Source organism: Panthera leo, chromosome E1 (genome assembly GCF_018350215.1).
Source record: "Panthera leo isolate Ple1 chromosome E1, P.leo_Ple1_pat1.1, whole genome shotgun sequence".
NCBI lineage: Eukaryota > Metazoa > Chordata > Mammalia > Carnivora > Felidae > Panthera > Panthera leo.
In genome coordinates, this window is record NC_056692.1 from 46,356,542 (window position 1) to 46,597,541 (window position 241,000).

Here is a 241,000-nt window from a genome sequence, read left to right on the forward strand (position 1 = left end):
AATCTGCAACTTGGGAAAGAGAGATCAAGATAAACAAAAATTACTCAAAACGATATACAGATGATACAGGGGACTGAAGAACTACCCCCCCCCCATGTCCAATTAGTATCCTGAAATACTAATTTTCCCTTAAGAAAGGGTCAAGGATCCAGAGCCCTTGGAATTTAAAAATTATTGCTGAGGGGCAGGCACATGGGTGGCTCAGTTGGGTGGTTCAGTTGGTTGAGCAGCCGACTTCAGCTCAGGTCACTATCTCATGGTTCGTGAGTTCAAGCCCCGCCTCAGGATCTGGGCTGACAGCTTGGAGCCTGGAGCCTGCTTCGGATTCTGTGTCTCCCACTCTCTCTGCCCCTTTACCACTTGCTTGTGTGCACTCTCTCTCTCTCTCAAAAATAAATAAGCATTAAAAAAAATTAAAAAATAAATAAAAATTATTGCTGAAACTAAGAAAAGTGTTCCAGAAGGAATAAAATCAACAAATGTCATATAAGAAATAAACCATAATCGACACCAAGGATCAAACCCAGAGTTCTAACATTCTACTGTTGAAACTCCCAGAAAATAAAAACAGAGAAAATGGAGGGGAGCCAATTATTTAAAAATTGGACAAGTCAACCTTTCTTGAGGTTTGAAAGAACTCGCCAGTGTCCAGCACAATGGAAGAAGTCCCACATGCAGACACGCCTTTAGGGACAAGCAATAACGAGATCCTCCCCAAAGTTTCCATAGAACACACTCTACGGGGGGCCAGTGGTGGGTGCAGGGGGTCTCTGACTGCGGGCTTGGCCACGTTTCTTCAGGGAGCTGGTAGCTTAAGGAAACCAGGTGATGAACCCTTGCTCACTCTGCTGTAGTAAGAGAATCCACCGGAAATCTGATGACCACAGCTATTTCTCAGCCCCAGGGACTGGCTTGTGGAAAGTAGGATTTTTAAAAAGTATACATGATATCATTCAAGTTTGGATTTAAAAACTGATACACATTTATTTTTAATAGGTGAGAGATATGCCAAAGCATTGACCGTATGTCTTGGGAGCTTCCTTTTTGCAATAAGCACTATGGCCTAGATCAATGGTGCTCAAACTCTGGGGTATGCCAGAATCACCTGGAAATCAAAGAATGCAGAGCTACGGGCTTGTTGAAGCAGGATAGGACCGGGCCTGTGTAAATTTCCTGTTTCCCACACTATGACTCTGATATGATCAAGGTTCAAAAAACACTGACCTAGCTAAAAATCCTAAGACCTACAGACAACAGCAGTGTGTTGAGTTATCCTGGTTATAGCAAATCCTACCTGAGAGGGCTTCCTTTCCAACCAACGTGTTCTCCACTCCGTCTGCCCTCCCACTCCCTGTGATGGCCACCTGACCACTTAGAGTGACAAAACATGGCACACATGTTGGAAGGGGAAAAAGCAGTATTTGCTAAGCAATAGCTGTTGTGGTGTTATTTTTTTTTTTTAATTTTTAAAAAATGTTTATTTATTTTTGAGAGAGTGTGAGTGAGGGAGGGGCAGAGAGAGGGAGACACAGAATCCAAAGCAGGCTCCAGGCTCCGAGCTGTCGGCACAGAGCCGTATGTGGGGCTTGAACCCACGAACCGTGAGATCATGACCTGAAGCCAGACGCTCAACTGACTGAGCCACCCAGGCACCCGAGTTTTCTCTTCATTATTGTCTGTGTCTATCCCTCAGTTTCCTCCCTTTGCAGCATAAGAGCAAGAAGGTGGGCTTCTGAGCCTTCCGGAATGGAGGTCAGACCCTCAGCTTCATGCTGCCTGGGGCCTAACATAAATGGTCCACCTTCTGCCCCTCAGTCCCCGCCTCCCTCCCCCTAAAATTGTTCTGGGGAGGTGGGTGCTAATGAGAGGAACGCTCCTTCCCAGCTTCACCCTCCTCTAGTTCCGCCAACCCAGACCTCCCAAGCCCTGGGAGAGATCACTATGGAGCCAGCAGGCCCTGTGGGGCCAAGGGAAGAGTGTGTGTGTGTGTGTGTGTGTGTGCATGTGTGTGTGTGTGTTGGGGGTGGGGGGTGCTATGGCCCTGCCCCTCCCACCTTCCCTTGCTGAGTTCAGCCACTTCTCAACAGGGGTGACCTTGAGCACAGCTAACCGCCAAGCCATCATGTTACCGCGGGTAACCATAGAAACCGAACAGGGTATTCAGGATGGGGGTAGGGGAGGTGGATGAAAAAGCAGCAGGAGGAGGATCCCTCTTCTCTGACCCCTCAGATTGTCAACAGTACGACTTCCTTAGCTGGCTAAAAGCACAAATGGCTTGGCATTGACCTTTAACTTTCAGGTGAAGCGTAGCAGCCTTTCTCCTGGATACTTTCCACCTAAAGTTTTAGTCAAGATGGGCTCAGCTGGGCTGTGGTAACTAACCCAGCCCGTCTGGGCGGCTTAACACAAGGGTTTGTTGTTTGTTTGTTTATTTATTTTACTGATAAGAAGTTTATTCCAAGTCAGGAGACTTTTCAGGACAGCTGTGTTCCGTGTGGTGACTGCATGATTCAGGTTGCTTCCATTTTGTGTCCTTTCAATATGTAGACCCCACGATTGGCCCGTCACTGTGTCAAAGGAAGACAGAGCTGGAGGGTTGTGCCCCAGCTCTTAAATGCTTTGAGACTCAAAAATGCCACATTTTACTTCCACTCCGCCCTCCCTGCCCACCCCGCCCCCCCCATTGGCCAGAGTTAGTCACACACCCCAACCTAACTTCAGAGGAGGCTGGGAATGTTGTCTTCCTAGGAATCCAGAAAGAGGAAAATAAAATAAGATTTGTTAAAAACATTATTATGTCAGGGGCGCCTGGGTGGCTCAGTCGGTTAAGCGGCCGACTTCGGCTCAGGTCATGATCTCATGGTCCGTGAGTTCAAGCCCCCGCGTCGGGCTCTGTGCTGCCAGCTCAGAGCCTGGAGCCTGCTTCGGATTCTGTGTCTCCCTCTCTCTGATCCTCCCCTATTCATGCTCTGTCTCTCCCTGTCTCAAAAATAAATTAAAAAAATGTTAAAAAAAAAAAAACAAAAAAAACCATTATTATCTCTGCCACTCCAAACATGCTTTAAAAAAAAAAAAAATTGAGGGCAGTAATTCGAGATATATATATGTACCTTCTCAGAGAATATCTTGTTAGTACATGGTGTGTTTTTTTTTGTTTTTTTTTTTTTAAGTAGGCTCCACACCCAATGTGGGGCTTGAACTCACAACCCTAAGATCAAAAGTCATACGCTCCACTGACTTAGCCAGCCAAGGCGCCCCTCTGTTAGTATATGAAAAGCCTCTGAATAGTACTGCAGTAAATATGAAAACCGTCTTCAATCCATCATTTCCCAAGTTTATTTGGTCATAGAACCTTTTTTCCCTAAGTGTAATATTCCTTAGAACTGGTATTCTGAGGTGCAAACTTGTCCTAAATGAGTCAACTGTGGCCCTTGGTTTTTCTACCTTGTATAACCACTCTCAGGGCACCCATGTCTGGAATACCACATAGCCCTGGCAGAATCCTGGAGAACACCACCCCACCCCCCTCCAATTGTCAACAGTTCTCCTGCAGGCCTCCACTCCCTGCTTCCTGTGATTCATACCCGGTCAGGCAGTGTTTTCCAGAAGCTCATCACTGCAAGAGGTGGGTCTTAGTCACAGATGCTTATTTGGAAGGGACCAGAGTCCAGCCCGTGACCCAAGGAAGAATTTCTTCCTAATCTGTTCAGGATGAGGCCTTTCCCTTCTGCTGGATCCCTCCAGAGACCCAGCGCTCACTCACTTGCCAAGCCTCCTTTGGCACCGTTGGGCAGCTCAACATCCCGTCCGGACCATGCTCCCCACTGGGCTAGCTTAAACCCTCCGGGACAAGACTGCAAAGCCAGTTTCTCATCACGTGACAGATGTCTGAGGCCACGACAGCTCTTGTTTCAAGTGTCTGTGACAGTTTCCAAGCTCCTCAGGGCTCTGCTCTCCTCCCCCAACCCCATTGTAATGTCAAGGCAGGGCTTCCCATCATCCTTGGGGTTTGGGCTTGGCATTCCAGTTTCTCGAGATCTTCTGGAATCTTGACTGGGCCCTGAATTGCGTTGGGTGATTCGTCACTCTTTCCAGGTTTGTGTTGCCAGCAGGCAAACCCAATGAGCACACTGCAGTGGCTTCACCCAAAACACTGAGCAGGCCTGGGACGGAGAAGGTGAATTTGGAGAGGCATAGGTTGGGGAGGGCGGGAAAGAACACCTCCTGGATTCACCTGCCAACCCTCTCAGAGGCCAAGTTCACTCAGGTCTGTCCTTCCGGCCCAGCCCCTCCTGTTTCTGGAAACTGCTCCCTCTGCTGCCTGATATCTTTGAATATGGTTTCCCAGAGGCTGCCAGGTTCTTACCAGCCCTACTATCTCTGCCCACAGCTAACTGGTCCAGATACAAGCTCATCACCGGACCTTTGGCCTTGGCAAAGGGTCTGGTCAGTCTCTCACTAAAGTCAAAGATGTATGTTTTTGATCTTAAAGGAAATGTTGGTCTGCAGGGGGAGAGAAGAAGGCCAACGTGTGATCAGGGCACAGGATGCCCCAGCAGTGCCTGGCCCAGTGGGAAGGGCAGGCGGGTGGGGCTGTTACTTGGCTCTTCATGAGCTCTCCTAGCTATGGCATGCATCCAGCATAAATGATGAAGGGGACAAATAATGGAGTACAAGCGGGTGCCTTTGCTGATGAAATACCGTTGTGTGTATATACACATTTACCTCATGAAATGTATCAAACGCTCAGAAAAAAGTACCCTTTTTCACAGCCCAACATTGACTCAGCATGCAAAACAGCAAGCCCTGCCTCGGTGGCCCAGAACCATGGCCCTGGCCATGCCAGTGTCCCAACTACCTGCTGGCCTTCCTCCTGAGGACCCGCACCTCTCTCACTGCTCTCAGAGCCAGCTAAGGCTGCAGCCAGTTGTCTGCCTCCCTGGCCTGGGCCAATTCAACATGTGGCCCCTGCCCTGGCTTAGCAGCTCCGTGGGGAACCCAAGAGCGGTCTGTGCTGTTGCATCAGATGGTAGGAGGCAGCGGGCAGGCGTCCACGGCATCCCGCAGCCCCCTCACACTTCCTGGGATTTGTCCACATCCAAGACCCAGAGCTTCGGAGGGAGGGTGTGTCCACGGTTCTCGGGGATGGTCCTGGGGTCCCACTGAGGCCGGGGGATGGGACGGTGGCAGGCAGAGCAGAAGAAGCCAGTCCCAGTGCATTGTGAGCGGTCCCTTTCCATGATGCAAGAGAAAGAGGAGCCTCCTCCGCTTTCACCAGACGGGATGGGGGGAGGAAAGCAGGAAGCACGCTGGCAGGATCCAAAATTCCAACCAGACTGGCCACTGGGCTCGTTCCCTGGCGTGTGGGTGGACGGATTACGTGCGCCTGACACGCTCAGATCATGGCTTTCCCAGCACTGTGCTGGCCGTGACTGCAGTGGCTTTAATCCCTTCACGGGCTTTTCGGTCCAGTACCCCATTCACTGTACACACACCCCAAACTTGCCATGGGGCAGTTTGGTCCCAGCCTGGCCAGCTTCCTGGAATTCAGCCCAAACCAATACTTTTGGGGACTCCCTGCAGGGTTTCAAAGAACGTTTTCCCACAGCCTCCAAGGAGGACGTTCCAGCCCCCCGGACCCTGCCGTGGATGCCGGCGGGCAACCGCGTCCCCCTACCCGCTGAGTCAGCCGCTCGCCTTCACCACCCAGACATCACACCCAGGAAGAGAGCTGGGAGTGACCCCTTGCCTGAAGGTGAGGGTCAAGGTCAAGTCTTTAAGAAGATGAAATCAACTTCCGGATCTAAAACTACCTTTATTTGTCATTGGCGCAACATGAGACGCCATCATGAATCAGCAGAATTATAAAACTGTACAGGAGGTACAAAAATAGGCTGTTTAACTTAGATAATTACCCTCACATCAAGCTTTAAAAATACACATAAAAATTGTACAATCTGGCAGTTTATAAAATATAAAGCTAAAAAGAGGATTGTAGGTTCACAAAGAGGATTCTATCACACAATTAACACATACCCATTAAACAACCGTCCACAGAGAAGACACAATGGCACAGAATTTTCTTTAAAAAAAATCACTTAAAAATGAAAATTTTTACCCTGACCAAATCATTCACCCTTTAATGACAAAACCACTGTGAGGCATCCATTCCGTGGAAGGATACAGTAGAACTTTTCCAGTTTTAAAATGGTCAGGGGTGTGTTGTCCAAAACAAATCTGATGTGCTTTCAAAGCAAGTGCAATTGTAACCGGGTATACGTCAGAGTAAAAATTAAATAAATATAAATAGGTTAAATAAATAGGTCATTGCAAAAGGAACACTACGTAAGGTCTGCATCTGAGAATGCCGCATGTCTGACTGGTAATGCTTTCTAGGTAAGTGGGGACTCCCCCGTCACAGCTTTTGGGATACTGAAAAGAAATACTGTACCCGCCGAACACACAGAGAGCACAGGGTGAAGCGAGCGGGGTGCGGGCTTTGGCCAGAAGCGTTAAGGCTGCTCCAGTGGTAGGCTCGTCGCAGATGCTTTCTTTGTGGTTGTCCAATGAAAACAGAAAGGGTTTACGCGCTGATACAAGAAACGGGAACCTGGGTTACTCACGGGAAATCACTGTTTCATAAAAGAAACAAAGTATGGGAAGAAGGGACACTTTGATTTAAAAGGTAATGGTCCAACCTTGGAAGGCGGAATTTGGGCCCATCCGTATGGGACACCTGGTGACTCTCTCCTAGGAAAGACCAATGCCAAGCCAAACTCAACTGAAAGGACTGCTCCGGGATGGTGAAGGCATCAGCAAGGAAAAGACACTGACACGTACAAAGAAAAGGGATTTCAGGAACTAAACGAGCAGAGAGAAAGCTAAAGAGAACTTAGAGACTCTTTACAGGTGTGCTGCGTGCTTCCTCATCCAGCTCTTGGGGGGCAAAAAACCAGTCTACCCTCTGTGAGGACTTCAAGGCCAAGGATGCAATGAACAGGGCTGGAGAATGAAAGCAGTCTCGGGACATCCAGGCCTGGCCAGAGCGCGGCTTCTGAAGAGACAGCAGCTGAGAGGAGAAAGGCCTATAGGCCAGAGGCCCCCTACAAGCGCGAGGGGGGCAGCCGGTTCATCTTTCACGGCAGTGAGAGAAACTGCAACGGGAAACAAGTCACATTCGCACAAAACCTCACCAAAGTTGACTCTGAGATAAACACCTTTCCTCTAGAGTTGGCAGAAAGAAAATACTTCGCTGGACCCGCTAACCTGTGGATCCTCTAATATGTGCCAGAGTGAGGTCTCACCGGAAAGAACCGAGGAGGACTATGGCATGGAGAGGGAGAGGGAGGGAGAGCCTGCCGCGCCCCGGGTTTTATGTCGGCCACTAGATGATTCGGTGACTTACCAAGGACACCAGTGATTCCCCAAAAGTGCAAGTGCTCTGATACCTAGTGACATGTGAGCTCTTTATATGCTGAAGTCAAAAAGACTCAAGAAGCAACAGGAGAAATTCTGGCAGGCGCACCGAAGACCGATTCAACGCGAGGTTCAAGACAAGATTTAATGAGAGTGTCCCTGGGGTTCCTAACAGATGCGACTAAATTCTGTCGGAAAAAAATGCAAGTAGCGTACTTCTAAAAAGTTAAACAGCCTTCTAGAAATCACACTAAAGATCAAGTAGCTCAGCTGCTACGCGACGCACACGGCTGAAAAACCCTGTTCTAGCAAAAGACACCTTCCCGCTACGCTGAGCACAACAGGAAACCAGAATTCTACAGATTAGAACAAGATATAGCAGATGATGCCCAAGGTGTTTCCACGACAAGTGCCCACACGAGAGACCTCTTCAAACCACCCGAGGGACTGATGAGTGACCAGATTCTGAAAAGCGACGGACAGAAGGCCAACGGAGCAGACTTGACCAGATCAGACGGGTTCTGGGTCACAGGCAGCTTTAAGAAAGAAGAAATGTGAACAGCAAATGAATGCCCTTGCCCACCCTCTGGCTTTTCCGGGAGTACTGGTGCTTACTTTCTGCTTACTTGCTTACTTTCTCTCTCACTCCACGCTCTTTAAAAAGCAGAGGTTTTGCCTATCTTGTTTACCTCTGCATCCCCAGCACCCAGGATCCTGCCTGCTCACACAGTGACTACTCAAAATAAAATACATCGAATACAGGAGTTTGAGAAAGGGGGGTGGTTAGAAATGAAGGGGATAAAGAGAAAAGGCATTTAAAAAACAGCCATCCTGGAGACAAGGTGGGCCCAGATAGGGAGAGGACACAAACCCTGGGCAGCCAGAAGTGACCTGACTACTCCCCCCAGGACACCGTTCAGCCATGAGACCAAAGCAGGCCAGGTGCCGGCAGCACAGAGGGCCGACGGCCCTGTTCGTCCCCTGTGGCACCTTCTCCGCCTGACTGCCTGGCAGGCCATCACCACTCAGGCCCGGCTGTGAAGTGACCAACCACAGAGCCATACAGACAATGGTGCGGGTGCATCAGAGCAGGGAGAGGAGAGGCGTCTGGCTGTGTTCCTGAAAAACGGGAAGTATGGCAGAAGATCCCACGATGTCAGCCAAAAACGCCAGGGTTCCAAGGTATCAATGAGGTAACTGATGAGGTTTAAAGACGCAGGATAATGCTAATTTAAGAAAAAAAGTGACTTCAGGCATTATGAAAGGGAACTGAATTCTACGAAGGCAGAAGGCCCTCGTACAAATCAGCAAGCACGTCACAGAAGAAACAGTGAGTTCTCGGCCCGTCAGTACACCCTCGCTCCTGAGTGGAGTCTCGGAGGTCGGTCGCCAGCACTGAAGGCAGCGTGATGATGTGCTCACCCGGCTGGACAAAGGACACGGGAGACATCTCCTTACTTCGTACCCTGATCTCACTTAACTGCTAAGGCTCTCGGTAGAGGAAAGACAGAGGAATTTTTGACTGAAACCAAAGTTAAAAATTAAACTAGTTTTAGCAAAAAAGATGGTACTGACATAATGTAGAGAATATCACTTCGAAGCTGTTTCATGGATGTATATAGCCTTGCTCTAATGTTTTACTCCTCAGCAGTAGAGCACGTTCTGAACACGAACGCTCTTTCTGGAGGGGGTGGAGACTTTTGGTGCCACACAAAAGAGAAAGTGTACTATAGATCTTGCATTTAGCTTCTTCACAAGTAAACTTCAAGTTCAGCTTACCTATGCTAACGCAGCATTCTACAGTATGTTCAAAAGAGAAAGTTATTAAAATCTGCCAGGAGAAACATAAAAACCTGCCCACGAAGCAAGTGGTGACCCTGGCCTTGGCTCCGCCCCCCTGGCCCGTCCTGCCGGGTCCAGGGATGGGGGAACCTCATTGTCCACCTGCTGGCCCAGGGCTCTCCCAGGGTGGCTGAGAGGGTCCTATTTGGCCTGCTCTCGCCTGGGTGCTGCTCTTCGTGATGGGGAACTTACCACCCCTCGCCCCCAAATGCTCCTAAGCACCCCCTTAAATCCACCGAAGGCCACCGGGCATGTGGTGCTGATCTGTCCCAATGCCACGCCCCACACTCCAGACTCTTCGCTGCCCCCAGGGAACACTGGTTATAGTGACCTGGGAGGCTTTGGGCACGTTCATGATGAGTGAGGCATCTGTGATCCCCGGGGAACGACACCCTCTGAACGTCTTCCTCCTCCTTAGCGCCGCTCACCTCTGGAGCCCCACTCCGAGCAGAGGCTGCACTGAGTGCGTCTCAGCCTAGCTGGTCGAGGAGAGAGATGCTCCTGGTCCTGCCTGTAGGCAAAACGTAGCACTCCCTCCTCTCTCTTCCTCATAGGCCGACATCAAACAGGAAGTTTACAAACAAGTGTAAGTCTGAAGCACGTGTGTCCACGAGGAGGTGGAGGATGCCTCCTTCGCTGCCTCTGCGACGGGCCCTCCTCAGCAGAGGACCCCCGAACGTAAAGCTCTCATGGCCAACAGCTTCCCAGCATCCTACAGGCCAAGGCGGGGGGGTCGTGTTCCCCACTTCCTGGGGTGAGCATCATCTTCTGCTGGCTGTAGAGCGGGCTCAAGGCACTTGGTTTGGGGGCCTGGTCTCCCTGCTAAGCCGGGAGGCATCAGGCTCGGGCTGGTAGAGACCAGGCCCTCAGTCACAGCTGGGGCCACCAGAACGGCGGCCACCCCGGCTCAAAGGGCGTCTGGAGTCACGGGGGGCCGGAGCTCTGGGGGCTCGTGGCAGTAGTAAGGCTGGAAGAGCCTCTCGTGGCTGCAGGGCTCCATGGCCCGGTAGGTGTGGGGGAGGAGGTGGGGGAAGCGGGACGTGAAGTAGCGCACAAAGTCGTCGGGGAGAGAGCCCAGCGTCTCCCGCACCTCCGCGGGGAGCTCCCGGTAGTGGTGCTTCTGCAAACAGGGCGGACACACAGACACGGCGGTTAGCAGCTGGGAAGCTGGGAAACACCGCTAAAAGACCCTCTTACTATCCAAGGAAGACAGGATGTTAGCTGGTTTTCTGAAAGGAGAAAAGGCTTAGGGACCCACAGTCCATCTGTTTATCTTACTTGCTTCCCCTCCCTCAGGAGGGGGCCTCAGAGCTGGGCCTGGCCCAGTGCTGTGAAGGCGGGAGGGAGCTTCCCTACCAGAGTGGCCCGCGGACCAGGCCTGCGTGGGAAGGTCTCCATTAAGGGAGTTTATACGGCGGCGCTGTATCAGGCAGGCACAGGGCATACAAAAGTCACCACAGACAACAGCAGCATCAGAGAGCCTGCTTCCCAGAGCGGAACTCCTCACAACGTCCCTGAAGAGAAAACCCGTCCAAGGCAACACAGAAGAGCCTCCGCGAGGTCAGGATTCTAGTATGAATGGAAGGCCCCAGAGGACAGAAAGGAGGAGGAGGGTGGTTGTACCCCGGCTGCTGGTCTCATCTGGGGTTCACCCCCCTTACCTTGTTTCTCATGGCTCGGAGAAGGTCGCGGACAGAGCCACCTTTATAGGTTCTGAATTTACGCAGATCTAGGGAAAAAAACAAGGACTACAATGTAACAAACACATTTCCAAAGAAAAGGACTGCTGGGGTTCCCCGGGATTAAGCGATCAGACTGAGACACGACATAACTCTGCCATACTTGTGACTGACAGGAGTGTGCCCCCCAGAGTGAACCCGAGGGCAGTGGCAGTCTGAATTCTGCCTCCTGGTTGCACCCACAACCAGGAATAACCAGTGAGGGCAGGGCAGCCATCACTCACCTGTCACTCTAAGGGACGCACACGAAACCCACGTCAGTGTAAAGGTCTGATTTGTGCCCAAACCCCAGAGGACACGCCCACAAAAGCCTCAACCCTGCGAGGGGGATTTGGAGCCCAAACAGCCTGGAGTTGCCAATTCCACGTTCACTTCCTAGAAACGGCCGCTGCTCTTGGAACGCGTCTGCCAACATCTGCTGTCAGGGCCTCGGCACGGTCACCTGTCTGCAGGGGGACGGTGATGTTCTCTCTCCAGTCCGTCTTTACCACGGCTCTCCCGCCTCGCTCCAGCTGCTTCACTATCGGGCCGTCCAGGGATTCCTTTTCTATTCGGTCACTCACGTCCTATGAGGGTGACAAGGGCAGCAGGTGACGGTCAGTGTGCAGAGAAGCAGAAGCTGGAGGAGTGAAACACCAGGTCACGGAACGGTCACTGCCCCGCAAGCCGCAGGCCCAGACTGAAGTCTGCCTCAGAACCGGCAGCGAGCGTCCTGTCTCTGTCCCCTCACGATCCATTCACTTCTCCCCCGTGAGCAGCCGTGTCTGGGGTTCACAGGGGAGGGGCCCACACGGACATCTCCGTGACAGAGATGTGCCACACCTCTCCACAAACCCTAACGCCTCACCCACGTGTCACCCATGTGCACACGTACGACGTGCCACACGGAGCCCCTGTGTGCAACCCGTGTTCATCAACGGACAACAAGCACCACCACCACCACCAGAGCTCAATTTTGATTTGCATCTTGCGCTTTTCCACCACCCAGGGCAACGGGACAAGCGCAAATCTAGGCCTGGCCATCAGTCCTCATGCAAACAATTAGAGAAGACAGATGAAGCCCTCTTGTAGAGGGAGAGAGCTGCTGACAAGAGTGTGGGCTGCAGAGGGCCTGGACCGTGTTTGAGGGACACAGCTTGGGCACGAGCTCCAACAGCCGAGGAAACGGGAGCGGCGAGCCCCACACACGTTAACGCCGCACAGCCTCACCGGCCACGGTCTCTTCCTTCTCTGATGAAGATGGAGCCTGGCTGGCCGACTCTCGGACTTGTACCCGCCATGGGCAAGCCTTGGAGGGACAACTTCTGCAAAGCGGGTATAGCTGGTCGATACAACGGAAGCCTGGTGTGTTCACAAGACACGGGACTTGGCAAAACTTAAGAGTTTTAATCCTAACCCACAGAGGGGTGGAGGTCCCTTTCTGTGAGCTCTATTCCTGCCCTACATCTGATCATCATCAAAGGAACCTGGCTAGTTTTCAGAAGTCCCTGCAGGACAAGTGACCTCAGAACTCGAAGGTTATGACCTGTGCAACACAGAGAACGAGCCTGATGTTATCCACACTCACTGCTGCCATGGAGAAGGGCACGAAACCCTCCCCTTCCCAATCCATCCAAACAGTGACTAAGCATCTGCCATGTGCCAGGCTATGTCCTGGGCAGTGGGGACACAGCAACGAATCCAGAAACCAACCACTCCTGCCCTCAAGGCGCTTACATGTTGGGAGTTACACCAGAACCAAAGCTCTAGTCAGACTCCAGGACACTTTGATGATCACTCCTAAACCCAAGTTCCCCTCCGATCCAGGCCCAGGAGGAAAAGCACTGCCCGCGTGTGCCTGCTTCTCAGAGCTGGTGTGTCTGGATTGAGCCATGCTGATCTGACCCCAGAAGGCTCGACTACAAAGCCTTCACACAGCCAAACCACTGAAGGAGCTCACAGCTACTGATCCTACAATTTAACATCTCAGAATCCACCTCAAGCAAAGAGACATCTGGGCAAAGACTGAGTTAAAAAGGATAGAAAGAGCCCAATGTGAGTAAACGTTTAGATTTATGAGACCTGAATGAAATACGATGCCTATGATTTGCTTCGAAGTAATCGGGTGGAGAGCGGTGGAGAGAGAGCAGAGGTTCAGGTAGTAATTGCTGGAGCTGGCTGATGGGTAAACGGGAGTTCATTATAGTATTCCCTCCACTTCTGTATTTGAAAGTTCCCAGAATATAGCATATGACAGAGCACTAGTCATTAAAGTTTTAGAACTTTAACATGGAGAAAGATTATGTTAAAATTCTACATTAAACACCATATTAATACAGTACTATTAATACTGTAATAAAATACTATATTAAAATATTATGTACTGTAAAAAAAAAAAAAGGATACAAAATTGTATATATGGTTTGATCCTAATCACATTTTTATCTATATGAAAAAGGTATTTTAAAATGTCGACCATGGTTATCTCTTGGTTATGGGATTAGGAGCCATTTGTTTTTTGATATTTTATTTTTTAATTTTATTTTATTATTTTATTTTATTTTATTTTATTTTTTTATTTTATTTTTTTTATTTTTATTTTATTTTATTTTATTTTATTTTATTTTATTATTTTATTTTATTTTATTTTTGCTTTTTGCTGTACTTTCAAAATCTGGAAGAAGTTAAATGAAGACTTTTGATAACAAACAAACCACAAACAAGAGATGTACCTGGAAGAACTGGAGCTGCTTTTCCAGGCTCCAGAAGAACGGGTGCTTCAGCACATGCTTCGCAGAGGGGCGTTTCTGAGGATCCATTGCGATCATCTTCTCTATTAATTCCCGGGCAATGACGTCTTCTACAGAGGAGGAAAATAAACAAGTAACTGATTATCACCGGCCCACAGCCGCCATGAAATACTCAAACCTTAACGGTGCATGTGCCTTTTGATTCAAGATTCTACTGACACAACCTCACTCCAATAGCATAATTAAGAACTTGCACAAGCTTCAGCTGATAAGGGGAGTCCTCACCACACAGTCTGTGAAAAGAAGTAACTGGAAATACCCACTGTCGGAGGCTTTGGTAACACTGCCTCCACGTACTGGGCTGTGCTATTAGAACGATGCCCTGGTAAGGGGTATCTGGGTGGCTCAGTCGGTTGAGGGTCTGACTTCGGCTCAGGTCACGATCTCATGGTTCATGAGTTTGAGCCCCGTGTCAGGCTCTGTGCTGACAGCTCAGAGCCTGAAGCCTGCTTCGGATTCTCTGTCTCCCGCTCTCTCTCAAAAATAAATAAACAATAAAAAAAAAAAAAATGTTAAAAAAAAACGATGCCCTGGTGAAATACCTATCAACTTGGAGAGATATTCAAGATGATGTTAAAAAACAAGCATGCCAACTATCAACAATAGCCAAAGTATGGAAAGAGCCCAAATGTCCATCGATGGGTGGATGGATAAAGAAGATGTGGTATATATATACACAATGGAGTTATTACTCGGCAATCAAAAAGCATCAAAGCTTTCCATTTGCAACCACGTGGATGGAACTAGAAGGTATCATGCTAAGCGAAATAGAGAAAAACAAATATCATATAACTTCACTTATACGAGGAGTTTAAGACACAGAACAGATGAACACAAGGGAGGGGAAGCAAAAATAATACAAAAACAGGGAGGGGGACAAAACATAAGAGACTCTTAAATATGGAGAACAAACAGAGGGTTACTGGAGGGGTTGTGGGAGGGGGGATGGGCTGAATGAGTAAGGGGCATTAAGGAATCTACCCCTGAAATCATTGTTGCACCATATGCTAACTTGGATGTAAACTAAAAATAAATCAATAAATTAAAAAATAACAATTACCCATAAAAAAGAACAAAATAAAAATAAAGGCATGTAAGAAAAAAAAGCATGCCAAAAAAGAGTATGTACTATTTATTTATTTTACAAAAGTACGCATATCTAACTAAATACATGATTGGAATAAGATATACAAAAGTATTAATAGCAGGAATTCATCACTGTGTAATGGGATTATGGATCTTTTTTGCTAATCTTCTTCTACAAGGAATAATAAAAATTAATCTAAAACAGTAGGTTAGTTTTACATTTTTTAAAAAGGTGGCACTGGGTGTCATGGGCCAATTTTAACACAGGAAACGCTGAAGTCAGGAAAAAGACCTGTCTCCCCTGCACCCAGAGAGCAAGACCCAGGTGTCTGCCCCCCCGCCCAGCCACACCCCCTGATCACCGGCCTGCACACGAGTTTATGGAGCACGGACGACTGTCCTGAATGTCAGCGCAGGAAGGGACTATTAAATGCTCACAAGCCACAAGCTGGAAAATAGAGGTCCTTGCCCGGGTCACACAGGTAACTGGGGGACCTGAAGGAACCTCAGAGCTGTGTGCCTTCAGGAGGAGATGCTCCAAAGACAACCCAACCTTCTACCAGCTTTGGAGTGAGTCAGCGATGCACTGAGGCCCACAGGGCCAGCGGTTGGAAAGAAGGGCCTCTGGAAGCACAGGGCTGGCGCCCTCCCAGGGCTCAGGGGCCACGTGGTCAGCCGGAGCGGCTCCCGACCGTCCCCTGCCGCCCACTCACCATGCTTCTCCGGGTGTAAGCAGTCGAGGCTGTAGGCGCCCAGGAGGATGTTGGCCTGCCGCTGCAGGGACTTGCCAAAAGGGTGGCTGCCCTCAGATATCACGTAGTAAAAGACACAGCCCGCAGAGAAGATGTCCACTGTGTAGGTCTGAAAAGAGAGACGCAGGGTGTGAGAGGCTTCTGGAAAATTCTCATCCTCACTGAGAAGCAGCAAGGACAGGAGTGCTGCTGTTGCTTCTACCACCTTGAAGGGTCCCGGGAGACTGGACTAGCACACCGGAAGTGCCCAGAGCAGCGCTGGCACCCGCAGGGGCTGCATGAGGGTCGGTGTTCGCAGTGGAACGTGGGCTCTAGAGCCAACTGGCTGGGGTTGGAAGTGACTGAAAAGTAGGGGGGAGACACGGACAACTGCCCACACTACTACGGGAGCTGCCCCTTTCACTTGTCTGAACACGAGACCACATGGAAAACGCCAGCAGCATGCTATTCACACAGAAGCTCTTTGATAAAGAACTGTCATGTTCCAGCTACGTGCGCCGCAGCCCCCAAGTCTTGAATGCGGAGGCTCTCGTCCCCGAAGATGCGAGAGGCTGGCAGTTTTCCCCAGAGCTGCTCCCACTACTCACGGGATTGTCCTTACAGTCCTCGCTCAGCATCTCCGGAGCGATCCAGCCTTCTGTGCCAGGCACTCCTGAGCGGCGGCTGAAACTGTGCCTGCCCACAGCCAGCTTCTTGCAGAGGCCGAAGTCAGAGATCATGGCCTTGATCCTGCCATGTGCGTTGGGCATGGACAGGAGAATGTTGTGGGGTTTCAGGTCTCTGTGAACTAATAGAAAACTCCAGATCAGTCTGGTATTTACCAGTGGCGTCGGGCCTCCTCCTGCGGCAGGGAGTGCACTCTTCACGGACTCCCAGCGGGCCCACCAGACCTCTAAGGGTTTTCTGGTTTGCAGCTGTGAAAGATTCCTCCTCAAATTCTTATTCTCAAAAGGCCACCTAAAAACCCCACAGGCACACCAGCGAGGACGCTGAGATTCTCAGCAGAGGCAAGGACCCCCTCCCCAGCAAGGGAGCTCCCCACCGGGCCGCGGCTGGTAAATACAGGGGAAGCTTCTCACCAATGTTGAGGGAGTGCAAATGGGCCAGGCCCGAGGTGGTCTGCTGCAGCAAGGTGATGGGCTCCAGGCCGAGGTGGGCGAAGTCCTTCTGCTCCACGTACTGCATGAGACACACGACAGCCAGGTCACGCACACAGCCCTTGGGGACGGGCCCCTCCACACAGCACTTTTTTTCTCTAAGTGATTCAATTGTATTCAGGAAAGTCCTGCCTGCAACTTTTGGCCTTAATTAATGTTTGGGATTAGGTTGGCTCATTTTCTCTGATCCTGTTTTAAGAAAGAAACGGGAAGCTGTACTGACCACACTCTGTCCAAATGCACATTTGCTCACGGACTTTCTCCGGCAGCCGTAGGCGAACTTAAAAGTTCCAGCTGGCTCGTGTGCGGTGAGAAAGGTAAGAGGGCAAGGAACTCAAGTTCACTGCCTCCTACAGGCAAACCTGCAGGTGTCTGATACTGACATAGTGTCACGTGAGCCTGGAGACTGAGCAAAAGGAGTTCGCTGGATGGTCTCAATGACCTGACTCCTCAACCAGCATCCTCCAAGCCCAGAGCAGCCCTAACCCACCGGGAGAACAACTGCCAGGTTTTCTGGAGGCGGAGGGACAGAGATACTAACTGTAACCAAAGACCATCCCACCCAACTGAAGCTGAGGTGATAAAAATACCCTCCAACCGGATTGTTTGTGGTTACGTGGGTGTGAGCCCCGTCACATGCACCAAATGTTCATCTACGTGAGTGTGCTGTGTTGTAACTTCAGTAAAGTGAATACAGAGAAATAAAGGGAAAAGAAATGACAGTCTCTCGTGCCACCTGCCTCCAGGAGCAGGGAGGCCGCAGGACGAAGGCAAAGTGGCCCCGGGGGCACCCACCTCCTGTAGGGTGGCCGCACACAGCTCGATGGCAATGTACTGGAACTGCCGGTCCCTCTCCGTGCAGAAGTAACGAATCACGTTGGGGTGCTCGTCTGATTCCCGAAGCAGCTGGACCTCACGGTCCGCGAAACTGAAACACTCGGGGAGGATCCTCTTGACGGCCACATCGCGGTTGTCGAACATGCCCCTGAGGACAAGGACCACAGGTTGGTTTGGGGGGGGGCGAGCCAGGCTGCGGAAACGGGAGACCCGCAGACCCACGGTGCTCCTTCTGCGATGCGGCAGCCACCCTGGGAGCCTCGTAGCCCGTGACCGACCACCACGCGGCCAGCACTTCCTCCCCGGAGGTGAAGTCCTCCGTCTTGGCCACCACCGTGACCCTGCGGCACCCCCCAGCCTGGCGTGCCACCTGCAGGCCGACAGACCTGGACGTGAGGGCAAGTCACAGAGCTCTCCAATCCACTCACCGGTACACAATCGTGCCCTCAGCTCCGTGGCCCAGCACGTCCTTGGGACAGAATGAGATCTTCCCAACAATCACCATGCTGGTTTCCTCATCTGGGACAAAACAGGAAGAAGTTGTTTTAAGCAAACCTAACCTGAAACACCTTGAGGCCAGAACGGTAGCAGCGTCCTGAGCTCAGGTTCAGAGATGGGATCTCACAGGCTCTAGGTTCCCAGCCCCCCCCGGTAACAAGCGCCCGCAGGGCATCGACACCCAGGGCTGCCACCTCCCCCGCCTCCTGCCCTCTGTTCCTGCCTTTACATTATTGTCAGAAGACAGGGCTTCTCCACAGACCCGCCTACGATTTGAGCCTGGAGCCTCCAGGCAGTGGATGTGCAATGAAGAGACCAGGGGTGGCCTGGTCTGGGGCTCAGGTCTCGTACACTAGCCCTGTACCCATCCCCTCAGAACATCGGCCCTGACAACCGGCCCGAACCCACTTCCCAGAGGGACCGGGATCAGCAGTCACACTTGGCCACGGACTGGCTGCAGGAACTCCCCCAAGCCAGATGCCCAGTGCACCTCTGGTCAGCAGCAACTGCCAGCCCTTATGGGGCAAGATGGCAGGAGGACAAGGTAGACCCCAAAAGGCCCCCCGAGTGGGAGAGGCCCGGATGGCATGCAAGCCTGGCCCCCAGAGGGAAAGGGACCTACATGAGAACACGGTGAGCCCTCAGAAACGACACTTCACAGTCCCACGGAGACTCCCCCGAAGAACATGCCTCTCGGGTTGTGTTCAAATGAAAGAGAAAACAGCACCAAAATGGCAACCCGCTTTACCTTCATCGTCCTGCTCCAGGAAGGGGCTGGTACCAGCCCTGGAGGCAGAGCCACTGGAGTGGAGCGAGTGGTTGGAGGCTCTGGGGGATGTGCTGGGGCTGCTGGTGCCCGAGCTCTCTGAGTACAGGCCGGACGAGTCCAGGAGCTCAGCATCCTGAGCCACGTCTCCAGGGGGATGGAAGGGCAGCTGCTGCTGTTGCAGGAGCTGGATTTTCTCTAGTTCCTTCTGGAACTGCTGGTGCTGGAGCTGCTGCTGCTGATGCATGCTCTGGGGAGAGAAACGCACATCCAGACACGTGCAGCCCGCTCCCCCGGGGACAGAGGGAGGCTGGAAGGGTGAGGCTCCCTGTGGCAGAGGAAGCAGGTACACTGCCCAAGGGGTGGGGGTGGGAGGAGACCAGTGAGAAGGCACAGGAGGGGGGATAGGGTGGTTGGAAGACTCGAGTGCTTCTCGCCAGTTAGGAGTTCCCAGGACAGCCCACGCCCCCTGCTGGACGGGCCCGACAGGGGCGGGAGGGGGGACTGAGCTGTAGGTGGAGGCTGGGCCAGATGAAGGGGGCTCCACTTAAGTCTAAAATCCTGGGACTTTCACGGAAGTCTGGGAGTGGTTGCAAAAATGAAACCAAAGAGGAAGAATGGTTATGCCACGTAGCTTGGAGCATGGTGGACACAGGCAGCTCCAGGCTTGCCGTCCACTACGGCTGTGCACTTGACAGAGGGGAGTGCACAGACGGCCACCGACCAGGCAGAGGAAGCAGCGGGGGCTCGGAACCTTGCTGCCATCTTCCCACGGCCACACAGCCAGAATGTGGCTGAAATGTGGCGCCTGGCCAAGGCCCCACTCCAGCCCCATCTCATCAAGCTGCCCTCCCCATACCCCACACTCTTCTCTCTGTTCTGAGAAATTCTTTGTCATAATTTGAAGCAGCAGTGAGCCATGATTGTACCGCCTGTGTGGGAAGGGGACCGAAGGGATGGGTGTGTAGCCAACACCCCCTGGGAGTTTTCTGGTTCTCGTGTACACCCCCCGACACACACACTCTCTCTCTCTCTCTCTCTCTCTCTCTCTCTGAACTTGGGTTCAAATCCATCACCGGCTGACTAACCCTGGGAAAGTTATTTAACTTCCCAGAGCCCGGCTTCTTCATTTGTGGGCAGGGCACAGTAATAATGACCTCGCAGGACTGTGTGAGGTAAAATAGAAAACAGTGCACGTGGAGTGGACCCATCTGTACCAATGGAAGGGTCTGTCATCGCCATTCCTGCAGGGGACATGAGCTTCCTGGGCACTAGTATTCCCAGGTGATGCCACTTCAATGCTCTGAGCAACTCGAATATGGAGTATTCTTCTACAAGGTTTTATCCAACCCACAACATATTCAACCATGTAAATTTAGCTCGCTCATTTCCAACTAGAAAGTGCAACGGGGGCCGCCGTTTTCACTCGTGCCAGTGTCTCTAAGAGGCAGTTTGTAAGGGAGGAAAGTTAAGTGGAAATAGTTAACTTTGGATGGCTCAGTCGGTTAAGCGTCCCAACTCTTGGTTTCGACTCAGGTCACAATCTCACGGATTCATGAGTTTGAACCCCACATCAGGCTCTGTGCGGACAGTGAGGAGCCTGCTTGGGATTCTTTCTCTCCTCCTCTCTCTCTCTGCTCCTCTCCTGCTCACGCTGTCTCTGTCTCTCTCAAAGATAAATAAATAAACTTTAAGAAGGACTTCCTTCTCTTAAAACAAAAATAAAAACAAACAAAAAACCCTAAAATGATCTGCAAGCAAGGTTTACAGATCAGCTTTTACAATGAGTTAACTCTAAGACATAGGTAAAAAAATTTCCTGAGAAGCTAGTGTCTCTTTGATTACAATGTTTCTGAAGAGAAGCACATACTTACTCTTAAATGTGAAAGGAAACATATCTGCTCGTTTGTCATGCACATCAGGTGACCAGCACAGTTCAAAAACATACAGGAAGGCAAAGGGAAGGGGCCGAGCTTTACCAAGGGGTAGGTGATGATGAAGGCCACCCAGCCGATGAGCAGGAAGGTGCTCAGGATGATGGTGGCTATGTCCTTCAGCACAGAGTCCACGGGGGCCTCGGGCTTAGCGGGGGCATGCTCGAACTTCTCCTCCACCTCCTGTGAAACGGCGGTGGGCGCGTTTTCTGAAGTCTGCTCGACCAGGTTGATAACCTTGTGTGGGACAGAGGGACTATGTCACTGCAGAATTTCTAGCCAGATACGAAATGGCCAGTCAAGAGTAGTCATGACTATTTACCAGGAATGACCCCCACTGTAAAATGTGTTTTTTTTAAAGCTCATCAAAGATCACAAAGCCAAACAATCGCTGCCTTTATCAAAGTGACTGCCCTGAGAGGCCATGCTTTATTGTAGCGATTGTATCAGTACTGAGAAACAGTTCTAACAGCAGTACTTTGGGAAATGGCTTCAGATCCCATATTCTTTTGAAAAGCCTTACTGAAGGCAGAGACCTCCTCCTTTGATGGTAGATTTGGTAACTGGGAAAACTCTGAAATCATCTGTAACAAAGTCTGGTAAAAATGTTGGTGGTCATTAATACCATGTCACATTAAAAAGGTGGCTCAGTGGATTAAGCGTCAGACTCTTGATTTTGGCTCAAGTCATGACCTCAGTTTGTGGGATCGAGCCCAGTGTCAGACTCCACACTGACGGTGCAGAGCCTGCTTGGGATTCTCTCTCTCCCCGACTCTCTGCCCCTCTTCCACTCGTGTGCACACATGTGCCCTTTCTCTCAAAATAAATAAATAAATTTAAAAAATAAAAAGGAAAACAATGTGTGTGCTCACACACGCGGCTGAAGAGTAATGAAGCAGCTTGCTTCTGTGGCTTATAAACTTTTGGTGCAACTCCAAAAACAAAATCATTTTCTCGAGTATTCCACTCTGTTTCAAAGTTTCAGAAAAACATCAGAATCTTTTGTTAAAAAAACTTTTACTTGGGAAGCCCAGAATGAAATCAGATAAAAGTGGACCTTCCGTCTGAACTTCTTGGAGGCTCTAGGACTTCAAGAACAGTTTATAGAACACGTCGATTCATTCTCGAACATCCAGGGTTCCAGGAGTGCCATTACCGCTTGTCCAATGAAGTGACTGCACGGCCTCTGGGCAAGTGCAGAGGGTTTGGCATCCCCCCCAACACCGACCCCACGCACCCACCTCTCCCGTCCGATTCCTGCCTAGGGCTCTCTCCCAGCAGCTGCCCCACCCCTACAGTGCATGGGACTGGGTGGGACGGCTGGTGTGGAGCCGGCAGCTCAGGAATGTCTGCTGAGCACGTGACCAGGAGCAACCCTCCTTTGGTTAGATTCTGTTCAAACGCGTTTGTTAAAGAAGGTGCCTTACTGCCATATCGATGTACTTCAGAGTATTTTAATGGAGTTTTAGAAAACTCTGTTCAAGTTTGGATGATTATTAAAATCCTAACTGTGGCTACCTCTGGGTGTTACATTAAGGGTACTGTCCTCTTTCTTCTCTATACTTTTATTTTCTAAGCGTTCCAGGATGGATAGGAGTCACTTTGATAAGATCAAAATCAGATGGAGACTTTAGGGCACCAATGCTTTCCAAAATCACTGTCCTAGGACTCCATGTATTTTCCCAACTGGCTACCTCTAGAGTAACAGGCAACTCAAGATATCTTGCTCTAGAATCTTCAACAGGCACATGCTTTTCCTTCCTTTCTCTCTGGATAAAATCTGGACCCCTACAGTGAACTTGCCGTGATCGTGGTCCCCCCGCAAGCCAGCCCCTCTCGTCTTCCTTGGACCTTGTCCCTTCTCAGGCCCCTTCTCGGGCCTGGGGTCTCCATGGCAAGGATGCCAAGACTCGTCAAGTCCAAATGGACCTTCGGACCCGCCCCCACCTCACTGGCCATGCTGGACGCCTGCCTGCAGAGCCACCCTCCTGCCTTCTCCACCTGCTCTGTGCCACCTACGGGCATAGCAGTGGTCTCCCAGCCCCCTGGCTTCTGACTGGGACACCAGCAGATGGGCCAGAGGAAGGAGAATGAGGTCCAGTTCCGTGGGGTTGCTGAACATGTCAACTGAACCTCTAGGCTCCTGGCCTGGGGCCCTTTCCACTCCCTCCCCCCAACTTTGGGCTAAAGGATGCTAAGAGAAGCCCTGGGACTGTCCACATCTGTGTGAACAATCTCTTCATTACACTGCCCTCCGATCGTCCTAATCTGAGTGGCCGCTGGTGTCCAGCTGAGACCCTGACTGGCACCCTGCCTCCCCAGGGCTGCAGGAGGGCAGCCCAGGTCAGAGGCTCATGGCAGCTACCGCTTGGGTGGGCCTCCCCACTGCCCAAAGCTCCATCCCGTGGGCACCCTGGGTCCCCACCAGACCGAGCAGCCACGCAGGCTGCTTCCAAAGGGCCACTCCTGGCTTCGTGAAGCTTCAGGTCTCCCACGTCCTCTTTTCATCAACCCTTTGCTCCACTGCCACGTGCCAGAGAACCTTGGTAACATGGTTCCTCTGTAGGACACGGCCCCACTTCTCACGACTCCCCCCCGGTGGCCTCGGAGTAGGTATCGGCCCCAGAGGTGCCCAGGCAAGGTCAGTCCCACCTCCAGGCCCTCATCTCTGCTGCTCTCTTCCCTCCAGTGCCCTCTGCCTCTCTCCCACCGAGCCAGACCCCCCCCCCCCATCCCTCCACCCTTCTTACAGCCGTCACTAAGCCCTTAGCACCAACCCCCCAGCAGTCTGTCATGGGGTGATGCGTGCTACGGATTCCCGAGCATCCCTCTCCCCTCCCGAGTTCACCGTAAGCTCTAAAGCCAAGGGCAAATGCCTTAGCCCCCAACACCTCACATGAGGAGCCAGGAACTAACTGTTTACGCCCCCACTCACTTCCTCAAAGCTCTTCTTCTCTGAATCGGCAGGAATCACATTTTCTCGATGTTTGGGCAGATTATTGGGGAATCTCTCCAGCATCTTGGTAGACGCAGACAGGGGGGTTTCATGGTGTCCTATGAGAGGAAACAAGCCTTCCATGAGAGCAGCCCCCCCACACGGTGAAAGCCCCCCATGCTAAGCTTAGCCTACAGTGGCTCCCCGCTGAGGGGCCCACAGCGCAAACACCCACATTTGTAAAGTGAGAGAAAACGACAGGCAATTACCAGAAAAATCTCATCGAGACAGAAATTTGATTACTCGGTGGCACGTATACAGTATTCTGAATCTCATAATGAGGGACAAAGAAGTGTCCTTGTCATGAGAAGAATCAGGACCTTCGAGACGTGTTCAGAGTAAGACTTGTGTGGGTAATTCCTACTTTAGGCTGTATGCTGCCCAAGCATCATGAAGCTTCATTAAAAATTCACGCAGTTCTCCCCAGTTACCTTGTAATATCCCTCTACTAAGCGTCTCACGTTCCCCCCTTGATATTTAAATTGCTCAGGCGGAGTTCTATTCCGATGATCTGCATGCATACTTCCATCCTGGGAAGTGGTGAATTATGCATAAAAGAGAAACACGATGGATTTGCTGGGGAGCAGAGGGTCACGGCTCTCTCAGCGCCCACTCCCTGTTCTCCACACTATCTAGTACATGTTACACACTGAATGAGCGCCTACTGTGTGCATTTCACTGTAAGAGAGACAAAGTTGAATATAAAATAAGCAACTGGGACTTGATCTGGCAGGAAAGTCTGTTTAGCTCTAACATTAAATGACTCCTGTACTAACTACCCAGAAGAACCAGTTCACTCTCACGCTGGGCTGTCAGCCCCCTGACATACTTTCTTTTTTGTTCTTTCACTGTGATTCGGGTCTCACCCTATGGATCCCTCCACTGTTCTCTCAAACCTATCAAAGATTTTATGATCTGTATTTCCAAGACAAAAATAAGCAAGAACTAGTCCAAGCTGTGTACATTCCTTGATCTGGAAAAAACCTTTATCTTTAGGTCAGTTCTCTATCTACAAGAGAAGACTGCTCTTTAAGGGAAACCTTGTTTTGTTTTAAACCATCGCCAGGTGAGGACCGTGAGACATGCTTTGCCGTGAAGCAGGGTGTCCTCAGGTGGGGTCCACCTACCTCAGCCCTGAGATCAGACTTGCTGATGGGGCCCGGGGATCTGAATGTGAGTTTCTCCCGGTGCCTCTGAGGTTCACTAATGAGAAACCTTCGCTCTAGGGGAAAGCAGGGTGCCTTCCACGTGCCGCCTTGTGCTGCGGGGGCCTCCCCCAACCCTGCAACGCCCCCCACAACAGACCACTGCAGCCCTGATTAGCCCGCAGCCCGCTTCCTCCAGGGCTACTTCTCCTGAACAGGTTTCTCCCGAGTCTGGGCCTTTAGGAATCTCATTCTGCACACTCCGAACCAGCGGCTCCACAAGGCCAATCATGAGATCCTCAAACGTGTACAAACAGTACCTGGTCTTAGTGGTTTATCTGTCCCCATCACCATGTCTGGGCTCCAGAGCAAAAAGCACAGGCCCTGCCCCAGACCTACTGAATTGGGATCTGCAGGGGTCACACGTGCTTCTGTGACAGAGCCCCCAGGAGAAGCCAAGGGCAGTCCGGGTTAGGGCCACTGCTCGGGGGAAACCCTAAGGCTGTGCCACTCAAGGTGAATGGACTCAGTTTATTTTCCAGACCAGTGGGAAAGAGGGACGATCCTTAATGTCCTCCACAAACACCAAATCAAAGGACAAGGCGGGACGTAAAAGAGCGCATGTTATTGTACCTGTGGCCCTGAGTCTATGCGGAGATGGTCAAGTCGTTCCACTGCCTTATTTAAAAATGACTGGCTCTGGAGCTCCTCAAGGGGACTTCAGAGGTGTGAGAGGATCCCCTAATTACTTCTTTATACTTTGTTGAGTTTCTCAGTTGTCTTACTTGGACAACCTTTACATCTTAAAAGGGTATCTTTCTGCGGCGCCTGGGTGGCTCAGTTAAGCGTCTGACTTCAGCTCGGGTCATGATCTCACAGTTTGTGGGTTCGAGCCCTGCATCGGGCTCTGTGTTGACAGCTCAGAGCCTGGAGCCTGCTTCGGATTCTGTGTCTCCCTCTCTCTCTGCCCCTCCCCCACTCATGTTCCGTCTCTCTCTCAAAAATAAACATTAAAAAAAAAAATTTTTTTTTTAAAAAGGGTATCTTTTTGCAACCTAGCCATGAAGACTTTCTCCCCATGTTTTTTATACTCTTACATACACATTTCCTTAGTTTCCAACAGTTTGTTCACTTCGTGACCACTGGTGGGCAATTTATGTATCCCTTAACTGGTACATAAAACTAAGTGACCTTGTGATTTTAATAGCCTCCACTCATCAGCTATTTTTTTTTTTCACCTGGGTCCACTCACACATGCTCTTGAAACTACTTTTGTTCAAAAAAAAGGTAGAATTACTTTGTTATCTCCTTTGCCCATTATTCTGTAAAAATAACCAGAAGAAAGTGGCTACAGGGAGTCAGGAAGAACAAAGAAGAACAGGACCGGGACAACCACGAAGGGAGCGATCGGGACTCCAGGACGCTCAGGCTCCTGTCTGCAACACCCAGTTACACACCCCCGTCCGGATGCCGCTGCGGGACAGATCCTGCGGCCTCCTGGGCCCACACGCCTCCACGCCACTCTATGTGCCTTCCCTGTGCCTCTGGCACTGCCCTCTCTCTCCTCCATTCCAGTCAGCTGCTAGTAGGGGGGCGGGGGGAGAGAAAGGGGTAGTGGGGGTAGGTGGGGGGACCTCATCAACCCGTGTGCTCTGGCACCCCCCGCCTCCTCTCTCCTCCCACAAGGCTACATCCTCACCTCTCACCACCTCTGGGGCTGACAGTCAGCAGATTTGGGGGAGACAGGGCACAGGAAGGCAAATCAGATCCAAGAAAACGCTGTCCTGCTCTAATTGCTTGGGACACTTGCCAGAGACACAGCTCCTCTCACGTGACTGCCTTCATCTGTCACACTCACTGCCTTCGGGTGTCATCTCAACTTATCTCTGTGGCTCACAGGACCCCCAATTCAACCCAAGGGCCGTTAGCAAGGACAGCAACAAATGGAAGAGAAAGGAAAAGGGACCACCTCCCCACCCCCATCCCCACCCCCCCCCCCACACACCAGGGACTTGTGCCGTGGCTCCCTGACTCAAGTCTAGCCTTGAACCAGACTCCTCACCCCACCCAATCCTTCCCGGGTCTCCAACCCTCTCCTCCCCCAGCCCTGGCTCCCACACCAACCCCAAGGGAATTCTTCCATAGGAGCTGCCCTGGTTCCCCATAAGTGGAAATGCCAAGAGGGTCTACCTCACAAGGGGCCGCTGTGAGAAATAAGGAGACGGGTTCTAAAGTGCTTACTGCCAATGCCCGACATGGAAGACGTTCAGCGTGCCAGATAACTGCACGAATTTTATGTTAGTCGGTACTTGAGTTCTGTAACATTAAGCAATTTTTGAGAAGTGACTTGGTAACACAGCTACTCTATTTATTTTCCTTGGGGGTAAAACTGTTCCCAGGTCTGAAAAGACTAATTTGGACCTGAACTGAGCACAGCGCATTAACCACAGTAACTAGCACGGAGGGCTTTTGTCCACCAGGGGGCAGCACGCCATTGCCTGAGGAGCCGAGAGACCCACTCTTACCTATCAGAAGCCAGTAGTTCCTCAAGTAGTTGAGCTTGCTCTTCCCTTTGAGCCCAGGGTCAAACTTTAGGTCTGTGCTGGGCGTGATCACACACTCCCCTTTGTCCCCAATGGTGACCCCGTCAGTCTGGGGGCCTTCCAGCAAAGGAAGTGTGCTGCCCCGGGGCTGTGAAGACAGAACAGGAGTGAGGCCTGTGGCAGCCCTTGCGGACGAGCACCCAAGGGACGGCCACCCTCCAGGGAAGGGATTTCTGTGTGGGGCTGGTCCAGGACAGTCGGAACAAGACACAAAGGCCCTAAGACGGCAGAGGCCCCTCCTTCGACATGTGACAAGGCCGTGTTGACATCTTTATCACGGACGTCTTTTTTTTTTTTTTTTTTTCAATGTTTATTTTTTGGAGAGACTGAGTGTGCGCGGGGGAGGGGCAGAGAGAGACGGAGACACAGAATCCGAAGCAGGCTCCAGGCTCTGAGCTGTCAGCACAGAGCCTGACACAGGGCTCCAACTCCCAAACCATGAGATCATGACCTGAGCCGAAGCCAGACGTTTAACTGACCGAGCTACTCAGGCGCCCTATATCGTGGCCATCTTTTTAAATTCTTAGGTCTGGGAACCAGGCAGAAGGCGTGTGGAATTCCCAGAGGCTCCTGTGAGGAGCAGAGGGAAGTGAAGGAGTCCGCAGGCTGACACTGACCAGGGTAGAACAAGTTCCAGCCAGGAGCCGGGTGCAGGCGCTGCCCTGCTCACAGGAGCGGCCGACAGTCTAACCGAGAAGACAAGAGATGCCGACCAGACAGCTCCAGTGCTGGAAGGACCCGACCAGCGGCCACGATCATCACGCCTCGAACGTGCAGAGACAGAGCAGTCTGAAGAGGCCGGCGAGGTCTGAGGAGACCTCGACAGGTCACAAAAGGTTGGGAAGGCTTCGGACAGGAGAAAGGAAAGGAGAGCGTTTGAAGCGCGAGGCGCCGCCTGAACAAAGGTGGAGAAAGGCGAACAGGAAACTTCTGGAAACGGGGAGAAGATGGACCATCCGACTCTCCCAGAGACGCCAGCAGTGTGGCCGAAGGGCCCTGCGTGACTGGACTGAGGAAGGCGTGAACACCAGCCTGGGGACTCTAGACTTGAACATGAAAGCAAAGTGGCACGACCAGGGCTCTTGTCACGCATCTTTCCTCACAAAGTAGAACGCGGTACGGGCAGGGATTGTCTCTGAGGATTTGAGACCTGTGTCTTGATGCTTTACCCACAGGATGTCCACTTATAACTCAGAGTCATCTTTGCTAAATGGAACAGGAGCAGTTAGGAGGAGGCTGCATCTGTGAGCCCCCCAAAGTAGACTTACCACAACGGCGACCCCCTCGTGCACCATGGAGGGGGAGGCATACAGGCTGGTAGAGTATTTCCCGACATACAGGGTGGGCCTAGGAGACAAACAGACACACACATTCCACAGCCATTTAATTCCTGCATCCCGCAAAAGGGGCCTTTCTGGAGAGAAGTATCCCAGCCCCAAATGCCACTCAGAAGAATAACCAGATTAACCCCTAGCCTTCCGAGCGGTGGGGATGTAAAGGCCGAGCTACTGTCCTGGGAACCCGGACTGCAGGCCCCCGCTGTCACTCACTGCCTACAAACAAAGATGTGCACAAGTCACCTAAGTGCAAGCCTGGGTTTCCTCCTCTGCAAATGGCAGGGCCACACTACGGCATGCCCACGATGTCCGCAGAAAGAACCATGTGCGGTGATCATCCGGGAAGGACCGAATGTTTGCAACCGTCGCAAAGCCTCTAAGATAAGATGGTCCCGGCCACAGCACGCTCCAGCAACCAAGCTGCCATTCTCTCTCCAGATTCTCAAGGAGTCTAGAGGTTCTACAGAAGCCCTAAGAGACAGTCAACTGCTCTAATCAGGATGGCTAGAGCCAAGGGATACACGGAAAGTTCCAACCGGGTAAGACTTCCATTCCCCGGGGTGGGTGGGCTTGGGCTTTGGCTGTGGTGTCGGCGTGAAGGTGTCGGGGTGGCACCTCCAGACCCTTCTGGTTTCTGTCAACAGCCACTTTGGGGTTGGTCGTCCACTGAATTCTTGAAACTTCTCTCAACAAATATTTTACGTTTCAAAGGTGTACAACTCAGAGAACACTTTCCAGTCCCCTTTGCTCTTTTCTGCAGCTCTGTAAGGTGGGGACTGGGAGGCAGTGAGTCCAAGGGACCTTGTTTCAGGTTGTTAACAGGCAGGGATGGCGAACACAAGCCTGGGGCATCTTAGACGTACACACCGTAACACTCTTCCCGATTTTTACAATGTTTCCATAACAGCAAAAATCCAGAAACCACAGTTAAAAAACAAATACACCTCCCGTGTTCCCGCCAGCTGAGACATATCCAAATTGTACTGTAGCTATATACTGGCAGTGTCTTTCTTATCCCTGCTCATGATTTTAATTTATTTAATATTCAAAAGTTCTGAAGCATCAAGGGATGCCCCGGTTCTTATACGTATTATGAGCTTTCTGAGTAAGCCCGTCTTGGCTCTTTATACACCCCACGGCTTCAGAGATGTGTGCCTCGAGCCCTGGCACGCTACGCTACAGCAGGACTGGGACGTCTGGGTCGCAGCTGCCCTCTTCTGCCCCCGAGTTAACCCAGACTCACGTCAGCTTGCTCTTGGCCTCCGTCTCCTTGGGGAACGGGTACTTCCACTTGGTGATGCGGCCCACCTCCCCAGACATGAAGGTCAGATAGCGCAGCGTCTCCACTGCGACGTTGATGTGCATCACCTTCCGCAGACCCTCCCGCTGCCAGACATAAAAGGCCACCACAGGGGAAGCGTAGTTTTGGATCCACAGGACGTCGCCAGATTCACTGTCTACGGTCACCACCAGCCCATCGCCGTTGGACACAAAGTGGGACATCTCTGTACAGATCAAATAAACAAAGCATGCGGTCTCACCCCACCTTGTGACCACATCCTCTCTCTCTCCTGGCAAGTGGCAGTCACTCAGCTAGAGGAAACAAGACTTCTGGAGTATTCTCAGATATCCTCCCGACAATTTCGCTGGTTTCCAATGAACCCGTGCAGGCTCTATGACACGATGCAGACAGTGAGAGCTGCCTGCTCTTTAAACATAAAAGAGGATCACTCCCTGGAAGGCTATTTACTTGGGGGAGATTCTTCAGCACTCTGTTCAATTAGTGAGAGTAAATATGGAGGAGAAAAGAGCCAGAGGAGGGGCCTATGGTTCTGATATTGTAGAGCAATCATTTTGAACGGACTGATCAGGCTGAAAGTCAAAGCTGACCACCGACACTGCCCACGTCTGCCCACAGAGGAGATTTCTGGCAGACTTTCAGGTATCGGTGTTCAGATGGCAAAACCTTTTTTTAGCGTCCACTTGAGCTGGGGGAGTGTTTGCGAGAGAAACGGGGTGGGCTGTCGATGTCACAGCTGACGCTTAATTCTGCCTCCCATGGGCTTCTGGTGCATTCCTTCTGTGACACGGAGGGACTCTCCAAAGCGCACCCCTCCCTCCTCTCAGGCTAAACTCCCCACCTGTTGCACTGAGGTTTCCCTCCACACTTCTCACCCCGGCCCCGGCCTTCAACACTGTCAAATTATTTACCAGAAGCCCAGAAGCTGGCGATCGAGAGTGCCTTAAGAGAAAACCCAGCGTCCAGGAGAGACTGCTTCCTCATGGGTCACAAATACCCAGCCAACCTCGCACAGCCGCCAGGGAGCACTTACTGTAGTCCCCGTCGTCCTCCGGCAGTGAGGCCGCGTAGTCGAAGTAGGTGGCATTCCACCGGAGCTCGCGGGTTTTGGTGTCGTACATGGTGATTGTATACTCTGGAGAACACACACCAGCCTGTTACCTGGAGGGGCCACGGCTCCCGCTGAGGTGCTGCCCGTATCTAAACTACAGCAGACAAGGGGCGCCTGGGTGGCTCAGTCGGTTAAGTGCTCGACTCCTGGTTTCAGCTCAGGTCTCGATCTCACGGTTTCGTGAGATCGAGCTCCACGTAGGGCTCCATGCTGGTTGGGATTCTCTCTCCCACCCTCTCTCAAAATACATAAATACGCTTTAAGATAAATAAATTACTACAGACACATCCTCTCTAAATTGTGTGTAAAATGTCCAGGCCATCCATGTAGAAAGAGAAAGGCCACGTAGATGAGAACTGAAGTCCCAGACACGAGTGAACCCGGCCGATGGCATGTGGGGCGGGAATAAGCCAGTCACACTGCACCCTTGAACTCATGACTCACCGAATCAATATCATGGTGGTGTTGGTGTTTTGTTTTCTTTTTTTAATTGCACATCACTTTTTTTTTTATCATGGTTTTTTTTTTTTTTTAAACCACCTGTTATGGGGTACTTTGTTATACAGCAATAGATAGCTGATCCTAGAGAAGGGTACCTAGAAGTGGGGTAGGGCCATAACAAAAAAAACGAAGCATGTAGCATTGACCGGGACAAGGTGGCAGCTGGAGGCTGGCAGGTCACCGTGGAGACTGAAAGAGCAGTAAGGAAATGCTACCGGAAGCTGCAAAGGGATGGCCCAGGTTACACAGTGGTCACACTATTAGGAAGACCAGTGCTTGCAGTCACTTGGAAAAGTGCAAGAAAGCACCTTGGGAACTTTGTGGATCTGGTGGAGGTAACCCGACCCCGGGCACCCCGAGTAGTTTCTTGAATATAATGCAGGACAGAGAAGCTGAAGAAGAAACCATTCAGTTTTCAAGTGAATACAGAGAAAATACAGAGGGTTCAGAACCGATGCCCCAGCTGAGCTGGAAAAGATTTTCACTGCAAAAAAAGGCCTCAAGGTCAAGATCAAATCAGGGCAAAAATGTGCATACCTGGCGGAGAGGGACCCGCTACTGAACATCTTTAAAAATAGCACTGCTTCTTCTGGGAACTGCTTGGGAAATGTTTGAGCGAGGGAAACACAGCCAAGGCAGGCAGGGGACAAAAGGGGAAGTCAGTGGAGGCTTTGCAGGCTGCGGTGGTTTGGGCTAATCCCTCAGGCAATGGGGAGCCATTGTGGGGTCTTCTAAAGGGGAACAATGTGGAAAAATCCGCATTTGGAGAAAACAGATCTGGAGACCTTCTAGAGAATGAAGCCCCGGGCAAAGGCTACTTCGGGTTCTTTTTTGGAAAGAGGCAGCTGGTAGGTAATAAAAGGTTCCTTCTTACCTGTTCGCCCGAGATACAGCAGAGAGGTTGATGGGCAGAGACTGTCTGCAAAGGCCGATGACAAAGTCTGCTGCTTCTCCCCGGTCAGAAGATCAATAACATACCAAATGTCCTGCTTTTTACCTGAAAGGTCACGAGGACACGCTGTGGTTTACGCTCATCCAATATGAGAAAAAAATGTATCTCTGCCAAAACGTTCTCTGTGCCGAGAGGCCTGAAGTGCTTGTGATGTTGAAGACATTCCCGTGATGCTCCAAGGGTGACAAGGTAAGTGGAAATGAGATAATAAAACTTGTGGAGCCGCTGGGTCTTATAATAACTTAATAACCTAATGATGGTTTAAAAATTTCTTCAAACCTACTAACCTAATAACTCATAGATTTTATTGCTTTGATTAGTGGCCTTAAATATAAAAAGGCCTCGGGGCGGGGGTGGGGGGCGCTGGGTGGCTCAATCGGTTAAGCATCCGAGTCTTGACTTTTGGCTCCGGTTCGTGAGATCCGGCTGCGTGCGGACAGCACGGGGCGTGCTTGGGATTTTCTCTCTCTCCCTCTCTCTCTGCTCTTCCCCCGCTCGCTCTCCCTCTCAAAATAAATAAACTTAAAAAATATATATGAAAAGCCTGGCCTATAAAGGACAATCCTTTTCCCATAGACTAGGATCTATATATAGAAAGGCACCCAAGGGTTCATCTCTCTGGTAACCCTTATTCATAGATCTCCGCATCCCTACTAACGAGCCCACATGTTAAGAGGATCTACCGTCACTGTTTATCTCTCTCATTAGCTGATACCTCTGACCGGGCAGTAGTCGGTTGCAACCTGGTGCTAATGAGGCTGAACTTTTCTCAGCCCCTGACGCCAGCCAGCAAGTTATTTGCCAGCCACACACTACACCCTACTCCTCGGTCAGCTGATTAAAAGGTATGAACAGGCAGACAGCACAGCCAAACAACACTCCTGGGGAATCTCAAAGCATATGCATCTACGATCTACGGAACATACACCAGAACATCATCCCGGTGATAGTGAGCCCGTCGCGTGGGCCTCTCATCTGAAAGTCAACGCATTCACCGTAATGTGTGCATTTCCGTTTTGTAAGGCATGGCCTTACGTGGTCACTTGTATCTTCCTAACTTATTGGCCGAGGTTCCTCTTTCAAGGGAAACGTGGAAGCAGAGTACAGGGATGTCAGGAAGATCACAGGTCGTCAGAATTTGCTAAAGCTACACTTAGTTCTAACAGATGTAATGTATATGCCTAGTCTACATATGTGAAACTTGTTGATAACTTTCTGTTCTCAACAACAAAATCTTAATATGAAAAAGATCTGCAGATAGAGTGAAAACATCACCCAACAGCTGTGACCATGAGCCCTTTCCATCTGGCATGGCACCCTTACTTCAAGAACCATTACAGTCTGCGTAACTCAGTTACCTCTTTAATGATGGATGGGGCAATTGCCACAATTTTAAATATGTTTAATGAACCACTTAAGAGGGTACCACACGAAGATGATGGAAACACACTATCCTAAATGCATCATAAGGGATGAGCTGCTGGCAAAAGCTAGAAGACTAGACAGAAAACAGGGACACAGATGGTCAGATGGGCCCAGAGCGAGGCCCAGGGAAGAAAGAAAGCCTCTGTTGGTCACTTCCTCTGAATTTCAAGGCTTGGGACTTCCTCTTTCTGAAGGTGTGCGAGAAAGCAACAGCTCCAGCGTCCCTGGCAAAAACTTAAAAATCCAGCCTGCACTTAATGCCCAGAAACACACATAAAGCTCCCGAGGCATGAATAGGCAATAAGAACTTTCAGTTCCTCAGAAGGAAAGCTGCTGTATAAATACAGGATATTATTACTACTATGATTTCAAGATAAACACAGCTCTCCTTTGTATTACAAATGCATTTTTATTGACATTTTGGCAGCAACATGGTAAAAGAAAAGAGGCGATCTGATGCTTTGAAAGAGGTGACCCCCATAGGTATGAAGGCAGCTTATCTAGCCAAGCTGTTAAGTGCTGTTTTATCCAATATTCTGATAGCAGGAAATACTAAGAAAGTCCTATAATTAATAGGCAGAACCTGGCTTCCCTTTCTTGGCTCAGAGTCTTGTGTTCACTTTAAATTTCATCCAATTGCTTCTGGGTATGTTGCAATCTTTAAATCACAGGGGTAAGTCAACACAGCAGCTAAAAAGCTTGTTAAATGAGTAACCATATTAATGTGTCAAGTCTGCTCCCAAGTGGGGGGAACCTTTCCTTAATTGGTCAGCTGATCCTGGCGTGAACAAGCACAACCAAGGCAAGAAAGACCTTTCCCAGAAGGGTTGGTGGGGACTGACTGCACACCTCTCTCTCAGACACACCATTGTCCCAGAACCTGGGACTCGTTTCCAAAGAGATCAAAGTTTCGGTGTTGAAAACAGGAACTCTTACCCATGTAGAGAATTCCATCTGAACTTCGGCATGGGGATGCCTGTACGAGCTCTGGGATGGTAAAGGGAAGTTTCTTTAAAAAAAAAAAAAAAAAAAAAAAAGGAAAGGAAAAAATAAGTTAACCAAGTCTTGTGCAATTATTATAATTTTACTGTAGTCTTTCTGTTACCCAATTCTGCGAAAAAGAGAGAAGCAGTGTTGATGGTAGATGGGAGTTTTCCTGACTGGAAACCCAAGAACAAGGGGGGCCTAGATGCCCTAGGCTTCCATATCCACTGTGGACAAGACTCCAGCCGCCGGGTCCCCTCCAGGAGCCCCTCAGAGTGTCTTGTCCAGAGCACTTCTGGGGAAGACACAAACCTTTGCTGAAAACACTTACACAAATATGGAGAGTGACAGAATCTTTGAAATTTGGGGCGGGGGGGGGGGGGGGGGGGGCGGGGGGAGGGGTGGACAGAAAGAATTCTCTTGTCTTGGAAAACTGACCCAGAGCCAGCGAGGCTGAGTGGAATGACATGTTTTCAGAGTGTGTGCGAGCCAAGAGATTCATTCTGAAGAGAAGCGACCCCAGCACCCAGCTGAAGCTTGAAGGGAAAGGAGAAGTCAGCATTATGTGGGTGACCCAGGAGCTTGGGGTGGAAAAAGAAGTTCTGATGTTTGCTTCAGAAAATAATTCTCTACTGCAAAACACAGAAAATTAAGCCTTTTTCAGTATTAGAAAGAAATTATGGTAGGCGCCAGGAAAAGAAACTCAAAGGAATCCACATGTTTCAACTGCATTTCATCAGAAAACTGACTCTTCTGAGTCCACACAGCTGACATCTGAGGGGTTCTTCTGGTTAACATTCGTTTCAGTATACTTTATTTTTGGAACATTCTGTGTTCTTGAAACTATTCTATACATATGCCTGCTTCTACCACACTGTCATCTTTTTCTCCAAAAAAGAAAAAGATTTCTCTCTAGCTTTAACAAACAGAACTTTAAATAATCAATCGTTTGGATTTTCCCATTATCCCAACACTTAAATGAAGCCTTAGAAAAGGACAAATGCCAGAGAGAGGCTGTCGTGACTGACTGGATTTTTGTCAGGTGTTTTGGAGAATCAGAAAGTCATCGCAAGGCTTCCAGTCTGGAATCCTGTAGCGTCTGCTAAACAGCTCTACAGGACTCCCTGGCCCAAGGGGGAAACACACCCCTCGCTCCTGCTCCCGGAACACAGGAAGGTGTGAAGGGTGGTGGTCAAAGCATCCTTTGGAGGTTAGAGCTCAAGGCCGGTTCCAACACTTGAAGCTTTGGCCTTGGGCACATTCCTTCACTTCTGTGGGTGAGGTTTCCACACGTCTTATATGGGATAACACCTGTATCCCAGAGGGCTGCTGAAACAGGAGACAACTTCTACAGATAGTCCCACACAGGGTCTAGCAAAAAGTGCTTCGGAAACAGGCTCCGGAATGTGGAGAGAGATGCTCGAGGTGAGACACACACACACCTCTCCACAAGGTTTGCCCTCCTCCCATCTGTTCCAGTCACAGGCCTTCATAAAACAATGTCAGAATATGCCAATCAGAGTTCACAGCCACTTATAGTCTAGACCGCTGCTTCTCGGCCTTAGCTGCACGTCAGAGTCACTTGGAGGCTTTTGAAAAAATATTTCCTATCGAAGCAGAACATACAAACAGCACACTGAGTGCACAGCTCAGCTAAGTTTTGCAAAGTGAACCAGCCCATGTAACCAGCATCCACATGAAGCAGCAAAACATTTCCAGCGCTCCGAAAGCCCTCGCCTTCTCTTCCAATCATCCCCTCCCAGGGCCATCATTATCCTGACTTCAAAACAGCATAGGCTGGTTTTTCCTGTCTCTGAGCTTTACATAAATGAATCATTCAGCGTGTAGCCTTTCTGGTTTATCATCTTTTGTCCAACCTCCCGTTGGTGAGGTTTATCCATGCTCCTGGGTAGTGTCACAGGCCGTTGGTCCTCACTGGTGGAGACCACTGAAGGTGTATCACTATCCCATAATTTATTTATCCTGTCCACTATTGATGCTGTTTGGACAGTTTTCACTTTTTGGTTATTCTGCATCATGCTGTGGGACATCTGGTACCTGCCTTTGGGGAACACAGACACAGACACTTCTGTGGGTACACGCTGACCCAGGAAGGATTAACTGGGTCATAAGGCTTTAGAGATTTTGCCAGTTTCCAAACCGGATATACCAAGTTGCACTTTCACCAGCAGCGTCCAAGAGTTCTATGAATCTTTTGTTGGAGTCATATGTGTACTTCAAGTACATTGTGGCCTGCCTCTCTTAATGGTGTCTCTTAACAAAGAAAAATTCTTAATTGTAATATAGTCCAATATATCTATTTTTTTTCCTTTCTCATTAGTGGGGGGGGGGGGGGGGTTCTGTTTTGTTTTGTTTATCTCATCCAAGAAATTTTTTCCTACTCTAAGGTCGTGCAGATGTTCCATTACTTTCTTTTTTTTTCTTAAAGTTTTGTTTTTACGTTTCACACTTAGACACGCAATCTCTCTGGAACGGAGTTGTGTGTGTCTGGTGTCAGGCAAGAGCTCAGCTTCTTTTTCCACGTGGATATCCCAGGTGACTCACCACTTACTGAAAGACCACCCTTCCCCACTGCACTGCAGCCACACCTCTGTCAGAAATCAGGTGCCCGTCTATGTGGGCCTGTTTCTAAATTCTCTTATCTAGGGAGCTTTTAAAAATTCCTGATGACCTAGATCAATTAAACGGAAGCTTTTGGGATTGGGACTCAGACTCAGTCTTTTTTTGTTTGGTTTAGAGCTCTCCAGGTTATTACAATGTGTACCTAAGGTTGAGAACCACTGGTCTAGATTCTCAGATAAAGTTGGGAATGGAACATCACCTGCCCCCCTACCTCGTAAAGGGATGTCTGCTCGGGTGGAGGTGGGCAGGGCTGCAAACTACCCTCCACCCCCAATTTGAAATCACTAGTCGGAGCAAGCCCTGCTGTTAAAGGGAGTATCGTACCCCTCTAGCGTGTTGGCTGGGCCTTGAGAACCTGCTGGTCTAGATCAATGCTGCTGAATTCTGGCTGCCAGTTAAAAGCTCATTTAGGAAGCTGTAAAAAAGATATTGATGCCCAGGTCTCACAGCAGACCTCCTGAATTAGGATCTCCGGGAATTTTTTTTAAGCTCTCAGGTGATCTCGGTGTGCGACAGTTGAGGACCACTGGTCTGGAACCTCTGAAGAACACAAAGAAGCTAAATGCACTCACCGTCAGGCCTTCATTATTCTTGCCCCCAAGTGTATACAGGCTGCCATCATTGGGATCTGGGAGGAAGGCAGGCCTAGAGATTAAGCAATGAGTATCAATAATAAATTACAGCCCAGGGCACAAAACAAAATATCAAAGCCATGCAAAGCCATGATTGGGAGGAGGGGGAGGATGTGTGCGTATAAGACAATTCCACCCACGGCTCTTTCACTTTTAGCCACAAATAAAATATCCCTATGGTGACAGGCTATGTTTGAGCAGAAAAAAGCAACCTGCAAAAAAAAAAAAAAGCGAAAAACCACAGAAGAGTAAACTGTCTTTTGGTCAAAGCATCCTGGATGATGATAAATAAGTGAAAAGGACCCAGTAAGTCTGCTTTCCAGTTTCCAAGTCAATTGTGTACAGAACTTTAATAATCAATATTTAATAGCATGGAACAGTACATAAACAGGTAGGACAAATCTACCTTCAGTGTTCAACAAACATTTATTTTTAAACTGGAGGCAATAAAAGCAGACTCTGAAAGCCTGACATCGGACAGGACCTGCCAAGGAGATGGATGGTGTCCAGTACATGGCTCCTCACGAAGCAGATACAACGTGGTCTTTGGTCACGTTAAGCTTCTGAAGTCTGCGCTCTGACTAGTCACTCAGAAACCTGTTGCTGAATCTTTTCTGTACTTAGGATGTCCCATCATGTGAGCTCCTGCTGGGGCCATAACGCACAAGCAGGTCACGTCCATGTTTCCCCTCCATGGTGCGACACAGTGAAGAGGGAGAGATCTAAACCCTCTGGCAGGACTTTGGCAGCTTAAGCTCAAAACTCAACTTGACTTTCATCAGACTTTTTAATATCCCTGCCTCTGCCACCCACCCCAGCAGCTGACCACCCTTTCCTGATCATAGAACCTGTAAGACTTCCTGTCTCCAGCACTCTCATTATACTTTACCTTTATGCACATAATGTACTCCCAACAGCTAGCTTCCTAAATATTAATTGACTAGTTTAGAAAATGAATTAAAGGGAAGTGCTTAAGCAAATCAGAAGACTTACTCTTCCACATGCGTTGGAACCTGCAGAACCGGATCTGTGCAAAAGAACAACAAAGGCATCGTCAGACAGACTCTAAAATATCGGGATTCCGAGAGAGCCCCCAGGACTCACTCACGAGTGACACCAATAACTTAAATTTACCTACATGAGATAATGTACGTGAAGGTACTTTAGGAAACACACACCCAAAGACACAGACGTAGGCTCTTATGATGGTCTCCGAGGCTGGATAGAGAACAGAGTAGAAGAAAACTGCTGTCAAGGAACATGCACACAGGGGCAGCTGGGTGGCTCAGTTGGTTAAGCACTGGACTCTTGATTTCAGCTTAAGGTCATGATCTTGCACAGTCTTGAGACCGAGCCCCACGTCAGACTCCACACTCAGTGTGGAGCCTGTTAGGGATTTCCTCCTCTCTCTCCCTCTCCCTCTGCCCCTCCTCTGCTCCTGCTAGCTCTCTAAACAAACAAACAAACAAACAAACAAACAAACATTAAAAAAAAAAGGGGGGGTGGTGCCTGAGTGGCTCAGTTGGTTAAGTCCAATTTCAGCTCAGGTCCTGATCTCATGGTTTGTGATTTCGAGCTCCATGTCTGGCTCTGTGCTGACAGCTCAGAGCCCGGAGCCTGCTTTGGACTCTGGATCTTCCTTTCTCTCTGCCCCTCCCCCATTCACACTCGGTCTTCCTCTCTCTCAAAAATAAACATTAAAAAAAAATTTTTTTAAAAGAAATGTGCACATAACTTGGGGGATGGACATTGAAGGAAGAACCAGTCACAACCCATGGTGGACAATGGGTCACACGTCACTATCTGACATATCAAGGACTTTTAAAACCTAAATGATCACCCTGTCAGATATCTGGCGTGGTACTAGGTACTCCCATTAGGAAAATCAAAACGATGACTTAAGAATAAACTTTCCTGTTGATGAGAATTTTGTTGAATGGTAAATGAATGCCCCTTTGGGGCAGCAACAGGGCAATCTTAGAGCCTCCAAGGGCTTGTTTCCCTTGATTCCCTTTGATCCATTTCTATAAAATCTAGTTTGAAAGCAACACAAAATAGGAGGCACCTGGTGGCTCAGTCAGTTGAGCATCCGGCTCTTGATTTCTGCTCAGTTAAGGACTGGCCACTTGGCAGAAAATCAAAGCTTCTAGAAGGCCTTATAAAATTTTTTAAAAAAGGTACAAATCTTTATATTATGATGTTCAAGAGAAAAGATAACATTACACATAGAGTATTAATGCAACTGGGGAGAAAATCTTCAATGCACAGAAAAAAACAGAAAGGCAGAAAATGCTAATTGTGAATTATATTTGTTGGAAGTATACATGACCCCCTCTTTTTTTTTTTTATTTCCCAAAACTTGTATAACAACAGGCAGTACTTTTTACACTGGAAAAAAAAGGGTTTTCCCAAAGTCAATTTTCTATCTGCAGTAGTCAAAAACAGCATTATCTCTCTCTCCTGATTCTCCCAGGCACGAATCAAGAGGACGCTCCTGGTTCCTTGGGGTCAATGGCGGCATGAGAACACAGTGACACGACCAGGGCTAAAGTCCACAGGCATGAGGCAGCTCAGTCGTGAGGGGGTTCCCAGCAACCAAAGCCCCACGGGCTACACAGACCCACCGTCCGCCACTTCAAAGCTGGGGGTAAGGAGGGCTAATATTGGGACAGGATTTTTGGATACAGGGTTCCGGGCTCCACCGGCTGTGCATGTGGTGACAGACGGCTGCCTGACTCCCCCAGTCACCTGGGACTCTCAGATGAAGAAAACGCTTTCAAGCCTTATCATCTGTTGACTCTGCTTTACAAGCCCAGCTCTGACATGAAAGCATACGGTGTTCACAGTGACAGAAGCCACACAGACCGCACAGAACATGTGGTCTGTGGGCGGCAAACAAACAATTCATTAAACCAAAAACATTTTAGGAAACAGGAGGAACTTTCAGTTAGTAAGCCTGCGTTTATCGTTCCCATTAATCGCTTCTCGGTACAAACAGACTGATGCAAGAGACAGGAAATACGGACACGCGCCGTTCACCCCACCGAAAAAAGTCAAGGTGCAATTATAACCCGCTACTTCTACACAGCCCTGGCGCCACACAAGCCAGGAAAAGCAGGAATGCCACATTCCAAAGAAAACACGGCAGTCGGGAGGCATCTTTGTTGTCCGTTTCAGCTGCTTCAAGGCGTCACAGACACACACACAGAGGAAGAGGAGACACTGCCAGATTCTAGCACTTTCACCAGAAATGAGACACGGAGACTGACAGGATTTCGAGTCCTGTTCGCAGGCTTATCTTTGCCGTACGGGCACCGGCTCACTCTCAGGGTCTTGCCTTCAGCTGCGGATTTTCCTGGTTTTCGAGAGGTCGTCCACGGGTCACCTGACACTGAGGCCTCAAGTCCCCAAACGTGTCCTGCACCAGACAGGTTCAGTGTCCAGTGAAGGCACAGGCCCTCGGCGGGAGCTGACCAGTGGGACAGCTACGCGGCTGTTGAGGATCTGTGCTTTCTCTGGGCTTAAGAGGAGAGGAAGGTCGGCTTAGCATTCCCACCCACTCGGTAAAATAAGGTCCCTGGGAGGAACATGCGTGGAGTCGTGGGCCAGGTAACAGCACCACCATTAATTAATTACATCAGCTCTGACAGGCGAGCAAGCGCTGCTTGGCTTCTGAGGGACGGCAGTGACCTAGGCCCTAGGGTTTTTGTTTGTTTGTTTTTAACGTTTATTTACTTTTGAGACAGAGAGAGACAGAGCATGAACGGGGGAGGGGCAGAGAGAGAGGGAGACACAGAATCGGAAGCAGGCTCCAGGCTCTGAGCCATCAGCCCAGAGCCCGACGCGGGGCTCGAACTCGCGGACCACGAGATCGTGACCTGAGCTGAAGTCGGACGCTTAACCGACTGAGCCACCCAGGCGCCCCATTTGTTTGTTTGTTTCTTGAAGAATTGCTTGAATCTGAGATTTGCTTTAAAATACTACAGAAAAAAAAAAACCCACATGAGGAGTGGGGAGGGCAGATACAACAAAAACTGGCCGCCTGCTGGTAACTGTTACAGACAAATGTGGGACTGGTGGGGAGTCGCTTGGCTATTCCTTCTACCGACGCTCGAAATTTCCCATAACGTGAAAGGTTAAAGATAAAAATATTTGGAAAGCCAGCAAAATAAAAGCAAGCGGCGTCATCTGAAAATGTGCAACGAAAGCCCAACGTGAAAAAGTGGTTGTTTTTGTTTAATAACGAGAATGTGTATCAGGCAAGATTCTTGCTTTAAAAAAAAAAAAAAAGTAAACAAACAATTCAGCCATGTGAACAGAAACCTGGCCTAACTATAAGGCTATAAACAAACACTGCTCCAGAATAAACCGCTCTATCTATATGGAGACTGATAAGGATAAAAGCCATCTCATAAAGCTGTTTTACTTTCAGAAGGAAAAAAAAAGCAGGGGGTGGGGGTGGGAGAGGAGGTTACTTCACAAGCACGAAAACAGGTGTAACTCAAGGTAAAGGCAAGGATCTCAGAGGAGGAACTGACTTGGGCAGGAAGAAACCTCCTCACTGCTCCCCAGGGAACAAACGCTGGACGGGACCCGATTTCCTAGTGGCTCCAGCTCGAGCCCGAAACGGCCCAGTCTTCACACCCAGAGAAACGTGGGTGAGGTTATGTGACAACTCATTGCTACTGCTGTGCTAATTGAATCCTCCTTTTTAACCCGGGACAGAAATGGCTCAAAACAGATGTTTACACCCTTCCTTTTGCCCAAGTTCCTAAGGACATTTTTATTTCCAAAAGATGTGAATTTTCGTCGTTCCACGAATACCTCTTTCACCTTCGTTCTCCATTCCGTCCTGTCTGGGACCTCATGCCCTCTCCCTCGGGACTGGGCCACACGTGGACTCGACTCCGCTCCCCTCCTGAGCTACGGGCCTTCGTGGCTCCATCCAGCACCACCAACGGCCCCACCCACCCTTTCTGCCGCTTCTCGACCATTTGGGCAATCCCACGTGCCCACTGCCCCGGACCACGCAGTCGGAGGCAGCCCCTCCACTGCCACTTCCCACTCTGTGGCTCGCCCCGCCCCTCGGGTATCCCGCCCTTCAGCCTCTGTGGCCCTGCACAGCCTGATTTCTGGGCCCCCCCTCTTGGCGCCCTCTTTCTCTACTCCCAACAGGGAGGAACATTTCCGGGTGCTCCCCTGAGTTCTCTCAGAGAACACACCCATCTCCGTAACTTCAGCCTACGTGGGGAGAGTCCAGGGCCCCCATTTCCTGAGCTCTTCTTTCTGGATCAACTGGACACTTCCACTATTTCCTACCAGAACTCAGCTACCACCTGCCCAAAGTCATGTCCTCCGTCTTTTACCTCAGATCAACTTCTACTCTTGATTACCCTATTTTGTTAACGGCCCACTATTCTCTTGGAAGGCAGACAGGCTCCAATGACTCTGCTGACACTCATTTCTCCCCAATACATCTCATCGGTCGCCAAACTTGAGGGTCTATTTCTATAATAATCATCACTTTGTTTCCTACACCCAATATCCCTCCAACATCATCAAAGCCCCTTCCCTCTCAAGGAGTCTAGTCTATGTGGCCTTTGGATTCAGCCGAGTCTATGCTTAAATCCTAGCTCTGCCAGTTACCAGCCGAGTGACCTCAGCAAAATTATCTAATCTCTCTGGGCCTGAATTTCTTCATCAATAAAGGAAAAACCCCAGAGAGATAATAATACCAACCTCATGAGGCATCTCTAGGTGGATTAAATAGGATTAAATGTTTGTCAAGACTTTAAGTCTGTGCCTTGACACAGAGAACAGCGATCCTTTTAAGGACAGAAGTCAGAGTACTCTCTACTCAAAACCTTTGGTGGTCCCCATCTCACTCAAAAAGTCAATGGCCACAGGGTGGCCTGCAAATCCTACACAATTCCACTCTCCCACCCTCTAACGCTCTCCCACTATTTCCTCCTTGCTTATTCCAGCCGAGCTGGCCTCCTTGTATTCCTCAAATACCGTCTAGCCTGTCCCTGCCTCAGGGCCTTTGCATTTGCTGCCCCCTCTGCCCACATCTTTGATTAAATATCACCATCTCAGAGAGGTCTTCAATGACCACCTCTTACCCCCCCCCCCCCACCAAGGATTCCCTACCCCTCTTCCCTACTTGATTTTTCTCCACAACACTTACCACCTCTGAAGTACAGTACATTACTTACTCTGTCTGACTCTGGGGAGCCTGGGTGCCTCAGTTGGTTAAGTGTCCAACTCTTGATTTCCGCTCAGGTCATGATCTCACGAGCTCCGTGTTGGGTGCTGTGCTGACGGTGCAGAGGCTGCCTGGGATTCTCTCTCTCCCTCTCCCCACCTCTTACCTGCTTATGCTCACTTTCTCTCTCAAAGTAAATAAATAAACTTAAAAAATAAATAAATGCCTGACTCTAGCTACTATTAACTACATAAGGGCTGGGATTTATCTTTTGTTGTCTGCCATATTCTGAACACCTAAAACAGTGCCTGGCACAGAGGGGTGCTCAATATATTGACTGAACGGAGCAATCACTACATGTTAGTTTATTTCCTACTTCTATTCGTGCCCAGCCTAGACATCCATTACCAATTACTTTTTTTTTTTTTTTAACGTTTATTTTTGAGAGAGAGACAGACAGACAGAGTGCGAGCAGGGGAGGGGCAGAGAGAGAGAGAGGAAGACACAGGATCTGAAGACGACTCCAGGCTCTGAGCTGTCAGCACAGAGCCCGACGCGGGGCTCAAACTCACGGACCGCGAAATCTTGACCTGAGCCGAAGTCGGAAGCTTAACCCCAGGTGCCCCCATCATTAATTACTTTTAATAATCCAGCAGATATGCTCTACCATCCGTCACCCCAAAATCTACTGTGCAATCCCCTTTCCTCCACTCAGGCTCTGAGTTGTGCTGAAGAAAACACTACAGTCACTCTTGGAAAAACCATTCTACATCTATGGCCCACTGGGCCCCATGCTGTAGGAGACACACTTGTCTATTTCCTGGTTGGCCTCTTTCAAACTTGCACTCCTTGCCTCAAGGCCTCCTTCCCTCCACACCCGATTCTGCCTTCTGTGGCACAGGAGGAATAAGAGGGGACAGAGTGAGCTCTCCCAAAATTCCTACCTTTCTCCTCAAGTTTGCCCAATCCCACTCTTCACTTCTCCATACAGAGACAATGCGTCCACCTCCATATTCATAGATACTGCCCAGCCCCCAGGTGGTACCATGTCTCCAAGGACCCACAGGTCCTCCTCTGCCTGGCTAACTCCTTCCCCTCAGCCCACAAACACACTAAACCTCTGGGCTCCCCTTCTCTTTGGCACACGCTCTCCTTTCTCTCCTAAGGCAGCCACTTTAAGGGTACGATTCAACGAGTCTTGAGAAACATACACATCCACGTAACCACCCTTACACTCTAGAACATTCCCATCACTCCAAAGCATCTTCTCACGCACCAACTCTCACCCCCACATAACCACTTACAGGTTCGTTGTGTTTGTTCTAAAATTGCACAAACCCAGTTCATACGTTAGGTTCTCTTGGGTGTCTGGCTTCCTTCTTTGCATCATGTTTTTGAGATTCATCTACATCGTCACATGTATCATGGTCTGTCCTTTTATATTGCTAAACAGTGTTCCACTGTGTGGATATGCTATAATTTATCTGCTGAGGGACACTTTCCAGTTTGGGGCTGGAAAATGAGACTAAAGCAGCTATGAACATTTATGGTACAAGTTTTCGCTGGGACCTACGTTTTCATTTCTGTTGGGAAAATACCTGGAACGTGGAGCCATATTGTTTACATGGGACTCGACAAGGAGCTGCCACACGGCGCTTCAAAATGGTCGTGCTAGGGGCGCCTGGGTGGCTCAGTTGGTTGAGCGTCCGACTTCGGCTCAGGTCACGATCTCGTGGTCCGTGAGTTCGAGCCCCGCATCAGGCTCTGGGCTGATGGCTCAGAGCCTGGAGCCTGCTTCCGATTCTGTGTCTCCCTCTCTCTCTGCCCCTCCCCCGTTCATGCTCTGTCTCTCTCTGTCTCAAAAATAAATAAATGTTAAAAACAAAACAAAACAAAACAAAACAAAATGGTCGTGCTATTTTAGGTGTCCACCAGCAGAGGATAAGTTTCCCTATGGTTTTTTAAATGTCGGTTCCTGGGTCCTTCCCCCAGGAAGCTGATTCTGTGGGTAAGGCCAGGGAATTTGAGTTCTTAACTAGGAAACCATTATCCTGGATCTTATTTCACCTTCTCGCCTTCTGTGTCTTTCTCATCTCACGGCTCTCTGGCCCCTACCCTCGGAGTAAGACCAGAACTGCCACTGTCCAGTTCCAGTAACCAAATCTAACACTTGCAAATCCTTATTATTAGGTTTCCACATGGCATCTGACGATGTCTTCCCGTGGAATCCATGACTCAGCCCCACTTCGAGCTGCTTACAGTGTATCTCAACCCTGAGGTCACACCCCCCCGAAACCTGATCCTCCTTTACATTCCCAGATTGGCTGGCCAGCCCCACTCCTGCCCTGTCACACAATCCGGAAACACAGAGCTGTCCTCGACTCTCCCCTTAATTCTAACCCGCTCCCATTCAACTAGATGCTGAGTCATGTAAGATTCGACCCAGCACACATTTCTCAAAACCTACATCCTCCTTTACCACTGCCAAAACTAGGCAGCCATCATCTCACTGGGTCTACCTAGCAGTCTCCTAACCAGCTTCCTGTCTCAGATCTTGGCATCTTGGGCTTTTGGACATGCATTCTACCTACTGTCTGCAAGGGCCTGACACAGGCAAATCTGTTCACGTCTTTCCTCCACATAAACCCCTACAATGGTTCCTTCCTCCCTCTGCCTACGGAATACCTTCCATCTCTGTGGCTCAAGTCAGAGGTTCCCAAACTTTCTTGGTTCACAACACCCTTCGTGTGTCAGTAAATTCTTCATAGGGCCTTGGGCAAAAAAGAAATGCCTAACAGTTCCATTTATTAAGCAGTTAGTTCCAAATGGCCTAAGTATGTAGGGACTAGCAACTTCAAAGCCACTTGAAACAAAGGAATACATGTAAATGGAAAGAAAACTATTTCATTCTTAACCATAACTACTTACTAATGGGATGTGTCCCTGCTGGGTGCCACACATATTCCAAACCTTATAATCGGATTAGACACTGCCACCCTCATTACCATTCCGCATTGCTTTTCATGTGGTGTTTGAATTTTATTACAGCAACCACCAAAAATTCAGCCTTGCAAAGATACGTCGTTGAAAGGAAAGCAGCACAAGCTGATGTTGAAACCCCAAACTATCTCGAACAGGGTGTCTGACATTTGTTTGTTGAGTACTGCTATGCTTCTCTCAAAAGTTGAAAACAAGTTGCAGTGCCTCGGTGAGTTTACCGTGGCCCCCAGGGCCCCTCGGGATGGTTTGGGAGTCACAGGCCTATGCGCTCAAGGCTGTGCAAAACGCAGGCCCGATTCTTCTCCATGACTCTCTTTCAATCCAGTCTCTTCCCAGAACACCCCTGTGCTTTCATGCTGGTCTCTGTGCTCATCACTGCCTGTTCCTCTTTAGCTATCTAAATCTGCTTGTTCATCAGGGCCAGTTCAAATGCCCTCCTCCTCCAGGAAATCAGACAGTGACCACCCACCGCACTGGGTATGTTCTTAGGATGCATTGATCACGCTTCTCCAGGGCTGGTGTGTTGGTGCAGGTGGCCTTTCAAATATCTGGGGGCTGGACTGAAGTTTAAGCATGTTGAAGGACAGGGACCATCTACATCACGTACATAAAAAGTGAAATATACACAGAAAAGTACATAAAGCTTATGTACGGTTTAATGAGTAATCAGAGAGTGAACTCTGGGGTAGCTGCCGTCCAGGTCTCTGCTCCCCTCATATTTAGTAGACAATACTCTCTGCAGAATGAAAGGAAATCCGTGATTTAAGATATTCAGTCCTGTATGTCATAGTGTCATTCCGACAAGTTTTTTCTAACGAAAAGGACTTTTCCACAGAGAAACCTATGTGATAAAAGCTAAAGAGAGCTGCCAGGCACAGTTTGGTGTGTTCACTCACATTTAAAAATTGTTTAAATGTATGGGGGGGGGGAATGATATGGTATTTGCTTCAGAATAATGAAGGAGATGAGGAAGGGGACTGCCTGCCACATGTTGATCACTACTGAACCTGGGTGCTGGTTGCATGAGGGTTTCACGATACTATTCTACACTTTTGCATGTGTTGGAAGTTTTTCTAAAATGATAAATTTTTTAAAAAGAGAGAAGCCAAGAAAAAGAAGTCATTCAAGCAAGGAAAGTCTTTCCAATATGTTCAGAAGAAAGGCCTGTTTCTCCTGCATTCACTTGAATTATAAACCTTCACTTTTTTTTTTTTTTTTAGTAATCTCTACACCCAACGTGGGGCTCAAACTCATGAACCTGAGACCAAGAGTCACATGCTCTACTGACCGAGTCAGCCAGGCACCCTAAACCTTCACTTTCTGAAGTGAAGTCCGATCCTACAATGTCACAGGGTTTGAAGGGACTGGAGGGAAACCCACTCAGAGAGCAAGAAAGATCTTGTCAGCACTGCCACAGGCCTCCCTAACGTGCTTAGCAAAACTGGTGAGGATGTGGGAAGACAGGGGGGTGAGAAGTCAGCAAAACAGAAAAATGTCTCTGACGAAGTCAACCAAAATTTAAGTAGGTCTTTCAAAACAGAGCCCACATTTAATGGCCTCTCCATGGAGGTAGCTCTGGGCAGACTTTCTTCCACGTGGGAGGGAGTAGATTCCTTTGATTACAGAAGCCACAAGAACAGGTTGCCCATCTGACTGGAGCTCAAGGAACCTTACAAGATCATTCTCTTCTCTTCCTCAGATAAGCACTGATATTTCTGGAACACACTGCTTCTCTGGCGGAATCTAGACGAGCACTGGCTTTTCTGCCCTGCCCCACCTCACTCTCCTTTCCAAAGCACAACCACCTGGCTGACCCCTACACCCCTTGCATTTAAAACCCGCTTCCTCTCTGAGTAGAGGACTTCTCTAGGTACATCTCAGATGTCACAAAATATTTGAAATTCTCCATACCAGCCCCTTCTAAGTACACCTCTAGCAATGATTTGAACACTTCTGGGCTGGCCCTTCTAAAAGGTATTTATGGACCAAAGAAACCCAGGAACGAAGCCTCCTCATATACCAAATATTCAAGAGCCTTGTCCTTCCCTCTCTCCCGTTCTCTCTGAGGAAGAGTATGACAACCCCACTCTCAGTAATTATCTGTTGAGATTTACCACACACGTCTCAAGAGCAAAGACAGAGCGTCTGCTATTAGCTTGATTCTCTGCTCCACGCTGTGTGGGATAAAGAAAGGAGTCGGTACAGCCGATGTGCACGAACGGTATCTGATGAACTGCCGAAGCATGTGGCACACACCACAGGACTTCCCAGGTGAGGGAAGTCGCTGAGGGCTTGTGTACTCGGGGAAGAAAGACTTCGTAACGAAGGCTGGCTCAGAGGGTGGCGAGGACCTGACAGCATGAGTGAAGAAGCATCACCCTATCTGTGGCAACGAGGACACAGCCTTGGCGAATACGAAGTGTTCCTTCTGAGAAGCAGTGACACTAAGGCTGGACAGGAGGCAGCGAGGCCATGGAGGAGAATGCTGTGACAACACTGACATGGTGGGTGCTAACCAGGGGCCGACTGGAGGCTTCCGAGCAAAAGAGAGACGGGATCGGAGTCCTCCGAAGGCAGGTCAGATGGGCAGGCGTCAGGGCACAAAGTGAACAAGACAGGGAAGGAGTCAAAAAGCGCAGTGAGGGGGGCGCCTGGGTGGCACAGTCGGTTGAGCGTCCGACTTCAGCCAGGTCACGATCTCGCGGTCCGTGAGTTCGAGCCCCGCGTCAGGCTCTGGGCTGATGGCTCGGAGCCTGGAGCCTGTTTCCGATTCTGTGTCTCCCTCTCTCTCTGCCCCTCCCCCGTTCATGCTCTGTCTCTCTCTGTCCCAAAAATAAATAAAAAACGTTGAAAAAAAAAAATTAAAAAAAAAAAAAAAAAAAAAAAAGCGCAGTGAGGGAGGCGATGGCGGCCTGCACCGGTGCTGGGGAGGGGGAGGAAGGGCGGCAGGAGGAGGGGGAACGTATCAAGAGAACTTAGTTCTGATGAAAAAAACGCAGGGGACAAAAAGGACCTCAGGAGGACATGGGGATTTTAATCCTAGAAGACAGTGAAGCTAGACTGGCTGGTCTGAATGCAACGAACCACTGGCATCTCCTCAAGAAAATGCTTATGGTTCTAATACTCTTTTCTTACAGAAATCATTCGTAAAACAAGGCCGTCCACCCTCCCTGAACTCAAAAGGTAAGCTTCCCCAAATATGTTCCGCGCACTCAAGTGAATCTGTTAGGGAATGTTTCTCCCCAGCGGCAGCTCACTTCCTCCCCCAAAGGAAAGGTGCTTCTGCAATCTGAACCTCAAGTTCCCGTTGAAGTTGCGAGGTCCAACGTGTAAGGTAGCAAGTCTCCAACGTTTCTCAAAGTTCAGCTTTGATAAGGAGAGCATTTTAAAGCGGACATCTCACCAAAAGCTAACCCTCGAATTCCAGGTCTCACCTGAACTGGGACAGGACGTAACAAGTCTTCTCTGCGAGTCACCAGATGTCACGCTCAACAGAGAGCATCATGGGGACGTGCCAAAGAACCTGAAAAAGCTCCCACTCCAGAGGCAGTTGGATTCTACCATGTTCTTACTCACCTTCACCCTGACAGAAGTCACTCAGACCTAAACACACACACTATAATCACCAGTGAAAGAATTAAACGGGGGAGGGCAAGACAATTCAATGCTATGGCCTGAGCCCAAACGCCTCTCAAGACGTCAGAGCTTCACAGAATCCGTTCGTGAGTAACCAGAGTGCCATCAAACCTTGTACGGTCAGGCCAAGATGAAAAGACAGGTAACAAAGTTACAGCCAAAAAAGGATTTTATTCACGTGCTTCAACATTCACAGCTGGATCTCGACACAGACCTAGTAAGAGTGCAAAGAATACCCACTGGAGTGGAAATCTATGCCACCAAGCATAGTGACAGCTGTTTGAGAGACCTCACAACGAGAGACGTGTCACTCTGAGGTAAAGCCCAAGCTTGAGGGAGGACGCCAGAGGGGGTACAGAGGAGACTGAGCACGAGCTGGTTCTCACAGAAGCTAAATGAGGAGGACATGAGGGTTTGTACCTCTCATTGTCTCTAAGTTTGCGTATGTTTAGAATCTTCCATGATAAAAAGGAAAACACGACAAAGAAAACACATTTTCAAGATATTCAAAACAGGCCCCTCTCATATCCTCTCTCACAACTTAATTTTCAGTCCTCCCAAACAATGGAAAGCAAATAAACACTTTTCTTGTGCTTAAGCAATGAGGTAGAAAGGGAGTAATGCATATCTTAAGCCTAGAAAATTCAGTAAGAGAAGACAGATTAGAACCATGAACGAAATACCGCCCCTTCTCACACTTCCCTGCTCATGTTTCCGTCACACCCCTGAAGGCAGATCTCTCTTTCAGAGGAACGTGCTCGCTGCCGGAGGGACAGGAGAGAAAAACCGACAGCAAAAAGTCACAAAGAGCCATACGAAATTCCAGATCAGAAACTGGAACTGGAACCTGCCGTGACAGTGGTCCAGGTGACAGATAATGCATCCCAAGGGGGCAGAGTCCAGGCTCATCTGTTTCTCAGGGTTCCCCAAAGACATCTAGTCAGAGGGTTCTGGGACCCGAGTCAGCATCAGGTGCCTGAGACATCTACTGAGCATCCCTGGCTGTCTACGGAGCCCAACCTCAAGAAATTAGAATTCAGGGGCGCCTGGGTGGCTCAGTCGGTTAAGCGTCTGACTTCAGCTCAGGTCATGATCTCTGTGAGTTCAAGCCCCACATCACGCTCTGTGCTGGCAGATCACAGCCTGGAGCCTGCTACAGATTCTGTGTCTCCCTCTCTCTCTCTCTGCCCCTACCCTGCTTGTGCTCTGTCTCTCAAAAAAAAATAAACGTTAAAAAAATTTTTTTTTTCTATAGAAAATAATAAAGAAATTAGAATTCAGTGGGAAGACAAATGCAAACAAAGTTTCACAACACAAGCACAAAGTGCCCCGAATCCAGATGAGGAAAGGAGCTCACCCTGCTTGAGGGGTCAAGAAGGTGACCGGTGAAGGGGATCTTAACAGATCTATAAGGAGCCTGTCCAACGCTGCAGGCTGCCGGTGGGGAGGGCACATGAGCGAAGGCCCCATGTTGCTGAGGCCTAGAGATGGGGTGAGGGCCAGATGGTGAAGGACCTCGCATGCATGCGAAGGGGCTTAGACTTCACTCTGTGGACTGGGGCCTTCTCTGTGGCGAGGGACCAGTTACTGAAAATTCTAACCCAGCACGGATGACTCTTAGGATCCCTTCTGTACTTCTCGTGGACAGGTAACACAGGTGGGCAGACCACACTTAGGGCACTGCCTTAGACAGCACCAAGGCTATCTCGCCAGAGGTGCAGCCTGGTCCGTGGTCTCATTAGAGGGCAGGTCTGACAGCAGTGTGATGGGTGAAGGACAAGAGAGATGGCAGGCAGCCAGGAAGCTGTTCTCTTGACCTAGGAAATGAGTCTGGCTGAGATACTGGCTAGAAGGACTGGGTAGCTCAGTCGGTTGAGCGTCCAGCTCCTGGTTTAGGCTCATGTCATGATCTCACAGTTCATGAGTTCGAGCCCCGCGTCGGGCTCTGCGCTGACGGTGCGGCGCCTGTTTGGAATTCTCGCTTTCGTCCTTCTCTCTGCCCATCCCCCACTCTCTCTCAAAACAAATAAATAAAAACTGAAAAGAAAAAAAAAAAAAAGGAGCCACATTGAAGAGACACTACTTCAGTCTACATGACAGAACTCAGTGATCAAGTAGCAGAGCATCACCGTACTCTCCAGACTGGGGGTGCCGTGGCTGTCGGCACCAGGAGGAACTACGGGAAGAGGCACACGTAAGAAAGGTGAACTCAGGCGGGAAGATTTTCTTCCAATTTCACGTAACTTTATTCTTGTATTCTATTCTATCTAGTTTATTCTTTATTATTCTTCCAAATAATCCTAGTTAGCTCGTTAACTTTAGTCAAATGGTATCTCAAAGTGAATGCAAGAAGCCTTAAACCAGCCCAGGCAATACCAAAAGAAAGTCCTTTCAACCCCACCAAGCCAAAGCAAGCTTTAGAAAACCAATCTAACGCCAAACAGGGCAGCAGTGTTTTCTGTTTGCATCTGGGCTGAAAGTGCAGAAAAGAAACACACACTCAACTATCTCCCACTGGTGAAATTTCAGACAAAGCCAGACAGTGTTGTTGCTACAGTCACAAAATCACAGCCTAGAAAGATTGCACCTCGCGTGGTGTCAGAACTCGTTAGTTTCTGAAAGCAAATAAAACTCGTTTTCTGTACTAGGTGCAGTTCGCTGCTGTGGTGTAAGAAATGTTCATTTCTGGGAACGGCAACACATGTTTGGGTGAGGAACAAAAGCACCTGCCAAAACCACTCTGTGGAAAGAAAAAAGAAAACAAAACTCTCACAGTCTGTTGGCCCTTGAAACAAGTAAACAGTCAGGAAACCATGAAATGGAGTAACAGGTAGATACTGTGCATAGCCCCGGCTTGATGAGTTAAAGGGGTCTGTTTGCATCTGCAAGTTTCTTCCATTTGCTTCTGATCCCCCACTGCCTCTCAGGCCCAGGCCCACGGCCTCCCTTGCCTGGACTGGTGCGGCAGCTTCCGCCTGGTCTCCAGCTTCCTCCTGGCCTCATCAGTTCAGTCTCAACATGGCACCTGCTAACCCTGTAAAGTGGAGGCCAGGTGTCTTAGCCAGCTCAGGCTGCCTTAACAAAATCCCACAGTCTACGTGGCTTAAACAACAGACATTTACCTCTCACTGTTCTGGAGGCTACAAGCCCAAGATCAGGCTGTCCGCATGGCTAGGTTCTGGTGAGAGCCCTGTTTCTGGCTTGCTGACGGCAGCCTTCTCACTGTGTTGTCATATGGTGGGAGAGAGCAAAGGCTCTGGGCTTTTCCTCTTCCCAAAAGGGCCGCTAATCCCATCATGGGGGTCCCTCCCTCATGACCTCATCTCAGCTAAATCCCACAGGCTCCACCTCCAAATACCACCACATCGTGGGGGAGGGCTTCAACATGAATTCTGGAAGGACACAAACATCAGTCTGCAATACCAGGGCAAGTCGCTCCCCTGCTCAGATGTCTCCGGTGGTGGCTTCAAAAAGGCCAACAGCCTCACACCAGCCACCAGGCCCTACACCTCTACGGGGAGGCTATACCTCTATGGGGAGGGCACAGCTTGCCAGGCAGCACTCAGGAAATCTGTGAGGGGCATTTCTTGGCGGTCACAGAGACTGGTGGGAGCTGTGGGGGGGCGGGCACTGCACAGCCAAAGATCACGTCAAATCTGTACACCGTCAGACACTCCCACAGGCCAAAAACCTTTGATAACTCCCTGGAGCCTACAACCTCACTTATGTAAAAGCACAAAAGTACTTTTTGCATAATTTTATACAAGTAATCTTTCCAGACTTTAACTACTGTATGAAGCAGGCGAGGTCGCACTTCTGACGTGTGGAGCGTTACCAAGAATTGCTCGCCATTTTGGAGATGCGGGCACCGCTAAATGTCCTGGTGTTTTTATCAGTCTGCATTGGCGGGCACCACATTCACTCACGGCGGAGTGTCACCGTGTAGGAGGGTATTTACATGTTAAATTACATATAGGTGAGTAAGAATTACTTTTCTATTAGTCCATTGTTAGATTACCAGCTGCACAATACGTGTATTTCTTTCTGAAATTGTGTGTGTGTGTGGGGGGGGGGGTTGGTTACTGTCTATAGATTTCACTCCAGGACAGTAGGGGGGCATTTCTGTAATAAATATTGTATGGAGAGAGCATGGCATCCCCGCAGGACTGGCGCTCTCATCTCCTACTCCTCTTCCTCTCCTTTACTCCCTGCGCCCCCTGCAGCCACTCTCATACTCCAAGTCCTCCACCACGGAGGACTCTCCCCCCTCGCCCCTACTATGCCTTCTGCCTAAAGGCTCCCCTGCCTCCTTGAGTTCTTGCTCAAATGGCGCCTTCTCTGTGGGGCCTTCACTGTTGAAAGTTGCAGCCCCCACCCCCACCTCCACCCCTGGCCCTCTCTATTCCACTCCCCTGCTTTATTTTTCTTCAATAAAGTCATAGCTTTTATCACCACTACGTAATTTATTTCCTTGTTTCCTGCCAGAATGAAAGCTCTAGGGGGGAGAGGATTTTGTCTGTTTCTTTCATTTGCTGTACCCACAGGGCCTGGAACAGTATCTGGATACCATTATAGGCGATTTACAGATTAATGGTTTAGAAATATCAATTTTGAAATCTTTAGTCATAATTGCAAGATCAAAACTAAGTCAAAAACTCAGGGTCTCTATGCATTATCACCCTTAACCTTTGTGTAGAAATACATAGATATACTGTAATATACACAGTGTTTACATCTAGTGTAGAAATATAGATAGTGACTGGTATCCAGGGCTGAATTTAACTTTAAAAAGCCAATCTAGGGGCGCCTGGGTGGCTCAGTCGGTTAAGCATCTGACTTCAGCTCAGGTCATGATCTCGCAGTCCGTGAGTTCAAGCCCCATGTCGGTCTCTGTGCTGACAACTCAAAGCCTGGAGCCTGTTTCAGATTCTGTCTCCCTCTCTCTCTGACCCTCCCCCATTCATGCTCTGTCTCTCTCTGTCTCAAAAATAAATAAATGTTAAAAAAAATAATAAAATAAATAAATAAAAAGCCAGTCTATTCTCAGAAAAACAGTGAGACTTAGAACATAATGAATATCACTTGAAATTATCAGACCTTACTGAGATTTCTCAAATTCTCCCTTTAAGTGTCTCTTAACACCTCCCTGCTCTGCCTCCCTAATCTGTTCCTGGATTCCACTGATTTGTATTTCTGTCCCGCCTCTCATCCTTCCCACCTCTTCCCATCCCCCCGCTCCCCTTTTCAGGTCTGCCCCACAGCTCTGGCCTGTCACTGGCCCACACTCCCACACTGCACTGCAGGATTAGTGTTGAGTCACTCACTCTCAGTCATATTAATGGTCCCAGCTTCCTGTTCGTCCGGGTACAAAAGCCAGGATGCTACCGTAGGGCTCAACATGCCCTCTGCTTCTCTCCCTCCACCTCTACTCCCTAAGCTCCTCCCAAACAGGACCTAGACCTGCTGCCTCCTTTGCAGGCCTCACTCCCGACAGAAATTCACAAGGCTCAGCTCACCACAGCTTCAGAAATCTTTCCTGCTCTCAGCTGGCCAAGCTCAGAGCAGTTCCTACCACCTCCCAGAGGCCCTTAGAAAACCGTGGCCCAGCCCTAACATTCAATGGTAAAAAGTGTTTCTCTCAAACCTTTTGTTGAGGATTTATTGATTTCACCTTTGGACAAAATCAGACACTGTGAAATTTAAAGGACTCTACTTTTGTTTTAGAAACATTAGAAGGCTTAAACATGAAGGAGAGACGGTACAGATAACATTCCGGGAGGCTGTAATACAATGCTGAAAGCCTACAGTCTTCTTGTGGCCACTCACTCCTGAGAAAGCTGGTCGTTCCGGCTGCCTGAGGTTCTTGCTGATCCAAGCAGGGACCCAATCAGACAGGTGAGGCAGGGTGGTCTGTGATGCCCCAGCTGCCGCCATCTATGGACCGTAACCAGGTTTGCTGTTGGCTTGATACAATGATGTGTCACCTTACGATATATGCCAATATTTTTCCATTCAAAACACTGTTTTGAGAACATTTTATTAGCAAAGGAAACACACTTGCTGTGCTCATGTAAATAATGAGTCACAGATCAGTGACGAAAGAGAGTATGCTGGTCAGACTCTAATCTAGGGCCAAATCAGAATTATTACTGGACTCTGAAAGCCCCAAATCCTTGGATTTGCATAGCTTTATCCAGGACGATTGCTTTGGAAATCAAATACAATTTCCCAGCTGTAGGACTCTACCGTGCTAACTATCACCAGCAAGACAAGATCATAAAACGGAGGCAGAGTAGATTAAATGAGAAACAAGTTCAGCGTTTCACTTCCTTCAACGTAAAGACCCAATAAAGCGGCTAACTTGGATGAATGTCAAACTTTACAGCCCTCAAGTAGTTCAGCCTCTGTAAAAACAAACGAGTAATTTGAGGTTACAGAAGATAGTTCTTATAATTATGATTATAAGATTCTAATCATTAGCTAGAACTTAAAAAAAAATTTAATGCAGCATGTCTTTGTAAAAGACCTACCAGACAGAACTATTAATAGAAAAGCCTAGAGCCATTTAAACATGAAATCTGGAAAGAAAAAAAAAAAAAAAAAGATAAAGCTTCCTCTTCAACTGATGCACTTTGTGAATAATCACAATTCAAGCTGTAAACATACCCTCTGAGTATAATTCCCTCTCTTCTCCTTGCCTCCATTATCCTTTTTAATTTTATTAAAATGTATAACTGTTTTTCTGGAATATGTTTCCTGGGAAGTAGCTGAGCAAATGCCCAGGTCAATCAAGGACCATATCCAAATTACCTTCTTTTAAAGTCCATTTGATTGAGCCCGTCCTCTTACTGACAGCATGCAAGCTTCCATCCAGGGTTGACACAAACAACAAGGTTTCAGGAAGTGTCACTGTGCTGGGACTTCCAAAAATCTGCAATGAGATGTTCATGTTCAATAGTAATCTTCATCTTGGGCACGTACAACCACAGACTCCCCACCCCACCGCCGCCCCACCCCACTCCAAAAGTTATCCTTCTAAAATCTGCCACCTCACAGATGAAGACGCTGAGGTTAGAGAGCCCGCATCCAAGGCACATGTCTAGACAACAGTTGAGTCAGGACTAGATCCTAGTTGCTTTATTCTCCCTAAGCAGCAATCCTTCCCGCAGACAGACAGGCTTATCACCTGACACAACAATGACAGGGATTCTGAAATAATCCACGGGCAGCTCCACTGAAACAGAGGAAGAAAGTATGCTCAGCTTTCTAACGGACTTCCTTCTCTGGGTTATACTGCACCTTCTAAAACTTGGTCATCCTGCAAGACTCACTGGGAAAGAAGAACGCCAGCATACCCACACTTGCCCACGTGCACTTACGGAATTTTAAAAAGGCAAAGAGCTAGGAAAAAGTGTTTAAAGCAAAATAGGAAAAGCAGCTCTCATTACATAAAAAGTTCATACAATGGGGCGCCTGCTGGTTCAATCAGTCAAGTGTCTGCATGATCTCATGGTTTTTGAGTTCGAGCCCCGTATCATCCTGTCAGCACAGAGCCTGCTTTGGATTCTCTCTCTCTCTCCCTCTCCCTCCTTGGCTTATGCACTCTCAAAATAAGTTAAAAAAAAAAAAGAGAGAAAAAGAAAAGTTCATAGAACAATAAAACACCAAGATTTCAAAAGAGACAGGTTATAAAAGAAAATATATGAAAAATATAACGCAAATTGTTCTTCACTTATAGTCAAAATGTAATTTACATAAAATTTTTTATGCTTAATTTGTTAACACACACACACACACACACACACACACACACACACACACACACTCTTTACAGAAAGCAGCCAAAGGTGGTGAAATTCACTCTCTCATCCATTGTTGGTGCCAATAAAAATTATAAGTCAGTGCAATCTTTCCGGAAAGTATAAAAATGCTCAGATTTTTGATCCTATAATTCCCATTCTGTATCCTAAAGAAATAGTTCCAGAAACAGAAAAAGGTGTGTGCACAATGATGCTTATCATATCCCATTTCCCATTTACAAACACAGAAACTAGAAAGATCTGGATTTCCAATAACATCTAAATGACTGAAATAAACTATAAACACCCAATGGAATATTATGTAATCATTAAAATAGCACTTGGGTAAAGTTACAGCAACATAGAAAAATGCTTCTATACATTTTCACGTGAAAAATACAGAATCCAAATTTTAATGTACACCGTGGTGATAATTATACTGGACAAATTTTCTTTGTCTGCCTATCCTCCAGTTTTGCTAAGAACTGTACCCTCATCTGCAGTTGCCATGGGAACAGCTGTGTGTGGGGGCTCATGCATACGCACAGGCAATACATCCATGTGCAGGTGATAGCTGGTAAGGTTTCCTGAGACAACACCCTTTTGAGGTGTTCAATTCCAGCTTGCTTTTTTAAATGTTTGTTTATCTTGAGAGAGAGCATTTGTGCAAGTGGACGAGGGGCAGAGAGAGCAAGGGAGAGAAAGAATCCCGAGCAGAGCCTGATGCGGGGCTCGATCCCACAAACTGTAAGATCATGACCTGAGCTGAAAGCAAGAGTGGGACACTCAACCAATGGAACCACCCAGGCGCCCCCAGCAATGCCAACCCTGTAATAAGACTTTCTCTTTGTCACCATACTGTCCCATAAGCCACCTGGTTCCTGTGGGTCTTAAATTAAAACTAGGCCAACGCAACTTGCTTATGCTGTGAGAGTTTGGATTTTGGCACAAAAATTTTTAAATATAGGAGTATGGCTGGCTTGTAGCACTAAACAGGAAAGACTGGGGCTTTATGTGTGCAAGGCAGCCTAACCCTAAAATAATACCTGCCCACTCTCGGTAAGAACCAGGATGGCACCCAGCTAATACCTTAATAAGGAAAGCCCGATGGCTCTTTCCAAAGCAGCCTGAGATGGCAGGACAGACACCCCAGTCCCTGCATTCCTGTGGAGACCCACTGGCAGAGGGGGCGAAGCAGCTGCCAGAGCCTGACTCATCTCCGCTCTTGTCTGGTTCCGGCCTAGAGGTGAAGAAGTTCCACCCTTTACCTTGCCCAGAGCCCCTGGGGCCCACTCACCTGGAATGGAAGAAACAAGAGCAAGCTTTATCACTGCCTGCGGAGTCTATTCTCAGTGTAAAGCCCCAAATCACAGGAAGACTTTTAACTCTATCTTGGGAACTAGGAAATTAGTCTGGGTACGACCTGGCTAGGAAAACAGAAGCCTCAAGGTGGTGCCTGCCCTAGCTGGGAATCCAGAGGTCGTGCATACCAAGTGTTTTAGGGATAGGATTATTTTAGCCTGCAGATTAAAGACCACTGTTGAGACTCATCTGAACCTGTTCGCACCTGAATTGGAGAAACGGACATTGCCCGGAGCACATGGGCCTGCAGAACAGTGGCCCTGGGACAAGACTGCTAAGGCCTGTTGCTGAAGGACACTTAAGGCTATCCCCCACTGAGAAGGTGATGGGTTTGCAGCAGGACGTGAGATCACATCAGCTGGGGGCAGTCTAGAGCTGGAATGAATGAAAAGGGAAGAGTGCCTGCATACCCGGGGACCGGTAGGTGGAAAGGCCTGCCGAGGCCCCTCCACCTGTCGTTTTGTACAACAGGTCTCGGGATCACACGAGAATTGTGAACTCTCTGGTCGCTCAACTGGTAAGAAATTAAAACTCGAGAGATTTCTGTGGATGTTTGCTGGATGTGAGAGAGACAAAGATTGAAACAGAGAAAGAAGCCTGAGAAGAAACAGCTGAAAGACGGACAGAGTGCCCTGGCTTCTACTGTTCCTCAGGCCAACAACTTCCTGTCATTGGGCTCAGACACACACCATCCCTTACAAGAAACTCCTCCTCTTTGCTTACATTTGTTGGAACTAGATTTCTGTCAGTCGCAATCCCAAACAGTCCTAAAACACACACACACACACACACACACACACACACACACACGCACCATTAAAAATATATATGGAGAGAAGGGCACCTGGGTAGCTCAGTTGGTTAAACATCTGACTCGACTTCAGCTCAGGTCATGATCTCACAGTTCGTGAGATTGAGCCCCACATTGGGCTCTATACTGACATTGCAGAGCCTGCTTGGGATTCTGTCTCTCCCTCTCTCTCTCTCTGTCCTTCCCCCATGCTCTCTGTCTCTCCCTCAAAATAAACATGAATACATATATATATATATATATATATATATACACACACATATATATGTATACATATATATGCATGTTTATTATATTATATATATTCATGTTTATTATATTACATATATTCATGTTTATTTTGTATTTCTATGTATGTATATATATACATATATACACACACACACACAGAAAAAAGATGAAAGAAATATTACAAAACTATGGCAACAGTTTTTTTTCCTCCTGTATTTTCTAAATTTTCTATGATATGATCATGTAATCTGCGATGAATTTTTTATAAAACGGAAAGAAGATGGACAAGTTAGCAGGTGGGACAGAAGCTCAAAGTTAGAAGAGCTTCAGCAAGCCCCTCAGCATATTAGGCAACTCAACCACCTTTGATCATTAATATCCAACAAACAGAAATAAAAGTTTAGAAACAAAGAGGTCCCTCAGTAAGACAGTGTGCATCCAGGAATAGATGAGTTTTGTCATTGCTATTAAAGCCTACAGTACAATGATAATGAACTAAATGCCCCCAAATATAGCTTATCATGGTATTAGTATTAAAAAGGGTCAATATTTACTAAAACATATCAGTGCTGCTTCATTACTAGTGTGGAAACAAAAGCCACCTGCCTCGTCTGATCATCCTGGAAACCACAGGAAGAGCAATTGTCTATGGTTGGTTGGTGAATCGAAATAAAACACTAATCACATAACTAACACAGTCTTATGAAAATCTTAAAAATACCAGGTTTGGCTAGAAGTTGAATTTAGCAACTGAGAGTGCCAACAGTTAATCACAGTGTCCATACGGACGTCACAAACCCTGTCACAAGCTTCTCTCCTCTTTAAAGGCTCTTGACAAATTCCAATTAGAATGTCTGGGGAGACACTCTGAATGGTGTAATTCTTTCACATGGCAAATTAATATGACAAAATTTCTCACCTTTCCCCCGGCATTTCTGAAAGCTGCCTGCCCTCAGATACAGTTGCTATCACTAATGTGAATTAAATAAGCTTCTAGATGCCTTTTGGGATACTGAGCACAGCTGAGAACCATTTGTACCTGAACATCTAAAAATGCTGCTTCACAGTAATGAACTTGCACATTACCTCACCCAGCCATTTCAGCCATTAGGGCTCTCTTCTCTCTATGATGGATGAAATGGCCATAGGTGTGTGTTATACACACTCGTTTCCGGACAGCCTGAAACTGGAAAAAAAAAAAAACCCTGATTCTGCAGATCTGCTTCGAGTTGACTCCCTGGAATCTGACTCATTTTTGCAACTAGTGGGATATGTACTCCTGGCTTGGATGATGACTTCTAGCAAGTAATCCCAGTAACGCTATGGAGGGTGAAAATGCTAGTGGCAGGTAACCTACTCTAACCTAAAACTAAACACCCATTAGCCAGCTGGTCCTCATGGAAGTCTGGCCACGCACGCTCTCTCCCAGGAGGTGACCCTGAGGTAGCAATCCCAGAAACACCCAGCCTGAGGACTATGAAGGAAGCCTGGTAATTCAGGGCAGATGATGCAGGACAAACGTTGCTACTAAAACCAACTTATTTCATGTAGGTTCGTTCAGTGGTAAAACAGCCCTCACCGAAGCCCTGCTCAGTCTGGACTTCAGCAAGAATCTCCCTCCCATGAAAAGAAACGCAGGACAGGGACTGTGTCCTTGTGTTCAGTGTTCCGATGGTAAAGCAAAGTGCAGCACCCACACCATTTCATAAAATGCAACACTCACTTTAGCTTTACTACAAAGACCCGGAAGCAACTACCGACAGCTTATACAGAGATGATTAAGAGGTGAGCCACCAACAATTTCACCCTAATATTCTAAAGTCAGCTAATTGTTAGTTGCTCTTGCATTAATTAACTCAGCACCTGGTATTTCAGGTAAGAAAAAAATCTTTTCTAAAATGAGTTTTGGGGGGCGCCTGGGCGGCTCAGTTAGTTAAGCGTCTGGCTTTGGCTCAGGTCATGATCTCGTGGGTTCCTAGCCCCACCTCGGGCCCTGTGCTGACAGCTGAGAGCCTGGAGTCTGCTTCGGATTCTGTGTCTCCCTCTCTCTGCCCCTCCCTGGCTCGCTCTCTCTCTCTCTCTCAAAAATAAATATTTAAAAACTTAAAAAAATAAAATGAGTTCTAGGGAGGTCTGGCTGGCTCAGTAGGTAGACTCGGTCAGTAGAGGATGCAACGCTTGACCTCAGGGTGGTGAGTTCGAGCCCCACACTGGGCGTGGAACCTACTTTAAACAAACTGTTAAATGAGTTAAGTAACTTTGTTTAGAGAATGTCTTCAGTAAAGAGAATATGGACACACGAGATAGGTATGTGTTTAAGCAGCACGAAACAAATGAAACTGCCTCTCTTAAAAACCCACCTGTTTTGGAACTAGTACTTAGCACTGGTCAGGCAAGGAGGCAGCTCACAAGTACCTGGAGAGCCCAAGGCTTGGTTTCAGCTGCTATGTCTATCACGGAGGTGGCTGCTCCTTCCTACTCACCCTCTGCTCCCAGCCCCAGGAAGAACAGCAGGCAAGCATATTGTAAGCGCCTCCAAGATTGAGAACAGAGGAAAACCCAAGGCTCTTCATCAGGGTTTCCAGAAATGCTGCATCTTCCCAAGAAATACAATGCGTAAGTTTCAGACACACATTTCAAGAAATAGTCCGCACACACATTAACTGACTACCTAATAACAAGGGTCATAAATAAGTTAATAAAAATAGCACAGGCTTTTCATCTTGAAGTCAGGGGGAGGAAGTGGTGCCATGCACACATCTCACACCCAGCTCTCCAAAGTGATCTACGCTTGATAAGCGTTGTAGTGCTGGTTCTATTTACAACAATGGGGCGTCCCACCCCCACAAAAAAGGTGCACGCACACATCCAGAAGACCCCCCACCGTGAACGAGAAAGCCATACACTTCTCAGGTGGCGTGCAAATCAATCAAGTCAAACCCAACTGCACATCTCCAAAAGTTAAATTTAAATGGCAACACTGTAGCACTGGCTTAGTCTGATAAGCAGAAGCAGTAAAAATAGTTAAAATCTTTTGTGACTCTTCTCTACTTCCCACCTCCACTTTAACAGACCACAGTATTCCTAATAATATTCAAGTACAATAACGTGGCTAATAACAAAATGATTTTTTTTTCTTTTAGGAGTACCACACCAATTTCCAGGATATATTCAAAGGCTATTGGTTTGTTTTGTTTTTACTAATTTTTCCTCTATGTTCATTGGACTACCGTTATACTGCATAATCCAAACTTTAGTTTTATTTATTTAAAGCTACGTAAACCAGGGGCGCCGGGGTGGCTCAGTCGGTTGAGCGTCCGAGTACGGCTCAGGTCATGATCTCGCGGTCTGTGAGTTCGAGCCCCGGATCGGGCTCTGTGCCAACAGCTCAGAGCCTGGAGCCTGCTTCCGATTCTGTGTCTCCCTCTCTCTCTTCCCCTCCCCCACTCATACTCTGTCTCTCTCAAAAATAATTAAACATTAAAAAAAAATTTAATGCTAAGAAAACCATTCCTCTGAACTAAAAGTACAATGCTTGTATAACTCTAGCAAGGATACTGGCATGTTTCCAATAAAATATTATTACACAGCATAGTGAGCACCTAAATTCCTGGAAAACTACAACCTGCCATCAACAACCAGTCTGCCTTATGCAGTGCAGCGGCTCCTTGCCAGGGCTCAAACCCATTGGATGGCTGGCCACAGAGGTAAAGTGAAGGTAAAGTGACTTACAAGTTCATTTTGGTTAGTTAATATGTACACATTATGGTTTTACAGGTAAGGCATAAAACAAAGTCCCCAAGTGAGGGAAGGATTACATAAGAAAGATTTCCACGTTCTTTTGTTTTACTACTTAAGGACACATGCAATCTTTAAAAAAAATTTTTTTAAATTATTTTAGAGAGAGAGAGAGTGTGTGAGCAGGGGAGAGGGGGAGTGGGACAGAGGGAGAGAGGGAGTGGGACAGAGGGAGAGAGGGGAAGAGGGGGAGAGGAAAAGGGGGAGAGTGGGAGACAGGGAGAGGGGGAGAGAGAGAGAATCCCAAGCAGGCTCCAAGCTCAGCATAGAGCGAGGCAGGGCTCAATTCCAAAACCCTGGGATCACGACCTGAGCCAAAATGAAGAGTGAGATGCTCAACCTACTGAGCCACCCAGGCACCCCGGACACATGCAATCTTGAGACCAGTTAAAGCTGCGTGTCACCAAATGCAGAATAGATTCTGAATGGATTAGAATATGCTAAAGAATGAGAGCTTCTAACTATTAACCTTAGCAATGATGCCCAGAGGGGAGAAGGGCATTCTCTGTGGGGGATGTACAATGCCACAGGAGGGAAGACAGTGTGTGTGCATGTGTGGATGTGGTAGAGGAGGTAGTGTCTGATGGATAAGAAGGTAAAGGTGAGGGGTAACGGCAGACAGACTGGATTATTCTCCTGTTCATAGTTAGCAGAAAGCTACAGGATGGATGAGCTGAGTTTAAGAGAGATCAATAAGCCACTTCTGGCATGCCATAATAGGATACCAGCCCTACAGGGCTTTACACATGTGTGCACGTGCACACACACACACACATACACACACGTCAACCTGCGCAGTTAATAGGCCAATTCAGCAAGAAGTACCTTAAAATAGCATTCTGTAACATAGTCCCCAGGTAGGCACAATACTGAAGAAAAGGACATCTTGTGTCTATAATTCTATTTATAGCAATATTATCTACCTCAGACCATAAACTTCAACAAAGCCTGGCTATTTGCAATTCTGGTTGCTTTACAAAGTACTCAATGGAGTACTGGTGTAATATCATTTGATCCCATTGTACAAAAATGATGGCCAAAAAAAATCATCAAGAATGACCAAAGCAGCATAGGACACAAATCAGTGCCCAGTAAATGCCTGCACACACCCATTAAAGATCTCTTGATGAGAAAAAAACAAAAACAAAACAAGAACAAACAAACAAACAAAAACATGAGTTTAAGCCTCTCACTGATCAGGAAGGGGGGGCTAAGCCAGCAGCTTTTCCCAAAAGCCTACCGGGTATTTTATGGTATCTTATGGAAAAGCCTGATTAGAGAGATACAATAAAGATTTTTATTCTAATCCAACTCTCCTCTCCAACTCCCATCTCATTTACATGTCTGATCCAACAGTAAAGTACCTGCTCACAAACAAGGAGAGTTCTATATGGCCATCTGTACAAGGTGATAACACAAAACTCATTGTGTTTAGTCTCCTGTCTGCTGACTTGGGATAAAGATTAAGAACAGAACAAAAACATTAGTGTATTGTATTAAGAGACTTTCTTGTTTAATTGTGTCTGTTTTCATGATCTCAGTCTACTACAAATTCATTCCAAACTCTATTATACTTTGTTCACCTGCAGGTAGGTCAGTAATAATCCATCAACCACATAGTTCCTTCTAACAGACTATTGGCTGTTATGTTTCCTGATATTAAAGTCAATAAAGGTAACCATGACATTTGCTTTGGATGGGAGTCAAATGTCTGGATGGGATGCTAAAAAGGGCAAGGTCTAACTGAACAGCCATGTGTGGTTTCCAAACTAAGCAACGGAGAGAGTTAAACTTGCATTTGTGGCAATTCTTGTGTGTGGTGTAATTAACCACCACCCAAGACAGTTACAATTCTTCAGTTTAGGCTACTCCTCTAATGGTTCTGATAAAAGGTTCCTCCTAAATCCACTTTATTCCTGAGTGTGAAGAGATGTTAATTTCACAACAGGTGATTCTATTTCCCCCAAACTGGCTTTGGGGCCCCAGGCTAAGTGTCTAAGTTCAAGCAGCTGGCAGTTCTGTTTGTCTTCATGGTCCCTCTGCCATCAACTTATATTGACACCATGGGAGGAGGAAATACAATTGGGCATGAAAGGTTCTACGTGAAACCCTTTAGCACACTGTGGCCAAGGAAACAAGCCCTTATTGTTTCAGGTGGTATCAAATCCCTGAGGTCCTGAGGCATTTATGGACATGAAAACTAAAACCCAAGGTTTCACAATCATTTAGAGGCTGAGATTTAGAACGCAGGTATTGCCGCTATTCCTTCGTTGCATTCACTAAAGAGAAACAGCGCAGTTGACATCTTGTAAAATTTGAGAAACCTGGGAGGCTCACTTACCTTAATGGAGCTGCATCGTAAACAAACTCAACTAATAAAGGTCTGACTTAAACTGTAAATGCAGTAGGGGACTACCAGCCTCCAAAAAAAAAAAAAAAAAAAAAAAAAAAAAAAAGCCGGATTTGATCTACTTGAGTATGCATACTCATCTGCAGTTAAACATATTATGAGGAAGTCCTCCTACGAAAATTTCAACGGAAAAAAAAAAAAAAAAAAGGACTCAATGAGATACCAAATTTTTCAGTCGGAACAACTGCAACTAATTTGAAACTGTCAATTGTTTCTACCTGAACAATTGCAACTAATTTGAAACTGTCAATTGTTTACTCTATACTGGTTAGAGATTGCTTTTGCCGGGAGGGGAACGAATGGGATCAAGTAGAAAGTGGATAAATAAATGCTCTAGTTAAATAAAAATTATCTGCAAAAAGCTGTGTTTATGACATAATTGCCACCCAAGCTTCCCAGATGTTGCCAAGTTTTATAATAGAAGTTAAACATTATGAAATGCACCTCTAGTTGAGATAGATACCTGGCCAGCCTGACTTCCCCTAGACAGAATCCCCACTGTTCCCAGCACATTTGAGGATTCTCTACTGGCCCGTGCACCACACCCCGTTCTTCTCTCCATTTAGCTGGACAGTCACTGAAACCCATATGGCTCCGCACAACACAGATCAAACAGCAGGGACCGTTTACAGCTTCCAGGATAGGCCATCTTAGAGATGAAAAAGAGAGAGGAAGTCAAGGCCCAGAGGGGTAAAGTGACTTGCCCAAGGCACCAGAGACAGTTAACCATAGACACGGGACTAGAACCAAGGCATCCGCCTCTCCGTCTGGCCCTTTGCCCACTACACCACACTATAATTTTACTACTTTAAATCACGGTTCTCCGAGAACCATAAGCTTAAATTACTTCAGGCATGGAGCTCCCCTTTGAATTTTGCTGGGGCAGATGAAGATCTGCAAGCACCCTGCTCTGATAAGGGGGCAGGAGCTTTTAGAGGAGACCAAAATATAATTTGTGGATTCTACATAGACACCCAATATACCAAAAGGCACTGAAAATTATACAGGGTGGGGTCTTTAAAAAACTTTCTGGATATAAATTCCTGAGATCCCACTGTAGATCTAAGAGGGTGGGAATAACACCAGAAAAAGGTTGGCCACCATAAAAAATTCCTGCAATACACATTTACCCAGCCCAGTCCCACTGGCTTAAAAAAAAAAAAAAAAGAAAAGAAAAAAGCTCTTTGATGATGATGATGATGATGATATAGTGACCACTGCCAACTCCTTTGATGAAGCGAATCATTCTTTTCATGCCAGTGTCAAGGAAACACACATTACTGATTAGCACAGGACAACTCCCTTGAACAGCAAGAACCATTTTAATAACCAAACACACACTGATGAGCCTCACGTAGTTAAGCCAGGACTGCTACACCTAGCAAGAATAAGATGCTCACAAAAAAGGGAAGCAAACACAGATCTGAATATTGACTTTTTCATGTGAAAAAACCCATAAGCCACCAGATTTCCATCATTTCAGCCAGGCTTCCTGTGTTCTAGGCTCCTCTGAGAGGCAAATGTAAACATCCCTATGCAATTCTCACACATTGGACAGAGCCAGAAACGCAAAAGAGACTGCTCAGAAGATTGTGTTGGCACAACCAAGTCCACAGAGTTGTGGTGTGAAAACCAAAGGCTGAGAAACAAGAGTGAAGCCAGAGGACTGGTCCCGATGGAACAAGGCTGCTTCCTCCAGCTTACTGAGCAGTGGGCAGAGAACAGACACAGCACAGCATTACCAGCAAGCAGCTACAAAGCCTTTGGGGTCGAGGAAGAAGCCCTTCCAGACACTAAGGAGAACAGAACTCCCTCCTAAAAAAGGAAAAATGACCGTCCAGGGCAGGGATGGGGGGGGGGGGGGGGGAGTCACTCTGTTGCCAACAGGCTCCACATTCCCAGGGACCTCTCTTCCTAAAAAGTCACCATGTTGATCAACCTGCTGCCTCACCTGGAGGTCATCCAATCCTACTGCCGATTTCTCCGAGCCACAAAAGTGGCTTATGTGGGGATCTGCATTGTGGAGCAAGGTGGCTAAGCTTTCAAATGTTTTTTCTTTTGAAAACTGAGGGACAGCGACCTCTCTTTAAATGCCAAGAAAGCAAAATAAATGTTAAGAATGTCAAAGACAAGAGTTATGTAAATATTAGGGAAGATAGTTTTATTTAAGAAATTGGTGGGGGCCAAAGATGCCATCAGAAAGTTAAACAAACTCAAAACCTGAATATCTACCCTGTCTCACAAGCTCAACTGCTCCCTACGTATCCTCCTGGGCAGACAGCAAGCATACAGTAGCTGTACTGACAATCTGGAATCATTAAGAAAAGGCTAAAATATGTTCGGTTTGTGGTGTTTAAGCCGGAAGAAGACTATAACTGGTGAAAAGATTTTCACCAAACAGCACGTTTCAAGTTCTGGGGCTGTATCTGAATTATCTGGAAACTCACTCACGTAGTACCTCCTATTTTCTGATGATGCTTAATAATTCAACTCCCATTTGTTAAGCTTTAATGCAGTGCCTGGCAGGACACTGTGGCAGCTGGAAGGGCAGACTCTGGAGCCAGACCATCCTGGCAGTCACTTAGCTCTCTGTGCCTTGGTTTTCTTGCCCGTAAAATGGGCACGGTAATCATACCTACTTCAAAGGGCTGTTGGGAGATTTAGATGAGTCAATGTATGTGAAGTTCTTAGAAGAGTGCCTCATATACAGTGAGCACCATGTGTGTGTCGGCTGTTATTAGTATGATTAACCAAGAACTACCTAAGGCAATAGGATCTAATCATAACAGATCTATTCCCGCCCTTGTGGAGTTTATGGTCTAATCAGGGACTGCATTAGTCAAATAATCACACAACAGAATGACAAATTACAGCAAGTGCTATGAAAAGGGCATACAGGGAACCATGAGAGCCTAACAGGAGAAGCTGCTTTGGTCTTGTGACGGGGGTGCACAAGATCACAGTGTCGAAGGATGTCCTGAAGGAGTGATATCTGAATCAAGATCTATAGGAAGGGCGGGGAAGGAAGGGAAGAATTGCCTGGGCAGAAGGAACAGCCTGTGCAAAGGCCCTGAGACTAAAGGTAAGTTACTGTGTGTGAAGACCTGTGGGCCTGTGCAGCTGGAGAGGGCAGAGCAGGGAACGGGCCGAGGTGGGGCTGGGGAAGCAGACAGGAGCCCGAGCGTGCACTCATGCAGAGTGGGCCACAAAATCAGAACCTTCTTCACACGCTCGTCTGTCACCCTTGCAGCTGATGGAAAGAAGAGGAAGGTGTGCTATTCTGATTGGTGTGAAGCAAATCTGGAAGGAGAAAACCCTCCCCGCTAAGGTGCAGTATTTGATATGCCACACAGTCTGTGCTCACACCCCAGGCGAGTCTCCTCTGGTGTTTTGACTTCTACTGATGTTAGACTAATGTTTCTTAGCTGCGTTGACAGCTGAGTATGAGCACAGCGCACCCAAACCGCATGGGCGGGTTTAATAACTAAGACTGTTGTGACGAAACACGGCTACAGAACAAACCCCGGTACAAGGTCTCTTGCTTGCTGAGACCCCCTCATCGGAGGGACCTCTCTGCAGCCACCGCACATGGGATCAGAAGCTCCCTCTGAAGCCCCAGGAGTAAGACAGGCCCCCTGCTCTCTTTTGCATCTCCCGGGGGGCTCCATCCCTCCCCCAGGCCTCTCGATCAGTGCCAGGGCCATTTTTGCTCCTGCAGGCAGATTCCAGGGGGTTCTATCATAAAATGAGGGAAGTCGCCGGATCACAGTCACACATTACTCAAGAAGGCTGGCAAGGATATGAAGTATGTATCAATCTCTTCCAGGCACTCCCGGCTTCACAACTCTTCCTGTCAGCTGACTCTTCTATGTCCATTTTACTTGCTAGTTCACCCGTTCCAACCCCACCCCCAGGCTGGGCTCTTTTTTTTTTTTTTTAAATTTTTTTTTTTTTTTTTTTTTTTTAACGTTTATGAGACAGAAAGAGACAGAACATGAACGGGAGAGGGTCAGAGAGAGAGGGAGACACAGAATCCGAAGCAGGCTCCAGGCTCTGAGCTGGCAGCACAGAGCCGGACGCGGGGCTCAAACTCACGGACCGCGAGATCATGACCTGAGCCGAAGTCGGCCGCTTAACCGACTGAGCCACCCAGGCGCCCCCAGGCTGGGCTCTTTTATCCTCCAGATACATAGAAAGAGGGGTCCTGTCATGCATAAGGCACTGGAGCCCCAAGGCCTGCGAAGCTTCTGCCTCCCAGGAGTGTACCATCCATCGGAGAAGCAGTACCTTACAAGGGAAAAGACGGGAACCCCACAACTGTATCTCCTGGCAGCACCTGGCAGTGCCCTCAGGCCCTGCCCAGAGCAGCTCCCTCAGATTCCAAGCCCACGCTTCCCTGCTCAGGCCTTCGCACTCTGCAGCCTAAGCCTGCGTTCCTGTAACTCCAAAGCCCGCTCATCATCCTCTCAAAACTCCAAGTTAAAAAAACTTGACATGCTCAACATTCGCTTTTGGGTGAGGAAAGCTGAAAGGAAATGAGATGGGGCACGGGGGCACGTGTCGTGGTTTGGGCTCCGGGCATCAGTTTCCGATTCTACAAAGTAAGAAGACCGGGTTGAAGCTGCCATTTGTCTCAGAAATGGGACAAGTCCATGCTTTACCAGGCCCTCGTCCATCCTCAGGCTTTACTGAAGATTCTTCTAGCTCCAACCAATCAAAACTCGCCCAAAACCCATGAAAGAATTTGAGAGAGTTTAAAAGTCTTGATGTCTTTCAACATCCCGCTGTCTCCACTTATCTCGAAACATTTCAACATTGGAAATTAGTAATAATCTGATTCACTTAAGCTTCAGGGTGGGGAAAAGAAATACCGTAGAAATCAACTAATGTTATATGGGAGGAAGTGGGTGACTCCCAAGCACACATTCTTGCTCTAGATGCTAAAAGCAACCACCTCCTAAACTGAAAGGGAGATCTCGGTCTTCTCCAAACCACAAATCAGATAAGTGATTGAACTTTACCCAGGCACCGAAAGCCCTAAAGATTTCCAAGTACTGAACCGTCAGATCAAGATGATTTAGGATTGCTTTTCGAAGCAACTGTGGTTTGGTTCCCAGTCAGCTGAGTGCCAGAACTACAGATAAACTTGTACTTAATCTCTACGCATAAAGGAAACCGTTTTCTGCTCTGCAAAAACAGAACACAGCAAGTGGAAAGTGAACCCTAACACAACTAAAGGATGAGGTCACTGGATTTGTTCAAAGAAAGGTGGTGCCTTTGAGGTCACAGATTCCCCAAGCTGGCTTTACATCTTTCTTGCAGTATCTGAATTTATCTGGAGAGCTTATAGATACTTCTACAATGGGAAAAAAAAAAAAAAAAAAAGACTTAATTTTGTTTGTAAAAAAAAAAAAATATACAAATATATATGTATATATACACACACATAGACATACATACAAGCACATGTACATTTGGGAACAGAACCATCACAAAAATCAAAGACTTGCTGGCTCTGTTGTCTGAGTTGTGGGGGTTTCTGAGATTTCCTTGATAGAATTTTAAACTTTCTCTTATGTTGTCATTAAAAATTGGCAAGTTACACTCAGTACCTCATAGTTGCTCAGGAGTTTCCAATGTACAGGAGCCATCAATACCAGTCCTTCAGATGATTAGATGTGAAACAAACTAGAATCTAAACCTGTATATTAACCCCAACACTGTGAGATGTGATGCCACTCAGAGTACAGGAAGGGCTCCTGTCTGGGAGAGGACAGTGGTTAGGGAGGGACCCACAGGGCAGGAGAGTGTAACCTGATGAAACCACAGCCCACTGCTGGGGCAACTCCCAGGCCCTCATCTCCCTTGCTCTGCTCTGTTTTCTTTCCTTCTGTAGAATTGTATCACTTTCCCACAAATATATTTATGGATTTATCACGCTATTGTGTCTTGACTCTCTCCACCAAGTAGAAGTTTCACGAGGGCACAGGTCTTTGTTTTCTTCATTAATGTGCCCCAAGCACCTCAAACAGTGCCTGGCAAATAATATATACTCAACAAAACTGGTGGATGGATGAATGAATGAACACATGGAATCCACTACATTCGGGAGCTAGGAAAGTTGGAAGGCTCAAACAAAGTAGCCCTCTCGTCTCTGACCACCTAGGTAGGAGTGAATGTGAAGCTGTATGGTGGGGGCACTAGTCACTTTAACCTGAATTGTGTTCCTAATTTGGGAAGACATTCAGGAATAGGCCAGCTTAGAGTTTCTAGTTTCATGCCTTGTTTTTTTTTTTTTCTTTTTCCTAAATGTTTGAGAAAGAGAGAGAGAGAGAGAGAGAGAGAGAGAGCGAGCATGCGTGTGAGCGTGCGAGTGGGGGAGGAGCAGAGAGAGAGGGAGACAGAGAATTCCAAACAAGCTCCATGCTGTCTGACACGGGGCTCAATCTCACGAACCATGAGATCAAGACCTGAGCCAGTATCAAGAGTCAGACGCTTAACCAACTGAGTCACCCAGGCCCCCCCCATGCCTTGTTCTATGGATGAGGAAACAGAGAGGAACTAACTCATTTGTCCAAAGTCTTCTAGCCGGCTAGCACCAACCCCTCCCTCAACTCCCAACTCCCGTTCACTGAAAAAATACATGTGTATCATATGGGTCAAAACACACATGAAAACATAAAACTATGCCTATAAGCTACACTTCAAAACAGCTAAAATGACAAAGTACACCTACCTATCTACTTGAGGAGAACAGAATGGGGATTTCCTTTCGGCATGAAGTTCAGTCTGGAAAACACAGCCCCTGTCCCGGGGTTCACCCAACTCTGTTAGGTCAGATGCCCAGCCCCATGCAGAAGCTGTCATCAAAGACTGACTTCCCAATCCTACTGACGTTTGTCACCACTGTTCCAGCAGCATTTTAGATCTGGTCCAGCTCGGTCAATGTGACACTTAGAAGAGAGTCCCCCTTGCTTCTAAACCACCTGTTCAGATTGCTGGGGTCACAACGGATGCGAGACCAGTCCCTAAAAGGACACGTTGGCCAGCTCCCTGCGTTCTACAGTCAGGCCCTCTACCCGTGCACCTGCTGTAAAATCCCTGAGGGCTGTGAGGCTGACGAAAAAGCAATTTCAGTAGCTAGTACTCAAAAAAAAAAAGCCCTTTGGAATTACCTGTTCTTTAAAAGTTGGGAAATACAATGTATTAGAAAAAACAATGCTAAATTCTCCATTACCAGGTCTGCCACTAACTGGCAGAACGTATCAGTTCCAACTTCTCTACAAAATGAGCCAAACCTGTCTCCGGTCTGGTCCGGTGCTGTGATATTCCAGGGCACAGGGAAACACACTTGCTCTGTCCAGGATTCAGACACGGGAATTACTTGACAGCCTCAACCTGGCTGCGTAGTAGAGTCCTCTGGGGCTTCTGATGTCATCAATAGTGTTTCTACAGAGGGAGAGGGGTTTCTGGAATCCTTGCGCGGGTGGCCATGAACCAGTGTGTGGTGTCCTCTCGATGGGCTCCTCATGTCAGTAACGAGATTAATTTTTCCATTGTCAGACCCCGTGAGATAAATGGTTGGTAATCATTCAAGTCAGTTTCATTTTTCACTCAGCATGATGTTTCATTGGTGAAAATTTTTTTTTTAATGTTTGTTTATTTTTGAAGGAGAGAGACATGCAGCACGAGTGGGGGAACAGCAGAGAGCGAGGGAGACGGAATCCGAAGCAGGCTCCAGGCTCCGAGCCGTCAGCACATAGCCTGATGCGGGGCCTGAACTCACGAACTGTGACATCATGACCTGAGCTGAAGTCGGACACTTAACTGACTGAGCCACCCAGGCGCCCCTGATGTTTCATTGTTAAAAAACGAACCTTGATCCAGGGCTGTCTTCTTATGTATAAAACATATTTAAAAAATTAAAGTTATATGTATACAATTATTATATTTTATTTAAAAGAAAGGATGCTGGGCTCCCTTCCTAGAGATTCTGATTTCAGTCACCTTGGGTGGCACCTCAGGGTTTTTAATGAGCTCCCCAGGTGACCCTAGATGACTAATTCGGCCAGGGCTGAGAGGCATTGCCTCAACTTCACACATTCCTGGTTGCAGATGTGGCCTCCTAGACAGGTGTTTCTCTCACTCTTAGACGCTCCTCAGGAGTCATGGGTCGTTTAATTTAAAAGAGATCTGACTCAGTTTGGTCAACAAACACCTGTGACCCAACTGTAGGTCAATGACAATATCAGGATCTAAGGATTCTGACAGCACTGTTTGTTCAGAAAATGTATGAAAAAATTCAGTTTCCATGGCAAACACTTCTGCAACCCAGACGAACAGTTATTCCCTCATCTGAAATAGAGGGGGGAAAATAATCCACTGGAGAATGGGGTGGTTTTGAATTATAATTAGAAATTAGTCTACTAACTAGGGAAATCATGTTTTATACATAAAAGGACAGCCCTAGATCAAGGTTCGTTTTTTAACAATGAAACATCATGCTGAGTGAAAAATGAAACTGACTTGAATGATTACCAACCATTTATCTCACGGGGTCTGACAATGGAAAAATTAATCTCGTTACTGACATGAGGAGCCCATCAAGAGGACACCACACACTGTGGTTCATGGCCACCCGTGCAAGGATTCCAGAAACCTCTCTCCCTCTGTAGAAACACTATTGATGAGATCCCATTAAAGGACACAGGAACATCTTCCTCCCGCTCCTTCCCCCTATGAAACCCACAACCCACATGCCTGATGATAAAACAGCCCCTTGTTTTTATTGGTCTTAAAAAACTTCAAAAAGGAATACTCAATCATTATCTGCTGAGTGCTCCCTACAGTGGGTATGGCCAACTCACCGTGCTAAATGCCACAGAGGATGCAGATAAGCAAGACAGGGTCCCTGCCTTCTATGTCAAGAGAAGTGATACCCCTCTCTCCCTGGAGCACCTTCCTGGTGCCCTCCTTTCTCCCTCATTACTCTCCTGAAATCCACCTAAACTAACCTTCGTCCCTCCACTGTGGTCCAAGGGCCAAGGCCACTCTCTCTCCTGTCACCACAGACCCACTTCCTGGTGCCAGAACTGGCTGGGAGGCAGGGGCCTCTGCAAGGGCAAACCAGGCCAAGACTGATGATTAGAAGGTTTGATCTTTTCAGGATTCTGTACCAAAGACTGACTGCACCAAGGAAGAGCAACTCTGGTTTAAAGGCTTCTAAGATATGAACTTTCAGTTTTGCTATTTCAGAAACATTTCTGGGTAAGATCTTACTGAAACACATGCACCTGCTTGGATATTATTAGATCTGAGTATAGAAACAAGCTTCAACTATGAAATAGGCTTAGGGCCCCTGAATCTCCTCTATCCATGATCATTGGACTCGGCTCCAGAGTTAAAAATGGTCCTTCTTGCTGATGGAGAGTCTCGGGCGAAGGCAGTGTTTCCCCCTCAAAGCTGCATCTTTCGAGTACTGGAACAAAGGGTATGAGGCCACAATCCTAAGGGGATGAACAAAAGCATTATCTGAGCATGTTCCTGAAGCTTACTAGAAAGTCTGCTTTCTTCTCTTCCCAGTCCTTCTCCACACCCAATCTCTCATTGCAGCAAGGTCACTGAAGCATGACCTTGAACAGGTCACTAGCCCTCTCTGGCCTCAGCTTCCTCATCTGTCTGCTCTGGGGAAAAGGGCAGAGAGCATTTGTTCAATTTGGGAGGGGAGGGAATGGCATATGCCCCAAATGTACTCCCACTGTTACTGATGGATATGCATTCTATTCCTAACGTGAGGTGGGGAAAATACTGAGGCTCACTGGACTAGATCCACAAGACTCCTTCTAGCAGTCTAAGACACCCTGACTCTAACCTTGGGAGGCTATCCATCTATGCACATATGCTCCCAATGCTCACAGTATTTGTGGATTTTTTTTGGAAATCCCCTTCAAAGAATATACTGCTGAATCCCCTAAGTGATAGCAAGTGTTTAGTTTTTAAAAACCAAAAATCAGATCCAGGTGTCCTCAATAAATTATACATCAGTCTGAGTAACAGTTTTGATCAAAATTTCAGTGTGAACCATGTAGAAGTTACAGTCGAGCAAAAACTGGAAGGAAACTGGGAAAGGTTTCACATTGGGTAAGGATCACCGGCTTAAAAGTAAATATTTGCTTTTTTATGATTCCTTTGTTTTAAAGTTGAATTATTAAACTGGTTAAATAAATTCCTAAGTGAAATACTGAAAAGTAAAACTAAAAACAAAAATTTTTTAAACTGATCCGTATGACATGACCCCTGACCCCTAAAGAGGTGATTATTTGGAAAGACATGACGTTTCTTTGGATGAATCAGTTTAGGTATGTTTATAGGAAAAACAAAACAAAGCACCACCAAACATGTTACTCCACTGTCAAGTGCTACCTGAGTCTTCCCAGGAAAAACAGCTGTGTGGACAAGCTATCTGTTTTAAGAACTGCAGCCTCCAAAAGGGACAATCAATGCACCAACTCTGGATTTATATATAAACAGTCTTGAGGCAAAATTTTAAATGGCCTCTGGGGCACCTGGGTGGCGCAGTCAGTTAAGGGTCTCTTGATTTCGGCTCAGGTCATGATCTCACAGTTCGTAGGTTCAAGCCCCACATCAGGCTCCGCGCTGACAGTGCAGAGCCTGCTTGGGATTTTCTCTTTCCCCCTCCCCTAGAAAATAAATATATAAACTTAAAAAAAAAAATTTAATGGCCTCACAACAAACTACAGAAAGAATCTTGTCTGCAGGAGATGGGCTACCCTCAAAACCAAACTCACAGAATCATCCCGAGGTATTTCAGGGTGCTCATGGGAGCCATATCTGCTAGAAAGCTGATCTGAAACCATGGCAGACCAAAGGACTCTGCAAACAAGTTACTTAACAAATCAGGATAAAACATTTCTCAGCAGCTTTTAGGTATATAAGTTGTCATCGCGAGACCACCATGGTTATTTACATCTACAAAATAGAAGAAAAGAAAACAACATCTAAACATTCCACTTTCACTTGACCTAAAATCCACACTGCTAAAAGAAAATGGGTTACTTTAAAATGGTTATTATAAAACCAATTTAAAGGTTAGTTTTGTGTTTTTTAAAACATCCAATACTGCTTGGGGGCTGGGGGGAGAGGGCAAGAGTAAATAAGGTTAGCAAATTCTGGTACTGGGAAATTACCCCAAGGAAATAATCTGGCAGTTGAGATATGCTTAAACAAGAAGGTTTATCACATTGCTTATAATGCAAATTAAAAACAGCCTCAATATCTAAGTGGCTGAATGGTCAAATTATGGTATATGCATCCAGAGAAGTATGCAGCAGTGAGAATGTTATAGAATTAAATTTATTGACACAGAAAGATCTAGGATACGCTCCAGTTTGGGGAAGAAAAATATTATCTGTACAAATATGTGCACAGAAAAAAATGTCTGGAAGGATATATATCAAGATATTAGATCAGCCATTAGGGAAATGCAAATCAAAACCATAATGAGTTACCTTTTCACACCCCGTAGGCTGACTACAATCAAAAAGAGAATATCAAATGTTGATGAGGATGTGGAGAAATGAGAACCCTTCTACATTGCAGGTGGGAATGTCAATTAGTGCAGGTGCTTTGGAAAACTGTCTGCCAGTTACTTAAAAGGTTAAACACAGAGTTGCCATATGACCCAGAAGTCTCACTCCTAGGTATATATATCCAAGAAAAATGAAAAAATATGGCCATTCAAAAGTTTGTACACAAATGTTCATAGCAGCATTATTCCTAATAGCCAAAAAGGGCAAACAACCAACCAAATGCCTATCATCTTAAAAATGGATAAACAGGGGCGCCCGGGTGGCTCAGTTGGCTAAGTGTCGAACTTCAGTTCGGTCATGCTCTCACAGCTTATGGGTTCAAGTCCCACATCGGGCTGTGCTGACAGCTCAGCGCCTGGAGCCTGCTTCAGATTCTGTGTCTCCTTCTCTCTCTCTGCCCCTCCCCCCCACCCTCTGTCTCTCAAAACATGAATAAACGTTTAAAAAAATGGATAAACAAAATGTGGTATATCCATTATAATGGAATATTATTCAGCAATAAAAAAGAACAAAACAGCAATACAACATGGATGAAAACACTATGCTAAGTGAAAGAAGTTAGTTACAAAAGACCACATGCATTAAGATTCTATTCACCTGAAATGTCCAGGGCAAATCTATGTAGATAAGAAAGTAGATTCATGGTTGCCAGGGGCTGGGAGGTGAGTGGGAAATGGAAAGTCATAGCGAATGTGTGGAGTTTCTTTGGGGGATGATAAAAATATTATAAAATTGATTGGGGTAATGGTTGCCCAGTTCTGTGAATATACTAAAAACCACTGATTTACATCTTTAAATGTGTGAACTGTAGGATATATGAATTATAGGTCAATCAAGCGCTTAAAAATGTTACTAGAGGTAATGTTTGGGTAGTAGGATTACAGGTTTGTTGTTTGGTTTATTTTTTTAATTTAGACTTATCCATGTTTTCTAACATTTCTATAATAAATATGATTACTTTGAGGGATTTTTGAAAATCTTCCCATGTTATCATATAGAAAGCATCAAACATACAAAAGATTTAAAGAAAGGGAAATACACCTCTCCTTATAATAATGGGAAAACTGGAAACAATTTATATGACCCCAGTAGGGTGGTCACTATGCAAGGCATGGTTTACTACCATATCGATTTTGGTCAGTTATGACCCTTGTCCCCAACCTCAGACTGGGCACAGAAGGCTCAAATGCTTTTGGCATGGATGGCTGTTTACTAAGGTGCTGGTAAAAGTGACAAATTCAATGACATACTCAGAAAATGTCCTAATCGTTTTGGGGGGGGGGGGGGAGGAGGAACAGAACATAAATATAGAACACATATTTTTATACTGTGGTATTTGCTGTGTGTTCGGACATGAACAAAGATCACATGATGATCAGAAGTGATGTAGAGGGTGCCTGGCTGGCTCAGTCAGTACAGCATGGGACTCTTGATCTCAGGGTTGTGAGTTCAAACCCCACATTGGGGGTAGAGCTTACTTAATTTTAATTAAAAAAAAAAAAAGAAAAAAAAAAGAACATGGGGTGCCTGGCTGGCTCAGTCAGTTGAGCCTCTCACTCTTGATTTCGGCTCAAGTAGTGACCTCATGATTCGTGAAATGGAGCCCCAAGTTGGGCTCCGCGCTGACAGGTAGACCCTGCTTAGAATTTTCTCTCCCTCTCTGTCCCTCCCCTGCTTGTGCGTGCACGCACTCTCTCTCAAAATAAATAAACTTAAAAAACTTTTGAAAAAATGCAAACAGGGAGCTTATGATTACGTTTAAAAGTTCTACTTTCCCCAGTCCATTTCTTGTCTGCTGCACTCACTTAAACATCACGAAGAATGTGTTGCTCTGAGGCAGGAAAGTCTGCCACCAAACATGGGATATAGGTGAAGATAAAGATAGGAAAAAAAAAAAAAAATCCCCAACCCCTGGGAAATACAGCCAACCAGCATGTTTATTATTCACAAACTATGATTCACTGTCCCTGTTTTTAAAGCCAGCACCACACTCTAATCATATTGCTAGGTTACAGGCCCCGAGTTATTTGTGCATAATAAAAACTGAATCCATTAAAATGATACATTGCATCTTTCCCACCTATATCATCTCTTTAGGAGCACATTTGATCATTCTAACACGTGGACAATACTGAGCCTAAAGATTACTTTGGATCCCCAAACCAGAGGTTTCCAGTGAAAAATGACATCATTATCCCAAGATTCCTCAACCTGAAAAATGGGAGTCAAAATCCGAAGTGGGCAAATAACTCTCTCTCCCAGGGCCATGAAGGTGGCACTATTCTGTCCAGACAAGAAACCTTTGCGTACTTCACCGGTTTTACATTCAGGAATATGGTCTACTGTTGAACTCTCTCAAGAGGAACTCTCATACATTTTCTCTTGCGCTCTGAGAAGCTATATTACGGTGGAAAGCCCAATGGCCAGGCAAGTTAATGACATAAAATACACACACGTGCACAACTACAGTCCAATTTCATGATCGGCAGTCCTGATAGGAGCTTAATGAAACATTCACCTCATGGCCTCAGTATAAATACTTGATATCTCCTAGTGGGATAATTTGTGCAAGTGATAACTATCTGAGTAAATGATAAGCAAGTACGTTTCTAGTTAAGACTCCGATGATATTCTTAGCGTGTTTCTGTACATACGTGGCCCTTAGTTCTCGGTGACATTGTTTGTTCTCCTCTAAAGCCAAAACACTGGCTGAACAAAAGAAATTGTATATATTCTAGCTGAAGAAAGCATGTTCCCTCCCATGCTGCGGATCTCTTTGGTACCTGACAGAAGTGGCAACACCATTAAATGAGGACTAGAAGACAGCAATAATGTGACACAAACCAACATTAGGCACAAGATCCAGGTCTAAGAAGGAGGGAAAACACTCACTAAATATGCACAATTTGGATGAACAAAAGACAGCCTAAAGTTAACAACACCGATGTCACTGCATTTTGGATATGGTAGCCTAGAGTCTCAGCCTATGAGTCAATGTCTGGCTCAATCAGTCACACTCTCTTGAAAAATAAAAAAAAATCACAGTATTGCCTCCAATGCCCTAGTTACTTCATCAATCAAAGCAAAGAGCACTGTGGTGCCTGGCTGGCTCAGTCAGAAGAGCATGCGACTCTTGATCTCAGGGTGATGAGTTGGAGCCCCATGTTGGGTATAGAGATTCCTAAGAAATAAATAAACTAAAACCTTTAAAAAAGAGACATAGCATCGAAAAATATTCCTCCTAGAGGTACACTATAGCAGTAACAAAAATAATGACAGTGAAAAGCATCTGGTGGGGGGAGAGTTTACATTTATTACCTATGATATGCAAGGCGCCTTCACATGTGCTGGCTGTCCCCATTTCGCATATCAGGAAACAGACTCTCTAAAAAGTAAAATAACTCGCCTGAGGGCACAGCTAACAAGTGACCAGTTTGAACTCAGGTTTGTCCAATTTTACAACCAGTGGGTTCTGCAGGACCTGGTTTAACTGCAAACTCAGCAATGAGTTCCGTTTGGAATTTAAAATAATAATTCTCACTCTGTTTGGGGATCAAAATTTTTACTGGTAGATAATTCTGGGAGTGAAATTCTGACGTTTTACTTACAAAGCAGTTATACTAAAATGTAACTTTTTAATAAGGGTCTGGGATATTTTACCATGAACTTTGAGAAGGGTGGATTTCTAAATACAATTTGGAAATATTTACACAAACTGAAACTATAGTCCCAACTAAAGCAGAATAGTTATTTTTGGCTCTAAGTTACTCAATAACTAAAATACTAGAATCCATCAAAGAACAGCCAATGGAAATATGTAGCAAAACCCAAAGCCCATGTATACCTAGGCTGTGATAGGAAATGATCGATTTCCATATCATTTGTTTGGTCATTCTGTTTATACTCTTATTTATGAACAGGTACCAAACAACAGTCAACCAATTCAAGGCCAAGTGTTCAAGTTCAAAACATGACCCTAGCTATGAAAGTGGATTTTTTTTTTGAATTGGAAGAAAAAGTTAACTTACATGAGATCTATCATGAAGTATGTACAAATTTTCCTTTAAAAACAAACAAAAACACCCAAATCTGAAAAAGATGATTTTTTATTCTACTTCATCTGTTTCCAAATTCTTGTTACTCCAAGAGCACTGACTATTATTTACCAAAAGTGTATAACCTCCGAGGAGCTCACACTGTGGCCCTTAGGTACACTCGTGTCAATCTGGACAGCTGGTACATGATATACCATATTAAAGAGTACATACTGGAAGTCATTAAACAGAACCTGGCCAGTGTACCATATCCCACATCCTGAACAATGCGTTTTTGTGTTTTTTTTTTTTTTTTTTTTTAAACCACTAATTTAGGTTCTTCAAACCAGAAGAAAAAAAGCCAGGTCTGTCCACAAAATGTCCTCCCCAGCTATGGGGCCCAAATCCATAGCCTGAGTAAAGGCCTTAAACAGTTAAATAAGTGTAATCCAGGAGCTTCTCTCCAGGAAAAGATGAAAAGGCGTTTCAGACAGCTCCACCGCGCTCTCCCAGAAGGAGACGGTCTTTCATTTAAAGTTTTGAAGCGGCTTTACCGCGCGGTCCCACAAGGGATCTTTAAAAAGAGGGCAAATCCCTCGGCTTAACCTCCTTAACGCAATCTTGGTGCAGGAAACCTCCTGCCTCTGAAGACCTAGAAACGTGCGAGGCAGGTAAGCAGAATCAAGCTCACAGGTAAAAATGCTTACCCATTCCCAGTTGCATGTGCCTCCCAAAGTTTTCGCATTTTTAAAAGTTCAAACCAGGATTATAAACGCAAGACGTTCCCTGCCCTTCGGTTACACGGCCCTTTTGCATCCTTGCCCCACGGCCTCCGGCAGGTAGAGGCGGCGCCCACCTGTGGGAAGGGTCGGGCAGGTGGGATGGCCTCCCAAGGGCGCGGGGCCTTCCAGAGGCCCCGAGGTGCCGCCGGGACGACACAAACTTGTACTGGAGCGCACGGGGTCCGGGAAGCGCTGCCCGTGACAGCGCGCTGACCCGCCAGGCCCCTCGGGTGGCGTGCGCCTCGGCGGGGCCGGCCGCGGCCGCCACTCCGGCCGGCCGGGAGGTGCTCGCTCCCCGCCCGGCGCCGTCTCCCACGCCCGGCCCGAACCTCCGCTGGCGCGCGCGGGGCCTCGGGCCGCCGCCGCCGCGCTCCCGACTCGGACCCCGGTCCGCCACGCGCTGTCCCCCACCCCACGCTCCCCGGTCACTCACCCCGAGGCCGGACAGCAGCAGCGCCAGCAGCAGCCGGACCGGCATGGCGAGGACTCGGGCCTGGCTCCGGGCCCGGCCGGCCGGCTCCGGGGGGGCGGTGCGGGCCGGCGGGCAGGCAGAGGACGGGGCGGGGGCGCCGCGACTACAGCGCCGCGGCGGCAGGACTTCAGCCGACGTAGAGCTGACTAGGCGGTGGCGGCACCCCCATGCCCTGCCCTATAAGCACCGGGTGCCGCCGCTTCTTCCGGTCGGGGCGGGGCCGGAGGCGGGGCCGGCCTGGGGGCGGACCCAAAACAGGGCGAGGGGGGCGGGCCCGAAGGCGGGCTCGGGGCGGGGCCTACTGGAGGGGCGGGTCCGGGGCGGGGCTGGCCTCCTGCTGGCTGGGCGTCACGCGGCCCCGGTTGCTGGGGGGAAGGATCAGGCCTGGGCGTCAGGCGTCTAGGGGCCCTGAGCGATTTAGACAGGGAGCTTTTCCGAGAGCTGAAGGAGAACAGCAATCCCGCCACGCGGGTGCACCCCCTCCCCAGACCGTCTCACCAACCCCGCCGAGAGACCCGCTTCTTAAGACTTGACCAGAGGAAAGGTCAGGAGACGGGCGGTGCCGGGTGTTCCGAGCCCCCGCTTCGTCTTTTCGTCGTGATGGAATCTTTTTTTTTTTTTTTTTTTAATTTTTGTAAGTGTTTACTGATTTTTTTTTTTTAATTTTTTTTTCAACGTTTTTTATTTATTTTTGGGACAGAGAGAGACAGAGCACGAACGGGGGAGGGGCAGAGACAGAGGGAGACACAGAATCGGAAACAGGTTCCAGGCTCCGAGCCATCAGCCCAGAGCCGGACGCGGGGCTCGAACTCACGGACTGCGATCGTGACCTGAGCTGAAGTCTGACGCGTAACCGACTGCGCCACCCAGGCGCCCCCAGTCGTCGTGATGGAATCTTGAGCAACCTCCAGAGCCAGGGTCAGCAGCTGGCAGGGATTCCAGCAAACACAACACTTCTGCCATGCGCATACAAGCTCTGGGGTCCTCCAGCTGTGCCTCAGCTAGTCCGAAGGCCCCTTTCTTCCCTTTCAACAATTTCCTTCAAGTCACGTCCCACAGCCATCAATTCCTTTTGGAATAAACCACAGCCAAGTCATTCGCCAAAAATTATAAGCAAAGAAGGAAACCATTTCAGCAGCCTGTGTCTTGTGTTTATGTGACATTTAGTAGATGTGACCTGGTGAAGCTAGAGATGACATGTGTCATAACCCATTGGAGGGACTGGGTGTGTTGAAGGCTCATACAAGATCTATTTGAGGATTATGGACTATTAACCTGAATTTGGTCACTGGGTCCATGCTGCTCTCCTCTTGGGTGGAAGTGGACAGAGAGGGCATATTGTTTGTTACAATATAAACTAAGATTCACAGCACATTTACATATCTTTGGAAGAAAAGACAAGGGGATAGCAACTTCTCTGATTTTTCCTAACTTGCTCATAGGACAGCCTAAGATTTTTTTGGAGTTTGGGAGACTGGAGTAAGCAATGCTAGAGAAAACAGCAAAGAAGTAGCAGAGGACTGACCAAATGTCTGGTCTGTGTGCACTGTGGATCAGTCCTATCTAAGTATAAGGCAGAAATGTTCAGAGGAAGCCCAAATCCCAGCAACAGAGTTCCCTATTCCCAGCCCCCAATGCCTGGATGGAAGTCAAGGGACTAATCTCTACCAATGCTGGAGAATCCAACACCAGTTTAAGAGTGGGACAAATCTTGGCAACTGTGAAAGTTGTAGACACATTTTGAAAAGTGTTTTCGGCATGTTTCAATGCAGAGAGGTTTGGGATTGACGGAGGGATGTGAGGAAGCAGAGGCTCCATCAGTCCCAAGCAGCATAGCCTGGTGTCCAGGGAGGAGCCAACAGCACAGAAACTGGGAGGAGTTCTTTAATGATTACCTGTCCAGCTTGTGAGCTGAAGACTGGATCTGTAAGAGCACGTGTTTGAGTTAAAAGAGAAGCTTGACTACAAAATGTTACTTTCACATCCCTTCTCTGGTGCTTTTCCTAAAACAGAGTAAGTCTAGGAGAGGAACTTTCTGTGCTGGAACTCTGGCAACTCTTTGACAATTCAAAATGTCACTGTGACCCCTGTAAGCATAGTAGATAAAACACAAAGGGGAATCTGACTCATCTGACTCACAAATCAGTTTTAGAGATCCAATGAATTAAAAAAAAAAAGAAAAGCCCATTCCAAAAAGTCCAGGCCAGGTTGGTATATTTTGTATCTTGTACTCAGTTGGACCAAATCTTCGGTCCTTAACTGCACTTTTATAGGTTCTCAGAATTTCTTATATACCAGTTAGATTGTTCTTACACTTAATCAGTTCCCATGTTTTATGTGCTTTCCACTTGATTGGCAACTCATACTGATAAGCTCTGGTTTTATTTATGGCAGCATTGCCCATAATCTTGCTCCACAGTTAGGTACTGTTTTAACAGCTTTTTGCTCATGATAAAGCAAAAGCTGGCATCACTGATAAATACGAGCAGAAATGGAAATATTTTGTAGGGTGCCTTTGAAGTGTACCTGCCCATATAAAAGACCTGAAAATGGACAGTAGATGACCTTTCTGGAAGTTGCATTGAATAGCATCCACTAAGCAAGGCAAAGGTCATGGTCTTTGTGTAAAGATAAGCCCTCTTTTTTCACCAAGGCAAGAAAAATATGTGTATCAGATTCAACAAGGACAGCAGCAGGACCTGAATGTGTATGAGGAGATGGGGGCTGAGAGAAAGTGAGTTCACAAAATCTTATTTTACTTTTCTCTAGACCAGTGGTTCCCAAACTTGGAGAACATTTACGTATGTATTTATTTATTTAAGTTTATTTATTTATTGAGAAAGAGAGAGAGAGAGAGAAAAAATGCAAGTCAGGGAGGGGCAGAGAGAAGAGAGAGAGAATCCCAAGCAGGCTTTGTGCTGTCAGCACAGAGCCAGGTGTGGGACTCGAACTTACAAACTGCAAGATCATGACCTGGGCCAAAGCTGGATGCTTAACTGACTGAGCCACCCAGGCACCGCCCCAAACTTGGAAAGCTTTAAAAAAAAAAAAAAAAAGAATTCCAACGCCTTTTCGTGCCCTCCTCCCCTACTGATTCAGCGTCTCCGGGGGTGGACCCCAGGCCTGTGTGTTTTCCAGTTTCCGCAGGTGACTAAGGGCAGCCAAGATCCTGGGCGCCAGTTCACTTACAATGTCCGGTGTTAATTCCTGTGGGCTAATCCCTTTTGTTTATTTTAGCAAATGTCGCCCTCTGGTGGAATAAATTATGACTCAGACTTTAAAGAGTTTGTGCCTGTGTCATTCCTGTTTAAAACCCTTCAAAATTTCATTTAAAAATGATTATGAGGCTGGTCTGCAGATAGCTATTTGGAGAGTGGGTAGCTGCCTTTGAAGGAGACTTGAAAGGAAGAGCTGGTAAAACCAAAAAGAGAGGTCACGGTTGACAGTTTCAGGAATGTCTCAAAGGTAAGTGTTCTTCTTATCACTGTTAATATTTATTGGCTGTTGGGGCACCTGGGTGGCTCAGTGGTTGAGTGTCCAACTCTTGATTTCCGCTCAGGTCATGATCTCATGGTTTGGGGGATTGAGCCCCGTGTTGGGCCCTGTGCTGACAGCATGGAGCCTGCTTGGGACTCTCCCTCTCTCTCTGCTCCTCCCCCACATACACGTGAGCATGCTCTCTCTCAAAATAAATAAACATTATAAAAAATATATATATTTAGGGGCGCCTGGGTGGCTCGGTCGGTTGGGCATCCGACTTCAGCTCAGGTCATGATCTCACAGCTCGTGGGTTCGAACCCCCGGTTGGGCTCTGTGCTGACAGCTCGGAGCCTGGAGCCTGCTTCAGATTCTGTGTTTCCCTCTCTCGCTGCCCCTCCTCCACTTGTGCTTTCTCTCTCTCTCTCTCTCTCTCTCTCAAAAATAAACATTTAAAAAATATACAATAATATATATTTATATATTTACAAATTAATGTTTATAATTACTATTTACAAATTAATATATTTAATATATATATTAACTGTTTGCAATTGTTTGGAAATGTGCAAGTACATGCTTTATGGGATCATCTCATATCTGCACAGCAATTACAGAGGTAGGTGTTGTTTGCCCTATTTTACAGATGACACATTGAAATTTTAAAAGGTTAACAGTCTGGTGGGGTAACAAACAGCTAGCAAGAGGCCCAACGTGGATTAGAACCCAGCTACTTACCCGACTTTGGAGTTTGGCTCGGTCGACCCCCAGATGCTGTCACTCATTGCCCCATTTGCTGCTTGTTATTCGTGCTCCTCCCACAGCATTATGATAAGGGACCATTATGTGACCTGTAAACATAGCCAGTAGCCAGGATTGGCGTTTCCCTGGAGTACTGATAACAACCAGAAGTTTGTATAAATATGTGCTGATCAGGGGCATTGCCTCAAATAGCATATAAGCCTCCTGGTCTCATGCGGGGTGTGGGGGGGGGGGGGTTGTGGAAAAGAATGTAAGTAACAGGGGGGCCATCTGGGAAAGAATAGTGAGCTTCCTCTTGGGAGTTCTGCCCTGTGAGATAATTCAATCTAATCTTGACTGCTTATTTGTTCACTTGCCTGCGAGCTGTTGTATTTCACACCCAGTTGTGCCAAGTCTGTGTGCCACCGTGGTGAAGTGTCCATAGTGTCACCGTTTATCATATATTAATACTCTCAGAGAGCCAACACGGCGCCAGTGTGGAAATGACTGTCCTCTCAAAATGCCTCCACTTTTTTGCTGGCCAGTCCCTCCTAATCCCCTGGGGTCTGGCTTATTTCCACAGAACTCTCTGGAAACTTCTTTCAGGCAGCTCATAAACATTCTTCCTCTTGTAAAATCCCAGTGGCCATACTTCATCTTGTTTTTCCTGGGCCTCCCTTCAGGTATGCTAACAGTCCTTTTTTCTGAACTTTCCCCTCTCTGGATATTCCCATTTTCTGGCTCTTTTTCCTCCTTCCGGACTGTGTTTCTCAAAGCTTACTGTGTAAACCTTACCTCCTCTCTCTGTTTTCCCTCTAGAACAACCGGATTTTTTTTCTTATTTTTTTTAAGTAGGCTCCACAGAGCCCAACTCGGGTCTTGGCCTCATGACCCTGAGATCAAGACCTGAACTGAGATCAAGAGTTGGACACTTAACCAACTGAACCACCCAGGCTTCCTGACGTAACCAGATTTTAGAGAAGAAGGCAACTTTAGTTATAATGTAGTCAGCTTCGTACTGCAGATGACTCCATCTCTGACTTCTACGTGAATGATTACTACTCATTCATTCATTCTTTTTAAACAAATTTTTTTTAACATTTTATTTATTTTGAGAGAGAGAGCACACGCAGGGGACGAGCAGAGAGAGAGGGAGACACAGAACGCAAAGCAGGCTCCAGGTTTGGTCAGCACAGAGCCTGACACGGGGCTTGAACCCACAAACTGTGACATCATGACCTGAGCAGAAGTTGGACGCTTAACCGACTGAGCCACCCAGGTGCCCCTCATTCATTCATTCATTCTTTTAACAAATATCACCAAGGGCTTCTGAGTACAAAGGATTGGTACCATGAGGGAATATGACAGCGTAGGCAAGTTGGTGAAAGTGTTATGGCCTGCACAGAAATAACCACCGTGCAAAGCTAACTGTGAAAAGTTTGAGGAGGCAGGAATAAACTCAGAAACAGAACTATAGTGTGCAAGAGCGAGATGGGTCAGGTGGAAGAGAGGGGGTGGGATGGATAGAGCAGGGCGGGGTGGGCTTCACGGAAGTAGTTTCTGTGCTGGGTCTTTTCAGATACGGCAGGGGAAGAGGAGGGCCTAAACAAAGGCCTGGGGAAAGGATGACCCTGTGTGGCGTCATGGAAGCCTAAGCTGACTCATCAGTGAGCCGGGGTTTGGCCTCCCCACGGGGGAGCAGTGGCCGATGAGGTGCGGAAGGCAGGCAGGAGGGCCAGCGGGGTGCTTCCAGCTGGGCTTTGTCTAGTAGGCAGCAGAGTGACAGGACTGAATCTGAGCTTTAAGGGAAAAGACCGGCATTTGAGAGACTGTTAGGATGTCATTAACAAGAGTCACTTCGGTCTTAACCTAGAGCAAGAAAAGGGAGAGAAGAACAAGATGGATACAAGAGACCTCGCCAGGGCAGAATGGAAAGCATTTGACTGGTGTAGTTACATCCACAAGATAGAGAAGAAGGAATTCGACAAGAGTTCATCAAACGTTCGCCATGTTCAAGGGGCTCTTCTCACTGCTGCAACCTCAGAGGGAGCAAGCAAACAAGAATTGGGGCCAGCCCCTGACCAGACAAGAGGGGCGGATATGCCAGGTTGTGTGCCAGACCTGTTGACTGTCCCCCAGTGGGCACCTCCCAGGTTGGGAGGTGATCTCAGGGTTGTGAGTTCGAGCCTCACGTTAGGTGTAGAGATTACTTAAAAATAAAAATCTTAGGGCATCTGGGTGGCTCAGTCGTTAAACATCTGACTTCAGCTCAGGTCATGATCTCATGGTTTGTGAGTTCAAGTCCCACTTTGGGGGTGAGTTCAAGCCCTGCTTCAGGTGAGCTCGAGCCCCACTTCAGGGAAAACATGAGCCTCACCTCGAGTGAGCCCCACTTCTCTCTCTCTCTTTTTCTTTCTGCCCCTCATGGGATTCTCTCTCTCTGCCCCTCACTCACTTGCACTCTCTCTCTCAAATAAAATTTAAAAATCTTAAAAAATAAGTAAGCCAAAAAAAAAAAAAAAACTAATTAATTAAGAGCTGTTTCTCCTCCTTCGAATCTAGGCTGGCTCTGTGACTGGTTTTCACCAGAAGTGACATTCAGGGACTTCCCAGCCCAGGTTTAAGAGGACTGGCAGCTTCCATTTCCTTCCTCTTAGAACACTTACTTTGGGGATACTCCTTCTGGGAGCCTAGTTGCTATGTTGGGAGAACCCCAAGCCACAGTCAGGGCACATGGAGAATGGAGTTGTTCTAAGTAACATCTCCAGCTGAGCTCCCTGCGGGCCAGCACCAGCTGTGAGCCATCTAGGTGAGCCACCTTGGATGTTCCAGGCCAGTCGGCTACTTCGAGTTGGGTTCATCCCTCAAAACCAATAAACCCTGATTAAAATGCTGACTCAGTATTTCTAGGAGGACTAAATCAACATTGCGTATGACCACACCCGGCCCATGGCCAACCATCAGTAAAGCGGTTTTCTTTCTCCTTTTCTCTTCCCTACCAGCACCTACACTCTGAGGAAGACTGTGGCTGAAGGGGATTTAAAGAGGGATAAAATGTAGGGGTTTTCTTTTTACCCTCAGCTACACTGTGGGCTACTTGACGATAGGGACCGTTTCCTTCCCATTCATGCTGCCCATGCCCAGAACAGGATCAAGCACGGAAGGGGGACTTTAACGTGTTTGTTGAAAGAGCAAGTGAATGAGAGGCCACATCTTCTGAGACCAGAGAGAAGGGTGTTATGTTCTGTTGAGGTGAAGAGGGAAGTTGGGGGAAATCACACGGGATGATTTGGGTTCCTTTCAGCTTCCACACATCACACCTCCCTCCACGCATACACACCGATGGCAGCCACATCTGAGCAAGTTACCATGCTGGCCGGACGACTGTTCTAGACGGTGTTCTCTGTCTTCTCTTTCAACCCCCATATGCTGGTGTCTTTCTTATTTACCAGGACTTGCTCCACACTGACTTCAGGCCCCTCCAGACAGTACTCTTGACTGTCTTCCTGGGGGCTTGGGTCTCACGTCTTCTGTACAACTTCTGGGCCCACCTACTGTTCTGGGTTAGGACTCCCCACTGCCCCTCCGGCTCCTGCTCCCTTGGTTCACTGGGTGGTTCATAGTATGGGAGGTTAGTAATCCTCTCTCAACAGTGAGGTGTGTAGGTATAAATGTTGGATGAACTCAATCTTCTCAGAGAACAAGAAATGGTTTTCACTAAAACAGAGGGTGGCCCTTAGGAGATTGCATGCTATAGTGACCAAAGAGTAGAAGGTTTGAAATCATATTGTTATGAGTTCAAATCCCAGCTCTGCTTAGCCATCTATTAATTGTGCAAGTATAAACAAATTACTCAACCTCTCCGAGCCCTGGTTCTGATTGCTCCGGGAATTAGAGCTAAAAACCAGAAATAACATTCCCTACCTTTCAGGACTGTCCCGAGAATTAGAGCTAAAATTTGTCGAGTGCCTTTGCCTGTGGTAGGCATGCCATTGTTAGTAGCTCATGTCATTCTTAAGGGGGAGATAAATCTGGACTGTGGAATGTCACAAGGAGTTTGAAGTCCACCTGTCACTCTTTTGCTTAAAACCCACCAGTGATAAATTGGATTTCATCAAAATTAAAAAAGCCTCCTCTTTGAAAGACACTGTTGGGAAAATAAAAAGGCAAATCTTCACAATACGCATATGTGAAAAAGGATCGAAAGAACTCATATAACTCATTAATAAGAAAACACTTTTAAAAGCGGGCAAAAAGTCTTCTGAAGCTGATTTGCCCCAAAACAAATGAACCATTAAACTCATTTGACTTTATCAAGCTGTGTCTTCTAAACCAAAGAAGAGTTTTATTTTAGTAGAGAACAAACTTAAAGTTGATGGAGGGAGGAGGGTGGGAGATGGGCTAGATGGGTGATGGATACTAAGGAGGGCACTTGTGATGAGCACTGGGTATTGTTTGTAAGTGATGAGTCACTGAATTCTACTCCTGAAACCAGAATTGCACTGTAAGTTAACTAAAATTTAAATAAAAGTAATTATTTTATGTTAAAAAAAAAGTGGGCAAAATATCTGAACACTTGACAAAAAGATACAGTAATGGTCATATGCAAAGACTGTCAACATCTTTGGTCATCAGAAAAATGTAAATTAAAACCACAACGAGCTATCACCACATATCTACTAAAATGGCTAACATTAGAAACAGTGACAATACCCAGTGCTGACTAGGATTTGAAATAACGAGATCTCTCATGCATTGCTGGTGGGAGTGTAAAATGGTACAGCCACTTTGGAAAATAGATTGGCAGTTTCTTTTTAAAAAAAAAAAAATGTTTATTTATTTATTTTGAGAGAGAGCATGCATGTGTACTTGGGGAAGGGGCAGCGCAAGGAGAGAGAGAATCCCAAGCAGGCTCCGCGCTGTGAGGACAGAGCCCGACACAGGGCCCTATTCCAGGAACTGCAAGATGGTGACCTGAGCCAAAATCAAGAGTCGGATGCTTAACTGAGCCACCCAGGTGCCCCCGGTAGTTTCTTATAAGGTTAAAGATATATGCTTATCAGATGATCTAATAATTCCGTTCCTAAAATTTCTTCCTAAAAAGAAATGCAAATGAATGTCCATAAAAAGACTTCTACACTCATGTTCGTAACCACTTTATTTATAATAGCCCCAAACTGGAGACGACTCAAATCCTGTACACATGTGAATGGAAAAACAAACTGGCATATTCGTCCAATGAAATCCTACTGAGCAACAAAAAGGAAGGCACTACTGATACGATATCAATATCAGTATTTGAGGATGGACCTCAAAAACATTAGGTTAAGTGACAGAAGTCCGATGGCAAAAGATCACAAACTGAATCCATTTACAAGAACACCAAAAACAGGCAAAGCTATTCTGTAATAACAGACATGGATCGGTGTTTGCCTGGGCCGGTGATTGAAAGGGGTGGGTACTGACTACAAAGAGGCAGGAGAGAAGCGTTTTGGAGTGACGAGAATGTTGTGTGTCTTGATTGTGGGGGAGGCCACACAAACGTACCTATTTGTGAAAACAAAACACTAACAAAAACCAGAGCAGATCTATCACCCTCAAAAAGCACTCATGCTGCACCTTTGTAGTCAAACGCTCCCACACCTCCAATTCCTGGAACATCTTTTATCTGTTTTTGGTTCCTATAGTTTTCTCTTTTCTGGAGTATCGTATAAACAGAATCATAGCATCTTTTGAGCCTGGCTCCTTTCACTCAGCATCACGCCTGCGAGATTCTTTCAAGGGTTGCACGTACTCCATCGTACTTTATTGCTGGGTGGCATTCAGTTGTATGGATGTACCACAGTTGCTTAAGATTCACCCATTGAAGGGCTTTTGGGCGGTTCTACTTTGGAAGGGTTATGAACAATGTTACTATAAGCATTTGTGTACAGGATTTTGTGTGAACATAAAATTTCATTTCTCTTGGGTAAATTATAAGAAACTGTCCAAATTCTTTTCCAAAATGGAAGTAACTAGTTTACATTCCCAAGTAGTAATGGAGCAAAGTTCCTGTTGCTTTGCATCCTCCCCAGCATTTCGTACTTGAAGCATAATCTTAACACATCGCTATCAGTCAATGACAGCACATATACTCCCGATCAAGTATAAAACAGACATTTGGTCACTGTAATTACAACACAGTTAATGTTGCATTAATAAATATTTCACGTCCATGTTTGTACATGCTAGTGAAAACATCTTCGTTTCAAGAATCTGGAACATTTGTAAAAACAGATCACATTCTAGGCCACAAAGAAAACTTTGACTCATTTCCCAATGTAGAAACTGTATCACAATTGTAATAACTGCTGAAAATAGTAACAAAAATTTAAGCAGCGATAAAAATAACCACATAGAAGTTATAAACCACTTGCCAAAATAATTATTACTTTGGGTCAAAGAGGAATTTTTCAATTTAGCTAAAGTCTATGTAGAAAATAATGAAAATAAGAGCACCATTCAACTACAAACTCAGGTTGAAATGCTTTTCTTATTACATTTTCCTTATTATGTTAGGAGGAAAAAAGGAAAACAATTCTCAAAGGGAACATAAAGGAAATAAAGATAACCAGATATTGTGACTGTCTGGTTACTGTTCTCTCTCCTGATAAATCAGACTTTTAGGGGGCAAGGCCAATTCTTATTCTCCGCTACAGTGGACCCTGGAACAACATGAGTTTCAACTGCGTGGGTGCACTCATTTGTGGATTTTTTTCCCAATAAATACAATACAGCACTGTCAATGTATTTTTCTCTTTATGATTTTTTTTTTTTTTTTTTTTTTTTTTTTAGGGAGGCTCTGCAGCCAAGGTGGGGCTTGAACTCATGACCCTGAGATCAAGAGTCACATGCTCTACTGAGACAGGCACCCGGTCCTCCTTAGGATTTTCTTTGTATTTTCTTTCCTCTAGCTTACTTTGTTGTAAGAATATAGTATATGATACCTATAACACACAAAATATGTGCTGATTAGCTGTTTATGTTATCCATAAGCCTTCTGTCAACAGCAAGCTGTTAGTAGTTAAGCTTTGGGGGACTCATAATTTAGTCAGGAATTTTCCACTGCTGTGTGGTGGGTACCCTTAACACCTCCTCCACCCCCTTCCCTGTTCAAGGGTGAACTGTAGTGAATAGTGTGCCTGCCTTCAATAGGAGTTCAATATTTAGAGGCATTTTTAATTTTCCCAAAGTTCGGCATTCTCTCCTTTGAGCTTCCACAGTAGGCTGTTCACAGCTCTATTTTACCATTTATCATTTATTTACTTCTTTAAAAATTTCTTAAAAAAATTTTTTTTCAATGTTTATTTTTGAGAGAGACAGAGACAGAGAGTGAGCAGGGGAGGGGCACAGAGAGAGAGGGAGACACAGGATCCGAAGCAGGCTCCAGGTTCTGAGCTGTCAGCACAAAGCTAGATTCGGGGCTTGAACCCACAAACCTGGAGATCATGACCCGAGCTGAAGCCCATGCTTAACTAACTGAGCCACCCAGATGCCGTTATTTTAGCATTTATTAAAACACTGCACTCACATAAGTTTTCCACATCACACCAGTCCTTTAAAAACAATTATTTGTTTACCATTCGGCCTGTGCCAGGGAACTGACAATAATCCATTTAATCCTCACGACAGCTTTTTTGAATATTCCTATTTTCCTGAAATCGAGGGTCATCCAACAAATTCCTCACAAATTCAGGATTTGGTTGCACACACCCTACTTTCAAACATAGGCTTTTTTTTTTTTTTTAACCCAAATAGGTTACTTTGAACTCAGGAACAAGGTTAGATTGTCACCTTTATACGCTCAGCTCTTAGCCTAGCTCCTGGCACAGGATGTCTCAAACAAGTGACGCATTAGTAGCGTTCTATTTGTAAACGTTCCTTCCGCGTACTGTGGCAAGATGTGCTAATTACAAGCCAGCGACGTAGACTCGGAAAGAAATCCAGAATTTACGGACGCTGCAGGACTCTCGGTCTTTCTTTCACTCCTATCTCTATGGTTAGCAAGTGACCACTCTACACTCTGGAGGACTCAGCGAGCGCAGATGAGCCCCAGGCGACCTTATTGGCACGTGACCGGAAGTCTGACTTGCTATTGGTTAATGCTGGTAAAGCCCGCCCAACAGCCTCCTGTCAGCTCCTTTAAGTAGACTCCGCGGGGAAGCGCTCAGTCTTTCGGCGACTGTGAGGTTCGAGAGGTGAGGCTCTGTTTGTGGTGGGTCCTGGCGCCTAGGCCCGGGTCTCCGGGCCCTGGAGCCGGGTGGGTCGCGGGCGCCCTGCAGTGATGACATGCCAAAAAAAGCACGTGTTAGACTGCTGACGCGGGTGATGCGAACTACAGTCTGAGCCGAGCCTCCGCGGCGGCGGCGGCGGGGAGGGAACGGACCTGCGGGCGCATGTCCTCTAACCCACTGCTATCGTTCTTGCAGATTCCTGCCGGGCCGAGAACGTAGACCACCTTCTACTCCCCTTCGCCCTTTCCCCGAAGCCTTTGAATAAAATGGTTTGATCCCAGCCCGGGTCTTGGTGTTTCTTTTCGCGACGCGCTGCCTTTGAGCCCCCGCCGCGCCTGCGCGTGGCGCCGGGGGTCAGGCTGCAGCGCCAGAGCACGCGCTTGCGCATAACTGGGGCCGCGCGGTCCTCCGCCGGCGGCCCTTTTAACCGCGAGCCACACGTCCGCACCCGGCTGCAAGGGGGTAGGCGACGTTGTGGGAAGTGCCCTGGAGAGACTACGGGGATCCTATAGGCCCTGCTACTCCGTTTCCCGCACATTCCTAGTTCTTTTGTGGAAGTCCTGTCCTCTCCGTGATTATCGGGACCTGCAGGTTAACCGCGGCGTTGGGGGGGTGGGGTGCTGAAGGGAGGGGAGTACGTGGCCTTGAGCAGTTTAAGGACCGCGGTGTACTTGACAGGAACTGGTTTCGGTCCTGATGGTGCAAGAATAATTCACCTGGCTGAGGTGTGGCAGTGATCTATTTGAGCATAACTACCATTTAGGGCCAACTGCTTATTTGGATACTGTACCAAGCATGGGAATAAAAGCTTGGACAAATTAATGTGTCCCAGTTAGCCTCAAGAAGGTCGTTGGGAAGAGAATTTCGATTTTCTGCATTGCCGGGCACGGCAGGCACCTAAGTAAACGCACACTCCTCCCGGGTCCAGATAGGGGAGTAGCGATGTCCCCCGGGTTTGGGGGAAATGTGCATCAGTTCGTAGTACAAGGCAGCACATGTTGAAGGCCGAGGATGCACAAGTGCAGTGTATCAACTGCTTTGGCCGTAATAACCGCAGGGGTCCCCAAGTTAACAGGATTGCTAGACTGTTGAGGGTCTGCCTCAGGAGAGGGAGATTTTGTTCTAAAGATTTTAAGTAATCTGCACTGAAGGTGAAGCTAGAGCTTACGACCCCCGAAATCGAGTCACATGCTCTACCTACTTTGCCAGCCGGGCACCCCGCTCCCTTGGTGTGGTGAGGACCCCCTTGCAGTTTAGAAAACCTGCCTGGTGGTCACCAGGAAATCGAAGCTGCTTTGGCAGCTGAGTGACCCAAGTGGCCTGTACCCACTGCTTAATTGTCTCCCTGTTACCTAAAAAGGATTCAGTAGAAATAACTTAGATGCTTATCTAGTATTTGACATTGAGAGATTTATTTTGTGAAACAACGCAAGCGACTGTAAATCCCCACATACTATTGGGTTAAGTGCAACAGGGGACTCGTGTAATCTACACAGTAGTGCATCTAGTCCTTTGCCTTTAGTTATTGCACAAAAATTCTAATAGACCAGTGAACAAGACTGACAGGCAAATCGGCCTACACAATGAGAAATCAGAACAGTACACCGACTGGAATGATCAAATAATTTAAGTCAAATGTTTTAATGGTGCGATTAAAGTAGTCAAGGGTTCAGATATATTTTTTCAATATATTAATTTCTTTAAAGTCAGGTTCAGGCAAGGTGCTGTTTAAAAAACCACGATTAGCTTTGTCCACAGATGTAAGTCATCAAAAGTTCTGATGTTGAATGCAGCTTTTAAACAATAAAAAATTGTGTTTTAAGTGTACTTCTCAAAGCAAATGATACAACTAGGGAGCCCCCAAACTTGTAAACTAAGACCTTCTGACACAAATGCACAAAATAAGATTGGCAACGTTAAAGAAAGGTCACGTGAGTTCTGAGCTAACATAGTGTTTAATGTTGAGCAAAACTTGGTCTCAACTCTCAAAGGTGGTAGAGAGTTCTTGCCTTTGGCTGTCAGAAGAGGAAACTGCCCATAACCTCAAAACCTCCCGAACCAGTTAGATTTAACAAAGCATTTAGACGGCCTGTAGAAAGCACAGAGCACGTAGGAAGTGCCAGATAGACATTGCTCTGGCTTTCCACCCCCTACCCCAATTCTTTATGTGCAGTATTTGCCATTTTCACATACCCTCATGTCTCAGGAAAACATTTGGGATTAGTTAGAAACCAGGTGATTGTACCTCAGTGGTAGAAGGCTTGGGATGGTTTGATCTCATGGCTTTGCCTGATTTCACATAAATCTCGCTGTCCCCACCCCAGCTGATAGGATGTTAGTGTGTGTGTATGTTCTATGGCTACTTGCTTCCAAAACGCACAATTTAATAGGAAAGGTAAGTTGCTACGCGTATCTCTTTATCAGTGAAATGGTTCACAAAGTTCCACTCCCCACCCCGCTCACGTTCCTGAACAGACATTCTCTGGAAGCGTGGAGAGCTGTATCACCTATGGACTAGAAGTGCAAAAACGTTCCATTGTGCACTGGCTGCCTGGGGAAAAGCTTTGGAGGAGTCGGGGCAAGTAAGCTTTGCTCGCACTGTGCTCTCGCTGCCACAAACACTGGAGCCATGGTGTGAGTCACCTGTCACCTCTGGATCCACCGTGGTCATTCTTCCACAGTCCCTTTGCTGAGTCAAAGCTTTGCAGCAGGCAGTGCAGACACCAGTTCCTGGATGCGTGGAATGACACCGCACAGTGGAATGGGCACCGGCAGGCAGAGGGCAGAAGCTGTGGCACAAGGGCAGACCAGTGCTACAGCGCAGATAGCAGCCAAGAACCCCACACTTTGAGCCAGATCTCGTAATACTGGGAAGGTCAGATCTTCACCCATCACAGCTGGTCAGCAGCCTCCACAAGTGGGTCTTTGAGGAGGCAGGAAGCGGAGCGAGGGTCCATGGCTGAGTGCATTATGGGGATATAGACATCATCCATGTTTGGCATGACAAAAACCTTCTGTAGAAAGAAATTAAAGAATAGCCGTGTGGAAGGATGCTTGGGTTCCTCGGGCTGTTGCCCTACTCTGTTCTGATAATTTTAGGTTTCAGATAAGTTTTAAATGTACATATGAACCAACTTTTCGTGCACATTCTAAACTAATTCCTCTGCCACATTTAAATAGTTGAGGAATCACAGTGCATGAACACAGGTCTGAGGCAGAAGCAGCCTTTGATTTCATGTACATATAATAAAACTACTCATGAGTTCATAAATATTTAACACCATTACTTTAAGAGGACTGGCTTAAGTTGCTCATAATATTTCCAAATTACTATGTCCAGAACACATATTCCAAGTAAATTTATTCACTTAAACCCTAGCAAAAAAATGTAAGCTATTTTTTTTTTCACACCAGAACCAGACAAAGCTATATATGAAAGAAATTCTACCATAATGAACACGTGAAGGATCATCAGTGATTGATAATGATGGTAATTTGACTATCATGTTTATAAACTAATTTTATGCAAGTGAATCCTGGCAATGCATTCAGTCTTCAGTAATGCCCTCTTACAAAAGCAAAAAAAGGTGGCTATGGGAGGGTGTAACAGTCACCTGTCAACTTCCCAACTTGCCTCAAAAATACCAGGAGCCAATCTCTGACCCTTGGCCTTTCTTTCCCCCTTGTACCGCAATACCCCTGAAAGAGATAACCCACTCTAATTCCTATTGTAGGTTCTAGGGAAAAGAAAAAAAAAAAAAAACCCTAAAGGTTGCCTTTCCTCTCACTAGGTTCAAACTACTTTTCTGCTTGGTGATAATATTGAGCTTCCCAGAAGTTGGTTTTCAGTTAAAGTTAATCCATAGCTTTTGTTTATTCATTTGAGAGAGAGAGAGAGAGAGAGAGAGAGACAGAACACGCACCACATGCGAGCCGGGAAGGGGCAGAGAGAAAGGGAGAGAGAGAGAATCTTAAGAAGGCTCTGTGCTATCAGCACGGAGCCTGACTCGGGGCTTGATCTCACAAATCGTGAGATCATGACCTGAGCTGAAATCAAAAATTGGACACTTGGGGCGCCTGGGTGGTTCCGTCGGTTGAGCGTCCGATTTCGGCTCAGGTCATGATCTCACGGTCTGTGAGTTCGAGCCCCGCATCGGGCTCTGTGCTGACGGCTTGGAGCCTGGAGCCTGCTTCCGATTCTGTGTCTCCCTCTCTCTCTGCCCCTCCCCCGTTCATGCTCTGTCTCACTGTGTCTCAAAAATAAATAAACATTTAAATAAAAAAATTGGACACTTAACCAAATGAGCCACCCAGGCGCCCCTAATCCATAGCTTTTAAATAAAAACATAATTTTTCAAAGGCGGTATCTCAAAACATACCACTGCAAAAATATGGGTCTCCTTCAAACGGTGACATTTATTTCAAAGTAAATTGTTTGCTAATCCATAAAACGTTGACAGACCTCGAATATCTGATAAAAATTTGGTAGATATAGCTCATCCCAGGGCCTCGGCTACATTATTTCCTTTGGTGGCAGAAAGCAGAAAACAGGCTTGGAGAATGAGCTCTGGCTTAGTGGACCCAACTTTCGGGTTTCCTCTGAACTACTTAACAGGGTTCTGTGGCTGAGGCTCCGGGTTTCTGAAATCGTACCTAAGATGTTATGCCTGTCTGATCGTAACACGTACTTTCCTGGGATGAGGGTCCATAGCTTTCATCAGATTCTCGAAAGAGGATCCTGACCCAAATGAAATTCAGAACCTCTGTTCTGCCCTGAGCTTTGAGACTCGTGTGAAACACACACCAGATGATACCACACGTTTACCTGAAACTCCTGTTCCAGTTTCTTCTCTATCCAGTCTGTCACATGAACTAGAGTCACTTCTCTCTCTCCAAGTTTTGGCCGAGCTTTCAGCTCTACATATGGTGGCTTCCGGAAACCATACCTTTTTGGAGAAGACAAGTAGCAAACAACTGCATTGAGAGGCAGACAAGGAAGTAGACAAGTACCAACAGCAAACATTCTTCATGTACCCAGGGCTTCTCCCCATGTGAATGTTCTCTTACTCTGAACACCCCCTCTAAAAATGATTCAAGGCAGCAAATAGGAATTGCGAGCTCCCACGTCCCTGGACCAAGTGTAGGGCTGTGATGATCTGAGAACAGTTCTGACAAACTGGGAGAGCCAGGAAGCACCACTGGAAAAGTCTGTGACCTGGGCGTTGTTTTCTGGTCTTTTGCTTCTCCTGAAATGGCAAGGATCTCTTTTGTTTCTGTTTTAATAAAGACAGTGTATGTGCATTACAAAACCCAAAATATACATATGTATTAAGTAGAAAGTGAAAGATACTGCCTCTCTCAGAATCTTATCCCCAAGACAGGACCACTGAGAGAAGCGGGGTCAATTTCCCCCATACTCTTAATATGCATATGTAAACAGAGAACATTCTATAACCTGCTTTTTCATTCCATCCTCTACAGCATGCTTATTCAGGCTTCCCAGTGGAGCTGACTGGCACTCACACTGTTGGTAAAGGATCCAGACAAGAGGCTGTGTGTTATCAAACTACCTAAAAACTTCCACCTGGCATGGACCAATGTTTTAAAAACTACAACAAAAACATCAAATTGCTATAAACATATCTAAACACTCTCAAGATCTATACTTATCTGTGGATTAATAACAAATGTACTGGGTAGCACTATCGCAGAAGCCTTTAATTGCATCTTCCACTGAGCAGTGGCATCTGTAACCGATACATCTTAAAGCATGAAATTATGTAAGTGAAGGTATGTTGTATCAACTCTTACTATTAAAAAATTTTTTTCTTAGGTTTGGAAGACTGTACAGTAAGATATTAACAGTGGTTATGTTGGGATGATAAGATTATAGGCTTTTTTACCCCTCTCTTTTTTTTTTTTTTCATTTGTTCCTTTTTTTTTTTTTTTTTTTTTTTTTTACAATGGAATATTACTCTCTAGAAATAAAATCTAGGGGTGCCTGGGCAGCTCAGTCAGTTAAGCATCCAACTCTTGATTTTGCCTCAGGTCATGACCTCATGGTAGTGAGATCGAGTCCTGTATTGGGCTCATGCACGGAGTGCAGAGGCTGCTTGGGATTCTCTCTCTCCTGTCTCTGCCCCTCCCCTGCTCATGGGTGTGCTCTCTCTCTCTCTCTGTGTCAAAATAAAGAAATACACTTAAAAAATTATTTAAAAATAAAACCTAAAAAGGTATTTTAAAGTTTTTACTGGGCAATACCAGCATCCTCATCAAATGGTCAATTCAAAAAATTTTCTGATAAATCTTTAAAATTTTTTTTTAATGTTTATTTATTTTTGAGAGACAGAGAGACAGAGTGTGAGCAGGGGAGGAGCACAGAGAGAGGAAGACACAGAATCCAAAGTGGGCTCCAGGCTCTGAGCTGTCAGCACAGAGCCCAACGCGGGTCTCAAACTCGAGAACTGCGAGATCGTGACCTGAGCCAAAGTCAGAGGCTCAAGCGACTGAGCCACCCAGGCGCCCCCAGAATGTCAATTTTAAACTGGAGTTCACAGATAGTGATGTTCTTCTGCTGGATCCATGAATAGGACATTTCACCGGTTCTCAATCCTGGCTTAGTTCTCCATGCTATGGATCCTGGGGGCTGGGTGCATCTCCGTTTTTAACAAGTCTCCAGGTGACTGTGATGTGCAGTTTGATTTGAGGGCCACTAGTTCATTCGATGACAACTCCTCGGATAGACCTCCTCCCACGGTAACCAAGTGCATAGGTTCTGACTCCTTAACACCTCGCTCTAACCCAGGGAGCCTTCCCTAAGCACCTCAGCCTCTGCGGAACGCGTGATCCCCCTCTGTAAAGCAGGGATAACAGTGGTACCTATCTCCGCAGGATGTTGTGAGGCACTTACACCCCAGGCCAGGCAGAGAGTTAAGAGCTCTACAGAGGGCAGCTCTTCTAACTGGTGGAAAGAACTGGCTTTAGAGAGGAGGAAGACCGAGAATAGAAACATGTGAAGATGAAGCTTTAAATGTGAATGAACCGTTCACAGAAGAAAGGAGAATTGGATTTGTGACAAACATTAAGGTTCCATGAAAAACGTGTGTAAGTGCTTCTGCCCAGAGGGCACTTTCCACAATGTCAAGGGTACGCAGGCTGGATTTTTATGGCCACGCAACAGGTTGTACGCACCATATTCGGTCAGTCGGGGGAGGTGGAATGTTGACCGCCAGGGTTCCTCTACATTCTTGCACTTCCACAGTGAGCAGCAGGGGGGTATTGGAGACTTCTTCAATCTTCTTTTTAATGAACTCTGTCTCTGTTGCTTTTTGGAAATATTTTGACTTGGTAATTTTATCAACAAACCTCATAATCTTGCTTGTTCGATGACCCCCAACATACCTTTAAATGAAGGACACAGATGTTAGTATAAATTTTGCTCCTTCATACACAAAACCTCTGTGGTTCTTCGTTCACCTTACTCTAGACCAGAGTTTCCAAACCTAAGCACTACTGACATTTTGGACTAGGTAATTCTTTGTGGTGGGGGCTGTCCTATGCACCATACAATGTTTAGCAGCACCCTGGTCTGAGCCTTCTAGGTGCCAACAGCATGTTTCCCCCAGTCATGATAATAAAAATTGCCTCCAGACATCGCTAAATGTCCCCTCGTGGGCAAAACAACCACCAGTGGAGAAACCACTACATTAGGGAAGGTGTAGACATCAGACAGGACCCAAGTCTTGACCAATGGAGAGACAAAGTTCTTGCAGTGCAGAGAAGGCATCCCACCTGTCCTCCTTAACAGCCCTCAACTACTGAACATAAATCCCGAGTTCTCCTAGAGAAACTTCCCCATGTCTACACAGCAAATAGGAAATCGTGCTGCATCTGACAGGGAAATAAAACACAGTCATTAATTGATTGTCTTTTAGGTGATGGCATACCAACTTTCAGTGGCAACTACTTTTCAAAGGGCTTAGAACTTTTTTCTAAAGAAAAATGTTACCTCAGGTGGCATGCTAGAAGGCCACGAAGCAAGCTTTTGTATCAAGTCCTATCAACCATAGGATTGCCCTAAGGAAAGAGGGTATTTGCTTTTTAAAATCCTCTGGAGTTCCAGAGTGCCAGGAAGAGTATGTGTATATGTGTAGGGAAAAGCAGTCATTCTTAAGGTCAAGAGGGTAGATTTTAAATAATGAACTCAAGTGTTAGTATCGACCCTTCCAACGTCTGGATTCTCTCCATCTTCTGTAGGATCTCAAAAGTGAACAGGTTGATATTTTCTTACAAATGCTTCTGAATCTCTGGTTTCTTTATAATCTTAGTTGCTTCAACTCACTTCGAATAATTAAAAGATTCTTACAGAGAAGCTGTTTAAGCACTCTTATTATTCCACAGTCCAAGTTACAGGCAAAGGGAGCCCCGAAAATGAAGTCCATGACCCAAAAGATCAGCTAAGCAGCCCACGTCTTCAAAATTCACCAAAGAAATCACCCAAATGTTCCAGCCTCGTAGGAACCAGCAGCTCAATGAGCAAGTATGACCCAACTGAGGGCAGCGATGCTCTCCATCGGGCACTAGGGGGAGGTGTTGTGTAAGCTCCTTGCACTAAACACGCCTTTCAATGCTCTATTAATAATTTTCTTCACTGGCCCAAGAAAGCCATGTTGATGGGGATCTTCTTAGCTAAGGAAAGAATACTTGGGTCTTTCTGCTTTGGGGGCTGGAGTTTTAAGCACCGACTCTGGGTTCTTAATGTAAAAGTCACTCACTCAACACGGAGGAAGAAGAAAGATTATATAGGACACCCAAGTTGGTGCCCTGAGCCCTGGAGCCCTGGAAGCTGGATCCACTCACCCTTCAGCCCCTGGGAGGAGCGGTTTGTCTCCCGCGCTGGGCTCTGGAGCGTCGTCTTCATCAGAGGAGCCAGCACTGGAGGACTCCTCATCACTGTCCGCCAGACAGTACGCCCTGGGCCTGCAACTGATCAGGGCAGAGTCACCACCGTAGCCTGCCCTTCAGGCTCTGCTTAGAAAGAGAACACACATGCTCCACCGCCATCACCGCTAACATGTCCTCATTCTCCCAACCCACCCAGAAAAGAAGAGGCTGGATCCAAGAGCCCTCGGGTTGGTCAGGTTACCCGGAGACTCTTCAGTGCCAAGTGCCCTGAGAGCAGCACAGGACTTGGGCCTCAAGAGTTCCATTCTGTGCATGCGTCCGGACAGGTGGTGGGAGCGTGAGGCCGTCCACACAAAATGCAGTGATCTCATCGACAGTGCAGCAGTAGCCAAGTGGCGGGGCGGGGGGCGGGGGGATGGATGGAAAGCACGATGGTTGCAAGGGTGAGGTGACAGCTGATGTTGGCGACATAACCTCCTCTCACACATGACGGGATGACGGGGATGTTTAGGCAAGTCCCTGGGCTCTGCCTGAGTTCAGTGACTCTGATACTTTCTGCCCTAGTTACCTCCAGATTAGTTTTGACTCCAGACTCCTTCCTAGTGAAATTATGTGTCTTATCCCATACCTGCTCTAGCTCCTAAAGGCCACAGAAAAAGCCAACAATCGCAAGGGACAAACCTCAAGGGACTCTAGGAAACAACCGACAGGACAGCCTAGGAAGTTTCCCGGAGAAATACAAATTTAAAAACCATTTAAAAAAAGAAAGTGATACAAAGCCTCGTCAGTGAGCAACATTCCCCGTTAATCTTTCCAGGGATACTCAAGTTTCCAGAGGCATGGGGGTTACTAGATCACCAGCAGTGGCGAGGGCCACTCCAATGGCACTAGGTGGGGGTTCTTGGCCGGGATTCGGCCCCACAAAAGGCAGCTCCCTCCCTGGATGGCGGCTTTGCTTCAGAGAGGCAGACAGGTAGGGCCCACCTCTGAGGCTCGGACACTTGATTGGGATGAAGCCAATGAGGGACAGAGTAGTCTCTGAACACTACTAAGCAACCAAATGGTCACAAAGCAGAGCCTTACATTTCTGATAAGGACAAAATTACTGGGAAGGCAGCAGAGCTTAGGTCCAATCCCTACAGGTGTGATCCCTACGGGGTTTCCCTCCGATGCTCACAGGGGGCAGTCATCTCCTGGCCAAAAGCGGCCAAGGGCACCCAAGGGCAGAGCACACACGCTCGTGCAGACTTGAAGGCCCAGCAGAGGCCCCAGCTAGAATGGTGGAGCTGAAATCTCCACCCTGTGAAACAGGAGCCTGACTGTAAGAGGACCTCACAAGTGTCCTCCCTGGCAGGACACCCGGATCCTCCCCGACCCCAGCTCTGAAACATTAGAGCCAGCCGTTCCACCAACAGGCTTGCGTACAGTTAAAGGGAAACTCCCTGTGCACGTACAAAAGCCTCTTGTCCCTGACCATGGAGACAATACCTAACTGACTCTTTCTTCCTCCTTCCGTTAGAGTCCTGGCTAGTCCGGGAAATGCTATGGGTGTTCACTGGTCGCAAAGCCATTTCAGAGCTTTCCCTGGTTAGGCAGTCCTCACAGAGATCTTCTTTTATATAAAATGTGCACAGCAAAATATTAGTCCCAAGAAAGCCTATAAATTGGGTCTTGAGATGAGGAAAGTCAGGGAGGCAAGTCCCCAAGATAACACAACCATCTGAGAAACCCATCTCACTTGTCCATCGGTACGAGGACTGCTTCCTGGCTCTAGATGTGCCCTCAGGCGAGGAGTCTGTGTCCCGCCAGCGCAGGTAGCCTGCTCCCCCTCCACGCAGCACAAAAAGCTGCCTCAAGATCTGTGACCGCAGCGAAACCTGCTGAGCCACCAGCCCCTCCTGTTCCCCACTGGTATCTGTCATCTGGCAGCCTCCAGCCCTGAGGCAAAAGAGGCCAAAGGCTGAGCACTGCAGAGAGCTCTCGGGTTCCCAAATTAATCCTCCGCAGGACAGAGAACAGGATAAATTTTGCGGCTTGAAGTGAATAATTTAGACAGTGCCATATCAGTACAAGTGGATCAGATGACATAAAATTCTGATTTTGACCAAACGGTTACCCCAATGTGGCACCCAATCCTTACTAACTAAACATGTAACTGTTTGGCTCATATTTAGTTTTATAACTCAACATGAATTTTATGATCTCGTGATGTCAGCATGAACTTCAGAGAAAGATACACTGCACATTCTTATATAAGATGTGCTGGGGGGGCACCTGGGTGGCTCAGTCGGTTCAGTGTTTGGCTTCAGCTCAGGTCATGATCTCGCAGTCCGTGGTTCGAGCCCCGTGTCAGGCTCTGTGCTGACATCTCTGGGCCTGGAGCCTGCTTTGGGTTCTCTGCCCCTCCCCCACTCATGCTCGGTCTCTCTCAAAAATAAACATTGAAAAAAAAAAAATGAAAAGATGTGCCGGAACGTTAATAAGCCTAGTTTTTTTAAAACACACCTTAGAATCCAGATGAGTATGACATCCTTTCAAAGAGCCGCCTTAAAGGGCTAATTCTAGTTTTGCTGCCTCTGCTAAAAATCTTTGGATACGTGCTTGGAGCCAGACACATAAGAAAAAATGAATTATTTTATCACTGATACTCTATCTTGGACCAAACATCTTATTTCTTGGTCTCAAGATCACCATCACCCCTGAACAACTTCTAGCAATTTCTCTAAGATCCAATCCATCTACAAAGCAGGATGATTCGCTGATACTCAGAACAGTTAAAAGAATGTCACAGGCTCTGGAGGCAGTCCTAAAAGGCAGCTTCCAAAGAATGCTTTAAGTGAAGGCTGCATAGTTACATTAAGCAGCCCAGTGAGGTGGCCACGCACGGGAGAACGTGTTCACTTTCTCTAAGTGAAATCAGCACCATGCATCTGCCACAGACACACGCGTGCACACACCCTCCCAGCTAGACCGAGTCACAGTGTGGGCTGCAGGCACTCGGCTCCCAAAACACAGGGGCTTCGGGGTGGTGGTGGTCCGGGCTACGCTGTGGACTAGTGACCCAATATGGAGGTCACAGGGGCCTCCCTATGGGGACTTGCACACCGGACCCAGGCTGCAAGGGTAACGCATGAACAGGTTGAGTGCCTTACAGGACATGCCCTACTCCAAAGCCACGGTTCCGTTAGACAGCGGCCAACATGTAGGATGTTTCCCTTACTGACTCGCTCTGGTCCTCTTCAGGTCGAATACAGTTATGGCCGCTCAGCTAGCTACCTGAATTCCACTTTGAGCACATTATCGCCCAGAGTTATGTTAATGACAGTGTGCCACAGGATGGCTATTTGGGAAATCAAGACTGAAGGAAAAATGCCTAAAAATATAAAGTATACACATATTTCAAAGAGAAAGGGCTTCACTAGAATAAAGCCACGCAGATTTCAATTTCTCACTGTCATCCTCAGGGTAATAATGTGAGGACATGAACAAACGTGCTACCAGTAAGGAGGACTTCCCACAGGTTGAGCAGCATCTTCTAGAGACTCCCCCGGGGGCACAATCACTTGCACACTTGAAGGGGGACCGAAGAAGGCGGTGAAACAAAGCAGAGGCCCCGCCAGAGCCTAATCTCTGGAGAGATTCACTGTGGAGGGAAACGTCGGTACCAAAGATCGCGTGCTCAACAGTAGCTACCACGTACACTGACGTCCGTCTCTCCTCGGTATTTAGACTCAGGGTGATTCCAATATGCTCATGACTGAGGAAGTGAAGAAGTGGACTCTAGAATCACTTGTGGGATTAGGTTCTTAGTTATGGATGGGCTTTCAGAGGCTCCCAGTGCACTCAGAAATTGTGAGCCAGATGGAGTGGGCATTTTCAGGGAGAAGGATCCAGAGCTCTCAGATTCCCCAAAAGGGGTCCTTTATGTAAAAAAGAAAAGGCTAAAGGTCCATTTTTCCAGGCCTTTTTCTCCCAAATGAAGCACTTTTGGGAATGCGTGTTTTCCTTGCCTTTAAAATTAAATGACAGCCCATTACACGTCAGCATATTTAACACCCTCACAGGAAGAAGCAAAACATTTATCCCAGTCTCTACTAGGAAAAAAAAAAAAGGTACTTTCTAAGTATATTACAGACAAATACCATCGTATTCCCGGAGCAGAGGAGATTTTTCATGCAGTCTAGTGAAACACTGCTTACTCAGAAACAGGTCCGCCTGTTCAGCCAGGGCTTATGAACTTGAGATTGTGCCAAGAGAGCCACGTGAGTAACAGCACTCATGGAATACCTAAGTGGCCAGGATCTCAGGGACTTGGATGTATTGGGGTCTCATCTGCTGCCCAAGACCTCCCTTTCTATTGGAGTCCCAGCAGCTCTGTGCTGGGCACAGGGCTGTGTCCAGAACAGGCTCCTTCCACAAGGTTCTGACTGAAGTTTGCTCTGTCCTGCTCCTGTGTAGTTAGACCTCATTTTCAAGGTTGCTTCTGCCCAGAGTCTGCTTCATCTCATAGGCTGGATGGCTGATAGTGCAGCTGTGCAGGGCAGTGGGGTGGGGGCATCCAGGCACAGGAAGTTGAGTCTGATTGGATCAAACGCCCAGCAACTCAAATCAGGGAAGTTGGCAAGATTTTCCCTCCCAGGAAAGCCTCTTAAATACCCTGACCTCAATCCTCTCAGGTCTATAAACTGAGCCTCTACGTCCAGGAACATGTTAAGGACAAGCTTCCTAGTGGTGTCACACGAGACCAAACAAGACTCAGCACCTACAGGGCATGAAATGCTACATGGAGAGTTAATAAACACCACTCACCAGAAAATACAATCCACAGATTGCCGAATCCAAATACATTTTAACAAATAGCAGAAAAATGAAAGGAAAATAGCACAGATACAGGTTAGATTGCATACGGCAGGGGAAACTTTCCAATCATTAAAATAGGAACATTTCATTAAGTAACCTGGATAAATCAGAGTAGGTAAAAGCACATTCTCAAATGCAAGACCCCCCCCCCCATCTACTGTTACCACATGTATGAATACAATCATTAGGTCAGCATCATAACTGAACAAAAATCTAAGAGTCTGTGTCTCATATTCAGACCCTGACAAGGTGGGTCCTTGTGGGGTTTTCCTGTCATCGTACTGTCAATTCCACACCAAAGGTGTAAAGAGATGAGAAATAGACTCCACTTAGCATTTTTAGTTTGGTAAAAACAATAATCAAATTTACATTTTCAGTCAGAAGCAGTCATTTTTAAGGGGTATGGAAATGTACAAGTTCCAGCTTATCCATTCTAGGCATCTAAGGAAAAAATAAATCAACCTTCATTAACTATCGCACAGATTTGAAATATTTACTCAATCAGACAAACTGGGCAGCAGATGCAGCGTCTTCTACAAAGAGAGGAATTTACTACTAAGCAAATCAATGTTGTATTATTTAGAGAAAATACATCCCAAAACACTTTAGGAGCACCCTCTTGGCTACAAAATCAATTATCTTATTATAAATAATTCTGACTTTGTGATTACAGCAGATAGACCCCCCAGGGACCTTCGCATTGCCCACACATTGCTGTTTGTGGGTGGAAGGAGGACGTTTCCAAACGATTCCCTTCACAGAACATTTTATTGTGCAGATGAACCTGCCCCGCCGGTCTGAGTCAGTGATGCTTTCTGGATAATCGATGCTGTGTCCCCCAATGGCAGCACTGAGGCCAAAAGGTGCTGAGCAGAGGTGGGGACTCACAGCTTTTGGGGGACGAAACTACGGAACCATTCCCTGAAATCCTCTGTGGTCCAAAAGCAATCTCGTGGAAGCTCACCCAACATAACATCTGAGGCCACTACACATCAAAGCTGCTTCTCAAATGCTAGAGGGAGAGGTTGGTTCCCCAGGGTTGGATTAGTAAATCCATATGGCCCCTTACCCTTCTTTGCCAATTTCTCCAACCTTCAGGGCTTCAACAAGAGGCTCTTTCCCCAGTTTGGTCAAATTCATTTTGGTCTCGAGAGTCATCAGAAAGGACCCATTGTAGGACATTCCCAAATCGATCCAGAGTCCTGCAGAAAGGGCAAAAAACAGAAGGTTTTTTCCCCCCAGGAAAACAGGACTATCAACGACAGTATAAAAATTTATATCACATTGATGGGGCGCCTGGGTGGCTCAGTCGGTTAAGCATCCGACTTCGGCTCAGGTCATGATCTCACGGTCCATGAGTTCGAGCCCCGCGTCAGGCTCTGTGCTGACAGCTCAGAGCCTGGAGCCTGCTTTGGATTCTGTGTCTCCCTCTCTCTCTGCCCCTCCCCTGGCTCACGCTCTCTGTCTCAAAAATAAATAAAACATTAAAAAAAGTTAAAAAAAATTTATATCACATTGAAAGTCTATAGATTTGTATCGCCTGTACTACTACTGCATGCAAGGGGAGGTCACGCGAAGAAAAGCTCCTGGAAATGGTTCAAGCGTTTGTCAGCTTGCCAACATGTAAATATCCAGTACAACGGTCACAGTGAGCTTAGCGAACCTGTCAGCATTGGAAGGATCCAGTCCTCTGGGTTCTTCTCACATTTAGTAAGAAAATACACTCCCAACAGGAGATGGCTTGACCCAGGCAAAGCCAGGAGAAAGTCTGCTGATTCCCAGCCAGTTATGAGGTGGAAGAGAGGGGCTATTCTTTTTTTTTTTTTTTTTATGTTTATTTATTTTTGAGAGAGAGAGAGAGAGAGAGAGAGAGAGAGAGAGAGAGAATCCAAAGCAGGCTCTAGGCTCTGAGCTATCAGCAAAAAGCCCAACACGGGGCTCGAACCCATGAACTGTAAGATCATGACCTGCGCTGAAGTTGGACACTTAGTCGACTGAGCCACCCAGGCACCCCAAAGCTGGGCTATTCTTTAAAGACACATGTGAGAACCACTGTCTTGAAATTATCTCATGTTGGTGGGACAGTGGAGCACAGAAAATGCTCCAGATTGAGCTCAGTATGATAAAGATAGGGACAAAAACTTTTAGCACCCTTTTCTCTCTGGAAATTGCCTAGTAATGGAAATAAAATAATTAATGTTCAAGCCCCAGAATTATCCAGATAAAGTGGGGTAACCACTTTGTACCCTAGTTTACAATACCACTGTCAATGAGATCATATCTAAGTTTGTGGAATGTCACTGGGATGGCCCACCAACAGAAGTGGTCACTGACCAGAAGTCTAAAATGCAAACAGGGATCATCTCATGACCTTCTACACCAGGATTCTGTGATTTGGCAATAGAACATGCTAGGCTGTGATTTTTCAGCTCAGGATTCTGTAACACTTCACGGACTTTCAATCAAAATGTGATCCTTCATGTGGGTGTTTAAATGTTAATAAACTTTATAGATCCTCATTAGACACATGACAACATCTGAAAGGAAGCAGGAAACTAATCTAAAACCATTGTTCACACACAGCAGCATTTTCAAGCAATTACAGTAAATAACTTATCCCCTATTTGGCCACCATTTCAGATAAAAGCTTTGCTTAACCTCAAGAAGCACTAATGGTATAATTCTTCACTAAAGGCAGAATAATTTCCATTTTGTCTTCAACAAATTCTTTTCATCATAATTGAAGGTAATTATTTCCCATGAATGACATTAAGTGATATGCAGATCAACTGTGACTGTCTTGTTTGTCGCAACTCACAAAACTGCATTATTTCTTGCTTATGTTAAGCAGTTAAAAATCATCAATTAGCTTGCTCTTCAAAGGTACTGTTACTGGAAACAAAGGGTACGTCTGCTTTTATAAAGACATTTAGTCAGAATCACTTCCAGGAGAAGGGAATAGGGCAAAAGGCTAGATATTAATAGGTTTTCAACTCAATATAGATAGAATATCAATAAAGAAGATATTTATTGCTGTATAATACCTCCACTTTTTTTTTTTTTAACTTGAGAATCGATACGAGTCAAACTACCTGGCTGCTGTATATATTCAGAAATAACTTCTTTTGAAAACCCTGGTCAGGCTTCCAATAAATATTAATAGCATATAGTGCCTCTGAAGATGGTCGTGTTAAAGGCATCAGAATTTTACTTCTTATAAAGTAGGTTTTGTTTGTTTCTTTAAATGAGGAGGTGTGACTATAGCTTAGTGCACTGCTGGCTTATGCCCCAATAACTGGGACATTCAGCCCAGTGATGTGTGGTCCAGAGCCCCCTCTGCTAGGAGCTGGGGTGGGGAAGGCAGAGGGAAGGCGCACATGGAGACCTGGCATGTTGACTGGGGCTTGAGTTCCACTGGAACTTTCTAGACCTCTGTTTACGGGCTTCCTAATGGGCACAAGGGGGCTGCGCTGCCTCTTCAGGGCAGGGCTATTATGTCCATCCCAGCTGGGGCTCTTCCCTCTCTCTGCTGTCGCCAGCCCACTTTGCTACTTCCATGACTCTATGCTCCAGCCTAGGTTCCCGCTGTTGCCATGGCAGACGGGGACCAGCCCAGAGAAAGCCACGGGGCCAATGGGGCACTAGGTAGGCAGAGAGTCCTGTCTGGGCTGGGGAGAGCACGAAGCATGGACATCTATCTGATGGAGCCTCTGCCTGAGGAGCAGGGTCTGTTTTCGTATCACTGTGTACGCCCCAATAGGGCCACCCACAGGGCCATGTTCAGCCCTGGTTCTCAGGGAGAATATGCAGGAGTCAAGATTGGCCTGAGAACTTTTAAAACCAGATATAAACTGCAGCCATTCCAACAGATTACTTTAATATGACATGCTTGCATTTAGATGAGGGGAAGACTATTTTAGCATTAGGTGCAAAGAAAAATCTTCTTCTGTGACAATGATTCAGCAAGCCAAAAAGCATCCTGAAAAGCCTGGAGCTCACACAACCTGGAGCTGAGACCACACGGTTACATAATGGGTGAGTCAGGATGCTCCTGCCAGTATGAGCGAAAGATGAAATGAACAGTTACTAGAAAGGCTGTCTTCTCGGTGCGGACAATCTGCGTCAACAATGTAAGGATGGGAGCACGCCCTGCTCCGTGACCGGGTCTCAAAGCTCACCAAGCTGAACACGACTAGCCCGGATGAATGCAGGTGCAGAGAGCTCTTTCTTTTGTGCTCTGGACAAACGTTAAGACCCTTTCGCGAGGCATTTCATTTAAAATGCTCCTCTCTACCAAAGCGTAAGAGACTCTTAAAAACTGAGAACAAACTGAGGGTTGATGGGGGGTGGGAGGGGAGGATGGGTGATGGGCATCGAGGAGGGCACCTGTTGGGATGAGCACTGGGTGTTGTATGGAAACCAATCTGACAATAAATTTCATATATTGAAAAAAAATAATAAGATAAAATAAAACAAAATGCTGCTCTCTATAACCGCCTGCTCTTAGCACTCGAGGACAAAAACCAAACGTTGAGCCGGACAATTCTGAAGCCTTTAAACAGGAGTATGGCAATCAGTGTACAGAGAGGTTCTCCAGAAAGGCCATGAAAACAAAGGGTCTCCTATTAGCCTGCTTGGGTCGCTATAACAAACGGCCATAAACTGGGTTGGCTTAACGACAGATACTTATTTCTCACCGTCCTGGAGGCTGGAAGTCCAAGATCAAGGTGCTGGCCAATTCAGTTCCTAGTGAGTTCCCAGTGAGAGCCCTCTTCCTGGCTCGCAGAAGGCCACCTTCTCACTGTGTCCTCACACGGCAGACACAGACAGCAAGCTAGCTGGCTGGTCTCTTCTCATAAGGGCACCGATGCCATCAGGAGGACCCTTCCCCCTCAGGACTTCATCTAAACCCGGTCACCTCCCCAAAGCCCCACCTCCAAATGTCAGTACATTGCAGGTTAGGGCTTCAACATTCGAAGTTGGAGGGGGGACGGGACAGGGGACACAAGCATTCAGTCTGTAACAGACCTCCCCCACGTAAGCGGTTCTCATGTGAAGAGTAGTAGCTGATGACTAACAAGTCCCTGTACCATTGGCACGTGATGCGGCAACATGGGGAACAAAATGGACAATGACGACTTCAGTCGGTTTTCATGCCAGCACCTGTGAGGAGCTCCGACGGCTGTTTTTCCGCTCTCCAGCTTCATGAGGGAAGGAGCAGTCACCATTGCCACTGCTCAGAAGGAGACTGAGGCAAAGGTCACAGCCTGCCCCACCGAAAATGTTCCTTGAGTTCTCAGTGCAAGATGTCAGAGCTGAAGCCACTGAGATGAATCCCTGCCCTCAGGCACCTTATGCCTGAAGACGGACAAAGACGGCCTAAGGCCACCTGGTGCAGACTGGCCGGAGGTGTCCTGGGAGACAAGCACGCCTTAGTGAGTGTCACCAGAGACAACTAGAATACGGGTCCTTTGGCCTCCTCCTGGTATTCTATTTGACAGACGCCATGGACACAGGAACAGTCTCACTGGGGCCACATAAATCTAGTAATTTCTCGGGGCGCCTGGGTGGCTTGGTCGGTTAAGCGTCCGACTTTGGCTCAGGTCATGATCTCACGGTCTGTGAGTTTGAGCCCCGCGTCGGGCTCTGTGCTGACAGCTCAGAGCCTGGAGCCTGCTTTGGATTCTGTGTCTCCCTCTCTCTCTGCCCCTCCCCTGCTCATGCTCTGTCTCTCTCTGTCTCAAAAATAAATAAATGTTAAAAAAAAAAAAATCTAGTAATTTCTCTCGGCAGCTCACGGTTTTGCCACTGTTAAAGTAACTAAAAGGCATCAGTCTCACTGGAGTAGGTTAAACAGGGCACCCGTTCCTTCGGCGGGGTTAGAAGAACCGAAAGCCGCGCTCACCTGAACTTGGCCCTTGTGTCATCTGCTCCTCTGTTTCCTGCTGATTTTAACTGTTACTGGTTGGTTTCCACTTTGAGAATCAACATTTGGCATCCAAAGAACAAACTTCTTAAAATGGAACATTTAATAATATATTACTAAGAACAGACGTTGGAGTTACAGGTTCTGAGAAAAGCACACCAGGGACTGTCTTGTTCCTGATGCCATACTGCTCACTCAAATACCACAGAAAACCAGCATTCCTTGTATCTGGGTGCGTCTCTTAGGACTGATGCCGCTCTGTCTACCTGTAACTGTTCTCGGAAACTGCTCCGCCTCTCAAGATTGATTGAATCAGTCTCCTCTCTTCCATCCCAACCAAATTCCACAAAATGGTATTTTTCTCCCTTTCCACAAAAAAGTAATTTTTCTTTCTGCAGCATGATCCGGTCAGAAAGTGTGGGCCCATTCCTGTCAGTGCTGAGCCCCACAGTCTGGCCCTGTCACTGTGCTCAACTCTGGGCTGCTGTTTTCCTGTATCTTCTTCTTCTTAATTTATTTTGAGAGAGTGAGAGTGTGCACGAGTGTGTGCAGGGAAGTGGCAGAGAGAAAGGCGGGGGATGGGGGGGAGGGAGAATTCCAAGCAGGCTCTGCACTGTCAGTCTAACAGGGGCTTGAACTCACAAATCGTGAGAACACGACCTGAGCTGAAATCGAGTCGGACGCTTAACAGACTGAGCCACCCAGGTGCCCCTCTCCTCTTGGTTCTTTTTTTTTTTTTTTTTAACGTTTTATTTATTTTTGAGACAGGGAGAGACAGAGCATGAACGGGGGAGGGTCAGAGAGAGGGAGACACAGAATCTGAAACAGGCTCCGGGCTCTGAGCTGTCAGCACAGAGCCCGACGCAGGGCTCGAACTCACAGACCGAGAGATCATGACCTGAGCCGAAGTCGGCCGCCCAACCGACTGAGCCACCCAGGCGCCCCTCTCCTCTAGGTTCTTAACAAGGGCGTAGTGGAAGGAATGGGCAGGTCACAGATCGGCTCTGGTTCCAGTTTTCTGCAACACTCAGTGGCAAAGTAACTTCGGTCCCAGCACCTGATAAAAGCACCAGGCACTAAAGGTCAAGGTCCGGAAGGCAAGTCGTAGATGGCAGATACCACCGGTCATGACCAAAGGCATTTCTGAAAACAGACAAGGTTTCTGTTCCTGTGGGACACAGTACTCTTGCCACAGAATCCAACACCTTCTGTCAAAGCTTATTGTTATTTGGGAATCTCGAAATAGATGGCACTCTGTCTGTGGTGGACGCTCAGTGCCTATTTGTAGGTTTAAATACATGCAGTCAAAGTCCTGAAGACAAATGAATTTGTGAGCCTGAGGGGTCAGAGCCCACATCCTCGGTTCATCCTGACATTGACTGACATGCCTGCAGGTGCTGCTCTGACCCTCCAGGGCATCTGACTGCCATGCGGCCTGAAGGAAGAAAGGAGACCCACACGTGGCCTTTTCAAGTCAGAGGTGCGTGTGGAGTGTGCAGGGGTCAGAGATGAAGCAGCAGGTGCACAGCCAGTTTCCAAGGGACAAGTCTTCCCCTCTTCCAGCCACCTGCAATGATGGGGAGCGAAGACGCCCCTGGGGAAGGTGGTCATTCAACCTGAGAAACTGGCTGTGTGTCCTGGGACTCAGACAGGATGATGGTGGTCGACATGTGATTTCATTCGGAGGAACTACAGACGTTGCTCCTTTTAGTGGCAAGGCCATGACAGCCGAGGATGGCCTTTTTCTTTCCGTGTATTCCTGTAAAATGGGTCAACTGGGCACCATAGCCACCTACACTCTAAACTCTCCCAGAGCAGCAGCAGCGAAGGCACCACTATCAATGGTAAAAATAATAGCCTGCACTTACCGCGCTCCCTTGGCATCACACCTTCCAGGTGCCTTCCATGCACTAACTCACTGAGTGCTAGACCAGCCTAGCCCATCAAGTCACAGTCTCCCCACTTCAGAGAGGGGTTAGCGAGGTTTACGGAAACTGCTCAAGGACAAGGAGCTGTGAATCCCAAAGCCCGGCCCCAGAGCTGTGCTCAGAACCACCGTTCATCGCTCATCCTGAGGACGGAGTGATCCAGTCAGCCTTGGCCCGAGTATCTGCACCCCCACCCCCCAGCCATTGTCTCCAACAAGTAAGTTAGGAAACAAAAAAGGAGGGGAAAAAGGGTGTGTGGGGGATTCCCCCAGAAGGTGCCCCATCTTTAGGGCTGTGGAAGCCTTCTTCATTGGGCTTGTATTTCCCCGGAAGGTGAGCTCTGCTTTCCAGAGTCCATTTTAGCCAGTCACTCTTGATTTTCATTTCCTTCAAAGTGAAGTTTCCCTTAGAGCAATGGAATCCAAAACAGCACATTTCCTTTACGTTTATGTCTGTTGTACCATCATCACAAGCATCCTTTGCAGACTTGGGAAAACCTAATTTGATCAAACTTTTAAAACCCAAAGGCTTTATGTCTTTTATCATTCCTTTCTTTCATAACATTTCCTTCCTTATTACATAAGCAGGCAGATGTCTAAAGCTTGCCCTGAAAGGAGTTAAGTGAGCCTCGAATGGATTAAAAACTGGCAAAGCTTTGATCTGGGTAGTGAAATGTCTTGCTCCAGAGGAAGAGGAAAGAGGCTTAGGCATTTGGTGAATTTCACTCAAAGCCTGACCAAGCTGCCCTGGGAAGCAGCAGAGTTCAAAGCTACGGGGACACTCCTTAGATACAGCAAAGCCCAGCTGTGGCCCTGCTTCTTTCTTGCTGGAAATTTCTATTAATTCAACAAAGGACAGAGATAACAGACTGCTAACACATTAGGAAATACAGCACGTACACGTATTATTTACTTTCTTTAAGCCTGAGGTGTATGTTAGCTGATCATTTACCAGCCTGTTACTAGTCAATTCCTCACAAAGCCAAGAGCAAAGGGGAGACCAGAGCCCACCAGAGCCAGAGGAAGACAGGCAGGCAGCCCTCATACACCGATGAGGTGGAGATCCTAGCTAGGTGCTCAACATATAAATAATGTACCTTTAAAATTTTCACATATAGTTAAAAGAACTCTAGCTAAACCGTTGTTTGCAAATTATCTTTTCTAGAATTACCCTTTGTGAACCACAAATTAACCAAACCCAGGAACACTCAGATTTACCAAAGTGTAGACATGATCAAGGGGTTACAGGTGATCTTAACATGCAGGTATTAGGTGGACTTTTGGACTTGTACATAACACTCTGGTCTATCTCTGAAATCCATGTAATACTAAAAACATGGAAATATGGGCTCACTGTAGGCTGAAATATTGCTAAAGAGATCATCAGAACTGCAATAATTGTAGGGCTAGAAAAAAAAATCTCTTTGTATTCACATCAAATGTATACAACACTGAAGATGATTTCATTAAATAAACTATTCAAGAGCCATCTGATACAGCTATAGAGAGACAAAAACAGATGCTATAAATTTACCAAACATTTACTTCAAAACAGATAATCACCCTCGGAAAGTTGTAATTATTTTCTCCCCACCTTGCTCCTGTGCCTTTGAGGAATAATGTCAATCTGGTTTAGGTGGAAAGAGGTGCATCTGGAAAGGAATACTACAGAAACGAAGTCGAACACTTCCACGATGGAGACATTTTCCCGGCCTGTTCATGGACTATTCTCGCCTACCTGGCTTGCGCCTCTGATTTCCCCCCATTCCTGTGTACTAAATTTTCCATCACGGTTCTTTTATTTTTTTTTTAATTTTTTAAACTTTTATTGTTTTTTTTTTTTTTTTTTTTAATTTTTTTTTCAACGTTTTTTATTTATTTTTGGGACAGAGAGAGACAGAGCATGAACGGGGGAGGGGCAGAGAGAGAGGGAGACACAGAATCGGAAACAGGCTCCAGGCTCCGAGCCATCAGCCCAGAGCCTGACGCGGGGCTCGAACTCACAGACCGCGAGATCGTGACCTGGCTGAAGTCGGACGCTTAACCGACTGCGCCACCCAGGCGCCCCAAACTTTTATTGTTTTTAATGTTTATTTATTTTTGAGTAAGAAAGATAGGGTGCAAGTGGGGGAGGGGCAGAGAGCGAGGGAGACACAGAATGTGAAGCCGGCTCCAGGCTCTAAGCTGTCAGCACAGGGCTGGATGTGGGGCTCGAACTCATGAGCCGTGAGATCATGACTTGAGCTGAAGTCAAGTCTGATGCTCAACCAACTGAGCCACCCAGGCACTCCTCCATCATGGTTCTTTTAAAATCACATGACACAAAATACGCACAAGTCTTTATGTCCATTTTTTTTTTTTTTTAAAGTAGGCTCCACACCCAGTGCAGAGCCCAACATGGGGCCCAAATCCACAACCGTGAGATCAAGGCCCAAGCCGAGATCAAGAGGCAGACGCTCAAATGACTAAGCCACCGAGGTGCCCCTTTTACATCATAATTTGATTTAAACTCTATACATCCTAATCAATTCTTTCTGCCCAACTCACAAGAGCAGGTGTAAATAAGGTGTCAGGAGCATGTCTTAAAAATCAAATCTGAGCACCCTCCCCCAGCAGAGAGAGATACTCTCAAAATATTGCTGACAACGCGTCTTCATTTTTTCAAATACTTACTGAGCGCCTACTAGGCGTGGGAAGGAACATCAAGATGTGAAACATGAAGGTCAAAGAATCTGCAACCTAGAAGCTGGGGCAACGCAAAGGTGCGAATACATATGAAGAATGGCAGCACCTGGGAAGGGATGAAAGCTGGGGCAGGTGCACGTTGGGGGCGAGCAGGGCTGAAAGCCCTCGCAAGGGCTGCAGCCATCCAGGGCAGGGGCTATTTTCTAAGTCACACAAATGCCCAGGCCCCACCAACTGGTACATGGGCATGTTTGGGCTGGGTGAGGACCTTCAAGGATCTGAGAGACTAGAAGAATTAGGATCTATTCCCTATCGGCTGAAAGCTGTGACTGTTAAGAACAAAAGACAATTGACATGAGACAGATGCTTCTTAAAAAGGCCCCAAACTCCCTCTATACACAAAGCTTTGGTATTCAATCTGCTGTGATGGAGACATTTTAAGACATTTTAACACCCGTACAAATGGGCGATTCTCTGCTAGAGGCAATTAAGAGTTACCTTGGTGATCAACATAAGGCTTGAAGGCCTGAAGGATTTTTGGCACAGCCACCCCCATGTCAAGTTCCGTCAGAGTTAGTTCATTCATAAAGTAGGGGAGCTGGAGGAAAGAAGTAAACAATGAATGAGACATTAGTTACCCGGTCAATGTTAGAACTCAACATACTCTCAGAAGGAACGAGAATAAGAAAATTCTGGGGGAAAGAAAGGAGAGAGACTTGCCAGATTTTAAAATGCATTATAAAACTACAGTAATAAAAGCAGTTTGATAGTGGTAGGAAAAAAACAGCTCAACACAGGCTCCAGCGTACCGAAAATCTCATATTTGAAGGTGGCATTACAGGTTACTGGGGAAAGTATTGGTTGTTCAGTAAGACACCTGACTAGCCATTGGAAAAAAATATTAATTTATGTCTTATACTGAAATGAGGAGTGGACTACAGGTTAAAAATAATAATAATCCATGCACATACACAAATTCAGGTGAAAGAAACATGGATGGGTTAATTCTGTCATCTTGAGGCAAAGTAGGAATTTCTAAGCATATTAGTACTCAGGTTATTTTCTTTAGAGCAAATTCCGACTGATGCTATATTAGTGGGAGTCCCAGCAAGAAACAGCACACTCAAGGGGAGTAACCTGAGAGGAGAGTTGATTCAGGGGAAGGTTTATAATGTGTGGGCCAGTGTAGGAAAACCAAAAGGGACAGGGCAGGACCCAGGGCTGGCAGCTCCCTGTAGGGGAGGGTTACCGCTCCCTGTAGGGGCAAAAGCAAGGAGCAATTACCAAGGCCTTGGGCAGCCTGGCTGTGTGGAGAGGTTGCCTGTCTGACAGGAGTGGTGGCCTTCAGCAGAGGGAGGAGACAAATCCCTGACAATACTCTTCCCCATGTTTTTTTCCTACTACTATCAAACTGCTTGTATTACTGTAGTTTTATAATGCATTTTAGAATCTGGCAAGTCTCTCTCCTTTCTTTCCCCCAGAATTTTCTTATTCTCCTGAGTTCTCCATTCAAACATTAGAACAATTTTATAAAACTCAGAATGTAATCGTGAGTTGTTGTGGTTTTTTTTTTTTTTTCAATATATGCTAAACATTTCCTGTGAAACGAGGTAGCATTTAGCCAGGCATGGATTTAATGCCTACTTTGGCTGGACCTCTTCAGTTGTCGATTCTGGTGACGATTCACTGGAGAATTCCACCTCTGCTTTTCTGCAGGGGTGGGAGGTTTAGAGAGGTTATGATGGCTGTGATGGACAAAATGTGACTAGAGACAGTACTCAAACGTGCATGTGAATTGGTGGTTGCTGTATTTGGAAAACCTTTTTCCAAGGCATCAATGTCATGTGGCAGTTGGCCTCCCTATCAGCCTACAGAACGCTACTTGGCCAAGAATGTAGCCAAATTCTTGCACCCTTGCCCCAGACTGTTTTGTCTATTATCAGCACTCTAATACCCAGTGAGTCAGGGGCACGCTGCGTTTCTGTGGGAACAGCAGTCTGACACTGACCAAGGGGAGTGAATGCAGAGATGGTCTGAGTTCCCAGACTCCTGTCCAACATCCCAGTCCTCCTATCCTGTGCCCTGCAGTTCCCCGCAAGGGCAGAGGAGAGACCTAAGACAAGGGAAGGGCTGTGGGACTGGGGACTGAGAAAGACTCGGTAGGGCTGAGCTGGGCTCTAATCACCAGTAAGCAGAACGGGGAGGGACTCAGCAGGACCTGGCTTCCTACTTATTCACCAGAGTGCCCAACTCCAAGATTCTAGAACATCTCTAAGCACCCTCCCCCTCCAAATCACAATTGATCTGAATCAAAACTCGCAGGTCCAGGCCCTAGCCTGGTCAGCCTCCTTCCTACTCTGTAGGGGAAGGCAAGGAAAAGTCACTCCTTCTGCTCTTTTCAACCAGAAACTCTCTTCTTCCCTCCCAAAGGCACCACCGTGAGGTAAGAACCCACTGCATGTTCTTTACCCTCCCGAGTAAACCCAGCTGGACATCCAGGTGTATGGAACATTCTCAGGTTGGTGGGGGGAACGCTGGAAGTTGTCTGCGATAACAACATTCGCTGACCCGGGGCACAAGAGGCCCATGATGGACTGAGGCCCCATGGCGGTGTTGCGAGGGGCCGGCTGGGGCCAAGAATGTACTTGCTTGTTGGGGCAGAAAGTCAGCTTGCTTTAAACCATCACTGGGCACCAGATCCACACACAGGGCTGCTCTTTCACAACATGAGTCACTCTCACATGGGAGGGTGACAAACTGAGACTGCAGGGCAAGGACATCAAAGAGTTCTCCACATGTCAGGCCTTCAGGGGAAAGCAGGAGACAGGGGAGATCTTTGTCACAGCAGACAGCTGTGCGGGCTCTTGCACCGGCCGTTCACCAACACTCGCTACCAGGTTTAGTCCTTCCCGGGATATCTGGATACTGGTGATAGTAAGACTTCTCTTGGCAAGGGTGGTAGGAGGTTCAGAATTGGGAGTACTATCCTACTTCTGTTTATTCCATCACATCCAGGGTGTCCTCTGGTCTGCAGGGGGGAGCAGCTCAGGTCCGGGTGGAGGTGCCGAGGCTGGCAATGGAGGGGGCGCAGCCCCTGCCTCTGAACGGCTGGCACTACTGAATCTAGGCCACTTTTCTCCATCCTAACCTTCTAGCGCTTCTGACCTCACAACACAAAAGGCAGCTTTAAGTCTGTAAACTGAAAAAGCCCGTGACCAGCAGGGGGAGAAGATGAAAATGACAAGGACTTTCCCTCAACTTCCTCTGGGATGAGAGAGCCCACCGATCTCCGCCAGGAGGGCAGAGGTTCCATGGACTTCCAGCACCCGAGAGAAGCGAATGTGTGTAACAGGGGGCACAGTGTCCTGTCTGGAGCTGAGGTAGGCCCCGCTCTCTGCCTCCCATGCCAGGGACCCCGGCCTCCACGCTCGGGGAAGGGCCTCTGGGAAAAGAGGAGTGTCGGCCCCGCTTGCGTGTCTTGACCCAGGAACTCAAGCTCTCCACCATTCTCCAGAAAGAGGGAAGAGGTTGAGTGAGCTCCAGCGCGGCTGCCTGTTTACAAACACGGGAGGGTTACCGCCACTTCCTGCCCTCCTCTTGGACCCGGCTGGCAGAGCGGTTTCAACCCTCAATCTACCTGAAAAACAACAGCTGACCTGTGTCAACTGAGCCCCCCCAAATCCCTGCCCCGAATTCTGCCTCGAAATCCACTCTTGCAGCTCAAAGGCAGCCTCTCCTCTTCATCAGGGGTTAGGGAAGAGAGGACACTGGCCTCCGGCTGGCACACACAGCCTGCCAGGGCTTGATCTGTCACCCAGGGCTTGGTCTGTCACCCAAAGGAAAGATGAAAAGTCACATCGAAGCTTCTCCATGCCCACATTTTCCTTCTAATGCAATTTTACCTTAGCTCACCGTTTCCTAACCTGGAGTCCTTGAACTCTCTGAAGTCATGGGCAAAATTCTGCATCACTATGCATTTTTCTATGGAAAGAATCCATTCATTTCTGCGTCTCAAAGGTATCTATGACCCAGAAAGATCCACTGATTTAAGCTGCTGACTGTGCAACTTCTCAGTGACGATTTGGGGACCGAAGTGACTCTTCCTTGGCTGGGTCTTCGCTTGGTCAAAAACTTACTTCTAAGTAACCTAAACAAGGTCTCTGGGTTGGCAGAGGTGGTACCAAGTTACTCGTTTAGTGGCACTCGTGAGTAATATTTATGCAGTTTAAAATTGCTTCCAAGTGGGCCCTTGATCAGCACCAGGACTGGTTTTTTTCAGCAAAGAGAGAGCCCAAAATAAAATACCATCTGGCCAGAAGTAAAGGTCAAACCCAGACACATTTAGAGTTCCATGCTAACTTTCCCGGCCTGGAGAGGCAGCGCGACTTGGGAAAGAGGTTTGTAGTCTGGCACTTTTCTCAGCAAGGGATGGCGCGGCCCCTAGACGGTGAGACTAGGCGGGCTCCAGGAATACAATTTAAGTTCCTTACTAATTGAAGGATAGCAGTGGTCTACACGACAAACCAGCTACAAAAGCTCACATTTTCCCACATCAGATTCTGGACTATCACCTAAAATAGATAACAATGTGGGCAACAAAAAGGAAAGTGTAAACAGGAACATTCATTAAGTCCCCAGGTATGGTTAGTCATAGGGCCAAGGTCACAGCTGTTGTTCTCATATGTTATATGCTTTAAGCCAAATTATTTTTCACTTACGATATAATGATACAAAACTTCCAAATTAAGAAGTATGAAAACTGGAAGCCTCTTGTGGGGAAAACGATACCTTTATTTTGCTGAGTTTCATTTGGATTTTCTTAGACACCAGATCAGACCAATATTTCTCTCCTAAGAAGTCCCAAAACATTCTTCCAAGCAAGGCATTCACCCAGGCTTCCTGTTCTTCCTCCTCCGAGGGTGGAGCCTCTGGCAACTGGCAAAAGAAAAGGAACCGAAATTAGCTGGAAAGCAACTGGAGAACAAGACAGGTGCTTATTTTTACAAAGTCACTGAAGGTTCCCTTCCTATAGAGATGGGCGACCACGGGGGTTGTATTTCTTTCCTATAAATTACAAGTCTCACATTATGTCAGTGAATAGAAAAAAGGAGAAACAAAAGCCACCACTGCAGATAAAAACTCCTCTTTGTCTGTTTTCTTCTACTACTACCAGTCATCCTGTGAACCAGCTAATATTTCATACAATCAGTTCAACCAGATTGTCCTGCCTCCCAAATTACCTTGGTACCCACTTTTGACTAATGACATCTCTGATTAAATGTCTGCCTATCTCTTCCAGCTGAGGCTTCCTGGACATATAACCATGAGGCTGGTCCTCACAAAGCAGCCCGAAAACGTCCCATGCCCAGGACTCCTATAGTCAGTCAGGTTCTTGTGAACCCACAGCCCTCTCGGGCGAGAGAGAGGCAGGGAGGGTGCTTACACTGGGCCCTATACCCAGAGATACTCATTTTAAATTTTTTTTTTTTTTTAACGTTTATTTGTTTTTGAGACAGAGAGAGACAGAGCATGAACAGGGGAGGGTCAGAGAGAGGGAGACACAGAATCTGAAACAGGCTCCAGGCTCTGAGCTGTCAGCACAGAGCCCGATGCGGGGCTTGAACTCACGGACCGCGAGATCATGACCTGAGCCGAAGTTGGCTGCTTAACCAACTGAGCCACCCAGGCGCCCCTGAAATTTATTTTTGAAGAAGAAAGAGACAGAGCATGAACGGGGGAGGGTCAGAGAGAGGGAGACACAGAATCCGAAGCAGGCTCCAGGCTGTGAGCTGTCAGCACAGAGCCCGACGCGGGGCTCGAACTCACGGACCGTGAGATCATGACCTGAGCCGAAGTCGGACGCTTAACCGACCAAGCCACCCAGGCGCCCCAGCAGAGATACTCATTTAAGCGGGTATCAGAATTTTCAGAAGCTCTCTCATTGATGTCCTGAACAGGTGAGGTTGAGAACCACAGCCCTGGATTAGAGAGAGCTCGCTCTCGAGAATTCTGTGTAATTCCTACAGCTCTTCTCCCCAAGTCAGCCCAGTGAGATACCCTGGGTCTCACCTCCACTTGGTACAACCTGTCTTAAACATCTAGCATGGCCAGCGTGTAAGGCGGGAGAAGGACAAATTTGAGTTAGTTTCTGGTTTCCAAGGCTAATCATCAGATGACGGACCCTGGCGAGGAGAGGGCCAGGTAGGGTGTGGCAGGGCACCTGGCAGTGCAGGTAATGCTTGCTGACCACCACCGTGGTCACTGTTGCTGCCCCCTGACCCTGCGCCAGGCCCCGTGATAAGACTGTTTCTCAGGCTCCCTCATTTATGCCCTACGATGCCCCAGAAACATGGAACCCTTACTTCTATTTTAGGGATGAGGAAACGGACTTGGAACCATTCAGTGTCCTGCCTGAGGCCCCTCATTTATCAGCACAGCCTGACTCAGAGCCTCCTTCTCCCTGATCTCCACCTGCTCTGTCCCGAGGGAGGAAGGTGGTGTGACTGAAACCTGGTGGGACAAGACATTTCCTTATGCTGAGGTCTCTAATTAGACTACGGCCTTACAGAAACAATTTGCCTTGGAAAGCAAAGAAACACAGAAATCAGCGAGTTGTTCACCCTTTCTCTTCCCTCTTCCCTCTACGGTTTGTACAAATGCATCTGCTCTGACCTTATGGGCTGTCTGCGGCCATAACACACGTCAGACGCCCTCGCCCTCTTCACACTTTTAGTGTGTGTGTGCTCATGCCGGCGCTGTCTGTGGCGGGCAGCTGTGACTGCCCACATCACAGCTGTGTGCCTTGGCCAGGGGGACTGTACCCAGGTGGCCTGGTGCTCGTGGACCTGACGCTTGGAGATCTGATGACTTGTGAGTACCCCAAAGGCCTGTGGCATGTACCTACATGGACTTTTCTGAAGCCTGGACTTCTGAGGGTCCGAGGCAGGGGAACCGGTCACTGAGCTTGTACAGGGCCTAGTGGACTGAGTGGCACCCACCTGTCCACTAGTCTTGTCAGAGCAGATGCCGTCTCTCTCTTTGGGGGTCTGGGAGTTTGCTTGTGGTTTTTAATCTAATGTTATCGCACCTAAGGGGAGACTATCAGGGAACATTTTGTGTTCTAGGAGTCCTTTAAATTCGGGTGTTTTCACGGGTGTCCCTTAGGAATGTTGGTGAGTCTCATTAAAAAAAAAAAAAAAATTAACTCTGGGGGCGCCGGGGTGGCTCAGTCGGTTGAGTGTCTGACTCTTGGCTTTGTCTCAGGTGATGATCCCACGGTTTGTGGGACTGAGCCTCGCATCGGGCTCTGCACTGACATCGGGTTCTTTCTCTCCCTCTCTCTCTGCCCCTCTCCTGTGCACACTCTCTCTCTCAAGATAAATACATAAACTTTAAAAACAACTAACCTCTTGTTTAAAAAATAATACATGTTGGTCATTCCAACACTTCAATGGATATACAGTACCTCTGTTCTTTCCAGTGCTGTAATATCTTTTGATATTAACCAAGACTTTTTTTTTTTTTTTTTTTTTTTAAGATTTTAAGTAATCTCTATACCCGACGTGGAGCTTGAACCCAGAGATCAAGAGTCACGTGCTCTACCGGCTGAGCCAGCCAGGCACCCCTAACCAAGACATTTCTAGCACCAGGTTCTAGATGCAGGAGCAGAAGTCTGTGATCACTGAGCACTCAGTCATGCCACAGATGGGACATGGTTTTGGGAATCACTTTTCTCTCTGCCTGAACATCTGCGCCCAGCCCCCAAGGGGATATGGTCCAGCTTCTCTGAGGTTACGGTCTTTGAGTCTTATCAGATTATCTACACAGGCTTCCGAGTAAACACCCATCCAAGAACAATGTCCTCCTCCCCCGGGTATTTAGACATTGCCAAGTTGTGCCCACACAGGGCAGCGCGTGTCTTGCTTAGATCTGTAGGCAACATAAGAGGATTGGTTACTTTCCCTTCTCACGTGGGGGAGTCTACCCTTTATTAACCTTTCTTTACAACACTAGTTATTCACAGCAAACGGGTTTAGCACAAAAGAGCAAGAAACAAAGGCTATTTCACAATTTATGTTCCAAGCCAAACGCATACGATGTGGAAACAAATTTCTGAAATAACCGACAAGCAGGTTGTTTTTTCTTTTCAACAGTTCCTTCTCCAGGCTTCTCTCTTCACAAACTCATTGGAACAAAGAAAAATCCAAGAGCAGCAAAACATTGACAATGCATCGAAGCAGCTTTATGAACAAAATCTGGCTTCACCGGGCTACTAGAAAGAACTCATTTCCGATGAATGTCATAAAAATGTAAGAGCTTAAAGAATAAATATGCATGTGTTTCCTAACATTGCTATTTGCCTGCAGGAAGGAATGTGAGAATATTCATCTCACCATTTCAACTATATACATACGTTCAGATAGGGTAACTTTCTCAAAATGACTTCCAAAAAAAGGCCTGGAGAGTCCGACGGCCTGAAGCTGAAGGAGGCCATCATGAGCGTCTGAGAAGCTCTTGGGATATAGTTTATTTTTTATTTTTTAATGTTTATTTATTTTTGAGAGAGAGACACACACAGAGACAGACAGAGTACAAGCCGGGGAAGGGCAGAGAGAGAGGGAGACACAGAATCTGAAGCAGGCTCCAGGCTCTGAGCTGTCCGCACAGAGCCCGATGCAGGGCTTGAATTCAAAAACCGCGAGATCGTGGGCTGAAGCTGGATGCTTAACTGACTGAGCCACCCAGGCACCCTGGGACATAGTTTTTATTAAAAGCGAAACTCCACAGTAAATTACAAATTTACTTAATTTTTTAGTGTAAACTTTCCTGTAACAAATGGCAGGAGGCCAAGGCCAACCCTGCTTTTTTTTTGTTCCAAAGAGAGCTCAGTGCCTCTGCTCCTAAGGTTTGGTCACACACAATTTGGCGCCATCAGGGTTTCACAAAGGACTGCTGGGTCCAGGGGAAGGCACAATGGAAGACCCTTCCCCAGGCCCGTCAACTGTTTCCCCAATTATAAAAACAATACATATTTATTACAGAAAACACCCATAATTCCACTATCTAGATATAGTTATTTAAAACATTTTTATTCTATTTCCTCTCAGTCTTTTTTTCAATGTATGTAACTCTTTAGGACACAGAACTTTAAAAAACAATTGGATCAAACTAACATGGTTTTGTATCTTTTTTTTTTTTTTACAGCTTTACGGAGATACAGCTCACATAACACACAATGCACCCATTTAAAGAGTACAATCTATGGTTTTTGGCATATTCACAGAGTTATGAAGCTGTCACCGCCATCAACTTTAGAACATTTTAATGACCCCCAAAAGAAACCTCGTGTTCCTGAGCAGCCCCTAGCCATTCTCCCCCAACTCCACCCCCACCACCGTCCCCACCGTCCCCAGGCAACCAACCATCAATTTATCGCCGTGAATTCGCCTATTCTGGACATTTCACATGAGCGGAATCATACAATATGTGCTCTTTTGTGACTGACCTTCTCTTCTGAGGCATCATGTTTCCAAGCTTTACCCGTGCTATAGCACATGTCCGTACCTTATTCTTTTCTATTGCAGAATAACATTCTATTGTATGCGTTTACCACATTCTATCCATTCATCAAGTGGTAGAAGTTTCCACTCTTGACTACTGTGAAGAATGGAGCCATGAACGTTTGTGTACAAGTGTTTGTATGGCCATAGGTTTCCGTTTCTCTGGGCCGTATGCCTGGGGGCGGGACTGCTGGGTCGCACAGCTAGAGGTTCACTTTGAGGAGCTACCAAAGTGTTTTCCATAGCAGCTGCATCGTTTCACTCTCCCACCACCAACATACAACGCTTCTACCTTCCCTACTTCCTCACTAATATTTGCTATTATCTTTTTTTCATTCTAGCCATCCTAGTGGTTGTGAGGTGGTATCTCATTGTGGTTTTGATTCGCATTTCCCTGATGACTAATGACCGAGTATCTTTTCTAGGCTCACTGGCCATCTGTTTATCTTCTTTGGAGAAATAGCTATTCAAATCCTTTGCCCATTTTTTAGTTGGGTGATTCACTTTTTTAAAAAAGTGTTTATTTATTTATTATTTGTGGGGGGGGGGGTAGCAGTGAGAGAGGGGGAGAGAGAGAATCCCAAGCAGGCTCTGCACTGTCAGTGCAGAGCCCACTGTGGGGCTTGAACTCACAAACCACGAGATCATGACCTGAGCAAAAGTCAGACTGACTGAACCACCCAGGTGCCCCATGGGTCATTCACCTTTTTATTATTTGGTGGTAAGAGTCCTTTAACTATTTTAGGTACTAGAATATCAGATATATGATTTGCAGATACTTGCTCCCATTCTGTGTGTTGTCTTTTCACTTTCTTGATGGTATTGTTTGCGGCACAAGTTTTTAATTTTGATGAAATATAATTTATCTTTTTTTTTTTGAGAGAGAGAGAGAGAGCATGAGCTGGGGAGATGGGCAAAGGGGGAGAGAGAGAATCTTAAGCAGAATCCACGTTCAGTGCTTGATGGGGCTCAATCCCATGACCCTGGGATCATGACCTGAGCCAAAATCAAGAGTTGGATGCTCAACTGACTGAGCCACCCAGGCGGCCCTACCTTATCTTTTTACAGTTTTTTCTTTGGTTGCATGTACTTTTAGTGTCCTATCTAAAAAGGCTTTACCCTAACCCAAGCCATAGAGATTTATGCTTATGTTTTCTTCTAAGAGTTTTATAGTTTTGAGCTCTTCTGAGTTAATTTTTGTGCATGGTGTGAGGTAGGGGTCCAACTTCATTCTTTTGTCATGTGGATACCAGTTGTTTCAGCACCATTTGTTGAAAAGACTATTCTTTCCTTCTCCCCCTTTCCCTGAACTATCTTGGCACTGTTTTCTGTATCCTTTCTAACATTTATTTATGTATTTTAAAAATTTTTAATGTTTATTTTTGAGAGAGAGTGAGAGACTGAGCATGAGCAAGGGGAGGGACAGAGAGAGAGGCAGACACAAAATCTGAAGCAGACTCTAGGCTCTGAGCTGTCAGCACAGAGCCCGATGCAGGACTTGAACCCATGAACTGTGAGACCATGACCTGAGCTGAAGTCAGATGCTTAACTGACTGAACCACCCAGGTGCCCCTAAAATTTATTTTTAAATTAACTATATGGTTTCATGGGTTTTTTTTTTACTCACTGTGTAAGGAGCACTTTTCAATTCTACTTTTAAATGTTTGAAGAGCTGTCTTTGAGCAGAGAAAGGGGAAGTTTTGGAAAACCACTCTCCCATTTAAGACTTCCTGGTTTCTGTTGGATTCCTGTTTGCTTTTTAGGGTTCTCATCTGATAACAGCAAATAGGGAGTAATATCTTACAATCCAGTTCATAGGTAACAAGACAATCAGTACAACTAGTAATAATGAAGACAGGACACTCCAAACCTGGGAGGCCTACAGTATCTCTCAACATTTAGGATCTTCCCTGGATAATGAGCATGGAAATGTGTGACACAATCTGAGTATCAGAGCCTTGCTCCTGGAGGACAGGCAAACCACTGCCCCACCGATGGTCCTCTCTCCCAGGCAGGCCACTTTGGGGCACACAGAACTAGCAGCCTCCAAGAGCAAATCTGCAGGCAGCCCTGTGGTCCCCTTTCCCGGGCTAACCACACTAGGGGTAATGCTATGCCACCTGGAGACATTATTAAAAACAGAGTTTCCTTATTTTCTTGTTTTCTGAATTACTATTTAAATTTCCTCCTCAAACCAAGCAGACTACCTTGACAAGACAATAAAGCTCTGGCCTCCTCAGCCAGCCTCATGGTCTCTCAACTGTCCTAGATGTTGAGGTGCCCGAACAGCGAGAAAACGGCGCCAATACCACAGGGGTTTGGAGACTTCGGAGGCTTGCACAGCCTGTGGCTGTGGGACAAAGCAGTCGCGAGGGCCGGTCAGGGCTCGGTAACTGGTCACTAACCACTAAACAGGTGGAGTACCAGGCCTTTCCTTGAAAAGAGTGGTTTTATAATTCAAGTTTTGAGCTCCAAAGTGGTTTCAATATGCAGAATCCCCTGAATATGTTTTTAATTTTTGTAAGAATAAGTACAATATTACTGTGTTGTTTTAGTGCTGTTTAATACAAACCTAGTCTATATTTACTAATTACATCCTGGGTGTTTGTAACACAAGTTTGGTTCCTGAGCATCAGTGGCCCCATTCACCTCCTGACCTAGTTTGGCACTGGGTGAACGTTGAGCAAGGAGGCCCAGTGGGTGGATGCTGCCATTAGACTTGGAGCCTTCAGGGTAAGAGATGCTCTGACCACGGCCTACAAGGGGCAGCAGCAGGGGGACAGTGGGGAAGGGGAGAGGTTGAAGCGAAGGCCTGGAGCTGTGTCCCAAGCTCCCTCTATGAAAGAGGAGGGGACCTGCTACACTGGGTAAGCTCTGGCCGGTGGCTGACACTGGTGACGTGACAGCGTAACTTGAAAAAATGTCAAGGGTTCCTTTTTGTCTCTGCGCCCTTTCAGTTTCTCTCGGACTCATTATGTCAGAGGCAGTGGACCCTAAGAAATAACGTGGCCCAGTCTTTGGCAGGAAGAATGAACAGTAATCGCCACATCCAAAGGGTCCATATTTGGCGAGACTGTGGGGGCAAAAGCATTCATGGCTGGTGGGAACAAACATTGGTGCGATGCTTACGGAGGGGATCTGGTAATACCTCACAAAAATACATGTGCATTTACCTTCTGATGTGCAACCTCACTTCTAAGATTTTATTTTAGAGATACACCCCCAACAACACAAAAATACACATATACAAACTATTCGCTGCAACACTGTTTGTCATTGCAAAATACTGGAAACAACCTCTACGCCCCTATAAAAGAGAGAATGTCTATATACTGTGAAACATTTTCACGATGGAGTAAGTACTTTGCAGCTGTTTAAAAACAAGAGGAGGGAGAGACATCTATGAACTGATGTGGAGTGATTCCCAGAATGTACTGGTAAGTGAAAAAAGTAAGGTGCAAAATAGTATCTATAATATGCTACCATTTGACTAAGACAGAAGGGGCAATAAAGCCAGAAAGGATAAACTAGACACTAAGGAGACTGGCTTACGTCAGGGATGGAGGAACGGAAGAAATCGGGTGGGGGAGATGGCCCTTTTCTGAGTGTAGGTCTTTGCAAAGCTTTGATCTCTGGAACCATGTTAATGTTTCACACGCACACAAAACTTAAAAAAAAAAAAATTAAAAATGGAGGGAAAAGGTCCTTGGTTGTTCAAACTGCAAAATTAATAAGAAGCAAAACGGGTTAAGAACTACTTCCCCTGACTTAATTCAAGGAAAGCATGAAAAGAAATACAAGTAGTACAGGAAGCTATAGCAGATCTTCCTTCCCCCAAATGGCACAATGGTATTTCCCAACCCACACGCCCTTCCAAGAACTTGCTATTTCTTCAGCGAGAAGTAGAATCTATACCCCCATCCTTGAACCTGGGAAGGTACACTGACTGCTCTAAAAGAACATGATGGAAGTGATGTTATTTTACTTCCACGACTAGGTCATAAAAAGTGGCTCTTTCTCTAGAAAGACTTGCCCTCAGAACCCAGTCATCAGGCCACACGGAGAAGTGAGCTCCCAGCCAACTACCAGCATCTGTGTGCCAGCCGTGGGAGTGGGGCCTCCGCTCCCTGGATGCCTCAGCTCCTCTGGCCCCCAGTCTGACCTCCTCAGCTGACACTGTACAGAGCAGAGAGAAGCCTTCACTGACAAGCCTAGTCAAAGTACAAGTCGGTAAGAAAAATGAGTAACTGTTATGCACGTTAGGCCGCCACACGCTTCGGGCAGGTCAAGTGGATGCTGGAGGCCAGCACCAGGCCTCATAGGCCTTCTTCAAAAGGACAGTCATCCCGTTCACACAGTTCTGCCTCTCTGGTTTCCCAGCCCACGCAGACTGGAGTCACTGCATTAAGGGTGGGGGTGGGAGATGGGGAAGCACTCAAGGAAAAGCAGCTAGAAGGATGCGTACAAACAGCGGCCAAATGGCAATGGAGATGAACGGCTGCAGAATCCGCACCAGGATGGCTCCGACGGGGTGAGAGGCCTCTGACCTCAGCAGGCCTGCATGACGACAAGCTTGGATTTGTTTGTTGTCAAGTTCTTCAATTATCAAGATTACATCGTCCCTGCCTGCTCTGCCTAAGGGGGCCAGGAAATGCAATGTGGCTTTTAAAGATTTTCATCATACTTAGAAGACGAAAAACATGTTTTGACACTTAAAGAGGTAAATGCCAAGCACTCAGAAAGGAGGTTTGCAGTAGAGAATCCCCCAGTGGCAGTGATGCTGGGTCGAGGGGCTGGGCTATGCGCCATCAGGGCCCCCCAGCCCCTCCTGGGGCTTCCACAGACCCCAGTGGGGACATGATACAACAAGCACATGTAAGAAACACTGAGGAAACAATGTTCTAAAACATGTTTGCTTTGTTTTGTTTTTGAGAAAGAGAGAGAGAGAGCGCGAGCTCACATGTGTGAATGCGGGCGGGGGGTGGGAGGCGGATGGGGAAGGGTGGAGAGAGAGAATCCCAAGCAGGCTTGTGTCAGTGTAGAGCCCGATGCGGGGCTTGATCTAGCTCGCGACCATGAGACCATGACCTGCGATGAAATCAAGAGTCAGATGCTTAACCGACTGGGCCACCCAGGCCCGTGTTTTTGTTTTTGTTTTAAATTTAAGGAACTCTTTCAAAAGGCAACAATTTTATTACATAATTTTCTTACATTAGTATGAATACAATTATCTTCCTGATTTCCCTGAGTCTGATGAGAGGCCAGACAGCTGATAACCCAGGGAGAAAAGGGATTTGGGGTAGGGGGATTTGCTGGTGGTAAACAGGACATCCCTAGAATCGTTTTGTATTACCCAACCCCGGCCTAGAGGAAGGTCAACTTCCCACTTTAGCCGGTAACTTAGGTCAGAGGGCAGAGGCAGTGGGTGAGAGGCCGGCAGAGGCATATGGTCTGTTTTTGGCTGACAGAGTCAGCTGAGTGAGGGTTCAGGGGCCTCTTCCACACTGAAGGCGATCAGTGCAATGAATGAAAACCCATGACTGGCTAACAGCGCAAAGAAGGCGGCACCAAGTGCTTCCTGTTAAGAACAGAAATACAGTCACTGTAAGAGGTCAAACACTGTAGCAAGCTACTGAACATGAGAAAAACAGGCTTTGTGCTCCACAGGCGGGAGGCGGTGCTTAGGGCCTGAGCGGAGGAGTAGCGGAGGGAGGCCTCAGGTCCAGCAAAATGACAGTCGTGGCAGCCGAGGGCCCGGGAGCCCCCAGGCCAGGTTTTGTACATGCCGTCACTTAGCAACTGTGAAATTAAGCTACTCAACTGGGTGAGCCTGTTTCTCCATCTACAAAATGGGAGAGAAGAGCATCTAATCTGCAAGACTGTTTAAGGGATCACGGTAGTTCTATGGAAGTGCCTAAAGAATCTGGCACATGGCAGCTTATATTCCTTATCTTATCGCAGATGATCTTGAGTCAATGTCCAGCTCGTTACACTGTGGGAGTAATGCGCGTGGGAAATCTTCAAAAGCACTGGAAATAGCTAAGGAGTCTGAGAATTTAAGAATACAAAGGTAACTGAGGAATGAGACCTCTATTACTCACGAGCCTGAGGACGTCCCCACTGATTGCCCAGTTGCTCAGGTCAAAGGTTAGGAGTGATCTTTGGCTCATCCGGCTCTCTCACGCCCCAGCCCTAATTCATCAGCACATCCAGCCAGCTGCCCTCCATCCACGTCTCCCAACTCCAGCGGTTTTCCCCTCCGCAGCCCCACTCTCCACAGCCCGCTCTCAGCCCCTCACCCGCTCTCTTCCTCCCACCACCCGCTCTCTTCCTCCCACCACCCGCTTCTAACCTTAAATAGATCAACATTAGTCCCTGCTCAAAAACCTCCCAGTGCGTCCCGCCCTCCTCAGAACTGATCCCACGAGGCCCCGCCTGTCACCACACTGGCCTCATCGCAGTTCCGTGAATACGCCAACCACCTGCCGGCCCCCCGGCCTCGGCCTCAGCACTTGCTGGCCTCTCCCCTGGAATGCCACTCCCACACAGATCTCATGATTCAGTTCCTCACTTTGGTCAGGTGTCTGTCCCAATGTCACCTCCTCAAGGAGGCCCTCCCTCCTTGACCACTGCTCTAAAAAAGCTACCTGGTCATTTTCCATCTTCCCGTACTTGGCTTTCCCTTCATTCTTGCCACCACCAGATGTTTGTTACTTGCCGTCTTCCTGACCAACTAGAGTACCAGCCACCTGAAGGGGCAAGGGCCTTATCCGTCTTGTTCACTCCCATGTCCCCAGTACCTACAGCTGGGCTTAGTACACAAGAAGTGCTCAGAGTGCTTACGTAGGTAGAAATGAGTTTGAATAGAAAAGCAGAAAAGCAGAAAAGCCACGGCCCAGGCAGCCAGCTTTACCTTCTTCCCAGCCGTGGGGCTGCTCTCCGCGCTCTGCACGGGGCTCCTTTGGGGGCTTCGGTTTTCTTGGGGGACACACCTGGCCATGTACACGCTGTAGTCCAGAAGCATCTTCTGCCGCACACTGCCCACCAGCTCCTTCTGCTTCGGCTGGGACATGACCTCCTCCACACTGCCTTTGCTGCTGCTGCGGCTGTGGGTCAGGTGCCCCGAGGGGCTGTTGTGTCTGCTATGTGAGGGCAAAACCCCTGCAGCAAAGAAGTGATGGCTGTTAATTCACAGAAAGAAAAGTGACTGCAGAGGAAACGGAACATAGAACATCGAACAACTATCACAACTGGGTTGAGCTGAAAACCAGCCAATAATGCTCACAAATGATTGTTTAAAAAAATATACGGTTTTATTTCCTAGCCTGAAAAATACCTTCCACTCTAATAATAGATAATGTTTTAGAACAGTTTTTATTCTTCTCCAAGATAATGCAGAAGACCTGAAAGCCATGAAGTCCATCTGGTAAGTCCCTTTCTCTTTTTCTGCCCCCCTGGTAATCACTTAGGGTCAAATACAGAACTGACATACCCCCCGGGGACAAATGGAAAGTGGGCAGAAAGCTAAGTGCTCACCCTCGGCTCAGGGCAATTCTAGACTACCATCTTTCATTCAACAGAGGTTTTCATCAAGCACTTTCTCTGGGTCAATTCCACATGAAAAGAAGAATGAGACATAATCCCTGACCTTGAATTTGGGCACCCAGGCAAAGAAATCACAGCTCTCTATAATAACCATCGTAACTGAAGCCCAACTGAAGGACTTTCAGGGCAGAAAGATGGGCGTGACTACCTCTGCACAAGAGAGCCCCAGGGCTGACTTTCACAGGTAGTGTCCTCCAGGCTGCCCCTTAAAGAAGTAGTTGGCATTTTCTTGGTGCAGGTGGGGGAAGAGCATTCCAGTTAAAGGGAACAGCATATGCAAAAAGAAAGGACAGGGTCCTGTAGGTCTAGAGAACGCCGAGAGGTTCAGCGAAGGTCCAAGTGGGGTCCATGGGGCAGAGGGACAGGTCCTCGGTACAAATGTGAGTCGGGAGGCCAGAGGACTCTGCATTTCTATGGTGATCTCAGGCGTGGCGGACCACGTTCAGGTTTGGGAGCCTAAGAGCACTAGCCTGAAATACTGCCCTGACTCACCTGCCTCCTTGTCACATCTAAGGTTCTCCTGTGTTTTTCTCAGAGGAGTCACAGTATGTAAAAATAAATATAATCCTAAGGAACCAGGAAAGGCAAAACCCCATACATCTGCAAGTCATTCCATCCCTGGTTAAATGATTCGGTGCAAAGGGTTGCAGAAATCAGCCTAAAAGGTAAATGACTCGTGAGAACACTCCTTAGACAACCATCAGTTCAGGGTGGGCTTCCTTCCTACCTACCTGGGAATCTCTCTCAGAATCTGTTCTCCTTCAGAGAGAACATACGTAAGCATTTAGCACACATGTCATTACCTGGTTTACTTCCAGAGACTCCAGGCGGCTTCTTGATTTCCGACTTCAGTTTAGATGCCAGAATAAATCGCCTAAACCACTCCTCTTTCTCTCGGCCAGTTCTCCCAAAGAGATACAGTATCTGATCTCGTTGGCCTGATCTCGTTCCCTCCTGAGGATGGGGTGGCTTCTTAGGGTCCTCGCCTCCCAGCTCTCTCTCAGCTGGTGGCTTTTCTTCAGAAGTCTCTTTATCAGTCTGGGCCTTAGACATAAAGTCGTCTTGTCGACCAAGCTCAATACAAATGGGATACTTTTTATTCCAAATTCGTTTTCGAGCCAAACTTTTAGGTACAAGATAAATCTAGAGTGAAAGGGAAATGATGATTTACACACAAAATTAAGAATTGGCCACACTGTGCCAATATTAACTCACATTATGCAGAACATGATGCAAACTTCATAGCTTTTTGGACTAAAATGAGTGCGACATAATTACTACCCTGTCTACAACACGACTATAAAAACTGGGATAAATTTGGGGCGCCTGGCTGGCTCAGTTGTTGAGAGCGTGTGACTCTTGATCTAGGGGGTGTGGGTTCGAGCCCCACCCACGGTGGGTGCACGGATTGCTTAAAAACAAAATCTTTAAAAAAAGAAACTGGGATAAATGTTTAGAAGTGACCTGCTATTCCTCAAACTCATTCAGAAGCAGATGTTTAAGAATTCGGGAAGCGCTAACAGGTATCTGTAATTTTTAGGTAACAGTGGCACATAAAGTATTGAGTAGATCATCATCAACTAAGTTTGACTATTGACTGAATTTAATGATCCTGGGCCAACCTTACACCGGAAAAAAACAAATGAATTTATCCACCTAGATCTAGATGGTAGCTCAAGTTTATTAGCCTCAAGAGTGAATTTATACAAAAACTATTTTAAATACTTCTGCATTGGGGTAAACTTTAAGATCTCTCACATGAGTTATAACAACAGAGAACCTATAGCTTTTTGGAATAACAAATGATTTACCTTTCTCAAAAACAGAAGCATATAACCCTTATCAAAATGTAGTTATTTTACATGCCCATAATTTCCACATTTACAGTCGTTATTACCCTAAACCACTACACATAGCTTTTTGTTTGACGGAAAAAAATAACCCTTAAAACAGATGAGTGTGCTATGCCTTTGTTCCTCAAAGTGTGGTCTGCTGACCAGCAGCAAGAGTATCACCTGGGAGCTCACATAAATGCAGATTCTCAGGACCCATTCAGAGTTGCTGAAATAGAATCTGCATTTAAAAAGATGCTTGGCTGATCTGCATGAAAGGCACCATCCTAAATTATACTAATACTTAAAACACACACACACACACACACACACACACACACACACACACACACACACCCTTTTTGAGGGGAACAAAGGCAGTAAAGCAACCAAGATTCCAAATGCTTTTCTTTCATTTGCGTTTCCCATACTAGCTGGGCTCACCTTGCTGTCTGAAAGGTCGTAGATTTTCTGGCTGATGTAGGTAACCTCTGGCTTTGTTTCATTGTAGCTTGCCCTCCTGGATATATTTTTATTGGGTTTTGAAAGTCTTAAGGTCCCACCCTCAAGTCGAACAAAGACTGAATGGGTCAAAGTCGCGTGGTAAGTTTCTGGATCATAGTTGTAAATCTCATTCATCCATCCCTGATAAAGAAAAACTTCCATTAGTAAAATTAGAGTACAAATCTGATTGGCTATGAAAACGAAGACCACTGAGGTATTCGGGACACTGAAACCAAACCTAACTATGACACCAGTGTCAATTCATTGGTGACCAGAGGTTGCTAAGACAAGTGCTCAGCTTTTGAAGGATAATTAGGGTGGAGGCATAATTTAGTATGTTTCTGATAACTAAAAATCTGGATTTGGGGGAGAATGATAATGTCCATTTCTCTAAATAGAAGGTTCTTTTCTCTTTTCTCTTTTCTTTTCTTTCTTTTTTAAAGCTAACAAGCAAATCAGGAAACTCAAAAGTGTTATTCATGTAAACAGAACAAGTCTCTCCACCTGACCTCCCCTGGGGGTGAATAATCCCATCCAGTCTGGCCTTCTTAAATTAGCCAAACTCATTCTCTTCTCAGGTCACCTGCAAACCATCTTTAGAATGTCACAGATCATATTAACTCATGCTACCATTCCAGGACTGAGAGAACACCTACCGCTCCATTTCTGGCTCGCTGAAATCACACAGTAAGGCAGATGATCAGGAATTAGGCACTGAATATTACAGATATGATCAACAGTATTTCAAAATCCAAACACATATAATAACTTCAATGAGTAAAATTGTGCCCCAGGTCTCCCCTCAGTAACATAAATGTACTTATACACTGATCTTCAAAAACAGCACACACATTAAAGTGTATGGACAACACACAAAAGCCTAACACACCATAAAATTATGCTAAAGCTCCTTCTCCTCATAGCTGTGATCAATATTTATCATCTAATACTCTACCTGCCCCACAGTACTTTTTCAGATGATACAGTGTCCCAGATCTCCTTAAAAGAAGTTCTCAGGGCACCTAGGTGGCTCAGTCGTTAAGTGCCCAACTTCAGCTCAGGTCATGATCTCCTGGTCCATGAGTTCAAGCCCTGCATTGGGCTCTGTGCTCACAGCTCAGAGCCTGGAGCCTGCTTCAGATTCTGTGTCTCCCTCTCTCTCTCTCTGCGCCTCCACTGCTCATGCTCTGTCTCTCTCAAACATAAACATTAAAAAAAAAGAAAAGAAATTCTCTAGGGAATTTTAATTGATTATCTTCCACTCCCTTCACTTTATAAATGTTTCTGGAACAAGCAGAGAGGTACTAAATATCACACTGCAGTTGGGATTGCCATCCTTTTCAAAGAATGGCCATTTCCGTGGTGAGTACTTGAGTCTCACACTGAAGTCTTGACCTGAGAGCCTCTGCAAATGCAGAATCCTCAGAATTCTCTGTTATTCAATTATCCATTCATCAAAACATGCACTGTCTCTCTATGTGCTAAGTAATTTGTCAAGAGCTGATACAAAGACTTTAAAAAGGACAGGAGTTTTTTTTTTTTTTTTTTTTTTTAATTTTTTTTTTTTTTTAACGTTTATTTATTTTTGAGACAGAGAGAGACACAGCATGAACGGGGTAGGGGCAGAGAGAGAGGGAGACACAGAATCGGAAGCAAGCTCCAGGCTCTGAGCCATCAGCCCAGAGCCCGACGCGGGGCTTGAACTCACGGACCGCAAGATCGTGACCTGAGCTGAAGTCGGACGCTTAACCGACTGAGCCACCCAGGAGCCCCTAAAAAGGACAGGAGTTTTGACCCAAGGCTGCTCCCAAATCAACAGAGAACTGGGTCTTCATTTCACCATGTTACCACCCTGCTGGGGTAACCATAAAAAGGTCGTCACAAAAAGTATGCTGAATGTAAGTTAAAAACAGACAAACAAACAACCTTCGTCGTGGGGTATATATGCAAAATTTATGAGCCAATTATATAGTTTTATAGATCTCAGTAGGGTGTTTTGTTTTTTTGTTTTTTTGTTTTTTTTTTTGTATGCGTTAGGAGTATCTCTTCCTCCTCCTAATGTGTCACTGCATCTATTAAAAATGTTGAATAAGCAAGCAGTGGCCACAGGAAGAGGGTGTAATCTAGGTGTTGCAATGATCAGAGCAATGAAATGAAAAAGGGGACAGGCGACATAGAGCACAATGGGGCCTGAAGTAGACTGTACTGTTAAGAGTATCAGTTTGGGTAGTTTTATTTTGTTAAGTGTAGAACTAAGTACATTTTTTGATTCATAGTGTTTTGTGTGTTTTTCCTTAGTCTGTTATAATGGTGAAGTACGTTCATCAATTTCTGAATGTTGAACCAATCTCACATTCTCAGGAAAATTATGTATTGGTCATGATGTGAAGTTGGATTATACCAGCTCACGAGAGCTAATTCTACACATCTCTCCCTGACTCCACGGTCAGTGACCTCACGTTGTTAGCTTACAATTAGCCATGGTGGGAGTTTTTATACCCTGGAAATCAGTGAACAGTATGAAGAGCGTTTCCCCTCGTCCCAGAGAGCCAGCTTACCAGCATACCACTATTATTATCCTTTTTATACACTGCAGAATTTGGCTTACTAATATTTTGTTCAATTGTCCCTCTAAGTTCATAAGGGAAAGTGGTCTATAGTTTTCTTGCAATATCTTTCAATATTAGCTAGCCTCATAAAAGGAGTTGGGAAGTACTCCTTCTCCCATTTTCTGGAAGGGTTTGCGTAAAATATTTCTTCCTTAAAGGTTTAGTCAATTTTCCAAGGAAGCCATCTGAACCTGGAGTTAGGGTTAGGGTTAGGGTTTTCTTCATTGAAAGGTTTTAAACTATGAATTCAATTTCTTTAACTGCTACTGGACTATTCACGCTATCTATTTCTTCTTGAGTGAGCTTTGGTAGTTTGATAGTTTGTGTCTTATGAGGAATTTCATAGAAGTTGCCCAACTTCCGGGTATAATGTTGTTTGTAATATTTCCCTATTATGCTTTTAAGTCTGTAGAGTCTAGTGATATCCTCTCTTTCAATCCTAATATTGGTAATTTATACTTCTAAAACAAGCATTTAATGCTGTTAATTTCCCTCTAAGCACTGTGCCAGCTGCAATTTTTGATAGGTATTTTCAATTTCATTTGATTAAAATATTTTTTATTTTCCCTTATGACTATATTTGGCCCAACAGGCTAATTAGAAGTATGCTGTTTAACTTCCAAATATTTGGGAATTTTCCAGATATCTTTCTGTTATTGGTTTTTAGTTTTTAATTCCATGATGGTCAGAGAACATGCTTTGCCTAATTTCAGTTCTTTTAAATATGTTGTGGTTTTTTTGATGTTAATTTATTTATTTTGAGAGAGAGAGAGAGAGAGAGCATGAATGGGGGAGGGGCAAAGGGAGGGGGAGAGAATGCTAAACAGGCTCCGAGCCCAGCACCAGAGCCCGATGCAGGGCTCAAACCCACAAACTGTGAGATCATGACCTGAGCCGAAATCAAGAGTCAGACGCCCAACTGACTGAGCCACCCAGGCATCCCTAAATTTGTTAAGTTTTTATGACCCAGAATATGGTCTATCTGGTGAATGTTCACATATACTATCAAAAATATGCATTTTCTAGAAATATATTTGTCTTTTTAAACAACATTTATCTAAGAGGTTTCAAACAACATTTTCACTAAAGATCTCCTGCATGCAAGCCACCATTTTCTTTTTATTTCAATTTGGTTGCAGAAAACACTTTCTTACATAAATAGGCTTACTAGGCCTAAAGTTCTAAGGGCAAATAGATTAATAAAGGACACTTTCTTACATAAATAGGCTTACTAGGCCTAAAGTTCTAAAGGCAAATAGATTAATAAAGGACACTTTCTTACATAAATAGGCTTACTACGCCTAAAGTTCTAAAGGCGGATAGATCAATAAAGGACTTGAAGCAGATCCGATTTTTCTGGGCTACTTCAGAGCCATGCTGAAAGGCCACGTTGCAGTTACTTGCAGAGCTACTAAAACCAAGAAGAATCCATGGAGGGAGGGATGGAAGGGCTGGCGCTTAAGACTTTCTTAGGGTCAGGGAATGATAATGAGATTAAAAGAGCAACCTGCTATCAGTGTCATCTATGAGCCATTTAGCCATATGGTCCCCACCAGGGATTGCTCTTCTTGAATTATTTCCTTCTGAGCACACATCTACCTAGAAGAGAGGCTACCTGAGGATACACAGCATGTGTGGGATACCCTCTGCGGGTACCTGCATCTGGTTAACGAGAGCAATCATTTCCACAGGGCTTCAGGGATTGGCTTCTAGCCACAAAGCCATGCTCTCAATCCAGCAGCCTGAGCTCCTTCCCAAGCCAGAGAGCCAGCCCTCCGGAGTTCTTGCTGGGGGCAGCCCGCATCCCCCCAACGTGGCCGTGGCTCTGAGACGACATGTGGCTGTCCTCTGCTGACTGCTCTGACAGGTAACAGGCCACCCTCCGCCACTTGCCAAACTGTAGAAATACTAGAACAACCTGATTTAAAGGCATGTGGAAGAGAAAAGAGAGTTTTAAGTCATACACAGTACAAAAAGAAAACCGTACACCTGCCCCACTGGAAGACACAGCAGTGAGAGGCAGGGCGAGGCCTGGGAAGACAATCTAGGAGATGCCTTTCCTTGGGAGAGGTCCAAGGGGCTCCAAGCTCCCTTCCCCTGGCTCGGGGCTTGCTTGGCCCTCCTTCTCCCTATCTGCTCTTTCAGAACCACCAGTGGCTGCGCTCCAAACGCAAAGGCTCCCATGGCTCCTCCTTCCCTTTTATCTTCACATTGCCTTCTTCCCGCACTACCATGTTCTTTTCTTCGTGTTACGGAGCTACAAGAGGCTAAAGCCCACACCTGCCAACAAACAAATACAACCCACGAGTCAGGATTTCAACTGCGTGGTTCGAGTTGGATGGTCTGTGGTGGACCATCGGTGGTTAGCTTAAGCGAGGCCTGACCCTTGATCATACTTGATTACAGGACAGACTGCTGGTCCGAACACACGCCCTGAAGCCCGCCCACAAACACGAGCAGAACATGAGTCTGACACACCTGTGTTCCAATCCTGGCCTCACCACTTGCTGACTGCCAAGCTGGACGACGCTTACCCTGTTTTCTCACCAGCGAGAGCGTCTAACATGGCTCACTTCCCAGCTTCGTGCCTCCCCCGTCCCCACCTCACCCTCTGCTCCAGCTGTGATCAACTTCTCCATGCTCATAGCACTTTGCTGAAGTACAGTTCGCCTAGGTAAGTAAAAGGAATAAATCTTACACATAAGATTTTAAGATATTAGTATTAATATTTGTAATAATAGCTGACATTTGAGCTCATATTATGATCCAGGCACTTCAGGTGCATTAGCTACTTCTGCCAATTACCCAAGGTTTTCCAAGTGAGGAAAATGAGGAGAGAGGTTATGTGCTTTGTCTAAAGAGTGGTTTAAAGAAACCAAAACAAAACAAACAAGCAAAAAAAAAAAAAACAAGTGGCCCGGAGAGTGGCAAATCCAGAACTTAAGCCAAGTCTACCTGACTGTGAGGCCCAGGCTCCCACCTCCCCTCCATGGCATGGCCCACCTTCTGTCTGGCTGGTCATCCCCCAGGTCACGGCAAAGGTGACACTTCTGCCAGGGAGCCTCTATGATCACCTAGGCTCAGTTCTCTATTGTCTCCCTCCTATCCCTGTATCTGTTAACTGCCTGGTCTACTTGAGTACAAACACCACAAGACAATCAGAGTTGTAACGAGTGTTTGTTGACTGAATACATGAACACAGCCCAATTCAGAGGGTGCCCAAGAGGATTAAATGAAATCTGTATGTAAAGCACAAGTGAATAGGACAGGCTGGTGTGCTCTTCACAGCCTGGTAAGTATTGTTCTAGCTGCCTAAGTGGAGAGAAGCAAAGGAAGGAGCTGAGATCCTACCAAGTGCAGAGAGTGGCGGGGGTTACTTTGAAGTAGAAGGCTTGGTCACTGCTCCCAAGGAGAAAACCAAGTTATAATTGCACAAAATAGCACAGAACGAGCGAATAAGCTGATCATACTTGAGCACACCTAGACTGCCTGGGTGGCTCAGTTGCTTTCGGCTCAGGTCATAATCTCACAGTGAGTTCGAGCCCCGCGTCGGGCTCTGCGCTGACAGAGTGGAGCCTACTTGGGATTCTCTCTCCCTCTCTCTCTGTCTCTCTCTCTCTCTCAAAATAAAAAAATAAACTTAAAAAAAGAGAGAGAATAGGTACCCTTGGGAAGAATCTTAAGAGTTAAGATTAAAGAGTAAAAAAGAATTGAAGAGCAAAAAAGGCTTTTCAGGACAGAAACTAAATTAGCCATTTCCCTACAGCAGAGAAAGGTAGGTGCTGTGACTGAAACCAAGGTTTCCTGACTCTCATGCAGAGCTCTTTCCAGAACATTACAACCTTTGAAAGGAGACCCTGACAGACTCAAAGGGGCTGTTTCTCGACCCACATTAGTCAGGACGCTGACTGGCTATTCGGACGCCTGGACCAAGAGGTGGCCAGGCATGATCCTCCTGCTTCTGTCCCCTGATGCATCCTACTGACCCCAAACCAGGCAGGCTGTCCCTGCAAAAAGCGATCTCCCAATACAAACCCAATTGCCTTTGATAACATCACTCAGCCCACTTTTTCCCGCAGCTTGACCAACTCCCTGGATTAAGCTGCAAACAGCATTTCCAGATCTAAGTCAAATATCAAACTTGAGAGCGGTGCAGAGACTTCAAGGCCTGCACCCTGTTCCTCGAACACGCCCAACGGTCTACTGCTCAGCTCTCTAACATTCTCAACCCTGAATTTCTTACCAAGTAAGATATTTCTCCAATTTTATTTTGTTATGGGACATGGGAGTGGGTATAAAGAGATATGCAGTCAGCAACTCATTCCATCTCAACAGCTCAACTAAAAAAACTCAGAGATTTGGGGCGCCTGGGAGGCTCAGTCGGTTGAGCGTCCGACTTCAGCTCAGGTTGTGATCTCACGGTCCGTGAGTTCGAGCCCCGTGTTGAGCTCTGTGCTGACAGCTCAGAGCCTGGAGCCTGTTTCAGATTCTGTGTCTCCCTCTCTCTGACCCTCCCCTCTTCATGCTCTGTCTCTCTCTGTCTCAAAAATAAATAAAGGTTAAAAAAAATTTTTTTTTTTTTAAATAAAAAAACTCAGAGATGTTCTCAACCTACATGAAAGCAGCTCAGACAAGCCTTGTCTCTTTCTGAGGCTGGAACTGTTAAAATGGAGACAGTGCATACACTAGGGGACAATGACCACAGTCAGCTGGGCTGCAGCTGTCTGGCCCACCGACTGGTCCTGTGATCCCATCTGTAAAAGGTCAGGGGTTTCTCTTCCATTCTCTACTGGATTTAGAAGCTGTATCTGGCTGAAAGTACAAACCACAATCTATAAAGGGACTCATTTCATACTTGGAAAGATTAAAAGCTGCAATTAACCTTTTGCAAAATAATAAAGTCTGGAAGGACTACTATTATGTTCACTTTCAGTTACAGTGCCAACCAGGAGGTCAAGACCAATGCTCTCTTGGTCAGCTTGATGCTGTGCTGACCAGAGTAAAGCATCAGCCCTCTGGCCTGAGGAAGCGACGGGGCTTCTCTATCTTCAGTGTTGCACAGACTGACATTCTGCTGTCATGTGGCTGTGCTGGCACTTGAGGCTGCCTGTCACTCAGCTCTCCTGCATCATTCCTTCATCTAGCCTATCAGGGAAGGAGCAAATCCGAAACAGGACAGAGCCAGGGCTGAGGCCCCTGCTGCTGAAAATCATCTCTGAGGCAAATAAACAGGTGATCACTTTTCTTCTGTCTCCAAAAGTAAAACATAAGCAAGATTTTCTCTTTTCAGGTTTTGGCCCCTTTTAAAAATTTTTAAATGTTTTTTATTTATTTTTGAGAGAGAGAGAGAGAGAGACAGAGAGTGAGCAGGGGTGGGGCAGAGAGAGAGAGGGAGACACAGAATCCAAAGCAGGCTCCAGGCTCTGAGCTGTCAGCACAGAGCCCGATGTGGGGCTCGAACCCACAGACTGTGAGATCATGACCTGAGCTGAGTCGGACACTTAACAGACTGAGCCAACCAGGCACCCCATAGAACACTTTTCAGAACGTACTGGCAAATAGCAGGAAACGTAAGAGAAAACATTCACATTTGACCAAAAAATAACATGATCTCAGATGAACCACTGAAATAATCAAGGTCTCAGTTATGTTAACACATGATAAACATTAAATCATATCAACAAGTTTTGAAATTATAAGACAATAGATTAGCAAGCCAATAAATCAGTAGCCTCCAAACTTTTTAGATCATACATCCTAACAGCTAGAAAATTTTGAGTACGTACCCATAATATATCCATTTGTTTATAAATCATGTTCTAATATATTACTTTTATAATATAGTAAAAAATAGAATTGAGAGATATATAGCTTTTATAAAGCTATATATAGGAATTGAGAAGTATATAGCTTTTATAAAAAGTAAAAAATAGGAATTGAGAGAAAAAGATGAAATAATTAACCTTTTGGAAATTTTTAGTTTTTCCTTTCTGAAAGCTTTGTACTATCTTCAGCTGACACCTCCAGGCACAATATATATACTTAGGATGAGGCTCATCATTAATGATAATGGATGTAAATCCATATTTCAAATAGTCTTGTCGATAATTTCCAAGGATTTTGACAAAGGTGGTTATATGGTCATCTGTATGGTAAATATTAGCAAAGCCTATAAACTTTCTTAGAAAGAGTAAAAATACATATAAATAGAAACTAATACTTTTTTTCTTGGATAGAGTCTTTAGCAACCCATCTTGGAGACCACTGAAAAGAAGCAGAAGAATGAAACACAGAGTTCACGACAGCGGCCTCGGGCACCAACACACCAACATGTTCATACTCTGACGCCATCTTGTTGGCAACCTCCTTTGGGGGGTATAGCAAACCTCTTCTTAAAGGTTAAATACCGAACAATAAGAACAATCTTCGATGGACTTAGTACTTTTCTTTATACATTAAAATAAATATTAGAGTTGAAAGATATCTAGCATTGATTTCTTTCATGATTACTCTTACCTTACTCTTCCAAAAAACATCACTGAGACTCACCTATGCCCACAACCTCTCTCCTCACTCCATAGATGAAACTTGCAACAAAACCAAAAAGGATGGTCCTGTAACACCTAGCCGGAACTCAGGATATGTTTTCTCAAGGAAATGATGTTATAAACTTAGTTCTATAGGAGTGAACCAGAATTATTGTTTAGCTATGCTGTAAGCTAATGGGTTGAGTGGGAAACTGGCAAAATGTTGATAATTGTGGAAGCTGAGACTGGGTGTTGGGTACATGGGCTTTCATTACACTATGCTCTCTACTTCTGTGTATACTTGACATTTTCTATAGTGAAAAGTTGAAAAATAAAAGTTCAAGAAAAAAATCATGCTGGAGTCACCTGACCTTTTTAACTACACATTTAAATTCAGGACACATTTCCTGTGCCGTTAACTCTCCAACCAACTTTAAAACATGGGTACCTGCTTGCCAAGTGAGGGCTGCCTGCTTTGAAATATCTCACCTAATGCTTCTCGAACAACATGGGACATTGGGAAACAGACATGTTTATAAAACCTCAAGTGACCCATTATGGGAGCAGAATATTTCCAGTTCGATATAACGTAGAAATAAATGCTTTTTTATTTCTTGTACTCATTGTACTGGGGGTTATAAGAGACCAACGAAAAGCAACCCAAGTCTCTTTTGGCTGTAATGGGTCTGTTTTCTTCTGACGATTTGCACACTCTAATTTCTTAAAAGAAAAAAATTCCATGAAATTGAGATTAAATTTACAAGTTTGAATTTCTTCTCAAAATTGATAATGTTCTCTCTACAAAATTATTCTTTTACATATCAAAACCAAAGTCTGTATTTTGGGAATTCAATATTTAAAAAACTCTCCCTGTTACTAAATATCTAAATTTGATATTTAAGGAACCTAAGGAAAAAAGGTTCTCCAAAATTCATCTCTATTAGTCTTGCAATGGTAGAAATGTAATTTTAGTCAACCTTCTGGGCCATCTTTTTTAAAAAGAGACAGATCAGGGGTACCTGGGTCGTTCAGTCAGTTAAGCTTCTGACTCTTGGTTTCAGCTCAGTTCATGATCCCAGGGTTGTGGAATCCAGTCCCGTGTTAGACTCTGTGCTGAGTGTGGAGCCTGCTTAAGATTCTCTCTCTCTCTCTCTCTCTCTCTCTCTCTCTCTCTCTCTCTCTCTCTCAAAACAACAACAACAACAACAACAACAACAACAACAACAACAACACAGATCTTCACTCCAGAAACTAACATTCTACTGTTGTGTTCTACAAGCGGTTTATAAGTCTGAAATAAAGAATTTACCCACAAATAGAATTCAAAACTGCATGAGTCATACACTTGAACATAAATCCAAAACCTTCTGAAATCTTCAGGAAGCTTATCATTATAGACATGGGGAAGGTCATTGTGCACGACTGGCACTGAAGCATACTCCTGGTCAAGTGACAAGTGCATTGTTAGAGAAGAAGCATTCAACTTGCTTAAGAATGCTCAGCAAAAACGAACATCCCAAAGGCACTGCTGACTCTAAATGCCTCATTCTCCCCATGCCCAGACCCAGTCTTTCCCAGGGTCCCTAGCTCAGGCTACCTAGCTAGTGCCCCCAAATAAAACCCCCAGAAAGTTACCACGCAGAGAGCGTTGCTCGAAATGATGCCCTTGGACCCTGCAGCACACGCGAGGCTCTGCCTGGAGCTAACCTAGCCCAACTGCCAAGCCTTCAGTCACATTAGGGTCTCCTAACCTTCTGGCCTTCCCTCCTGGCTGTCACGCATTCGACTTGTCACCTGGCTGCCTACGTGGCAACCTTTCTCCTATTTGCTGCTTCTCATCAGCAGCGTGAATGTATGAATTCATAATGTATGCATGCCCCAACATTAAGAACAAGCAGGCTTTGGAGGAGGTTCTCGGAGTCATTCTGTGGACTTTGTGACAACTGTTTGGCCTCAAAGAGGTTTTGACTGCTTCCGTCCCGGACCAGAGAGCTGCTGACTGGCAGTGTTGAGTGAGAGATGGCAGAGGGGCATGAGGCCTAACCAACTGCCTATCAGGCTTTGGGAACAGCTACTACTTGGCTGCAAACTGGTCTCTGTGACTCTCCATCCTACATATTCACCACTGTAGCAGGGTCACTGTTGAATACAAATGTGTACAGTGGATGGAATAATAAAATCACCTGGATAAAGTGCAGAAGAGCTTTACTTTTCCCTCTCATCTTCATGGGAAGTCTCATAGAAGAAAAACTGCAGTGCTTTCTGGATTGTTTATGGAGCCAATTTAGGACTGTCAGCCCAGGCTGCAAGGATTTCCTGGGCCCATCAATGAGAACTTACATGTCTCAGAAGTTTAAAAACACGCAGTCTCCTAAAACAGTCCTGGAGCACCAGGACCCCTGCCTCTGCGGTTCACGGGGCTCCTGGATGGGGTACGTGGGACCACGGTCAATGGGCTGTGCCTCTATACCAGAGATCTTTATCACAGGCGGGTTTTATAGCACGTGTCCTGGAATTGTTTTTAGAGTTTCCATACTTGCCTTCAAGAACTGCACCATTACATCCTCTATAAATACCAACAGGATAGTACTGGGTCCACAGAAAATCGCTCAAAACAGCTAATTCCCTAAATCAAGCTATTTTTCAAAAAGGGGCTCTTTCACACATGAAAAAATGCTCAACATCACTCATCATCAGGGAAATGCAAATCAAAACCACAATGAGATACCACCTCATTCCCGTCAGAATGGCTAACATTAACGACTCAGGCAACGACAGATGTTGGCGAGGATGTGGATAAACAGGAACCCTTGTGCACTGCTGATAGGAATGCAAACAGGTACAGCCACTCTGGAGAACAGTATGGAGTTTCCTCAAAAAACTAAAAATAGAACTACCCTACGACCCAGCAATTGCACTACTAGGCATTGATCCACGGGATACAGGTGCGCTGTTTCGAAGGGACACATGCACCCCCATGTTTATAGCAGCACTATCAACAATAGCCAAAGTATAGAAAGAGCCCAAATGTCCATCGACAGATGAATGGATACAAATGTGGTATATATATACAATGGAATATTACTCGGTGATCAAAAAGAACGAAATCTCACCATTTGCAACAACGAGGATGGAACTAGAGTGTATTATGCTAAGCAAAATTAATCAGAGAAAGACAAATATCACATGACTTCACTCATACGTGGAATTTAAGATACAAAACAGATGAACACAAGGGAAGGGAAGCAAAAATAATATAAAAACAGGGAGGAGGACAAAACATAAAGAGACTCTTAAATATAGAGAACAAACGGAGGGTTGCTGGAGGGGTTGTGGGTGGGGGGATGGCTAAATGGGCAAGGAGCATTAAGGAGGACACTTGTTGGGATGAGCACTGGGTGTTATGCGTAGGGGATGAATCACTGGATTTTACTCCTGAAATCATTATTGCACTATATGCTAACTAACTTGGATGTAAATTATTAAAAAAAAAAAAAAGCAGCTCTTTCAACTCCACCCTGGGAACAGGTTCACAGACCTGTTTCATAAAGGAACCAAGGCCCATCTCCTGCATCGCTTTTAAAACCACACATTCAGAGAGCAGAGATCTAGAACCTGCCACCATCCCCATTTCTCTAATGCTCTGCTTGGCAGACGCCAGTGGTCTTTTCTCCCTTTGAATTCAGGAGGCCAGTGCTGTATGAGTACAGGTAAGAGAAAAGCAGACTTGCTGCCAGATGCTTCCCAAGCAGTAAACATCAGGTTTCAAATCTTGTCAAAGATGGGCCACCTTGGTGTTTCCACTGCAGTGGGGAAATAAAAAAAACTCTCACTAATCTGTACTTTTTGGTAATTATTTTTTATCTTCCTAAAAGACCACCCCTTTCAATCAAATTTTTTTTTTTTTTTTTTTTTTTTTTTTACAGTATCAGGGATTTCTTTAAAAAGAGCAACTTCATTAGGAGATGACCGGGTCAATACTGACTCCCTGCCTACATTTCCTGATAAAACCTCATGCGTTCCTTCACTCATTTATCCATTCACCCACCTACCGATCGATTCATCCAATAAATACTCTTATCATGTGCCCAATATGTGCCAGGTGCTGAGGACATAATGATGAACAAGATGGATATGGCCTGTGCATTCATGAAGCTTACGGTGTACTGGAGAAGACGGACGATAAACATACATGTAACTAGGATACTTGTGAGTACTACGAAAGGGAGGCAGAGAAGGCTAACTGTGCCTTCAGACTTCGGGCACCCCTTTCTGTAGTGTATAGCTGTTGCTGGGAAGAATCTGCCCAGGCCAAGTCCGAGATTCCCGAGGACCCCTGCTACTTTGGAGGACCCATATGACTAGCTCACAGTGGAACGTGAAGAGAAGTTATGTATGTCACTTCTGGGTACAGGCCTTATAAGTAGGTATGCCTTCTCTTCCTTTCTCTTTCTCCTTCTGCCAGCTAGATGCAAGGAACTCTAATACCCCAGGCAGGGGTCAACAAACTGAGCCCGAGGCGTTTCTTTAAACTTTTATTGGAACACAGCCACGCCCATTTATTTGCACATTGCAGCTGTTTTCCTGCTACCATGAGGAGTTGAGTGATTGTAACAGAAACTGTATGACCCACAAGCCTAAAATATTTATTATCTGGCCTTTTAAGAAAAAGTGTGCTGAGTGACAATATGGAAGGAACTTGACCCCATGAATCAACGCGTGGGATGGGCACCCATTCTATACTGGAGTGTTATGCAGGCAAGAAACAAACTTCTAATTTGTTACAATAGCTAGTGTTATCCTACCCCTTACGCAAAGTAAAGTACAATGTCCAATGACAGAATGTAACAGAAAATAGATGCTCAAAGTCAGGCTCCACTATACTTCCTTTTCTTATTGCAACACTTGGGTCCTAAATTTAATGTCAACACTGCTTAAATGTTTTAAAGTGTCATTTTTTTAAAATGGTTTTCAAGAATATGATCTCCGACTCAGTAAAATTAATTAAGCCCAAAGAACTTTTGCATTTGAAATCTTTGGCTTACAATATACAACCTACCCTTGTAATCTGTAGTAGTGTCCCTTTTTTAAAATAAAGAATGTATTTAGCCAGGTTTCTAAAAACAGCCCTACATACCAAACAAAAGACCTCAGGCTAAAATGTACTTTTCCTCAACAGTAATTAAGTCATCCCTAACAAGGCTAAGAATGAAAAAGAACTACCACAACAATCAGAGTTCAAACATTAATCAGGAAGAATACTCATAAAATAGCATAAGATAATTTGCTTGGGTTATAGGTCCATGACAGCATTTAAGGTCTTGTTCTCTTACCACAAAGATTCAAATATATTTATCTCAGCAGCAAGGGCAAAACGCCCTCCTTAAAAGAAATAATTAGTTCTTGGCTCCCCTACTCACAAGCTGTGCAACCACGAGCAAGGAACTTTAACCTTTCGGTGCCTCCACTCCTCATGAGCACTCCCTAACTAAAAAAGGTTGTAATGAGGACTAAATGAGAGAATGTACCCAACACCTAGCCCGATATAGGTGTTCAACACCCCAGTGTTGCCTTTCCTCTTTCCATGATTGGATCAAAGAAACCAGACTGTGCCATCATATTAAAATCCTATTCCACTGGCATCCTCTGTGTAGTAAGTAAACTCTTACCACATAGCAGTGATGGGACTCAACACTGAAGATGGAATGCATTAAAATTAAAACTTCCCAAAATAATAAAGTGCTCACACCAGTTTAAACTGAATGTCATGATTGTTAGGCACTGGAGTTAAATGTCAGTACCATTTTTCCTTGCTGAATACTAACTTACTTAGAGGACACGTAATTCAGGTCGTCACAGTATCACCCTATCAGAAGCATAGCAACCATAACGAGTCACTTTTATTCTACTTCATATACCAAGCTTAAGTGTGCCACATCCTCAAGACTCAGCACAAGCTTCTCTTAAAAAAAGAAAGTCACATGACATACTGCCGTGGGGTAAGAAAGAAAAAAGATCAGGGGTGCCAGGGTGGCTCAGTCGGTTAAGCGTCCGACTTCGGCTCAGGTCATGATCTTACAGTTCATGGGATCGAGGCCCTGTCGGGCTCTGTGCTGGCAGCTCAGAGCCTGGAGCCTACTTCAGATTCTGTGTCTCCCTCACTCTCTGCCCCTCCTCCGCTCACACTCTCTCTCTCAAAAATAAATAAACATAAACAAAATTTAATTAAAAAAAAAAAGAAAAAAGGTCAGACTGCAAAATACATGATTTCATTAAATCAAAACAAAAAGACTATGCGAGTATGTATACACTCACACATGCAGGAATTTAAAAAAGGAACAAAAGTAAGATATATATCAAAATCATTAGTTCCTTTCACTAGTGTGATAAAAAACTTTTTTTCTTTCGGTTTCCTCTGTTTTTAAAACACTGACCATGTATTTCTTTTTAATAAGGTAAAAAGTTCATGAAACTAGAAAACAAACAGTATTTTGGACCCTTAGGATTTTTCCCCTTGATTTTTTTGCTTTTTGTTTTTTGGGTTTTGTTTTTTGTTTTTTGGTTTTTTTTTTTTTTTTTTGGCAATAAAAAGAGATGATGCCATTTTTTGAACATTCTTCTTTAAACAAAGAGGAGGAAAAAACCTTTTAACAGAGAAATGAAACCAGCTTTGAATAAAAAAAAAAAAAATACAAAAAACAAAACAAAACAAAACAAAATAAAACAGAAAACGAGTTGTGAGGAGTTGGAGGAATTAAAACTCTTGTCTCTGCTGGTAGGAATGTAAAATGGTGCAGCCACTGTGGAAAACAGTATGGCAGTTCCCAAAAAAATTAAAAATAGAATTACCGTAGGAGCCAGCGCTCCCACTTTGGGGTATATATCCAAAAGAGTTGAAAACAAGATCTCAAAAAGCTATCTATAACATCCGTGTTCGTAGCAGCATTATTCAGTATAACTAAAATGTGGAAGCAACCCACGTGCCCGTTGACGGCTGAATGGATAAGGAAAAAGTAGTATATACGTATAATGGAATATTACTCGGCCTTGAAAGGAAAGGAAATTCAGACTAATTCTGATTATGCTAAGTAAAACAAGCCAGCCACAAAAAGACAACTACTGTCTGATTCCACTTATATGAGGTAGTCGGGAGTATTCAAAATTGAAAAGACAGAGTGGAACTATGGTTGCAGGCTCTGGAGGCAGAAGAATGAGGAGCTAGTGTTTAAGGGATAGAGTTTCTGTGGTACAAGATAAAAAGAGTTCCAGGGATGGATTGCGGTGATGGCTGCATAACAATGTGAATATATTTAATGCCACTGAACTGTATATTTAGAAATGGTTCAGATGGTGGGGCGCCTGGGTGGCTCAGCTGGTTAAGCAGCTGACTCTTGATGTCAGCTCAGGTCATGATCTTGTGGTTCGTGAGTCCGAGCCCCGCACTGGGCTCCACACTGTCAGTGCGAAGCCTGCTTGGAAGTCCCTCTCTCTCTCTCTCTCTCTCTCTCTCTCTCTCTCTCTCTCTTTCTCTGCCCCTCTCCTGCTCTGTCTCTCAAAATAAATAAATTTAAAAAAAAAAACGTTCGGATGATAAGTTGTATGTTATTTGTATTTTACCACAATTAAAAAAGCATATATATATGTATATATATACACATACACAAAACATGTATATGTGCCTATGACTTACAAACTATACAAGCTACAACTGTATATATATATTTCCAAATATTCTGAAACATACACAAAACCCTGAAGTTTTGTGTTTTTTTTTTTTTAATTTTTTTTAATGTTTATTTACTTTTGAGACAGAGAGAGACAGAGCATGAGCAGGGAAGGGGCAGAGAGAGAGGGAGACACAGAATGTGAAGCAGGCTCCAGGCTCTGAGCTGTCAGCACAGAGCCCGACACGGGGCTTGAACTCACGAACTGTGAGATCATGACCTGAGCCGAAGTCGGGCACTTAACCGACTGAGCCACCCAGGCGCCCCAAAACCCTGAAGTTTTTAAAATATGTACAAATAAATACAAATGGAAGTGCTAATATTTTCTTCCTGCACCCTAACGGATCTTCCCGGCCCCCCTAAGGAGGCCCAAACCCCGAGACTGTCACGCACCAGAAGGTGATGTCTCTCTCTCTCTCTCTCTCTCCAGCCCACACCTCACTGTGCGCACAGGAAAGAGCAGTACCATCAGTAACACCCCCGACACCAGTTTGCCTTCTCTTCCTCCTGTCCTTCTCTGGCTTTCCACGAGTGCTGAACCCTTCTCCAGGGCCCCAAGCACATGCAGTCCTAACAGACTCAGCGAGTAGCAAATCCCTGGAAAGTTTAGAGAGAGACTGAAATCCGAACCGCATGTAAATGCTACTCACTGGCACCGTGGAGGATCCTTGAAAAACTCCTCAGTGAACTGGTAAAACTTGAATTAGAATGAGGTTTACCAGAGAAGTCTCCTGGGTGCCCTTGGAGCGAGGAGAATCCAAAGCCTTAAAAACACCGCTTATGTGAAAACCATGACCGTCAACTAAGACCCTTAAGTTGGATCTAAAATCAGGCTGTTTGGGGGAGAACGGTGGGGGGCGCTAGCGGGCTGCTGCACAGGGACTTACCTTCAGTATTTCCGGTTCTTTGATATCCAGGGACCTCGTGTTCCAGTGTTGTAGGCTTTTATGTAATCTGTGATATTTATGAGCACTTGGTGGTGTAAAAAACCAGATCATGCACACCGCAGTCATGAACCCAAGGCCAATCCCCAGAAAGAGTCCGCTCACGTAATGGGGGAGGGGGAGGATGAGGTACCCATAGACACACATGATAAAGAAGCCCAGCGTCTTCACCGGCAGCTCCGGGTGCTGCACGGCCGAGTGGGCCTCGTCCTCACTGTCCAGAGTCGGACCGTCATCCGCCGGCACCTCGGGCCCGGCAGGGAGATCCGGGAGCTTGTCCGGCGCGCTCTCCACCTCCGCTTCCAAATCAAAGTCCTCGGTGTACAGCTCGCAAAACTCCTCATCCTCTTTGCTCACCAAGGCAGACAAGGAACATTTCTCAAGAACCAGGGAGCTTGTCTTCAGGCCTGAATCCTTCAGACCGCCGCCCTGGGCACTCTTCGGTTCCGCCTCTCTTGAGGGCGGCTCATCGGAGGACCTGGGGGGGTCACTCCCGGGGCCGCTGGGGTCACTCCCATAGGGGTCCCCCTCGGAGTCACACTCCTCTTCCTTGATGCTGTAGTTGTTATTGCTTTCCAAGTGACCGTTCAAGCTGGACAGATTGGAGAGTTCTGAAGCACTTGAAGATAAGGCTTTGGGCCTATGGCTGCCACTTTCCTCCCCTATAATTTTACTAAGGAGCTGAAAAGGCTCATAGATGACTTCTGAAAGGCGACGCTTAGTGTCTTCGATTTTAGCCTCCATCTCGGGCACTTTAAAAAAGGAGCGCGTATCGGAGGGAGAAGTCAGTGGGGAAGAGGGCGCAGTTTTGGAATCTCCACCTGTGCTCCGTGGCTGTGTGAACTGCTTGAACAGGTGTAAATTGAGCTTGGAGTCCGGTGGTTTATAGGACACGGAATCCGACTCCTGCCTGGAGGTGTCTGTGGACAGAGACTTGACTAACGTCTTCATCAAGTGCCTGTGCCTCGAGGGGTGTGGGGACTCTTTTGGCTCCACCTCAGTCGACAGGGACTTCACAAGGCTCATGAAGGGTTTTGCACTGGAGAGGGTGGAGGCTGAGGCACTGGACGACAGGACAGGAGACTTGGAAGGAGAGGACAGTGGGGAGGAAGAACTGGTTTTCTGCTCAGAAAGGGATGACACACTGGGAGAGCTAGCTAAGGGCCCGGACGAAGATGACCCTGGGGACAGAGCCAATGGCACTGTACTTAATACTTGCACTGCCGGAGGAGGGGACTCCAACAGCTTTACAGTGTTCTCGGAGACGGGCAAAATGGCAGGGGACACGGACAGTCCATCTGCCAGGATGGACTGAGCAGCAGGGCCAGCGGAGTCATAGCCACCCTGGGGTTCAAAATAGAGGTCTTCCTTGGCCTCGAGCCCCGTTACAATGCTTTGGTCGTCCAACCCCTCCTCGAGGTACTCCCTGAACTCCTCCTCTTCTTCCTCCTCCTCCTCCCCGGATGCCGAGAAGTGAATGGCGATAGTGTCTCGGGACACGGACCTCTGCACGTGCACTCTGGGGGCTGATGGTTTTGGCATGTCAATGGTTTTCTCGGCATGGCGACCATTCAGACTTGTCATTGCCGGCTTCACGAGGGCTCAGGCTCTGCAAAAACAGCAAGAAAACCAGAAGTCAGAAAGTCACTTCTCCACAGGAGAAACTGTCATGTGCACACTGGAGCACAGATGTCGCTCACTTCCAAACGGTGATTATGCCTTGACTTGGCAGATGGCCACTGTTTGTCACTTGAGCAGGTCTGATGGTTTAATTTTCACCAGATAAATCCCAGTTAGGCATTCTCTTTTATGAGCAAACTCCAAACTGGTATTACAAATGCCATACAGTCCGTCTCACTTTCGCAACATCTGAGTAATCGTTTCCTCCCTCTTAACTGGCTCATTTCGATCAGCAATTCTAGATTTCAACACTTAAAATAACTGTACAATAGAGGTTACCAGCATCACTTTCGAAGTCCAACGAGATAAAATGCGGCATCCTGGTGATTTTGAGGATCTTGGAACAAAAATTTCACCAGTGTTTTCTAGCTATAAAAAGCCAACCCAGGAGGATTATTGCTTCCATTGCAATTTTCTCAGCCATCCTAACAATTATTTGGTTTGCCTCTCCCACCAAGACTCATACTATCTTGCCACTGCAAAGAAGCAGCAAAGTCTCCAAGGGCAGCAAGGGAAATCTGTCAATGAATTGCTATGACCTGTTGGCTTCTTTATTCCCCAAATGGCAGCGTATTTAGGCAGCCATGAAGACATGGGCATAGGCTGGGGCTTCAGGATAAAGGAAACACATTTTAAACTGAATCCACGATTCAGAGGGCAGGAAAATTAAGGATCAATGCCGTAACCCACCACCAACCAAGAACTCGAAGGGCTACGGTCAGAGACGTGGAAGCTATGCTTTCTGCTCTTCTGGAGCTTAGCAGCCAGCTGGGGAGAAGACAGACACCTGGGCAGCGGAACTAAAGTCACCAAGCCGACTCTGTGACATCTGGTACATTACTTCTCTCCCCATTGACTAATGGGCACCACACATCATAACAGACCCTACAAAGTGGAAATTAGCACCACAATCTGGAAAGAGACCCTGTCAAAGGAGCAAGAACACACTTGAGGAATGAATTTCAGGTGTTCTGAGGAGGCTGAGACCATTGTAGGAAGCAGGACACCGCACTCAGTGTTTTAAACTGATGGGTCAGGGGCGCTTGGCTGGCTCATTCGGCAGAGCTATGCAACTCAATCTCAGGACCATGAGTTCAACCCCATGTTGGGTGTGGAGCATACTAAATTAAAAAAAAAAAACAAAACATTAAAAAAATAAAATAATAAGCGGATGGGCAGGTTGTGACAGAAAGGGCATGATTAGAAAGAGGGGAAAAGGTGTGAAGATGAGCATGGGCATGGTTGTCCTGCCACACGGGTCTGTCCTTTACCTCCAAGGGTGTGGGTGGGGTGGGGTGCTGGGGAGCACTGGGAGACCACCGGTACAAGAGCAGCATCATGGGAAGTGGAAGAGCGGCCCCGGGAGCTGCCAAATAGGGCTTCTGGTACTTTCTCCTTTTCCAGTTGATTCTGTGGGACCCCGAACAAGCCTAAACTTCTCTGGTTCTCAGAATTGTCATCTGTAAAATGGAGAATCAAGAGTTCTTTCCAAATCTAAAATCCTACATGTTTATGACGATTGTATACCACCCAACGTAATACACTCAAACAAGTCATCTACCATCGACGATCAACATTACATTGCTTGCTTGTTTCTTCAATTTGAAGAGCTCCCATATTGAAGTCTTCTGCCAAATATTAATTTCCAAAATGCTGGCAACTGATACTACTAACAGGAGAAAAGGCAAACCCATGGTGGGAGGGGGGCAGGCAACAGTGATCCTGGGTCCCTAGAACAGAAAATACCCCAACGATGACAAGAATTACCATTCAAGGGCCCAGTCACAACATGGACACATCTGAAACACCCCTTTTTTAGTATGAATACTTAAGAGAAATTACTTTCACTGAAACTTTCCAACAGAGCTTTGCCCCTGCTCATCCATGACCCTCAGACTCTCCTATCACCAGTGGATTCAGGAAAAGGACAGACAAAGCCGTTTAAATCCAAGAGCTGAGGGCAAGTTAGAAAGACAAAGCCTCCGGTCTAGGACCATCTTCCCGGTTATCTTTGAGCCAACAGGTTTGAAAGCGTAGTAAGAAAAATACCAAGTGCAACACATATTTTTCATTTGTCACCTAGTTTTATAAGGGCAATTTAAAAAGAAAATGATAGAGGTAATTTAAAAAGAAAAGGTTGATAGTTGATAATTCTCAGTAGGCTGAAAAATGAGTTTCATTTAAATTGCCTTAATAACATCAAGGACCACGTGTAGGGCTCCGCTGTTCTGAGGCTGCCTGATGGCATGGTGGCTGCAAGTTAAAATGACTGCGGGCACAGGTGCAAATACAGAGCACGATGTGGGGGCTGGACAGTGTGAGCTGGTCTTCTGGGGAGCAAGGCGAGAGTGGAGAGGCCTGTCCGTAGTTGAGGGTGGGAAGGCCTAGGAATCGGCAGGCAAAGTCAGGTCCAGGAAGGGGCCCACGGGAGAAAACAGTAGTGTATCCAGGAGCCTGTGGCACAGTGAGCAGGCACCTGCCCAGGAAGGAGCACCATCAGGGGCCTGCTCGCCCACCTCTCCACAGAGTCAGGCCCTGACTTGCCAGTTGAAGGGACCTCTGCTAATCTCTGATCAGACTGTCTCAAGGCCTGTGTCAGCCAGCAGGGCCCACGGGGGACTCCGTGGAGAGCCGGATGCCAGAGAGCCAGCTAAGGGCAGGCAGTCTGGCTCATCATCTAATGTCTCTCTCCTGGGCTCAGGTAAGTAGCCTGAGAGATCCAGAGTAAACTCCCCCAAATCCACCCTGACCATTTATTTCACTGGTGTGCTTTTTGTGCTTGTTTGCTTTTACAAATACATGCCACGTGAGGCCAGAGCAGCACTGCTACTGCCTAAATACAAGAAAATCTCAGGGCTCTGTTCACTCGTCTGCAAAATGAGGGGATGAGACTAAAGAAAAGCTGCTTCTAGGACCAAAATTGCTGGATAATTGAGTGTCCTGGAACCAGAGTGGATACTATGGGTTCCAGACAACCCATCAAGTGGTCACTCCCTCCTCCTGGGGACTACTGCCAGCCTCCTCCTCTCTGTCCTCCCATTGGCTGGCTGCTGGGGCCAGCAAAACTGACCCTCCCACAATCACAGCCCCGCAGGACAGCCAAGGTCAAGAGAAAAAAGCACCTGACTGTTGCCCAGGAAGATTATGTGGTTTGTTCAAGGCCGCAGCACTGACTAAAGGAGGGGGAGGGAGGGACAGTTAGACATGGGCTTTTGACACTGATGTCCTGATGCCTTTTTCACCACAGCAAGCTGCTTCCTCTAGCACATCACGCACATTCTTTATGACTGCTTTGTCCTAGCACCCGCCGTCTGTGCTCCTCCACGGACAGCTCTCCCAGGAACTAAGGGCTCAGTTCTCAACAACCAGCCTGTGACCAGCTGCATGGAGAAATGGAGAGTCGTCTCATTGTCTCATTATCCATCCGACAACCTAGTATCCTAAAAAAGTACCTAGCTCACTAGCGCCTGCCCTCCACCACCCAAACTCAATTATAACTGCGCTTCAAAAAAGGAGACAACCTTATCAAGCCCTTGGGAACTGAAATGCCCGAAAAGGAAATTTCCTTCCCAACAGGTCTCCTTCCAAAGCCACCAGCAGATCACAGGACCCCGGGCTTTGACCCTGACTCCAGAGTCCTCAGAGGGGGAGGGCCTATATCTTACGTTGCCATATAGGATTTCCTGCCAGAGATTCATTTAAGCAAAAGTCTGATTTGGTCATGAGCAAAGTGGGGCTGAAGATTTACTGTGTCCAGCCCCAGAATGGATGGGAATGTTAGAGACAACACTGAAAAACTGAGGCCGGAGGTCCGGTGTCTGGGAGGGCAAGCTGTATTATCAGGCTCACCATTCTGCTGAAAACGAACACTGAATTCAATATTAAAAAGAAAGGGGAAAAAAAAAAAACCCCGAAAACTTCTGAAAAGCACTGAAATTTTAACAACTGGGAAAGGAATAACCAGGCTGAGACTACGGAAAATGGGAACCCGGAGAAGAGCTCTGGAGAAGCCATTCTTGCCCTCAAAACACTGGATGATTCTGACAAATGGGAACTATTTATTTCCTTATTTTTTTTTTAAATGTTTATTTTTGAAAGAGAGAGAGAGAGAGAGAAAAGTGTGAGTGGGGGAGGGGTAGAGAGAGGGGGAGACACAGAATCTGAAGCAGGCCCCAGGCTCTGAGCTGTCAGCACAGAGCCGGAGGCGGAGCTTGAACTCATGAACCGTGAGATCATGACCTGAGCCGAAGTTGGTCGCCCAACCGACGGAGCCAGCCAGGCGCCCCAGGAACTTGAATTTTAGTGCTCTTCTGAGCAGAAATCAAAGTCCAGGGCTGGCTGAGATACAGCACTAGCTGAAGACCCTTCCACAATGAGCTGCTCCAGAGGGCCACACGTGCTCAGCAGTGGGTGAACAAGGAGCAAACCGGCCCTCTTCGAGTTGAGAGCTTTGAGAACATAACGCTAAGTGAAGTACGCTGGTCACAAAAAGCCAAATGCTGTGTGAGTCCACTTATTTGAGCTTTCTCAAGTAGTCAGCTTCATATAAACACAGAGTAGAAGGCAGTTACCGGGGGTTGGGGAAGGGGAAACGAGGAGATGTCTCACGGGCACAGACTTTCAGTTGTGTATGATGAAGAAGTTTTGGAGACTGGTTGCAAAACAATGTGGATCTACGTAACACTACTGAATTGTACACCTAAAGAGTTAAGATGGTAAATTTAGTGCTATGTATATTTAACCATAAATTGGAAATAAAAAATATTTTGAAAAATATTCATTCAAAACTTCACAATGATGTGATATTAACACTGTGAACTACTTATCATGCCAACTAAAACAATTCTATTCAAAAAGCTCACACTGCTCTTTAGTATTTACCATACGGTTACATTTTTAGGTAACAAGTGCAATTGTATTTATGCTCCCATACTTTGTGGGGGTCAAAAAAACTTTAGAGCCCAATGGCCCCTGCACCTTACCCACGTATGTTTCAGGGAAAAAGGATATTTGAAACTCTTTTGCTGATGGGTCTTTCCTAAGGTCTTGACTGCCATTCTCCATTAAAGTTACTATGCCTTGTAAAGATGGCCACTGCTCTCATTAAGACTGAGAAAGCTTCAAAGAAGGGCTTCTCTCCCTAGCATTTATGCAGGATTCTATCCTATCCAGTCTAAAAACAAGGAATAAATCAATGGCTCTCATCTAACCTGAGCTTATAAAAAACAAAGACCTTAAACAGGAAGGTAGCAGCCAACTGCCCTATCATGAAGTCTGTGAGGCTCTCAAACTTAGTACAGTTAGAGTTAGAATATGAAACATCCATGAGATTTATTTTATTTCTAGTCACTCAAAAAGGTTATTGTCGTTAATTAGGCCATGAAAAACCAATCAATGATAAATCAGACTATATAATGAAAGATGAACAACTATTTCAAGACTCAATTTTGACATTTATTAACTCAAATATAATAACCTCCCTGAATTCTGATGATTTTTTTTTTTTTTTTGCGGGGGGAGGGGGCTAATATTCTAATAAAAACTGCCCTTCCTACCTCCATCTGTATTTGAAACAATTCAATCCTGGGATTTTATAGAGTCATAAAAAGAGAAAATAGTTCCTTCCAGGCTGCTCACTTATCAGAAACCCATCCCACTTGGTCCTCCCACATTAAAACAAATAGTGATGTGGCCATTATGATCAACATTATTATTACTTTCTAATTCATATACTAGATTAGAAGGAGTGCGGGAGGAAGGAAAAAGTCAGAGGGGGAAGCAAGGAGGGAAGAGAGTGATTCTGACTGCGAACGGAACTGGTTTCCAGATAAAGTGTGTACAGTAACACAGCAGATCTTAGGAAACAAGCCTGTTTGGAATATGCCTCATTTCTCAGGAGCATCACTAATCCTTCAAGATCATTATTAAAATGCTTTGTCTTTGTAAAATTCAGCCTGTTAGATATTTGCTGCCTCTGAACAAGCTTGCACTTGGACATATGATGTATGAATACCATCTGCTAGCATGGGTTGAGTCAGTCAATAGTTTTAATTCAAAAACTTCTCTTGGCAGGGGAATAGAAGCAAGCTGCATTGTGTTGCAGAGGATGGCTTAATACCTCTTATCTGTGCATTTTTTAATAGGATTTGGTTTTATAAAAAATACGAAAGAGGCCTTAAGACTCCATTTTTCCACCTTGATGCTGCTGAGGAAACAGGTGAATCTAGTCAAACCCACCATAGTAGAAAGGTCTGATTTAGTCTAAAAATCTCAAGTGCATCTGAACAGCTATCCCTTGATTCATTTAAATTCAATGAAGCAGCTGAGAATTGCCAGCAGCCATTCTAATCTGTTAATACTCCACCTCGCAAACAAAAATCAATATTGACATTATAGATAATGAACTAGCTCGGGCCTTAGTTTCATTTAAGAAAAGAAAAGCAAGAGAAAAGAAAGTACTCTACTTCCAGCACAGGCAACCCTCTCAAGACACTTGGACTGATTGTTAGAAACTCAGAATGCCTTTCCCATTAGTTCTTAGATTCTGAGACCCACCCTCCAAAGTTTCTTCCAGCCTGGCAGGGTTCAAGCACCACAAACAACACAACACAGGTTTTATAACTGCTAATAAACAACAGGTCCACCCTCTTGGGCCACAAGGCATAGACCTTTTACCGGCCGCAAAGAAGGTCTAGCTGGGAAGAATGCCATACCCATGGAGGAAAAAGGTGTTCAAACGCATCAACACGATTAGAATTTTGCTTTACAGACTGCTAGATAGATCTAATAATGAAATCCAAGTTCAGTTCACAGTAACTCATTCAAAACCAGGTCACGCCTCCAGCACAACCACACAAAGTCTATGGAGGTTTACAAAGGTTAACGCCGGTGCCACCCACTGTGGGGAACTCAAGGAGACAACAGATGGACATCGTGTATGACATCTATACGAAAGCAAAAAGGCCCTAGAGTAAAATAAAAACCTGGAACAGGTATGCCCAAATCAGATGGTGCTAATTAAGTCAAGAAGTCTGGGAATATATATATGTATATGTATATGTATATATATATATACATATACATATATATATACATATATATATATATATATTTTTTTTTTTTTTTTTTTTTTTTAAAGCAGAAAAGTTATGGCTGGGGGCGCCTGGGTGGCTCAGTCGGTTGAGTGTCTGACTTCGGCTCAGGTCATGATCTCGCGGTCTGTGAGTTCAAGCCCCGCATCAGTCTCTGTGCTGACAGCTCAGAGCCTGGAGCCTGCTTTGGATTCTGTGTATCCTTCTCTCTCTGCCCCTCCCCCGCTCATGCCCTGTCTCTCTCTCTCTCTGTGTCAAAAATAAACAAACATTAAAAAAAAATTAAAAAAAAGAAAGAAAAGTTATGGCTGCGGCCTACACATGAAAAGAATATTGCAGTTATGAAGCATCAGAGCATGGAAAGGCACAGAGATGGGAACAAGAGGGTCGCTGAATGGTTGGGTTAGCTATGGCTGAGGGGCTGCACTGGGGGGTGTGGGAGGAAGGCTAATATTTGAATTAAGGGCAGGGAATCAATTATTCAAAACCTTGAAAGGCTAAGCATTTGGATTTATACTTATTTATTTTTTTGAGAGAGAGAGCATGCATGAGCGGGGAAGAGGCAGAGAGAGAGAGGGAGGGAGAGAGAGAATCCCAAGCAGGCTCCACATTCAGCATGAAGATTAACGTGGGGCTCGATCCCATGACCCATGAGATCACAACCTGAGCTGAAACCAAGAGTTGGACGCTCAACCGACTGAGCTACCCATATGCCCCTGGTTTTGTATTTAAATCTTAGGAAACAGAACCCCTGTAGATTCTTGAGAAGTGTGAAAACTGGGAAGAGATGTTTTTGTTCAGGTGAGTGAGTGCCTGGAAGCTAGGAGGCAGGTGTTGGAAATCTGGAAGAAGGGTAAGAAAAGAGTCGTTAGTGGCTGTGTTCACCAAATAACACATTTCAAAAGCTGATGTTCATGGGGTCTAACGTTAACAACACGCAAATCTGGGAAAGAGTTATAGTGCTCCTTATTCAGTTTTTATTTTTTGCAACTATTTTAAATACTGAAATTATTTCTAAATTAAAAAAAAAAAAACATCAAAAAGGGGCACCTGGTGGCTTAGTTGGTTAAGCGTCCAACTCTTGGTTTCGGCTCAGGTCATGATCTCACGGTTTTTGAGTTTGATCCCCACATCAGGCTCTGTGCTGACAGTGCGGAGCCTGCTTCGGACTCTCTCTCTCTCTCTCTGTTCCTTCAACACTTGTGCTCTCCCTCCCTCTCTCTCTCAAAATAAATAAATAAACTTTAAAAACAACAACAACAAAAGCGGCGTTCCTCACCATTATTTGGCTTTGGATCTGTTGGCAAACGTTGCTCCCTCCTGCCTCCCACTGTTGTACCAGACAGAATGATCAAGGCCAGTTACAGGTAGTAACAGGAGGCAGCCTAAGTTTTACCTTCCTTGAACTTTTTAAAATTTTATTTTGAGATAATTATAGGCTCACAGTAAGTTGCAAAGGAAGTGCAAAGAGGTGCTGTGTACCTTTCACCAACCATTCCTTAAATTTTCAAGCCAAATCAATTCCAAGTGGTTAAGAAGTCAGGTTTTAGGGGTGCCTAGGTGGCTCAGTCCATGGAGCATCCGACTTCGGCTCAGGTCATGATCTTGCAGTTTGTGGGTTCAAGCCCCAAGTTAGGCTCCACGCCCTCAGGGCGGAGCCTGCTTGGGATTCTCTTTTTCTCTTCCCAGCTCTCTCTCTGCCCCTCCCCCACACAAGTGTATGCTTGTGTGCTCGTGCACATACTGTCTCTCAAAATAAATAAATAAACTTAAAAAAGAAAGAAAGAAAGAAAGAAAGAAAGAAAGAAAGAAAGAAAGAAAGAAAGAAATCAGGTGTTAATCACAGACCACCAATCCATCCCTGTAAGAAAAATGCATCTACCTAAGAGTGGAACTTCCCCTTATAAGGACTTTCTGATAGTCCTTCTTAAGGTCTTAAATGGTCAAGTTTAGGAAGGTGTCATCAATAGATAATTCCCAATACAGCATCAATAGATACGTAAACAGGCAATTCAACTAAAAGTTCAAATGGCCAAGGAACAAACAAACGAAAAAGGCTCAGCTCACTGAAAGCAACAGATAGCTGGGAAACAAATCAGTGAAACAATTTTAGTCATCGAAAACCATCACTGAAATATAATCTGTGATGCTCTCAAAGGCACACTGAGACAAACTGATTATTGTTGCCCTAATGGTTGGAACATGATTAGTAAAAAACTTTTCTGAAAACAATTTTGCAGTAACTATTAAGTCCCTCAATAATGTTCATTCCATACATGCACTAGGCAAAATCAGAGGTGGGTGGAGGGCGCCTGGGTGGCTCAGTTGTTTAAGCGTCAGGCTCTTGATCTGGGCTCAGGTCATGATCTCACCGTCCTGAGATGGAGCCCTGTGTCTGGCTCCGCACTGGGCGTGGAGCCTGCTTAAGATTCTCTCTCTCCCTCTGCCCCTCCCCCATGCTCTCGCACTCACTCTCTCTCTCTCTCTCAAAAAAAAAAAAAAAAAAAAAAAAATAGAGGGCAGCAGGCAGCATTAATGCCAGTCTTCTCTGTATAATGGGCATATCAGTAATTTTTACTTTCTAATTTTAGACCAAATACTTCCAAAATGTGGGAAAAAAAATTACATGTAAATGCATGCCAATCTTTAAAATAAAATCACGATCTTTGGAATATAAAATTGTACTAGCCCTTCCCTCCCCCACCTTACCCATGAGAAAACTAAGTTACAGAAAAGATTCATTTTTATAAAATGAGTCACACCATATGTATACATGCGATCTGTTTTTATACACAAGACTCCACAGAGAAGTAATCTAGCACATGGGTATCAATGAGGCCTTTGGCTTCAGTTCCAATAACTTGGGAGGAGTGTGACCCTCAGGCAAATTAAAGCCTCTGTTTAAGGGTCTTAAGCCTCTGTTTCTCCATCTGTAAAATGGGAACGGTAAAAGAGTGTTCAGATTAAATAAAACAATTTATGTAAGGCACTGAGCATGGTCCCTGGTATAGAACAAGCATTCCTTAAATGTTATCTGTGCTTGTAAGTATTTCCTCACATCAACAGAGATTCTTTTACACATGATTTTAAATAGCTAGATAAAATGAATATTCCACAACAGAACCATTTCATCACATCCACATCACTTGGAATTTTTTGCTGTTACAAACAATGCCACAATATATTATGATTTTATACACAGATACACAGTCTTTGTCTCTCTGATTATCTCCTCAGTAAATAGTTTTAGAAGCGGTATTAGGGGTTAAATAGCATATGTACAATTTTCGAAAAAACAGTTTTCAAGCTCATTGTAGAAACCTTCTAAAACAGATGTATGCAGAAGAAAAGTGAAATTTTCTCCTGTTCCCCTCGAATCAACAGTTTAGAATGTATCCTTCCTTCCACTCGTTTTATTTGCATTTATCAACACACACAAACACATAAAACTGTTTCTGTTTTTTTGTCTTAAATGAGATCATACTATACAGATTGCTTTGCAGTTTGTTTTCCACTTACTATTTCTTGGACTTCTCCCCATGCCTATCTATATAAGTCAGCAGGTACGCACACACGCACATGCTTTTTCCACATAGTACAGATATACCATCATCCACTTACTCATTCCTTTGATAGAAATTTGAGGGTTTTTTTGAGTTTTCACTATCAGAAACAATGCTATCTTGAAAAGCCTTTCCTATAAATCTTGTATACAAGTGCAACTCTATCTGTAGGGTACATTCTTAGAGGTGGAATTGATGGCTCAAAGGAGGTGCCTGTTTACAATTTTGGAACTGTCTTGCCAATTTGCCCAATTTGCTAACGATGTATGAAGCATCCACCTTGAACTTTTGTCAAGACTGAACATCGTTTTTAATTTTTGTCCATCTGATTGATAGTAAAAAGGCATCTCAATGTTTTGATAATCACTTCAAGCTTTCCCCCCTCTGTTTCCCTTCTTCTGTTAACCAGTCATTCATACTTCTTTGCTCAAGCATTTTTCCTACTCACTTTATGAGTCATGGACAGTTACCACTTTCTCTCCTGTGTGTTGCAATATTTTCCCCCATCTCTGATCTGACTTTTAACTTAATTTTTAAATATATAAAGTTTTCTATTTTGAGGTGTTGAATCTCTCAGTCTCTTAACTTTACAGTTCTGGGTTTTATACTTCCCAAGGAGGCCTTCCCCATTTCATCAGCATAAGAGCATCAGTCTCTGAAATCATTGCAGAAAATGATGACAATAGCATATACAACACACATACTGTTCTCTGTTCCTCATACAAGGATCAAACTCTTGAGAAAAATGGACTGATACGAACAATAATTTCTCTGTATTTCCTAGCCATAATAAACGGTCAAGTATTTGAATCTTTCCCCTCCAAATCGTATTAGTACACTAAGAAAATCTAGTTTATTTATTTTTTTAAATTTATTTTATTTTATGTTTTTTACTTTTTAAAATTTACATCCAAATTAGTTAGCATGTAGTGCAAAAATGATTTTAGGAGTAGATTCCTTATAGAAAACCTAGTTTATATATCTGAATCCATTCGTATCTACTGATTGCTTAGCTTTTCCCACTCTCTGAGAAAGGAAGTAATGGGTGGAGGTAAGAGAATGTGACTTGAATGAAGGTTTCACAGAGCCATATGTGAGCTGGCCCTGGTAGACTTGACGGGCTAACCACAGAGACTCAGGGATTGAGGGTACATTCTAAGTGAGGGACAGACGATCAGGAAAGGGAAGGAGGCAAGAAACCCAAGACCATGATGAAGATCTTCAAAGTCACAAGGTACTGCATTCCTGGCAGAGGCATGGTCCTGGATGGCCAACTGGCCACACTGAGGTTCCTTCTAGAGAGGCCAACTTGCCTGCAGGCCCCATCAGATAACATTCCCCCATCCTACTCAACCACCATTGTGGATGTGACAGGGAAGGTCTTGAGCTGAAGGCAGCCTAGTGATAGACCAAGTCCAAAAGTTCCACCCAAGTGTGAGATTCTGATAACTGTTCAGTTGGTAGAAGCATCAGCCACTGAAAATTCATACCTAGTGAAGCCATGAGGCAGCAGGGTCAGGAGCTCGGAGGGAGACCATGCCACTCAAATGACAGTGATGGAACTCACCCACTTCACCTCCCTGGGCCTTGGGTTTTTTCACTGTAAACTGAGGGGACCCTCCTGGTCTTCAAGGAATTTTCCAGAAAGCTCTAAATTCTCTCTGTCTATGGTTCTATGATTCAATATTCATGGAACAGAACCTAGAGTCTTATTTTCTCATTTCGCCAAGAGAAATTCTTGGCAATTGCTCAAGTCAAGTACAGGAAACCAGAATACACTTGAACTGATTGATGTGTCTAAGGCAATTAAGTCAAAATATTTTTCTAATAATATTGAAACAGTTCATCTCACATTAAGAAATACTTCTAGACCTTGTCTTGCTTAGACCAGCTGTGGAAACATCCCTCACTTCTTCTGGACACAGGTGGAGAGTTCGCTGAGTCTCCAGAAGACGAGATGCAGATACTCAGCGCTTGTGTGTGTGCCGTGGCAACGGAAAGCTTCACTCTCTTTTGGATTCAAATTATTCCTCCTCCAGGTTCCCACCTATCCTTACAGGGACACAACTCCATACCCTCTCACGACAAATGATCTCCCTCCTCCACTGCCTAGCGTTTTTGGTTTTGTTTTCAAATGGGAAGAGAGCAAGGTAAGAGAAAGAGAAGGGCTGGCCTAGTTTTTAAGATGAAACCACCATGTGTACCACCCTCTGTAAATCATTAACACTGCTATCCACTGCCTGCGAGGCGTCCCCACCCCCAGGCCCGCGAGTCACTCCCACTGCCATGGACCTCTCCGTGGACCTCCATCCCACCTGCGGTGGGGGGTCGGGGGACGGACTTCTCCAGATCCCAGTCAGGAGGGATCTGAGCATGCAGACCTGGACTAGGACATTGCTGTTTCCAGGAAATTCCTGAATGAGCTCACTGATTTCTTAGTCAGATCTCCTAGTGGTGTGATTCCAGGCCTTGTCTCTCATCCAGGCCTCCAGTTTTGTCTCCCTCCTTTCTCCCTCTAAGCAGATGGCCCTGCCCCTAATTCACTGGGAAGGTGGTAGGAGTTGCCGTCTTGTCTCCCATACCCAATTATGCACACGAATCACTATTCTCATCCCTTGGCTAGAAATTCTTCTATCTGTTCCTCTCTACTCCACACCCACACACAGATCTTATCTAGGTCCAAAGAGGTCTAATTCTAAACCGAATGGACCCATTTGTCCCCTCATTCCTGCCCACCCAACCCAACCCCACACTAGGGACCACTGATTCTCCAACCACCAAGGATCCAACCCCAAAGGTCATCTCTGATGTTCCCTTCTTTATTCTCCAAACCTCTTTTCTTCCCCACATCCTCTTGACGGAGTTCTTTTATCACCTCACACCTCAACATTTCCTTCTGGCTTCATCCCCTGTCCCATCTCCACCCACATGGCATCCTGCCACCAGGCTTGTCTTCTTTAAACACTACTCTCATCACGTCATTCTTCTGCTCAAAAACCTTTCTTGTTCTTGTGTCTCTTTGGCTTCCAGGGTCCAACATTACACGGCCACCCTCTCTCTCAACCTTATTTTCCGTTACTCTTCAACGTGTTCCCAACGTTCTGGTTGGGTTTGATGAACTATCTCCTCCTTCCCACCTCCATTCATGCAGCTCTCTGTATTGGAAATGCCTTGCCTTGTCAAGTGCTAGCATCCTCCATGAAGCCAGTGATGCTTGAATTGAACCCCAGGCCTTCCTCCTAGACAACTCCAGCCTCCCAGCTGACCCCCTACAACATTTATGCCACACAAGTAATCAATAGAATGTGTATTCTCAACCAAGAGTAGTTGACTTTCAAAGGTTCATCAGTAAGTCAGTTGTGTGAAATTCAAAATCCATTTATCCCGAAGGAAAATACATGGGAAATAGGTTCTAGGCCATGAAATGTATGCAATCCACAGTGTAACTTAAGCGTGATACGAATGTACCTTTCCAACCACGCAGAAGATAACTCAAAAGAAAAACACATTCTGAATTCAGATAATTCCAGGACGAAGGCCTCTGTCCATACTCCAGAAAGAGACAATTCTAGAGAATGGGAAGCCAAAAGCCAGGGTATAAATCGAAACACTTCTCATGCATCTGCTCCAACCCGACCTCTAGAATCTGAACTCCAATTTCCAATCTAGCCCAAGGACAGGAGTCTGTTTTAACTCATGTGCAAAATTTTCTCATTCAATAGAAGCAAGACCCTGGAAAAATACAGAGGAATTGGACCTGTCTCTGCCCCTAGACACATAGGAGCCAGGTAGCCGTCAGAGGACATGCTTCCTCCTGGGGCACCTCCATGCAGCAGCAGAACTGCTTTGGTGACTTCCAAGCATCGCCATGGCAAAAGGCATCAGGGAGAACACGGGGAAAAAATATTTTTTACTGTTTATTTTTGAGAGAGAGTATGAGTATGAGTGGGGGAGGGGCAGAGAGAGAGAGAGGGAGACACAGGATCTGATGCAGGCTCCTGGCTCTGAGCTGTCAGCACAGAGCCCGACACGGGGCTCGAACTCACAAACCACGAGATCACGACCTGAGCCGAAGTCAGATGTTTAACCGACTGAGCCACCCAGGCGCCCCAAGAACATGGGGAAATTTTAAATTTGTCCAGAGAATAGAGCAGGGCACACAGATAACTTCTAATTAGGAACCTGGTGGCCACTCCTCAGTGGGGATTAGGTTCTAAGGTCAGTGCAAAAAGCAACCAATAGCCAAGATTTCCCCACAAAGTACTGTATAAATGCTTCAGGTGACCTTGTGCAGTCACTGTTGTGCCAAGTCAAGTCTAAGAAACTTCAAGGCCAGCAAAAGGATGGAACTAAAGACAAGACTGAATGTGGCTGGCCGTTCACCCCACTCCGCCCCCAGGAAGGCTAACAAAACTCTAACGCAGATGGGAAGTTCCAGAAGCTCCCGCTCGCCTGCAGCATTTGCTCTTGTTTTAATGTCAAGTCTCTGTGACCTTAATACACATTAATAGGTGTGCTGGGAAGATTAAGGTGGAAGGTGGGGAGTTTTCTGAAGTCAGAGAAACCTGGTTAAGAATTCACACTCAAGCATTCCAGCTTCAGATCCCTGCTACACTGCTTACCAGTGTGTGACTGGACAAATTACTGCAAAAAGCCTCCGTTTCTTTTGGAGAAAAATGGAGGTAACAGTGCCTACTTCAGAAGGGCTGCTGAGAAAATTAAGAAATACCATTTAGCATATGTAAATTCTTAGTATCAGCATCCACAGCAGGCGGGGCACATCTTCTTTATCCTTGCCCATTGGGCCATGTTATCAAGGACCAAATGGCTGGTCTCCAGCCTCTCTAACCACCTAAACTAGAGACTGTCCTGTCTGACTTCAGGTTTAGTTCTGGCAACTGTGACCATTAAGAATTATAAACACAAGGGCAAAACAGAAATATGGAAAGGTCTATAAATTGTAGTGCAACATGAAAAAGCAGAAGTTGGGATGGTGAGCATTAAAACAAACAAGAAAGAACATACAACTAACAGGATCCTAGGAGGCTACAGAGACTAAATATTAACAGTTGGCGCTTTACTGTGAGTTGTATTTTTTGCTTTTACTGCAGGGCTGGTTAAAAGGACCACTTTTAAAATGAAGGTGCTGAATGAGGTCTGTGGTTCCACCAACCTCTTTTTTTCCATCCCTTCCCCACTTTGGCCACATATTTTTGCCAGATTCTAGCAAATGATGTTTAACAGTGATTGGCTAATTCTGTTTACTATTTTTCCATTTCAATGCTGATCTAAATTTTAACCAATAATCCACATTCATAAAGGGTTTACAATAACATTATGAAATCAAATCACTGACACAGGTGTAATGATGATAAGCATTGCTAAGTAAGCAAGAAACAATCAGTTGCTTAACTCTGATAGTCAAGGTCAACCTCATTCTAAAAGGTAGTGAGAGAACATTCAGTTTAAGGAGGGAGACCCGATACTACCTCTAATAACAATGTCTAGAGTGAGACCAATCCTGTCTCAGAAATTCTTATTATGTCACCTACAGCCAATCAGAACTTGGAATCAGCATGAAACCATACAGGCTTGCAATTCCAAACAGAAGAAAAGAAACTTGATGATTTGGGTAGCTTTTGTGTCCTCATCCTGGGTAATGCATAGTTTCTATTAAGCCTTTTGAAATGCTGAAAACGGCCCCCTGGCTCCCATGGGGTTTCTTAGCAGGTGTCAGGTTGGAACCACCAGCCTAGGTCAGCTCTACCTAGGAAACTGGTGGGACAGCCGATTAGCCACCTCTAAGCACCTTCTTATTCCTAGTAATCAAAGGGCAAATGAATCTTAGGATTGGGCGGAGGGGAAATGTACCAGAAAATCTTAGGAAACGTGTTCATGCAAAAGACTCAACCACCCCTGCCCATCTCAGGGCTTATCATAATTGAGAAGGGGGGGGGGAATCAGAAGACAAATAATTTGAAAAAAATTCCCCGGTAATCACAGCCTATGTAGGTGAACACACATGCCCCCCAATATCTACCATGGAATTGAGACTCACTGGTCTAAATCAACTTAGAATATCAGGAACACATTATACTTACTAACTTACACACACACACATACACACACATGGGAAAGGGTGATGAAACCACCAGGAAGTCAATTGGAAATACAGTACCTGCCATTCCTAAGCACCAGTAACTAGTTGATCCAGTCTACATCTATGTTAGAAGGCACTGCCTTAGAAGCAACTGCTTTGTAAGAGGCGACTGCTCTGTACCTACAGTAAAAAGGCGGGGAGGTGTCTCTCTGTCAAGGTTAATCAGTGAACTACCTCAGACCTGTAACAGAGTATAAATTGTGAAATCAAGAGAGCCTCATTTCAGATGAGGAATCAGAGGTGGGCCACTGCTTCCATGGGCATAGGACACAACTGGCCTGAGTTTTGCTCTTGATCTTTGATACACCTGACTGCACTGTTTGCCCCTTGAGTTGTGGCCTCATCTCCTGGGGCTGGTCCTAGTTTCCCCCCCCCCCACCCGACCCCAACCCAGACCCTAGGTATAGAGCTGACCCCAGCCAGGGAGGGCCTCCACAGCTGTCCATTCCTGAAGGTCTGTTTCATTGCTGTCTCAAGGACCAAAAGCAAGACAGAAGGCAGCAATGAAGGGCAAATGAAAAAAAAAACAAAAAACAAAAAACAAATGTGGATGCACAAAGTAACGAGAAAAAGCTGTTTCTTGGTAGATAAGGGGGAATAAGCACCAGGAGCGGTTCATAACCAGAAATACGAGTACACGGCTTAGAACCAAACTGCCTAATCTAATTCTGGAGGCACTATAAACCTGATGGCTGTACTGGGGCCCCATGTGACGTTTCAAAGAAGAGAATGCTGTAAAGTTGAGATCTTGATGTTCTTCCGCTCATGGGCCCAACAACTGCCTAGAAGCAGCTTCCTGCCCTTTCCAGATGATTAGCGCTGTGTTGTTGGGCTTCGCCCTCCAGCTTCTGTGGGTCCTCAGGGAGTACACTCGGCCAAAGCAAAATGCCAAAACAGAAGCAGCATTTTCCGGCCATCCATGTGTAATTAGGATACCATAAAGTCCCACAGCAAAAACTCAACACCCAAAAGCAGAGCCTGGGGCAGCTGAGACTAGCTGGGAAGTGCCACATCTCGGGAGTGGCCTCGCTGGGACTGCATCTTCCGATCTGTCAAATGAGAGTCGTGATGGTGAAAGCCCAGCCCTCAAATTGCCAGGAGAAAGAATAAATGGGACAGCACTTCATAAACTGTGAAGCTTGGGCACCGACAGCATAGAAATGTTATAATTAACCACAGGGCTCTCTCCCCACGGACAGGATGGAGTAAAGAACACCAACGGAATATTATTATTTCTTCTCAAAGACCTGTTTGGCAGTTACTTTATTAAAAAAATTTTTTTAATGTTTATTTTTGAGAGAGAGAGAGAGAGAGAGAGAGAGAGCAAGCTGGGGAGGGGCAGAGAGAGAGGAAGACACAGAACCCGAAGCAGGCTCCAGGCTCTGGGCTGTCAGCACAGCGCCTGACGTGGGGCTCAAATCCACTAACTGAGAGATCATGACCTGAACCGAAGTCAGACACTTAACCTACTGAGCCACCGACGTGCCCTGGCAATTATTCTATTTAAATAAAGATGTCACATGGTTATCTTCAGAAAATAGAAGGGTTTTTTTCATCCAAAAACTTTATGCAGCCACTTTCTGAGCTGAGACGTTAACTTTTACACAGGCCTCGAGGCCTCAAGGCCTTACCAAGAAGATCTCGTTTAAACCAAACAACTCGGAGAGGTAAGTACTATTATTCTTCTCACATTTTGCAGATGTGGGAAAAGGATGAAAGTGGTTTAGGCAACTTACCAAGGCAACAAAACTACTGACTAGCAGAGCCAGGGCTCACGGTCCAAGGCCATGCTCTACACCTCTGCACTTACTGCCTCGCTCAGGTTATTTCCAAGGACAAATCAATCCATGGTCAACAGAAGCTCTCTACAGGTGCTCTGTGCTTCAATAAAGACTTACATCTATTCAACATTTATTGAGCGCTGGCTGCACGCCAAGCCCATCACTGAAAGACAAAGACCTTCACACCGTCTGTCCAGGGAGAGCATCAACTCCAGGGGGAACCCTGAGTCTAAAGACACCTCAGGAAAGCAATGAAGAGTACTTTTTTTTTTAAGTTTATTTATTTATTTTTGAGAGAGGGAGAGAGAGCGTGCATGCATGCACACACACACAAGCACGAGTGAGCGGGGGAAGGCAGAGAGAGAATCCCAAGCAGGCTCTGCACTCTCAGTGCAGAGCCTGTGATGGGGCTCAAACCCATGAACCATGAGATCGTGACCTGAGCCGAAATCAAGAGCCAGATACTCAACCGACTGAGCCACCCAGGTGCCCTGAAAAGTACTTTTTAAAAAGTCCCAGTACAGGATTCAGCATCCGACTCTTGATCTCAGCTCAGGTCTGGATCTCAGGGTTGTGAGTTCAAGCCCCAACCCACGTAGGGCTCCACGCTTGGTGTGAAATCTACCTTAAAAAACAAAACAAAGCAACTTGTAGTAATTCACAGAACAGACTATAAAATACTTAGTTGTATTGTTATAGGCCCCTCAAAGCCTGCTTGGGATGACAATCAACCTATTAAGGAAATATGCTCCGCATCGGGAAGACTTTCTTATAGTATAGTACACCACAGTTTACAGCAAAAAGAAATCCGGCAGGACCTAATCAGCCCTCAGCACTACGTGGTCTCCCCACCTCCCCTACTTTATTGCTGTATATAAGTAAATGTTCTATTGCATGTGCTAAAATTGTAAGAAAACCCTAAAAATACTGCACCTCCCTTTTTGTGTGCTATGGGAACATATTTCCATCTTAGGGAAGTCAGTCACAATTAGCTGGGACTTCCCTGAGACAGTGAGAGGCTACATCAGATGAGGCTGTGTAGCAAATGTTCCATCCACGTTATTGATTACCTGGTGACTTTATTGATATCTGTCTTCCCTTTTATACTAGCCATCTCAGGCAGCTGCTACCACAGATTTTCCCTATGTAAACTACCCCACAAAATGTTCATCTAAATGTCTTCAGGGACTACCATATGGAAACTGACTTCAAAAACAACATCCAAAGACAAGCTCTTATTTTCTTCTCAATTTATTATGTCTATAAAACAAGAATTTGGAGTTGATTGTAGATCTAAGGCTCTCTCTTTTATTTTAAATGTTTATTTTATTTATTTTTGAGAGAGAGAGAGAGGGAGAGAGAGCGCACGCGAGCGAGCGCAAGCAGGGGAAGGGCAGAGAGAGAGAGAGGGAGACGAGGATCCAAAGCAGGCTCCATGCTAACAGCAGAGAGCCTGATGCGGGGCTCGAATTCACGAACTGTGAGATCATGACCTGAAGTCAGATGCTTAACCAACTGAGCCGCTCAGGCGCCCTAAGGCTCTCCTGACTTCACAATTTATGCACTGTTACAGGTCTGTTTGCACAAACATTTTAATTTCAGCCAAACCTTTCTAGCTGCACATGTGGGATTTAAGCTCTAAGAGCAGAGACCACAATTTAGCATCCGGTACTTGCCATTTGTATCCTGCCTTACAATGCGCAAAGCAGTACTGGAATAGCCCTCAGGGAGCTTAGGGAAGGGCTGTGAGAGATATCATCGAATAATCAACGCAAGGGCTCTGAAGTAATGTGAAGGGTACCAGGAGGGCACAGCCTGTAGGGAAACCTAATCAGTTTGAGGATCAGTCACAGAAGGGTCCCTGGAGCAAGTGGGAATTGGGCTGACATCTCAAGGATGAGTCTGAGTTGGCCAGGACTGTAATGCGGGCAGTCCAGAAGGGAGCATGGCATGAGCAAGGGACCTGAGGCAGGAGCACAACCTAACAGAGGAATACAAAGAAGCCCCTTGAATGTGGGTACAGTGGACACAGCATGAGACTGGAAAGGTAGGCAGGGACCAGGTCATGCAGGACTTTGAAGGCCACACCGAGAGCAATGAGGAACAGCTGAAGGGTCACTGTATGTTGTCTAGAGGCAGGTACGGAGGTGATCAGATGCACGTTCTGAAAAGCTCACTCGGTGCAGTGTGAAAACAGACTGGAAAGGGACAAGAAGGGACTCAGAAAGGTCAGTTACACTCTTACATTTTAGGTGAAAGGTGACAGTAGCCCAGACAAGGGAGGTGGCTGTGGAGATGAGACAAGGGGCCTGAGAGAGAGAAGATGAAATGGGTGGGATTTGGTGGGTGGGCTAGGGAAGGAGGAAGAAGGTATTTCCAAGGACAAGCCTTAGGCTTACAAGAGAGACAGTGGTCAGTGGTCCCATTTATCATGTCTGGGAATAAGAGAAGGATCAGGTTTAGGGGGAACGGAGTAGTGCAGTTTGGAACATCGTTTTTTAATGTTTATTTATTTATTTTGAGAGAGAGAGAGAGTGCAAGCAAGTGGGGAAGAGACAAAGAGAGAGGGGGGAAAGAGAGAGAACCCCAAGCAGGCTCCATGCTGTCAGCGCAGAGCCCAGCACAGGGGTCGATCCCATGAACCATGAGATCATGACCTGAGCCAAAATCAAAAGTCGGACACTTAACCGACTGAGCCACCCAGGCACCCCCAATTTGGGACATCTTGAGTCTGACACTTGGTGGCCTCCAAAGGTAAGTGTCAGAAAGGTGTTGAAAGTTCTGATTCAATAACTAATACTATTACACATCCACCCAGAAGGGAGACTAATCATTCTTTACAAATACCCAAAACCAGTAGAAAGAGAATTCGTTGAATGACGAAGTATTTTCTTGAAGTGACCTCTAACGATACTGTGCAGGTAACATATGTAATAAAACCATTTCAGAAATGTCTGCCTACGTTCAACTTTTTGGAACGTCTTTCAGAGAAATTGAATGCCATCTACTATTCTACACATGCAAAAAAAAAATCTTCAACTTTTGGGACCCTAATTTAAACCAGGCAGCAAACAAGAAATTTCAAAATGGAGCAGGAAAAATAAGTTTCCTAAAATGAGGAGTTGGCCGGGGGGGGGGGGGGGGGGGGGGGAGGGCAGGGGGAGATCTTGGTATCACCCAGACAGCTCACTTGGCATGCACTAATTCACTCAAAGTTCTGAGTTATGGAAAACAAACTTTGAATGAAGATTTTAAGTCCCAGAGACATCAAGACACTCCTCATTCCATCTTTGTGGCCCTAAGAGGCTGGAATTGTGTTTTCATTTCAAATGAGGAATGGGAGACAGAGAAGCTGAGAAACTTGCCTAAGGCATCATTGCCAGTAAGGGCAGAAATGCAAAGCAAACAGGTCTTGGCAACTCCCTTTACCAATGCCCACCACCACCAGGAAGAGGAAGAAGCAGCTATTTCCTTGGCACTGATCCTCTGCTGTAGAAGTTGAAAATTGGGACGTTTGTTTTGGAAGGTGTTTTCTGTTATCACCTGTAGTTCAGCAATTACATTCTTAGCCTCAAGATAACCTTAATTTTTAAAGAGTTTTCTTTGTCAATTCAATTGTCTCTGTTTCGGCTTCTTAAAGGGTTTTTGCCTGGTTGGACATATAAATCACACCCAAGGGGTGCCCGAGGGGCTCAGTTGGTTGAGCGTCTGACTCTTGATTTTGGCTCAGGTCAAGATCCCAGGGTTGTGGGATTGAGCCCCACGTTGGGCTATTTGCTAGGCATGGAGTCTGCTTAAGATTCTCTCTCTCTGCGCCGCTCCCCACCCCCCACCACTGCTCGTGCTCCCTTGCTCTCATACACAAACAAACAAACAAATCACACCCAAAAATGCTTTATAAGGTTTAGTTGTGATTGCTTATAAAATTTGGATCCAAATGTAAACTCAGATCTGGAAAAAACAAATGTTTGTTTTTCATCAAATGCCTACTGCATGTTTCCAGCCAAAATCCACTGAAACTATGGTGAATAAGCCGCCTCTAACTTACAGAACAATTTTTCAAAAACCACTTATTCTTAAGCCAAACTCAGAACTTTTTTCCCTGAAGAAGAAACGCTATCACGTACATTCCTTGCCAGGCCACAAAGCTTAATACCTCAGTCAACCAAGGATCCCGTATGTTAACAGGAAATATTACATAGTCCTTGCAAAGAGTGTGTAAATTATATAGAAATGGGGAAATATGCAAGTGAAATCACGATAAATGAGGAAAAAAACACAAACTAATACACACACTGATTACACAACGTTTATAAAGGTAAGCGTGTCGATATGCTAGAGAGAGTTTAATTTTCCTCTGTATCGCCACCTACACATACACATGTATGTCAGTATATGTATATAATGCATGTGTGGATGTGTGTATAAAGGTCTTTGTCAACAAATGCTTACGGTCTACTAGCCCTCCAAATATCTTGAAGCACTGCTCAACTTGGGACTGCTGCCCACGGTCCAGCCCCCAACACCCAGCCCTGACATAGACTCTCAGGTGGGTTGCTGGCTCAGGGACCTGGCAAAGTGGCTGAGGGGACACTGAAGAGGAGGAGGGCAGAGCAGGAGTTACAGAGGGAAGAGGGGAGCAAGGGACAGGTGGCCTCAGGGAGCTGAGGCAGGCGCCTGCCAGGGTGGTAAGAGCATGCTTTTCCAACTCAGATGGGGAGCAAACCCCAGCTCAGCCCCTCACCAGCTGTGTGACCTCAAGTTAGGTACATAATATTTTCGAGCTTCAGTTTTTTATCTACAAAATGGGAAGAATAAAGTCTACCTCACAGCAGCTGTGTGGGGATGAAAGGAGTTCCACATAAGCCCTTACACAGGCTTCTCCTTGGAGGGCTAGCCGCCTTCCTCCCTTCGCAGGTGTTGTCACTGTCCCGGTCTGCAAAGAGGTGGCAATAACAACAGGATGTTGTACGGATGAAAGGAAGATGTATGGTACTGGGTCTGTCCATTGTGGCCCTTATGCAGATACTGGTTATTAAGACATCGCTCATTTTTTTTTTTAAGACATCGCTCATTTGTCAAGTTAAAATTTATTGGAAACGTTTGCTCATCTTACAGAACACTCGCAGAACAAGTTGTGATCCAAGGTTTTACTATATACTATTTCCTAGAAGATTGATTTTTTCAATGAAATCAAATGACATTCAATTAAAAATGACATTCAGGAGGGGCACCTGGGTGGCTCAGTCGGTAGAGCCTCCGACTTTGGCTCAGGTCACGATCTCGCAGTATACGAGTTTGAGCCCACATCGGGCTCACTGCTGTCAGCACAGAGCCTGCTTCAGATTCTCTGTCCCCCTCTCTCTCTGTCCCTCTCTTGCTTGTGCTCTCTCTCTCTCAAAAATAAATAGAGCATTAAAAAAAAAAATGACATTCAGGAAAGGGGCACCTGAATGGCTCAGTTGGTTAAGCATCCAACTCTTGATTTCGGCTCAGGTCATGATCTCACCATTCATGAGTTCGAGCCCCATGAGTTCTATGCTGACAGTGCAGAGCCTGCCTGGGATTCTCTCTCTCCCTCTCTCTCTCTGCCCCTTCAAAAAAAAAACTTTGGGAGGGGGGGAAAAATAGCCTTAGGCCAATAGCTATAACCTGTCACCCTGTACCCAGGTCCCTGTATCTGGAACTCATGGCCAGTCTCAGGTCAGTTGGCCTTTGGATGTGGGGACCCTTCCAAGGAAAGCATTCAGGTTGTCAGACTTTGTGGAGTAACAAGTGAAGAGTCAGTTTGTTCATTTTAAAGACCGCCAGGCATGCGTAACATCAGAAAACCAGGCTCGGTGGCCAAAAGCTCAAAGCCAACCCGAGAGCAGGGAGATGCTTGGTGGGCTTTGAACCACCAAGAGGACAGCCAGAGGCAACTTTATTTCTCCTCCTGTTCTTGCCACAGGAAAAGTGATAGTAAGCAAAAGAGGTTACCAACCAGATAAGGTCAGTCATTCTCTCAAAAGGTCATGGATACCAAAGTCCCAACTCCTCAAAAATCCTTCAAATTAATCAGTCAAAATCTCTGCAAAGAAGGGGCCCCTGGGTAGCTCAGTCAGTTAAGCGTTGACTTTTAATCTCGGCTCAGGACATGATCTCATGGTTTGTGAGATTAGGCCCCTCATTGGGCTCTGTGCTGACAGTGTAGAGCCTGCTTGGGATTCTCCCTCTCCCTGTCTCTCTGCCCCTCTCCTGCTCATGTTCTCTCCCTCTCTCTCTCAAAACAAACAAATAAACTTAAAAAAAAATCTCTACAAAGAAGCCTCACTGAATTCCACGGCCCGAAAGACGAGTGTTACTCCCCAAAATTATTAATTAACAGCAGGACTCAACTCTAATGTCTCCTCCAGACGAAGACTCTCCTGACAACCTTAACCTTAAAGCACGGCCTCCCTACCTCCTGGTTCTCTTTATTTTAAAGAACAATATTACTACCTAACATTGTGTTATATGGCTACTTACTTGCTACCTCTCAGCCCACAGAATACATGCTCTATGAGGGCAGAAACTTAGTTTATTCACTGCTGTGTTCCCAATGTTGTGCACAGTAGGCACTTAAATATTTATTGGTTGAATGAATGAATGAACACTGCACTTAATACCTAAGTAACCTGTTTATGTCCTTTTCAGAAAATTCCATACAGTACAGAAAATAAATATATCGTTTACAGTCTAGTATATTTTTAGCAACTGGGCATCGGGTTTTAGTTCCAGAATGTAACATATTATAAATATATTATAACACTTGCTAGGAGAAAGTGAGATCTAGCTTTATACCCGGATCATCTCTACTGGGCAGTATCCTTTGCAGGAGCACAAGCCTTCCTAATGCAGACTGTGAACATGGTACCTCTCCTTTCCAGGGAACCAATGTATAATGTTGTTTCTGCTGGGAAAATGCATTTCCTTTAGGAAACTGAAATTCCAAGCCAGCCGTTAACAAAGAAAAGGATCCTGGGGCGTCTGGGTGGCTCAGTCTGTTAAGTGTCTGACTCTTGATTTCGGCTCAGGTCATGATCTCACGGTTCGGTTCGTGGGTTTGAGCCCCGCTTCGGGCTCTACGTACTCTCGCTCTCTCACTCTCTCTCTCTCTCTCTCTCGCTCTCTCATTGCCCCTCCCCTTCTTGCTCTCTCTCTCAAAAATAAATTAAAAAAAAAAAAAAGAAAAGGATCCTTCAAGAGAAGGGGGGAATACCCCTGGGTGGCAGTGACTTCTTAGACCTTGATGGCTTAAATAAAAGCTCCTCTGCAAGTCGCCATCCACCAGGGGTCCACAAGTGGAAATCACAGAGCTGTTGCCACCAACAGGACTCCAAGGTCTACACCTGTGCTCCCAGGCCTGCCTTTGGACCAGAAGCTGCCACCCTCGGCTTGCCTCACATGCCAGGCCCATTGGAAGTGGAGCAGAGGCCCTGAGAGCAGGATGCAGATCTAATACATGTAGTTTGTATAAGGCACTTTCTTTAAAATATATATATATTCAGGGGAGCCTGGGTGGCGCAGTCGGTTAAGCGTCCGACTTCAGCTCAGGTCACGATCTCGCGGTCCGTGAGTTCAAGCCCCGCGTCGGGCTCTGGGCTGATGGCTCAGAGCCTGGAGCCTGCTTCCGATTCTGTGTCTCCTTCTCTCTCTGCCCCTACCCCCTTCATGCTCTGTCTCTCTCTGTCTCAAAAATAAACGTTAAAAAAAAAAAAAAAATTTTTTTTAAATATATATATATTCTCAGGGTGCCTGGGTGGCTCAGTTTGTGAAGCGGCCAACTCTTGGTTTTGGCTCAGGTCATGATCTCACAGTTTGTGAGTTCAAGCCCCACGTTGGCGCTCTGTGCTGACAGTGCGGAGGCTGCTTGGGACTCTCTCTCTCTGCCCCCACCCCCGCTTGTTCATTTTCTCTCTCTCTAAATAAATAGACTTTAAAATACACATTTTTAAGTCTATTTTTTAAAATCTATTTATATATATATATATATATATATATATATATATATACATATATTCTCAAATGGTAGAACTCTGAAGTCATGTTGTGCATAATAAAGTACGCAATATCTCCTTCACAACTAATATAACAAGCAATTCATCTCACATTAATTTTAGGCTCTTAAAACCCACTTGGTCAAAGGCTGCATCAGTCGTTTCACTCTAAGGGGAAAAGCATATGAGTAACCAGGGAAATAAATGCAGAGTCGGTACTGCTTTTTCATATACACATAATAAATAACTGCACCTAAACAAAAAGATCTCCAAAAAGTCCCTCACAGAAAACACTGGCCCCAGCTTTTGAGGGGACTGAGGAGTTGCACCTTCTGGAAGCACTACTCTCAACATCTGTACAACTCTCTCAAAATCAGCCTGGCCGCATGCTCCAGCCCTGCTAAATCTTACTGTCCAACAAGCCACAAAGCACACTCCCAAGCGAGCGCCTCTACCTGCCAATGAAAAATGCCAGCTCCTTCCTAACGTTCTCTTCAAAACCTTGCATCGTATTATTTTACGTCAAGGGTTTTTTGGATTTTTTCTAACGTCTATTTATTTTTGAGAGACAGAGAGACAGAATGTGAACCGGGGAGAGGCAGAGAGACGGAGTCACAGAATCCAAAGCAGGCTCCGGGTTCTGATCTGTCAGCACAGAGCCTGATGTGGGGCTCGAGCTCACAAAGCACAAGACCGTGACCTGAGCCGAAGTCAGACGCTTAGCTGACTGAGCCACCCAGGCGCCCCGTCAAGGGTTCTTAACATCTACATGCAAAATTTGGTCTGTGTGTACATGTGTTTCCTAGGGAGACGGTGCATAGTGTTCAGAGGTTGAAGGGGTGTATTTTCCAAAAGTGAAGACACCACTCTTTCAAGGGGTTCCAGAACTTTTATCTGTTATTTTGGGAAACCAAAGTTTCTCAGAGCCACCTCTGGTGAGCGACGTTTCTATCAAGTTGGGCACTATTTCAGATCAGACACGTTTTCCCAGGAAAAATACCAGGAAGCCAAAGTCCTAGCTGCAACACTTGTTCTGGGGGTGTGGATCCCTGGCATTTCTGGGGTGCCCAACAAGAACCCGTTGGGCCTCACAGTAAGGTAAATCAAGATGGCGAGTCAATGTGAGGTCTGCGCTTAGGGTGTTGATTCTTGAATTTGCTTTGGACTCTTGGATTTTGGCATTTTCCACCGCGGGGCTTCGATACTTCATGATAACCTACTATTTTTTCCTCAGAGACGCATTATTTTATCCCGCTTCATAAGAAAGGCCAAAATTAACGTGGGGTCAGCTGTGCTTCGGTGTATCACTCAAAATGCAGGGCACAGCTCCACAGAAACTTTCCTTCAAGGCAAGTCTTTTCTTTGAGCACCTCCCCATCAAACGTAACCCTTAAGGCACTGTTCCCACCATTCTCTGCCTCCGTCAAGAAACTATGTCCTAGGTATTTAAAAAAATTTTTTTCAATATCCTGTAACGATGCAAACATGCACATTCTCCCTCCCATTTTTTAAAAATTGACTTTCCATTTTTGTTTTAACGAACCACTGCTCTCTAGGAGCTTTTTCTAACATGGAAATTTAAATATCATACAAATAAATTTAAATATCCTTCAGATTACACGAACTCTCCACTTCCACCAACCCCAGCTGCCAGACCTGCTGTGATCACACATCCTTTGTTTCTACAAACCATGTAACAAGGTGACCTTGTTACTCTGAAAATCTCACTTTCATTTCAAGTCCACCCAGTTACCAATCTTCTTTCACACATGCGGCAATTCTCGGTCTCTCTTCGAAAATGTGGCCGAAGGTATAATAAAAGAGAGGCTAAAAAAAACCCCTGTTCCCTGCTTGTTCTCCTGGACCACAATCTTCCTCTGTCATTTCCTTTACACCAAAAGGTACCACCGTATTTGGAAAATAATCAGTTTTGGAAAAAGGTACCTTTACACTATTATTTCCAGAACAACAAGATGTATAGAAGGAGAAATTACAATCTGCTGAGAAAATTGCAGAATAATTTCCAACGCTATTTGCTATAATTTGACAATTCTATCTTAAGAGTCTAAGAACTGTATCATCGTGAGATGTCTCACAGCCATTATCCTAATTGAAATCTACTCAAATGGAATAGTTGCTTTTCAAGTCACATGAAGGTACATATAGACCAGAGATCCTCCCTATTAAGTCAAGGGATGGTTATACCTATAAAGTACGTCACCAAAGCAGTAAAGATCTTAGCTTCAAAATATCTTAATCATTTATCTTGATCTGTGCACGCACCAATCTAGAGAACTTCAAATGTTGACATACACACAAAATGAAGTATTGAACAATGCTCCTTTAAAAAAAATCAAAGTCAGGAAATGCAGACATGTTCTATTCATCTATCTGGTTTGCACTCCCAAGTTTTTGTTCTCCACACATTTTTATTGTTTTCTTTTAAACACACTGGACTTTTGGGGCGCCTGGGTGGCTCGGTTGGTTAAGCGTCTGACTTCGGCTTAGGTCATGATCTCGCGGTTCGTGAGTTCGAGCCCTGCATCAGGCTCTGTGCTGACAGCTCAGAGCCTGGGGCCTGCTTCTGATTCTGTGTCTCCCTCTCTCTCTGCTCCTCCCCTGCTTGCACTCTATCTCTCTCTCTCTTTCTCAAAAATAAATAAACAGTAAGAAAAATTAATTATAAACACACTGGACTTTTCACTTCTCTGTGTTCACCGAAGAGAAAAATGGAATGGATAATCCCAAACAACTGACTTGGGAACGCACTGCATTTTTCAGTAGCTTCCCATTAAAATGGGTCTGTGTGGGAGGAACATAAACCAAGCAGACTGGAGTGGGAAGAGAGCCCCTGGGCACAACAGGGAGCAAAGGGAAACCAGCTAAAGGCTTAAAGACCAGCAAGAAATAATCTACTCAGATAACTGAGAGCCGATGCCATAACTTTCTCTGTTATTTAAAATCCACAGTGCTGACTCTTCATTAATTTTGGATGAATTTCACGGTAGGTTTTTTGTAATTACCAACAGCTTGCATTACTAGCTCATGAGATGGCTCTATCAATTCAGAGATCTGGTTTCCTAAGCAGAGCCTCCTGGATCACATGCCCACCTCCATGTGAAGGTTAATGCTGCCAAGGGGCTAATGAATCCTCAGAAGCAGCAAGAGTAGGAGACCTTCCTCCCAAACCGTTTCAGGGCCGGACCCCTGACTCCCCAGAACACTAGGGAAGAAATTCGGAGAGGGGAAGAAGCTTAAGCTACGCAAGGTAGAGAAAATGATCACCTTTTACTGCAGTTTAAATTTCTGCTTGTTGCAATAATGCACATTTGTCGCCGATGCTCTCTTGTATGTTGGCCTGCCTCTGGAAGAACAGTCTTTCTGAAAGCAATAACTTCTGTCTTTTCTGCCTCTGGCAACATTGGAATAAGGAATATAAAACAGAATCCTACTTTCATGAGCACAGCTTGCCATCACAGGATACATATGAGGTCCACAAAGAAAGGTAGGAGCCTGTGACAGCAATGGCATATGTGTGTTCCTGGCCAGTCAGAGGCCACCAGAGCAGATGGCTGACTTCTGGGATAGAAGGGGGTGAGCTGAGACCCCCGGCATCCCAGGTAGGAGCAGGCTCCACCGTCCAGAACCACACTAATGGAAGGACCAGCCTCTGGGTTCTCTGTCTAGCTCAGGTCCCCCTTTCTGGCTGCAGATAAGAATTACCAGACCTAACAGAAAAGTCAGTGACAGGGAACAGATTAACTTAGAACTCATTAAGAAAAAAAAAGGTGGGGGGAGGAGGAAAGGGAGGAAAATGAGGTGATGTAAGAGATAAACCCAAGAAAAATGAAAAGAGAGGCTTATGAGAAGTTAGGGAACAGTCAGGACACTGACCAAAAAAAAAAAAAAGACTGAAGAAACCAAGGACAAAATATCCTGGCACACGGTACGTGGCTTGTAGGACAAGTTTATCCAGTGCTCTCCCAACAAAGGATACCTTAAGGACTGGAAAAGGGGAGAGAGGACAGTAGGGAGGAAGGAGAATCTCAGGGACCCAGGGGTAGCCAGGGAGGACCAGTGAGAAGCCAGGCTTGCGTGCATGGACTCCCGCCCCTTAGAAACCTGCAGTCTGTGCTCTATGTTCTTTCACTTCTGTTAATCTGCCCCTCCTTTCTAAATAGCTGGCCTGAGAGTTTTCTAGATGAGTGGTACGGAGACTTTAGAGCTGGAGTCCCTCCTCAACTTTTCTCCTTCAAGGGCCGTTTGGAAACCTGATGAACATCAAAGACCCTACCACCACCAAATACAAAGACTTCACACTCAGTTTTCTAGAAGACATAGACTTCTCCCCTCCCCCCCCCCAAAGGTTTTTTAAAACCCTGCTTGAAAGAACTCGTTACATGGTTCTGAGTGACAGGTTAAAAACTTTTTGATGTACACCCTTTGGAGGGTGGGTGCGTGGACTTTTAGAAGTCTGGGCAGAACAAAAGAGAGCAAGATGAAGTCCTGCCCCAAGAAAACAGTCTTAGTGCCTCCCAAAGTTCCATGGTTTGTTTGTTTTTTTCCTAACTCTTGGAGCAAAGACCTTAATGGGAAAATAGGTGGTTCCTTTCTAGACTCTCTACAAACAACCAAAAAATTGAAAAGCAAACATTCCAAAACATACTTAAGTGCTTGCTTACGTTAAAAAAGAAAGAAAAACTGGCACACTGACTTACAAGCTATTAATCAGGAAGAAAACAATCTAATTAATCATTTGTAATTAAGAATTTATCGTGTTTAATGCCATGCGAATGCATGCTTTAAGATTCTTCAAAGAACTCCCTAAAAAAGAATGACAAAGTGGGTGAAGACCTTCAAGAGACTCTCATTTAAGAGATTCACAGAAGACTGACTTTCACTGCAAAAGAGTCTGGACCTGCCCCACGACAGTCCCCAAGCACGGCCATTGCCTTGGGAGCAGCGTCATCTGCTGAATGCTCAAAGGATCACTGGGTAATCAGCCCATATTAACTTAGTGTGGGGATAATCCATTTGATAGGTCCTATCTCAAGCCCCAAAGAATTTGGCTTGAAGTCATTGAGCCGGTTGGACGAGGGGTTCTGAAGCTAGTTTCGGGGCTCCCTGCTTGTCTGGCAGGGCCACTCCCTCCCCAAGCAAGAGTATCACAGTAGGTTTTTTGTAATCAGTCAGAGAAACTGATGTGTACCCTACAACAACGGGCAGAAATACAGACACAGATGAACCAGGTAACTACCCTCCTTTAACGTAGCAAAAACCTTTCCTTTCCCCTTTAAATACCAATTTGGGCACCTGTGTGAACTCTTAAATTAGGAAAATGCAGCCAAAAAAAAAAAAAAAATCACACTTTTTTCCTTAGCTTGCTATAGAGTACCCACCTCACTCACCACTTACTAACCACCACTGTGCAGTGTTGGGTGACAGGCCACAGTACCCAATTGTAGCACTGTACAAGGGAGCCCAGAAGGAGCAGCATGCTATTTCTGGGAGAGGAAATTGCAGTTAATGGGTCAACTCTGACAGATAACACAAAATGGCTAAAATTCTTAGGCCACAGTACAGCTAAGACTTGTAATTTCTGGCAGACTTCTTCTAAGCTGTGGGTTATAGAAATATACATTTATTAAACATGTTTAAGAATTTAGTTTTTGCGATTAGCACTCTGGCATTATAAGTTCACACAGTTTGAAGGACCTCTTGACCATCTGCTCCAGAAAATTCCGGGCCCTGCACTTGCTACATTTGCTGCCAAAGCAACTCTATCACCGAATTCAGAAACTCAAGGTATGTTTTCTCCTTCCATAAGATTTTCATGCCACAAATCAGACCTCATGAAATAAAATTTGCTTCAGGCTGTTAAGCCTCTGCCAACACCCCTCTTGATCACAAAAGCTAGGCTGACCAAATGAGGTTGGTCTCTGGCTCAGAATATGATCAATAGTCATTTCTGTTGGGAGGTTTAGCCTTAAAAAAAAAAAGTTAATGCTCCTGTTTTACTATTAACCTACCCCATCAGGATCGAATACCACTCATCACATCCCCATAGACATTATCCTACCCTGGGAAATTAAAACAAAAGCAACTCCTTTCCCATGGGTCTTCTCTGACTTATTTTCCATTTCGATCTTGCCTCTGAACTTAGCCAGGGCAAGCAGCTCGACTTTCCCCGAGGACAACTCCCTTCAGACTTCTAGTACAGGTACTGCAGTGTCTGCTCTGAACTCTTAGTGGGGGGAGGGGGGAGGCAGACGGAGACCAAGAAGGAGCCACGTTAAATCAGTCATTGCTATGGGGTGATACTCAAGAGGTCATTTCCATCAGGCATCTGGACTTGAAGACACCAAGATGGCTCCTGTTCAGCTTCCATGATAGCAGTTCCATCATTTTTATCAAAGGAAACAACAGTATAAGGTAGGAGATGCTCCGAGAGCAGGGGCTGTGGATCCAGCCAAGCCTAAACCCAAGCTCTGTGCTTATTTCTGGGCTGCGGTCGTAGGCTCCCTTGCCCTCCGCACACGGCTTTACCCTGTCCACAATGTCAACTGGCTTTTCCTTATTTGTCATCATTAGGTCCAAACAGCACCCTGTCCCCACGACACACACACACACACACACACACACACACACACACACACACACTTCCCTCTACCTGCTCTCAGAGGTGAAATATCAGCAAGGTAGTGCTAAACTTACCACATGGTCCACTTCTAATAAGTCGCCTAAAAACGTCTACATGATCTACGACATCTGCCAGGGGCCTCTTTTAAGATCTGTCTATGGAACACAATCATTGCCACCTCAGTCTGGCGGGCTGTCTGTCCTACAATTACATACCTGCCCCTGCTCTTTCCATCACAACAGGAATGCTCGCCACGAGCTTTCCGTGGTCAGGGCACACAGAGGGAATCTCTCCTGTGATTTTCCGTGGGGCCAGGGGTGCCCATGCCACTTTGCTCTATTCCAACCTACCAGCAGATCATATTTACCTGTTAAGGTTTCCAGTGCCTGGAGGCATTGGCTGCTCAGCCTCAGGCAGGAGTTTACAGATACGTGACCCCTTCCCTCCACACTGTTCTCAAGCAGCTTTGGTGCTAATTTCCATTTGAGACTTTCTGGGCACCACTTTGGTGGCCACACTGCTGCTGAGTCACACAGGTCTCTGTGTTGTCAGCTTCTGTAGATTTCCTGTACACTTTTCTCTTTTTCTTTTTATACTTTTCTCTTCTATCCCCTTAATATTCAGCTTAAAGCCTTTCCAACCAGACTTGCAAGTCTCCCAGAAAAGACATCACTCTGGTCTTCAATAAATACCTCCTCTCTGGTTATTAGACAACCTGGTCTAGGGACCCAGTCCCTTCTTCCAAAGCAAAGCAAAGGGAAAAAAAGTTACCAAGGAAACCAGCTAATGACATCCCACATCATTTTTCTCTTTCAGAATCACAATCACAAAAGTTGTAGAAGAAATTTAACCTCCATCTCTGCCTCAAGTCCATTTCCTTTCTAGAACTTCAAAGTTCCAGTGTAGATCCAGATGTCTCTTATGACTCCCTCCCATGTGACAGGTGATCTGAGGAGGGAGGCTCTTCCCCTCACCTGGAAACTGGCCTCAAGGAGAGGGCAAGTCACCCCACCTGCAGGGCCAGGTCTAAGTACAGCTGCCTCCCCAACAGGCATTCTCCCCAAATCAGGAAGCTTCTTCCCCTCCCACTGCTGCCTAGAGCCCTCTTCAGGGCTCATCTGGCATTATTTTTGAGTAATACCAGGGGCTATTAAACACCCGCTGAACACCTCCAAGGGCAGAGTGCTCTGGTTTGTCGATGGGAGTGAGGACAGGGGAGGGGGGTGTGAGAGGGAGGAGATACAAATATGAACAGGGCACAATCCCTATCTTCTAGAAGGAAAGTAAGACTACTTTATCCCTGACTGTGGACCACATGTGGAAGACTCTAACCTTGAGGCCTCAATTTGGAGACCCGTGCTACTGATGACGTACTTTGGCAAAGAGAGCCACTTCCTGAAGCTGGAACAGGAAGCCCGTCCAGAAGAGAGGGCCACCCTTCCAACCTGGCCCATACAAAGGTTTCGGAAGGTAGGACAACCCCCAGCCTGGGGACTTGTGTTTGCTGCCAGGAGGATGTGGAGGCGCAGAGGAGACGGGCTGAGGGCCCGGGCTGTCTTGGTCACCTCTATCTTCCCAGCACATAGTAGATGCTCAATGAGCATGTTTCAAAAATGGTTGACAGTTTTCAAGAATAGATTTAAGAGCAAATCAGGAGAACAGCTTTTCTGAAAAACAGGTGCCAAGGGAAGTGTAATACCAGTGAGTTGCAGAGTATGTACAGCCAATGTTTTCTGCCAGGAGTAATTTACATTTGTCTTCACTGCAAAAGCAAGGCGGCCCTTACCTAGTCCTTTACGAAGTGATATGATTTTTCTCTTTAAACCTCTCCTGAATGGTCTCTCTCTCTCCCATTTCACTGCCACTGCTCTGGTCCAAATGACCACCTTTTTGCTTGGAAGACAGCAGCATCCCCCTCATGGCTCTCCCCACGGCGACTTCCGTCTATTTGCCCCACTGTCATGGGAGTGATTTTAAAAAATGCCCTAATGTGGGGGCACGTGGCTGGCTCAGTCAGTAGAGCATGTGACTCTTGATCTCAGGGTCTTGAGTTCAAACCCCCCATTGGGGGTAGAGCTTACTGAAAAAAAATATTAAATTAAAAAAAATTCCTAATATGAGCATGTCACATTCTTGCCCAACACCCCAAGAGAGCCTCTTGTTGCTCGTGGGTTAAGATCCATATTCTGAAAAGTGCTGTGTGATCTAGTCCCTCCTGCCTTCTGCTTCAGCTGGGCCACATGGCTCTCTCCTCCTAGTTTATGTTCCAGGCACCTTTCTGTTCCCAGGAGGAAGGGACGGAGGCCTGCTCAGAAGCACCTGCTCCCTCTTCAGGAAACAGCTCCGCCCGCTCACCTCACTCCCTTTTGTTCTCGTCCTTTGTAGCCCTTCTCACCATTTCTCATGACATATTTTTTAATAGACATCTGCTTTTCTCCTTCTCCCAGGAGGGCAAGGACCTTGTCAATTTTGCTCACCCCCATATACCCAGTACCTGGCACACTATCTGACCCATTGTGCAAGCTTCTTAAATGTTTGTTGGGTCATAAATGAATGAATGAATGAATGAATGCAAGTACAGTAGAAAACAAGGAGCAACTTGAGAAACGCTCTTTAAAATTTGGGTTCATTGAAGGGATCGAACAGTTTTTATAGCAGAATAACTCAGAAAGGGAAATAAGGGGGAAAACAGTCCATGGGAATTCATCCTTGGAGTATCCAGTGGGTTCAGATCCATCTTACAAAAGAAGCAAGTTCTGTGCCCTTGACCCAGACTTCAAATGCATTCTCCTGTCAAGTTGCAAGGGCGGCCCTCTAGTCTGGATGGGCCTCCTGTCCCAGCCTCAGGAGGCATCACTCTCAACTGAGTATGTGATCGGGGGCACGGGGCTCCAATTTGAGACCCCAGGTTACAGGCTTCCGTGTGCAGCCGAGTCAGGGATGCCTACTTTTCACAAGCAAGTCCATGAGGGCTTGTAAGAAATGTTCATTTAGGATTCTGAATTTTAACTACCAACACCAGTCCTGTAATTAGGCAGCATGCAACAATTTTTTTTTTCCCTGGGACCATATCTACCATATAATTTTATATTCCAAAGATACATTTACACTGATGGAAAATCCACCAATAATGCTTCAAATTGAAACGATCTTGGAACAAGATTAGGAAAATCTCACTAATTATTGCAACAATGATAGATCCACGGGGCTCATTATGTTATTCTTTTGTGAATTTAAGAAACGTTTCCAGGGGCGCCTGGGTGGGTGGCTCAGTCAGTGGAGCATCCCACTTTGGCTAGGGTCGTGGTCTCGCGGTTCCTGGGTTCCAGCCCGCGTCGGGCTCTGTGCTGACAGCTCAGAGCCTGGAGCCCGCTTCAGATTCTGTGTCTCCCTCTCTCTCTGCCCCTCCCCTGCTCTCAGTCTCCTCTCTGTCTCTCAAAAATAAATAAACATTAAAAAAAAATTTTTTTTAATGTAAAAAATGTTTCCAGAATAAAGAGAAAATTTTAAAGGAACGAATGCAATTATATACAAATTTGATCAGTTCTAACAGATACTCTGCAGGATAAATACAAATTTTGATACGGCTGGGTCTATACTATTTTACTAAACATCCCAAACCAGGCCAAAGAACCAAAGCCAGTGACTCCTTTTATGAAATTTCTTCCTATATGATCCTGACGTGTGGCGGCTTCCCTGAGAAAGCACCACACCAAATCTCATAGGGCATGGAGTTCAGGCAGGCACTGCACTTAGCAACTCTGAGTTGTCACATTTGATCACCAGCCTCTGGCCTCTGCCTCCTCTTATAAGGAAAAAAAAAAAAAAAAAAAAAGGCTAAAAATTGACCTCCCGTGTCCAAACACGAATGCAGACAACTGCAGGAAGGAGCAGAGGAACACAGCACCCACAGCCGATGGAGCAGAGGCCCCATGGCAAGTGCTCCCCATGCACAGGTGCTCAATGTTAGCGCATGACAGACGGACCAACACCGAGCTACCGCAGAATGCGTCCAGCAGACACACATATTAGCTATCTTAGTCTCCTCTTCAGCCCTGCGGTCACTTTACACACGGAATGATGGAAAATGCTGACCGAGAACCGTGGCTTACCCACTCCAGGTCAAGTTCTCCACTGTGTGAGAATCAGCAGACCCTCGCCCCCAGCCCTTCCTATACATGCCTGGCACTGTTCTCCAGACTTCGCAGACATCAGCTCATTCAATCCTGATGTCAGTTGGAGGCGGGAAACTGAGGCACCACGAGGCTAAGAAATCCTCGAGGCCCCTGAAGCAATGCCTGGCTCCTGAGCCCTGGCTCTTCGTCTCTATGCACGGCTCTCCCTGGGTCTCCCCGTGACGCCTCCTTCCCCATCCTCGCCCCTCCTCCCCACAGCCACACTTTCCACATGCCGCTCCCTCTTGAAATGCTTCCCTGGACACTCCCCATGCTGGCTGGCTCCCTTTCTTCCTGCTCAGTGCACTGTTCTTCCCCTTCAGAGGAAGGAGCCTTCACACTTCTCACAGTGTAATATATACACACAATGCATACATCTCGACTTGTTTATTGCCTGCACTAGATAATGTGCTGTATGCCGGGCAGAGACCACATCTGTTTTGCTCCCCACTGGATCTCCAACACCAGGCACAATCGTTGGCTCTGGTAGATGCTCAAATATTTATTGACTGAGTAACAGTCATTGTTCAGTCAGTCCTTTCAATGGCAAGATTTTTAAATTCTCTATTTCAAGCCCCAAATGATAAATAGAACCATCTTTAGGAACACTGCTTAAAAAGACAGCATTAGATGTAAGAAAGAATTTAAAATTGAATAAGAGAACAGGCCAGCTTATGTCAGCTGTAAGAAACAACAGAGAAATGAAACTCAGAAAATGCATATTGTGATTCTGAAAGATTATTTGCAGGAGCAATCCAAGGGGTGGGTTTAAATCTCAAATCCCAAATAAGCTTACCACTGAAGAGGGTTCCTCTGGCCCTGGGCCATTCTCAGTTGTTAGGATAAGCCGGGGAGGCACTCAATTTGTTAGTTCCAATAAACTTCTTAGTAGGGCAAAGCCCTCAGAACCAGCATTTCAGGCAAACCCAAAAGAGAGAGGTTACCTGATTGTTTCAAAGCCAACCCACGTTTCCTATCCCACCAGCTTCCACACGGAAAGGCTGTTGGATTCTGCTCTCAATGGTCCCACTTATGCTCACAGTGACCCAGGTTCTGGCTTCTGTTCATCAAAGAAAAACTTTGCCTTTCAGGGACTTAAGTCGCCTACAACTCCCATAGGGGTTATTCTTTACCTTGAACAAAGTTCTCCCAGTACACAGCAGATGTCCTGAACAAGAACTCAAATTTAAACAGGTGTTGAATACATGAGAAAAGAGTAGGATATTTGCGACTCAAAGCAGGGGAAATCTAGGAGCACCTGGGTGGCTCAGTGAGGCATCTGACTCTTGACTTCATCTCAGGTCATGATCTCATGGTTTGTGACATCGAGCCCCAGGTAGATTCAATTCTCTCTCTCTCTCTCTCTCTCTCTCTCTCTCTCTCTCTCCCCCTCCCTCCCTCTTCCCCACTCATGCACTCTTGCACGCTCTCTCTCTCAAAATTAATAAATAAAGTTAAAAAATAAAGCAGGGGGAATCCTGCTTTTGAACTGGAAAACTCCTAGGGCACATGGCTTGAGAGGATTCCCAGACAAGGCAGGGTCCATCGGAAACAACCATAGCGCTCATACAGGTAGCAACATTAGCCCTCATCTTTGCTGTGTGATCACAGACAAGTTACTTACTTCTCTGAACCTCAGTGTTCTCATCTTAAATAAGACTGATAGTGGGATCTACTACTCATAGGGCGATGTGAGATTTAAAAGTAGAGACAGTGCCTGGCACACAGCAATTCTCCATCAATGATAGTCGACTCATTTGTTATCACCTGACTATTGTTTTCTGCTTTACAAAGCACTATCACAAACACCCAAGTGAGACTTCAGGGAATCCTGAACGCAGTGAGTGTCTTTCAACCATTTAATTTCTCAGATCCTTAGTTCATAAACTGGCATAATCTACGATACTGTGTTGGAGGGGGTCGGGGGAGGAGACTGAGAAATCCAGTCCTCATTTTGGAAAAGAGACCCTTGAGGCTCCGAGTGGTGAAATGAGCCCAAGAACTCACATAATAAAATCCTAGGACTAGAGCAGGCCTTCCGACGGCCACTCTAGTGCTCTCTCTACCTCACCTACTGCTGCTAGTCAAGGGCTTCTGTACTTTCATGACCAGCTAGCCTCCTTCTGATTAATCTCCCAGACACTTCGCCCAAAGCAATTAAACATTAGAAGTTTTGAAAGGGGGAAACACAGAATCTTATATATAACTTTGAGGTGCTTTAAACGTCACACGTGAGAGCATTCACATCAGTTTAAGTTTCCAATCTTCTTATAACGATATTTCTTTTTAACTCGGGATTTAAAGTTGACAAAGACCTTAATGAATAGGCAGGACAAAGGGAGTTGTCTGTCCATGGCTCATTAGCTCCTGAAGTTAACACTTCTCATGGGGACAAGAGTCAGCCAAAGGATAGAGTTCCAGGCAAACTGGAAAACGCTCCTTTGGCCCACAGATCATGGATTAGTGCCTAAACTCCAAGTGGTAAATCTTCTGAGATGTCCCCAGCTTTTCCAGAGTGACCCACCACTTAACCCTAGCCCTGTCATTCAATAGCATCCACTGATACTGGGTGCTCACTATGTGCCAGGCATGTGAGCGACTTCGCGTAATCCTCACGACTACCTATAAAGAATATGCTACTATGGTTCATCTGAGACACCACTACTGTACCATTATTTTATGTGCAAAAAGAGGACATCGCTGCCAACTACAACTGTGAGACCCCATACATCATGAGACACTTATCTTCAGAAATGTTAAGATGAGACAAACTGTACATATCTTAGCATGGCTGAAATGTGCATACTGTCCCCGTTTTACAGATAAAGAACTGAAGTATAGAGAGAAAAAAAAAATTCGCCAAAGTCACAGAGCTGCTAAATGGAAGCACTGGGATGCCCCCTGGTAAGTATGGGCAGTAAACTCAAATCTCCCAGCAGCCACGTGAATTACCCAAAACGGTACCAGGCAGAGAGGCAGGACACAGGGCGCTAATTCTTGGTCCACCGTGAGCATATTAACTGTAGCAATTCTCTGAACATCTCTGAACCTGACCTTCCATATGTCCAAAGAAGGCACTGTGCTAGAACTGCGATTCCTCTTCTGGGAGAAGCCATGGAGTCCAATGGAAAAAGCAGGCTTTGGAATCAGAAAGTTCTAGACTGAAATTCTTGCTCCACCATCTAACCCGCTTATCACTCTAGACAAGTTACTGAACTGCTCTGAGCCTCAGTTCCCTCCCTCTTCCATAAAATGAGGCTACCACAACCTATCTCCCTTAGAGCGCTGCTCAAGGACTGGAGATATGTATGTGTATATATATCTCCTACTGGAGGCAGGGAGAGGGGGAGAGGGAGAGAGGGAGAGGGACAGAGAAAAGAGAGAGAAGGAGGGAGAGGGAGAGGGAGAGGCAGAGGAGAGAGAGGGAGGGAGGGCGAGAAAGGAGTACATAGCAGAGTTGGAATTAAACAAATGCTCTCTTTTCTGTATTAGCTGCCTTCTGCTTTGGGACAGGATCAAACAACAAACGTTCCCTGCAACCTCAACAATTCCCAAGGGGGACGCTCAGGAGAGCCCAAGGGTCAGACAGAAGAAAGCAGATGCTGAGGGATACTCAGGCCCAGAAAATGAAGTGGAAACATCTGGCGGCCAGGGACGATGTTTGTTTCATGAACTTCCAAATTTTTGAACAAATAAATTGCTAGAAGGAAGGCAGAACAGGAGCCAACACCATGAAAAGATACTGGCCAACAGATACGAGGATGCAGACGGGTTTATACCAAACCTGACACGGAAAACCATTCTCTGAAGTTTCAGTTTGACACCAAAAGTGATCTACAGTGGGAAGACTCTCCCCTGTTGTTCTGTTTTGTTCTTACACTAAGTAATATTCGGTGTATTTCTCCCTTTCTTTCCTCAAGGACTTCAGAAGATCCTTAAAAGAGAGCTTTTTTGACTTGGCGGGAAGGCGAATCATACCACATGTAGAAACAAACTCTCCACCCGTTTTGGTTTTTTCCACCACAACCCACAATGCCTGGCAGTTTCTGGCACACTATCGGCTCAATAAAAATTAGTTGAATGAATATTTTTCGACTCTACGCGATTTCTTTTGGATGAAGACTCCAAAACATCTTGTCCGTTGATTCGACCTGAAAAGCCTAATCTCTCCTGCTGCTTTTCCAGAAGTATTCCAAAAACATAATCTCTAATAAACAAACAATACCTTCGGTATGTGTGGTATCTCCAATCTTTTCACAGGGCCACATGCTACTTTCTTCCAACCTCCAAGCCCCGGACACTCAGCCCAAGCACACTCTTGCACTTCCCTTCCCTCCCTCCCTCCCTCCGTCCGTCCCAGCCCCCGGTGACTTGTCAGTTGTTGCAATGACCACCATCTTGATTTGAATCAGGTTGCTAATCTCCTTCCTCTCAGGCATAGCACCCCTTCCTGGAGATAAATGCAGGCCAAGTTGAGTTCGCCCATAGCCCTCTCTGCACATGGACTTGAGGCCTTCACGGACACTCCCGGAGAGGCCCGTGTGAAAGAAAGAAGCTGTATGGCAAAAGGCCCGCTCTCTCCCCATCACCTTGGGAGGCTTACTTGTTTTCCGTAAGTGTAGACCAACTACCAATTCTTGGAAGAACTTGAAATACCAAAACAGCTTAAGGGTTGAGTAAGAACTAATAGAAATGGCTGTCTGACTCTTTCAATACCTCCTTTGAGACAAGCTTCACTGTGTCACCTGGTTCTAAACTCACAAACCTGGCCTGCTCAAATACCCCCTATCCTGGACTTCAAGGATCATTTGCCCCTCTGATTTTCCTTATTGGTCTCCATGTAAAAGTCACTCATTGTTTTCCTTCCAGCTTACATCTGGCTCCTGAAAGGAATCCTTTAAATCCTTTGATGAGAACCATCAAAATGTGCAGAAGGCCGACTCCTTTCAATTCCTGTGCAGAGCAGAACCACGGTGGACTTCAAACAGGAATCTGGTACCACCCCTGCCTTCAAGGAGCCCACGCTTTCCCTTCAACTCTAAAAAAGTATGTCCGCCCGGCGCAGTGTCTGTAAAAACGTAGTGACAAAGTACTTCATAGCTTCGGAGAGCGAGCGAGGGTGGAAACAGACTTTGCCCTTACATTTGATGCCCCGTAACCATGACGACCGATGGTTTAAGTAACCATCAACCCACTGAGGGGCTACGTTTTCCAAAAACCGTTTGCAAAAGGGGAAAACTCCCCTGCACCAACTCCCGCGTCGGCCGTGCGATCTGGGCGGCGTGCGTGGTGCAACCGGAGTAGCTGTGCGTTCCTCCTCCCGGTGCCTCGGTCTCGCTGGGGTGCGAGCCAGCGGCCGGCAGCCCCAGCCTCCACCGTCACACCCGCGCTCCCGGGCAGGGCACCTGGCGTTAGGCCTCAGCCCAATGTCACTTGTTAACCTTCCGATCCCCCGGCTCTCGGCACGCCGCCGCCTCCTGTCTGAGGCACGCAAACCACCCCACCGCCACCCGCGATTTCCAAGGAGTTGGAGAAAAACAACCCGAGCGCAGCCGGCCCCTGACAGATCCGCGTAAAAGTAACTGCGGTTCCCGACTTCCAAGCATTTAGTGACGCGGGCGAGGGGGGCGGCAGGAGCCGGGGGGCCCATTCATAAAATTACGAGCTGTTTTCCTTTAGTTTGCGAGTGGACGGCCCTCCCTGGCCCGGGTCGAGCCCGGAGCCCGGAGCCCGCGGACGGCAGGCTGGAGGGGATGGGCCGGCCGGCGCCTCCGTTTGGGGTCAAGCCCGAACCGCCACGCCCGACCCCAAACGAACGAGGCGTTCGCCCGGGGGCGTCGCGGGTGGGCGTCTCCCGTCAACGCCGCGTCGTGACAGCGGGGCGGGATCCCGGGAGCGGGCCGATCCCCTTGCCCCGCCGCACCAACGGCCGCCGACCCCCGGCACAGCCGGGACCCTGCGGGGTCGGGCCGCCCCCCGCCCGGGCCTTCTCCGCGGGCGCTCCCTCCACCGCGCCCCGCCCGGCCCCGGTCGCGCTCACCCCGGCTCCGCTGGCTGCTTCATTGTACTGCGCCGGCGCCCGTGCTCCGCGGCCGCCGCGGCTCCGGCTCGGGCTCGGGCTCCGGCCGCTGTCCTGCCGCCCGCCCGCCCCCGGGCACCGGCCGCCCCGCCCCGCCGGCGGACCCGCCCCGCGCCCGCGGCCGCCGCCACCAACCAGAGGGCCGCAGGGGCGGAGCAGGCCGCGCGCCAGACACGGCCAATCCAGCCCCTACCCGCGCGCCGAGGAGCGACCGCGGAAATGGGCGCGCGATTGGTCAGGTCTGTTAAAGGGACCGCCGCCCACAGGGCTAGAGGGGCGGTGACACGGTTACCTGCAGAGTCCGGGTGGGAGGGGTAAGAGCTCCTCTTCTCTCCCAGCTCAGCTGCGGCGCTTTCTCCAGTTCTTTGCACTTACTAATTTCCTCTTCCTGTAGCCTAGCAAACAAGTGGGGGCAGAACGTTCCCTGGCCGAAGGGAGAAACTGAGGCTGCGAGAGCCAGGGGTTTCCCGCTGGGCGTATTCACTCAAATTTGGGTTTTAGAAGGCCGTCATCTATCCCGTCCAATCCCAGAAATTCGCTTCAAAAGACACATCCTCAGCTTCACCCTAGAGGATTTTAACATAAAGATCCGTAGGTCCCACCAGAGTCTCTCATTTCCTACTTCTGGAATGGGACTGGGGAAAATACGCATTTTTCAACATCCCTCCCCCGACGTGAGTCTAATGTAGGTGGTACAAGATCCACACACACTCAGGTGCGTATTTCGACTCCATCATAGTAATGGAATTCAAAGTCAACTGCCAAAAATAAAGCTAAACTCTCTTTTATCCTCAAAATCAGTAGTATGGCTGGGAGACTTTCTAGCTGGGCTGGAGGCCACCTACTAAGAAACTCAGAGCAGCTGGCTGAGTGGGTCCTGCTAAGAACTGAATTTGAAGGGAACTGGGCTGGGATGAGGTAACAAACCAGTCTTGTTCTCTGAGTAGTAAGACAATGCTGAAATATCTTAATGGCAAACACACCCTTCCTCATTGCTGTGACCAGACCCAGTCATAAGCCCAGGAGGGTGCCTTGCCCCTCTGGAGGTCCCTTCCAGTGCCATCGAGTCCTGCCTACTCTCCCAGCCCCCCTCCTCTTCTCATCCTCCGTGTCCCAGGTATGCATCTGACTGAAAAGTCACTGCCTTCAATTTCAAGGTCAGCCTCTCCCACCTAGACCCCTCCTATGAGGAGCAAATAGCTTCCACAGAACAACCCATATTTTGCTGTAATATCTGCTGGGTTCTGGGTTTGTCAGAGATATCTCCACACACACACTGATCACCCTTGTCAGGGTTAAGTCTCTGGGTTGCTGATATCACTGCCTGGTATTACCATGTCTCCTCTTGGTTCCCAAAGGAAAAGGAACTCTTCCTCAACAGGAGAGGGCTCCATTCATGCATATCTGGAAATGTGCAACAAGGGCCATTATCAGTGGAGAAACAGCTCCCAAACTCTTCTTGGCCATATCTTAAAACCTCCACCTCAGTGGGGGGTCGGAGGATAGGCCCTAAAACTGCACCACTTGAAGCTGGCAAGATGCATCTCAAGAGTCCCCACCCCCCCTCATGCTCATTTCAAGCCCTACATAAATATTAGATTAATTAATACTATATCAACCTGACCTCGAACTAGAGTCCAGTAAGATCCAGCATGAACACTCAGAAGGATCCCTTCTTTTTGAAAAGTGAGTAACTTGGATGCTTTGAAAAATAAATGGATATATAATAACATAATAATATTAACACTTCATACCTAGTAAGAACCTGCTCTGCACCTTACTAAGCCTAGGACTTTGTACATATTGTCACTGAAACCTCGCAATAATCCTGTGTGGTAGATAGGATTGCTGTTTCCTCCATTTTATGGATGCAGAAACTGAAGGCCAGAGAGGATTGCTGATGAGTCCAAAATCACAAGACTAGCTAAAGAAAGAGCCAGCATTCATGACCCTAATCACCAGGATCCTCCTAACTGCTCCGCTCCAGTGCCTGCCAAATGCCCTTTGTTCCTGCCAGAAACAGGATGGATGGATAACTTCAAAAGGCAAAAAGAACAAATATCACTAATCTTCACCAACAATGTAATATAGAAGCACCGCCTTGGAGTTTAAGTTCCCTTGCTCTAACTTACATCTATTTGACTTTGAACAAGATGTATAATTAAATCTCTTTGAGCCTGGATTGCTCATCTATAAAATGGGATAATAGGGGCGCCAGGGTGGCTCAGTTGAGCGTCTGACTCTTGATTGGCTCAGGTCATGAGCCCAGGGTTGTGGGATGGAGCCCTGCGTCTGGCTCCATGCTGAGTGTGGAGCCCACTTAAGATTCTCTCTCTCTCCCTCTGTCCCTCTCCCCTGCTTGTGCGCTCTCTCTCTGTCTCAAATAAAATATAGTAGGATAATAACCAATTCTGCCTCCTTGGGCTGGCATGAAAATCAAGTCAAATAGAGAATATATATATATATATATATATATATATATATATATATATATATACCTATACTTTGAGCTTATAAATGAAAAGAGTAATTTTAAAGTTTGGCATCTATGACTCATTATGGCAACCTATGACATAGGTCAGGGATCGTGATGCTAAATTCAGATATCACACAAGATTCTTTACTTTATCCCCCAAATAGCTGCTTTACATGCTTTAATTTTCCTACCTATAGTAGAGGTGGAAGTCATAGAAATTCAAGCTCAAGTTTTATTATTGCTCTGGCATCAGCCACCCTTTCTCCCAACCGTCAACCCAGTCTTCAGCTTTAGCTAACATAGGTTCTGGTGACTTGAATTATCCCCGATTATGGCATTTCAAGATAATCCCTATTTTCTCCCCAAACCCTAAGCAAACAAAAATGCTATAAGATTTTTAATTCAATTTTTTTGACACTGCATTTGTACTTTTGAAAAGAGAAATGGTTACAAAGTATACAAAAACAAAAAAAGTTGATCCACTTGTACACCTAAAATAGGCTAGGGATCCATTGTGCACAAGCTGTACCCTTAATGAGCAATCACTGAGAGCTCAGGAAGTACCAGGTGCTTAAGCACTGGGGATGGAGACGAAAGTAACTATTAAAAAGTGTTAAAAAAAAAAAAGGTAGAATTTGGCCACTAGATCTAGTAGAGAAAGATCTATCAAGTTGATAGACCCTTATAGGCTTCCGTATATGTAAGCCCAGGAGCTACAGGCCACAGAATAGGCACTAATGCCCCCCTGGGGAACCCCAGTAATGTTTTAGGGGTGGCCAGGTGAGGGCCATTAAGAAAAGAAACCAGGGGCGCCTGGGTGGCTCAGTCGGTTAAGTGGCCGACTTCGGCTCAGGTCATGATCTCACAGTCCGTGAGTTCGAGCCCTGCGTCGGGCTCTGTGCTGGTAGCCCGGAGCCCAGAACCTGGAGCCTGCTTCTGTTTCTGTGTCTCCCTCTCTCTCTGCCCCTCCCCCATTTGTTCTCTATCTCTCTCTGCCTTTCAAAAATGAATACATGTTAAAAAAATTAAAAAAACAATTAAAAAATAAAATAAAATAAAGAAAAGAAACCAGAAAGGAGATAAAAACCCAAGGGAGAAGATATTTGGAGAAGGAGGAAGTGGTCAATAGCAACATATGCCTCAGAAGGTTCAAGTTGGAAGAAGCCTGAACGGTAAACTTGGGGATTTGGAAATTAGAAAGTTATTGGGTCACAAGCAAAAGCAGTATTGGTGGGGCTAGGAATGCAGAGGACCCCCAGAGCTGGGGCTGAGGAGAAGAGCTAAGAAAAGAGAATGAAAAGGTCAGGCAGGAGAGGGCCCACCGGACAGGGTCCCAGGAGGCCCACAGGGAAAGGGAGCAGGCCTGGGGCAGGAAAAGGGTCTGGTCTCCCACTGCAGTGAGCTAGACACTGATAAGAATGGGTGTGGGTGCAGATTCATTCATAGGTGGAAGGCAGGAAGTTGAGGAAATTCCTGCCTGCTGGCTTCTTTTTTTTTCTTTTTAGCTCTAAAGTGAGAAGCAAAGTCATCTCTTGAGAGTAGGTGGGAGGTGATAATAGGGGTTTGAAGGAAACAGTGAAGAACTGAAAAAGCCTCTGAGAGGGAATGAAAGAAGGAGCTTCGAGCTTCCAGATTGAAAGGAAGACTTCAAAAAAAAAAAAAAAAGAAAGGAAGAGTTCTGGGCAGCCCCTTGGGCCCACGCACTTGAGGCGGCCACAGGACCGTGGAGGACTAGGCGGCTGGGCCCAGGTGTGGAGAATCCAGTCTCCAATTTACAGGGTTGGGAACCAGAGGAAAACAAAACAGCGGGTACTGACCACAGAAGGGTTGAAATGATGGGTCATGGATCCTATGTTGGATGGACATAGAAGGAAATCCAAGGAGGAGGGGATAGGCAGGGGCAAGTATGTGGGAGCAAGACAGGTGAGAAGACCCAGGTTAGCTTTCATTCGGAGTGGGATGTGGAGGCAAGGTTCTTCACAGAAGAATGATTCTGAGGAATGACAAGGTCAGGTGTGGCCACAGAACTGGAATTTCTAAAGATGGTCAAGTCCCGGTTTCCCGTACCTCGGTTCCTTACGAAGAATGATGGGCGACTGTGCACTCACTCTCTGTTCACTCTGCACCAGCCCTGGGGTGACTCTCCAAAATGATGGGGGGCAGGCGGGGAGAACATATTGTGGTCTGGTTTTCCTTCTAAAATAAAAACCTGCTAATAATCAGGACTCTTACCATCATCAAAACATGAGCATCTGTGGGAAGGGATGTTTGAGGGAGTCTTCAGGGGCTTTAGAGAGGCCTCCACCAGTGGGCTGATGCTCTGTGACTAATTCCCGGTCATCAGGGAGCAGCGAACTGCAGGTGATGTCACTTATTTACTCTGCTAGTTAGCACATGAGACCTGGGGTTATCAAATATAAATGTCTCAAAGCTCTGTCATTCCCAGGGTCACTGGGGGAATGGTGGCTTCCAGCTGATGTGGAGCAGAGCCAGAATAGAATTTCTAGGGAGGGGGTACCTGGGTGGTTTAGTTGGTTAAGCATCCAACTCTTGGTTTCGGCCCAGGTCATGATCTCATGGTTCGTGAGTTCGAGCCCCAAGTCAGGCTCTGAGCTGACAGTGCAGAGCCTGCTTAGGATTCTCTCTCTCTCTCTCTCTCTCTCTCTGCCCTTCCTGCATCTCTCTCTCTCTCTCGAAATAAATAAATAAACTAAAAAAAAAAAAGAATTTCTAGGGAGAGATTCTTTCTCTGCCCACTCTATGCCTTGCCTCTCAGACCCCCGCCCCCAATGCTTACAGAGAATGAATACACAATACAACAGTTTCTCTCTTGCTTTCCCTAAAACCTTGATGTCACCCACCATCCTCGCTGCCTTCCAACCACCAGTCCCGCTGCTCCACTCCAGCGTGGGAAATTCAATCTCCAGCTTGCTCAGAATCACCCTGGAGCACAGTTCTAACTCCAGGGATGAGACAGCTGAACAGTGCAGCCAACAGGTGTGGCCCCAGCCCTGCGTTTCTCCTCCCCACCAGCATTTATCACCCCTTAAGTAGCAGAAACAGGAGGGCTCAGCTGACCATTTAGCAACATATACACCCACCTAAACATGGGGGAAGGTTGAGCTTTTTTGTTTTTATTTTTGTTTTTTTAATTTTGAAAAGGAGGTTCATATGTTTCCTACTTATATTCCCTGGTATATTTCCTACAAGTCAGTAGGAAATGTCAGCTCCTGACCAGGTTGTTAAATAGAACTGAAATGGAAGTGGAATTGCAAATCTTTGCCATTTCCACATATGTATTCTACTCAGCACCCATGTGATTCACAAGACAAAGATGGTCTATATTTGAGTGAGCACTTAAGCAAAGGAAATGTTTGAATCTGTGCTGGCCAGGGTGTCCTGGAATGTGAGAGATGTCCTTTGAGACAAAGCTCACAGACAAATACATTATTGTGGAGTATGAAGCCAGGAAGCATACCTGAGGCTCAGGACTCAAAGCAAGAATGAAGGCAGAGGCATTTGATGATGTGTCATTGGGGTGGCCACATTCCAGCTGCTTGATTTGGAAGGACTGAGAAGCCCTGCGGAAAGCATCTCAGGACCCACATCTGGGATGGGGGACAAAGGGGAAGGCATTTATCCAATGGCCTCTGACCCCATTGGTGAAAGGCTCTGCCCTGATTCCAGGAGGCACTGGCCTGGCTCCGAGGGGCTGTTGACAGATGCCCTGGGGCCGGGGGGGGGGGGGGGGGGTTGCTGAGAGGTGCCAGCTGCGGGCCTGAGGCAAGACACTGTCAGATTGCACCTGCTCTAAGCTGGTAGGAGTATTCACAGAACTGGCCACTGCAGCAGTAGCTAGAAGTTCTCAAGTGATGCTCAAGAAGTTTCTGGTACAAAGTCCATTTTCGAAAAGAGAACCTTGAACTGTCCCCCCAAAACCGCCATCTTAGGGTATAGGGATATGATATTTCAAATGTCTTTTAATGTTGTTGTAATGTTCTTTTTAGGGAATCAGCATCAGGCTAGCAGCTTTTGGGGGGTCATTTGGACCCGGGTTCAAGGTTTTGCCTTTGTCATTTCTGAGCCATGTGACCTTGGAGAAGATATTGAACTCCCTTGAGCTGCTGTTTTCTCATCTCTAAATTGGAGATACCCACATCATATGTTATTGCAAAGATTAAATATATGTACAAATACTTAATATAGCAGCTTTGCATAATAGGTGCTCAATTAATGGAAGCTGTTGTTTTTCACTCTAGGGAAAATACGCTCTGGCAGTGGAAGAGGACAATGGAGTGACATGTTTAAGCCTCAAAAATAAAAGTGAAAGAAGACATACCATGGTTGCAGGGAACATAAAAGGACTTCTAATACTTTAAACAGCCAAATACTTTAAACCCAGCCCTGGGTTTATAGTGACTACCTATCTTGGAGTTTCCAGGAAAGCATCAATATCAAACATTGTTTCCGTATGTAAACTCATATTTGAGAGGAAGTCACCTTGATCTTGGACCAGAAAACAGCATTAGAGATATATCCCATCAAGAAGGAGAAATGTCAGCCCTCTAGTTTGCCTTTGCTCTGCCAGCTGTTGGAGAGTGGGAAGCACATCTCTTCTTTAGAATGAGGTCCTTCCTCCCACATCTCAGTGGAGGGGGTGGGGGTGGGGGTGGGGGTCAGCTTTGTTTGCACAGGTGTGTTAATTAACAGCCATGTAACTTTCAGAAGAACCAGATACTGGAAGCACAATGAATGCTGCCCAGCAGAGGAGGAACCCAAATCTGCAGGTGGAGGGCTCCCCTCTCACTGTCCCCTCCAGTTCCTTCTCCAACCCCTCCCCCAGTCCCCCCCCCCCCCCCCAACAAGTACACGTCTCTTCTCCGGGCCTGTGTGATCCACCACGGAAGGAAATGGTTTGGGGTTTTTTTATCATGAAAGTGATAGGAGCTCAATTTAGAGCATTAAAAAGCCAGAAACTTAGAAGAAGTAAAAAAAAAAAAAAAAAAAACAAAAAAAAAAAAACCAACAAAAAAAACCCTCACTCATCTGCTTCCCACTTATTAATAACTGTCAACATTGTATTTCCTTCTGTTCTTTTTAAAAGCATAGTTTGGTTTACATAGCTGTTATTTTACACTATATACAATGTTGTATTGACTATTTGAAATGTAACATTATAACATAAGGGGAAGGAGGGCTTGGCTTGGGGTCAGAAGGGCCTGAGTATTAACCTCAGCTCTGCCACTTACTCACTATATGACTTTGGGTGTATTATTGGCTTTTTCTCAGCCTCAGGCTGGCATCTGTATAAGGACAATGATAGACACATCCATTCTTTGACACTAGTTTTCTATGTGGTCCTGCCTGGACTGTAGGACCTAGACTATGGTCTAGACTGTAAATTCTGTGAGCACAAAGTTCTTCTGTCTGGTCCTCTGCTAAATCTCTAGGGCTGGGCTCTGGTGGATAAAGATGGTCACAAAGTCTTGGTCATTCCCCCTATCCAGAGGCAGCATCTATTTCTCTGCCCGTTGGAATCTTGGGCTAGCCTTGTGTGTAGCCAGCCTCCAAGACGTTCCCAGTGATCCTCACTTCCTGGTCATTCATGCCCTTTCATGGTCTCCTACTGCAAATCAGGGCTGGTCTGTGTGACAAAAATGTACGGCAGAGGTGATGAAGTCTGACTTTGAAGCTAGCTTGTAAAGGCCTGCCTTGATCTCTTGGATCACTTGCTCTGGGGAAGCCAGCCACCATGTCACAAGGACACTCACACAGGCTGTGGAGAGGCCCATGTGCAGAAGAACAGAGTCCTCTTGCCAAAAGCAAGCACAAATTTGCCAACTTTATGAGTGGGCCATCTTGGAAATGGATCCTCCAGTCCCAATCAAACCTTCACATGAGCTCAACTCCGGCCAACGTTTCGACTACAATCTCATGAGATACCCCAAGTCATAACTGCCCAGCAAAACTGCTCCATGTTTCCTGAACAACCCACAGAAGCCATGAGAGATAAATATTTATCATCATTTTAAACCACTAAGTTTTAGAATTATTTGTTACGCAGCAGTAGGTAACTAACTAACACACCCCTATGACTGGCTTTAACCAATAGAATGCAGCAGAAGTAGCATTCTGGAACTTCTGAGCCTGGGCATTAATGGGCCTGACAGCTTCCACTTTCTGGCCTTTGGAAATCAGTCACCATGCTCTGAGAAGCCCAAGTCACACGGAGAAGCCATACAGAAGAGCACTGAGGCATGGCAGGTGAAAGACCCAGGTAATCTCCCAGCCAACAATTGGCACCAGCTGCCATCTCTGTGAGTGAGCCATCTTGAAGGGTCTAGCTGAGTCTTGCCCCAAATAACTGGAGCCTCAGCCATTACCATACGGAACCAAAGACCCACACGGCCGAGGTCCGCTGGCCCACAGATATGTGAGAAATAATAAAATGGCTGTTGTTTTAAGCCTCTGAGTTTGGGGGTGATGTGTTTTGCAGCAATATTTAACCAAAACACTGGCCTGGTACTTAGCACATAATTAGCTCTTGAGAAATGTCTGGTGAAAAAAACGGATGACTTTTGTGGGGCTTCAGTTTCCTCTTCTATAAAATCACAGAGGTTAGGCCATTCCATGCCTTCCATCCTGCATGTTTCCATCTCTCTATTGTTTTATGACTGCTCACCTGGCTGCCTGCCACATGGTCACTTTACTATTGTAGGAGGACTCCAGCGTGCGGTATCTCTGTTACTACGCCAGTTCCTTCCTCTTTCTTTCTGTGGCACACACGTACTCCAGGCACCTGGTCCTCATGAAGCTGTCCTGGGGATCTCAGTCATCGGCCTGTGTGACTTGGCAGGAAGAGATCAGAGAGGCCTCCACCCTACAGGTAGCACCTGCTCAATTCAGGCAGAGGAAACTGGAAATGCTCCCAGCAGGTCCCTGGGACACGCGGGCAAAGAACAGAACAATCACAGACTACGTTTTCCATCTACCTTCCTCAAGGTCAAGCCTTGCAGTTGTCTTTTGGCTAGAAAACAACTTGGCATCTTTGATAGCATCCAGGGTCCCAACAAAGTCTCCTAGAGTAGAGACAAAGTCTCCTAGAGACAAAGTCTCCGTTTCTGAGAACTGGTGCTCAGCTTCTGCTTTATTAGGTCCCCTTGTTTGCCACAGAGGTGCCGCAATTTTATCAGCGGTGCCTATGGCCATTTGGGGTGGTAGATCTCTATCACTTCCATTAAAAATAACTGGGGTGATTGGGTGGCTCAGTTGGTTAAGCATCTGACTCTTGATTTCAGTTCAGATCATGGCCTCCTTGTTCCTGAGACTGAGCCCTGTGTCAGGCTCCGTGCTAATAGCATGGAGCCTGCTTGGGATTCTCTCTCTCCTTCTCTATTTGCCCCTCCCCCACTCATGTCCTCTCTCTCTCAAAATAAATAAATAAACTTAAAAAAAAAAACCACCCCTCCCCCCCCATAAAAAACAAATTCAAAAGGCGGGAGAGGTCAAGTAGTTAGCCTGAAGTCACAAAGCAAACCCAGCTTACCGGTGGAATTGGAACTCCTTTCCTCCCATTTTCTGATCACCCACCCCACCCTCCTACATCCATCCACTTCGCCAGTCATGGCACTCTGAGCAATCATGGTGTGACCCATTCAAGTGATTATTCAGAAGAGCAGTTGGTCCTTCCTGACTATAAGTCATCCCCAACTCATTGTCATCATCATGTAATTAGCAAGGCCTCTCTCATTAAGCTATGAAAGCATCTGTTCCAGGCTTTACAAAGTCACCCAGTTTCTGGAGGGTAGGGGGGGACCGTGATGTTATCTATCTATCCAGACAGAAAATGGTCATGGCAACCTACTGCCTTCCAGGTGTTCTGCGAGGTGCTGGAGATATGTCAGTGAACAAAACCCAGGCCCTGCCTGCAAGGAGCTTGCAGTCTAGCGCTGGAGACCTTCTTCCTCTTTGTGCAAGTCAGGAAGGTGAAGCCACATACCCAGACCCAGCTCACGACATACGTCTCATACACTGTAGAGCAGAGCAGAGGAGAAAACCTCCCCCTTATGTTCCAGCCTCACCCACCTTCCTGCTTGTCAAATCCTTGATAGCTGAACTCTGCCAAATCTCAGGTCACTTCTCTTTCTTGACTCCTCAAATGGAGCTCTTGGTCTCTGCCACCCCCATCTTAGTCCATGCCCCTCCTCCCTACGCTCACTGGCTCGAGTCAAGAACAATGAGTTACTCTTGATTTCACCCTCCCCTGGGCACATCCAGTCCATGGACAAGTCCTGGTTTGGGCACATCCAAACTCTCAAATGTGTCTGCCTCTCTCCTTCTCCACAGCCATCAGTGCTCACCTGGACTCTGCTTTCACCTTCACTCAGTGCTTCCTCATCGCACACATTCAGGCCTGGCCAGCGAGGCTGCGTTTTGTCAGTGCGTTCACTCCCCCGCTCTCTGGAACAGCACTGACCGCTCTCCCTACGGATGCCCAACACCGCCTCCCCCCTCTTAACCGCTAACCCCATCATCTCCTTCCCGGGACGTAAGTACCCAGGGAGGCAGAAAGTCCCCTGTCTTCTCCACGCCAAGTCTCCTGTGGCCTCTTCATGCATGCCCTCTGTTTACTCTTCTCAGTCTTTCCCAAGGTCTAACCTCCCTGGCTTCCTAGGAGTCTGCTGATCTAGTCATTCCCCCCCCTCCCCCCCCCCCCCCCCCCGTTTCTCTTGCATAATCAGTTTCTTTCTCTCAACTGGATCCTTCCCGCCAACACACAATCATGCCCTGTATCTCTCTTCTGAAAACCCCCTTCTCTCCGGTCCAAGACTCCCTCATGTTGTCCCATTCTCTGCCATCCTTTCTCAAAAAAAAAAAAAAAAAGTTCTCTTCCTCTCCTTTCATCCTCTTTAATCTGCTCCAAAGGGGCTTCTGCCTCCACTGCTCCCCTGGAGTGGTTCTTGTCAAATCCTTGATATCTGAACTCTGCCAAACCTGAGGTCGCTTCTCTGTCTTTCTTGACTCTTACTCGGTCCTTTCCCAAACCTCTACTGCCTACCTCTCATCTCATCCAAACTTTGCTCCTTAGTCTATTTTTCACATCCCCTCTGAGCCGTGGTGGGACAGTGACAGCAAGCTTTGTCACCCAGGTCAGGTCACACATTTCTGGTGGTCTGTTTCCTGTCCAGCAGGTGGGGCATCCATCTGTGCATCGGTGCCAGGAAATGTAAGGGTGGGGTGTTGGCCAGGGCAGGCCCTGGGATGTCTGATACGAGCACCAAACAATGTCCCCACAGGCCTGTTCTCTTCACCTTATACAACGGGGGCTGGGAATGGTCAATACACTACATTGATACGGGGGTGTGATAGGATTGCTGGTGTTTCTTTTTTCCCCCTCTTAATTTCCATCATTAAAGTTCTAATGGTTGGGCAATAAAGGTTGGATGCCAACAATTAAAATGCCTGATAAGAAGAGTTAGCTCTCATCTGCAAGGATCTCATCTGTGGGTAGAGTGCCAGGGAAGAGGTGTCCTCGATGGGGAGTAATCCATGGAGGTGACCTGCCTCTGGCACGAAAGGACGTGACAGTCGGGGGCCTGTTGGCATCACTCAAGACTCCCACGTAGCTGTGATTATATGATTGTATCTCAGTGACCTTTCCGAGCGCTTGGCTATAGAAGTCACGTATCTGCTGTAATTCTGGTGTTTCTGCTGACAGAGTGCCCAGGGAACAACTTGAAACCTCCCTGCCTTTTCTCCCTTTCTGGACGTCAATCAGTATCAGATCCCAACTTTTTCAACCCTTTTCATCAATATCTACCTCTTAATTCTCAGGCCTCTTCACTTTTGCTAGAATCTTCCTTCTCTAAAGGTGAATTGAGTCCTGTCATCGTGGCGACCTGTTTCCTTTGGCCCTGGGTTGTAAATCAGAGAGGTCTAGGTCCTGCTGCTGCTGTTTATCTCCTCTGTGATACTTACCAAAAGAGTGATTCCAGTCATTATTGGCATCTCCGATCCTGGACGGTGAGCTCTGGGACGGCAGGGATCAGCTCTTGTTTCTCTCTCCTTCCACAGGGTCAGGCCGTCATAAGAAGGGACCTCTCTGGGCCTGTTGGGCCAGGGAAAACACCCCTCTTCTCATAGACACATGTTCTATCCACCTAGAGCTTAGAAGGGTCCTGTCTACCTCCAGCCCTGTCTATCAGAAGGAAAAGACAGACAAAGTTCCTATAATTGAGGTATTTTTAGGCTAGAAGCTGCTGGGATGAGCCAAAGTTTTGTTCTCATTCCACAGTGGTATGACAGACATCATTTCTTTGTGTCTCAGAAACTTCAAACCAACAAGTCCCATCGAGGGAACAAAGCAGGCCCATGAGAAAAAAGAGGTGCAAATTCTGAATCCATAGGATGGAGTTTCCAAGGCCTGGAGAAAATTCTTCTCATATATGGTGGGAGGAGGGTAGTGATTCCAAGGACTTTATATCCAACACCGAACCTAATAAAAACCTTGGGTAGTGGTATTTGTTTAAGACAGTGAACTCTCTCCCCTTAAAAGACTTTGGCTCCTAAATCACATGGCATATATAAAGATAGAAACTCCTGTTTCTGTGACCAAGGCAGGGAAAAAAAAGAGGGAGAGGGCGTTCTAGCTTTTGTTTTGCCTTAAGGACTCTCTTTTCCCCAGAGTATCTAATATTAAATATCAAATATTAATCAATTTATATTTATAATTACTCATATAGTAAAAGCTGAAGACAGCCTATATTTACTAAACACCTACTTTGTTCTTTTTTTCTTGCTTTTCTTTTTTTTTAATGTTTATTTATTTTTGAGAGAGAGAGACAGATAGACAGAGTATGAGCAGCGGAGGAGCAAAGAGAGAGGGAGACACAGACTCCGAAGGAGATTCCAGGCTCTGAGTTGTCAGCACAGAGCCTGACGTGGGGCTCGAACTCATGAGCCGTGAGATCATGACCTGAGCTCAAGTCGGACACTCAACCAACTGAGCCACTCAGGAGCCCCTTTTTCTTGCTTTCCTTAGTTGAGATGTAATTGATATATAACATTATATTAATTTCAGGTGTGCAATGATTTGATTTATATATTTACTGCAAAATGATCACCATAGTAAGTCTAATTAACATCCAACACCACACATAGTTACAAAAAAATTTTTTTCTTGTGATGGGAACTTTTCAGATCTATTCCCTCAGCAATATATGACAGTGTATTATTAATTATAGTCACCATGCTATACATTATATCCTCAAGACTTATTTATTTTTATTTTTTACTTATTTTTTAGGACATATTTATCTTATAAGTGGAAGTTTGTGCCTTTTGACCCCCTTCACCCATGTCACCACCCCTAACCCCTGCCTCTGGCAACCACCAATCTGTTCTCTGCATCCGCGAGTTCTGTTTTTGTGTTTTAGACTCCACATAGAAGGACTCTGGAGGACTGAAAAACCAAAACCTATAGGGGAGGATTTGCAGCCTTTCCTCAGGCTCCTCTTCCAGATCTCCCCCCAGGGGACCAGCCGCGCTGAGCAAGTGCTGTGTGACAGGCCCGTGCTGGCAGAGTTGACCAGGTATCCTGGGGAAAGGATGCGGGTGGGTGGGTAGAAGGTGCCAGCCCATAAGAAGTGCCAGGAGGGAGACATGAGAGTAAAACCATGGAGGGGTATGTACGCAGGGTGACAAAGGGTATAACTGACTTTCTTTTTTTTTTAAAAAATTTTTTTTTCAACGTTTTTTATTTATTTTTGGGACAGAGAGAGACAGAGCATGAACGGGGGAGGGGCAGAGAGAGAGGGAGACACAGAATCAGAAACAGACTCCAGGCTCCGAGCCATAGGCTCAGAGCCCGACGCGGGGCTCGAACTCATGGACCGCGAGATCGTGACCTGGCTGAAGTCGGACGCTTAACCGACTGCGCCACCCAGGCGCCCCATTTTGATGCTGTGACCTCTCCTGGGGAGTCTCCAAATGCTCAATGCTCACCATGCCCAGAGCACACAAAACATTTTCATTTTTAAATTTAAAATGATAGGTGAGGGGCGCCTGAATGGCTCAGACGGTCGAGTGTCCGACTTTGGCTTGGGTCATGATCTCCAGGTTTGTGACTTTGAGCCCCACATTGGGCTCTTTGCTGTCAGCATGGAGCCTGCCCCTCCCTTGCGTGTGCTCTCTCTCCCTCTCTCAAAAAAAAAAAAAAACATTTAAAAATAAAATGATATGATAGGTGAGGTTTCCTACTATGAAGAGAAACACTGAACAGTTCCAGAAACTCAAAGCCTGCACCAAACTATGGTTGGGAAGTGTCTGCATGAAACTGTCATAGAGCGCTGATTGTAATTCAGAAGATTCTCAGTAGGTTAAAAGAATGAGGACCGGATACCAAAGATTCTTTCCAACTCTATGACCCTATTAAAAATAAATAAAAGTATTAGCAAAACAAAATGGATTGATATGGTTTGGTTATAGGGAGACCTTAACTCTTATTTAATGAGGAGAGAGAGACGAGAAGACTATTCTGCAAAGCTACCCCATGTTTCCTGCCTTTCTCACTAAATTAGGCAGAAGAGGAATTATGGGTCTGGCTTCTCTTACAGATTATAAGATTTTTTTTTATAGCTATATTTGAAACTTTTCATCATAGAAAATTCCAACCATATCCAAAAGTAGAGAGAATAGCATATTCAACACCTGTGTACCCATAATGGAGTTTTATCAGTGATCAACACCCACTTAAGTTCTTGTTTTTATTAATCTTCTACTCCTCCCTCAACTGGATTATTTTTTTATGTTTATTTATTTTTGAGAGAGATAGAGATAGAGCGTGAGCAGGGGAGGGTCAGAGAGAGGGAGACACAGAATCTGAAGCAGGCTCCAGGCTCTGAGCTGTCAGCACAAGTCCGACATGGGACTTGAACTCATGAACCATTAGATCATGACCTGAGCCGAAGTCAGGCAGATGTTTAACTGACTGAGCCACTCAGGCACCCCTCAACTGGATTATTTTTGAGTAAATTCTAGATAATATTATTTCACTTGTAAATACTACATTATGCATCTGTAGGAAAGGCTCTTTATTATTTTTTAAAGGTTTTATTTAAGTAATCTTTACACCCAACGTGCAGCTGGAACTCACAACCCTGAGATCAACAGTTGCACGCTCCACTGACTGAGCCAGTGAAGCACTCCTGGGAAAGGCTCTTGAAAAATATGTAACCACAGGGGCTCCTGAGTGGCTCAGTCAGTTGGGTGTCCAACTTTGGCTCAGGTCATGATCTCACAGTTCATGAGTTCGAGCCCTGCGTCGGGCTCTGTCCTGACCTTAATATATGGTTGCTGTATAACGTGCAGCAATCAATGTGTTTATGAAGAACTTGTAGTGACACAGAAAAATATTATATCAAGTTTAAAAATGATTAAACAATTATACTACCATATAGCCACAATCATGTAAAAAAAAAAAGTGTCCAAAGTTAATATACCAAATGACAGTTTGTTATTGAGTGGTAGTCCCCCCTCACCAAGATTGGAAAGTGCAGAATAGGGAAAAGAAATGTAAGATTTGATCTCTTAAGAAGGGAGCAATCGAGTTTTTCTTTTGAAAGACCTCAAGATCTAACCAACCCCAACTATGGGCCACCAAGCCTGTTAGCATCACCTTGTGGTCAAAGTAAGCAACTACTCTTAGACAAAGATGAAGAATTAAAAAGACCATTAAAAGGTATGTATAGCTCCATAGGCAGCATAAATGTCACGCTAAATTTTCTGCCAGGGGACTTCCAGCCCAAGGTCCATCTCAGTATGTGGGCACAGGGTTATCCTGGGGACCTCACATAAATGTCCTCAGGTGAGAAACATGGCTCATGTCATCTCATATGACATCCTGCATGAATCTAGCTCACCTGTCCCATTGGTATTCTATGTTCAGTCTGAGCTTTTCTGGAAACTTGTGCTCACTGTGTGTGTCCAGCTTATAGGGGATCCTGAATGCCCCAGGGTTTACCACCAGTGCAGAGAAAACCCAGCTGACACCTGCCCACCAGAAAATCACCTGAGAGAGGAGCTGCCTAAGAAGAACCTGCACCTTGGTCACCATAGCTCTGCCCACACCAGATCCCTCCCAGGTCATCTCTGTTCTGTAAGGAGCTAAACCAGCTGCCAAGTCACCTGTCCTGTAAACTGGAGGGAGTAGACCTGAGGCTCCATGAGGTTGATGCCCAGATCAGCTGCATTAGAGCTGTTTGGGGGACTGTGACATAATGAGGTTTGTTGCTTCCGTCCAGAAATTCTGCAGGGGGGCCTGGGAATCTGTAATTCACAAGACCTCAGCAACTTCAGGGATCTGGGAATCTCCAGATGACGTCCCTTACAGAATTGTCGGTCTCTCTCTTCTTCCTGCAGAGTCTGGAAAACTTCCTCCAAGTACGGCATTGTTTCAAGTGCATCCAAAAGTAACACATATATCATCATGGTTAAAAGCAGGGATCTGGAGGCGAATAGATTTTCTCCTGGATCTGTCCCTTAACCTTGCTCACCCTTGTTTTTTCATCTCTGAAATGAAGATAATAATAGCATACTTACCTCACAGGGTTGTTGTGCAGTGAAGATTAAATTATTTATTATAATCATTTAATTATACTTACATTTAAATTTAATTACAATTATTATTATATGCAAAGCCTGAAGCCCTTAGAACATGTCTAATACATAAGAGCTATTATAAGCAGCTATTATTTTAACTATTATCATTATTACTATTATATACAGATGAATATCTTTAGATAATAATAATTTTTGTCTTGTTTTGTGTAAGTTTATTTATTTTGAGAGAGAGAGAGAACATGAGCAGGGGAGGGGCAGAGAGAAGGAAGACAGAATCTCAAGCAGGCTACGTGCTGTTCGCACAGAGCCCGATGCAGGGCTTGATCCCATGGACTGTGAGATCGTGACTTGAGCTGAAACCAAGTATCGGATGCTTAACTGACTGAGCCACCTGGGCTCCCCTAGATAATAGTAATTTTGAAAAGATACAAACCTTAAATCTTGAAAAAGAACTTATGATATATATATAGTTAATATACAGGGTTCAAACCATCCCCCCATTTCCACTCCCAGAATGAATCCAGATGGAATACCCAGGACAAGAATTAGCTGCACCATCTACAGAGGCAATGGTCTCTGAGGAAGGGGACACCACTGTAGGCACCTGAGATGTTTCTGGTGGTCCAGGGACCAGTTGGTCATTAAGACCCACGAACCATACCACTGTTTTGACCCTGTCCATGATGGGTCAGCTGACCCGGGTGCTCAGTGCTCTGGCTGCTCTGTTTCTTTCTGAAATGAATTAGCTGCAAATGAATTTACTGTACTTCCTGCAAGGGTGGGAACGTTGTGCCTTTCATCTCTATGTGCCCGGCCCCTAGAACAATGCCTGACAAACAGAAAATGCTAATAAATTTTGTTGAGGGGCGCCTGGGTGGCTCTGTTGGTTGAGTGTCCGACACTTGATTTCGGCTCAGGTCATGATCCCATGGTCGTGGGATCGAGCCCTGCTTCGGGCTCCATGCTGAGCGTGGAGCCTGCTTAAGGTTCTCTCTCTCTCTGTCTCTGTCTCTGTCTCTGCCCCTCTCCTCTGCTCATGCTCTCTCTAAAAAAAAATTATTTTAGGGGCACCTGGGTGGTTCAGTCAGTTTAGGGTCTGACTTCAGCTCAGGTCATGATCCCATGACTTGTGGGTTCGAGCCCCACGTCAAGCTCTGTGCTGACAGCTCAGAACTTGGATTCTGTGTCTCCGCCTCTCACAGCCCCTCCCCCACTCATGCTCGGTCTGTATCTCTCTCAAAAATAAGTAAAAACGTTAAAAAATTTAACAGAAAATTTTTTTTAGATATATATTGAGGGAATGAGTCAATAAAAGTGGCTTCCTAGATTATTTGTCCAGCTCTTGATGGCTTGATTAGTGAGCCTGATGAAGTGAGCTGATAAAGAAGTTCTGGGGAAGGTAAGGCCTGAACTAGAGCACTGCCTGGAAAGACACTCTATTGATGAGTAAGAAAGACCCTTCCCTGCCCTGCACCCCACACCTGGGCTTCACGGGGCTGTGCTGGGGACAGTCACAGCCGCCCCACCGGCCCTTACCTCCAGCCCTTTCATCCCTGCTGGCTGGGTTTAAATGGGCACCTGCCGAGGGCTCACAGGCCGTCTGTGGACTCAAGGCCCACAAGGTGAAGTCTGAGAAGTGGTTTTCATCCGAAGTCCCATCACAAAGAAGCAACATCTCAGAGACAGGGATGAATGGGGCTGCTGGGAAATGGGGTACGCTTCTCAAAAGGTCGTCTTCAACCCACCTGAGGAGCACATAGCTGTTCTCAAAGGAGAGGGCTCAGAACAGAGAGGGCCACCCTTACCTTCTCTGGTGATCAATCCTACAATTCGTTTGTATTTATTTATTTATTTATTTATTTAGAGAGCGGGGAGGGGCAGAGAGAGAGAGAATCCCAAGCAGGCTCTGAGATGTCAGCGTGAAGCCTGACGCGGGGCTAGAACTCACACTGTGAGTTGATGACCTGAGCTGAAGTCAGACCCTTAACTGACTAAGCCACCCAGGCCCCCCCATCAATCCAACAATTAGAACAGTCATCCAGGGGCACCACAGCAGCTCGCCAGAGATCTGGGGAAGCGAGAACACCAACCTGGGCCGTCACACAATCAGGATCGGCCACCGTCCTAGCGTCCCAGAATGCCTGAGGAAGGATGGTCGCCTGTCTTGGGAGGAAGCGGCATGGCTCGGGAGAAAGAGCACTGCCCTGGGGGTCCAGGCAGGGCCCATGACAAGACAAGCCATGACAGAGAGCACAAGACAAGCCATGACAGAATCACTCACTCGCGAAAGTTTCCAGAGCAGCCGATTGAAGGATGGATGGACCTCTACCCCTGGCTGTAGGAAGGTTTTGAGGACTTCCTGCCCTGAGGGGACATCAGGAAGCAGTTTCTGGGGCCACTGCAAGAACCAGCAGGCCCTTTCTTCACAGCCCTAGGCTCTGGGCATGTCAGACTCCTCCTAGGCCTTTGCTGTGGACCTGTCTCTGCCCACAGAGCCCCCTCGGCCTCCTTTCACGTTGCAAATTAAAGGGGACCCCCATCTGAATTGGATCCTCTTTCAAACAAAGCAATCATCAATAATGCTTTTGAAATAATTGGAGAAATTTGAATATGAACTGGGTATTAAGGATATTAAAGGAATATTGTGACTTATGCTCAGTGGGCTAAGAGTATTGTATACAGGAAAATATCCTCCTTTTAAAAATATGTACTGAAGCGTTTTTTTGTTTGTTTTTTTGATTTTTTTTTTTTTGAGAGAGAGAGAGAGAGCATGAGTGGGGGAGAAGGGCAGAGGGAGAGAGAGAATCTTAAGCACTCTCCATGCTCAGCATGGAGCCCAATGTGGGGCTCGATCTCAGAACCCTGGGATCACGACCCAAGCCAAAATCAAGAATCAGAAGCTCAACCAACTGAGCCACCAGGCACCCCTGTGCCCCTGTATTTAGGGGTGAACTGCCACAATATCTGAAATTTGCCTAAAAAATTTTTCAGAAAAAAATCTGGCAAGATTTTGAGTCCTTAAACACTGGTAATGAGCATGTCAGCTTTTCTGTAAGTTTAGAAATTTGTATAGTATAATGTGGTAAGAACAGAAGTCACCCCCTCTGAGAAGCCTTCCCTGATCCTCCAGAATTGGACTGAGTGCCCCTCTCGTGGGCTATTGTTGTTCCAGGACAGGAACTATTGTCACCAGGGCACTTACTGTCCTGAAGTCAAGCACCTGTTTCTCCCACTAGGCGAAGACCCTTGGGCGCACCTCCTAGAGTCTGGCAGGGAGTAGAAGCTAATAACGAGTGTCAAGAGGAAGAGAGGCAGAGGCTACGGTCTCAGCACCCATCTCAGTGCCCACCAAAAAGCAGGTCTTCAGCTCCTGTCTATGAGGCTGAACTTTCTAAGCAGCAGCTTGGTCTTCCCCCTCCTTCCTCCCCGAAACCTCCATCAGTGTGACAGAAAATGGGCCGGCTTTTGCAGCCACCTTCACGGACCTTGTCTCAAGCACGTCCTCAGCCAAATTGCTGATGGAGATTGATGTTAAGTATTTATGTCTACCCCCAAAACACTCATGCATGGATGTTCCTGGCAGCATTACTCACAAGAGCCCAAAGGGGGAAACGACCCAAATGTCCATCAACTGATGAACGGATAAACAAAATACGCTACACCAACACAATGAATGATATCTTATTTGGTAATAAAAAGGAAATGGAAGTCCGGCCTGAGCGCCGAAACATGGTGATTCTTGAAAATAGGATGCTAAGCGAAAGGAGCCGGTCACAAAGGACCGCATTCTGTCTGAGACCCTTCTATACGAAAGGTACTGAAAAGGCAAATCCCCAGAGACAGAAAGCAGATTGGTGGTTTCCTAGGGCCAGGGGCATTAAGGGAATTGGGAGTGACTACCAGCGGGTACGGGGTTTCTTTTGGGGGTGACAAAAATGTCCCAAGATTGATGGTGGTGATGGTGGCACAACTCTGTGAATATACTAAAAGTCACTGAGTTTGTGCACTTTAAAGGGATGATTTTTATGGTATGTGAATTATATCTCAACCAAGCTGTTATTAAACGTATCTACATATATGTTTATGGCTGCTACCCAGTCTATACCCCCTGGCGGTATGGCAGACAAAGAAGGATGTGGCATTGGCTATCTCCCCAATTTAAAATAGAATAATAAAAGATGAACTTGGTAGGGAAGGGGGGTGGTTAGTATGTAACAGAGCCTATAAATAAGACCTTGGCTTTTAGCTGTCAGATGCAAGGTGCTGATTAGGGCTGGTTATCTGTGACCCTGTAAGGGCTGAGGTTAGATCTCAATCTACTCACTAAAGAGCAAGTGTGATGCGATGGAGATAGGAAGGAAGAAAACTCCTTCCACGATGCTGGAAAGATATAATTAAAAACATAAATTATACTTTCTAGGCTTTGGAGGCATTCATCATGCTGCTTTCCACAGGCACGCACAGAGAAAGCGGTTTGAAGAATTCTATTAATTATCTCAGGTAAGAAAAGGAGGGGCCACCGTTGTGGGCACCATGTCTGGAGGAGGAAGGGAAGGAAAAAGAACAGAGCCGTAGTTCAGTACGACTCAGGGACGGGGAGAGCTGGAGGGGGGCTTCACAGCCTGGTGGGCCACACCAGAGTACAGTTTGTGGGCTCACACAACAGTAGAGATTTGCTTAATCAGTTGCTGTAAGAATGTCAGCTCTGGGAGGGCAGAGGTTTTTGTTTATTTTGTTCATTGATGCATCCAGATGGCTGGGGCTCAGTAATTTTCTGTGCATGCAGTGAATAAATGAATATTTTACAATTAGGAGGTTTGAAGACAGAGTACTAGGGACCAGCCTGAAACAACTTAAAAGTTGGACAAAATACATGAAACAATGGTTGTCAAGACATTGGACACTGGGCAGCAGAGGACAATGACCCTTGGGAGATGGACAGATGGAGGGACCCCTATGATTGCTCCAACTAACTGCCCGGAGGGTTTGCAGGCCATGGTGTGGGTGGTGGGAATCAGGTGGAACTTGGCAGCCTCCCTGAACTGAGGAGATGGAACCAGGTGGCCAGGGCAGCTATTTTGCAGGACAGAGACTTGGAAAAGAGAGCTTCACAAAGAGAAAGTTCCAGAAATCTGCACAAGGTCCCACTCAAGTCACCAGCTAAGTACCGATCAGCCCAACCATGTGAAGAAACTACCAGAAGCCAGAGAAAGGACCACCTGAAAGGAGCAGAGAGAAGAATCTTTGGAGCCCATACAGGACCAGGAATAGTCCATGTTGCTACCAGCCAGAGTGGAAAACCTTGTAATTTGTGGGGCTAAAATTTGATGGGGGTGCCCCCCCAAGGCCTCCATACTTGACTGGCAGCCATGCAATAGGGGTAAGAAGCCAAAAAAAGTACATTAGAATAAGGAAGAGAAGCCCTTTGCCTACATCATCCGTCTAGTGCTCCTATTGACGGAGCTTAATATGGTGCCAGCTGCAAAGAAATGCTCAGAGTCCAGGGCAGACAATGAAGAATAAATCTGGAGCTGCCAGGGAATACATTGGTAACTGGTACAGTCACAATCTGACATCCAATAAAAAATTATCAGGTATTCAAAGAAGAAAAAAAAAAAATGATCCACAATGAGTAAAAAAAAAATCAATCAGTAGAAACAAATGTAAAAATTACATAGATAGTACAACTGGTAGACCAGGACATCAAAACAGCTACGATGTACCCTATGTTGAGGAAGGTAGTGGAGAGTGAGCATGTTTAGTAGAGATATGGAAAATAGGGGGAAAAAATCCAGATGAAACTCCTAAAGATGAACAATACGATGTCTGAAAAGATATGCTGGGAAAAAGATATGCTGGATGTTATTAATTTCAGATTAGACACTGCAGAAGCAAGGATGAGTAAACCTGAAGACATAGCATCAGTAACTACCCGAAATGAAACACAGAGGAAAAAAAGGGGGAAAAAATGAGCAGGGGGTCATTTCCCTGCTTCCCTTATCTCCCTAGTGCAGGGATTGGGATAGTTTTTTTTCCTTTTTCTTTTTTTTAATGTTTATTTATTTTTGAGAGAGAGAGAGAGCAAGCAAGGGAGGGTCAGAGACAGGGAGACACAGAATCTGAAGCAGGGTCCAGGCTCTGGGCTGTTAGCACAGAGCCTGATGCGGGCTCAAACTCACAAACCACACGATTATGACTTCAGCCGAAGTCGGACACTTAACCAACTGAGTCACCCAGGTGCCTTGGGATTGTTTTTCTCAAAGGGCAGATAGTAAATGTTTTAGGTTTGTGGGCTTTATGGTTTCCACTGCAATCATTCAACTCTGCCTATTCAACTATGCTCGAAAGCAATCCCAGACAGTACGGAACAAATAGGCATGTCTGTGTTCCAATACAACTTTACAAAAAACAGTCAGCCAGTGGCCTTAAGTTTGCGGATCCTGTCCTGAGAGTATCCAGTGGGCACCCTGACTGCTCATTCAGCACCCCTAAAACTCAGAGGGGCTGTCTGGCTCACTAGATGAGAGCCCACCCCAAGCTTCCGCCCTGTCTCCTTCTCTTCCTTCCTTTCCCTTGCCATCTGACATTTTCCTTCCAGCTCCCATCCCCCAGGGCCTTCAAGGATAGCTAGCAGATAAGTGAATTTATCCGGCCATTGTGATTTGCTGAAAAATGGCCCCTCAAAGATACCACATTCTAATCCCTGAACCTGTGAATGTTTCCTTATATGGGAAAATGACCTTCGCGGATGTAATTCACTTAAGGACCTTGAGATGGGAAAGTCATCCTGCTTTATCCCAGTGGGCCCTCTATGCTGTCACAAGTGTCCTTTTGAGATAGAAGCAGAGGGAGATTTGACACACAGAGGAGAGGACAATGTGAAGACAGAACAGAGGGAGATGTGAAGACGTTGGCCCTGGAGTGATGTGGCCCCAGTGAAGGAACCAGCAGCCCCTGGGAGCTGCCAGAGGCAAGGAACAGATTCTTCTCTAGAGTCTCCGGAGGGACCACAGCCCAGATAATGTGTTGACTTATGCCTTGTGATGCTGATTTTGGATTTCTGGTCTCCAGAACTGTGAGAGAAAAGAAACTGAGTGTTGCTTGAAAGCCACACAGTTTGTGCTCATTTCTTACAGTAGCCCTAGGTGACAAATACAGCCATCTATAATTACCTGCAATCATCAGTACAGTTAAATGGCCTCCCCCTATCCTGGCTAATGTAGGTTTAGAGCCAAGTTAAGTGAGGCTTTCTGGAGCCTTTGCCTTAATCTAAAGCAGGCCTCATGGGAATGGGAAGGCGGCCCACTCAAGAAAGTGGATGGAGTCCCAACCAGGGAGTCAAGAGATCTGAGCATGGCCTGCTCTGCCCTCCTCACTGACTGAGCCCAGGAAAGTCCCAGCTTTTGGTTTCCTTGCCTGTAAAACTCCCAAACTGGGGTAGAGGGAGAGGTTTTTATCCAGCTCCAACTACCATTAAGCTTAAAGGAAATGTCGACGAGGACCCTGTGCACAAACATTGTGTTTTTACTACCTGTGGGGCTGGGGGTTTTGTGGGGGGCGGGACATAGTAATTCTCAGATACTACACTGGTCGCCATCCTGCTCTAAGTTTTAGGAATAACAATACTGATATTAGGAGCAGCTACCCTTTACCGCGGGCCTACTATGTGCCAGGAGCCGTGCCAAGCATTTTATTTGTGCCCGTATCCAAAGACATGAGGACATGGGAGAGTGGAGTTTGCACTTTTGGAACCAGAAAGACCTGGTCTGGAATCTCCAGATCTGCCACAATTATAGTTATGTGACCTCAAGCGAGCGACTTAGCCCGGCTAAGCTTCAGCATCCTCACCTACAAAACGGTGCTGCCTTGCGCTACCTTCCTGGGAGGTTCCAAGCATCAGATCTGCCTTCTGCAAAAATGTGTGGCACGGCCCTCTTATTACCATTTGTTCTTTATAACCAGCGGTGGATTTGTGGCGAACACACACGTCCATGAGGAGATTGCCGATGTCTCTTAGTGTGGGAACATCTAGGAGCCACTGGCATCCATTCAAAAACACTCCCACTCCTGCCCCATGGCTGCATTACTACAGAATCTGTCTTCTATAATAGCACCCAGACACCTGCATATGTGGTAATTTTTTTTTTTGCAAGAGCTGAGCCCCTAATTTCCCCACCTAAAATTTATTCTCCCTTCTTTTGTTATTATAGACGGGGGAAAAGACATAATAAAAACCCTCTGAGTCTGGCAGAGAGAAACAACACGAAATGTGATTTGAAACTGGGAGTGATCGTAGTGTCTACAGTTCTAATAAAGTTAATAAATCAAAGAAAAGCTTTTACAGCCAGGCTCAAGTCATGCAGAAGGGCCTGAATTCAACAGAGGGAGCTTCACACATCCAACGATTTTTTTTTTTCCTCCCCAAAGTGCCGCTCTGCCTGGACTTTCTGTCCTGGCTAACATTCCCACCAACCTCCCCCCACCCCACCCCCTGAGACCCTCTGGTGTTAGACTCAGGGGTGCCCTCCATATTCCCTTTCTTGCTTCATCAGGCCATCCGGTCCTGCCTCTCATAGCTGCGGGATGTTTCCCCCGGCCTCACTGTCCACCTCCCCTGGCAGAAGCAAGACGTGTGCCCTTGCCTCTGGGCCTGCAAACTTGGCTGAGCACTCCAGGGCAGCTGCCAAGGGATCTTTTTGAAACACAGATGAAAAGATCATAACAGTGGCCATCAACTACTTACACCCTATTGCGTGCCGGCCATCTCGCTCGCATTTTCATTTCGTCTCCAAAAGTCTACCGGGTACCAGGCTTTACTGACGAGACAACTTGCTTCAATGACTTGGCCAGATCGCCGAGCTGGTAAATAGGGGAGCTGGGATTTGAGTCCAGGTCTGTGGGACTTTTGAGTTTGTGCTTCTTTCATTTCACTGGTTTCCCTCGCGGGCTTTCTATTGACCACAGCTGAGTTTGCCAAACTCTGCCACTGGGAACACCACTACGTAAGATGTTCATGATGAGTTTTCTTTAAAACAGCATCCACGGCGATGAAATGTGTATATGGTGGTGGTGGAGGTCTGTAGTTACGTAAACCGGGGACATGTTCCCTATGCTGCCTTGTCTTGGAGAACTTCCGACATATTAGTATATTGAAGGCTTTGATGTGTCCTGGAAATAAAATCAAAGAACACTTTAACCTGGAGTCTTCCAAAGGCATTTTGCCACGGGACCCCTTGAAGCCCTGAACATCTATCCATCGATCTGAAGGAGAACTGGTGTTCCTTGGCACACAGTCTGGGAACCACTGGCCCTTGCTTCAAATGCAGGTCCTTAACCTAGCTCACAAGCCCCCGAGCTGGCCCGACCTGCCTCTCCCAGGTCACCTCCTCTTGTGACTTCGTGCAACCTTCTGCTCTAGCCACATCTCACTGCTCACATTTTCTCAAACATATGAGGGTGTTCATGCCTCAGTGCCTTTGCATGGGCTGTTTCCTGGGTCTGGAATGCCATTTCCCTCCTTCTCTCCTAGATGTGGAGGACTGACTAAAATGCTCCATAAGTGGTTTTCCCAGGGCTTCTAACCGGAGCTAATTACCTAATTACTCCCTTGATGGCACCATACCTAGTACTTACCTAGTAGGACATGTTTCTCTTTGTAGATTGAAAGAATATTTGTTTTCTCACGGCTTTCTCCCTGTGGAAGGCTGTGAACTTCTTGAAGGGCCAGATTGTGCTTTCTTTAGTTCAGAATCAATACCCGTAGAGGGCCTGGTACACAGTAGGAGTTTGCCAGCTGAACCTCCTATTGTCTTCTGGTCTATTTTCATAATATCGTTTTCTGATTATAAAAGTTCATGGACGCCTGGGTGGCTCAGTCTATGAAGCGTCGGACTCTTGATTTCTGCTCAGGTCATGATCCCAGGGTCTTGAGACCGAGCCCCATGTCGGCGTCTGCGCTGAGCATGGCACCTGCTTAAGATTCTCTCTCCCTCCATCTGCCCCTCTCCTCAGCTTGCACATGCTCTCTCTCTAAAAAAAAAAACCAAAACAAAAAAAAAAAACAAAAAAACACAAAAACAAATAATAAATTAAAATGTATCCCTCATTAAAAGTCACTGCTTAGGTGATTTCCAATATTTTTGTACTATAAACAAGGCAGCGATAAACATCTTCCTACATAAATATTATCTGTGGGTCTATTTGTTGCCTCAGGATAGATTCCCAGAAATGGACTCACTGAGCCAAAGGGTGGGCAGGTTTTTAAAGCTCTTGGAAGGAGTTACTCTACGGAAGGACTGTGCTACTCCCCTCTCCCACCAACAGCTTAGGAAGGTGCCGTCTCATCACACCCCATAATTATGACCACTTTGGATGAGAAAGAATACAAGAATAGTTGCTGTCAAACGTGAAAGAAAAATTGCCTAGCTGGGCGGTTCTTTAAGAGGGACGTTTAGCAAGCTTTTGAGGTATAATTACTGTTTAATCAAGCTTAGGAACATACGGACTCCTTATTTTCTTTCTGCGCATGGTGGGTGACTTTGCCCACGCAGTTAGCGTCCGTCAACACTTTGTCCGTTCTCCCAGGGTTCCTGCTGCCGACGGGCTTCCCTGGAGGAGCTGCTCTCTCTGGGTGAGGGATGTAGCTTCTGAGCGTCCTCCTCCCCAGAGGCTCAGCCAAGGGGCAGGTCCCCCCACCGAGATGCTCACCCCCACCCTGCAGGCTCAGGGCTGGCTGCCCACCACCTAAGCTCAAAGCTCAGTGTACTTGGCTGTCCTATTTCACACTTTTTCCTTTCTGCCTCTAGAAACTCTGGGAAGTAAGGATGCCCCTGGCAGAGCTTCTTAAGTTCGGATCCACCTGCACCAGAAGCTTCTCCAGGCCAGCTCGTTCCTGCCTTAGGATGGAAAAGGCCCCAAGTCCCTCCCTTGTGCTCAAGGGGCTGTGGGTCTCCACAGTTCCCGTGTGGTAGGAAGGGAAGTTTGCGGGAGGAGGGAACCACCAGGGACTGAGTCCACAGGACAACAGCCATTCCAATGCTAAATGTGCTCATCCTCTGACCCCAAATTCCCAGTCCAGAAATTCATCCCTGAGAATACTCACACATGTGCATAATGGCGTTTGCAAGAAATTTCCCTGTTGTTAGCGGTGGCGGGGAGGGGAAAGCCCTTTAATGGGCAACTGGTTAAGTAAGTGAAGGTCCTCCATATTATGGGATGCCAGGCAGCTGCACCAGGCAGTTAAAAATAATGAGGCAAAAAAGACAATGAGGCGGACCTGTGCCGGCTACAGGAGACTATCTGCTGTTAAATGAAAACAGCAGGCAGAAGAAAAATATGTTCAAAATGATCCCATTTATGTAAAAGAAAATACTTATTTTATTTAACCAACATTTAATGAGAGCCTATTCCAGGCCGGGCACCATGGATAAAAAGGGAACAGCTACACAAAGCCCCTGCTCTCGTGACATGCACATGACCAGGGTTTATGAAGGAACACAAAGTAGACCAGAAGGACCTGTTCCCATGGGTTATTTCTAGGCGGGGTGTCTGGGAGCAGGGACATAGTTTTAATGAGGGTTTTTCTATTTTCATCTCTGTGCTTCTATATTGTTTGAATTTTCCCACAATAAACATGCATCGTATTTGTAATTTTAAAATAATACACAATGAGGGAATTAAATGAATGAGAAATGCAGAATTGGGGCCCAGGATACAGCCGGGGCCGGAGACACAGGGCTGAGCCCCATGTCCCCCTTCTACTCTTTGCACGGCCCAGAGAGGTGGGCCCTCCGTTGCTTCAGCCTTCCGTGGGCTCTTGGGTTTGATCTCTAGTCTCTTGAGGAAAACAAGTCAGAGAAATGGAGATAACCATTCCACCATGGGGATGGGGGTTGGAGCTTCAAGTTGACCCCAGCTGTTACGACCTGGTCTTCTTAAGTAGTTTCTTGCAATTGAAAGTGTGTCTGAAGATGATAGTTCTTCCTTTCTTCTTCTGGAAAATTTCCAGACCTCAGAAAAGTGACAAGAAATAGTACAATGAACACTTGTATATCCTTCGCCTAGATTCACAATAGTTGTTAACATTTTGCCCATTTGCTCCCTCTGTCTGTATATATATATAATTTTCCTTTCCTTTTCTTTCTTTCTTTCTTTCTTTCTTTCTTTCTTTCTTTCTTTCTTTCCTTCTTTTACAGAGAGAGAGAGAGAGAGAGAGAGAGTGTGTGTGTGTGTGTGCGTGTGTGTGTGTGTGTAAGGGGCAGAGGAAGAGGGAGACAGAATCTTAAGCAGGCTCTACCCTCAGTGCAGAGCCCAATGCAGAGCTCAATCTCACAATCCTGGGATCATGACCTGAGCCAAAATCCAGAGTCGATGCTTAACTGACTGAGCCACCCAGGTGCCCCTATATAATTTTCATTTTTGCTGAATCATTTGAAATTTAGGTACAGACATCATGATGCTTTGTTCCTAGTATTTCAGCACGTATCCCCTGGGAACAGGGACATCCTCCATAACCACAATGTATTATCACACTTGGGAAGCCTAACATTTAATACTATCCTAGTACTAACATACATTCCATATTCAAATTTTCCAAATTGGCCCAATAATATCCTTTGATAGCTTTCCCTCCCCTCCCCCGGCCCCCTTCTTCCTGCCTAGGATCCCATCCGGGATCACCTACGTGTTGCATTCAGTTCCCTGAAACTGAAGAGTTTCCTTTAATCTAGAGCAGTTCCCAGCACATTTTAGTCTTTTCTGATATGGAGATTTTGAAAAGTCTAAATTGTTTTAAAACTACAATTACTTTAGGGGCCCCTGGGTGGCCTCAACTGGTTGAGTGTCCAATTCTTGATTTCAGTTCAAGTCATGATCTCCCAGTTTGTGGGCTCCGCCCTGGCGGTGTGGAGCCTGCTTGGGATTCTCTCTCTGCCCCTCCCCCACTCTCATGTGCGTGCACACACACTCTCTCTCTCAAAATAAATAAACGTTAAAAAAGCAACTACGGGGCGCCTGGTGGCTCCGTCGGTTAAACGTCCCACTCTTGGTTTCGGCTCAGGTCATGATCTCCCAGTTTGTGAGTTCGAGCCCCACCTTGGGCTGTGTGCTAACAGTGTGGAGCCCGCCTGGTGTGCTCTCTCTCTTCCTCTCTCTGCCCCTGCCCCGCTTCACGCTCTGTCCCTCTCAAAATAAATAAATAAAACTTTTTTAAAATTAAAAAATAAAGATAAAAAACAACCACGATTACTTTACATAGGATATATTTTAATCCTAAATGTGATCCTTGTCCTAGAAATGTAAATTTTCCTAAACCACCACTAGGTGGCGCTCTCAACAGTCCTTGGGCCAAAAAAGCCATCCTGGAAAGGCAATTTAAGGCAAGCAACCCCGCTTTGTCTTAATCAGATAAGGCTCTTATTTGGTAAAGCATATGATGTTAAAAATGCCCGTGTGTTTATAAAGATGCTATTCTTTTGGGCATGACTTCTCACATATGATTCATAATCCCCCCTCCCTGAGATATTGCACATCAGGGCTCTGACTCAGTGGAACTGTGGTAGGTTCCAAGAGTTTGCATTTGTAACAAGCTACTGGTGATGGTGATGCTGCTGGTCTACAGACCACACTTGGAGGAGCAGGAGTTTAGAACAAGCATGTGAAGAAATATATCTATTTACAGTTAGGCAACTTTTACTTTTATGTCACAATCAGTAAGGAAGCTGCTCCCATGTCCTCCTCCCTACACCCAGCCCTTTGGCCTCCTTGTTCCAAACAGTGGGGATTTTGCTCTAGCTGTTCTCTCTGCCTAGAATGCCCTTCCCCTCCACAGATGTCCTTCTGCTTGGATAACGCTCTTGGCTCCCTCCAGCCTTTGCTCAAATCTCACTTCTTTAACGTTTATTTATTTTTGAGACAGAGAGAGACAGAGCATAAACGGGGCGGGGGGGGGGGGGGGGGCGGGCAGAGAGAGAGGGAGACACAGAATCCGAAGCAGGCTCCAGGCTCCGAGCCATCAGCCCAGAGCCTGACGCGGGGCTCGAACTCACGGACCGCGAGATCGTGACCTGAGTCGAAGTCGGACGCTTAACCGACTGAGCCACCCAGGCGCCCCTCAAATCTCACTTCTTAATGAGGGTTACCCAGACCACCCTATTGAATACCACCACCTACCCCCATGCCTGCTTCCATCTGCTCGATCCTTTTCCCCTGAAGCCCTCACTACCTTCTCACGTACCGTATAATCTGCTTATTATGTTTATCGCTGATTTCTGTCTCTCCGGCTAGAATCTAAGTTCCAGGAGGGCAGGGATCCTTGTCTATTTCCTTTACCAATATATCCCAAACACCTAGAGCAGTGTCTGGCACATAATAGGCGCCCAAGAAAATATCTGTGCACCTTAATGGGACCTTCAAAATAACAGAGCCCAATCCCCTGATTTTGCTGATGAAGAAATGAGCTCCAGGTCTCTAGGCCAGATAAAGACTTGCCCAAGGTCACACAGACTGTAGGGATATTGCTCCTATTCTTCTGAATGAATCTAATTTAAAAACAAGGGTTTGTTTCTATCAAATTGTAAGCGATATTTTTCATTTTTATTATTTGGCTTAGGCCTTTTCCAAAAAGCATCTGAAGCAGCGGACAAGATTAAAGGTCATATAAAATGGAACAGTTAAGAATCAAAATGGAAGAGATACCATCTAAAGGAAGAGGGAGTCCACGTAACAGGCACTTGACAGTAGTTAATTACTCTAATGGGATGCGGGATTTGGCTCTAACTTCTCTGGCAGCTGAGTTAAACAGGAAGCACGTGGGACTATAGAGCGTTCATTGTCTGACCTAAGAAAACCTGAGCACTCAGCAGGGACTCACTTCCAGGAGGAACTGGTACCGGAGAACTCTGTGTAACATCCACTGGGCTCCAAGTTGGCCAATGTTTACAAAATACCCAAAGTCATGGTTAAAGAATGTGGTCCCTTTATCAGGGAAGACTGAGAGTATAACAGTAAATCACACAGACCATAGACAGCTCTTGTGGTGCAAGTGACTCCTGTCCTAATGCTCTAACGGAAAATAAAGATGGAAGCTCGAGAATCTAGAAGAATGCGTAGTTCAACACATCTAAGAATATCTTTGACAAATTATCCGATGTCTTAAATCTTTGGTAAACATTGAACCCCAGGCAATTCATGGGTTGGATTTTCTTATGTTCAAGAAATATCTGTTGAGTTTCTGCCACAAACCATCTCTTTCCTTTTCTGACTTCCCCGCAGGGAACTCCCTAGGCCCAGCTATCTCTGGCGTAGAGAGAACAGGGGAGGAAGCCACATCTGTTTCTCCAGGTTGCATCAAGCATTGGCTAGGGTTTGTTATGCGTCCAAAAGAGAGAGACTGCACATACGACAAGTTCACCTCTTCTGGCCTCTGGGAAGTTGTGCCCTGCACCAAGCAAGGACACAGGTGCTCTTTCAAAACCCAATTCTTTTACAAAGCCTCTAAATACCTTGTGAGTGAATACCAGCCAACATATTTGAACAAATGAACAAATGACAATACGTTATTCTCTTATCGACCCTTTGTCTTTTTTTTTTTATTTAAAGAAATCCTAAGGCTTTTTTTTTCTATGTGTTTCACCCCAAAATTTGTGTGTGTGTGTGTGTGCGTGTGCCCATACCATGTGTGATAAAATACACATGACATAAAATATAACACTTTAGCCACTTTTCAATGTATACTTCAGTGGTATTACATACATTCATAATGTTGTGCAGCCAACACAACTGTCCATCCCCATAACTCTTTTCATCTTGTAAAACTGAAATTCTAGGGGCCCCTAGGTGGCTCAGTCGGTTGAGCCCAACTCTTGATATCGTCTCAGGTCGTGATCTTGCAGTTCATGAGATTGAACCCCACGTGGGGCTCTGTGCTGATAGCGTGAGACTTGCTTGGAATTCTCCCTCTCACTCTCTTTCTGCCCTTCCCCTACTCACGCTCTCTCTCAAAATAAATAAATAAACAATTTTTTTTTTAAAACCCTGAAACTCTATATCCATTAAATAATACCACTCCCCCCCCCCCCATTCTCTCCCAAGCCCTTGATGACCACCCTTCTACTTTCGGTCTCTATGATTGTACCTCGTTTAAGTGGAATCACGTAGTATTTGTCTTTTTGTGACTGGCTTATTTCACTTAGCATAATGTCCTCAAGTTTCATCCATGTTGTAACATATTGCAGAATTTCCCTCCTTTTAAAGGTTAAATAATATTGCACTGTATGTATACAGAATGTTTTGTTTATTCATTTATCCATCAAAGGACACTTGGGTTTCTCCCATGTTTTAGTTATCATACATGCTATTATGAATATAGGTGTACAGATACCTCTTTGAACCCTGCTTTCAATTCTTTTGGGCATATATCCAGAAATGGAATTGCTGGGCCACAATGTAATTAATATTGCACTGTAATTCATAAATATTAACGCGTTTTTAATTTTTTAGGAATTACCATATTGTTCTTCATAGTGGGTGTACCATTTTACATTCTTACCAACAGTATACAAGTGTTCCAATTTCTCCACATCCTCGCCAACACAGTATCGTCTGTTGTTTTTTTTTAATAGAAGCCATCCTAATGAGTGTGAGGTTGTATCTCATTGTGATTTTGATTTGCATTCCCTAATGATTAGTGCTGTTGAGCATCTTTTCATGCACTTATTGGCTATTTGTAGATTTTCTTTGGCAAACTGTCAATTCAAGTGCTTTGCCCATTTGGAAGCAGGTTGTTTGTTTTTTTATTATTGTTGAGTTTTAGGAGTTTTCTATATATTCTGGATATTAATCCTGTATAAGATATTTGATTTACAAATTAAAAAAAATTTTTTTTAATGTTTATTTATTTTTGAAAGAGAGAGAGACAGAGCATGAGCAGGGGAGAGGCAGAGAGAGAGGGAGACACAGAACTCGAAGTGGGCTCCAGGCTCCACACTGTCAGCACAAAGCCCAACATGGGGCTCGAACTCACAAACTGTGAGATCGTGACCTGAGCCAAAGTCAGACGCTCAACCAACTGAGCCACTCGGGCGCCCCTACAAATATTTTAATATACTACTTAATACATTTCCCAAGGCATTTTTGTGCCTGGTGCTTTTTAAAATAGAAGTCACTGTGACCATGTCTTTAATTGAGCCCCCACCACACTGTCCCTCTGCCTATAACAGACGAATCACACACATAGAATGATCTTTCTCCACTTGGCGCTGGTTCTGCCATGTTAACAGTCCTTGGCTGTGAGAGGGCCCAGGGCTTCAACACAGTTGTCAAGTGGCCTTAGTCACCAACTGGTGCTAGGTTTTGCACTGATCCAAACCTGGTCTTTTGCCTGAATGACCTGGATCCCTCTGCTTCAATTACATGGATCAGTTGCTTCCATCTTGAAAGAGACCTGGTTGGGTTTGCCATGAGCCTGCTGTGTGCAAGGCATCGTGGTAAGGGCGGCTGTCTTGGAGGGCTGAGTAGGACTACAACAAGCTCCTGGCCCGTGCTGGCTATTTGTGGGCTCCTGTTTCCTCGGGGCATCTGCTTATCTTGGCATCTTCCACACAGCCGTGCGACAAAGCCTCACATAAGCCAGATGCTCAGTGTTTGTTGAAAAAAATCAGATGAGCAAAAGTGACACGTGGACTGTTTGGAGACATGCTGTCTTGATTTTCACTTTTTGACTTAAATATCACCTATCCATATGCCAACACCTTCCTACAAAACAGAGAGAAGCACCTGTGTTGGTCTTGGCACACCATCTCCTCAGGGGCAGGGCTGGGGCATCCTTGTTCTCTAGCGTGCAGTGCACGTGCGTGTGTGCATACAGATGAGCACACGCACACGTGTGCGTTCACGCACGTGCATACCTACCAAGGGCTGGACAGACACATCACCTCAGGACAGACACGGAACGTCTGACAAACTCAGAGATGAATATAGTAGACCGATAGGTCCCAACCTGTTCAAGTACAAGGATTCTTCTTGAATATAAAATAGTTTGCAGGGCACCTGGACGGCTCAGTCAGTTGAGCGTCACTCTTGATTTCAGCTCAGGTCATGATCCCAGGGTTGTGGGATCGAGCCCTGTGTAGGTCTCCATGCTCAGCCTAAAACTAAAAAAATAAATGAATGAATAAATAAAAGAGTTTGCAAAGATTCCCACATGAGTTTAATTGACCTTTTTAGCATTATTAGGTTGATAAAAATACATCCCTATGCATTTGAGGACCTTTTGTAATGATTCCAAAGCTCTCCAGGTCTGGGGATCCACTTCATGAGTAGACATTAACACTAAAAAGGGATAACTACTGTGAACATTTGACATTTTGACATCTTTCCCCCTAAGAAGCATGACTAAAAAGCATGACTTCTCCGAGCAAAGTATCACAAGCACCAGAGACCCTGTCTGGTTGTCTGATGCATCTTTTTCCTTTCCCTAGGACCCAGTCCCAGGATCCTTCAAAGTCCCAACCATGGGAGGTTTACTTGTGCTGCAAATTCTGGCCCGAATAACCCAAGCCCTGAGAAGGAGAGTGTTAGTTGTACCAGAAACTAATGGAATAGTTTCTGGCACTAAACCAGACCCTCCTGTGCCAAGAGGTTCCAGGAAAACTAGCACATCCCAGGATCAGGAGGAAGTAAGGCAGCAACTGGGGACTTTTTCCTAATAAATCTAATAAATGCTTGGAAAAATAATCCACCAATGGTCAAATATAGACAGAAACCAAAAACAACTTTGCAGGCTTTTGGAGGCATTTTTTTTTTCCTGAAAAGAGAGAAAAATGGAAAATATTCCATGCATTGGTTCTCAAAATAAATGAGAATATAAAATGCATTTATAAATATGAGAAATATATAAAAAGTTAAAAATGGAAATTCAACTATTGACTATTTACCCAAAGAAAACAAAAACACTAATTGAAAAGATATATGTCCTGCTATGTTTATTGCAGCATTATTTACAATAGCCAAGATATGGAAGCAGTCCAGTGTCCATCAATAGATGGATAGATAAAGAAGATGTGGTGAGTATATACAGTGAAATATTACTCAGCCATAAAAAATGGCATCTTGCCATTTGTGACGACATGGTTGGACCTAGGGGGTATTATGCTAAGTGAAATAAGTCAGACAACGACAAATACCACACGGTTTCATTTATATGTGGAATCCAAAAAGAAAAAAAACAAAGCAGAAAGACCCATAACCACAGAGAACAAACTGATGGTTTCCAGGAGGGAGAGTTAGGCAAAATGGGTGAAGGGGAGTGGGAGATACAGGCTTCCAGTCATGGAATGAATAAGTCACCGGGATGAAAGGTACAGCAGGGGGAGTATAGTCAATGGTATTGTAATAGCGTTGCATGGTGACAGATGGTAGCTACCCTTGTGCTGAGTACAACATAATATACAGAATTGTTGAAACTAATGTAATACTGTGTCAACTATACTTCAGTTTTTTGGGTTTTTTTTTTTAAGGAAAACTTTCACAGTGAAACAAAGGAATAAGAAAGAGAAAAAAAGAAGTATGTAAACTTCCATTCTGTATTATGGTCAAGTAACTGTGGATGAGGGAGAAAGGAAAAAGATGAAATGGAGGGGATAAAGGAAAGAAGAAGCAGGAAAAGGGTGGGAGATGAGAGCAAGGACATGAAGAAGGTTAGAGACAGAAGCACAGTGATGATCCCAGAGGCAGAGACACCAAACACACGAAAGCAAAGCACAGGGAGCAAACATCAGACTGCGATGGCTCAAAAGACTAGGTTATGAGCAGGTAAATCACCGGTGCTGTACCTTTCTATTTATAGGAGCATCTTAGAAACATGGACAATCAGAGCTGCAAGGAGTTGAGCTCATCTTGTCACGTTCCTTCTACATTGGGTTGAATAGTGTCCCCCCCCCACCACCCCCCGCCAAAATTCATGTCTACCTGGAGCCTCAGAACGTGAGTTTCTTTGGAAATAGGGTCTTTGCAGATGTAAGTAGTAAAGG

At 46.2% G+C, this 241,000-nt stretch overlaps 3 protein-coding genes, 2 long non-coding RNA genes and 2 other non-coding genes across 13 annotated transcripts; 5 read left to right on the forward strand and 2 right to left on the reverse strand.

Moving 5' to 3' along the window:
• Positions 1–2,389: 2,389 nt before the first annotated feature.
• Positions 2,390–84,748, reverse strand: ERN1 (endoplasmic reticulum to nucleus signaling 1). Of its 3 annotated transcripts, none has more exons than XM_042916812.1 (22): positions 58,335–58,833; positions 58,096–58,216; positions 39,438–39,471; positions 38,385–38,457; positions 35,122–35,194; positions 32,683–32,805; positions 31,230–31,331; positions 30,140–30,401; positions 28,828–28,906; positions 27,482–27,647; positions 23,752–23,870; positions 20,862–21,053; positions 18,865–19,132; positions 18,047–18,137; positions 17,577–17,766; positions 16,704–16,803; positions 16,212–16,411; positions 15,586–15,733; positions 13,709–13,836; positions 11,440–11,563; positions 10,920–10,987; positions 2,390–2,567 (listed from the first exon to the last, which is right to left on the reverse strand). In XM_042916812.1, the coding sequence occupies exons 1-22, from the start codon at positions 58,380–58,382 to the stop codon at positions 2,565–2,567; spliced, it is 2,712 nt and encodes a 903-aa protein (XP_042772746.1). In that variant the 5' UTR covers positions 58,383–58,833; the 3' UTR covers positions 2,390–2,564. The 3 variants fall into 3 exon arrangements, with proteins under 3 accessions (XP_042772746.1, XP_042772745.1, XP_042772744.1); XM_042916811.1 differs by lacking the exons at positions 2,390–2,567; positions 58,335–58,833 and adding exons at positions 5,796–10,378; positions 84,555–84,748; XM_042916810.1 differs by lacking the exon at positions 2,390–2,567 and adding an exon at positions 5,796–10,378.
• Positions 84,749–97,128: 12,380 nt separating this feature from the next.
• LOC122207453 lies at positions 97,129–97,198 on the forward strand. Its single transcript, XR_006196865.1, has one exon. It is a non-coding gene; the product is annotated as a small nucleolar RNA SNORD104 (small nucleolar RNA).
• Positions 97,199–97,393: 195 nt separating this feature from the next.
• On the forward strand, positions 97,394–97,526 carry LOC122207472. The gene has a single exon (XR_006196884.1). It is a non-coding gene; the product is annotated as a small nucleolar RNA SNORA76 (small nucleolar RNA).
• Positions 97,527–98,474: 948 nt separating this feature from the next.
• On the reverse strand, positions 98,475–203,947 carry TEX2 (testis expressed 2). Of its 5 annotated transcripts, XM_042917533.1 has the most exons (13): positions 203,840–203,946; positions 161,643–161,831; positions 158,635–160,300; positions 140,828–141,028; positions 139,355–139,694; positions 137,860–138,107; positions 126,175–126,321; positions 121,885–121,984; positions 111,918–112,050; positions 105,944–106,069; positions 104,276–104,485; positions 101,910–102,030; positions 98,475–100,098 (listed from the first exon to the last, which is right to left on the reverse strand). In XM_042917533.1, the coding sequence occupies exons 3-13, from the start codon at positions 160,273–160,275 to the stop codon at positions 99,976–99,978; spliced, it is 3,390 nt and encodes a 1,129-aa protein (XP_042773467.1). In that variant the 5' UTR covers positions 160,276–160,300; positions 161,643–161,831; positions 203,840–203,946; the 3' UTR covers positions 98,475–99,975. The 5 variants fall into 5 exon arrangements, with proteins under 5 accessions (XP_042773467.1, XP_042773464.1, XP_042773468.1 ...); XM_042917530.1 differs by lacking the exon at positions 161,643–161,831; XM_042917534.1 differs by lacking the exons at positions 161,643–161,831; positions 203,840–203,946 and adding an exon at positions 202,674–203,512.
• On the forward strand, positions 172,643–180,246 carry LOC122207393. Its single transcript, XR_006196819.1, has 2 exons — positions 172,643–173,175; positions 180,077–180,246. It is a non-coding gene; the product is annotated as an uncharacterized LOC122207393 (long non-coding RNA).
• LOC122207392 lies at positions 199,206–201,963 on the forward strand. Its single transcript, XR_006196818.1, has 3 exons — positions 199,206–199,639; positions 200,622–200,703; positions 201,292–201,963. It is a non-coding gene; the product is annotated as an uncharacterized LOC122207392 (long non-coding RNA).
• LOC122205890 (proline-rich protein 2-like) lies at positions 203,553–204,161 on the forward strand. Its single transcript, XM_042914501.1, has one exon. It carries the CDS (start codon positions 203,553–203,555, stop codon positions 204,159–204,161), a length of 609 nt encoding a protein of 202 aa, XP_042770435.1.
• The last annotated feature ends 36,839 nt before the right edge of the window (positions 204,162–241,000 follow it).

What these genes read in the sequence shown, in the direction of transcription:
- ERN1 (XM_042916810.1), bottom strand. Translation starts at nt 58,382, where the DNA reads ATGTGCCTTGGATGCGGGCTCTCTAACCTCAGCGTCTTCATCTGTGAG. An exon ending in GCTGTATCTCGGGCGAACAG is followed by an intron (nt 31,332 to 32,682) that starts GTAAGAAGGAAC and finishes TGTGTTCTCCAG; the next exon opens with AGTATACAATCACCATGTAC. An exon ending in GAGGGCACGATTGTGTACCG is followed by an intron (nt 17,767 to 18,046) that starts GTGAGTGGATTG and finishes CCTTGTCCTCAG; the next exon opens with GGGCATGTTCGACAACCGCG.
- TEX2 (XM_042917530.1), bottom strand. Translation starts at nt 160,275, where the DNA reads ATGACAAGTCTGAATGGTCGCCATGCCGAGAAAACCATTGACATGCCA. An exon ending in AAGAACCGGAAATACTGAAG is followed by an intron (nt 141,029 to 158,634) that starts GTAAGTCCCTGT and finishes TTTCTTTATCAG; the next exon opens with GGATGGATGAATGAGATTTA. An exon ending in GCCTTATGTTGATCACCAAG is followed by an intron (nt 112,051 to 121,884) that starts GTAACTCTTAAT and finishes CCCTTTCTGCAG; the next exon opens with GACTCTGGATCGATTTGGGA.
- LOC122205890 (XM_042914501.1), top strand. Translation starts at nt 203,553, where the DNA reads ATGGGCCGGCCGGCGCCTCCGTTTGGGGTCAAGCCCGAACCGCCACGC.